Source organism: Aythya marila (genome assembly GCF_965140915.1).
Source record: "Aythya marila genome assembly, chromosome: 19".
In the NCBI taxonomy this organism is placed as follows: Eukaryota; Metazoa; Chordata; class Aves; order Anseriformes; family Anatidae; genus Aythya; species Aythya marila.
In genome coordinates this window covers 5507434-5776624 of record NC_139060.1, presented here as the reverse complement: position 1 = coordinate 5776624, position 269191 = coordinate 5507434, and the positions used below count along the sequence as shown (strand labels likewise).

Here is a 269191-nt window from a genome sequence, read left to right as displayed (position 1 = left end):
CCCCAAAATGTCTGATCCCCTATAGCAGGAGCTGTGAAAACTTCTCCTAAATATTACAAAGCATGCAACAGCCTCTGAGGTCAAACAGAGGGAGGTGATGTGCCCAGGCTGTGCCCACAGTCAGACACAGCCCGAACTGTGTTTTCTGGTCAAAATTCCCTTTGTGTAAATTTTCCTATGAAATCTGTCCTGCATTTATGGAGTTATTAGTGTGCGCGTTAATTACAACAGGCTTTGATTAAAGGCATGGACCATAAAAGCAGATTAATGTTCCCCTGACTATAAGCTACACGGGACTGTGTGTGCACTAATTCAAAACCCATTGTCTCAGGAAAAATCAATCCTGTACCTTCCTGTGGGCAGAGCCCGGCCCCACCCCGTAATCTCCTGTCTCTTCACTGTGCTGAATGCATATGAGCTCAGAAAAATTCCCTCTGTTGCTCTAAGCCTTGCTGTTGTTATTATTTCAGAGTATTTAATCTCTGGGAAAACAAATATGAAATCAGTGTCAAGCCATTTGTCCTGCTTCGGTGGCTGAAACGCAGTTATTACCAAGAGCGGAGGAGGAACTCAGGATCACGAAGTGGAAATGCCTTTGGGGCAGTGAAAATGCTAGCAAAACCCACTGCTGTAGTAGGAACCCCACGGAGCCCCCAGGCAGAGGGGTGCCCACCCAGCAGGATGAGAAGCGGCGGAGATTTAGGGCTGCTGCAGGAGAGCCCAGAATGAGCTGAGCTCTGCCCTGAGCTCCTCATCCCTGCACCCCACACAGCACGCTGTGGCTGGGGAGGGATGAGCTTCCTGACATCAAGTTGGTGGGCTTTTCGGGATGCCCAAACTGAAGCCCCCACAGCCAGGGCTGGCTCCCCTGCACCTACCCAAGGTCTGTGCCAAGCCAGTGACATCGCCCTTCGGTCTCGGGTCAGGGACCTGCCGGGGCCTCTAACGCACGTCCCTTTGTTTTTCTGCAGAAGGGAAACGGCTTTTGTTCCAAATGTGATATTTGCAAACTATTGGAAATCTGTTTCCTCAACCCCCAGGCTGATGTGAATAATAGATTTTGAAAATTTGGTGCAGACAACACAGACATGCGGGATGATGAAGCAAGCAATATAGCTTGGCCCGAGGCCCATTTCTCAGTAGCCCTGCAGAAACTTGCCTGGTGACAATGACAGAGATTTTATAAATGAAGCTATTTGGTATTGGCAGGCAGTCAGGCTCCGTCATGGAGGAAAATTAGACTCCCTTTAGACACAGTCCTCTCTGTTGTACAACGTTCCCTGACAAAATATTACTTGAAATACGTGCGTAGATGCGCCGTATCCTTGCAGAATTGTCTCACCTTCTGATCCGCCTCGGTTTGGGGTTGAGCACACTGCGAGTACCCAGAGGTGCCTCCTGGTTTCTCTCTGATATGGGCGCTGTGTCTGTGGTGGGGTGCAGGGATGCTGGGGGTTGGCCTCTGCCTACAGTTTTCAGGTTATTTCTGATAAAGAAACACCCCAGAAGAAATTTGTCTTTGCTTTACAGCAGTAAGGACCAGAAGAAAGGGCCCTTGAACTAAAAAGTCCACGAGCAGTTAAATGTTCTAAGCCTTGGCCAGTGCCCCAGAATGTGCATGGCCAACTTGGAGAGACGAAGCCCTCTCTGTGCTTGCTTTTTGATGCAGATTTAGGCAATGACAACGCAGCCTCACGTCAAACCCTCCTGCTCCCCCGGGCGCTACTCTGGGAGGCTGCCAGGCAGAGGAGGGAGCTCGAAGGAGCCCTTGCTTTTGGAGGAACCAGCTCCCACCTTCGCTTTGCTGTGCTTGCTGGCAAGCCCTCTGATGGAAATGGATTTCAGCTCCTCCTGCCAGATGGTGATGTGAACCAAGGGCTGCAGACAGAGATCGCCTCCAGGCTGAATTTAAAATGCCTCGGTACATTTTATTTTTGTCCAAGATGCCTTTTAGGAGCAGCAGCAGTGAGCCATCCTGCAAGCTGTCCCTAGGATGTGCAAGGGGCTCCTCCAGCAGTGTCTTTTGCTGCAGCAGCCACTAGCCATAAGCCACCCAGGTGGCTTAAATGCACTCAGGGAGCAAATGTCCCCTTTTTGAGAGGACATCTGCTGCTGCCACCACAGGTTGAGGGGATGAGGACCGACCCTCCATCTCCACCCAAGTTTAGCACAGCTAAACAGCACTGTGAGTGCCAGCAGGAACCAGAGCATCCTTGATCTCCCTGGAAATATCCAGCATCTCACAGCTTGTGCAGTCCAAAGCCAGCCTCATGGGAGGGCTGGGAATGGGTTAATATCTGCAGGGTTTGTCCTGCTAAATCGTGCCTCCGAATTGTGTCTTCTTGGAGAGCCCTGCCTGTAACGACCAGTCTGATACCTTGGGAGGGGTGTGTTTGTCCTCAGCAGCAGTCAAGGTAAAGGGACGTTTATGCAAAGCAGCGAGCTGGTGTTTACTCACAATTTTCTCTATTCCCCACTCTACCGCAGGTGATGTTTGCTCTTGAGCAAAAGTTCCGTCTGATCTCCCATCCCGCCATGAAGTCATGCTCCTGCATTTATGACATCAGTCGTTGCTATGGCTGCAGTGTCAAAAATTCCTCTTTTATGGCTGTTTAAAGGGAATTATTCAGTACTTTCCAGATCAAAAGCACTGGGATCTTGGGATGTGCCTCTGAGCTGCAAAGAAACTCGAACAAAGCCAAAAATAGCAATATTTGGATAAACTGGATGACATCCAGATTGTCCTGTTCTCGTTTTGATGTCAACATTATTCACTGCCTTTTTTAAGCTGCAGGGAGCTAATTCTGTGCCTGGGATGCATCTTCCCAGGAGCTCTCTGTGCCGCGAGGCACAGCCTTGGCAGGCAGCTGCCTCAGCACAGGTTGGATTCAGCCTCCTGCCCTTGCCAGCAGAGCTGTGGGGGCAGCTGCAAAGGCACAGGCACAGGTTTTGGTGTGAATCCTGCCTCTGCTCCACCTATTGGCATCAGCCAAGGTCAGTCACGGGCTCAAAAGCTGGGAGAGAAAAGGAAAGGTGCATGAAGATGCCCGTGTGTGTGCTACTGGCATGTGGGCCTCCTTTTTTTGAGCTAAAAATACTGAAGTGCAGTTGTAAAGCAGTTCATTTGTCTCATACCTGCTCTCAAAGGACTCTGCTTTTTCCAATTTCTCTCTCACCATCCATCAAAGCTCAGCACAGGATCAGTCCCTTGGCTCCTCCAGCCTTGCTCTTGACACCCGGCTGGCCATCGGTCAGAGGCCTCCCAGTGGAGGCCAGGTACCAAAAATCAGAGAAATGAATGGGGGGATACATGTGCTCTGCCACTGGCCCTGTGTCCCCAAAAGTGGGGCAGGTGCAGCCGTGTTTCAGTGACTTCCCCGGAGGTCTCCTCCAAGAAGGGGAGAGGATTGCACATGGCACTAATTAGGAGGATAAATGTCCTATTGGTGATGTGACGCCCAGCACCATCGATACTCATCAGGCAGAACAAATCCCCGTGCTCCTGCTTCCTCCAACCCCACTACTCATCCTCAGCCGCCCCTCCAAGAAAAGGCATCAGATATTTCCAGTCGATGTGGCTAAGGAAGACGAATGCCAATGGGATGGGGACCTCACAGCTCTCCTGAGCTCCCGCCCCATCAATGCCATCTGACCCTCACATCAATGCCGGCGGGTTCTCAAAAGAAGCTGGGGTGTTTCAGAAATACAATACCGTGCATCAGCGTGGCACCATAGTGTTTTTTTTTTTATAGTAATCAAAAGGTTTTCATAAATGAAGAGTAATATCCTACAAGAATAAACCTATTCTGATAGGAAAATACAAAGTGTGGGAGATGGGGTGGTTTTGTGTGTGTTGTTTTCAAAGGCAAAATGTCGGGATTACAACTCATCATCAAAAATACGGAGCTGTTTGGAGGCTGTGAGAAAATTGCCATCTCTTATCGAATATCTTATTTACTTGCAAAGTAAGAAGAGAGTAAATAAGAAGCTCTGCAAAATATCTGCATCTCTGGCAATTTTCTTGTGTGCAATCACATACGCCGCCTACGGTCTCTGCAATAAATTGTAATCCCAGTCGTTTGCTTTCTCTCCTTATGTACATACATTATATTTTTGCTCAGCAATTTTGACTTCCACCCACTTTTGTTGATGGGTGGAAGGAGGGGGAACGGGGAGTAAAAAATGTTGCCATATTTTCAGCATGATAAATTACAATTGATATTTTATTTCTAGCCGGAGTGCCCAATGATAAATAATCGTGTTTGTTCCTATCCCCCCAAGGTGGCCAATGGGCATCCGAGTACTTTATTTCAAATTTCACTGCGAACAAGGTCTGTGACATTTTCAAGGCAAAGCACAAACACGGGGGCGAGTGGAGCCGGGAGGAAGGCGCAGTCCTGCAGGACTGCTGCGGGAAGCAAACAATGGGCTGCTATTGAGCGTTGACTTGGTTGCTGCGCCGTTGTTGTTTTTTTCCCTATTCAATCAACCATGTCTTATAGATTATTAAAGTGACTTTCTGTCAGGGGAGACTAAAGAGGATTCATCATTATCGGCTGAATTCAGGGCTGTTCTTTCCCATGTGGGTACAAGAAGTGGAAGCAGAGCTGCTGGGGCTGGGCTGGCTGCTGCATCACCCCATCCTGAAGCACACCACCCTCTGGGACTCCCCTGGGAAGTATTTAATGCATGACCAAGGAGCAAACTCCTCTTTTTGCACCTGTGTGTAACCAGCAGGAGATCAGTTCACAAGCTATTTTTGCAGGCTCTTGTTTGTGCTTCTGAACCGCCCTGTGGTTTACTGGAGTCCTGGCTTTCCTGCTTCAAACTTCTGTCCTCCTCCTGTTCGAAGCTCTCAGCTTTCTGCTGGTCCAGTTTGGGAATCAGCCACTTCACTTCCTTCCCAAACAGGGCAGCACAGCTCTGCTTTAGGTCTCAGCCTGGCTCCATGCCTCAGCCCGAAGGCACGTGATGGAGGCAGCACCATGCCTGGGCATCTCTGGCTTGAAATTTCAGTTAATTCAGCCTTGGCATCACTGCTTTCAAAGCATTAATTCCAGTCGAGATCAGTTTTCCCACATCTGTGTTTTTTTGGCTTGGTCCTCAGCCTTCACAGCTCAGTCTGTTCCATCAGACCATCATCTTCCAAATCAAACATGTCAGCAGTCTCACATGATGCGCACCTCATTATTGCAGGAGGTCTAATTTGCAGATCCACGGTAGCTAGATTAAAGTTTCTTTAAAAAATAATAAGTAGAAACTTCAAGGGATCAGAAAAAGTTTAAATTGAAATACTATATATAACGTGTGCTAATCCTCCCCCACTGCCAGATTTTAATTACCCAAAGATATTAAGAAAAAGCTGTGTTTTGTGCCTGCAGTCTTTAAATATGATTTTAGACTTCCTTAAAGGGGCAGCCCCAAGGGAGCTGTTTAGATTAATATTCTGAAATGGAAACCCGTTTCCTTTCTCATTCTTCTGCTCATCTATTGTGTGCGTAATCGTTCTTAGTAAGATTCCCATTGACTTCAGCCGCCATTAATTCAGACCCTAAAAGACAGAGGGCAGCCCCAAAATCCATCCAAACAACTGAAACACCGCTAGCACTGGCCGTGGGCCAAGCTGGAGCCCTCTCCGTCAGACACATTTAGATGGATGTGTCGGATCCGTGCTATTAACTGCGGACTGGAAGTAGTAGAGAAATGGTCCTGTTCTCGGAGAGTAGCGCTCCCATAATTTTTGCAGTGAGCTCTGAACCTGTCATCTCCCTCGTGCTTGCTCCAGACCGGTGGGTGCTGGGCCAAGCCAGCCCCTGTTGCTTCCTCCTGGAGGTCGTGGTGGGACGGGGGCTGGCAAGCATCACTTCTCGCTCCTGGTACCACCGAGCAGTGTGTGAGGCACATCTGAGGCTGCAGAATGGGAATTTAATTTCCAGGACCAACAGCCTGGAACCAGAATTTTACAGTTTCAAGCCCCGAGGGGTTCGTCTTATTTACCATAAAGATTTTATGACCCAAGTCAAAAATCACTCAGCTTTATACTTTCCCCAGTCATGTTACACTCCTTCAGCTCAGCCTCAGGCTTAGCCGGTCTTCCGAGCATCAGGAGCTGTCAAATCCATCCGTGGGCAGGAGAGGATGTGAGCACATGGGACACTAAAGCAGCTATGGTGTTTCTAGGTCACCAGAGATGGAGGTTAAGCAGCTTACAAACCCGGTAGGCTTATTCTGTGAAATGCTGGCTTTCCCCAGACCAGCGGAAAGAGGAGCTGTGTCATGCAGAGCTGCTGGCCGTGACATCGAGATGTCTCACTCGCAGGATGCCAAGGCAGGTCCGTCACGGTGGAGGTGGGGAGCTTGCCCATCATGCCAGCACCTTCCCACCGCTGTTTCATGATGCTGTGACCTAGGGGTGCCCGTGCCACCAAGCTGGGGACCTGCAGTCTCCCTAAATAAATGAAGAGAGTCCACAAACGAGGCAAACCCCCGGCCCATGTGTCTGTACCCCAACCTTGGCTGCTCCTCCGGGTCCTTCTGATCGTGGTTTGGCGCTGGTTAATCTCAATGGCTGCTGGATGTGGAGCAGCACATTGCTCCCCGGAGCCGTCTCTCTCTGCCGTGTTTGCTTCCTTGTGCAGCTCCGAGAAGCCACAGGAGGGATGTCTGCGAGACGTCCTGGCTGCAGCAGGCTCCCCGAGGAGCCATCACCTCCCATGCTGCGAGGCGAGGACAGGGCTTTGTTCTGTGATTTGCTGCATCTGGATTCAGGCAAAACCCCTGCAAGTGGCTGGGGATGTGACCTATCTGAATAATTTGTTGTTGTTGTTTGGGGAGGGAGAAAAAGGTGGCCTTTTCCCCAGCTGAGACTCTCCTGCACGCATGAGCAATTCTGAAATAAAGGCACTGCAACCCATTCTGTTTTGTTTACACCCTAATTGCTTAATTAAGCTGTCTCGATGCAGGTAATAATTGCAAACTTTCTATCCAAGAAAGGCTTGCCGAGTTAAGCAAGAATTGCTTAAACATTCCCGCTTCTAAGAGAGCTTCCTGTCCTTCTGCTTGTCCCTCCAAGTTGGCCAGCCCTTTCAGCCAGGTTGTGCTTCACCCAGGCCTTGGTCGATGTGTCACCCCCACCACAGCACCCATGGGTGCCCAGGGACTGCAGCAAGCAGTGGGACAGCGAGGGCAGGCAGCACCCAGCCAGCTCCGCCCGCGCCTGCAGGGATAGCAAGGCACTTCACCAGCAATAAAAATAGATTTAAGAGCTCGTCAGCAAAATTGTATTAAAATACCCACAGAAAAGGCACAATACATATTCATCTGCTGCTCGTCAGGAGCGTGCTGGGTCATGCTTCAAGCACAGATCAAAAAAAAAAAAAAAAAAAAAAAAAAGCTTGTGCAGGAGCTGCTTGCCACACTGAAAGGAAACAGCGATCCCCAAGTTGAGCTGAGCAGGGATGGGGTCGGCAGTGCCTCGGATCCCCCCGGCACGCTGCAAGGCTGCGGGCACCACCTGGCTCCTGGCCTTGATTCAGCACAAAAGGCACCTTGTGTGGCCGGGGATGTGGCACCCCATGAAAGTCCCAGACCTCCAGCTCCTTGGGTTCCTCTGTCCTTGCAAATCTCGGTCATCCCTGTATGGGATCGGTGTGGGACACGGCAGCTCCATGGTTGTCCCTAGGGTGTTTTGTTGCTGCTGTCACCACTTACGTTTGTTTCCACGGCAGGATGGAGGGTGCAATTTTTTCCTGCCACTTAGCGATTCAGATCAGGAAGCAGCTCGCCGAGGTTGATATTGTCATGGTCTGACGTTTCAGGAGCCTTCTGAATAAATTTGCTTTTATTAGACACAGAGGCTCCCAATACAGCACCTTCTTCCTCATTACTCGTGGCCAAGCACCTACAAAACCCATCCCAGGCCCTGCTTTGCTATTAAAAGTCCTGCTCGTGTGTACAAGAGCTGGGAGGGAACCCAGAGCCTCCTCCAGTGACCTCCAGGTGTCCACTGCCGTCCCCATCTGCTGCTGAGCACCACAAACCACCCCTGCGCGATGACCTCCTGGTGCCTGCAAAGGAACCTGGGCTCCATGGGTGAGTGTTTTGGCTGAAAGAGTGTATTTCCCCGCTTAGTGAACTAAGGACATGTTTTTAATTGTCTCCTCATTCCAAATGTTGAAGTCCACCCACTTCCCCTGGGTTTAGGCACTGCTGGTCCAAAGAGAACATTTGTTCAGGGGGATTTTGGAGGAGGAATCCCTGCGACATCTTTTTTTCACATATGCGTGGCGGCAGAAGTGGGTAGATGAGTGTCTCTGAGCCGAAACAGCCCAGTCTGTAAGTGGCATCAAGGGCTGTCTGATGTACAGCTCCATCCACAGCTAAACCCTTCCCCTCGCTCCCGCTCCTCAAAGGGAGCAGGCGGCGGAGCCCAGGGCTGGGTTCGTGCCCTCCGCCGTGGAGCTTTGGAAGTCAAAGCCTGAGCACTCCCCGGGTGTCTTGCATTTTTTCCCACTGATCCTCCAAAATCTAAAGACCTTCTGAAGTTTCTAATGCCGTGAGATGGCAGGCCAGGTCTGTGTGCATGAGTGGTGAGGTGGGGCGGGTTTTGGAAGGTGGAAATTAAGGGAAAATAGGTGCAGGGTGGGCAGAGCAGTGAGGGACCCACAGCCCTGCTGAGCTCTCACTGCTCATCCCTGCCCTTAGGTACTGGGGAAGGTGATTTCTGTGAGAACAGAAATGCCCAGCTGCTTAATTTGCCTGGCTTGGTTTGGTTTTTGCATCTGATGGCTGTGGTGACATCTGATGATGAGGCAAAGCTGATTGTCATAACATTATTTCAGCCCTAGATCGGGGGGAGAGCCAAGTGCAAAAAATTTCCTGTTTGATTAAATAGCGAGGTTCAAGCTGGAGGAAGGAGGCTGAGGTGGGAGACATGGGGAGACCAAAGGGAGCAAACGGGGCAGCTATCACCTTCCTCTTGTTTGCAGGCAAAGGGAAGAGGTGGCTGAAATGCATGCAGGAGCATGAGGGAGCCTGCAGAGCAAATATTGGCTTCTGCCCCTGCATGAAAAGCAAGCTTAAAGGGGTTGGGGGAAGCAAAACAAACCCCATCCCTCCTCTTTTCAGCTAGCTAAACATCTCCCAAGGTGAAAGGCATTTTGTACCAAGAAGTAGACGTGTAATGGATTTCAAAAGCCCAAACTGTCCCTTCCAGCGTTAGGCAGAAGTTGTGCTCAATGCATGGATCAAAACAAGCATCGTTGCTGTTCAGGAGAGGGCTAAGCAAAAAAAAGGCATGAAACTCCAAAATGCTTGGATGGGGATGAAAAGCTGAGGGACCCCCATGCGCCATCCTGTGACCCAGCACCCCTCCGGGACGTCTGTTTTCTCTGTTGGCTGACAGCAAGCGGTGCTGTGGGGTTTTGCTCCATTGCAGGTGGATGCTTGAGGTGCTTGCAGGGGGGACAGGGACAGAGAGGAGAAGCTGGGGCTGTGGGGTCCAGCTGCAGCACTCCAACACTTCTCCATCCATCCTGGTGCTCGCATCTCTCCCCTCTTTACGCATCTTCCATCTCCCCCCCGCCCGAAAGCCAGCTGTGCTTCAACAGCTGATGGCACGAGAGCAAACCTTGCCCTGGAGGAGCCCCCGATGTCACTGCCTCCAATGTGAGGCCAGCGGGGTCACACATACCCTTTTAGTATCTGCCTGCAGTCCATTGATCAAATACTCAGCAGTACATTGCCATAAAAAGAATCTCAGGGAGCCAACGTGGCTGATTTACAGATGACGGGGCGTGTGAGGAGGTTGCTTGGAGCATCCCAGCACAGTTCAGCAGCCCTGCACGGCTCCTGCCTGTCCTCCTCCCTACAGGTGAGGCTCAAAACTGCATTCTGCCATGGGAACAAGCCCAGTGCTGATGGAAAAACTTCTGACACTGGGAGAAACAGTCTCCAACACACCAGGCTCAACTCCACTGGAGTCCCATCACCCTTCATTTCCAATAGCCCCTGGCTCCCCAGGGTTGGGGGCAGATCCAGATCCCCTTTTCTAGCAGCTGCTTCCTAATTCCAGGGGATCTGCCTGTGGCACGGGGCAGAGGTGCTGGTGAAAGAGAGTGTGGCTGTGCATCACTGATGGTGGCATCCTTACAGAGGGTGTCTCAGGGCTCAGTGGGATCAATGCTTTGGGAAACCAGCCCAGCACACCTCAATGCTTCCCCTAATGGGTGCCAACATCTGGCCCTGGCAGCCCCTGGAACAGCAATTCCAGTCCTCTCACCCATTTCCCAGTGACCTTGCTTGGCTAAGAACAAAAGAACAACATCTCTTTGCTGGTCGGGTGAGAACTGAGCCCTAAAATCCCACCGTCAGGAATAAAATGCAAATAGGTGCTTGCAGGGCAGCAGGGAGGTGATCCGATGCCTTTGATTGTTCCTGCCTGGGTCTCGTAAATCATCCCTGCCTCAGTCCTTGCCCTGCTTTCTAATTCCTGCCATTACTACTACATTTATCTGCTCACGTAGTTGGTTTGAATTCAAAATGTTGGTTTAATGTGGCACTGATGAGAAGGCAGGCATTTATAAAAAGTACAGCAGCAACCTGTTTTGTGGAGAATACAGATTTCTGCTTCAAAACAGTAATAACACCAAAAGAAATAGTATCTCTGGCTGAAACTTCAAAGGCAATTGGGACAATTTGGCAGGAGATTTTACGCTCTCTGTAATCATTCACTTATTTTTATTCTTTTGATTTCACTGTCACTCGGATGCTAAGTGCTGGTAGGCTGCTTATGATAAAGGCCGTGCCTTGGGAGAACATGGTCTTCACCTATTTTGTGTGTGGAGATTATGTGTCTGACATGAGAAATCACATTTAAAGCACTGACGAGCGTGCCTGCCTGTAGTTCGGCTTCTGGACAAAGCTGGGGAGTGAGCGATACTGGGAGTGTAGGAGGCAGACTCGGGGAAACCTGTCCCTGCTGCCTCAGGGACCGTGTCCCCACCTCTGCACCGAGACAAAGAATTTGTGCACACCGAGGCACCGACCGTCCTTTTGCAACAGATGCTGCTTGAAGTCTGGTTAAAAAGGGAAAAATAAAAGAGGGAGCCAGCTGGGATCAGCCCCCTTTTGATAGCACTGCAGAGCAGGAACGAGTTCATCCCCCGCAGCAGCCCCTCGGTGCTGGAGACATCAGGCCTAAAGCGCAGTTAATTTCCCATCGATTGCTGTCAGCGAGTTCCCCCTTGTTGTCTCCCAGATTAAGGAAGGGCTTTTGATCAGAAATGTCAAGCGTGCCTGCCACGCAGAAGGGCCCGAGTTAATCTCCTGGGGTATTGATCCCGGGTCCGGGCAGCGTGGCCGGCATCACCCACGGAGGGGAGCAGAGGATTTGGTGCCCAGCACGAAGCTGAGGCGGTGCAGAGGGTGCAAAGGGGTTGTAAGTGGGGTTTCCAAGCTGAAACAAAACCAGTTTTCTTCTGGAGGGTTCAGAAGGCACAAACTAAGAGCCAATGTTGACGTTTCCCCGTGCTGTGTCGCCCTGTGCACCCAGAAGGACACCACCAAAACCCAGCTCTGGTGGGCAGCACCCAGCCCCTCGCAGCATCAGTCCCAAACCATCAGCATCCTCCTGCCTGCCCTGCTCCACAGCACCCCGGGGTGCCCGCACACACCTTGAGCAGCTGGCACTGAGCTTGGCTGCAAACATGAGTACCCTTGCACAGAATGATTAATTACTATTTGCCTGCTATTATTATTTGTTTTCTATCAGCATCCTCGCTCCGCTTCTCTTCTCGATCCTATGCCTGATGCCAAGCTGGGGATATTTTAGGAAATGCAGATTATATAATATTTACATCTGTGCCACTTGTTTATTCCTCTCCGTCAGTTAATTTTATTACTGCTTCTCTCTCATGAAAGCAATGATTTGCAGAGCCAAAAGCAGGCTACTTATTTTCAAGGATGCACTAATTTTAATAATTAAAAAGCTGCTGCCTTCCATCTGCCCAGACAAGGGAGGATGGGGCATTGCATAGGGCATGGGGCATGGGCTGTGCTCCTTGCTGCTATCAGAAGGGGAAAAATAAATCTGATCAGTGACAGATCCCCCTGGGTATAAATGTACACTCATGCCACCTTGCTGGGAAAATCTTCATGGAGTCTCTGCTCCCCCAAAACACGATGTGCTTTCACACAATCTGTCTAATCTGGAGTCTGTGTGTTTCTCTTCCTGCTGTTTTTCTTCTCTGGGAAGAGGAAAAAGACACCAGGGAGGGGAGAATGAATCTTATGGGAATTTTTACTGGGCATGGGGGAGAAGCTGGAAAGCTTGCGCTGCAATAAAATTACATTTTCCATGGATTAGAATGACCTTTTCCTTAACCAAAGTGAGCAGTTTGAAGTAAGTAACAGGTTCTGCTCATTGGCATCGAGCTTGGTGGAAGGGCTGGGGCTGGAAACGCTCCTCTCTCCATCAGGGGTGCTGCTCAGGGACCCCAAAATGCAGCCCCATCCCTGCACCCATCCCACCCCAGAGCTAGGGAGGGACAGGGGCACCAGAATGGGGCTTGGCTGGGGCTGCTGCAGTGGGGAGGTCTGCAGGGCTGGAAACCACTTTGGTAAAATTGTGTCCTCCAGCCCCAGAGCAGGTACCCAGGTAGTCATAGCAAAGTCAGTTTTGTACATGTACATCTGGCTCATCTCGGGGGGGTAAACACACGGTAAACCCCCCTGGGGAACCTCCCATGCTGGGGGAGCCTCCGTCTTCCACCTGTTTTATAGCACAGGGCTGGCAGCTTCCCCAAGCATCCCCCTCGCCCGGAGATGGCAATGCAAACGCAAATCAGTCGGTTTGTCTTCTTTCAAGCCTGCCTCTGGGGTCCCCATCTGGGCGCTCGGTTGCCTATTAAACCCGTCTCTCGCAGCATTTCTGATCTTTCCTGTTTTAAAAGCTCCAGGCATTAACCTCCAGGACTTGAGATGTACGCAGCTGCTCATTACCACTACAGAGCTCCCTCTGCCCTGCCGCCGCTCAGGCGCAGTGTTTGATAGTGGTCCTGAAGGATTCCCACTCTGATAACAAAAGAGGTATTGCAGCACATGCCGACGCATAAGACAAATAATCGCAAAAGGTTAACAGCATTTAGTGATATGAAAACCCCCGGCGTTATTACCACATCTAAGCAAGGAGACTGACTGGCATAACCCAAAGAAAATATAGAGGGTACCAACCCAAACACGGAAAGGACAGTAGGACACGTGGTGGGAGGCACAGGTTTTCTGCAGCAGAGCAGATGTCTTGGCTAGCAGGAAGGGGAAGAGGGGATTTGTTTATTGAGGGAGAAAAATAATATTTTAATTTGGCTCATGGATCAAAAAAGGAAACTTCATCCCCAAAGACACCATTTGCTGGCATTTCTTTTGGTTGGTGCTGGAAGCAGGATTCAGCCGAGCCTGTCTGTGGCCTCTGTGGCTAGCACGGAGGCCAGGTCCCTGGCCAGTGGTGGCCGTGTCACCAGGAGTCACGAGCTCCAGCCGAACAGAGGGGATGAAAAAGCTGAGCGTGCTGCATTGCTCCCACAAGATTTGGGCAATTCCTCTCCCTTCCCCTCCTGCCCAGCAAGCACTGCTTTGAAAATCAGATGTTGCTGCTGCTGTGTACATCGGGGGCTGCTTCTGAGACAGCAAGCCTGTAATTACATGCAATGTTAAGTGCAGAAACATTTCCAAAGCTCCTCTGAGACCAGGAGCAAAGGGAGGGGGAGGTTGTTCTAATTGAAAAAACATCCCTGCATCCAAGCCAGCCGTCAGGCTATGCAGAAAAGCAAAAAACTGGGACAAAAGTGTCCTTATCCGAGTAAGACTGGACTACTTGCAGGCTTTGGGGTTGCCCACCTGATGGCCAAAAAGCAGGAAAAAAAAGAGAGAAAAATCAGAGAGAGGGAGAAGCTCCTGAATGTGGCAGGGCCCACACCTGGTCTCACACACCCCCTCTGCCTGCCCATGAACTGTGCTCAGCAGCCACAGACGATGGCTTTATTCCCCCAACCAGCATAAACACACACCGGTGACATTTTTCCTTCCCTCATATTTCCTTGGGGAGAACAAAAAAAAAAAAAATCACTAAGCCAAATATTTTTGGAGCAGTAATAAAAGCAGTTGTAAGCGCTCAGAGGAAATCGGTGCAGGGAGGCAGTCATGGCTCTTCCCCTCCCTTTGATGGGGACTTCAGCTCAGGGGGTTCATCAGGGATGAACACCAGCAGAGCCCTTTGTGGGGACGAGCCCTATAGAGTCAGCGGCATCCCCAACCCAAACTATTTGTCAAGAAATGGGGCGCAGACATGCGGAGACACCGAGCAGTGTGCCTTTCCTTTTTGTTTTAAACACCCTTAGAAATCTTTAGAAGAAAGAGGAACTAACAACCCAAAGACATAAAATAGCCACCTGGATGTATATTATGTAAGAAATAAAGTGACTTCTTCAGGGAGAAAATAAGTGGAGGTGCCACAATGCCTTAGGGACTGCTGACCACTGTTCTTGGTATCTCCCAAAAGCCACCGATGGTTCCTGTGCCACAACCCAGTGCAGCCCCAGCCCCTTGCAGGACCACATGTGGCCAAGTCTGCTTATCTCTGCTGCTGGGCTGGTGTTTTTAAGTCCGTGGGCTTAAAAGCCACAGCTCCTGTTGGTAAAATGAATTTAAGATGTCAGCTATGGGGAGGTGGTGGGCAACAGGCCGGTCCTCTATGGCTAACAGGAGCACCTGGGGCTTACAAGAAAGGTCAAAAGAGGCAATTCTGCTTCTTGGGTTTATTAACTTCAGTTCTTGGTATTATCAATGAGATGAATTAATAGTTTATTATAGTAAAATGAAGAAGGGGTTAATCTGAAAGGAAAAATATTTGAATTAAATATCTTCAGAATGGTTTCAAATCTTTTTCATCAGGGGAAAATTTTTCTTCATTCCTATGAAAAATCACAGGATGAGAAGGCAGTTTGTATTTGCCATGAATGTGCAGACTGTAGTGATGTCCCCAAACCTATATTTGTGCAAACAGAATTACCAAAGTCTTTTTTATTCAACCTCCATGCAAGCTCTCCCTCTGCTTAGCAAAAGGGAGTTTTCCCATCATATGGGAAAAGAAAATACCTTTGCTGTTATATCACAACAGAAGTCTTACACACAGACAGAGCTCAAGCTATTTCCCCCTTGATAGTCTCTTTGAAGGAGGTGTTCATTTGACATAAATAAGTTACATGTGGGAGAGTAATGAGCTATGTTAATTGCGCTCATCCTGGCAAATTGATATTGCTCCTGCAAACAGACAAGAAAAAACCTTAAATATGTTTGCATATCATCTGTATGGAGATCATATCCAATAGCAACAGGGTCATGCTGTGGTGCAGTTCTCAAATCTTGCTGCTAAACCAAGGGAACAGCTTTGGCTGCCAGGCAGCTCGACCTCAGCACAGTGATGGGGGCACCCATGGGGACACCGCCGCTCCGCTGCCCCTGCCCCTTTGCACCACCAAAATCCAACCGGAGCTGGTGGAGAGCCTGCAACCTGAATTTAGGCTTTGCAAGGGCATCTCTGGGTGAAGGGATAAATTCGTTACCCTCTTCTGCTCCTGCCCTGCTTCCAGCATCCAGCACCAGCTCCTGCAATGGTGCGTGGGTCCAGCACAGGGCCAGGATGGTGCTGTATGGCCCCAACCATATTCAGACCCTACAGCGCAGTCGCTGCCAGCAGAGACGTTCCAGTTTTGGCACTGAGCAGTTCTGAGACCAATTAACAGGGCCTGAACTTTAGGAGGCTGTTTAATTGAAGAGAGCTGAAGGACGCGCGCTTGACTCAGGCACTGCCGAGCCTGGAGGCGGCTGAGTGCTGAGTGATGGATAATGAATTTTAAATCGCTTTGCTAACCCAGTAGCCTTGCACCCACAGGGGTTTTTGCAATCCGGAGACTTTTGTGTTGATGTGTGCTCTGTGAACTGGTCTAAGTCTGCATTTATTGTGTTTACTTCTAATAGCAATGCATAAAACACACACACCAGTGAATTATCTGGGTGTGCCCTATGTGTGTGTGCCCACATACATCGTGTGCGGATCCCTTTACACAGGCACACCCATGTACATGGCTGTGCGGGGCCAGGAAGGCAGACGTGAGCGTGGCCTTAGCTCCCTTTATAGACATGTACAGCACAGGTCTCACCAACAGCCTCACCGAATGCAATGGCACTGAGGGTTTTGGGGCCCTAAAAGGGAAAATACATTTATCTCGTGGGCTGCAGGGAGGAGCAGGAGCTGCAAACTGGGGCTGATGCACTGCCAGAAGCAGTGATGCCCCCCAAAAGTGATCAACTCCATCAGAACAGACCCTGAATTAGTGGCAGGGTCAGAGCACGGTGGCAGCCCCCAGCACAGCAGGACAGGGACAGGGACGGGGACAGGGATGGGGATGGGGACAGGGACAAGGCACTGCCTCACACCAGAGCCAGCATTTCTCTCTGCAGTGCTCGTGCCCTTTCAGCCCTGCCTCGTTACCGCCTGTCCTCCCTCTCCTCAGAGCACCAGATCACATCTTTATGAGGCCAGGAAAGTTTGCAGCAGAGTGCTTCTAGATCTTATTGATCGAGGGGGAGAAAATAGAGATCATTAAGTATTTAAATGGAGACAAATGAGTCTCTGTTGCTGTGACATCCAATAACCTTTTAGCCAGCAGCCTTAATTCCTAATAAGTAAAAAAAAGAAGAAGAAAAAAAAATCATTCGTTCAATCAGTCATTAATGAAGCCATAAATCATTAGCAGAATAATTCTTTCCAAATTGAATTACTCCTTTCAATTATTTTGCTCCGCTTCCTCCTTTTCTTTCATTCCTTCATTCCCCAAGGAGCCGTGCGGAGTCAATGCACTGGAATTAAACTTAACCAGGCTGCTGCTGCTGAGTAACTTTTTGACTTCTCTCTTTTCCTTTCTGGTCTCTTGCCTGTCCTTTTTCTCTGCAGACTGTGGTAGGAAAAATAAATAAATAAAAACCGTGAAGTCAAATCCCACAGCTTCCCATGAGGATTGTTTAGTAAGGTGTTGTTTTTTTTTTTACATTTTTATGGAATGAATCCTTCTGGAATACAGAAAGCAGGAGACTGTCTTTGGTTTTATCTTAATGAACATTACTAACCCAGCGAGTGCTAGCAAGCAGCCTTTCAAGCCTTATCATTCAGCAAAGCTGTGCTGAGATGTGATAGAGAGCCGCACCGAAACAAGATTTAATCTGTCCAACATTTCTGCACCAGTGCACCATCCCTAATGTAATCTTTGCTTGTTTCCAGCCCAGCACAAACAAGGAACATCCGAGTGGTGGGTGCAGAATCAAAACCTACGCTGGGTCCCAGCGGGCTGCGTGCCTCGAGTCCCGGGGAGCAAAGGCAGCAAGGCTGTTTGAGCAAGATAAAGAGGGGCAATTCCCAAAGTAATTTTAGGAAAGGATTTTCTTCTTCTGTGCATTGTAGCCGTGTGCTGGATCCCTGTATGTGTGGCAAATTGTGCAATAAATCCCAAGGGCACCAAAAGCCCAGCTGGGCTCAGGGACCCAGCCAGGTGCCCACACCAAGGCACGATGCTCGTGTCCCCGGATCAGCTCTGACATTTTATGCGTGTTGCAGTGTCCCACAATGGCCATGCCCTGGGCCATATCCTCACTTCTTGGCAATGTGAAAGCCTTCTTCATTTCATGATTCCCCCAAAACACATGACGTCTGTCCCTTCTCCCCAAATCCACACACCTCCAAGTCCCGCAAGGCAGAGCCTGCCCCACTTAATTTTGCACAAACTTCCTTTGCCATTCCTTTTCCCCTGACATTCACAAATGGGTTGAAAACAGTATCTTTGTTTCTTTCCTTGTCCTCTGCATTGACAACAGCCGGCTCTCCCAGGCTGTACTCAAAAAAAAAAAAAAGTTAATTCTTAATTAAGCTCTTCCATCCTGTTTGATATTCATTAGTCTTTTCATTACTTCCTAACTCGGTTGAGTTTCTTACCTTCTTTTTATGCAACCCAGACTATTCTCCATCCACTAAATCCTCTGAATCCCTGAATTGCATTTTTGTTATCCTTTCTGTTATTGCTTACATCCTGTCTCGGCCATTGTGGCATTTAGGTTTTTTCCCCTGAGGCTTAGATTTGTGTGCGTGTGTATGTGTGTATGTGGGTATATAATACATAATTTGCTGAGCAGCATGCAAATTGCAATCTCTGGGAGAACGGCAACCTGCATATTGCCAAAATGAGCATCACTGAAATATGGGAAATTAATTTAGCCCCATGAAGGAGATAATTACTATTTTGCAGATTGAAAAAGTGGGGCATAAAGAGATTAAGGCCCAAGGCCCCAATCTAGCCAAAACCCAATCATATGCTTAATTTAAAGGAGATGAGATAGTTCCCTTAAAGCCAGTCATTGCTTAATATCAGGCACATGTGGAGATGTTTTGCTGAAAGCGACAGCGTGGCTGGGACAAGGGGATGGATGCTGCTCTGTTAGGAAAGGCTGACAGCTGTCAACAGCACAAAGAGGAAAGTCAGTAGGACTTGCGACCCCCAAAAAGCCACTTCAAGGTATCTCAGAGCAAGCAGCTGATGTGGCAAGCACCCATTTATTGGATGGTGATACCTATGGCCTGCCTGAGGTCTTCCCTGGCCCTTTTGGCAGAGCAGCAGAGCAAATATCAGCTTGCTACTGGCTCCCAGCCCCTTCCAGGCTTCCAGCCTGCTTTAGCACCAAGTCCAAGATGTTTCTTATCCATGCCATGGGGCTGGTACGGTGCTGTGCGCCCCTAGCAGCCATCTCTCCTTCCTGCATAACACTTCATTTTAAGATTACACACCTGATGGCCATTCCTTATTAAACTTCCCCCAGGGACAGCTCAAATCCCATATTTTTGATCTGAGATATTTCAAATTTGAGATATTGTTGCTGCAGCAGTGGTGGGACACAGCACAGAGCTGTGCCAGGACGGGGCTAAACAGCATCTCCATCCTGCCCTGCACACAGGTGGACAGTTGCCCACCACCAGAGCAGCTGTCTTGCCAGTGTCAGATGTGTGTTTTATCCAGAAATTAATTGCAATTACCTACTAATATGTGTTAAATGCATTGAGGTTCACAGTTAAGAGGCTTTATGAAATTATACTGGAATTAACATACTATGGACAGCCTCCTCGTCAGGTCGATCCGGGCATGTTGCTTCTGCTGGGTGCTTCAGTACTGAGGTTGTGCCAGGTGTGTGCTGCAGCAGGGGCTGAACCCCCTGCACAACCTCTCCAAAATTTCACCCACCTTCCTCAGCTTTGGAGCTGGCTTGATATTTTACTGCTGAATTTTGGGAATTTTGAGAAAAGCTCAGAGCGTCACGAGGACATCTCCTGCTGAGCCAGAGCTGCATGTGCTGCGTACGGTCCCAGGGAAGCTTCAGGTGTGGGCTGCACCCAGAGCACCCAGAGCACCCAGAGCACCCACAGCCCTGTAAACCACTCCTTGAGCACCGCTCTGCGACGGCCGAGGCTGCTGTGGTCCGTCCTGCCCATCATATATATTTCAGACTAATGTGCAAATACGCTTTTCCATAAAATACCCGAGCAGAAGAGTTATGCCAGTCTTCTGGGAAAGTAATACCCATCTTAATAAAGTGTGTAAATACATATTTATTTGCTAGACTGGAACCAAAGAGGCTGTTCTGGTCTGCCAGAGAAAAGAAATACACAGTTTAAGACTGCCTAGGTACATAATTACCTTAGAGAGAGAGTGAAATAAATCATCAGTGTCTTCCTGCTCTGCAGGAGGGAACCATCCGGAGCTCTTCCTCTGCTCCCTTTGCTGGCTGTGAACTCCCCTAGTCACTGAGCGAACCCACCCAGCAATAATTGGTGACCTGGGAGAGAAACCAGTAACAACCAGTATGCCCAGTCGTTGGGCAGACACTTCCTCCAGGCTTTGGAAATGCCTCTGAAAACTTGTGGGTCCTACTCAGTGGGATATATTTATTGTTACTGGTGGAACAAGGCATCTGATCTGAGGAGACAAAGTTAAGTGAAGGGGAATTGATCTGGGAAAGACACCCGGGCACCTGCCTTCGGACGGCGCCTGGCCCTCAGGAGGGGGAGGCAGAGGCTCTGGTTCTGGCTCTGACACAGATTTTGGGAACAGTTTGGCCACTATCACCCTTCGCTCTTCATCCTTCATGCTGGGTTCCAATTTCCCTGCAACAGAGGACACAACTTTTCCTCCCCGCTGCAAAGCGCAGCCATGCTGGGGGGCTGTGGCTGTTCTATTTTATATTAAACTTCTGCTCATTGTCCATTAAGAGTTAATGAATAGATGTCTTAATAAACGGCCAGTCGATGGCGATGGATTATGCAGCCCTCCAGTCAATAGCTTGCTGACAACGTCCTTATGACCATCTGCAGCAAAAATTCCTCGTGTCTGCAATATGCTTATAACAGCTATTAATTATTTACCGGTCTTGTAGAAAACGTTTGCAAGCGGGCCCCAGAATAAAAGGCTGCTGGCTCTTCTTTCCTCCTTCCTTCTCCTTCTGCCCTGCACGTCCAGGGAGGGGGCGTGGTGCCATGCCCCCAGGGGCAGATGCTGAGCTCAGGACCAGCAGGGATTGAGGCAGAGTCTAGGACGAGGACCTGGATCTGCCCCCTCTTTCCAGCAGCTCTCAGCCTGTTCCTGAGCCTGTGGAGCTCAGCTCAGCTCCCTCAGTGTCCCCATCCAACCAGAGCTCCATGCAAAGACCCAAGCGATGCAGCAAGGGGGACAGGCACCAGGGGCAACACATGTGGGGAGAAACTTAGCCCTGCCCACAGGCTGAGGTGCCCACATTGCTTTTTGGGAAGAGCCAGGACGCAGCTCAGCTGTGGCAGGGGGAGCGGGACGCTGCTCCGTTCGAGATGCAGCCTCCGAAAGGAAAATGAATTATGCATCATGGCCCAGCCTGGAGATCATTGATGATAAATAATGCTAAGTGGGAGCTGGCTGCATGCTGCAGCTACAGGCTGCCCCTCTGCTGCCTTTTGCTTTTTTTCTCTTGCTCTCTCTTCTTTTTTTTTTTCCTTTTTTTTTTTTTTAACTCTGGATTATGGAGTACAGTTTGATACAGGAAAAAAAAAATAAGTAGCTTTTTGTAATTGTTTTGTTTAGGCTGGAAGATTTGCCTCCTTTTGCAAGGTTTCTGTGAGCTATACTTCAGTTACACCATGGACTTGCATCCTTCAAACATAACTCAGAGCTGTGGATCGAAGCACACCCCAGAGAATTCAAATACAAATGCCATCTGGAGCGGGGAGTTCCCTGGGACATCCACAATGCTCAAACAAATGAATTCCGTTTGATTTCAATGGCAATAGATGAGCTGCCATTTTGCTCCCTTCTGCCTCTTTCCCTAAACCTCAGCCCTTGGCTACTGGGGGGGTTGTTCAGCCCTGACCCACGCAGGGGCTGAGCACCCCAGCATGTTCTCTATGTGGGATGCTCAGCACATGGGATACTCAGTGCACGGGACACTCTGCATATGGGATGCTCCCCACACAGGGTGCTCTGTGCCACCCCAGTCCTGGTCTCCCCAAAGCCAGGGGCTGTTTCACTGGGGGCTGTGACAGTCTTGTCCCTGCAGCTCCTAATGCCAGGCCTTTCTCCCAGAGCAAAAAGCATCTACTTTGGACTCCATGATAGATACCTGGAAAGGGGATAAGTACCATCATTATATTTAATCGCTCCTAACAGCCCCTCAGAAATAAAAGGACAGACAGTGCTACGCTGCCCAACCCGTGACGATGTCCCAGAAGCTGTGCACAAACCAAACCAGGCGACTTGAACTGTGTTTTCCTAGCAGCCCATTGCCCTTTCTGAAGGCCAGGTATGCAGGTAGAGTGCTTTTCTGAACGGGGATTTATTCTGTGTTTGTCACTTTGACAAGGGATGATTGACAATCAGAATGATGGGACAATTTGCCTTGATCTCACCGCACCTCTGCCAGGCAAACACATCAAGAAAAAAAAAAAAAAAAAAAACACAAAGGAAAGAAGAGAGCAGAGCTTAAAGTGGATGCCATTTATCTGTGAGAAAGCCCATGGTCTACAGCCAGGGGGTCAGGCACTGCTGTTTTCCAAACAAGTGGGCTCTGGCAGCAGAGCTTTACAGATGGGGCTGCGTCTCTGATGAAGCTGTGGGCTTTTTGCTCTCCTGTCCATGCTGGCACAAGCAATTATCTGCCCAGCACTTCTCATGGTGTGGCATTTGGGGACACAGTGGCCATGCTAATAACGGGTAAACCACCTCTGCCAGCATTTTATGGAGGGCAAGTTTGGATCCCAGCTGCCTGCTGGGCTGTGCCTGCACCCCATGGTCTCCCCTTCCCTGCGCCCAGATGGGGCTCAGGTCCCAGTAACCAACTGGTGGGGTGTTTTTTCAGCAGGTTGGCTCCATGGTGCTCAGCTCCCTTTTATTCGCCATCCCAGCAGACCAGGGGAATGCTGCGGGCTCCTTTCCATAAACCTAAATAAACCCATCCATGCCACAGGATTGGGAGGGTTTTGTGCCTGGGAAGACAGGGCAAAGGAAGTGTTAAAGGCTGGATTTTTCCACCCGTGCTGAAAACCTGTCGTCCCCGTGACGTCAGTGGGAATTTTGAGCCTGCACCAGCTCTGGATGTTTAATCATATGTGACCTCTCCAAAGAAACTAAGCAAATTAATGGTAGAGTTAAGAACAGAGCCCAGGAGTCCTGATCCCTACCTCCACAGCTTAATCACAAGAAAAAAGTTGTTCTTGATGGAAAGCAAACAGATAGGAACTGGAGCGGAGCTTTGCACTGAATTGCAAATGTTCTGACTCCTGCTCAGATTTGAGTTGTTAATCCCAGTTTCGCCCTGTTTCTGCTCTTAACTCATTTCCATTTCTCAGCAGTCCACAGCTCTGCAAGAGCATCTGTGCCCAGGCTGGAGGCTTTTACCCCGCGCAGTGCGCCCAGAGGGGCGAGGGCTGTGCTGGGACCAGGGCTCAGGCTCTCCCTCCACACACAGGTTGGGGATCAAGGAACAGGCTCTCTGGAAACAGCATCTGGGCCCACATATTGTGTCATGATCACTTTGCAATTACCTCTTTTACTCTTTTAAGAAAGCTCCCAACAGCCTGCGGTGGCCGGGCGGTTTGCCTCTGCCTGGGGCAGCTCGGAGCCTGACCCTGAGAGGATGTGCCGTACTCCTGCTGCAATGAGACAAGAAACTTAACGTGTTTTTCCTGCGGGAACCTGCCGCCACCAGTCAGGTCTGAGGTTCAGGAGGCCAGGATTGCAGGACACAACAGAATCTCCCTTTAGGAGCTGCATGGCTAAAGGAGATTGACTCTAATCAGCACGTTGCTTTGCTGTGCAGTTCTGCACTGGGGAGCAGGGAATTGACTCCATTTCAACTCCTTTAATTACACTGAGTTAAAATTCATCAGGGGAAACTTTCCTGCTATTCCTAAACCTATACCAAAATTTATGTTAAATAAAAATAATTATTAAAAAAAAAAAATACAATGGCTGTTACTTTCAGTCAAATTCTACAGGACTGTTTTTTTGGAGAGAGAGGCTGAACAGCTCACTCTGCACTAGATAAATTTCAGCTTCTGAATCCAGGCTTTTTTTTTTTTTTTTTTCCTAAGTGGATATACTTTTGTTAAACAAGCAGAGCTGAAATCCTGCCTTCTCCATCCATCCCCTTAAGGAGCCTGATTGATGTGGCTGCAGCAACACAGTCTAGAGAGCGAGACGGAGCGTGATGGGGATGGGGCAGGTGCCTGCATTTAGAGCCCCGCTCACAGAGCAGAAAATGAGATGTGTGCAGCCTTGTGGAGCCAGAACGGGTCAGTTGTGGTGGCAAAGGGCATTAATATGTCTCCTACAACATGACCATGGCATGCACAAGTGACTGATCTGTGGATGGAAAATGGGAAGCACTCATGCTAAGTCCTAAGGATTTTATTTTCTTTTTTTTTTCTTCAGTAAGGGGAGGTCACTCTTATGTCCTAAGCTGTGTGCTGAGTGCTGGGGGTGTTTTGGGGTGGGCTGGGCAGGGGTCACCAAGGCAGCTGCCCCTTTTGACAAGCACGGGGCTGCAGGACGATGTGCTCCCATCCCAGACTCTGGAAAGTGCTCTGGAAGCCACGCAGCTGAAAGGTAAGACGAGGCATCAGGGTAGGTGTGCTGCTCTTACCATGACATGTGCCATTTCCAAGGGGTGAAAGGGCAGGTTCCTCATGCAAAAAGAAGCACGTGGGACTTAAAATATGCCAGCCACCGCTGCTGTGCATCTCTTAGTATCATCTTATACCAGCAGCCTCTGCTGGGGAGATTTCCAGGAGGATTAAACTGAAAAACCCTTTTCCAGCATCTGCCGCTGGAAGAGCGAGGGTTGCTATGGAAACCGCATCTGGCCTATTCACATGAGTTTTATAAGGGAAGAAACAAATAAAAAATAAAGCAAAAACAACACACGCGTCACACAAAAGAGAGGTGACTTTGCCTGCTGTCATCAGAGAGCGAATGAGGGCAATCAGGCCTAATGCAGGCTGGCTGGCTGCTGGGTGGGCACGCTCACCCCCCAGCTGCCTGGGACGAGGGCACCCAGGCATTGGTGTCAGCAAAGCCAGGAGGGAGCGAGGTGATCCTAAGCCCGATCCCAATCCCAATCCTGATGCCACCTGTGGATGCCTGCACAGCAGGGAGAGAAGCACAAGGGCAAAAGGCAAAAAGCAGCTGAGCTCGTAAAGGGGCCAGCAGTCAGAGCAGCTCACTGGGCAGCACTGGGGTTAATTCAGTAATCCCCCCCTGGAGCAGCCACAGTGATGCAGAGAGCCGGGGGTCCCTTCTTGCAGCCCCCCTGCACCGTGGGGTCGCAGGGGAGCAGCGGTGGGGCTGGAGGAGCCCAGCATAAACTGTGTAATGAAACAAGGGGTAAAGAAGAAGCCCAGGGTAAGCTGTGTTATGAAACGGGGTAAAGGCGTGTAATGAGGCTTTTCCTGGGAAGCTGAGCAATCCACCAATACGGATCAGGAGACACCAGGGGTGTCGGTGATGCTCCTAAACCAGTGAGAACTCCTAGGGCAGGGTAATGCTTTGAGCACACTTTAATTAATTTAATTTTTTAATGCTTTGAGCACACTTTAATGACAGCTCCTGGCTGCAGCCCAGAGGGACGCAGGGCTGGGCTGGTGCTCTTCCCACGGGGACGGACCCCATCTGGGTGAGGCACCATCTCCTCCCCTCTCCAGCAGCTCCCGGGTGTCCCCAGGGAACGACTTCCCTTTAACTGCCTCAAGGCATTGGAGAGATGTTGATGAATGCCCTTAGGAGCCAATCTCTTCACCAGCTCGGTTGGTACTTCAGGGCAGTGCAGCAGACATCAGCGATGGCTCCGAGCCAGCTCCTCTGGACCGAGGTCTGGAGAAAGAGCCGTGAGTGCACCCAGCCCACCCGGACACAGCAGGACGTCATCCCTGGGGGTCAGACCCCAAAGCATCTCCCAGCTATGATTTTGGGTGAAGGCCTTAAAGGAGGGGGCAGCACGTAGCTTCGGAGAGGGGCTGCCCCAGTCTGCAAACCCCAGGACCCAACAGTGGGAAGTTATTTGTCTGCCCCAGCAGGGAAGGACGGACTTTTTCCCACTCCACAGATGGCACCCAGCGAGGTGGAGGGTGTTTGCTGTGGGTCCTGGCCCCGAGTGCCTCCCCTGAGCCTTGTGGAGCTGGACCTCAGCCCAGGACTGTGCGCACAGGCTCCTGAGTTCCTGTTCCCATTCATGTGTCCATCATAAATTAATTGGAAATTGCAGGATAAATGCAGAAACAACAGGTAATGTCTGACTTGTGTGGTGCAAGCCCGTGATAGGGCACTGACTGCTAATTAGTTAATTGTGGTAAAGCACCAGGAAGGTGCAGAGCCTTGCTGGGATAGTTGGTTCCTGCTGGAACCAACACATCCCTGAGCCTTTGCAGCTTCAGCACCCCTGGTCACCCTCCGCTGCTGCCTCCTGCTATGCGGGAGGAGCAGTGGCACACAGCAGGCCAGGGACTTACCCAAGGACACGAAGCAAATCGAGGTCAGACGACTGATCCCAGCCCAAAACGTGCTGGCTTTACCCATCACCAGTTTCGTGCTCCAGGGGGGTTTCTCCCCCTTCACACCCATGCAGGTGTTTTAAGGTTAAACCCGAAAGCTGTGCCGTGCCCGCAGCGGGCGGACGGCAGCTCGTGGCTGAGCTCCTGCCAGCAGGGTCATTTTGGAGATGTATTAACAGCACCAAAGCCCCGTTCAAGCCCAGCATCCATTACTGTTGTTTTCAGGAGCACACACAATTTGCCATCTGGCCTGGTATTCTTTATGCTCTGAGCTTGATGGAAAGCAACACAGCTCCGCTCGTTTCTGGGAGGCTGCTGCTGCTCTCACCAGGACCCGGGCTCAGCGCAGCTCCCCTGCCACCCGCGAGGTGCTGCTGGCCCTGCAGCCCTGTCCACGGCTCACGGTGCAAAATCAGCTCAATTTGGGACACTCCAAGAGCCTAAAATGAACAGAACAACTCTGGAAAAAGAAAGACGAGTGATGAAGCAAGGGAATAACGTGGTTCAGAGAGCAAACGCCCCTCCAGTGCCATCGTCTTTCTGCCCAAACCCCAGCAAACGTCTCGCAGGTGCCCGGGGGGGGGGTCCCAGCTCCTCTCAGCCCCAGCCCAAACGGGTGCCAGCCGTGCTGCTGGGCACAGAGCCGCTTGCTCTGACAGCCAGACATGGCCCTGCCACTGCAAATTCATGAGAGCTGTGGCTGAGCTGTGAAAGAAGAGCCACCCTGGGAACCCGAAACAAATGTATTCCAGCAGCTGGTGATTAGGAAGAGGTTTGGATTAGATGTTAGGCGTTACGTGCATCTACACCAGCTCATGGCTCTGAATCCTCAAGCATCCTCCCCAGTAATCTTCTCTTCTTCTTTATATTGTTCTTTCAAGATTGATCGGCATTTTCTTTTCCCGGCACTTGAAATAAGAGGATAAAAACTTCAAGGCACTCTGGTAAAGACATTTATTTACCTGTTACCCTCTCTTTCTTCTGCGAGAAGCTCCCTTATGCCAGCTCCAGTCTCCTGGAACCTGGGCAGTAGCAGGGCTGGAGCTTCCCACAGACCAGATGCACAGAGAGTAATCAGTGGGGTTCTCAGGGGAAAGGGGCTGGAGGGACGTGAGGGTGTCTGGTGCTTCCCCATTTTGGTGCTGAGCCCATCCTCACTGTTGGGAGCAGCAGGGATGGTTCAGACACCTCCAGGCTGGGGTTCATTGCGAGTGAGTGCCATCTCCCCACCGCCCTCCTGCACACTGCCCCTAAGGGATTTCTTGTTTCCTTTCAGTAGGCTACTCCAGGTAATTATTCCAAGAGCACTGTTAGGAGCTAAGAAGCAAGGCGCTGAGGAGATGGTGCCTCACAGCCTGAGCAGGGCTGGCAGGAGGCAGGCAGGGAGATGGGGACCCAGGAGACAGGAGGAGGATGGTGGGGAGCAAGGGGGGGGTCCCGCCAGCCTCCCCCAGCCCTTTTGGGGCACGGTCCTAACCCCAGGGGTGGGAAACACAGAGCTCAATGCAGAGCTGCCCCGCACAGCCCTCACTCATACCCTGCTGCATACGTCCTGATCCTGAGAACATCCATGAAGCCAAGGGGAGGGCACCAGCAAGACCTGACCAAAACCCAGTGAGGTTCGTGCAAAAATTAACCCTCAAAATAGCCCTGGGCTGGCACCCAAAATGATGCCCAGCCCCTGGGGACTCCAAACCAGACCAGGGCCTTACCCTGCTGGTTTTAAGATGCCTGCCCTCCTCTTCCCCTCCTTTGTTATGCCTTGATCAGCAGCAGCTGCACCGAAATCCCTGAGGAGTTTTGCACGGAGCCCCTCTGTGGATGAGGCGAGGGAGGTGAGCAGCTCCATGCCATGCTGCCCCGGTGTTTGCCCAGCTCTGATTTATGCCCTCCCGCAGAACCCAGCTCGTACAGCAGGGCCCAGCTCACAGCAGCAGTATTTCTCCCCATTCCTGAACCGTGGCCCATTTTGCAGCTAATAAATCCCCCCAGCAGCCTGCCAGGCTCCTCCTGTTCCACCCCAAAGAGGAGGAAAGGGAGGGGGGGAATAAAAAAAAAAAAAAAAAAGAAAAAAGCTGGCATCGCCATGGCAACCTGCTCCTTCCCGGAGCTGCGAAGCCTTTAGGTTCCCACTCCCCATTTATCAGCTGCACTCGATTAGGCAACGATGACAGTCGGCACCACTAAGTGTTGGGGTGTTGGGTGCTCTGGAGAGAGGTCACATTTCAAAGCACGCTGCAGGTTCTGCTCATCCCGCTGCTCTCCTGGGGGTGACCCTGTGAGTTTTGGGAAGCCAGCCAGCCCAGGGCAGTGTTGGACACTGCCTCTCCAAGCACACGTGTGCCAGGTGGGCTCTGGAGGTCCTTTGGTTGGGTTTGGCTGCAGACACAGCCCTCCCCAGAGGATGCTGGCTTAAATTGGCCACCGCACATTTGCCGCCTTGCTGGCGAGGCTGGCTGCCTCCTCTCCCCCCCTTGCTCACTGCTAACCCACAGCTTGCTCATGGGATGAGGCTGAGTGGCCCCGAGCACACCATGGGCTGCCCAGCCCTGCCTCTGTCATGCGAGGACCGAACGCTGCCAAAGGCACGGCACGCTTCATTATGTCTCATTTATTGCTTATTACCAGCCTCGATCTGCAGAGAAAAGCCATCAGGGGTGAAGGGAGGTGGCTGTCCTGATCGAGCTGCATGGATCTGGAGCACCCCGGGGTGTGAAGGGAGCAGGGCTGGGATCGGTGAGCCCAGCATCGCATCCCTCCTGCGGCCACCTGCCTGGGCACCGCCATCCCCGTGCCTCCTCCTGCCTGATTGTGCTCTCAAAGCACGGCAGATGGGCCTGCGCTGAAAGAAAATTGCTTCTGCTCCCCAGCTCAAGCAGCCCCATTTTATTTACTTATTTCCTACCCCAGCTATGCAAACGTACCTCCCCTCTCCACAACCAGATGGGCATTAACACCGAGCCCTGGCACGCTGGCGTGGCCACAGACAGCTGCCCAGAGCTCCCAGCCTCGCCGTGCTCACCTGGTTAATAAAACCAGGTCCCAGCGCTCATTTAGGGGAACGAGATGCCAGCCGTGCCCTGCTCCTGCGGGCAGCGCCCCGGTGAGCACGGTTGGGGCTGGTGCTTGATGAGCTCTCCAGGGTGGGGAGCGCAGATGCCGCTTTTGGTGCCACTCCAGGGCGGGCAGTGGGGTTTAGGTCTGGCCGCCGTTCAAGGGATGATCATTGTTTAATTGGTGGTTTAAGTGAGTGCAGAGCCTCGCTGCCTCCTGGCACCGGCGTGCGTTTTCGAACAAAGGTGCTGGACAAAAGCAAAACGCTGCGCTGAAAGGGGCCGAGCCCGCTGCAGGGTGCTGGGCATGGGCACGGCATTGCGCAGCATCCACCCGTCAACCTGGGGTGCTGGAGGAAAATCAGTGGTCTCCAGCTGTGGGATAATTCATCCAGTTTGTGCCGAGATCTGAAGGAGGCAGCAGCTTCCCCGCTTGCTCCACCTGGGGCATTTCTGGAGCACTCCTTTACTTCATTAGAGGTTTGACCAGACAACCCCCCTCACAGGTAAAAGCAACCAAATATTTTTCTCCTTCCCAGTGCTGGCCTTTGCCAGGGTTTTCTTTTAATGCAGCACTGCAGGGCGTCATTAACTCTCAGTGCACCTTCTCATTAGCCATTTGAGTTATCTTTCACCAGGAGGGAAACTGAGGCATGGGCAGCCCCTTCCCTACTGCGAGCCTCCCCCTGAAGCGAGGACACCGCAGAGCAGCTCATCCCCGTGGCCCCTGCACGCCACCACCTCCCCGGGGCTCTTGCTAAATCAGATTAAAGAAGTGCTCCTGCAAACATGCCAATCATCAGACAACACAAAACAATAAAAGAAATAAAATACTCCAGCTACCAGCCCAAGCGCAAGTCTCAATTAGCAAATATATCAATCACCGATGACACCGTTAGTGTCTGCACTGAGAGATTTACTGAAATGATCGGCAGATGCAGCACGGCTGCAGCCCTGCTGGGAACGGAGCCCCCAGGAGGTGCTGAGCTTCGGATGGATGGCCCCGGAGTGGGATTGGATTTACAGAGTGCCCACGAGGATGCCCATGAGCCCAGGGGTCCTGGATAAAGCCCCCAGCCCAGCTCCAACCCTTCACTGCCCAGCCCCCTGCCCAGGAGGGGTTTTGTTTTGCAAAGCTCCCCAAAAAGCCTCGTGGATGGGTCCCATCTCTTTGATCCTGGCCCCAGTGTGTGGTGAGGGGCTAGTGGCCCCCTTCCAGTACCAGCATCCCCCCCCCAGGCACCGGATAAAAAGGGATTGGCCAAAGGCGCTGGGACATGCACATTTATTTATGAATATTGTGAGATTACAGGCGGCTTACAGGCCCCCAGCTGTGATCAAACCCCACGGCAGCCACGGAGAGATAAAGGCGATGGCATGTGCAACAGGAGCAGCACAGCCTCGCCCCCAAAAATAAACCTCTGCTCTCCTCCTTTCCTCAGCCCTGAGATGCATGTCTTAGAATATATATATATATATAGTTTGTTTGCTTGTTTTAAAAGAAATTGTTGGATTTTACTCAAAGCCCCAGCTGCAAACATCCCATTTTGGCAATCAATTTCACCAGTGGGAAGAATCAGAAAACCTGCTTCTCCTTGTCAAAAAAAGAAAAGGAAAAAAAAAAAAAAAAGACAACTCTTTTTTTTTTGTTTGTTTTGTTTTGTGTTTTTTGTTTGTTTGTTTGTTTGTTGTGGAATTGGAAACCCCAGCATCTCCCACTGGAAAAAAAATAATAAAATAAATCCGAGGAAATATTTGTTTCTTTTTGTTCTAATCCCTTCCCCAGCTCCCCAAGCAGACGTGAGGCTGGAGGGAAGGGGGATGCCCAGGAGGGGAGCACGGGGCAGCAGCTCCACCTGCACCCCGCAAGCGCTCCCCGAGCTCCCCAGGCTGCAGGCAGCTCCCAGCCTGGCTGCTCTCACGTTGCAGCTTAAATTTGACCAAAGTTCAGAAAGTTGATTGTAAATTTGCCCTCGATTGTTGGTCTCGTTAAACCTTCTCCAAGGAGGTGCAGCAATCAACAGAGAGAGGAATTATTCGAAGGAGGGTAGCGAGAAGTAAAGCGTCCCCAGGAAACGAGAGGAGCTGGGATGTGAGGGGGTAGGCAGGATAAACTCTAGATGAGTAATTCATCCAAGGGTTTGTTTTCCTGAGCTGGAGGCCAGGGCTTGTTTTTGCAGCCTCCCGCAGGGCCTGATCCTGCTCGCATGTGCCCGCAGCTCTGCACCACCCCAGCTCACGCGCAGGCGCCGCGCTGCTGTGATCCCATTAACAGGCGGGCACAGCCTCTAAATTCCGGTTAATAAATACCTAATGAGAAGATGACAGCCACTTCTGGACCCTCAGCGGTCCCTTCGGTTATTCACCAGCTCGGAAAAGTACAGCTCGGCCTCAATAATTGATAGTGCATTAACGCAGAGCTGGGGGGCAGGAGCTCCGTTAATTACAGCTGGGCAGCACCAAATGCCACCAAGGTGCTGCTGGCACGGCTGGGACACGTCTGCTTTGGGGGTCTGGGGGCTCAGGAGGGGGCTACAGCGCTGTGCAATTAAAATGAGGGTGTTTGGGGAAATGTGACCCGATTGGAAGTGGGTCTGCAGGGCTCTGCTGCATTTTCCTGGCTCGGAGCAGGGCAGTGCTCTTCTGCACCGATTCATCGCCAGCAGCAGGTTGTTAGTTTTGTGCTGGGCTGGAAAGGCAGTGCTGAGGCTGGGGGGAAAGGGTCATTTGCAGAGGGGCTTCTCCAGAAAAGAGGAAAATGGGAAAAAGAAGGAGGGGAGCTGGGGAGGCACCAGGAGACGGAGCCCCCCTGCCTGCCCCTCTGAGCTCCTGACAGCCTCAGCCCAGGGCTTCATCCACGCACCAGAAATGAGAGGAGAAATGTCCGTATTCGGGAGGAAGAGAGATGGCCCCTGAGTCTGTGAAGAGTTATAGAGAAAGCAATCTAAAAGTCATTGTAAATCCAATCACATTAAACCCTACACTTCAGAAATGTTCAGGCGTCTTCCTAAAGCCTCCCCCTGCTGCGGCAATGAATCTCGGGGTAATTTGCACAGCACCTGTCAATGAGACAATTTGCACCTTTCAGCAAGGTTTGGGGATGTTGCAGTCAATGGGATTGTCTGGAGCAAAGGGGGAGGGAGGGTGCAGAGGAGGAGAGATGGGAGATGAGCCCAGGGTGAGCCAGAGCTGCCTCGGGTGACCGATGGGCTCAGCCGGGCTGTGACGGATGCGTCCTGTCTGCCCCAGGAAAGCTTTCCTCCTTCTGCCACCAGGAAGGGCTTCTCGTGTAGCTCAGTGAGCAGAAAGCGGTTTTAGCAAGAAAAAATGGTGCTGCAGAAGCGGGGAGCTGGGGAGGAGACGTCTCACCACGTCCCTGTGGGTGCTGCTCCTCCAGCCCACCTCCGTCCCCAGCGCTGTGTGCGTGTGCTCCCAGCCCTCCTCCTCCCCAGGGGGATCTGCCCAAAAAGCCAGCAGGCTCCTTGGAAAAACCAACCTCCATTTGAAGACAGAGAAGCACAGAGGAACAGAGATTAAGTGCCAGCAAAGGCTTCCCTCTGCGTGCCCAAAGCATTGGCCGCGCCACCCAGCCCCATTTGCAGCCCGCACCCATCCCTGCTGGCGAGGTGTCCTGGAAGAGAAGGATTTTCAGTAAGTGAGCTGTGCACAAGCACACGTGCACCCTCCAAAGATGCGGGAGTTATTAACACATGTGCATGATAATGGCATTTCATCAGGAGCCCAGGAGCACCGCAGCCATCCGGCGCTGTGTTTAGCATCCGCGCTCGGAGCGCAGCCCGTGTCAGCGCGGAAAGCTTCCAGCTCAAAACAGGGTGGAGGTGATAATGGATTTTCAAAGAGACAATTATTCGCTGGCTCTGTCGTGACACACTGATCAACGGCAGATGTTTCTGCTGTATTCTGACCCGGTTTTGATCCTGAAAATGAGGGCGGGTTAGGTGTGCCTGCCTGGCTGGTCCACCCAGAGCCTGCAAAGCTGGGCTGGAGACCGCCCGCCTCTGCTTTTATTTGCAGGCTGGAAGGGAGAGGAGCCATCCAATAATCCTGGGGACCACAGTGGCACTGCTGGGGCCGATCCAACTGGATTAACTCATCGGCATGACGGCCAGAGCCATAATTTGACTTTTCATCCAGCAGGGCCCATTTCACATCTGGACTGAGGAGGTCTGTCCTGGCTTCACTGGGGATCAGCCTTTAACTAAGGGCTCTGGCTGGCTTCAAATATTTGCATCAGGGGCAGGGGAAGGCCCTGATCCTTCCCCTGGGAGGCAGGCGGGTGGCCGGGAGGGGAGCAACGAGGAGCTGCAAACAGCGCCTTCCAATTTCCTTCTCTCTGCTGTGTCTCTCTCCTAACCCAGCCGGGTATGTTCGCTCTCTGTCTTGGAAAAGCAGGGCCAGCAGTCGCTCCTCGCCCATTAACCCTGCCTTCTTGCTTCCCCTGTGTGATGATGTTTGCTTGCTGCCCCTGTGTGAGCACCCCAAACTTGGCACAAAGCACCCCGAGCTCCACGCAGGCGTCCCAGAGGGTGCTTCCCCCCTACCTGCACCACGCGCCCTAGGAAGCCCGTTCCCAAAATCCACACCTCCGAGAGCTGGATCAGGCCTGTGGCCGCTCCGGGGTGCTGCAGACCCCGCAGGCTGTCGTTTCGCTTGCTGCTGTGTATTCACTCGACATTAGCACCGGTTTTACATGGTTTTACGTGCTGGGAAGGCAGAGGTTCATGCATGCAGTTCAAGCGCTCCGTGCCCTTGAGCTGTCATTTGGGAGCGTTTGTGCAGCTGCAGAACCGTACCCTGTTGCCCTGTGCTTTATGGAAGTCTTTCGGCTCTGTTTTCCTGAGACTGCAGTGGCAGCAAAAAAGACCCCAAAACGAGAGACCGGAGAGGGTTTCCCACCACCAATGCCCCCCAGCAATGCCTGGGAGCTTTGCTTTGGGACCGTAGCCTTAGGCTTTGCCTCCTTCTGCTGCCCCAGCCTGGGAGCTTGTAGGAAGGGAACTTGAAAAAAGAGTGAATTTTGAACAGAAGGAAATTTGCCTAAAAAAGCAAACTCTAGCCCATCCCTGAGCATGCAGGAGCATGCAGAAGCATGTAGGGTTGTGCAGGAGCAAGCAGGAGCAATCATTCCTCCACTTGCTGCTGAGGCTCACTGCCCCTGTTTGGGTTGAGCATCTTTTGACCTGCAGAGGTGGGGACAGGAGATATTTTGCTTCCCTCTCTTGCCTCTGATGGCTGTGGGACTCTTTCCAGACCTCAGCTGCAAAAACAAAATCAATGAACTAAAAACAGAAGCGCTGCTTTTGGGGTAACGTGTTGGTATTTCTGGTGTCTCCTCCTGCTCTTTGCCTCTTTGCTAGCAGCGCAACCAAGGGCTCTCGGGCTGGGCCCTGCAGAATAAAGACCTCTTGGCAAAAGGGAACAAAATGCTGCTCCACAACAGGGGTGACCCTGCATGGGCTCTCCTTGGCTTCTCCATCCCATGGCAGAACCTCCTCCCCATGCTTTCCCATCACTTAATTACACCACGGGGACAGATGGAGCAACCCACTGGCTCAGCAGCTGCCAGCCCAGGCCTGGCACCCAGAAAGGGGCCAAAAGGGCCCCTCGGGCACTTCCCTGGGTTTCTCCATCCCAGCTGGGTGCCTGGGGCTGGCCCTGCATCCCCCAGCCCTGCAGGATGCCTCCTCCGGGTGGGCGCTTCCCCAGTTCCCCCGGAGGCTCCGGTGGTGTGGGCGAGCAGATGCCTCCTGGCTCGGCGTCCTGCTAAATTACCAGCAGCTTTTTCCAGCACCAGCAAGCTGGCTGCTGAGCAGAGGCCCTGTTCCCAGAGCACGCCGTTCTGCTGGGCTTTAAAAACGCCTTTGCAGGGAAATAAAGGGCCTGCATCAGCTACAAGAACACGTTTCAGGTTGCAGGACCCCGGAGCTTTATGCTAAGCGAGATGCAGAGAGCAAAGTGCTTCCCTGTGGGCCAAAAAGCCCTCTGACTTTCTGATGCAAAGGCACAGCTTCAGAAGGGACATCTTGGCCAAAAATAGCCCCCCCAGCTCCTCTGTCCCCCCTCCATGGGCCCCAAGGCACCCCCTGAACCCCCTGAGCTGGAGCCTTCCCATTGTACCCCCCCACCTCTCCCCATCCCTGCCTCCACCTCTGTTCCCCAAAACTGGCACCGGTTTGGTTTCCAGTCCTGAAAAGCACTTGTCTTGTATGGGCTGGTGAATAATTTATAGTTTGCTCATCAGGAAAGGCAATTGGGAGCGTGGAAGGAGGGAAGAATAAATATATATTTATAAAAAATAGAAAAAGGTAAAAAATAAAATAAAATAATGCCCAAACCTACCTCATAAACTGTTCCTTTGATCTAATCCGGAATAAATTATACATAATGGAGCTGGTTGGTTTTGCTTGCCGACAGCATGAATAAAAAAAAATAGAAAACAGGAAAGCAAGCCAAAGCATTTGGGCTAATAACAATGTGCTCAGTATATATGCTTCAGCTGGTATCACTTTGCAGCAGCCAGCTCAGATTTTCATGGGAAAGAAATCCATTTTTAAACCAGGGATGTGCTGCGCAGGTGATGAGCTGGTGGGAATGCTCTGCCATGGCTGAAGCGTCCCAGGAGAAAGTTTTTTGTTCTCCTGCAGGACCAAGAGATTCAGCAATGTCTTCGCTGAGGGATCCGGACCTTGTCTTTCAACATAACACTTTGCTGCAGGCCTTAGGGCAGGTGCACTTACCAACATTTTGAAACAAAGTCGATTCAAAAAAAAAAAAAAAAAAAAAAAAGCTAAAAAGCTTTCAACTTACAAAGCAGATCCGGGAGAAAGTTTTGAGGATTCCGCGTTATTTTCCCTAAGCCTTCACCCTCCCTTCTCTTCCTCCTCTCCTCCCACCCTCCTTCCCCTTCCTGCAGGAGGGAATATTGAGTGAGGCAGCCTCACAAAGCCGGTCTCTCACCAAGAGCTTAGCTCATTGCTCCGGGATGCAGATTCATCAAGAGCACAGTCCATAAAGAATTCCCATGTAGCTCCGGAGCTGGTTCAGTTTCAAAGGCTAATGGAAAATCACTACTGCTAAGAAGTCGGACTGCACGCCTGCACTGACTTTCTCAGGTGAGAAGGGTATTGACCAAACAGCCAATGCTCCAAAAATAAAAATATTCCCCTAGGCTGGCTTCAGCATGCAATTAAAAATCCCAGAAAAAAAAAAAAAAAAAAAAAAAAAAAAATCCCAGAGCCTTTCAAACATGCAATTACCGAGCAAGGGAATCAGACAGGTGCTGATGGGGGACCAGCCGGGGTCAGCTGCTAACCAAAAATGCCTCCTTGAATTGAGTCTTTTGTCGTGAAATGAGAGCGAGCGAGCGAGATTACCAGTGGCAAATGGCAGTCAATTAGCTGGGGAGGAAAAAAAGGTCCCCGAAGGTCTGCACTTGATCAGCATCCTCGCGAGGGAGGGCTGCTGCAGTGCTCTCCCCAGCAGTGCTGGCTCAGAGAAGGCTTTGGGAAAAAAATAATCCACCCTCCTCTGAAAGAACGTGGTGGTTTCCGTGTTTCCATCCTGGGTGGCTGCTCTGGGAGCAGGACGGCTCCCAGCAGGGCTGGCTGCTGCCAGAGTGGGACACGCCAGTGCCTCAGTCCCTGTGCTGTGAGCTCACCATGGCCCCCGAGGCTCAGCGCCTTCCTGAAAGCTCACGCAGGGAAGCTCACAATAAAAGCGAGTGGATTTAATGTTTGGTGCCTGACATTAATGCTCACTCACACTTGCACGCAGTGAAGGGGATGCAGACAGCTTTTTTTAGCCGCGGCCCTCTGTTTTACCCGTGGCCCTCTTTTTTAGCCATTTGGGAAGTCTGTTTGCTTGGGATTTTATCTGTTGCAGCTCTTTTAAAATACGCCTCGAGGGAATTCACCTCCCTCCTCCCACTGCCAGCTCAAGCCACGATCCTGCAGCTCCAGCACCAAAAAAAAGAGAGAAGAAAAGGCAACGGAGGCACTGCCTTCATCCCCGGCCCCAGAGCACCCCTCGGGCAGCGGTGCTCCCACGCATCAGAGACAGGCATAGCATGCCTTAACTCCCTCAGGGTGCTCTGCAGGAGGTGAAGAAGCGTTTGTAATGATGCTTGATTCTTCTTTTGGCTTATAGAGGAGTGGAACCAAAGAGGTCTGAGTTATTCTCATCATCTGGTGGTCAACCAGCTTGCCAGGTGGTGGATAAACTGATGGAAGAGGAGCGATGTAGGGATGAGGTTTGGCAGCCCCTGAACACAGGGGAATTTGGGGAGGCGCACTCAGCATTGCAGAGAAAAGACAGGGTCAAAAAGCAGGGTCAAGCAGTGCCTGAAGCTTTCAGGACTCAGCCGTGAGGGGCCGTGTGGTACCCCAGGAGGATGTTCTCAGTGGTTCACTAAATGAATACACCACAGCTGGCAGCCCCCCGGGGGGTTTCTGTTCACTCTAGGTTCAGGGGATCTCTCTCACCAGTGCTGTGAGCTGCTGAAGGAGACGCTAGCCCTGAAGTCTGCATGGGAGGAATCCAGTTGCCCACAGATGAGCGGAGACGTGGAACAAACCAAGCCAAGCTCCGGCACCGCTCAGCTCCGTGGCTGTTATAAATCCAGGTAGAAGCAGAGGAATGTTCACCGAGGTCACTTAAGGGCACTCTTATTAGAGACATCTATTAACAAAGAGGCGAATAATGTATGTCAGGCTGCCCAACAGACTAATTACGAACATCACAGGACGGCAGAGGCTCATCCGCTCCCTGCTGGCACCTCGCTTTGCCCCAGGCACCAGCTTCATGCAGGAGGTGATGCATTTTGCTGGGGAAGATGCAGATGTTCCTGCAGCACCCAGGGGTCCATCTGTGCCCATTTTAGCTCCGCTGTGCTCCCCAGCTCCAGCACAGAACATTATTAGTTAGTCACCTGGACACTGCTTTCCAAGGCACTGAGGAATAAGAGCTCCTCGCTGCTTGACTCAGTGCAGGCCGCCCTCCACGTTTCTTCCTCCTTGATTCTCAACATTCGCCCGGGTTCTGCAGTTTTCATTTCCTTAAAGCTCTAGCTTCACTTTCTGACACTGTACCATCATTGATTTGGATTAATTAGAGTTCTCTGCAAAATTTCTCAGCCCCCCCAGACATGGCTGTTACCTCCTGCAGCACCAGGCTGTCCGCAGCCAGCTCTGCCCTGCTCGGTGGGCTCCTCGCACCCCCCATGCCCGTGTGTTGGACCTGAGCTGTGCTCTGAGCTGTGTCCTTGGCTTTCTGCTCCTGGAGGAAAGGCAGGATCAGCAGCTCTGGCTGTTTTTCCCATGAGAAGGCCCCAGCATGAAGCTGAGCATCTTGCAGGGATCAGTCTAATGCACATCCACATCCACCCCTCAGTCCTCAGGGTGGAGGGTGAGTGGTATAAATGATTTCCAGGCTGAATTTTTGCCTTGCCTTGATCTTCATTTGCACCAGGGGCCTGGCAGAGGGGCTGTGTGCCGTTCCCCTTTATACAGAACCAGCCATCCAAGCAATGCCCTGGGTTTCTGAGGACAAGCGTTGCGTAACGGATGCCCAAGCACGCCCTGGATCAGCTCCCCAGCTGGTGTAAATCAAGAGAGATCCATTGAGGTCAATCCTGGCCAATTGTATCCACTTAATCTCCTCTCCGGAGGCACCACGTAATTGCTGTGCAGAGCTTGCAGGAGGTGCTCCATGCGCCAGCCTCCCTGCACCACTGCCTGCTCCCGGCGCAGGGAGGACCCCCCCAGGAGCCTCTTCCCAAAGCACCAGAGCAGAAGCAGCCTCAGCAGCTGCTCCTTGCTGAGCATCCATGCCATGCAGCCCCTCTGCCAGAGCCCAGCAGCAGCAGGGAATTAGGCTGGGCTGGTGCAAAACAAATCCAGCTGCCTCTGAGACCAGCAACTTGTCTCACGGAGTCACGGCCAAATCCTGGTGAGCATCCTTCACGTGCTCAGGTCCCTTTTTCCCCCAGTTGTATTCCTTTTTCATATCAGGGCAGAAGAAAAATCCTGAAGGCTGCAAGCTGCCACACAGGGCTGTGGTGTTTGTTATTTTGTTGTTGTTGTGTTTTTGTTTTTGTTTTTTTAAATTGGATTTATTTTCTGTTTTATTTGTCTGAAATGCCTGGAGGCCGGGGTAGAAAGAGTGAACATCTGGGAAGGCGGATTCTTGATAACTCATATTCCAGAATGGCCCCGCTCCCATCCCCAGCATGGTTCTCATATTTAATTAAAAACTCTAAAATATTTACACCTATTAACAGCAGTGATTGCTCTCCTTTCCCTACCCCCTCTCCAACACCGAGAGTGAGGGAGACGGGAGCAGGGCCTGGGTATTTGTGCGTGATCCTTTACAAGCAGGGAAGTTGTTAATGGCCTGGGAGCTTACGGCCAGGTTATTTTTTTCTGCTGGACACTTCCATCATCGCAACTGTGGTGGCAGTTCCTGACTTTAATGCAGAGCAAAGGGAGGCTTCGTGCAGGGCTGGAAATTGCTGGCATTTTGCAGAGGAGCTTTGCAGTGGCCTCGGTGCTGGGAGAAACCAGCGTGGGGGAAAAAGGCTTTATCCTACAGTGGGTGATCTGCATGCCCAGGGCAGGCAGGTCAGGTCTGGGCTTCAAGGCATCCTAGGAGCCAAGTGCAGAGTGTCCTGGTGCAGGCCCTGGGTTGCAGCATTGTCCCTGAGCCATTTCTTACTGAATTGCTCCGTGCTTAGGAAACGGGAATAAAACAGAACCCAGGTCCTTGTGCTTCCACTGTTTGTTCTCATCGGTTTGGTAAAAATCGTTGCATTTCATCAACAACTGCATTTTCTTATGGCTTGGACCCGTGCACCAGCAAGGCAAGAATTAACAGCTGGGGCATACATGGGGGGCCTGACGTGGCTGCCTCCCCCGCTGGCGAGTCAGTGGGTCCAGCTGATCCCTGCTTAATGTAACCCCGGTTAATGAACCCCTCGGGCTAATTTAGCAGAGGAAAGGATGGGAGAGAGGTTTTCCTGCAGGCAGGCGTGCGTGAGAGGCAGAGCAAGATGCCAGCAGCTCCCCTGTGCCCAGCACCGTGGGGCAGCACCTGGAGACCCCACGGTGGTCGCCGAGCCCGGCTGCAGCTGGGGCAGCCGAAATCAGCCTCGTGTCACACCCAGGACATGACTCAGAGCAAAAGTGGTTTGCAGCTGCAGAAAGGATTCGGGAGTTTGAAAGCCCCAGCTAATGGTCTGCAAGTTTCACAAGTGCCTAATGGGGTGTGGAGCCCTGCGAAGCTTGCGGCTCGCTCCTGCGGTATAATTACATTTTTCTGCCTGCCTCTGCCTTCCCTCCCCGTGCTCTTGGCATGGCAAACACCCAGCCCCACAAACATCCCTGCTGTACCCTAGGGCTTCTCCCTATCCCTTTTCCTCCCTCCTCCAGATACATCCCAGAAGTCTTCCTACTTTCGCCGATAACACCCTTACTTCGGATATTTAAGAATAAGGATTCGCTATGTCATGATTTTGTAGGTTATGTTGCATATTCTGGTTTTCCTGTAAAAGCAGCAGTACCATCCTTTATCGAGAGCTCACATTTGCTGCCTGCACCTCTCTGTGCCGAAGCAGAAGCTGGTCCCAGGCACGGGCAGGGTGTGTGGGTACCAGGAGCATCAGCCAGGGGGTGCGAGCAGGGGCAGGGGGAACTGGGCTGACCCCGGCTGCTTTGATGGAGACGTCTTTCAAGGAACCCTAAACAGACCTATTAGATGTTTTATTCAGTTTTTATAAGTATTCCTCGCTGTAAAAGAGTAAATGAAGAGCCTGGGGCACTGCCAATGGGGCTCTTTTTGTTCCTATTGGCAGTACATCAGCTTTCAAATGATTTTCGCCATGAGGAAAAACAACATGCAAATCCAGGCCTCTCTGCCTTTTATCTCCCTCCTTGGCTCCCCTCCCTGCACCACTCGCCTGGTCCCTTCTGCTGGTTCCCCTTCTTTTAAATGCAGATCAGCCCCGGTGCTCCTGGTTCAGTCCCTCTCCTGTTGTTGGGAGGTGGCTTTTTTGGGGGCTTTTTTTTCTCCTATTCACTCTGGTTTGGGCAAAGAGCAACAGGAGAAATCCTGGTACCTGGAGCAAACTGGATGTGGGAGGGGGACAGAGGATCCAGGGGATATTTTGGGTGCAAGCATCGGCTGGCCCCATCCTGAAGGAGACCCAAATGGATACAGCTGGGCTGAGCAGGCTGTGCCTGGGAGCAGCTTCAGGAGAAGCTTTGCCCTGCCCCAGGACATTTTCCCCAAAACAGACAGCAGGGCTGATCGCTGCCCTCCAACATGACAGAGTGGAGACCAGGTGGAGAGTTGAATCAGCCCTTTGAAGACAAAGGCTTTCTGCTGATGGAAATGCACTGCCGGCGTAAAGGCCCGCTCTTCAAAGTGCCAGATGTGTCCCCCTGAGAACATGAAGCTGAAAAATCCTTTACTGCTTTTTTTTTTCTCATTTTTGAAAAGCGTTTTAAAAAAACGGAAATGCCGCAAACCTCCATACAATTTGTAAATAAATTATAAAAGCAACAGAACTGAAAGCCGAGGAGGAAAATCCATCAGTTCTGCTGGGCAGAGATGCTCTCCTTGAGGCTCATGATGACCACCGAGGGCTGGGAGGCTCAGAGATGAGCCCTGGTGGAGCCCACAGTCTCCCCTCTGTATCTCTGCTGGCAGGGCTTTGGGAAAGATCGGCTCTTCCCTTCTGGTCCTTCCTGGACAGCCAAACACAAGCATTTCTCACAGCTCAGTGGTGAAAAAACACAGCCATTCACTGCTCAAAACCCACACTGGGCTGTGCCTGGGGGCAGTTGGGTGCCCTGTGAGCTCTGCAGGGTGCTGATGCAGGGTATCTGCAGCAGGGTACCCACATATATTGTGCTGGGCTCTGCCTCTCCTTTTGGGCAGTCGAACACCCCTGAAAACCCAAGAAGCCAACCCCAAACCTTTCTAATTTCCCCAAGAACGAGAAGAGAAGGGGATGCTAGGGCCCCCTGAGCCCAGAAAAAAATAAATCCCCAAGCTCAACTTTGTCTTCTCCCGCTGCGACATGCCCGGAGATTTGCTTCACAGCTGTCGGTGAGGAGAAAACCGGCTGCACAACGAGGAAACGAGAGTAATGCCCAGGGGACGGGGACTGCAAGAGGCAGGGGGCTGGCGGCGGTGTGCACAGCAGTTTGATCTAAAATATAAATGAAAAGAGAAAGGCTGGGCAGCCACAGAGCAGCCTCAGGAATGCCAGCAGCTGCAGTGGCCGGGGCTGGGGGTCACATCCCAGTGGCACGGATTGATGTGGTGCCGTTAAATCCCAGGCGGTGCTTCACCTCCTGGCTCTCTGACCCGCCCGCCTTCTGGCCATGCTCCTGCCTTCCAGCCTTTATTAAAAACCTGCCTCGGGAGATGTGAATGCCATGAAATACGGCCAGGCATTTGCATAAATAAAACTCCACGAAACAAATTACTTTCGTGGCGCGAAGGATCGCGTTGGAACAGCCCAGGGGGCTTGGGGGTGACTCCGGGAGCATTTTAGCATCACATAAAGACGTTGGCGAAGTCCTCTGGCTTTCCCAGCGACAAAACAAGAGCAAAGTCATGCCAGCTGCACTGGCTGAGCTGATGGTGACTGCGGACATCACCTTCCCAGCACCAGGCTGCCCAAAAACCCGCTGGCTGAGCCACGCGAGCCTTTCCACGGCGCTTGCAGCAGGGCCACCTGCCACACAGCACACACGTATGGATGCGTGCCATGGTCCTACATGCCCAGAAAGACTTTTGTGACCCTCCACAAGCCACATCCCACAGGGAATGTGCCCGAATAGCCCAGGTGGAACCTGGGGAAGCTCAGGCAGGTCCCAGCCTCTCACTTCATTTGCAGTTCGGCGCAGCAGCAGCAGCCTGGGCAGGCCAGCACAAGCTGGCGGCTCCTGGAGGAAACTCCCACCCCCCCTGCTTCCATCAATACCAGCCTCAGCAGAGCTGATTGCTTCTTCTGTTTCTCCCCAACGCGCTGCAGCGCATGTACACACGCATAAAAACACCAACTAGTATAAATTACCTTCCAGGCAAAGCCTGAGGACTTATAAATTGCTTAAAAATCAAAGCACATTCCAGGGGGGAAATGCTGTAAATTGGAAGGGGAGAAATGTGCATGCAGGCTTTTAATAAAAGCGGTGTCATGGAGGAATCTCGCGGCCCTTTCAAGAAGTTAATTAACCAAGTCCCAGGGCACCCCTTCGAGGCAGAGAAGAGTTAATGCCCCGAACTCTTTTCTAGGGGGATCTGTTCATGGAAATGCCCCCTTCTGCAGCTGGGGGAGCGTTGTGGGGTGCCTGTTTAGTGAGCAGGGGTCTGGCAGCCCCCAGCAGGCAGGATTTTGAGCCACAGAGAGGTTCCCAAGGGCACACAAAGAGGCAGCAGTGGCAGATCCACGAGCGGGTGCTGGCTGGTGAAGGCTCCTCCAGTGAGAGGACGTGGGGACACAGAGGAAATGTTGGAGAGGAAAAGCAAAAACTCCCAATGGCAAAATGAAAAGGGTTTTTCTAATATAAAAACATGATCTTAAAGTGAAAGCCCAGCCTTGTTCATTTCAAGGTGAGTTGCTTGGCTTCGGGATCTGGAGCTGGGATCACACATACTGCAATCTGGGTGACCGTGCGTTTGCTGTAATTACTGAAAATTGCAGCTGAAAGTTGGAAAATCAGTTCATTCTCCAGGTGAAGCACCCTCAGCCCTCGATGGGGACCCCAGGCCAGCTGTGGCTGTGCCCGGTGCCTGCCCTGACCCCTGGCTGTGATCTGTCCCCTGCAAGCCTGGCCGTTTGCCTGCTTCTCCCAGCAAAGTCGGACTCAGAGTGGGGATCGATGTGTGAAATGGAATATATTGACGTGTGTTCTGAATACATAGCCAGGAGCGTTTCATGGTGTGAAGCCAGCGATGACTTCAGCCGTGCTTTTCCCCAGACTCGGTCTTGGCACATTTTGACTTTTCCTCCCAAGGACCCGTCAGTCACTGCCCTGAATGCAAACCAGGTCTGCGTGCAGCCAGCCACCCCGATCCTGCAGCCTTTCCAAGATCCCCCATGTTCTAATTCCAAAATAACACCGCACTTCTTTAATGATCAATAGCAATTACTAAGTCATTTATATCCAATAAGGGATGCAGCAGGAGGTCTGTGTGATGCATTACTGTATAAATTCACACTATGAAACAGATTAACAAAGCATTATGATAAGCAAGCTTATTATTTGCATGAACATGAGGCTTAAGAGCTAATTGAAGCAATCCAGCAAAATGTCAATGACTTCTTTTGTATATGAAATATTCATTAAAGGCACACACTTATTTGTTGGCAATTGTTTATTTATACCTTTTCATTTGCATTCTGCGTTAAAGCAAGCTGCCGCTCCACCAGGACGCAGCCAGCGCAGCTTCGTTTGGAAACACCGGGTCCTTAACATCACCTCCTGCCTCTCGAGAGCACTGGGGGGGGATTTACTAAGTGAAGGTTGCATCGGATCCATCGTTCCAGCGGGGCTGGGGGGCAGCAGCCATGCAGGAACCCTCCTCACAGCCCCAGAGCATCCTCCTCGCCCTCCTCATCCTCGCCGCCCGTGGAGCAGGGCCAGGCACTGCCCTGGCTGTCCCCGAGGATTTGGTTGGAGAAGCCCCTGTACCAGAACGCTGAGGACCCCCAGCTTTGTGCAAACATGCCACCCTTGCCGTTTTATTTTTCCTTTTTCCATGTTGATCTGGTATTTTCATGTACCCATTAAGCGAACGAGCATCCTTTGCCCCACTAGACAGCGGGGGAGAGGCGTGACACCGCTGACATCCACCTGCTCCCTGCAGCCCCTGCACAAGCCCAGCCCTCGGACCTACACCCCGCTGAGGCTGCTGCAGGATCAGGCCCTCCGTGTGTCCCCTCCTTCCCTGGGCTGGGGACCGTGCCCTCAGCACCCAGCCCAGCCTAAACAGGGTGCTGGGTTCCCTGCCCTGTCCCCACACCCACTGCACACTGCCCCTAACTTGTTATCACCCACCCTCATTGCTGCCTTCTGCGTTTTAAGTCACAAATGAAGTTTTTTCCCAGCCTGTCTGTTTGCAAGGACAGCTCCCCGACTACAAATCAATGCACCACCGCATCTTATTTGCTCTGCAGCCAGCTGAGCAAAACAATGTAGCACCAACAGAGACATGAATCTCCTTCATTTATCTTCGCGCTAGAAAAATTCCAAGGCTGAAGCTTTTTTTGGGGCTGTTTGGCGGCACTGTCAGGAGAGTGATGTGTTACAAATGGCTGGATTGGGGCTCCATGTTTGTTTTCTCAGTGATTTCCTTGCTCTGAATTGCAGTTTTACTAACACAGATCCCCGGTTACCGGAGAGACAAATGTTTGACCAAGAGCTTAGGATGGGATGCAAGGAGCCATCCTGAATCCCCACTTTGGAGGGAGGCTATAGGGGGGATGAAGTTATAATCACCCCAATAGCACCGAGGAGAAGCACTCTGTGCCAGAAGACCCCGAGGCTGAGGACCAGCCTCAGGACCCGCGTCCCTGAAGGAGCAAGACCCTGAACAGAGCCGTGGCTGGGCTGCAGCTTTCCCTCTGCCCCCAGAGCATCCGTCGTACAGCACCCCAAAAAATCCCGTTGGAAACCCCCTTCCCAGCAGCACCGTGTGGGATCACAACCCCAAGGCTTTTCACAAAGCACTTTGGAGCTCTGCTGAGTCCATCCCTTGGGAAAGATTTGCCCAGGTCCCATCCCACAGCCGCAGCAACCCACAGTTTTCTCCGTCCCTTCCCAACCTCTCTGCCTTTTAACAGAGCACCGAGCCCCCAAGGCCCCACGGCCACACTGCACGGCCCACATCCAGCCCTTGCTGCCCTCATTTCCTTCAACATCAGCAGCAAACAACAGACAGACACAGGCAATAACCTGCTGGTCCCGCAGCTCCCACGTGTCCGTCCTCGCATTAACAGCAGCTCTCACTTTTACTGCCACTTTATTAGCAGAGATGCTGAGGGGCAGAGACTTCATTTACTTCTGAAAGTGCCAAGCCTGCTCCAAGCTCTCCCCAGAAGCCAGCGGCCCCAGGTAGGATGGAAAACCCCTGGTCCTGCAGCAGGAACCATGTGCACCAGCTGCTGGTGTGCACCAGGATGTCCAGGAGGATCATGCCCGTGGATTCAGACTGGGATGTCCTGCCCAGGTCTTAGCCAAATGATGGTTCAAGAGGCAGCAGAGCTGCGGGAGGGAAGTGTCTGAATGCAGCTCGAGCCACACAACGGTGAGCAAATGGCTTTCAGAGCCACGAGCAGCTCCGGGAAACTGCTGACATCGGTGCGCAGGCTGCTCCCTTTAATGGCTTTTAAATCACAGGGGTTCAGCAGGAAAGAAAAAAAAAAAAAAAAAAAAAAAGTTTACTCATGCTTGCACAGGCTCTTATTTGCATATAATTGCTTCCTATCACAACACACACCATCCAGCGCCACCTTAATTGCAGCAATCAGACCTAATTTTGCACGGGGTGTGCCAGCAGAGCAGACTTGGGCTCCACGAGGAGCTGTGGCCATGTCCCAGGGCAGCACCAAGCCCCACGAGGCCGTCACGGCACCAGGACAGCTCTGGAGAGGAGCACAAAAGGCACAAAAGGGGGCAGGTGGAAGCAGGAGAGCTGGATTTGAGGCGGGCAACCACGGCACAGGACCCAGGGCTTGCTCCTAAGGCAGCCCCAGGAGCCCAGAGCTCCCAGCGGGTAGGAGGGGGGGACACACCGTGCCTGCCCTAGTTTCGGGTGGTGGTGCAGGGGATGATGTGCTTGCAATGCATTTTTCAAGAACCAAAGTCTGTCCTGAGGATTTAACTCCAGAGACGTCTTCTGAGGGAGATGCTAGAAATTTTGGAAAACATCATTTCCAGGGAGGGCCGGGAACCAGCTGAAGCTGCTCCTCTGTGGATCTCAGAAGCTGTTAATTAGACACGAATTAACGCCCTGGGAAATATTTGATTCCTAGCACGGGCACGGCTCCGTGTCACCGGGATTGCCAGCACTCCTCCAGCTCAGTACCACCCTCTGTGCCTGTGTCTGCCTCTGCCCTCCCTGCCTCTGCATCGCTGGCATTCGGAGGGCTCAGAAGGATTTTAGGATCTCTGCAGGGAGAAGGGGAGAAGTCCAGACCCCCCCCCCCACCGAGGGCAGCTTCTCCCCAGTTTCACTCCTATGCAAAATGCTGATGCACGTCAGCACACCGAGCAGCCTGCTCCGTTCTGCAATCAAATATTCACTTCTGCCACAACTGCCTGCCTCTCAGATGCGCTGGGAAGCAATCAAATACTTAACAGGAATGGGTTTTAAGGTTCACCTGGCAGGCGATTGAATTTTAGAGCATCCCTTGAACCGAGCGTTGCATGCGCATTGCTCTCCGTGCATTGTTTGTGGCCGTGCCTCTGCCAGCACTCACCCAGTTCAGGGCAGCACCACAGACCCAGGACCTCGGCGTTTTCCCAAACTGGCCACCAGCTACACGGAGGCCATGAAATTTTAACCACGTACCGCTCCTTGCCAAGGCACGCTCCTTTTACGCAGCGAAGGAGGACGATGGATGGGGAGCTGATGAGAGACAAATGAGGGAACAGATTTAGGCTGACACATTATAGGAGGCTGAGATGAGCTAATTATTTCCCTAACAAAAGCTCTTAGGGGAACAAGTGCCCTGTATTTTGTTTTATAGCATTTTATTTTGCCTCTTTCCCAATCCCCACGCACGCATGCACTCTCCCCTCGAAGACGTCACTGCGAGCAAGTACATGTGTTAGCTCCAATGATTTATTCAGAAGCCGCATCGGCTCTGCCTTCCACTTTGACGGGCTGAGGATCTCAATATTTTATATGCAAATCTCCATCTAGCTGCCCCTGTTTCTGGCTTAAGCCGCGTGCTCGGTGCACCCACCTCTGGGGCGCGGAGGTGCAACAGGAGCACTGCAGCTCCGCAGCAGCTGCAGTGCTCCTTTTTTTCAGGATCTTTTTGAATCTCGCCCTCCTTTTGAATGTCCCCACCAGCCCAGCCTGTCACCAGTGTGACAGAGCATGTGACGAAGCCAGGACAGCGTGGTGTCCCCTGCCAGTGCCACCATCCCCGTTCTGTGCCCGCTCCTCATCCACGAGCCGCTTCTCCAGCTGACAGCCATGGTGCTGGGAGGCACCTGGGCTCTACCTGGCACCGACCAGCCCCACGCTAAGCTTCCACTTTTCTTTGGGGTAAAATCTCTCTGTTATGTCACTTTGGAGGCCGTGTGAATTACTGCAGTTCGGGGGCTGGCAGGGGACACATCCTGGCTCTGCGAGCCCAGCCGGGGGCGCACCCAGGGTACTGCCCTGCCCAGAGCATGCAGGATCCGAAGTGGTAAGGTGAACAAGACCAAGAACACACACAGTTTAATTCCTCGTAGGGAGAGGGTAAAAATGCTGATTAATGTTATTCTCCTTGGCTGGTTTTAACCAGGCATCACAGAACCCCTTGGCAGTGATGCTGTGTAACTCCTGGGCACACTGCAGAGACACCGAGGTCCTGCCTTGGGGTCACCCACCCGCAGGAGTGGCAGTGATGGGTTCATCCAAAAAAAAACCACTAAAACCAAAAAAAAAGTCTCCTCCCAAGCCCCAACCCTCATCCTTGGGAGTTCAGCTTTTGAGCTCCTTGTATCTTTTGGAAGATTTTGAGGCCAGATTTGGGTTGATATGATGGGGAGGGAGGGGGCGGTCAGCCAGCTCCGCTTGTACCCCAACAATCCAGACAAGGACAGTCACCGGAGGGCTGTTCTCCCTGGGAAACACCAAGGATGGGGGGAACAGGTTGTGCATGAGGGTGAGGATGTCCCAGGCCCCCCCCAGCCAGGCAGGAGATGAGAGACACCGAGCGTGGTCCTCAGCAGCTCCCAGCAGCTGGGCTCTGCTCCGTATTTGCATCCTGCTGCATCCCCCGGCATCCATATGGAACAGGGCTGCTGCCGAGGGAGACAAGAACAGCCAGAAAGTTATGGTTCAATTGGAGAGAATAAAGGAAACAACTGAAATAAATCAATTTCAAGAGGGGGGAAAAATTCATATCTTTTACTGCTCTCCCAACAAAAACATAAAACACAAACAAATCAAAGGTCTGGAAGTGCTTCCAGCCCGGGACATGACCTGACTCGACAACTGGCTTTAATGTGGAAGGAGCTCCCTCGAGGATTAAACCACCGATAATAAATTATTTAGAAATATTAGGTGGAGAATAGGCCCGACGACAGATTGATTCACGGCGACGTTCGTAAAGAACGAATGTAAAAATGCAAAAGAGGGAAAGGAAAGCAAAGTGGTGACAAGCCCACGAGCCTCGAGCTGAGGAAAGCGCAGGGAAAGCCTCACCTGGAGCCCGGCACCTCGGGGGGCTTCGGCCCCCCTCTGCCAGCTACAATGTGGGGAGAAAAGGAGCCTCCCACAGACATTAAAGGCATCTTGATGAATTTAATTTAGCATTTTTTGTTGTTAATGTTATTAATCACCATAGGCGCACGTCAGGAGCCTTATGCATATTTAAATTGGGCCAGGAGCCAGTGATTTCTCGTACACAATTTCCTAATGTTAATAATGTTTCCATTAGCCATATTCAGGAAGTCTGCCTTTTTTTTGTCCCCTTCTGGCCCACACTTTTTACTTTTAATTACGACCCGGTGTCAGCTATTGAATAGGTTGATGCATTTGAAGCGTCTGCAGAGATTTCTTTTTAATAATGCAATTTCTTGGCTGTAATAGCCCTATAACTTGAGTAATTAATGAACCACGCAGACAGCGCGCTCTCAGACACTGCCCATTCATTGGCAGCAAAACTTGCCAGGGAAAAAAGATGCTCCAAAGCGGGAGAGCTGCAGGAAAAAACACACGGCAGTGGTGGCTGTCACCATGTCCCCAGCCCCGGCAGAGCAGAGCCTGACCAGGGAGCACGACCCTGCCTTTGGGACCAGCTGGACCCTGCACCAGCTGCTCGGAGCATCCCAGAAAAGGGACACGTGTCCCCGCTGCCCTGGGCATGTGTCCCATCCCTGACACCCCCAGGGTGATGTACCACCAGCCCCTGGCACGCTGCGTGGCCCTGATGTCCTTTCCTCCGTGGAGCTGCTCACGAAAATTAAGCTTGGTGGGTGAGGGGGTCCCTCCTGGCTTTACATCTGGGCCTTCAGGGCGTTATTCCCCAGGAGCTGCTGGGGAATGTTTAATTCACACACGTGTCCCAGTGGTCTGATGGCGGTGCTGTGCACCCCCGTGACCCTCCTGTTCCTGCGGAGGATTTGGGGATTTGGGGGATTGGGGTTTCTGCTCCGCGCTCTCCCTCAGCAGCCTCGGTCCCTGCGAGCGCAGCCGTTTGTTGCTCTCTTTGCTGCTTGTTCCTGAGCAGGTTTACATCGCCCCAACAGAAGCTCTTACTGAGGAAGTCGTGTAAGGAACAGAGAGAAGGAAAATCTATTGCTGAATGTATTGATCTCTGCTTTTTTTTTTTTTTTTTTTTTTTTTTTTTTTAGTTAAAACAGCCTGAGACAGTGGCAGCTGCTCCCAGCGCCTGCAGCACCAGAGGCTGATGAAGCGTGGGGAGAGGGGGCAGAAAGAGCAGCCTGGGGGGGCTGAGACCCCAAAATTCAACACCATAAACCCCCAGGGGGGTCCTGCCCAGCTGGGGAGCCATCCCCCAGAGCAGGGGGCTGTGTCCCCAGCCCTGTCCCCAGCTTGTGTGTGCACAGCGTCTCAGGCAGAAGTACCTCCTCAGCCCAGGAGCTCCAGGGATAACCTGGGGCCACATTCACAGCCCCCCACCACCCAGAAATTAAGGGGCAGGCAAAGTGTGGCAGCAGAGAAAGCAGATGGTTCGTTAGGAAATGACTCCCCCATTGAAATGTTTATCATTTATTGGTGCTGATGGGATACAGAGAATTTCACCCATCACTTTTCTACCTAGAAAACATCTGAAAAAAGCAAGAAATGTCCCCAAAGGAGGGGTCTGGAGACCTGCAGGTGTACCACCGTGCCGGGCAGGGGGTCAGGCCATCATCTCCGTGCTCCCCGCAGCTCCACACCACTTTTCTGCTTCCCCATTTTTTTCCCAACCGCTCGGCCGTGTGAGACAGCTCATTAGAGCAGCTGCGGATCTGAGCAGAGATGATCAAGTTGTATGGGAAAAAGAAACCATTTTAAAGCATCTAGTTTGGGTTCGCAGCTGTCCGTGGCATTAATAACATCATCACAGCCCGTCCCCCCGCTGCCCAGGAGAAGCCTGCCCTGCACAACGCGGTGTGGCCCCGTCTGGAGCAGCTTTGGGGAAAAACACGGACATTTGGTGGATGGGGAGAAAGATTCAGGCCAGGGCTCAGGATGTAAAACCTCTCCTGCTCTCCAGGGCTTGTACAGTGGCTCTGCATGAGTTGATGTCCACTGCCACGGGTCTTGGTCAGCCGCCTGGGCTGTCCCAGGAGGCTGGGATGTCCTGGGTGAATGTTTAAAATGTGGAGGAGGAAATCAGACAGCGACTGAAGGCTCCATCCTTCCCATGCCCAGGTCAGCCCAGGGCAGGGAGCAGGATTTACTCCCTGTGTGGGGTAGGGAGAGGGTTTCTCCTTTTATTCCGTGAGTGCCGAGGGCACTGTCCTCTGCTCGGGGTGGCCACAGGGGACCAGGAGGCTGTGGGGAAAGGGCAGAGGTTTCCCGTGGGATGGAGAGACCGCATCTGGGCAGCACGGGTCTGTGTACCCCAGAGTTCATCTTCAGAAAGAGGCTCATTCGCCTGAAACGGTGGGAAAACATAAGACACTCTGCTCCTCTGACCTGCTGAATTTCAGAGGGAAAATGTTTTACCTTAAGACCAAAAGTAACCAAAACGAAGATGTGCCCATGCACAAGGGCTGCCACCCTTCCAAGGACGGTCCCGCACCATGCGGGCTCTGCTCATCGCTGCTATTAAACAGAGTGAGAAGGGAAATGAAAAGAGCCCTGAGAAGCACAAAAGGTAATTAAGGTAAAACTCGTTAATATTTCAAGCCAGGACTGTGCCTATTACAGCAAAAGGCCTGGCTGAAGCCAGGGAAGTGACGGGAAAGAGCTTGTCTCATTGCATAACGGCACATTACGGGATCAAAGCAATAAAACTTAAGAAACCTGCTGAAAGCCCTTGCAGGGCGAGGGGGGATGGCGGAGCTGGAAAAGCCTGGGAGAGCAGAAAATAAAAAAGCTGCCAGTTCTTGTTAGACGGGAATAAGCAGGGAGAAAAACTCCCCGCCATCCCCCGAGCACCTTGCTGAGTCTCTTGCAAGCTGGCTGCTGGGAGGGATGCTGCTGCTCCGCTCCCAAACCTTCAGTGGGTTTGGGGATTTTTTGGTGGTTGTGGGGGGCCCAGGGGGGGCAGAGCTGGGAAAAAATGGCTGAGGGATCGCTGGGACCCCCCAAACCCCGTAAGCAAAGACTCACTGGGTCAGCACCCTCCTCACCAGGGTTTGGAGAAACTCAGGTAATTATTGGGGTTGGAGGGGCTCAATAAATTATCAGGGTTGGAGAGGTTCAATTAATTCTCGGGGTTGGAGATGCTCAGCTAATTATCTCTCCTGGTCATTGCTATTCTGGCAGCAGTGGAGAGGGCTGCTCAGCTCTCCAAAGCGACTCAATCTCTGGTTTAATCTCCGTGAGGTGGGGATGGGAGGGGAAACGTGGCTTTTCCTGGGCTCTGACATTTTCCAGCCACCTCCCCGTCAGTGGAACAGGGGAGGGGAAATGTCAGCGGGTGCTGGGAGCCCCCAGCCCCTGGTACAAGCAGGGGGCCAGGACTGAGCCTCCTGGGCCGGAGCATCCCTGTAGGCTGCCCAGAAACACAACCTCAGGCTCCTCTGCGATGCTCTCGCTGCAGGCTGTCTTCCAAATATTGGATTAGCAGATATGAGAGCAGGGACTTGCCGAGGTGTGGAGTGGATTACAGGCACTCCAGTGCTCTGGTACCCGGTAATTAATGTCCTCGATTTGCCAAGAATACATCAGGCAAATGTGTGCCTCTTAGGCAAACAAGCTAAATAAATATTAATTCCCCATCTCAGCCATCTCTGTGCATGGGGCCTGCTGCAGAGGGGATGGGGGCGAGGGATGCTCGTGGCCACCCTGCACCACGAGAAGTTGTGTGCAGAGCTGTGAAATTCCCAACGAGCCATGAATTATCGGGGCCTGAGATCTCCGCTCTCCTTCCCGGCAGCTCCTCCGAGCAGAAGGATTCCCAAATCAAATCGCAGCCCTTCCCGTAGCACCCGCTCCTCCCAGCGCGCGAGGCACGCAGGTTGGGCAAGGAAAATAACACAACCACAGTAAATAAATAAGAGGCTGGCTCCTGTGTTTGTGTTTCACCACAAGCGGACGGTGTCTGGCAGCTGGGGGAGGCGGCACAGAGGCAGCAAGCAGGGAACAGGCAGGGAGACGGGTGGGTGCGGGGCTGGGCTGTGCATGGGGGCATTTTCAGAGGGAGCTTTTGGGAATGGAGAGAAGTTTAAAACCCGTTGGAAATGGTGTAAACGTGCTTCAAGGGCCAACAAACTAGAAGGAGATAAGCCATCGAGATTCCCCTCCCTGGCCAGGCAGCCTCGTGGCCCCCCCTCGCTGTGTGAGGATCAGAGGAGCTGATTTCCCTGCTGTGCTGGAGGTGCCACCCAGATTGTTCTGCTCGCATCCCTCCAGCCCCAGTGAAAACCAATTTCCCTTGCACCAGCAAAAGCAGGATTTATTAACAGCTATTGGAGCTCAGCGATGAATCTCGGGGAGGCATAACTTCTCTGCAAATGGCACGTCCACATTGTTACTGCCTCAGCCGCTCCTCGCTCCGAACCATTTAGGACAATTTTGACTTGATGGAGTCCATTAAGCGTGGTATTTGGGGATGGGCAACAATCGCTGTAGTTAAGCCTTCTCAGGGCTGCTCATTTACCAGGAAATGGCCCCAAACAGAGCTGCTCGCCCATCTGTTGCAGGGAAACTGCCTTGTTTCTGGCCAGGTGCTGTCACCTTCGGGTCCTGATCCCAAATCCGAATGTGCAGGGAGCTCATTTAGGCACAAGCAGCTGGGGCTTGAAGAGCGTGAACAAGCCCGCGGTGGCAGCACAGGCACAAGACAAGCAGAGAGATGCGAGAAAAGCCCCCGGGAGAAGATTTCCACCATTTACTCACAGCAGGGGGTCAGGGCAGAGCTGTGCCAGGGATGGTGCTGGGAGGGCAGGGGTGGCCACCCCGAGCACCCCAGGATCCCTGCAGGGCCACGGCCCCGCCGCGTCAGCCCCTGCTCAGCAAACCGAGCGTTTTCGGGAGAGCATTAGGGCTGCTCCGGCAAGGCCATATATCTTTTTTTAATTTGAAGAACGCACAGTTTCCAGGAACTGCGCCGAAGTTAGAAACAATATGATGCTGCTGGTGAATAAGTCATGAGGGCTGGAGCCTGGATCTACATATTTATGCGCGCGCTCCCTCATCCGGGGGGAAGATTTATGGGACCCACACAAGCGAGAACACTCCCGTTCAAGCTGCAGCCACAAAAGCTCTCCTCTTGCTCTCCGTCCAGCCTCTACCCTACAAAAAAATTGCCTGTTCTGGGGCTCCCCGGCCATGTCTGGCCCCGGCCAGCCCAGCCACTGCTGGGGGGGTTCAGCTTGGTGGCAGCGTGGTGGCCGCAGGTGGCATCTCGGAGCAGCACCGATCTCTTTTCATATACCTTCTCTACCAAGAGCTGTTATTTTTCTTTTCTCCTTTTTTAATTATTGAAAGTTTCTGCTTCAAGAAGCTCTTCTGTTCTCAGGGAAAAAAAAAATGAATTAATTAATTAAAAGGGTCTTTTGCTAATTTCTGCCTTTTAATGCATGGCAGTTGTGCAGTTTTCCTCAGGAAAACATGACTGCAGAGCCCTCTGCCACCTCCCTCGTATTTTTAGCAGCAGCAGAAAGTCCCGTGCCTGCGGGGTTTGCCTGCCTCACTCCTCTCTATGAAAAGCAGCAAACCTAATTAAATCGCAAAATTGCAAGTGGCACTTTTCCTTTAGTTTTCCTTTTTTTTTTTTTTTTTACACAGCACTCGGCAGTGCCATTAATTACCACCTTCAATGACTTGTCACTTCAAGGCCCAAGACCTGCTTTGGAAAAACCTTCTGCAAGGGGAAAAAATGGTGAAAGCATCAAAGGGCAGCGGGGAGCACGTGTAGGGTGCAGCCCCAGCACCCCCGTCCCTGCACCCAGCAGCATCCCCGGTCCCGTTGGGGGCTGTCACCACCCATGGAGCTCAGGGCAGCCCCGTGTTGGAGCTCAGCTCCATGCTGGTGGCACCTGGAGAGGGCAAGAGCATCCCCTCAGAGCACTGCAGGAGGGAGCCCAAAGCCAGCAGCACTCCTACACCTCCCCAAGGGTCTCTCCGTGGAGGTTTCCCCATGCTCCAGCCCCAAAAAGGCTCCAGGCAGGAGAGGTTTCATCATGATCACAGACACCGAGGACTTGGTTGGAGATCAAACAGCTTCCCACTTGGCTTTCAAAGGCCACTGGGGTGGTGCTAAGAGCCGGGGCTGCCTCTCCCAGCATGCGTCCTCCTCTCCTCGTCCCTCTGAAGCTCCTCCGCTTTCATGTGTCCTTCAGGGCACCCTCCCTGTGCCAGCAAGACTGGCCAGCAAAAGCCAAAATTAGAATTAAAACCTCTCTGGGATGCTCTGGAGCCAAGCCTGCCCACGGTCTGGCTGCCCTGAGCAAGGGGAGGATGGGGACAGCAGCACGGTGGCAGAATTGGTGCCCTCAGTGCCCAGTGCTGGTGATGCTGGCACCTGCTCGGTGTCTGCACGTGTAATTTCTGTTAGATATGGGGGAAAAAAAAGGCAGGGACGAACAGCTTGTGCTAGGAGGAGGACGGAGGGCAAGATACATTTCCCAGTAATGAGCCTTTTGCATCGAGCGAGGAAGGGGAACAATGGAGGATTAGTGTGGGCACAAAAATTACCAGTCAGAAGTAATTAGAAAAGCCCAGATCGCTGCTTAGCCCCAGAGGAACCCCTGACAGCCGGGAGGGTGCTCATTAAAGGGATATAATTAGGAACCTGATGCTGCTGATGAGGCACGCCGGCTCCCCAGCACTGCAGCCTCGCGCAAGCGGCTCCGTGCCCCCCGTCCCCTCTCGCAGGACCTCGGAGCAGGGCCGTGTGCTCTGCCCACCAGGCACAGGGAAGAAAAACATCTTCAGCCCAAGCAGAGCCTCGTCAGGGGCTGCAGAAAACAAGGAGCAAACCCAGAGCTCTTCCCTGCACACCCCCTGGCTGCAGGGCCCACGCACGGGTTCTGGTTTTTGCGATGAAAATTGTCCCGGGGGGCACCTGCAAAGGGCAGGTCTGGCCTCAGGGGCTTGTTTCAGCTCCTGCCCTGCCCTTTGGGGGCACCTCGGGGCTGTAAGTGCTCGATGACATGCCTACACCCAGATTTTTATAACTAGAAGGGAGCCAAGGGGGCCTGGCCCCATGCCCTGGCCTCACGGGTGCTCAGCTCCTCGCCCTGGGCAGGCAGGACCCCATCCTGCAGGAGGCAGGGGGCAGCCTCGGCGGTGCCAAAGGGGGGTCACAAATCCCCCAAACGCTGAAATATGAAACAAGTCCCATGCACGGGGATATTTCAGAGCTCGCTGAGAGGCTCGGGTAAGGCTGCCCAGCTGTGCCGCGGGTGTCCGTGCAGCTTCAGCTTCGAGATGCTTTTTGATGAGGCTGTGTGAAAGGACCATTAACCCCGAGGGCAGCCCGGGCTCTGGCAGGAGCAGGCGACACGTGAGAAATAATTGAGCGGGCGCCCACTCCCACCCCAGCTGGACGTGACCCTTGGGCTGCCGAAAACTGGCGATGCAAAGATGCAATGGATTGTTTGAACACATGATGAAAACCCTCGAGTGAGCTTGAACTCAACAGGGTGTTGTGAGGCTTAATTAATTTATGTCCAAAAGCACTTTGAGGGCATCAGATGAAAGAGGTTATTACTGCAGCGCAAAGAGATCCTTTATTCTGCAAGATGGAAGCAGGAACAGCCCTGGCCACGCTCCCTCTTTAAAGAGCACGGGCTATTAGCACAAAGCATGATGATGAATAGGAGCTTTTTCCTTTTTTTTTTTTTTTATCTTATGGAAATGATCCTGCAGCTTCTAGGGATGACACATCATCGTGGCACAAGAGGGCATGGGAGGAGAGAAACTCCTGGTGAAAAACAGAGAACTAATTATTTCTTCACAGAGCCCTGCGTCGAACGTTGGCGTTTGGACCCAAATCCCCGATCCCTGCATCCCCCCTGGGCATCCCAGGGCCCCGTCGCAACCAGCTCCTGGGGCAGGGAACCCCTTGGGGAGTTAGAGATGCGGCCACGCAGCACACTGAGGCACGCACAGCCTCCCTGTGTGAGCTGATAACACGGCTTGGGGGGGTTGGAAGCACCAATCCTGCCCCCCACCATGGGTTAGGACCAGGCAGTTGGGGTGCAGGGGGTGGCACACAGCATGGGGACAGCAGGCACAGCAGGTGGGAGCCGCCTGGGTTCTCAGTTACGCTGCTGTCGCAGCAGAGACACGTTTAATCGCTGCTCCACGAAGGAGATAATTTGTAGGTATGAATGTCATCCTTGTGGGCGTTAATTGTCCCTGGCTGTTTATATGAACGGAGCGAGCTTCCTCGCCTGGGAGCCAAAGGCTGACGCCTCCTGGCTGTCGAGACCAAGGCACCGAGGCGCATGGCGGGTGGGAACACCTCGGCACCACGTCCCTCTGCTCAACGAGGAGCCTCCTGCTGCCACCCTGCCCCCAGGCAGGGCTTCCAGTGCCCCTGCCACGGCTGTTTGTGGGCAGGGTGGCAGCAGGGAGCGGGTCCCAGCCAGGTTCAGCAGGATCCCCCCTGGTCCCTCAGCATCCTCCTGCCCCACACGGCACCTGCCTGGGCTGGGGGAGGTCTCACGCATAAATCTGACCTGGTCCGTGCTCTTTCTGGTGAGGGGATTTTTTTACTTTTTTTTTTTTTTTTTTTTTTTAATTTTTGTTTTCTGTCCAAAAAGCAGCAGGACAATGGATCTAACTGGCCCCATGGGACCTTCAGCTGTGCCTGGGACAGGGCACCCCTGCGGGTGGGCACAGCTGGAAGCCCCGGGAGGACCCCCAGCTGTAATCCTTTGAGGAATGGCACTGCCATGAACGACCAGGTGTTTAGGGTGAGCATCCTGATGGCATGGGACACCAATGTGAACTCAAGGGCTCAGCCCCTCTGCGGCTCAGCAAGGGGCTCAGCGGGACGCTGGTCGCAGGCAGCCGAAGGTTTCTTCTTGCCCTGCCACAGAGCACAGCATCAGATGTATCTCTGCACCAATTTATGCAGCAACACAACGTGCTCTCCCCATCTCCTCCAGACACCATTTGGCAGATCTGTGCTGCGAATGTCGCAGCAGCCTTTCAGAATAGCTTCTCCCACCAGCCCGGCAAGTGCAGTGAAACCGGGGGACCATCTGCTGGGAGCCTGGCCACCGTGTGCGGAGCTGCAGCCCTCCTAGTTAAAAAGAAAAAATTAAAAAAATAAAAAATAGAAAATAAAAAACGCTTGCTTGGGCCCACTCATCCTGCCATGGGGTGTAGCCGATTTCCATTACCAGTCCTTGTGTTTCTGCCTGGGGAGTGAGCGTCTCCTTTTCGTGCCCCCACATTTCTGCCACGACAGCCCCGTGCCAGCAGGTGAGGAGGTGGCCGGGTTTGGAAATCCGTGGCTTCAAGCAGATTCTTCCAGGTGCCTGTGGCACTCAGCCCTAACGCCCATAGGGTTGTCTCCATCTGCAGGACTCCTTCCAGAAACAAGTCAGCTGCAGCACTTCAAGCCATGGTGGATAAAAGACCCTGCAATCTGATTTTCTTGGGCAGGGGCATGTCGCTCGCTAAGGGAGAAGGATTTGATCAACTTGGCTGCTACGGGGGCTCTGCTCCAGAGCACAGAGCCTGTGGGGACGGGCAGGAAGAAACCTAGCCATGCTGCTTGAAGGCACGAGTTCCCTAAATCTGATGGGGTCGGCTCTGCCAGCAGTGTCACCACCTGATGCCCCTCCTGCAGCTCTTGTCCCCCCAGGACAGAGGAGGAGGAGGAGGAGGAGGGGGGGGGGGAAGGTTTGAGCTGCTGCTGGCTGGGTTTTGGCCCAGCCCTGAGAGGCAGATGGGGCAGGGAGCAGCAAAGGAGAGCGTGGTACCCCCAGCCACACTGCTGATAGGGGAAAGCACAATTTCAGCACTTTGGGTAATGAGAAAAAAGTGTTTTCCGAGGGAAAATAAGTGAAATGCTTTTTATATTGGAAGTGCTTGCTTTCTGTGAGGCACTTGCAATATTTTTCACAATTAAAATACATCTATAGCATCATCCAATGCTTCTTCATGTTTTCTCTCTCTAGAAGTATGATATGGATCAATGAAAATGTCCTCGGAGCTTATGATAACAGCCTTGCTCAGCATCTTCTCTCTTGAAAGAAGCCCGAGGGACAGAAAGATTCGCATTTGTGCAAGAAGAAGGATTTTCCAAAAGGGCTGTTCCCCTCCCTGGAAAAAAAAAAAAAATGCCTTTAGAGGAGCCTCCAGGGGTCCGGCAAAAGCTGCCCGTGGCTGGACGTGGAAATTCCTATTTTACAAAGCAGGCTGGGAGGGAACAGCGGGGGGAACAACCTCGCTCCAAAGCTTCCCATCCAGACCAATTTGCATAATTAACACCAAAATTAGTCTTCGCTCTGTCATAACGATGAAGACGGCTCACAAAGAGCCTGGCAAGGGCAGCGCTTTGTGTGGTGCCAGCCAGGCCCCTGGGTCCAGGGCTTTGGGACGGATCTGGGAGCCCAGCACGGAGCCACCGAAGGCACAGCCAGCCCCGAGCCTGGCCAGAGCCTCACCCAGCACTGAGCGCAGCGATAATAGCAGTTAGACTTGGTTCTGCTTGGAAAATACACTTTAATCAGCCCTTATTGGCTTAGCACTGAAATCTGAGCAGTGCCGGAGCGCAAAGCCGCCGCTTCTCCACCACGAAGTCCTGCTGGTTTTTCAGCTGGGCTCTGTTATAAACAGGACTCCCACCCGCAGCAATTGTGCTCGGAGACAAGTAATTATGAAAAGAGACTTTGGTGCCAAAGCACGGGAAAAAAAAAAAAAAAAAAAAAATAAATAAATAAAATAACGCAGCACCCAAACCTGTGAAGACTCAGCCTCACTCGCACTCTAGCATGCTTGGCAACACGAGGGGTTTTTTCCCCCCCCCCAGCAAAATGTCAAAAATGTACTAAATGAGAAGTTCTCCTTGTACAAATGAAGCAGTAATCTGTCAGAAGGGAAAATGTGCTGTAAACTTAGTCAGAGCTCATCCCTTGACTCCTTGCCAGCATGCATTACAGTTCATTAGCGAGCTGGGCTGGGCTGGGCTGGGCGCTGCGGCGCGGGGCTGGACTGCCATCTACAGCGATCCGGGAGAATTAAGAAAACCTGCTGCAGCTTCCCTGGGTCTGTTTGCCCTTCTCTCTTGTCCACTTCTCCCTCTCGTTGGGTTTTGAGGTGTTTTCCAAATGAAAAATGCAAGGGATGGGCTTTGCAAGGGAACTATGCCAGGGATGCAGGGCAGGTCCCCAGCGGCACCACCACTTGACGACCTCTCCAACAAACGCGTCCTGACTTTTAATCAGAGTTTTTTTTTTTTTTTTGAGACCTGCATTAAACCAAACGCAGCAGGGACTTCGGTGGCAGTGGGAAAGGAGCTGGTGCCCAGCCCCGGGGCAGGGATGCCCCCACACGTGACTTCCCCTGTGCCAGGATCCGGCCCCGTGGGTGGCACGGCGAACACCCCGGAGAGCTGACGGAGGGGAGTGCACCCAGCTGAGAGCCGCGCTATAGCAGCTACCAGAAAGATCCGCGGGAGAACATATGGTGTGTTTTAAAATGCACCCATAACATTTATTTAAAATACAGGCTCCGAAGCTTGCCAGCAAAGCTCGATCGGAGAAAACCTTTCTTTAGGCTGGAACCTCTCCTATTGTTTCACCCAAAGCATGAAGCTTGTATTTATTTGATTTGAGCCTAAACAAAGGGGGATGTTGCGGTGAGAGGTGTTCCGAGGCTTCCTCTGCTCCTGCAGGGGCCCACACCCAAGCTGCTGGGCCAGCGGGTGCCTCTCCTTGCTCTAGGTGCCTCTCCTCACCCAGCTGAGCTTCCTCTACCCTGCTCAGCCCCCCAGCCATAAAATCCCTGCGGCTGCAGGGGTGGCTCTCCTGGGGTGGTGCTGGGGGCCCTGGAGGAGCAGAACATCTCCGTGTGTCCCTCCTGCCGCCGTCAAGGAGGATGGATCTCCAGTGGGATGGATGCACCAGTTGGGTTCTTCCCATCGCCTTGTCTCTGTGCAGCCCTATAGCAGAGCCCTGGTGCTCCACAGGCAGCTGGTGCAGACCCTAATGTGAGCGGGGTGCCCCACAGCACCCATCCTGCAGCAGGGGACCAGGGTGCGATGGCAGGGGGCTTAGGACAACCCCACAGTGGGTAGGGGTCCTGGACACATCATGGTGCATAATTGGTGCCTAATGGCTGTTGCACCATCTAGAGGAGACGTGGCTACTGGTCCCAGAGCAGAGGCCAAACCAGCCGAGGTGGATGGGGTGTGGGAAAAGGATGAGCAAAGCAGCCCGGTTGTGAGAGAGGTGTGAATCCTTCAGGCAGGCTCCGTGTGAGCGACTTCAGGGCCTCGCTGATGAGCCCAGATGGCCTGTCTTTCCCAGAGGATGGGAATGGGAGGAACAGGAGGCAGAGATGATGGCACTGCCTGCTTTAAGTGTGTGACTGATCTCTCTTCTGGCTGCAAGGGAGAGGAAAAAATAAATTAAAACTCTCCAGCCTGCAGCCAGGCTGACCGCACACCCCCGAGCGTGGAATCAACAGTGCTGAAAGCAATTTCATTGCTCAGCTGGACCTGTATTACTTCTCCCTCTCCGAACAGATGTGCCGGTGACACTCGTATGGATTGTGGAGAGGTGAGCGAGTGCCTGGCAGCGCCCTCCTGTCCTGCTGGATCCTGCTGCTGCTCTGCGGGGTGCTTGGGCCACATCGCTGCTCAGAGCAGGAGCACAAGGCAGGTTTGTGCAGACACAGCTCCTCCATCCAGATTTGGGCAGCAAAACACCAGGGCCATGGCTGTAGGGACGCAGGGAAGGGCTTCTCCCTCCTTTGCAGCACGAGGGATGCAGCAGCTCCATTCCCACTGTTTGCCTTATTTCTTTTTTTTTTTTTTTGCCTACCACTCATGCCTCTGCAGATTGTGCAAGTCACAAGGCAACGCTGATCACATCCCAAACGCAACCACGGACGCGTCTCAGCTCTCAATCTGCCTCGCTTGCTGACACCCAGTTCTCTCCTCCTCCCACGAGCTCCTCGCAGCCGGCTCCTTCCCGTGGGCCGCGCATGGCTGCGAGCTGCTCCCGGCCCCCGCACGCCTGCCCCACAGCCCGGGGGGCTGCCCCCGCTCCTTCCCACCCGTGCTCGTGGCTTTGTTGAGCCGCGGCCAAGCTGGGGATGAGCAGGGAAGCCTGCCCTCGCCCCACGCCGTGTAGGATGCAGCCAAGTGCTTCGGGTGATGGGACTGGGTGCATCTCCGTGAGCTCCCCAGGGCAGTGCCGGGTACGGGTGCAGCATCGCTCACTCTGCAGGAGCCAAATTTTGGGTCAAGTGCTCTAACCCCATGCCGTGTCTCACCCCAGTTGTCCCAAGGGTGCTGGATGGGCCAGAGAGGGTTTGGGTTGTTTTCCAAAGGGCTCAGACCACAGCCTGAGTATTCGATGCCAGGACAAGAGGACATTTTAAAAGGGCTGTTGGATAATGCCATCAGCACTAACCCCATCCAGGAGCAAGCACCTCCCTATATACTATGGTTTTAACATGGTCCAAAAGGACAGGATTTGATCTCCTCCGGTGTTCCCTTTTTGGCTCTGTTGCCCCAAAGCCCTTCGCAGTGCTCGGTTAATATTTCTCCATCCCCAACAGCTCTGGGGACCAGCAGGGGGAATCTGCCCCTGGAGCACCAGGAGGTGACTTTGGCCCATGCTGGGCTCAGGATGAGGACTGGGGGAGGGAAATACTTCGGGCATATTTGCCAAATGCTGCTCCTACCACCCTGAAATGGCTTCTGGGAGGTGCCTGCACCCCGCAGAGCAGCCGGGAGGTTTTTGCTCTGTCTGGCTGCTCGGCCAAGGGTGGCTGTGCTGGTTTATTGGAGGAGAGCTCAGGTCAAAGAGCTGTGTGGTTTTGCTGTCTTAACATGGATTTATATATATATATATATTTTTTTAACCAGTTTGAAAACCCAAAACAGTGGTGATTTTTGGTTTGATCCAAACCTTATTTAATGCAGCCTTTTGGCCGCTCAGCCGAGCAGCAGCAGTTCCCAAATCCTTAATCAAAGCCTGCTTGCACAAAATGCGCCTTGCATTTGTGAAGCCGTGGGCGACCGAGCCCCACTGGGCACTGCAAACCCCAACCTGTCCCCTCCCCGGCCACCCCAGTGTGATCGGGGTGGTGGCAGCATCCTGTGGGGGCAGCACGGACTCATCCTGCTCCACGGGGACCTCGGGGGGAAGGCGATCCCTTTGTGCCATGCTCCGGTCGGAGGCTTTGAACTCCTGCCAGCAACCCCGTTGTGAATTCGCTGCAAGAGGCTTCAGTTGTTTGCAGCCAAGAGAGTCCGCGAGTGCTAAAAATAGAGAGCACTCCTTGAAGGTGATCTGAAAAGCTTTCCGAAACGGGAAGATGCCTTTTGAAAAAGCTGGCTTGGAGCTAGTGGGCTGGGAGGGTGCTGCAGCCGGCTCTGCTGGGCACCTGGAGCTCCCATACGGATGTTGGTGGAGTCACATCACGGGTGGAGCTGAACGAAGTTCCTATTTCTTTTAGTGTCAGCTTCGGGCACTGTGCTGCAGGGCACGAGCTCCTCCAGCGTCCCACATACCCTGCAGCCCCATCTCTGGGCTCAGTGCCTCAGTGCTTGCGGCTGCGAGCTTTGAGAGCTGCCAGAAGGGAGCCCACAAATGCCCCTGCCCCGTGGTGGAGGAAATCACCCCGTGGTTCAGGAGAAGGCACTTTGCTCCCAGATCAGCTCAGGAGGGAGGCACAACCTCTCCAATGTGACATCAGGTCCACATCAGGTCCGTGCCGTGATCCCAAGGGATGCCTGTGATGCTTGGGCTTTATCCAGGTGCACCCCAGGCAGCCTCCAGCCCTCCCAGCAGGTTCCCCAGGGGGCTGCAGGGATGCTCCTGGGCAGGTCAGAAAGGTGCTCTGCAAACATGACACTTTGCAGCGCAGGGACAAGTCCGTGGTCTTGCTGGGACTTCTCAGCAGAAGCCAGCAGAGCCGTAATAACAGGAGCTGCAGAGTACAGGGCATTTTCTTTTCCTCTGCCAATCCCCTCAAAGCTCACAGCAATTGCAGCACAAAGGCAAAGAGGTTTCCTTTTGAAATATATCACGACCGCAGCACCTCAGTTTCATTATGGCTTTTCTTTGTGTGGCAGGGAAAGAAGCAATCCCACTGTACAGCTTTGATCTTGCCCTTTACAAAGTCCATTCGGAAGCTCCCGGACCCCTTTCCATCACCTTTCACCGCGGCTCATGGCACCCGATGCCTTCGTATCCCAGCCCGTGGCCAAAATCAAAGCGCTGCTGCGGGAAACTGCAAATAGTTCATTAAAACAGAAAGAAAGGGACTTGGTCTCGGAATGAACCCTTGTGTTCTTCAGTGCTCCCGAGCCCTGAGATGCAGGAAACATGTGAGCTGCCCCGGCACCGTGCAAGCATGCTGCTTGATGGCTTGGCACCAGCCTTCAGCACTCAACTCCAACCACTCGTCCCCAAGAGGATGCTGCGTGCGCTCAGCCTGCGGCCCCAGGAGGAGCAGGCTGCGGTCCCAGAGCTGCCCGTGGCCAGCAGAAAGCCCCAGGTTCCTGCCAGTGAGCTCCCACAGCTTGGTCCCTGCTCCATGGGTGCCTCAGGGGCTTCTTAGGATCAGATCTCTGCTCTGCGAGGTGCCAGGGCTGGAGGCAGCACTGTGACACCTAACGGGCACAAGCGGAATTGTGCCAAGGGCATCTTTGAAACCATTCAAAGATTCTAGTTCCAGAATATAAGGGAGGTGCCCTCACTTCACAACTATCCAGCACCATATGATATCAAGTTTACTTGTAAGGGTTTCAATCACTCTTCTTGGCACCGCATTGTCCTTCTGGGGTTGTCTCCTCACGCCAGACACCCAGGAGTTACTACCGAAAGGGGTCATCTTCTAAACCAGGCACTTGTGCACCCTGGAGCCCTTCAGCTGCCTTTTAATGGTCAGTAACGAACGGGAAGTTTGCCGGATTTGACTCAAAACCACTAAACACACTCTGTCACCATGCCTCTGTGCTATACTTTCTACCGGATGCGTTTCACAGAACCAGTGGTTCTCTATAAAAAAAAATATATATATATATATATATACAAATCTGACATGCAAGGTTGATTTACTACAACGGAGGCTGCTGAGGCAAGACAGAGAGGAGCCTCCCGTGGCTGTGGGATCCGTGCTGGCTCCTCTGAGAGCTGGACCCCAGCCCTCCACCAGCCCCCGGTGCCATTTCCCCGGCAGCACCAGCCCTGCTGCTACGGCTGCTCGCTCCGCTCGGAGGGTAAATAGAAATGTTCAATATCTGCTGCTGGCTGGCAGCTCTCACAGGCATCTCTATTCCTTTTTTTTTTTTTTTTTTTTTTTCTAAATTAGATCTTTCTATTATAACTTCGAGGCCTCATGAGTCTCCTTGGCATTTATTAAATAACAACTAAACCCTTCAATTTGCCATGTTACTACATGATGCAGTTGTACTCCAGCTGACGTGCTGCCTGCGGTCAGGCTGAACCGAGGGGGGGACATACAGGACTGGGGCCACCACCGCTGCCCTGGGAGGTGCCATGTGCTCACAGCATGAGCAAATTCATGCAAGAGGGAAGCAGGTGCTCGAGCCCCACCTGAGCCCTGTTTTGAACCAGAGAGAAGCAGCCCACTCAATTTATTTAAAGCCAATGCTTGCACTGCCTTTTTTTTTTTTTTTTTTTTTGCCAAAACTTTTGGACCTTCTGAAGCTCGGTGGAGCCTCATGATAGGCGGACCCCAAATACTGGCTGAGCTCAAGGTGCAGACCACGCTCACTCCGCATCTTTTCCCAGATGCGGCTTCCACCAAAAACTTAAAGGTCCCGGTGGGATTTCACTTTAATGGAGTGGTTTCGCCCCGAAACTCAACGGCACACTCGGTGAATTCACAGCTGGCACCAGCAGAGGAAAAGCTTTGCAGAACCTGAGGCTATCGATTTCCCCCACGTCCTAGACGTGGTTGTGCCCTTGGCCGGCATCGGATGTGACTCACATCCCAGCGAAACTGCAGCGCAGAAATGCCTGGCGTTCGAACACGGCTCCACGTGAGGACTGTAATTGGCCTTGAAGCCACAGGTTTCCAGACAACAGGAACATCTGCGAGGTGAGTCCTTTTATTCTTACTATTTTGGTTTTAATCTTGTCTTTTTTCGTTATGGAAGAAAAAAAAAAAAAAAAGGCATCACCTGAACTCTGTTTTCAGCAGTGATAATCCACAGCAGCTTTCGCCTCTAATGTGGCCGGAGCCACCTCTAATGAGAGCCTGTTCCTACCCCCTGCAATAAGCTGCAAATGGGATGAGCAGATCCTGAGGTCAGGGAAGATGTTTCATTTTGAAAACATGAACATTTCCCTGCCATCCCAGCCGTCCTAACAAGGGGTCCAATTAGTGCTTGTGACTTTGTCATCCATCCACCAGGGACGTGCGGATGGGGACCACTGCTCTCATTTCCACAAAGATCATGGATCAGGAAGACAAATCATCCCTAATGGGACCTCGGGGAGAGGATTCGTTTTTATTTCAAGTGAAAGGATGCACATGGAGGCCAACTTGTTCTGCGGGGCCATAAACTGCCACCCCCGCCAGTGACAGCAGTGCTCTCCAGCAGCAGCCAGCCTCCCTCCCCTCCGAGCAACTGCATGTGCACGAGCACATTTATCAGGCTTCTGGCCATAGCTCTGACTTTAATTTTATTTTTAAAGTGCATTCACATGCAAATTGACTTGGCCTGGGAGGATACATGAATACAAGAGCCCTTTCTTTCCTTTGGAGTGGCATTAGGAGGAACATGGTGAAAAGAGCAAAGTTTCCTCACCTCCGGGCTGCAATTCTGCAGCTAAGGAAAAGCACGTTCATTGTTTTCTTCTGCACACAGATGCTGGCTGTGCTGTTTTCAGCAGTTTCATTCAAGCGAGCCATTTCAGAATATAAAAGCTTATTGCATATCCAGGAAAAAAAAAAAAAAAAAAAAAAAAAAAAAAAAAAAAAAAAGCTGTTTTATTTATTGTAAGAGCAGGAGATAAATTAAGCTGAGTCTATAAATGTGCGTGATTGTTTGAAACATGGTCCTGTCTCATGTCCTGAATAAAAGCAGGATCAGACCTGGTCTGGTAGGTAAGCAACTCCTGGGGAAAAAATAATAATATTTTTTTTAAAAAAAAAAAAGATTAGAATATGAGATTGGAGTCTAGGAAAGAGCACAATTCCTTCTGCCTCAGGCTGAAAGTGCTTCCCAAAAGAAGCACCTTCAGGGTGAAAGCAGATAGAAAACCTTCCACAGCACATGGCATATATCAGCCCCAAATCCTGTGATGTATTGCTGCAGATTGAGCACAAAAACATCAGAGAAGCCTTGCAGCAAAGAGCTGCAGCATCCAGCACCCACCCTGCACCTGTACCAGCGACAGGGCAGGCTCAATCTGGGAGCATCACTAGCTCCAGCAACACCTCTTTCTGCAAGGACAGAATGGAATCACCTTGGAGCCGAGCTAACTCTCACCGATGTGTAACACCACATCAGAAAACTGCCCCGTAACTCCAAGTTAAACTTTTCCTGAGTTGCAGGGCTGTGATGTGCCGTCAGAGCTGCAGCAGAAATGGCAGTCAGCCACCGTGCTCATGCAAAGAGCCTGGAGCTTTGAATGGAGAGGGATAGGGAAAATGATTGTGTTATACTCCTATGAAGGGCAATGGGCCCTGACATCTGCCACATTCTTGTGCACTGGGAATAATTCCTTAAACCACAGAGGAGCCCAGCAGGATGGGAGCACAGTGTCTGGTCTGCACAGCCACGAGCTGCCGCCCTCTTCATCCTGGGACCCTTTTACCTGCTGTTCCCTACTGCTGTTCACTTGATGTTTCATCACCTGAGCATTTCCCTACTGATTTCAGCAACACCCAGCCAAAAGATGCCAGTTTCACCTGTACTATCACAGGTATTCAAGTACCACGACTATAAAATGCACTGGCAAAATGAGAAGGGGCAGCACCTGTGGTTAAGGTGTTAATTTTTTTATTTAACATAAAAGTCAGAAAGTCAGAATGGAAGTGCTTGTGAAGATGTAGAAACCAAGAGCTATGAGTGATCCTGAAGCTTCTAGTGAAGGAGCAGGTTGAAACGGGTGTCCCATAAGGGAGGATCCTGGTGCTTTGGGATCCGTAACGCCATCAGCATGGATGTAGCCCTGCAGCAAGGGCACAGTCACGGGTGGGTCAGGACAGGGGTTTTCCAGTGGGTAACCTGTACTTGTAGCAGCAAGTTTCTGGAAAGAAAACAAACAAATAAAGCAGGCTTTGGCTCTTATAACCACTTTGGGCGTTACACCCCAAACTTTAGGTTTGGGACAGCAGCTGGCATAGCTCTGCTGACATTTTAAGCCTGGTTCCCTTTGCTCCCCGAAGGAAACGCTGCGAGTTCTCCTGCGGGCAGCACATTGCAGCCCGTGGGGATTATTTCCACAGCCCGGGGCCACGCTCCCACCCACCCCACACGCGTCTTTTCACCACACCACGCGTGTTTCCAGCGTGGGGGGGGCGAGGTACGGATCCCACACCTCGCTTTTTCCCCACCATGGGGCTGCACCCACGACTAACCGGCCGCCCCCTTGTCCTCCTCCCCTTACAGAGGAGCCATGAGGGCTGCAGCCTCCTTCCTAGGGGCCCGGCCGTGCCTCTCTTTAAGCCCCGGTAACGGGGCCGAACCGACCCGGTGCTGCCCGGGGCCGCCCGGTGCTGCCCCGCCGCCCCCTCAGCGAGCACCGGCGGCCACCGAGGGCCCGGCCCGGCCGCCCCCCGCCTCCCCGGCGGAGCCCTGCGGCGCATGCCTCCCTCTGGCCGGGGGCAGGGAAGGAAGAACCGCCCGCCCCTGCACCGAGCTCGGCGGGCAGCGGCCGCTCGGAAGCCCGGGGAACGGGGCGCGACCGAGAGGCTGCGAGCGGCCCCCGGGGAGAAGGGAAGCAAGCACCGGGACGCCGCTGCCTGGCTCCCCGCTTCGTCCCCGCCTCGGTCACCTCCGCGGAGGCAGCAGGTGAGGGTCGGGAGGAGGAAGAAGGAGGAAAAAGGAGGAGGAGGAGGAGAAGGAGGAGAAGGAGGAGAAGGAGGCGGCGGGGCCGAAGCTGAGGCCGAGCCCGGCGGAGGGCGGCGGAAGGCGGGAAGGGGGAGCCATGGCGGCGCCGCTCGGCCCGGCCTGAGGCGGGCACGGCGAGGGAAGGGGGAGCCCCGCCGGCCCCGGGGGGTGCCCGGTGCTGTCCCCCGGCTGCTAAGCAGGGGGTACCGGACCCCTAAGGGTGCCCCCCGCGCTGTGGGGCCGCTTCGTGGCTTCTTCACGGCCCCTCGTGGTTGTCGTACCCCCCCCCAGGCTGGGTGTCCCCTGACACCCCCTCTGTGGGTGTCCCCTCACACCCTTCGTGGGTGTCCCTCAAAGCCACCTCACGGTGGGCAGGGTCCCCCCCCCACGACCCCCAGTTTGTCCCCTCCGTGGGTGCAGAGCCCCCCAGGAGGTAGCGGGCGACGGCCCCGTCGCCATCTCCTCGCCTCCCCCTCCTCAGCCCCATCCTTCCCCGTCTCCTGCTCCCAGAGGGGAAACTGAGGCACGGAGCTGGGGGGACGCGGGGAAATGATGAGGGAGGTGAGACCCTGGATGGGGGGGATTTGGGCAGTCTGGGCTGGTGGGGTCATGACCGCAGCAGGGGGTGGCACTGGGTGGGCTCCGAGGGCTGTCCCAGCCCAAACCAGGCTGCGATTCCACAAATTATACCCAAAAGAGGGTTTTCGGCTGTGTGAGGAAGGAGCAGCAAGGTTGTCCCAATCAGCCATGACTGGGGAGCCGCAAAGTTGTCCCCATCAGCCGTGGCTGGGGTTCGGCATCCCATCCTAGCCCGAAGCGTCGTGGTGCATTACCACAATACCCATCGTGTTTTCTCTCCAAAGGCAGTCATATTTCGGCAGCAGAGGTGGTAAATAAACACAGGTGTTATTAACGCACGTCCCTTTGATTTACCAGCGCACAGTTGAGTTTCAGCAGCTGCCACTAGGATGCTGGCCGTGGCCCGAAGGGGCGGTGTGAAAGTTAGTCTCAACGCTGTGTAATGTTTGTAGTGCCACAGCCATCCGAGTGTGGGATAATGAAGACATCTGCCCCTTCTCTGGAAACTGTGGAAGTAGGTTAATACGAAATATATGCTTTTTTTTTTTTTTTTTTTTTTTAAATGAAGCTGGAATCTTAAGTATGTTAATTGCATTTCTTCAGGATAATTAGGTATTCTAATTTCTGACTGTTTGAAGCTTTGCTGCTTATTAGAACGAAAACCGTTTTTAATTTATCATTGCCCCAGTGGATGTGTTGGAGACTGTTTTAGAAATTTTCTGTTCATTCACATTTTTCTAAAAGTTTCAGTTGTGACCTGCATCACAGCAGGCTTCTGAGCTGCTTCTGTGAGACGCTTCCCAGGGTACCTCACGGCTTTGTATGTGAAAGGCTGGGAGGGCTCGGATTTTATTGGCGAGCGTAGAGCAGAAGTAAATCTCAACTATCTTCAGTTGACTGAAAAGGTGGAATTTAAACAGCGTGTCAGCTTGCCCCAAGTACCAACCATCAGGCGAGAATGTTCTTGATCGCTGCACTTACAACTTTAATTCTGCAAGATTGATGTTTTGAAACTGATTAACGCTGAGGAATAGAAAACCAGCAATGGATGTCCAGAGCCAAAGGTTTGGTTAAAATGTGCTAAAATGCTAAGATGTTCTTCAGTGGAGAATCAGAGAGTGAAAAGGCAAAACATTACCAGCTGTGTTTTCAGAGCTAACCACCCTGTGGACATTGTGTGAGGCATGTTCAGGGTGACTCTGTCTCGGTCAAGATTTCAAGAATATTCCAGTCTCCCAACAAGTTGGCAATAAAACTGATCCCTGAGCACAGGTCCCAGAATACTTTTGACACACGCATTTATCATGCTGTACTACAATCTGTGTTGGAGCACTCTGCTCTTTTAAAGTGATAAAGCGTTGTCATCCCTGGTTGTCTGTTATCTTTTTCTTAGTAGCAAATACATTTATAAGTTTTAAGGAGTTATCACCATAGTCATTCTTCAAAATATTAGCTCAAATATTAAGAATGATAGCTGCTTAAAATATTATTAAATATTATTTAATCTAATAAGGTCTCTAAAATATTTATTGCCACTGATTAATTTGAAACCAAAGCTAGGAAACAATGGACAGGAGTAAAGATGAAGAGAATTTGGAGGTAAAAGCACATCTCTACGCTGGTAGATTGGAACTGGCGATTGGAACTGGCTGAGTTTGCAGGGGAGATGGTGTATCGGGCTTAGAGAAGAGTCCCACTGCTGTATTTTTTTTTATTTTTTTTTTAATGGGGGCTGCTGTATGTCTTGTTCCAGCCAGGAGTTGTTTTCATCCCACCAAACGATGCTGCAGGTGAAACCTTCTGCCCTTGAGCGACCGCGTGGAAGTTCTGTTTGGGGTGTCAGTCGTTCTGTCGACTTTTTTCACTGTCCCTTTAAACAGGCCTCGCTCTGTTTGGGGTTTATAATACAATACTACTCTCGCAAATTCCTGAAGATTTGTGTCTACCAAAAGGTTTTGTCCTGCAGTGAGGTCAGAATGGTTTCTCTCTCGGGGTTATTACAGTATAGCATGTTTCAGGAAGAAATAGGTTCCCTTTCTTTTTCCTCGAGCTACTCAAGTTCCTCTGCTGCTTGTGTTTAATACCCAGCCAGAACTAATAAAAGCTGTCCTGGGTTTACAGTTTCTACCACCAAGTATTATTACATATCTAACTTCTGAAAAGTTCCATGTAGTAAAATATTTTCTTCTTTTTTATCATAGGATGGAAAAGAGACCAGTCTGAAAAACGCCTCCTTCGTGGACTTTGCTGTTGCCTGCTAGAATGTTCCTTATGAATGCTTCTCCCTTGGTAGCTCTTCAAACACAATGGGAGTCCTTTGGGCCGGCAAGGAATTGTAGATACCCCGTTTGCTTCTCTGAATCCGAAGGGAACGTCACTAGAACCTCTGTAAGCGCAAAAGTTCAGATGATCATAAACAGCCTGCAAAGTCAAGAGTCTCCCCTGGGTATGAACAATGAGTATGGTTGTGTTATGCAGAAGAAACAAAAGGGAGAAAAGGGCGCCGGTAATAGGGTCACATCCAGCAGCACGTTGCTGCGGAAGCATCCTAAATATACCGAGCGTGGTTGCCCTGCTGGTTCAGTCGACACTGAAGTGGAAGTGAACGTGGGATTTGAGACTCTCTTGCTTGACTCTGATAGCGACGATTCTGTTGACCGAGGTATAGAGGAAGCCATTCAAGAGTACTTGAAAGCAAAAAGCAAAAGTGACCAGTCGTTACAGAGGAATGCAGAGTGTTCTGAAAATATAAGCAGAGACAAAAGATTTAAGAGACAGTTCTCCCAGAACAAAATGTCTAGCGACCTGCTACCTGTGAAATTTAAAGCAGAGATGCTCTCTGAAGAGTACCTGTCTGACCAGCTGGGACTTGGTAAAAGGCTACAGCCCGCTTCCCCTCAAAGCATCAGCAGTGATGATTCCTTCGAACAAAGCATACAAGCTGAAATAGTGCAGTTCTTGAATGAGAAAAAGCAGCAAGAAATTAGCAAGTGTGTAATCGGGGAGGATAAAAAAGATTCCCAGGTGAGATCTGTCCTAAAAAGCAACAAACAACCAACTAACAAAACAAACTGTGGTGCTATGAAGCAAGATTGTAACGCGCTCCTCTTGAGACACCATCCCAAGCTACGGAAAACCGGCACGCAGTCCAAGTGTCTGAAGGCTAAAATCCAGGAAGAGCCCGGTGATTTCAACCAAGTGAACCGCGCGTATCTAGAAATGGCCACTGCCAGCCAGCCCTGGTTAATGCAGCAAAATAAAGCAAGTGGAGCTAATTACTGGGAAACGAGGGGAGCGCTTCTGAATGAGAGCGTGCATGCCTCTGACTCAAGTAGCGATGATGGCATTGAAGAAGCCATTCAGCTTTATCAGCTAGAGAAGATCAGGAAGGAGGGAGGTCACCCAACAGGCTCGGTCCTTTTGCAAAGGGAACAATTTGACGCCAAGGGGATAGCCAACATTTCTGCAAGCCTGACAATTAGCTCAACAAAAAGTGCCTCACCAGAACATAAAAACCCTATCAGCAACAAAAGAAAAGAGATTAATTCAAAGTCGACAGAATTAGAAAGCACCAGCAATGAATTTAACAAGCTGTTTAAACCACTGAAAAAAGCCAGACACTTTGTACCTCCAGAGAACAAGATTGCTGCTTGTGAGCTCACGCTGCAGGCCTCTTGCAGGGCAGACACATCTGCAGAACTCATGTGTGCAGAAGCTATCCTCGATATTTCCAAAACAATCATGCCATCCCAAATGGGAAGTGACAACAGATCCCTCGCTACGGACTCCTTCTTTTCTCCCCAGCTTCTCTCATCCTCCCCTTGTGAAAGTGACAACAGCCTCGTGGACAGTGATGATAGCATAGAGCAAGAAATCAGAGCTTTTTTGGCTCTGAAAGCTCAGTCGGAAAGCCTCGTAACAAAGCCTCCCAGCCTGTCACGCTCGATCCAGATGCCTTTGCCATCTGATCAGAACAGCCTCACTGGTACTCTTGAGCCTTCTCTTCCCAAAACACTGAAGCTATCACTGAGTCGTAAAAGGAGACTTAAAAGGGAAGGCAGAATAGTGAAACAAGATGCATCAAAAGCACCTGAACAGCTGGGGACGGGATTTTTCCAGCCGGATACCTATTCAAAATCTCCCCTGCTCCACGAGGGGTGTGCCCTGAGCAGCCCTGAAGAACTCTGTGATGCTCGGAGGCTCGACAGCAACGAGACTACCCAGCAGCAGCTGATGTCTTCTGAGTTGTGTGGATCCGCTGACAAATGCGTGGCCTTGGATTCTGTAAATCCCTTTTTGCAGGTTCAGAGTGGTGCGAGAAAGCTTATGAAAAATACCATCCACGCTCAAGAGAGAGACGGTTCGGCTGATGAGAGCAGTTCTCTGGATAGTGATGAGGACCTTGATAGTGCTATCAAGGACCTTTTACGGTCTAAAAGAAAATTAAAGAAGAAGTCTAAGGAGCAGAAATCTCAGTGCAAGAAGAGAGTTAGGTTTACCGAGACAGACGCTCAGCTGCTGGATGAATTTAGCAGCCTCCAACAAAATGAGTGGAAATGTAAAAATCCTGTGCTACTGAAAAGTTGCCTCTCAAAATCTAGAAAAGCTGTGAAAGAGAATGCAATCAGAAATCCTCCAGACAACGTAAATGTCAGACTTTCAAATGAAAGGCCAGAAACCGTTAAGAACTTAGAGTTTGATTTACAGCTTAAAAAAGGATATAAACCCGAACCAATTTCAAACCAGAATAACCTGCGGGTAGCTAAGAATAAAAAATGTACTTTCACAGCTGTATCAGACGCTGATGATAGCAGTTCAGTGGATAGCGACGACAGCATTGAACAGGAAATTAGGAAATTTTTGGCAGAAAAGGCTAAGGACTCTGTGAGCAATTCAGAGACGCAAAAAGATGATGCAACTCTAGACCTGTTGAGGGTGACCAAACAAACTGCTAATAAAGGAAAGGCAAAGCAACAGCCAGGTGAAAATGAGGTTGGTCTCTTGCTGGGTCAGAGTAAAAAGACTAAAGTGTCCCAGCAAAACAACGAGTTGAAGAACTCTCAGAGAATGGAAGGGAAAAGTGCAATGTTACTTGACAGTGAGAAAGCTGCTCCCTCGGCAGAGAATGTTTATCTTCATACTACTGGTCAGTCAAAAGCTAAACAAGGAACAGGGGGGGTTAAAGGTGGTGCTGCTGGTGAGTTACCTGGAAATGCAACAGGTAAAAAGGACGTCCCTAATAAAGAACCTGTGCAGAAAACACTTCCAGCTAAAAACAGCAAAAATGAAGGTTGTAAAGTACGCAAAGTAGCTAATGCAAAATCTCGATCTAAAAGAAAGAACACCTTTCACTTAAAAATTTCGAGTAAATTTATCGCGGGTCTCAAGTACGCTCGGGAAAGGAAGAAATCCATGCTTTTGATGAAAAAGCAAAAAGCAGAGCAGGTGCTCAGCCAGAGCAGCGCGTTAGGAATGGAGGTAGATTCCCAGGATACGGACGTACTTAAGCAGGGAAGAGAAGCCTCCCAGCCAAAAGGTGAATTTAGCAGGGAGAATGAGACAGCAATAAAAGAACCCAGTTCTTCTCAGAAGCTCGCTGTGGAAGCATCAGGTCCCCATGTAGCAGAAAGCTGTGAAAGACGGGAGGCTGCTCCTTTGTGTATCACAGAGGGCTGCCAAAGGGCTGCCACTGCAGGAGACCACTCAGATTCGCATTTGAATCTCCCCTCGCAGGAACAGAGCATGGCAGCAGTAACAGTAGATAAGGCTTGCAGAGGAACATCCAAAGCTGAGAACATAGAGATACGTACGAAGGAAGGAGGTATCCTCAAAGACAGCTGGGCAGATTCGAGTTTAGGTCCCCCTCTCCCACAACACGGTATGGCAGCAGTAAAAGCTGATAAAATTAGTGGAGAGACGTGTCAGGAGAGCAGATGTGTGTGCAGTAATGGAGAGAATAGCCAGCAGGACAGCGTGTCAGACCCAAGTTCAGGTTGCCCGCTGCAGGAGCTAACTGTGACAGCGGATAAAACTAGCGGAGGAGCACACGTGGATAACAGCGTGCACGTGTGCATTAAGGAGGAAGAAGTTCTCCACCAGGACAGTGACAGGCAGGAAGAAATTCAGGTATCCAGATCCAATCTGGAAGGAAAACTGCCTGCCGTGCAGAATAGGGAAGCTGATTGTGAGCTGGACCAAGGGCAGGAAGTTCTAGACAAAAACTGTGCAAAACTTACTGACGTACCCACAGGGGACTGCCCAGATTCCTTCTTGAAAATAAAGGTTTCAGATATGTAAGTACACTTTTTTTTTTTTTTCCCATGGTAACAGTATTTTTAGGAAATAACTGTTGTTACAATTATCTTGATAAAACTTTAAAACTTGAGACATGAGAGATGGTGGGAGAGGCTGATATATGTATATCATACACACACTAATGTGAAAAAGGCATCTATTTAACAGGGATATCACGGATAAGCATACTTCGTTTTTGTAGAATTTTGTAAATTATTTAAAGCGCTCTAAGGAAATATTTTTTATAATGATTTTTAGGGCTCACATTACTACAGGATGCTGTAGTTGCTGTAGATAAGATGATACTGGCTGATCATGCTTTAAATTATGAGGCCTCTAATCATATAGTGAAAGGAAACCTGTTTGCGCGCAGAACACACTTGGCAATGTGTTGAGAGATCCTAGGAGAACACGGCATTTCATACGAGTGCTGTGCTTCGGAAGCAGACTATCTGACATTTGTTTACATTCGAGTTGCCTTAGGACAATCCTTTGTAGTGGTTTTACGCGCGGGTCTCAGCTCTCCCACCCCGAGGACTGTTGGGTGAGATCGCTGAGCAGGATTCCGGCAGCGTCGATGCAGCTGTGGGTGCGGAGATCCACCCGTGAAGATCCAAACGCGGATCCAGGTAAACAAAGTGGGTCAGTCTGTCCACACGGGCTGTGTAAGGCGATCTCAGCAGCCACTGAAAGTACCTTCTGAATGCTGGAAACCTCCTGCTAGCAGGTGATTCAAAGCACAATTGAAGTGGGGAAGAAAGTGAAGGAGCATGTCTACTTAGACAACACGATTTCTGTGGATTTCACTACTTTCATACTCATGGGCCTGCAAGGCTGGAACCATTTCCTCGTTGCTCTCGAGTCCAGCTCTGATGCCCTGCAGTTACCCAGAGGTGGGGTTTGATTTTTTCCGAATGAACTTTCTTCGATCGAGTGCCCTTACTTTCCTTTTTCAAAAGTGGTTTCTGAAATGTTACATTTCTGTGAACTTTTTTCATTTACAATTTTTGTGCAATAGAGCAAAGCTAGGTTTGCTGTAGGAAGTTCCTAACGTAAACGCCAAGGATATTTTCAGCACTGTTCTTTCGTACTGATAGAGCTCTCTCTGCCTCTCTTTCCAGCACCCGGAATAAAGCAATTTTTCACTACTGTCTTTTATTTTGTACTGACTTTAAGTGACATTGAAGTAGTGCGTTCATATCACAATAAAAGCATCCCCACACCGGTTTCACTGAAAAATCTGAAAGGGGTGAATTTAAGCTGTTGGCTGGTCATTTTCATTTGTGTGTGGTGAAGTCCTTTGAGTAGTTCATTCTTGCATCTTGTCCTGTGAATTGATTCAATATTCTCCAGTCTTCTGCAGACCTTCTCTCAGCCAAGCTACCATTTAGTGTCACTTGGTCTCTTAATCACTTCAGCAGTCTTCCTGGAGACTGGCCTTAACGTCACAAAAAGGAGCAAAAGCAGTCAAGAATGGATCCGATATCACTTAGTATCCCCAGAGGTGATTGCGTTTGCAGAATATTGGCAGACTGCAGCATAGCATAGAGTAGGAAAAGTAACCGTGGCATGTAGAGGAATAAAGAACATCCTTTGTGTGTTTGTACTGTTGTGCAGCTACATTTTAAACACGTCTGTGGTGGTCACTTGACATTTCTTACTGTCTGGCCACCTTTTTGTAGTCCTTGGGCTGGTTGGTTGGCTTAAGAGATCAGTATGCATTTCATTTTTGTGGTAGGATACCTTGGGAAAGTGTTTTTTACTTAGCTCACGTGCCTGCACTAAGTCTACACAGGCATCTATTTTTGCCTGCCTTGAGTCGGTTGCAGGATTTAGGCCTTTTGTTTGGAATAGGTAAATAGGCTGGTATTTTAAAATAGAAATTTTCAGAGTACCTTGCTTTAAAAGGATTAAACTGTGCTTAATAGAGCTGATGGAAGCACTGTGTACCGTTTGTATGAAATAAGCTGAATGTTTCTCCTCAAAATTTCAGTAAATCACCATTTAAGATTTAAAAGGTGTCGTGTGCCCCTGTCAATGTGTCTGTGTGCTCAGTACTACTCGTGAACTGATTCACTTCCAGTTAAGATGCAATTCCGATTACCTTGTGCTTTAAATAAAAAACTAATTTCAAACAGCACTTTTTAAAAATTGATAAACTTGATTTGTATATAGGAAATGGTGTACATTGATAAGTTTATAATGTTTAATAAACGGGGTTCTGACCATGGACCGTGAAACCAGAGTGCTCCTATGGTTTGTTCTCATCATCGCTAGTGAGTAGTGGTTTTTGTGTCACAGTTTTTCCCTCCTGTTCTTAGTCCAAAGATGCAATTAACTTCTGCTGGTAACACTTCTGAGTGAAGGATGTCTCCTGCAAAGTCGGTCACCGCGTTTGTGTCAGCTGAGCCTGGGAACAGGATCTCAGTTCATCTGCTGCTCTCGCTTCTTGCGTCCTGCTGTCCTCAACCACCAGCAATCCGAGACCCTAATCCCCAGTGCCGATAGCTTGTGCTTTCCTCGGGACTGTGAGGCGGAACCCACATCCTAAAAGATGTGACTATCTAAGGGAATGTTCTTAAAAAAGGTAGAAGAACATACAAAATATATAGGTGTAAAAAAAAAAAAAAGCGTGTTCTTGGAGGTGAGAAGGGTGCTTGCAATCTTCCCAAACCCTAAGAGCAGTTCTGTTTCCTGGTGTTTATGGTCAAGAAGTGGTCTCCCTATACTTGCCACTCTCGTTAGCAGCACGAGGGGTTCCTCCCTCCCTCGGAGGCATGGTTCAGCAGGTGAGACCTGTGCCGTAGGGGGAAAGTCCTCCATGTGGGCCTGCGTGGCATCCTCAGAGCACAGCTGCTGCAGCCTCCAGAATGGCACAGATGAGGGTTTTTTTTTTCCTTCCTATTGATACCGATTATAAGAGGCAGCCAACTGCCAAGCAGGCAGAGGCTGTGTGCCCCCTGACCCTTTTTTTGGCATCCCCAGTGACAGCTGCAAGGCACTGGTTGAGTGCCCAGAACAAGCCTCCTCCTCCCGTGATTTCAGCCCTCCCAGGAAATTAATTTCATCCTGTATCTATGGCAGTATGCACACGGAGCCGTGAACTCAGCTCTAATCAAGAAAGTAAGGAAGTCAGATTTTCAATGACTGCTGGTCTTGGTTTTTAATGCATAATTATTTTTTCATTCAAAGCATAAATCTAATTTGGATGTTAAGTTGCCAAACTCCTTATTGTGGCTACTGGTAACCTACAGCACCCCGAATGCAACACCGGAGTTCTCAGATAAATCTGTGCTCGTTTTATTTCTATCACAGCAACTATATTTTTTTGTGCTCCGGGAAAAGCAATCTTCAAGGATCCTCAGGGGACCACGAGGACTACCTTCATTTTTGATAAGCAGTTCTGTGCTGCTATTTTAGGAACGTGTTTGGATGTGTAGCTGCTTTTTTTTTTTTAAAAGGAAGGAACAGACCACCTCTGCCACCCTTTCCTTTATTAGCGTATATGTTGGTTGGTTGCTTGGTTGAGGTTTTTCAGACCTCTAAGAACTGCAGTTTGCCCTGGTTTCATGGCACAGGCCTCAGGTGATTTTAGCTGCAAATTTGGAAACCTTGTTTTCGAAATAAAAAGCAGAAAGAGACTTTCAGGTAGATTCTCTGTGGTAAAATACGCCTGTGTCATCTTTAGAATGGTATTTTCAATTTGTACCGGGATTGCTAAAAAATAAATATAAGTGTATTGGGCCTCTGAACACCTAAACCACCTAAACAAACAGGTCGGTGTATTTAAGCCCACAAAAGCAGGGAAATGTGAGAAAGTAAAAACAAGGAAAATACATCTTTGACCTAAGTTAGGTAAACAAAATTAAGTGCTGAAGTGAGGATACAGCAGAATCCAGAGAAATAGAGTGTGCAGAAGGGATGAGGAGCTGCAAACTTGTGTAGCCTTGAGCAAATCCACGTGCAGAGGCAGGTCTCGTGGCTGGCTGCAGCTGAAGCCTGCACAGTGCTGCCTTCTCAGCAGGCCTCGGGGGAAGTGCATTGGGTAACTTTAACCCCCCCACTTCAGGATGCAGGTTATGTGAGGGTGATGCAAGGCACACAGAACTGGTTTCGGTTCAGGAACAAAAAGGGGAGTAATTAAGGCAAGGAAGAAAAGAGGTGGGTGTTGCTACATCAGCTATGGAAAGAGGTGGAATACAGGTGACAAGAGCCACTAAATTTACACTTCGAGAGGGAGTTTCATCCATAAATTATTTCACCTGCAGAAAAATATGTGTAAAATCGTCACAACTGTATTAATTCTGCCCTTCATTTTTCATTTCAGGAGAAGAAAGGGAAGTTATGGGAAACCCAAGGCATTGTCGAGAGTCTAACAGAGGAACAGCAGTGAGTGCTAGAGGGTTGCTTATTTATTTTCATGTGTTAAATGTTAAAAAGGTTAACTTTTCAGGCCCATTTCTGTGGTCAGTATGTATACTTTTTCAAATCTGTTGGTGTTTTTTCAGCTATTGTCTTCAAGATACCCAAATTAATTGCAATGTCTGACTGGAATTGTTTGGTAGCCTTGATTGAAATCTTGCTGGTGGATTCTTTGAATCTTTGAATGTTAAAAAAAAAAAAGAAAAAAAAAAAAAAAAAAAGTACAGGCTTGGTGACATACTGTTAGGTTTTGAACTTCGTTTTCTTGGACTTCTGATTTTTACTTAGTCACTTTAACTGAACAAATAGTTTACCTTACAGTTACCTTACAAATACGTTTTAATTTATCATCTTCTCATGCTTCCTAAACGGTTTATAAGACTATATAAAAATAACATAAATGTTTATAACAAATGAAGAATATCTTTGCTGTGGTACCAGTACATATTATACTGATTTTATTTTTTTGGCTACCAGCTGGAATAATATTATGCTCCTTTTTTATATATACTGTCACTCTGTTTAACTGGTAAGGCCAGAGATTCTCATCCGTAAAGAGGCTAGTTTCTCTTCAAAAGTAGTTTTTAAGTAAAATATGATACAGTTTTCCTTTTAGTGCAGGCACTGGGTGAATGATGCAGCTTCTCTGTCTGTAACTACAGTTGTTACAAGAAAACTTAGGAAAGTTTGTTGGTTTTTTTTGTCTGGATTAGTTCTTTTTCTCAATAATTTCTTAAGGCATTGTAGTTTTGAGACATGCATTTTGGTTATTCATTAAATAGTACAGAAATGGTTTTAAAAAAATATTATTTATTAATGATATATGAGCCAAGAGTTTAAAGGATTAAAGAGTTTATTAAATAATTTAAAGAGTTAGAAAAGGTTGAGGGAATGTATATTTTTGTAATGTATGTCATTCTACTATTTATAAGTATATTCTGCCTATAAATTAAATAGAATGTTTCAGGAACTATTTAAATGTCGTTCAGTCACATTCAGTATTTATAAACTAAGATATTCTTTCTAGTCAAATTAATTCCATAAATTAGCGATTTTCATCTCACACCAAAGTTGCTGAGTGTGTTTTTCCTACCAAACCGCTGAATTCAGTTTCGATAACATGGATTTAACTTTCTTCTCCCTCACAGCTAAATCTGTAGCTTCAACTAGTTAGGAGTCCTATTTAATAAAATACATACAAGAGTTTGGAGTTTTGGGGATCATTTCTAGAAATGTACTGCTACCTTTAACCTGTTAATTTTGTAGCTCTTTTGTCACGTTGTAATAGCAAGCCTTACGTTACCAAGCTGAAACATTCTTTTATTCCTATATTCAAGAGAAAAAAAAAAATCCCATTAAATTCTGATCTATGTGTTTAAGGCAACAATTTCTCCCATCAAAACATGCTCCCAACGGAAGCCTTTGGGTACGCCTGAACTCCCCTAGGGGGCCTTTACACAATTCCACATGCACCTGGACTCTCTGTGTTTGCACTTTCCAAACAACCCTAACCGCAACACTGAGACGAATTTAAAATAGTTAAATATAGATAGGTAATGAGGGAGTCAGCTCCGGTGGGGCAAACAAGAGAGGAAGCTCCTCCAAATCCATAATTTTTAAGTTCTCCAATTTCTCTAGCAGTTCTTGGAGCAGCTCCTCCTTCTGTGGGGCTACCTTCAACCCTTTTGCTTCCAAAGTGTAAACTTTAAATCTGAATCGTGGAAGCATTCTGGCCTACCAAACCGAATGTTATCCATATAATGGAAAATAATTACGTCACACCACGCTGTCCAAATTGGTTGTAATGCCCAGGCCACATAAAATTGACACGATGTAGGGGAATTCCTCATCCCCTGTAGGAGCACTAGCCATTCATAGCGCTTTGCCAGGGCCTGTTTGTTAATGGGGGGTACCGTAAAACCAAACCTGTGACAGTCCTGTGCCACCACATCTGGTTGCCTGGACTGATCAGCTCTCTGTACCAACATGTCCTCCACTGGTGTGGTTCTCGGCAGTGTAACTAAGATGTTTTGAGTTTTTGGGTTTGCATTATCAAATGCAAGCATTTTAAACACACTGCTTTTAGACCCCGCTGTTAGATCAGGATGATCAGGAGTTGCTGCCCACAACCGATCGATAAATTTAGCATATGGTTCCCCAGGGGCTTGTTCTACAGATGCGAATGGAGGTGCTTTCTTTTCCCCTGGGAGATTAAGAAGAGCCCTCAGTGTGAGTTGTGCAGGGAACTGCAACCAAATCTGGGTATTGAGATAAGGACCCGTTCCCTTTAACATCTCTGCAGTGATCCCATACAGAGGGTTCCCCGGTTGACGCAGTTGACCCACTTCCCCCTGTGCTAACCTCAACCATTCCCTTTCAAACAATAACAATGGGGAAGGAGTTAACAATAAGCGTGCCAAGTTTTGACAGTCAAGTGGACACATTGGTTTTGCCTGGAAAATCCATTGAATTATCTGTTGAGCCGCCTGGGATTGTAAACCATAGTCCATAACCGTTTTTTGAGCTTGTTGTAAAAGCTTGCAATCATGAGGCTGCCACAACCCGGTGCATTGCACAGGGTCGATAATAATAGGGCAGGCCAAGGATGTAGCATGCCAATGCCCCTCTATGATGGTGTCACGTCTGTCATTGGAGCACCTGTCCCTCCTTGGTGCCGAAGCGACGGATAATGAGGGAGTCGGCTCCGGTGGGGCAGACGAGAGGAAGCTCCTCTGAATCTGTAATTTTTAAGTTCTTGAATTTCACTAGCAGTTCTTAGAACAACTCCTGCAGTGAAGGTCGATTTTCGCAAGCTGCTGCCGCACCTCTCGTTGGCGAAGCATCCCGAGGGGATTTCTTGCTGCCTGGCAGCGGCACTGATGCTGGCAGCACAGCTTTATCAAGATTTTCCGGCGTAGGGGGTGAGGAGGGCAGCCCCCACTCCCCATCAGCACTCTGCTCCGATAGTCCCTCAGTTATTTCTGCCGCTTATTGCTTTATTGGAGAGGTCATACCCCAAACCAGAGTGGGTGCAGGAACTGACGATAAAGATCGTGCCAGCCACGTTCCTGAGGTCTCAGGTTTTGTACTCAGCGGTCTGTCAGTCCCAGATGGTACTGACAAGGCTTGCACCACTGCCACAGCGAGCTGCTGTTTGGTTTCCATACATTAATCACTGTGTGCCACGTGCATCTTTATCCAGCTTCCCACTGGAGATGGCGTTATCCCATAAGCGATCCCCTACGTGCCGCCACTCAGCTGGGCGAAACTTTAGAGGGATTCCCTTCAGCAAACCCTCCTTCTGAGCCCGGTGCACCAAGGATTTGGTCTTTTTTACACTGCAAGATACACCTGGATTGGAGAAAACACCAGAGAGAAGCTGGAGGGCCGCCTCCTGCCCTGTGGTTATGTCAGACGAGAGGGACGATCTCCACCGCTGTGCTATGCGCCAACTCGCCACACGGTGGCGCCCGTTTGCCGTTTCCACGGACGCCGCCGCTCTCCCGCAGCGACTCGGCCCCGGATTTCCCGCGTCTCGCCGCACGACGTCACTTTCCCGCGTAAATCCGGAATACGTCACTTTCCCGCGTTTCGCCACCAGACGTCACTTTCCCGCGTCTCCCCGCGATCTCTCTGTTCGGGTCTGTGCTCGGGGTCTCTCAGAAGAGACTCACACGAGATTATTGGTCAAAAGCACTCAGACAAACCACTGCATGAAAATAACCCCACCTGCAAGAACACAGCCCCCTGGTCAGCAGTCGTGTAGATCCCGTCCTTGAAGCCAGCTGCTGGCAACGATATTTTTCTCAATTCCTCAGTCGGGCGATGTGGGAACACTGTCATGGGAACTTCTCACAGTCGTCCTGGTAGCGTGGCTTGCTCAGCTGCAGCAAGTCATGGGATCTTTGCTTTTCAACAATCCCTCAACAAGGTGGGACTGTAGAAAACACGTACGGAGCCCCTTTCTCCCATCAAAACATGCTCCCAACAGAAGCCTTTGGGTAGACCTGGACTCCCTTGGGCAGCCTTTACGTAATTGCACATGCACATGGATTCTGTGCATTTGCTCTTTCCAAACAACCCTATACGTAACTCTAAAGTTTCCCCTAAGCCTATCCCCTAATCATAACCCTAACCCTTACCCCTAACCTTAACTCTAACCCTAACCCTAACCCCTAAACCTAATGCTACCCTTACCCTAAACCTAACACTAACCCTAAACCCCTAACCCTAACCTCTAACCCTAACCCCTAACCCTAAACCTAAACCTAACCCTCTAATCCTAAACCTAACCCTCTAACCCTAACTCTAACCTTAATCCTAACCCTAACAGTAACCCCTAACACTAACCCCCTAACCCTAAACCCTAACCCTAATCCTAACCTTGAACCCTAACCGTAACCCTAACCCTATCCCTAACCCTAACCCCTAACCTTAACCCTAACCTTAACCCTAAACCCTAACACTAACCCTAACCCTAACCTTAACCGTAACCCTAACCCCATAAAGTGCCCCAACAGAAGCCTTTGCGTACACCTGAACTCCCCAGGGGAGCCTTTACGCAGCCCCACATGCAACCAGACTCTGTGTCTTCGCTCCTTCTGAACAACCCTAAATGTAACCCTAACCGGAACACTGAGACAAATTTAAAATAGGACCCCAGAAAACGCGTACGGAGCCCCTTTCTCCCATCAAAAAGTGCCCCCAGCGGAAGCCTTTGGGTACACCTGAACTGTTATCCTAGGGGTTACTGCAAAGCAGCTGTACCCGGAATATGATCTGGAGCTCAATGACTAGCACTGAACCTGAGGACTGCCATATCCTGCAATGACTGTTACCGGCCCGTTTTGTGCTGTCATTCCTGTTTAGATCCAGCAGGAGGCTGTCTCAGATGTGTGTTTGCAAACTTTTAGGAGTGCTGTTAACAGCCTTGTTCTAAGAGGCTTTGGAATGTCAAATTATTAATCTCTCAGCTGGTTCCTGCTTGTGGAAAGGGGCATTGGAGATGCGGACTTTTGGATAAATTTGTTTTTGTATGCTACCCAATCACCACTGTTTTTATTTTTTTATTGGAAATGTAATGCAAGGTTGATGCAGGCTATTCCCATCAAGCCTTTGCCTCTCTTCAGCATCCAGGGTCAGTTTGGATATACTGATCTGCAGGTGGAAGAGCTACTGCTGAATGGATGGAGGAAGTGAGGGCATACGAATGTGCAATGGAATGGCTGCTTTGAAGGAAAAGAGAAACCCTCAGAAACAGGGAGGGCAGAGGGTTGAAGATGTTTGGTTTTGTTTTGCTTTTGAGGATTGGATCTGGAGAAGTTTGAGTGGTTTGTATTTTTGTACTTAACCACTCAGGTACCTAGAGATTTTTGTATCGTTCCTACAGTAAAATGTGAAGTTGTATTATCATAGAATCATAGAATCATAGAATATCCTGAGTTGGAAGGGACCCTTAAGGATCATCAAGTCCAACTCTCGACACCGCACAGGTCTACCCAAAAGTTCAGACCATGTGCCTAAGTTCACAGTCCAATCTCTTCTTAAATTCAGACAGGAATTGAACTACCTGATAAAGCAGCTCTCACATCTCTCAGCAATTCACTTTAAGAGCCTGGGAAGCATGAAATGAACTGGGGAACAAATCCTGAAAATGCGTTCTAAGACAAGTTTGAGATCTATTATTCAGATCTTGTTTGGGGACTCAGTGGAGGCAGCGTGACAGTAACGGCTGGGGGCAGAATTCCCTGAGCTCACTTCTAAATGCAGTCACTGAAAGCGAGCGGTGTCCTAAAATGCAAAATTGTGTTGAAAGCGTGAATGTTTCAATGTCAGGTGCTGGGACTGAGGGTGACTGTACGGCCTAAATTTGGCTACTTCGTGCAGTTCTAGGAGCGCTGGTGCAGCTGTAGCTGTGCCGGCGTTCTGCCAGCTCCAAGACTCACTCTTCTGCAGGGATGGTTTACGCTTCAGTCAGCACAAGACAGCCGTCAGTGGAAGGTGTCCTGATCTCCGTCCATTGTCCACGATGGATGAACGCACACAAACCCAGCCAGCTAAGAGCAAACTGCCCTTGGTGAGTCTGCAGCAGGCACAGGAACGTGCCACCGGGTGGCAGCTGTGCTCCACGGCTGCCTTGGCTGCTAGTTGCAGTGCACGGAGAGCCAGAACAATGGGAAGAGTCTAGGGTTTGAGTTCATGACTTCAGGGATGCTTCAGGCCTGGACTCTACTTGGGTGCTTCCCCACAGTCCCTCTTAGCGCTCCTCCCAGAGTTGCTCCTTGTACTTTCAGGGCTACCTCGAGGGTAAAACATGCTCACCTTTACCCAAATCCAGCAGAGGAACAAATACCTTCTATTGCTTTATAAGGTTTATAAATCTGGAAATACACAAGTCTGTAGTTCAGATATGGAGCTGGGAAAACACTGCAGGTTGTAACGGCAAGTATGTCTTCAGAATTTCCATTTAAACTTACAAAGTTTATTTCTGCTAAGTCCAGTCCATGTCTAATGAGCTAATAGAAAACAACTGGTATTACAGAACTTCGTTTCATGGAAGAGCAGTACACGCTGTCTGCAGGCAGCTGCTAAAGGGCAGGATACCACAGACCCCTGAATACCCTCGGTACTAAAAAAAAAAAAAAAAAAAACAACACTTTTTTTAATGAATCAGTGTTCTTTGTAAGTATTGCACCCTGTAACAGTCTCTTTCCCCTGGGGTCGCTCTCAGTTTTATTCTTATCTTTAAATCATCTTTGTATCAGTTCTCTACAAGCCCCTTTCCCCACCACACACGCCTACTCCGTGTTCTAGCCATTTCCCTGTGTTGCTTCAAGTAAGCTGTGTTTTCTCCTTCACTGCCTCCTAATCTGATTTTGGGCTCTTGTGTGTCTGAAAGTGGGGCTGATGTAAGGAAAACACTCCTGCTATGAGAACATGGGGGAAAATAAAAATTTGTGCAGTAGATAAGTTATGCTGCTGGTTGCAAGGAACAAACAGATCTGTGCAATCAAGGGAATACGGCTCTGTAAGATGCTGTCTGTATTTCCTGCTGCTCAACAATTTGGGAATGGGTTTCTCTATCCCCTGGCAACCTAATAATCCTGAAGTCAACAGGAATTTTGGCACAGCTAACTCCTGTTAATGAACTGTTTGCAATGCTTAATAAAAAAAAAGATACAGCCTGTCAATGAAAAAATGCCTCTCTGATTAAAGTCATCTCAAGGAAAGGGTGGAAGTGAACTGCAATTAACCTCCTTCTTTCTGCTGTCCATCATTCTGTCAGCGTGCAGCGACGTTATTGTGCTACAGAGATTGCTTGTGGTGTTCGTGGGCCACCTCAGCAGCCATCTTAGGAACGCTTTTATCCTGATGGCCCAGCGTTTTCTCCAACTCCTCTCTCACTTTAAGCTGACAGTCCGAAATTGCGTTCCGTATGCTCTGCAGGTTCCACTGCGTTCTCAGGAGAGCGTCGTCCAGTGTGAAAACACCATCGCGTATTCTTCGCACTTGGGTGCACACAGCACATGATTTCAGCTCCAGACCGATCTCGTGAACAATTTTTCGGAGGTACTGCTGAGTCTCGTGCACGCAGTGGATTTCTGGAAGGTCAGAGAGATTCTTTAAGAACAGGCCAAGAGATGGCACAAGCTCAGACCTTGTCTGTAAACACAGATGACCCTCACACTTATGCTGAAAGAAATAATTCAGTAGAATAGACTATTTAACATACAGTACAGGTAGATTATGATTTCCTGGAATACTGCAGGATGTCCTGGGTCCTCCAGAAATGAGTATTTTAGAAAACAAACCCACGGATTCAGAAGAATCGTACAGAGGTTTAGCTATTTTAAAGTGGATAAGAAGAGGGACCTTTGTAATAAGAGACAAATGATGTGTGAGGAATAGGAGACAAACTGCAGAAAAGCAAACCATGCTTAAACACCCTCCCACGTCCCCTGAGCTGCATTACACTAAAATACTGGTTAAAGGAAGAACTTTGTCCCACAGGTATTTGCTTTACAAGATGTCTTGCCTCAGTCTAAGATCCTTTTGATCTTGGAAGCTACAAATCACAAATCTCTACAGTGATTGCTAGTTGATGTAAGAGTTCCCACCAATTCATTCTTCATTGTTACTAATGAGAAACTGAATTTTACCAATGTGTTTGCCGTGATATATGCTCAGACTTCCCCAGTGCAGTTTGTACCAGTCCTACCTAGCTGGAATTCTGGAAGCGCAAACTGGAGGCACCGGATTGCTGTGATTATCGGTGGGCTCTTTCCCATGGGGCGAATCAAACCATTGACAGCCAGCTCATAGGCCTCCTGTGTTTTCATATCAATGTTAGAATGCCTGGAAAAGGAAAAAAAGGAGCAGAGCAGACACTGAGTACTTTTCTTCAGTGGGATTCAAAATATACCCGCTCCCAATTAAAGCAGAGCTGCACTTGTTATTATTAAACCTGCCTATGCATTAAGTTTTTGCATAATTTTAATGCTATGCTATGTGTACTGTCAGTAGTGTTGCACAGTTTAGGAGGGAGGTGCTTGGTCACGTCTAGAAGATATTTTTGTAGGTCCAGCTGTAGCTAATAGGTCCTAAAATAGCTGGAGATTTCAGAACACAAAAGGCACACTTAGCTGCTGCCTCCAACCAGAGTGCAGAGCACTCCAAGTAACTTCTGTCTGTTCTTGTTTAGCACTCCAACCTTTAAAGGTTTTGATTGTGGTAAACAAAGTCACCTCATTTCTTTTAAAGATCAGCAAATGGCAGTCATACCAGGGCAGCTGCATTTCCCCACTGGATACGTACAGCAGCAGGGCCTTGTGATTCGTTCCTTGAATGACAGCAAGAATCCGTTCCAGCTTCTCCCTTGTGATATGATCTGCAAATATTAAGGTAGAAACAAAAGTCTCAATTATCCATCCAGAAACTGGAAAGACAGCAGTCTGAAATGTGCCATCAGGGTATTACCATCCCTTTGGCAAGCAGTTGCATCTAAATGGGCTGATGAGAGCCGCTGAGAGGTGGCTTTAGCAGGGCAGAGCCAACTCTACTCGCTGTACCATGCTAATGCGCCAGGCAGCACAGCACTGCTCTGCAAAGGAAGAATCATTTCTCTTAATTGATTTCAAGATGTTGGCTCCAGTTCCTCCTATCAAGTGTTTGAGGAGCCTCATTCAGCAGAAGCTTCCAACCGCTATCTCTAGGCATGATTTATGGAGAGGTCTGGGTCTCACCCCACCCACAGCAACCACTGTGCTCAGGACTCAGCCTGGCCTTGTATTTATTGCAGTTGGATTCAGCACTAGGGGACTAAGACACCTGCAACACGTGGGCTGCATGCATAAACACAGACTAGAAAGCATTTAGGGCATACCTTTTATCACTGTGTAAGTTACCTGCTTGGATTCAGTGGGAATGCTATTTGTTTTGTTGTTTTTTTCCACGTGTTAGCTCAGTTCCTTACCAAATGTCGCCTTCTCTACTAGCTTCCCGGTGTCCGAGAAGTCCTCAGTAGCTTTCCCAAACAGCCCACCGACGGTGTAAACCTTCAAGGAGAGCAAAGAGCGTGATTTATCAAGGAAAGAGTGAGCAATGGAGTAGCAATACTGCACTGTGCAGCCGGCAGAAAGTGCGAGCTGCTACGATGTTGGACAAAAAGATTCCTGCGTCCTCTACACATAGGCCACACATGGATACGCATGTGAAAGATGAAATTCTGGACCCAGAAAAGCTCTGAGATGTGTCACTGGGTTTGAGACATACTCTGCCACGAGGCCAGCGGGGGGCACTGGGCAGGGGTCAGCTGTGGCATTGCACTGGGGTGTTGTGAGCCCAGTCAGGGCCCACACCTACCTTGGTCAGGTGGCAGTGGTAGCGATCCGTGAGCAGCTTGTTCCCGTGGCCCACGCCAAGCACTGAAACACGGGAGAGAGGGGCACCCGTTATTACCTGCATTTAGTCACCCACACCTGCATTTAGGCAGCACTGCACGATCAGTGATGCTTTCCTTCCCCTCCAGACAGGGCCACGTCTCCTCAAAAGCTGTGCCCGAGGAACACGGCAGGACTACGGGGCATAACTACCGGTGTCACACAGCAGAGCTCGGTGTCTCAGAACATCCCAGCGCTCCCAGCACCCCACAACCCATTTTTCTCATGTTTAAGCACTTTTATTTCCCCCTGGGCAGCCAGGCACGGCCGTTCGGCCCCGCAGCACCCCATCCCTCACCGCCTGCCCTCCCCGTGCCCTCACAGCGGGCAGGGACCCACCGAAGACTCCGGAGGCCTTCACGTCCAGCCGGTGACCAGCGCCGACCTTCAGCTGCCTGAACCGGGGGCCTCGGACTGCCAAGGGAAGAAGCAGCATCAGGACGGCCCCGCCACCCTCCCAACACCCCCAACCCCGACCCCAGACCCTTACCCAGGGGGTGCTCGGCCAGCACCGGCACCCATGCGGGCACCAAGCCCGGCTCCCCACCGGCACCGGGGGCTGTGGGTAGGAAACGGATGCGCTGCCTCGGGGGGGGCTCCGGGGCCTCGTTCAGCTCTGCCAAAACACCGAAAGGTCCCGGGGGGAGTGAGGAAGGAGGATAAAAACCGGGGACCCCCAGAGAGGATCCCGGTGCCCCGCGCAACCCCCCCCCCCCCTCTCCAAGCTCACCGCGCAGCAGCCGCGCCCGCACCGCGTCCCGGACGCGGCACCACGACACCCCCGGGGGCTTGTAGACGGCGAAAAGCCCGGCGGGGATGCTCGCCATGCCGTGCCGAGCTGTACCGAGCTGCACCGAGCTGCACCGAGCTGTACCGAGCTGTACCCAGCTGTACCGAGCCGTTCCGGGCCGTGCCACCCGCTCCGCCCCGCCGCTTGCTTCCGGGGCGGGGGACTCGGCATGCTGCGCCGGGCGGCTGCGGTCCTGGGGGTCCCGCTGCTGCGGGCGACCCCCGGGGGTCCAGGTAAGAGCCCCCTCGCCCTCCCCTCCCTCCTGCCCCGTTACCCACCGAGAGCCCGGGGAGGCCCCGCCGGGCTCTGAGCCCCGCCGCTGTCCGCAGGCAGAGCCGGGCTGAGCCGCGGCAGGCCCCGGGAGGAGGAAGATGAGGAGGAGGAGGAGGAGGTGATGATGGAGGAGGAGGGGGGCTTCCCGCTGTACCCCGGCCACATCCCCACCAGCCCGCTGCAGAAGGCGCTGCTGGCTGCCGGCTCGGCGCTGGCGGCACTGCGGGATCCCTACAGGCACGGTAAGGTGGCCCCGGGGGGGTCCCCCCTGCCCGCGACCCCCGGTAACCCTGCAAAGCCCACCCCGAGCCCCCCATCCCCTGGGTGATGCAGTGGGGTTTTGCTCCTTCTCCTGGCCCAGAAAGGCACAAGCGCAGGGTTGTGGGAGGGGGCGAGGGGTCCCCACCACCCCCAGCAGTCTCCTGCGGTGCCCCCAGCCCCATCCTGCTCCCAGCCAGCAGCGAGGAGGAGCAGCCCCGAGGCCAAAGACCCTCGCCGAGCAGGGATTTTCTTTGCCACAAGCTCCCCGCCTGATCCTGGCCGCGGGGATCGTCGCCCCATTTCCTCGCCTGCCCCCCGAGGGGGGCCGGGGGGCACCAAACCGAGTGCACATGCGCCCACCACCCATGCCTCAGCACCCGCTCTCTCTTGCAGACATGGTGGCAGTCCTCGGGGAGACCACGGGCTGCCTGGCCCTGCCGAGCCTACGGGACAAGATGAGACACCACCCCGAAGGTTACCGCATCCTCCAGTGCGTCCCTCCGCATCCGCATCCATCCCTGTCCCTCATCTGTCTGTCCGTCTGTCCTTCCACCTCTCCCCGCAGCAGGTTGGGGTGAGGAGGGAGCTCACCGCCGACCCCGTTCCTCAGCTCCCAGCCCCCGGGTTGCTGATTTCGCTTTATTTTGAATGATTTTGAGGCAGCAGCCTGTGGCAGGGCCGGGGGCAGCAGCGCAGAAGCCCCTGGGCCCTGTTTCAGCTCTGCTGTCTGTTCTGCTTCGCTGCTGTCACTGGCAGCTGCTGTCTGTCCCAGCTGTGATGAGATCCACGGATGCAGTGGGTTTTCTCCCTTGTGCCTGCTGCTGCGTCTCCTTGCATTGGAGGCTTCATCTCCCCTGGCTTGCCTTCTCCTTGGGCACCTCCGTACTCCTTTCCAGGCGCCCACGGCATCTCCCTAAGCTGTGAAACGAGGCCTCTTGTCTTCCTAGACAAGACTTGATCGCTTTTGCTTCCGTGTCTACAGGGACTCATCGAGGACAAGGCTCAGGAGCAGGAGGGACTTAATAAGTCTCTTATTAACCACGATCTTACTGCTCGTTTGCTTTCCTTCTCTCCACTTCTCGTTATTCATCACGCCTGCCGGTTGGGTGTTGTTCCATGAAGGGGCTGGGGAAGGCTGCCTCGTGTTGTGTGTTTGTGCAGAGCCTGATCCTGCCTGGGGCTCTGCACATCCACTCAGCAAAGCACACAGAGCCCCGGGAGCAGGGGCTGAGCCCCGGGGAAACTGCCCAGAGTGAGGGCACAGCACAGACACCGAGGGCTGAGGAGAGACGATCCCACCCATTCCTTGCCCTGCTGCTGCAGCAGGGATTTGTAGCAGCCAGATTTGTGCATGCGAGTATTTTTTTTTCAAGCTGATGAGGTCCCTTTGACACCAGATTTACAAGGAAGCGTCTGCAGCCAGGGTAAAGCTGCTGCAGGTCCTGCTTATCTCCCTGGCGCCTCCACTCCAGGAGCTAAGCAGTTTCTGGATCCACTGCGAGGCTTTTGTCATGAGAAGAAATCGTCCTTTGCACGAAAATAAAAGGTTTTTGTTTAGTCCCAGGGCCTGTTTGCCAGCAACCTGGACAAGGAGACCTTTCCGTGCATGGCTGCCACGTGGCTGGCGATGAAAGCCCGAGCAGGAAAGAAACTAAACTTGCATTTAGGACAAATTCCCTCCCCGATCTGGGGCTGTTGCTTTGAAGTCCTGGCTGCTTTGCAGGGGCACTGAGGAGATCTGCTCCTGGGCCTGGCTGCCAGCCAGCACGGTGGCAGCTCGGTGAGGAGCAGACTGTGGTTCTTCTGACTAAAATTGCTGGAGGGGAGCGAGACGGGAGCTCCTAGTGCCAAGGCTTTGGGTCAAGCCCTTCAGCAATGATGTGACCCAGCACGACGAGGGATGGGGCCAGCAGTCAGGGTCCATGCAAGGAAGATGCTCCTGGAGGGCAGCAGCTGGGGTGGGGGGCTCCAGGTCCCCATTTCTCCGGCCCCCCAGCTGTGGGGGTTTCACGGCGAGGCTCGCTGACTTGTGTTTCCCTTTCAGGGAGCGGCCTCGCATCCGCCTCTCCACCCTGGACATGGAGCGGCTGCGGGGGCTGCCCGACGGCACGCTGGGCCGCGAATACGTCCGGTTTTTGGAGGATAATGTGAGTGTGGGGGTTAAGAGGGTGCTAATAGGTCTCTTGGCAGCCTGTGCCGAGAGCCACAGATGAGCTTTAGAGGGAGATTAGAGCCGTGGAAAAAACCTGTAGGGCACCCTCAGGAAATGAAGGGGATTAGTGGGATCTGCGAGGCTGGGATGTGGCGCAGGGTGTTGCGTGATGCTGGGTACGTCACGGGTGCTGTGTGGTTTTTGTCTGTGTCAATGACATCCACATCATTAGGAGGGGGGAGACGTGCTGACGGGGAACTCATGTCGCTGATTAATGACTGAGACCTGAAGCTTGAGCTCTGGAGGGGCTGAACATTTCCCTTTGCCTTGACAGAAGGTTTCTCCGGACACCCGCATGCCAGCCAAGTTTGTGGATGACGAAGAGCTGGCGTATGTGATCCAGCGGTACCGGGAGGTTCACGACCTGATGCACACCCTCCTGGGCATGCCCACCAACATGCTGGGTGAGCAGCCCTGGGCTCGGCGGTCTGAGCTGCCCAGCAAACCCCGGGGATGGTGTGCGGCCACCGGCCGCTCCCAGGAACCAAACGGGGCCAGACTGGTCAGATTCCCCGATCCTTCAGCCCAGAGGGGCATGCGGGGAGGTTTGCAGCATCGCTGTCCTGCAACAGGAAGCCAAGAAAGCACGGGACGTGCACCCTGTGTCACCCTGCAGGGCGATGCACTGCTGGTGGGTGGGTGTTTGTGCAGCCCCGAGGGAGCGCGGTGTCACAAGCTCTGCACGCAGGCAGAAGAGCCGGGGGTTCCTGGTTGTTCCCCAGCCGTGTATCCCCGTGTCCTTTGCCCTCATTTTGTGTCTGACTCAGTGGCATGTCACAAGCTGAGCCTGGCTGATGAGCCCGTGGGAACCGGCATTTCAGGTCTCTTAGGCTTTGGCTGAGACGGGACCGGGGTTGGGAACGGGCTTTCCCATGCTGAGAGACAGGGAGAGCCGTGCGGGGAATCCTGGTTTAGCATCTCCTTGCTAAGGATCTGCAGGAACCCAGCCTGCTGGGGGGCTTTTCCCAAGCTGCTGGGACTCTGATAGCCCCGTGCTGCTCTCCCGGGGGCGGCTGCTGGGCTGTCCCTGGTGGGTAACGCAGGAGGGGCCTTGTCCTGGCATGGGATCGTGCTCCCCGCCTGCTCCCTGCCTGCTCACTGCCACCTTCCTTCCTCGCAGGCGAGGTTGTGGTGAAATGGTTCGAAGCCGTCCAGACCGGGCTGCCAATGTGCATCCTGGGAGCAGCCTTTGGCCCCATCCGTCTCAACGCACGGTAGGCACCGATGAGGGAGGCTCTGCCCTTGGGGACGTGCCAGCCTTGGTGATGTTTTCCAGCCCAGACTCTCCCGTGTGCTGCCAGCATCTTCTTTCCCCAGCACACCAGGCAGGAGGAGCGGGGCCCAGCCTGGCTGCTGATGTTTGGAGCCAGCAGGACCCTTACAGTGCTGCTCCCTGCCCCAACACTGCTGTTTTGGTGGCCCAGCACAGTACGGGGTTGCATGTTAACCTGAGTTCTGGTCTCAGGTTTGCTGCTGACTGTAACCCTCCCAGCTCACTGTCCTCTTCGGTGCCTGAGTTTCCCCTGTGAGATAAGCAAGAGGAATGCTAGAAGGGTGGAGGGGCACAGGGTTTGCATCTGCCTGCAACGGGAACTTAGAGGAGAAAATCAAAACCAACATCTTCTGCGTGCTTTGTTCCAGAAAACTGCAGGTCCTGGCTACGGAGCTGGTTCCCTGGGCAATTCGGAGCGGGCGCAATGCCAGCTGTATCCTGAACATCTACTACGAGCAGCGCTGGGAGCAGAGCGTGGAGTCCCTGCGGGAGGAAATTGGCATCCTCCCACCCCCAGCTGTGAAAGTGTGAGAGTTCAAGCTACAGGGAGGGGACGGGGGATCCCCCGTTGGCAGACAGCAGCCGCTCCCCTGCAGCACTCCATCTCCTCCTGCCATGTGAGCCCCGTGTGGCTCTGTCACCAGCCGGCCCTGTCCCGGGCCTGAGTTTTCTCCTGACAAGAGCTGGCACTCTCCTGTTGGTAGAGGCCACGCTGCATCTGCCCCTGCCATGACAAAACTTGACCCTTTGTGCCGTTTGTAATTTGGTGGGGAGTTGGCAAGTCCTGCTGTGCTTTTGCCAGCTGAGTTTGGCTGCTCAGGTCCCGCTGGCAGCAGCACTCTGGAACTGATGCTCTGAAATGCTGGGATGGGAAGGGAACAGAGCCAGCACAGCAAACCACCACTTTGGTGCTCTGCAGCTCTAATGCTGCACAGGTAAATCAGGTAAATCCTCCCTCCCAGAGGTTTAAAGCCATATGTTAGTGCTGGGTTGGAGCTAAACCTGTGATTTGCAGAGCAGCCCAGGGGCAGGTTTGGGGTGTACAGCAGCCAGAGCCATGCTGGTGCCCAGCTCTGCTCCCCCGATGGATCGATACGGGCTGTGTTACCACACCGTGAGTGCTTTGTGCCCCTGGGAGCAGCTCAGCAGTGCTCAAGCTCTTTCAGACACGACTCACGCCCTGGCACGCAGGGAGAACATCGGTGTCCTGGTGCAGTGTGCTGTGGCCCGGGGCAGGGTGGCTCAGCCCGGCTCCTCTTTCCTCTCTAGAAGCAGGCAGGGAAATAGCTCTGGATGTAACCCCTGCTGGATCTGCTGCTGGAGAGATCCCAGGCGGCCACTGGTATCCCTGTAGTCCCTCCCCATCAAAAATGTGCAATCTGCACGACTGTACTGGGCTTTCAGTAGGAGTTGTCCCCCTCTTAGACAAGGAAATGGCGTGATTGGGAATAAGGGGCTGAATCCTGGGAGAGCAGGAACAGAGGCTGCTGGGGTGGTTTGTGCTGGGCTGTCTGGGAGCTGATTGCTGTGTGGCTTAATTAAACAGCCACCCAGACTGCCAGTGGCTGGATTGCAGAGCTGTGAAATGCTACGGCAGAGAGCCACAAGGCAGGTGGGTCTTTGTACGTGGAGGCTTGCTGTTGAAATTCCTTCTCGCTTAATAAAGTCTGTGGTGCAGCCCGTGGTTCATTATCCCTGTCCTTCCACTCACCCTCCCCGTCCGATGGGGAGATCTGACGTGGGTCTCTCATTCTTTGTCTGTGATGGTGGCAAAGGCAAGAGGCCGGGCATGCATCCCCAGGGGGACAGGAGCACAAAGTGGGCTGTGGGCTGGGGCTGCCACACAGCTCTGCGAATCCCCCATCCCATTCCTGGAGCAGCCTCATTGCAGCTGGGATTTGCACATGTGGAATAGGTTTGATTTCCATTGCAACTCCCCATTTTCAACCCTGGCTCTGACAAGGCCCCTCTGAAGTCCATGCTAACACCAGCACATGGGCTGCAGCCGCTGGGAGCAGCAGGGCAGAGGGCTGGGATCCCACAGCATCACCTGCAGGACATGGCCCTGAGTCGGCCCCAGCACTGGGCAAAGGGGACATGTGGGTGCCGCTGCCCCCGGGTGTACCCATGCTGCCGTCCTGCGGGGCAGGGAGTTCCTGTCCCTAACAAAAAGGCTAAGTCCCAATTCTGAGATGGTTTCTTGTAATTTACAAAATACTCTCCCAGATTTTGTAGTCCTATTTTAAGCAGATAATAAAAGATATTTTATAAACATACAGAGTGTGTGGGAGCTGTCGTATCGTACTGGTCAAGGTGATAGGAGCAATTAGCCCTAAAACCGTACCCAGAAACATGCTTTTCCGTATCAGAAACATGTTGGGGCTTCAAGGCAGTTAAACTGAAGGGCAGGGGAGATTCACCTCATCCAGAAAGCCGAGAGCAGTGACCAAGAAATGCAGGAGCTGATGCTCCCGAGGAACATTTGGCTGCAGGTCGGACGCCAGAGGCCTGCCCGCCATGCTCACACAGCGCCGGGCTGCGGGTCGCCTGCTGGGCCGGTGCCAGGGCTGCACAAATAGCACGTAATATAATTTTAAACTGCATCTGTTCAGCTGCATCACTTAAGTGCCACTGTGGCTCCTGCTGGCCTTTACCATTGCTTTTCCTATCTGTACAAATAGAGGCAGGGGGTAAGTGGGGAGGGTTTTGGCAGGCCAGGCACAAACCATACAAAAACGTGTGGTTTTCAGGTTGTGTTTGCTGCAGACAAGTGGCAGCTCTGCTATCACCACCAGCGGGGGGCTGCCTGGCTGTTTGGGGACACTGTACCCCAAATACCAACACCTGGCACTGAGGTGACACTGCTGCTGAACCGCATGCTGCCCCCCCAACTGGTGCATGTTTATTAAGCCAAGGGAAGGGCCGTGCCCCCAAAATCTCCTTCCCTGGCTCATTCCCACACAGTTCCCAATAGCAGTGGCACAGCTGGTGCCGAGGGACGTGCGGTGCCCTCAGCTTGACACCCCACAGCCCCAAACTCAGCCTGGCCCTGTAGGCCGGCCTGTGGGGCAGCAGCCTGCCCGGTTTCGAGGCAGTCAGGCGGCTTCGCCTGGCAGCCTCCTGGTTTTGCCACATCACCGTGCTGGAGGGTTTTGTTGTGTGGGTTCTTGGTTATTTATTTTTTTTATAAGGGGTGATGACGGAATCAGAAACACACCAGGAACCCCGCAGTAGTGCCTGCTGCCGGTTTGCTGCTTGCTCTGAAGCGTCAGGGTGGTTTGTTGTTACGTCCGGACACGGAGAGGAAGATTTTCATCCCGGATGGGAGATAAAGCCACGGCACAAACACGGGGATCCACCTCCGGGCCTGCAATAGCCTCGTCCTCCGGCATCCGGCCCACATCTGTCCGGCTGCTGGCGCTGACAGCAGCACCGCTGGCGCAGGCAGCTCCTCGGGGAGAGAGGAGGAGGTTGGGGGGCAAAAAGGGCGCTGAGCCCCACCGTGCGCCCCCCGCTGTGTCCCCCAAACCCAAAGGGGCTTCAGCAGGGCCAGAGCCCTGAGGTGTGGTGCTGGGAGGAGGCTGTGAGGGCTTCCCCACGCTTTCTGCCTGCTTCCTCCCCCCGCTGCAACCGAGACATTAAAAATCAGAGCCCCCCCTCATTTTCCCAACCACAGCCGCGTTCCCCTCCCCGCTGCACCCGGGGCTGAGGGGGGGGCTCCCCGCGGTGTCACCGTGAGCCCGGAGCCTCCTTTTCCCGGGTGGGGGCAAAATACGACTCTGGTGGGACTCGAACCCACAACCTTTGAATGACTCCCGTCACGCCGCGCTAGAAGTCCAATGCGCTATCCATTGCGCCACAGAGCCGTCGGACTGCCCCGCCGCCCTCGCCGCCTTTTCCCTTCCCTCCCTACCTCCTCCCCTTCCCCCCCCACCTCCCCCCGCAGCCCCCGGTCCCGTTCCCGGTCCCGATCCCGATCCCATTTTCCCGGAGCAGCCCCCGGGGGCAGCGCCAGCCCCGTAACCGCGGCGGGGGCCGCGGGGAGGGCGGTGCCGGGCGGGACTACAACTCCCGGCGGGCCCCACGGGCCGTGCCGCAGCGGCGGGCGGGCCCCGCTCCCGGCCCCGCTCCGGCTCCCGGTGGCGGTGCAGGTGGCCGGGCCGCACCGGAGAGCGCCGCAGCCCGGTAAGAGCCGGGCCCCCCCTTCCCCTCTTCCTCCCCTTACGGTGTCCCCGGTGCAGCTCCGGGTACGGGTATGGGAACGGGAGGCTCGCCCCGCCCCGCCGGTGTCCCCCCCCCCGGGGGGCTGGAGGGGGCTTGGGGTCGTTTTGGGGAGAAATCGGTCGTTTTGGGCAGCCGGGAGGGCGCTGCCGGTAGCGAGGGGGGGGGAAATGGGGAGAACGGGGAGCGGGGAGGGCGGGGAGGAGGTGAGGGGCCGGGCGGGGACTGCGGCAGCGAGGGGCTGGGGAGGGAGGGGGGGGGTCCCGGTGACCCCATCCCAGAGCACCGGGGGGGACCGGGGGGGGATCGGGGGGGATCAGGGGGGACCGGGGGGGGGTCCCGGGGAGCCTCCGGGCCTCTGCGGTTGTTTGGGGTTGGGGCTGGGCCCCGGGGGGGTCGGTCCTCAGCCCGGCTCCCCCCAGCCGGGGCACCGGGGAGGAGCTGCTGCTGCCCACGGTCACGGCCTCCGTGCCCCTCCGCTGGGCTGAACCGGCCCTTTTTCAACCCAAAATTGTTGGTGAAGGCCGGCTCCTCGTGGAGGAGGGGGGTGGTGGTCAGCGGGGTCCCTCACGGAGCTGTGGCCCCCCCGGAGATGCCACCCACCCGGGGCATTGCCCACGGGGAGCTCCAGCCCCGTGTGGGGTTTTGGCAGGGCTGGGGGAAGCTGCGGCACCTGGGGTCCCGCTGCCTGCCCCCACCCCACGGCAGCAGAGCCCTTTCCCCAGCTCTCCTCGGCTTTCCATGCCCGGGTGACAAATCCCGGCGTTTTCCATCACGCCACCCTCCTGCAGAGCTACAGACAGCTCCGAATTTCCGTGTGCTGGCTCGGCTGGACAGGAGCTGAACCCATAAGGACCCCCCAGCCCTGCCGTGTCCCCCTCCCGGCTGCAGGCACGGGGGCACCGTGTGCTCGGCGTGCAGGAGAGATGAGAGCGGTGGATAAGAGGCGCCTGCCTGGGCCTGCCTCGCCTTCACGTGGGCGCTGCAATGCCGTGCAGCCCACGCAGTGTGCCCCCCGCCTGGATTTCCCTGTCCCCTGGAGCTCAGGGCTCAGGTCTTTGGCCGAGGCGCAGGGGGTTGGTGGTGATCCGGGAATGTCCCCGTTAAACTGAGCAAAGAGGTTCCTGGGGGGGGAAATACGGCGGGTGCTGCCCTGCTAAAGGGCTGAGGGACTGCGGTGTGGGGCCTCGAGCATGGGGGATGTTTGTTGGGAGAGCTTGGATGTGAGCGGGGAGGTTTGGGCTGGGTTTCTGCGTGCTGGGGGCCATCCCCATGGCTGGGAGCAGCACCCTGGGCTCCGCTACATCCCGACCCGCTGCTGCTGGGCTGCAGGCAGGCAGTGTGACGTGCCAGGGCACGGTGACCGTGTGGCACGGCCTCGGCTCCTCCATCTCGTGTTGTCTGTCCCGCATGGGGCAGCCCTGGGGTTGTAGCGTGGCTCCCAGCTCCGCGCGCTGTGGCAGAGCCACCCGCGGCTGCCAGCTTTGGAGCAGCGCATTCATTTTCAAGAGGGAAAGGGAAATTACACGAAGGTTTCCTTCCTCTGTGGCCCATGCTCTGTGCCAGGAAGGACCCGTTTTATCTCGTGGCCCTTGGGGTCGTGCCACTGTCTCTTTCCTCTGCCCGATGCCGCTACCTGAAAAGAGCCTTTGCTAAACTGCGATCGCTGCCGGGTCCTGGAGCTGCGTGGGGGGGGTGTTTGGGATGGGGACGGAGGAGCTGCTTGCTGGGGGGGGCAGGAACAGCAGTGACAGCCCACGGGGCATGGGGACGGGGTCCCTGTGTGTCTGGAGGCAGGGGCAGCCCTTCTGCTTCTGCCCCGAGCCCGGCCTCGTGGCCCCCCGGCCACTCGGCTGCGTCTCCAGCAGCGCCAGGCCAGGAAGCTGCCCGCTGACAGCAGAGTTTACAAACACGAGCAGAGCTTAAAGGACGGAGTTTCCTGTTCCTGCCCGAGCTGTGCTGGGGAGCTGGTGAAGCTGAGCTCTCCGGCACTCACGGCGGCTGTCCTGGAGCCAGGCGTATCGGGGAATTGATGCTGCGGGGACAGCGGGGTCGCGGGGAGGGATTTGGAGCTGGGCTGGGGTGAGAGCTGAGCTCACCCTGCCTGGCCTTGCCTTGGTGCCTTCTAAAATCTATACGGAGTCTGCTGCACAACAACACTTCCAAATCCATGCAGTGACGTTATCCTGCATCTAATGCTGCTGGGATGGGTCTGTGTCCCTGGCTGGGGCTCCCCACTAGGAACAGCCAGGCTTTTGGCGAGCACTAAGCAGAGCTGTGCTGTGCCAGGGGCTTACCTGGCGCCCGTGGCCAGGCTCTGGTAACGTTACACCTGCAGGAGATCTGGCCTGCTGCGTTACATCCTCGCTGCGAGGAGCAGCAGTGATGCTGGGGGGGCTTTGGGGGCTGCTAATGCAGCCCCTGCCCGTGGGTTTGCCGTCTCCGGGGTGCGTGGGTCGATCTCTGTGGTTTCTCTCTCCCTGCAGGCCACGATGCTGCGTCTGGCGGCCTTCGCAGCACTGCTGCTGTTCTTCAGGGTCAGCCTGGAGCTGTCCTGGGCCCAGGCCATCCCCGCGCTCTTCGTCTTCTACCTGGGATCCGGGGGATGGGACTTCTTCCTCATATTCATCAAGACAGTACGAAGGGATGTCACGTAGGTGTCCTGGCTGGGGCGGCCCAGCTGTTTTGTACCGGGCTGTGTGAGCGCAGCCCCCGGCTCCCTGCACAGCTCTGGCTTTCTGCTGGCACCCAGCCCGCAGATCTCCCTGGCACTTCCTTAGATTCCCTCTGCCGCGCCCGGATGGCTCCAAACTCTCGGTCAAAGTTTTCCCGGGAAAGATAGATTTCAGCTGAGCTCTGAAATCTAGTGGCTGACCTTGTCCTTGTACTTCATTCTGTCCCTAAAACTGCTGGCACGGCACTAGGAGCCTGGGCAGGGTCGGCTGGTACCAGGCAGTGCCAGGTCCTGGCAAAAATGTGGCTGGTGGGGAGTGGTGGCACCTCTTGGAGAGCCCGCGAGGCTCCAGGGTGCCCCTTTAAGGGGGACATCCCTGCCTGCAGCCTTCCACAGCACCTCTGTCTTTGGCCTCCTGGCTTTTGCAGAGGGCTTCTGCCTATGGCCACGCTGTTTTGGGGAAGCATCCAGAGCTGCTGCTGGCCTAGAGTAAGGCCTTGAGCAGCGCTGGGCTCCTGCAGCTCCATGCAAGGCCTCTGTGCTCTGCCAGCTTTGTAGGAAGTCTTTCTGCAGGGCTCACTGAGCAGCTTCCCTCCTGCTCCCCTTCTTTTTGGCAGCACGGGGCTGGTCCTGCTGCGGGTGAAGTGGCAGGTGTGGAGGCACGTGAAGGAGAAGAACACGATCGCCAAGATCTTCCAGCAAACCGCCAGCAAGTACCCGGAGAAGACGGCGCTGATCTTCCAAGGCACCGGCGAGAGCTGGACTTTCCGGCAGCTGGATGAGTACTCCAACCAAGTGGCCAATTTCTTCTACGGCCAAGGCTTCCGCTCGGGTGACGTGGTGGCTCTGTTCATGGAGTCCCGCAATCAGTACGTGGGGCTGTGGCTCGGCTTGGCCAAGATCGGGGTGGAGACGGCCCTGGTGAATTCCAACCTGCGCATGGAGGCCTTGCTGCACTGCATCACCATCTCCAGCTCCAAGGCGGTGATTTTTGGGGTGGAGATGACGGAAGGTGAGGGGTCTGTGGGTTTAGTGTTCATTTCCTGCGGGAAATACAGCACGGTCTCTTCCAAATTCCAGCAGCTGAGTTATCAAGGAATTGGTGTCCGTCCCTCCCCTCCCACCTCGGTCCCTTTGGCCATGGGCAGGTCCCGTGCACCACCCGGCTCCCAGTCAGGCCCGTGTGGGTGTGAGGATCCTGCCTCGTGCTCCGGGTGCCCCTCGGGTCCTTTCCCTGCGTGGAGCCCTGGGTTGGGCTGGGCCAGGCCTGCCGTGCTGCGAGGGACGAGCCTCCCCTTGCTCTCCGTGGCTGGTAGCCACATCCCCGCAGCGCCTCGGCTCCAGCTCCTCGTGTTTCAGCCCACACCCCCGAGGCTGCGGTGTCAACAGACCTCTTGGCACCCAGGAGGTTTTGGCTAGGGAGAGGCGGAGAACAGGATCTTCAAGTCTCTGAAGGAGCCTGGGCTGCGGCCCCGGCATCTGTTAAACATGAGAACAACATCTGCCTGGGAGGGCTCTCGGGCCTTTTGGGACTTAGCAGCTCCCTCGTTGTGCTCAGCAACCTGGGGCACTGCCTTCCCGAGACCGTCTGCGGGGGCTGGGTGTCTCGGTGCTGTACTCACCACCTCGATTCTCTTTCTCCACCTCTCTCCCTGACTCTCTCAGCTATGCAGGAAGTCCAGGCCTCCCTGGAGAAGTCCATCCATCTCTACTGGTCAGGGGAAGGAAGCCCCGAGGCTGCACTTTCTGGTGCAAAGCACCTGGACCCCCTCTTGCAGATGGCCCAGCGGCACCAGCCAACCCCCCCCGACAAGGGCTTCCTCGGTACGTGGTCAGCTCTGGGGAGCCAGGTTCAGGGTGGTGTTTTTACGAGTTTCTGGTGTTTTCAGCTGGTTACAACACCAGAAAGAATGTCTGCTCAGGATGCTGAGGGCAGGCAGCTGCAGCAGGGCCCGGGGTACTTGAGCAGGGTCTTACTGCAGTGCCTGAAGCCCAGCTGTGTGTGGAGCAGTGTCACGTTGTGCCCTCAGTGTGTCCAGCAGGCCTGATCCTGCCAGGGATGAACCCAGCACGCTCTTGGTGCTGTCACATAACCAAATTTTGGCTCAGCTGGCATGAGCAGAGTGCACAATTTGACTCGTCCCCTCCTCCTGCTTCAGCCAGCTGTTAGACTGGTTGCAGTGGTACCGGGTACCTGACCCTGTGTCCTCATTGCTCCCCAGATAAACTCTTCTACATCTACACCTCCGGCACCACGGGGATGCCCAAGGCTGCCATCGTGGTGAACTGCAGGTGAGGCAGCGGGCAGGGGCTGTGGGGAGGGAAGGGTGGGAGCCAAGCTCTGCCCCGCTGGCACCAAGCCCCTGGCCCTGCTGCTGAGGTGCCCCTCGGTTCTCCCACCCCAGGTATTTCCGCATGTCCAGCCTGGTTTTCTACGGTTTTCGGATGAGGCCCGATGACGTGATGTACGACTGCCTCCCGCTGTACCACGCTGCAGGTAACGCGTGCCCCCTGCAGCCCTGCTTGTCTGGACTCCCCTTCCCCTCCGCCAAGCCCAGGGCTCAGGCTGGGGGCTGGGGCAGCCCCGATCTCTGCCTCAAAGAGGAGCTGGCTGCTGCTGGCGGCGTCTGACGCGAGGCTTTTCTCTTTATCTGAGAGCAAGGAATCGATCCCGCTGACCTTTGGAGTGGGCGAGTGTGTGTGTGTGGGTGGGCAGCTCTCCCAGCTCTTAGCCTGGCTTTGGAATAGCTGCATTGTGTCGCTGCCCCACGTGAGAAGTCACGAGGAAGCAGAAGCAGTGCCCACCTCACTCACTGAGATGTAGGATAGCTGGGCACAAAGCGCTGCCCCTGGTGTCGCTGTCGTGCTGCCCCCTGCCTCCTCCCCAGCACCCAGGGTCACTTTTTGGCCAGATGAACGCCCGCCTGCTGTGGGCCAGCACGTGGCGTGCGCCTTGCCCTGCCTGGGTGGGAGCTGTGTGGGGACTGAGGGCTTCCCTGGCTGCCTCTCCGCAGGGAACATCGTGGGGATCGGGCAGTGCTTGCTGCAGGGCATGACCATCGTCATCCGCAAGAAGTTCTCGGCCTCGCACTTCTGGGAGGACTGCGTCAAGTACAACTGCACGGTGAGGCCACGAGGCAGGGGGCTGGGTGGGACTGGGGACAGGAGCCTGGGGATCTGTGTCGAGCCGGGGCGAGCCCGGCTGCTGCGAGGGGAGCCCTGGACTAGTCCTGCCTGTCTGTCCTGAGCTGCATCCTTCCCTCCTCTAGTTACCACTCCACGTTTCCAAGTCCTTCAGGTACTCCAGCGTTAGCCAGAAGGTTTTGGATAGGTTTTATAGGGGTGGGCGGGCAGGGGACAAGCCAGCAAGACTCCTGGATTTAGCACAACCTTTTTAGGGGACTCCACGCATGTCGTTCCGTTCCTACCTACCCTGACGAGCCCCTGTGTACCCCAGGGCCTGGTGCAGGGTCCTGATGTGTCCTTCCCCTCTGTCTGCCCCCCTAGATCGTGCAGTACATCGGGGAGATCTGCCGCTACCTGCTGAACCAGCCCTACCAGGAGGTGGAGCGGCAGCACCGGGTGCGCATGGCGCTGGGCAACGGGCTGCGGGCTTCCATCTGGCAGGAGTTCATGGCCCGCTTCGGCATCGCCCAGGTGGCCGAGTTCTACGGGGCCACCGAGTGCAACTGCAGCCTGGGAAACTTCGACAACAACGTAAGTAAGGCCCTGCCACCTTCCCCCTGCCCCAGAGCGTGCAAACCTGGCAGGGTTTGAAACCCAGCAGGGCTGTTTGGTTCTGGTTTGGGACGCGTCAACATCTGCCTGCAGGGTTTTGGCTGTGTTTGTGTGGTGCCAGCTCCCTGGTATGCTGGATGTAGGTGTTCTGCGGGCTTGGGGCAGGAGAGACGTCCCTGCTACCCGTAGCTCTGAGTGCCTTCTGTCCTAGGTTGGGTCCTGCGGCTTCAACAGCAGGATCCTGCCGGGGGTGTACCCCATCGGCCTGGTGAAAGTGGACGAGGACACCATGGAGCTGATCCGGGGGCCTGATGGTGTCTGCATCCGCTGCCAGCCAGGTAAGGGCAACCACAGGGATGTGTCTCCTCAGCCCCGTGTGAATCTTTCGTGGTGTAATTCTTGATAATTTAGCTAGGATCGAGTCCCTCAATGGTTAAACCGCACCGATCCTGTTAAACCTCCTGTTTTTTCTTGGCCGTGGGTGGTCGCTTCCCTGATTCACCCCTTCTCTCTGCAGGGGAGCCGGGGCAGCTGGTGGGCCGCATTGTCAAGAGCAACCCCTTGCAGCACTTTGATGGCTACCTGAACCAGTCAGCCACCAACAAGAAAATCGCCAGGGACGTGTTTACAAAAGGGGACGCTGCCTATCTCACAGGTGAGGCGAGCGGGGCCCTTGTGTCTGCCAAGAACAGTTTGCTCAAAGAAGCTGTGGAGGCCCCATTCCTGGAGGTGTTTAAGGCCATGTTGGAGGGGGCTTCGAGCAACCTGGCCTAGTGGGAGGTGTCCCTGCCCATGGCAGGGGGGTTGGAACGGGATGATCTTTAAGATCCTTTCCAACCCAAACTGTTTTATGGTTCTGTGAGTATTTGGGTGGGCCTGGGGACTGTCCCAGCATAGTGGCACTACCCTGAGATGCTCTGGGGAAACACCTAGCCCCCCCCGACACCTCTTTTTTTCCCCCCAATTCCTCTCGATTTTAGGGGATGTCCTGGTGATGGATAAATATGGCTACATGTACTTTCGGGACCGCACTGGAGACACATTCCGCTGGAAGGGGGAGAACGTCTCCACTACGGAGGTGGAGGGGACCCTGAGCCGCATCCTCAATCTGACAGACGTTGTTGTTTATGGGGTGGAGATCCCAGGTAACTTACAGGGGAGAGGACGATCAGTGGAGGCACGCAGGCCTGTGGTAATTAAATATGTGAGGGTGTCCTGCTTGTCCAGATTGATGCCTCCTTTTGCACGAGGCTGGACTGAGGCTCCTTGGAAGAAGCCACTGGGGATGTGACTATCAGGAACCAGAGGGTTCCCTCCCTCAGGCTGAGGTTTGGCCTGGTTCTGGCTGCTTTGGAAGGGACCCCGTGTCCTTCCTGGACAGCTACACGTGCCTCCTCTGGGAGGAGGTGACCATGGCCGCGGGGTGTCGCTGGCAGCCTTAGCTGCAGGGTGGTGACACAGCAGGACATGTCAGCGCCTCGGTACCGAGCAGGGCCTGTGCCAGAGCCCTCGCTGATGTGGGGCAGACAGAAGTGACACCGCAGGGACGGTGCGCTCAGGCACTCACCCTTCTTTTGTGCCTCTCAGGTATTGAAGGGAAGGCAGGAATGGCAGCCATCGCCGACCCAGACAACTCCTGTGACTTGGAGACCTTTGCCAGCGAGCTGAAGAAGGCCCTGCCGCTGTATGCGAGGCCCGTCTTCCTCCGGGTCCTGCACGAAGTCTCCAAGACAAGTGAGCTGCAGCGTGTGCTCTCTACAGGGCACGCAGCTGGGGGAGCACACGGGGGGGGCACGGTGTTGTCTGCGGGGTGCTGATCTGCAGCAGGGTCAGCACTGGGATGGAGCACACCGGTTCCAGGGAGTCCTTCGCCTCACCAGCTCCTCTGCTGGTTTGGGTGCTTAGGGGAGTGTGAGGATGAGTTTGGGGGTGGCAGCTGGCACTGGGGTGCCTCGGGGGGGTGGCAGCTGCTGAGACTGCCCTGCACAAAGCTGCCCACCCTGCGGTGTGCTGTGAGGCTTGGCAGCAAGGCACGGTGCAGCCTGGCAGGAGTGTAGGACCCTACAACCCCTTGCTCCCTCTTCTTTTCCCCGTGACAGGCACCTACAAATTCCAGAAGATGGAGCTGCGTAAGCAGGGCTTTGACCCCTCGCTCGTGAAGGACAAGTTGTACTTCCTGGACTGCAGGCAAGGCCGCTACCTGCCCCTGGACCAGGAGGCGTTCAGCAGGATCCAGTCGGGACAGCAGAAGCTGTAACCAGTGGGGCTCCAGCAAGGCACCTCCCCAAATCCTGCTGGGGGAGAGAGGGCAGGGCAGGCACTGGGGGGGGGAAAAAAGGTTCAAGGAGCGGTATAAAGGCACGCTAGAGATTTTATTTAACGAGTTTTACAGATAAGGGGTTGGGGGAATGCAGGGGGGAGTGAGGGGAGGGGGATGGTTACATACCAAAGCATAGACTCATTATGGCTTTATTTTCTACTTGGTACAGCGGTGGCGGTCCTGTGCCATGGGAGGGGCAGGGCCCCGGCCAGTCGAGGAGGAGTGGGGTGTCCTTGCCATTCCATTTTGCTTTTCCTGTCTTTCCCTCCCTTTCCCTGCCTGCAGCAACCCTTCCTTGTGAAGGCCGTGAAGGGACCAGTGCTGGGCTCTTTCCCCACTCCTCCACCACGCAGCCAGCTCCTCCTTGGCGCAGGGCCCCAACTGCCAGAGGGAAGCTGGGTGCCAGGCGCATCCCCTACCCTGCGTGGCCCGCTGGTGTCGTGTTTTTGCTGTGAATCAGGGGAGCAGGGTAGTGCTGGGCTCAGGAGAGGGAAAGGGATGTGTTTCCACCATGCCTTGCTCTCTTCTGGGGACGACATTTCTATTTTTCACAATCACACGCACATTATATTATATACATATATAGATATATATTATACATGCTGACTTTGTTTTTTTCCAATCTTAATTTATTGTCTGTACTTTTGAATGTGTCCCGGGTTTGTGCAGTAGAGGGAGGGGCATCCCAGACCTGTCCTCTCTTGGAGAGCCCTTTTCTCTCGCAGGGAGGTGAGACGCTCGTCTGGGACTGATCCTCCTCTTCCAGCTTGGGCGCAGCCGTGTATGTCCTTGTGGCCTTGCTCCATGGTGAAGGACATGAGCGACCCCTGCTATCTTGTGGACACTTCTCTGGGTCTCTTACTTCCACCTTTCATGGATGCAGCTTTGTTTTGTGCACCTTCTTCCTTGCAGAAAGCAGGTGGACAAGTGGGAATGAAGGGTCTGGTTTGCCTTTGCTTTGACATACTCAGCACTTTGGGATCACAGAACAACTCGAGGGGCTTTCCTGCTGCAATGCCTGTGCCGCGAACACAGGAGGCAACTTGCCTAGAGAGGAGAAAGTTCTCCAGAAGGTTGTCTCTGTGACAGCCTGACTTCGTGTGCTCTGCATCCCTTCCTCCAAGAGCTCTCCCCATTTCCACTGCAGGAGACAGGCCTCTGAACTGAAATGTCCATGTTAAACACCTGACTTGTGCTATGTGAATTCCTTGTGTTGTGTCTGATGTGATGCAGCCTCAGCAGCAATGTCTGATTCCAGTACTCGGAGACCATGCAGAAATGTCCATTCCTGAGAAAACTTGGGGTTGGGGTTAATTCTTTTTTTTTTTTTTTTTTTTTTTTTTTTTTTACGGTTTGTTTTTATGCTTTCAGCAGGATTACTCCTCAAAATGACATCTGCCTCTTGCAAGGGCAGGGTGTGTCTGCTCTTCTAGCTGTGTTTCCACACCAACGTACCTGCCTGCCCCAGTCTGTCCTGTCCTCACAATTAAATGCGAGTATGGGCTATGCTCGAGTGTCCTACCTCTTGCTTGTGCAGTCCTGCAGTGTGTGGGAGCAGGGGACTGCTGGTTTGGGAAGCAGGAGCTGTCACCCCAGAGTGCAACCTTCCTGTGCAGGCTTGAGCTCATTTCAGGGCAGGGGACAGCAAGCCCTTTGCTGCTGGGTTCAGTGTCTGTGTGAAAACCTTGGTGAGACCCTCCCCAGGTCCCTTCATCCGCTCCTCCTCTTTCCCAGACCTGTTCCCAGTATGTCCTGGACCAGTCCTCCTCCTCTACCTTGGCATGTTTGGCTCCTCTTTCTATCTCATGCTGTGTTTCCACTCCCTGCTTGTTCTTCTCCCCACATTTGCCCTGCTTAATCCCCTTCCATAGCTTAATCTTCCTTCCAGACCTTCTCCATCCAGCCCTGGGGAGGGGTAATATTTAGGAGGCTGCTGGCAGTTGCTGTAGGGACAGCAGTGCAGCACTGCCTGTCAGCTCTGCAGGTGCTCAGGTCCCACTTTTGGACCCTGTTCCTCTCTCAGCCTGCCGGTGGAGGGCAGGCTGGGCACAGCAAACATCTCACATCGGGGGGGGGGGACTCTTTAGGCTGGGTCTCAGCCCCTAGGGAGGTGGTGGGTTGGGGCTGGGGGTGAGTTATCTATGCTGGGGCCCAGGCAGCTTCTGCCTGGCCTGGGGAGGAAGCTTTGGATGCAGATGGCTGCGTTAGGTCTGGGCCTAATGGGCATCCACAGCACCCCGGGCTCTGCCTGGAGGAAACTGCAGCTGCAGCAGGGCTACCCCGAGCTCCAGACCACTGCTGAACAACAGCCTGCTCTGAGGAGCCCGCTGCTACAGAGATCAAATGAGAGGCTGACCTCCCTCAAGGCAGGCTTGGGGGCTGTTGGCTGGAAATGCATGGTTTGAAGTGGTACGGGAAGAGGTGGGAGCACTTTTTCTCCTTTCCTGGAAGAAACAGCCATGCTGCTGTGCGTGCAAAGCTGCTCTCGGAAGAGGCAGGAAGAGGGACTGGGAGGAAGGTGCAGTCCCTGTTTCTGAGAGAAAGTTACAGGTGAAAACAAATAAGCAAACTTCAGTCAGGAGCACTGCATGTCCAACACACATAAATACAAATACCACTGGAAGCTTATGGAAGTATGGCAATTATTTATTTGCAAGTAAGACCAGTTTGTATTGTCCCAAGGGCTGGGACCTGACTGGAGCAGAGAGAAAAAACGAAGCATAGGTATGAGTGGCACTGAAGCTGCCAGACCAGGAATATGCATGCTCTGCTGAGCCCTGGATCTGTGCTGGGACAAAATGCCTCCAGCAGAGAGGTGTTTGGTAGGGAGCAGCCCATGCCTAATCTGATTTTATTTCTCTTATAAATAAAAAGATTTTTATTTACTTTTTTTTTTTTTTTTTTTTTTTTTAAGGAAAAAGCTAATTGAATCCTCTTTTCAGTGATTACAGAAACCTTGTAAGACTTATCTCTCTCCTTTGATCAATAAGCTGGAGTCTGGCTCAACAGCTGCATATAGATAAAAGTACTATACATAAAGTATGAGGTATTATTCTTTTTTAATTAAAAAAATTAAAAAGCTGTTTGCATGAGGTTAGGAAAACATTAAAATCCCTTCCTGGGTTATTATTAGCCTATTAATTTAAGCAAAGCCGAAGAGCTTTACAAACTAAACGTGCTTTTCACCATGGAAATGGCTGCTTTTTGTAGATCTATCATTCCGGACAGTGACAATATTAAGAAAAACAAGGCTGTAACTTTCTGATCAGCATCTCTTTCCAGCTCTCGGTCCAGCTGAGGTCATGCTTGGTGTGCAAAACTGGAGGATATTTCAGCCCAAAGACAGGCAGGGGCTTTGCAAGATGCTCAGGACCTTTGGGTGAAATTAATTTCTGCTGCAGAGAAAGCCTACAACCAGCTTTAAAACCTCCCAGCCTCCTCCACCACTCTTTATGCGCTGAAGTCCTCCCAGACAATGCCGCCCGCCTGCTCCTCCCAGCGCTGGCCAGCCGGCTTTGCCTTTAAGCAGCACAGAAACGTCGTGGAGCAAAGAAGGGCCTATCCTTTGGTGCACTCTTTACAAATGTAAATATGTGATTCCCCTGAGTAGTTCCAGTGTAAGCAGGAGCAGGCCAGGGATTGGTGGCAGCTTCGCATCCTCTGGCCCAAATGGCACGGTGTTGCAGGTCATCCTGCACCCTGTGTGGTGGGGAAGGGGCGGCTGCTGCCCTTCTCTGTCCAAAAAGACCCCACTCGGGAGCCAAGGGGCTGAGAGGCTGGTTGCAGCTTGGCTCCTGTTCCCAAACAAGCAGTGGGGTGAGGAACAGGAAAGGCACTGACCCTTCTCAGCTCTTTCCGAGCCTGGCCTGTTTCACTGGGAAATAGCTTCCAGAATAGCCTGGGCGTTGACCCTTTTTTTCCCTCGTTCAGTTAGAAACCCCTCTGTAGGCACAAATGATGCAAGGCCAAGCTGTGGGAGAGCTTTCGGTGGTTTGGGTCAGTCAATACATTCTTGGTGACATCTGGAGTGGGAGACCATGGTCAGTGTGCGGACAGGGCATCACCCTGCTCTGAATTGGCATCGGTGCCTGGATTCTGTTGTGATGTGGGACACATCCACCTGCCACACCACCTCCATCCTGTGGCCCTGCCCTGTCCTCAGCGCTCTTTGGGGACACCGGCATCATGCTGGGATGAGCAGCAGCCAGATCCTGATCCTGCCCTGTCTGTGCCACCTCCCATGTCCCCCCTCGGAGCCGCACGCCCTCGGTGCCACACCAACAAGGCCAAGGAGGCGATGGCGGTGGGAGCCTCCCTGCTCGCCCTCGGCCGCAGGAAGAGGCTAACGGGCGGCGGGCGAGCCGTGTTCTCAGCTTGGAGTATCGCTTTCAGCTATTCTGAAGGTTAAACGCCTGTTTAGAGCTCCCTATTGAAGGTGGAGACGGGGGTGCGCCATTGTTCGGCCGCCCTCCCGCTTTGTCTGGCCGCTTTCAGGGGCGCCCTGAAAGGGAAGCGGCCTCCATGGCCCGCACCCGGCAGAAGGGCTCCTGGGGGAGAGGCGCTTCCTCCCGCCCTAATGACATTCAGGCCTCCATCGGTTCAGCTCCCGCTTTCTTTCTGCTGCAGTTTAACCCGGGCACAGAGGCCGGGCTCCATCTTACTGATCTCTGCTTGACACCCAATTACCACATGAATGGTAGAGAAAGGCTGCAAAAGGCTTTAACTCCCCCTGACCCTCCTTCCCCTCTGCCTGCTTCCCCCTCGCCCCGTCCTACCCCCGCGCCTTTCTCCAGCGGAGGGAGTTCAAAACTGAGACTGGGAAATCAAACAAAGCCCCGAGCGAGGAAACCCATTGTTACCGCTTCAGAGATGGCTCCCATTTCGCCATCTATTGTTCCCCTTGAAGTTTGACTTGCTGTGTGGAAGGATGCGAGCAGCTGTTTGCGCATTCCCCTGATGTTTTATTGAAAAATAATTGAATCGTCAGCTCAGGGCTCTCTGATAAAATGTTTCCATGTAGCGCTGGGCCTTGTTGTATTTATAAAGTATGTTTCCCTGTAAAATGTGATGGCAACCTAAACTGTTTCCTCCAGAATAAACCCTTGGCAGAGGAATGGAGGCATACCCCTTCTGCACTCAAGGGGAGAAAGAAAAACAAAAAACAAACAAACAAAAAAAAACAACAAGCAAACTGAAAAACAAAAAGCCAGGACTGAGACAAAAGAAATTAAACCCTCTTTATTGCGAGGCTCAATTTCCAACCTGTTCTTTTGTTTGGCGCAGTTTAATATGTGGGAGGGGAAGGCCAGGCGTAGCAGGACTAGCCTGGCCCCCTCGCCCTGGCTCAGCAAGGGAAGCACTGCAAAGACCTGGGGATGCCGGAGCCTGGCGGGCTCAGCCAGTGCTCTCCTGTGCCTGGAACCAAGAGGACGACATTGAAAATTGACTGGAAATGAGAGGTTTAGCTTAAGTATTGCACAATGACATATCCCTGGGATTGAACAAGAAGACGGTGTGTTACAGCAGGCTGAATGCAGGGCACACATTCACGGCAGGGACATTGGCTTTATGTTTTTTCTTTATGTACCTGATTATCAAATACCATCTATGTTTACAACGCTTTAGAAATAACAATGTCAGCATTACACTTTCTCAAGGAGATTACATGCTTTCTTTCCCCATCCCCAAGCATATGCTGGTAAATTCGTGATGCTCAGATTTCAGCACCCGGCACAGAGATGGGAATTGCTCTTCTTCCCAAGCACACATTGTCCATAAAAATGTCCCCCATAGCTCATGTGCTTACTGACTGTATTTCCAGGGCAATTGTTAACAGTAACCAGCTTTGAATGCTTGAAAGAACCAAATTGGTATTTATTATTACCGTTCTCTCTCTCTCTCTCTTTTTTTTTTTTTTTTTTTTTTAATTTCTTTTTGCCTTTACGGAGAAGCACTAACACTAAATCTGTAGTTTTTTTGTTGCATTTCTATAGCTCAGGAATCGGGATTTTTAGGAGCCAGTTCTGCTATTATTTGGCATCATAAATGATTTCTGGAGGGAAGAAGAATAGCTCATATAAAACCATATCTACAAACACTGATCTGGAGCCCAGATTACCAGATCCTCTGTATACAGAGTGCTTCAGTCATTTCTGAAGTGTATAGAAATAAGATTTTTGTCTAATGCTTCTCTTTCCTCTGCCTATTTCCTATACAACTGGTTCAACATCCTGAGCCATATCTCTGAGATACCCAGAGTCTTCAGGACTTAGAGATATCTCAAAATCCAACTGGATTTTTTAGGCAGCGGCTTCTTGCCTCTCCCATAGCATAACCTCGAGCAGCAGCAGTGGCGTTGGTCGTGCTGGGGACCATGGCGCCTTTCCTGGGGCCCAGCCCAGAGAATGATCGCCTCCCAGAACAAAAGGCTGTTACAAACACCACCACCTTCTGCTCTTGGGGTTAGGCGTGCCTTGACCCCCGTTAGCATAAACGTAGAGCAATCTGTCTGCGTAAATTTATGCCCGTTACATATAATGCATAATGTATACGCGTCTATATGACATTTCTATCTCCATGTGTGCACGTGGACATGTATATTTTAAAGCCGAGCCCTCCACTGAGTGGAGGGCTGGAGGAGGGAGGGTTAAGGGGCTGCAGTTTTCCACCAGTGCCGCCTGCACCACGGCACAGCCCAGCTGTCACCACCATGGCTGCGGCCGCCTGTGCACGCGCTTCTCCCTCTGGGGACAGGAGGAGCAAACAAACGGGCGACAGATGTGCGCCACGCTGTTAGCGCGGTGCTGGATGGGGCCCTGCGCTGCGGCGATGTGCTTGCTGCAGGAGGCCAAGGGGATGCGGAGTAGCCGCATGCCATCTTCCACGCTGGCTACAGGAGCGGCACTCGGGCAGACCCAGCAGGGCCATCTCTGTGTCCCCACTAACACCAGCAATCAGTGGGCAGCGGGCGGAGGGAGGCCTGGCCCTAGAGCTGGGAAGCTGCCGCCGTTCCTGGCCTTTGTGCACCCAAAGCAGGCAGAGAAGGGCCCAGTGAATGGCGAGACAGGAATTTAAGGCAGGATGGGTGTTTTGGGGTTTATTTGGAGTGGTTTAGGCTTATTTGGAGTGGTTTAGGTTTATTTGGTGTTTCAGTTTTTTATTCAGTGTTTTACAACAGCACAAACTGCAGCTAGAGCTCAGCGAACCGCCCTGAGGACAGCGGGCCTAGGCCTAGGCCTCCGCCTTTCCCTGCCCGTTGCCATGGTAACGCGGCGCTGCCGGAAGCCCGCCCGGGGCACTTCCGGCGCGGCCTTGGGCCTCCTTCCCTTCCCGCCCGCCGCCGCCAAGATGGCGGCGCCCGTGTCGCTGCAGGTGGAGTTCGGGTGAGCGCGGGCGGCGGGGCCTGGGGCCGGGGCCGGGCGGCGGGCAGGGCCGGGAGGGGCCGGGCCCGTGTCCGCGAGAAGGCCGCGGCCCTGTGGCGGAGCGGGGCCGAGGCCCCGAGCGGGCCCGCGGGCGGTGCCGGCGCCCGGCGCTCCCCGCGGGCCGGTGGCGCCGTGACGGGGCCCCGGGGCCCACCAGGCCCGGCCGGGCGGCTGCGGCCTCCCCGGGGGAACCGGCGGCCTTGGGCCGGGCGGGGCAGCGGCCGCGAGGGCCGAGCTGGCCCCTCAGTGCGAGCGCACCCCTCCCGTCCCGCCTCCCCCTGCTTTTATTTTTTTAATTATTAAAATAATGAATAAAAACCTCGCACTCCGGCTGTGCTCTCTGTGTGTGTCCGCGTGTTCACGCGCGCTCGCTGTGCGCTTCGTGCCCCTTGCCGCAGGTGGGGGTGAGGCCGCCGGGCTCTCGCTCGCAGCATTTTGGCCGGCGGTGCCGCCCCTCCGCCCCTGGGAAGCTGAAAAGTGTCTGTGGGGGAAGGCTGCGAGCGTTTGTGACCATACTTGTGCTCCTTCCTTAAAGCCTTCTTTTAGCAGAAGCTAAAAGGCTGCTCTTTATTTGGTTTTTCCCACCCTCTCGCAAACACAGACACGCCATAACCCTTGAAATGCCCCTCTCCTTAAGAATCCTTTCCTCAGTCTTTCCCGCTTCCAGCTGCAGTAACTCTCCTAATTTTCCCAGAAGAGTGAGATGCATTTTTGCTTCCCTTGGAAATGCATAAATGAGCTCTCTATGTACAAATCGCAGCTGAGTTCTCCCCAGCTAGCGCATCACAGAAGGACCTTATCTTGCAATCTACATTTCCCGCTGTAACAAAGCGTGACCTTGTTTTCATTGCATAAAAAAATGTTTTTCATATAATTACTGTGACTCGTTCTTCTGCACGAGTCTCAGCTCATGTTAATAATCGCTGCTTCAATTTGCACATAACTATTTTTTGTGAGCTGGTGGAAGAACACCAACAGAGTGCTCTTTAGGAGAGTTGCTGCATATAAGTAATGCTGCTGAGGGCACAACAAGGCTCCTGTTGTGCTCTGTCATGGCAGAGCCAAGAAAACCTAGTGCGGCATTTTTAGATATCGAATTTAAAGGAACTTGGTAACGTGGGGGTGCACCTTTGCTGATATTTAGGCGGGGATTTTTTATTTTAAATAATTTATTGAGAACGTTTTCAGGAGATGCAAGGCACCCGTAAAGTTTTCCAGAATGTAATCTCGTTAAGAAAAAATAAATTTAAATGGTTTAAGTGAAAATAGCATTTTGCCACGGTTAGATGTTCCTTCCAAACGGGTTAAGCATTTTTCGGTATCAGTTGAGTGCTGAGTGGTTTGGGTTTCCCAGTTGTTCAAGCTCTGGCCATCCTGGTCAGTCTGGAACCAAGAACTCATCCTGCCTGCCTCTGTGCCGTGTTTTATGGCAGCACACACGTTTCTGCTCTGTGTTCCTACTCACACGGTGAGGTTTTATAATCTGAGGCTGAGTTCGGCCTGCTGCCTCACACCAGGAATGCTGCCTTATGTCTGTCAAGCTCAAAGCAGTCAGAATTCAGTCTTTGCCCCCCCCCCGAAAATGGATACAGATGAGGAACCTGCTGAGCCTTATTAAGTTGCAATTACAAAAAAGACTTTTTTTTTAAGAGCCAAAGGAGATGAGGTGCATTGAATGTAACTCCCATTTTGTCAGGTGTGAGGACCAGCCCCTGCACTTGCCGGTCTCTCTATTCTGTAGTTTGTTCACACTTGCTCTCCTGTACAGAGCTGTGGCTCAGAGCTTCGCTTTGTTACCTAGGGTGAGTGCTGCCGGTAAGTTCTGAGTCTCAGAAAAGGGAAGTTAGGTCGTTCAGCAGAGGAAGATTGTATTTTTTATGTTAATTTGTAATTGTTGCCACTTGCTCAGCTTGCTTCTCCCGGGCAAGACCCTCCTGCGAGGGAGCGCTTTGCAGTGACAAGGTCGGGAGAGGCCTGCCAGGACTTGAGGATTGCTGGCGCTGCCTCTGCCTCGCCGTGTAACCTCGCATGAGTCACTTCCTCTCCCTGCTTACAAGTGGAAACGGGGGAAATGGTGACTCCACAGCTACGCCGTGATTTTTCACATTTCTGAAATGCCTGGAGGCTTCTGGCTGAAAGGTGCTTGGGAAGAGCTGTAGCGCAGTGCCCGTAATGCTGTTGGAACTGAAGCAGAGCTGATAGCGAATGGGAAAGGGAAGGCTGGGCACTGCCTGCTGCTCTGTAAGCTTTTTGGGATGCAGCCACCTTCCTGCTCGGGCACCGTGGGGTTCTGGACTGTGGCTCTGGTGTGTGATGGCAACAGGAGATGGCACCTTCCCCAGGGGACTTTTGCAGTTTGAGAGTGGAGAAAAGACCGAGAGAATCCTGTACTGAATATATTCTGTGTCGTTTGTGTGCTGCGTTGTGGCATCTGTGGAAATTGCTGCTTTTGTCCTGTCTTCCTTCTGCCAATAAAGAGGAACTCAGCAGTTCGTTCTTTTTGTTTCAGAGGTGGTGCAGAACTCTTGTTCGATGGTGTTAAAAAGCATCAGGTGACTTTGCCTTCTCAGCCAGAGCCTTGTGAGTATCCGAACCTGCTGGATAACTTGAAAGAATGACCACAAATGAAATTCACATGCAAAACAAAAGCTTATTTGTGCAGCAGTTGCTGTAGTTTACAGGTATGGATGTATTTTAAAAGCACTTTCAGGCATGCCGTTGATCAGATGGCTTGCTGCTTGGGCCTCAAAGTGAATACGAAGCAGAAATAGTCCGAACACCCCCGTATGCTCTAACAAATCATGAAGTGAGTCCTTTGTTAAGCCTTTGGCCTCCCTCCTCCTGGGCAGACACCAGCCTCGGAACATGCCCATCATGTCTACGTTCATCTTGATGCACGGCACTCCTATAACCCGCTCTACCTCGTTTTGCCTTGACTCTTTTGAGGTTCCCAAGAGGCACGTATAAATAAATGTGCGTATACATGCACTGTGTAGAGATGTGTGTAGAGCAGTGTAACATTTGTGTATTTTATCTACTTTTTTTTTATACTTTTAAGTACGTGTAATCATTCTATATTAGCAATACAATTGAAAAGGGCAAAGCTAATGCTTGAACATGATGCTGGACACGCTGCCTGTGGCCTTACCCGCAATAAAAACTAAGAAGCTGTTCAGTGAAAGCTTCGAGCATCCCCGTGATGCAGTTACAAGCTCTGCTTTGTGATTTGGCTTATCAGCACTGGGAAGGGCTGTGTTAACTCTCTTGTTCCTACTTGTGTGTGTGCGTACTTCAGTTGCAACATACTCCTGCTGCAGGTAGGTTTTGGATTTTTCCAGCTAGGTAGCAGTGCTTTATGCTGCTGGAGGGTGGGATTGGAAACTGAGTGAACACAAAGCATCAAGGGATGTTACCAGTTACTATCTGGTGAATGTGCAATACCACAATCTACACGCTGTGAACATTCAGGCCTGAAATCTCCTTGCTATGCTTGTAAGTAATTAGGGATCCGTACGGGTACTTGGACATAAGTATAGGTAATTCAAACGTAATAGGAGCACTGAAATAGCGTGTTATCCTGTCGTTAGTGAGTCTAGGAACACGATCTGAGACCGACTAGTGTGGTGAATGTAGTCATGTCGCTTAACGTTCCCCTGGTGCTACTGAAGCCGTGGTGAGAGCTCCATGTGGCACCGGAGGGTTCGGCGCTGAATTCCGGCGCTGTTAGAGCACTTAGGGCCCTTAAACGGGAGCTAGTAAAGAACTGCCAAAACGCTCGTTTGGTTGGTTTATGAACGTGGGGGCTAGAGCATCATTTTCTTTAGTGCTCTGTGTGTTCAGGATTCCTGCTGACAAGCACGGCATCGCTGGCGTTCAGACCGTGATCAGACCCTCGAGCAGGAGGGGTTGCTGCCTGAGCTGTGGATTTCTGCCCGGGGAGGGGGGAAGTGATGCCAAAGAGTGATCTTCCAGCCAGGTGGTTGTTGGTGCAGTTGTGTGTGGCCTATCCCATTCCCATTCAGAGCTGCTGGGAAGACTTTTGCAGACTTCCCGGAGCGCTGGCTTTATCCTAAAGGATAAATCTTTCCCTGAAGATCTGGCTCAGCCTCAGGGCTCGAGCTCACGATCTCCGCTGATTCATTCCAGATTCATCTGATAGATTTTTGCTTCTGGCTTTTTGTGCCGCCGTGCTTCCTTTCTTTTTACAGCTGCTGTTATCCCTGCACCTGTAAGAGCAGCAGAACGGGCACTGGGTGCGGTTTGCAGCTCCCGTGGCTTGCAGCCTGCTGTTTGATGTGAAGGCTCTTTCACAGGTTTTTACGTGACAAGGTGCTGTCGGTTTGGGGGCTGGTTGGGGATGGCAGAAGCTCAGGACTGGACGCTCTGAGTTGTGAGGCTCTGGCAGTGTTTACACCACCATGAGGATGGGGTAAGCAGATGTGGCAGTAATGCCCGGTGGTAGGGGATCACTGGAGACACCCGTCGTAATATTCCAGATGAGAATTACATCGGAGAAGTAAGAGATCAATAGAATCAAATCAGAAACGTGTAAATAAGGAATTTAGTAAATTCTTGCAATTTTATGCTGTTCCTAATGCCGTCCATGGTCCTCTCCCAGCAAGGAAGTAGGATTCAGCTGTCTGGGTAAAGGAAGATCTACGTAGTGTGTTCCCTGCTGCCCTGTGCAGCCAAAATTACCCTGATGAGAGAAACAAACCAGCTCGGTGCTGCGCTGTGGCCCCCTGCTTACCTTGCCTTCTGTGTTCATCGCTTAATGCTCTGGGGAAAGCTTTGTAGTATGAGGACCGCCTGAAGACCTGCACTTATAACCCCATTTTAACTGGTTTCATTAGCTGTCAAGCTTATTTTTGGCCAGTTTGGCCTCTCTTTCCCACTCTTCCTTTCTTTCTGGGTTATTTTTGTCTTTGTCCTCTTTTTTGCAGAGCAGCTTCTTCTCTCTGGGACGTTGGGCCCAGCTATATTTTAATTGTTTGGGCATTTATATATCTATCCCAGAGGGGAGGGGAGGGGGAAGATTTTATGAGGATATAATTTTATATTCTACAAATATTTATGTGAAGAAAAAGAAACAAATTATGCTCCGTAGCTGACACGGGCAGCGTTCTCTGAATGGTGATAACGTTGCTTTAACAAAATTCTGCGGAGCCCATTCCTTTTTGCTGGTAACAGGCACTGGGTGGAAAGTAGGTGGGTTCCAAATCCAGTTCACTTTTTGTACCTTCGTTTCTCTGCCCTATTCTGATGCCTGAAGATGGGCTCCTGGAGGGATTAGGCAAGGCAGGAGGAAGGAAGCTGCAAATGGGCCAAGAGCGAGCCACAAGGGGTACAGCTGTGTGGCAGGACCTCTTTTTATTATCCGAGGGGCTTTTTGTATCCTTACAAGGCCAGGAAAACAGCAGTTCTTTATTCCCAAAGCGCTGCTGTCGTGGTGTTGCTGCCAAGTGAGAACTTCACAAGGTGTGATGTATCTGCAGGGAAAGGCAGCTCTGCAGAAGCCCTGCTTCGTGCAGGGCTGTGCAATCTCTTCGAGCTGCCGCAGAAAGAGGACCCGAAGTTGAACAAGAGCCTCGTCCCGAGCTGCTGGCTGTTCTGGTGATCTCACTGATAATGCTGTTAGGATCTGAAGGCACTGATGCCCCGTTGGCTGCCTCCTCATAAAAACAGTGTGTGTGGGAGAAGGCAGCTGGGGGAATAAGGATATTTGTCACATGGAGAGAGGATTAAATTGGCAGGGAAATCAACTTTATTTTCGAGCATCTCAGAGGCTATTAGAGACAATGGAGCATAAAAGAGAGAAACCCTAAATTAAAAACTGAAAATGTATTTGGCAGCTTCCTCCTGAAACAAGCCACAGTAATTTAACCAAGTGCTTCAGTAATCAAATAGATCATTGTATGACTGCTCTGCGAGTGGTGGCGGAGCTCCTTCCTCCATCTCGCTGGGGCTCACAGTGGTGGATTTGTCTATGGCCATGCGAATTGCATGGACGCCGCTGGAGGGGTGGGAAGTAGCTGCCGTTGCTTAACCCTTGTAGTCGGTTCAGGTTTAGATCAGCAGCGTCCCGCTGGCGAAGAGGGCTTACAAAAGTTTTCTGCTGAGTGCTTACAAAAGTTTTCTGGGTGTCGTATCCGGGGGCTGGGGCTGTTTGTAAAGTGTCTGCCAGTTGTGCTGTGCGCCTTCCACTTCCAGCTTCTCGTGCGGTTTCAGTGCTGGGACTTCTGGTTTAGGAGCAGCGGCGGTCGCCTGGACCTTCTGGGCTAATCCAGAATTCGCTGTGTGTTTTGGCACTTCCAAGTCAGGAAGGATAATTTTTTAATCAGGCTGTTTTGGTAATTGTTTGTGGTTTCCTTTTACCAAAACCCCAGGGAAAAAGGCTTGTTGCTAATCAGATTTTTTTTTTTTTCTTTTAGAGGGAAAATTAAAATAATCTGCCAAGTGCTGCTTATGTTAAAATCCCTGTAGAGAAGAGCGTGGACTGCTCCTCAAGAGCTTTGCTTCCCGGGGGCCTTGTGCACAGCGTGGAGGACTGCTGGGGAGCTGGGAGAGTTCATCCCCTCAGAAAAGAGCCTGGGGATCTCGAGAGATCACACCTGTGCTACAGGCCTAAAAATGGCATGTGTTTGGAGGGACTGGGGTGCTGCACAAAACCCTGTAAAGCCAAGAGTGAAAGTTTGAAAATCCAGGGTAAAAGTTGTCTTTAAATGCCTAGTGCTGCTGCTAGATAGCGCGGGGTAGCTGGTAAGTAATTAGTACTCTGGGATGCCTTTATTGCTCTGTTCATTACCCCTGATGGTTTAAAACTTGCTCCAGAAAGGAATCAAAGTGGTGGTGGTGACGCAGAGGCTTGCTGGAAGGCCGGCAGGAAGCTGTAGGTGAGGAATTCCACGCGGCCAGGTCTTGGAGCACGGCAGGGCTCAGGGGAGGCAGGGAATCACTGCACGTGTCGGGGTGAGGAAGGGGGCTCACCGAGTTACCGGGCTGGCACCCCACCTGCAGCCAGGAGCTCGGCGTGAAGGAGCATCCCCACCACGGCTGCTCTCAATGCTCCAGCTCCCAGCTTCAGCCCGAGGAGGAGCAGCAGGTCCCTGGCGAGGGATGAGGGACGAGGGACGGGGAGAGGTGTCACAGCCCTACAGCAGCAGCCCCAACACCCTCGAGGGAGGCCGCGGAGCCGCTCATTGTGCGGGGAGCTTCCCAGGCAGCCAGAACCCAGCTCTTGTGTGCGACCAAATCCCCAGGGCTAACAAAGCCTGGCTTTTCCCCCCCTTCCCCGCCTCCCCGGCCGCCGCGCTGCAGTGCGGGCACCTAGCGGGATAACCTCTCTGCGCCGTGCCTCCCCCCCCTCCTTCCCTCGGCTCTCTCTTTTCTCTCGGTGGGATTTGCTGCGCTGACAGCACTGTTCTGAGGGTGGCAGCGGAGCAGGGCTTGGGGAGGAGGATCCGGGCCCTTTAAACCGCTTAGCATGCGGTTCACACGGCTCCGGGCCAGCTGTTCCTTTCTCCTCCTGCCCTCACTCGCAGGAGTTGTTTGCTGAGCTCAGAGCTCCTGTGCAAAATTGCTTTTCAAAAGAGCCACTTTCTGCTTAATTAAACAATGAGCCGCCGTCCCTCTGCACATCTGTAAAGCTCCCTCTGCAGCCCCTTTATCCCACAAACTGCTCCATTCTTACCTCCATTCACTTGTAAATCTTACCCCCCCTCTCCTCCACCCTGATCATCTCACTGGCCCTTTCTTTTCCCCTTTCAAGTAAGACTGAGGGGCTCGGAGTATCCGTGGGGGTGGCTGGGCTGGGTGGGCAGGAATCGGTTTAATGGTGCTTGCCCTGTATGAAAGTGATAATAGCCCAGCAGAGCCGAGCCCGAAAGTGAGAGGCGAGGGCTGGGCTCGGCGTGGTCCCTGCATTTAGGGGAAGAAAACGATGGCAGTCACTGAGCTGTGACACTGACTCATCCAGCAGCCAGAGGGGACACCAGCCACCAGCACGGCTGGAAGGGGGGCGAGGGGTCTGCTTCAGGGAGCTCTTCTCCAGCTGGCAGTGCCCGGGAGAGCCCGGCCCTGGGGGATTCCCTCTGCCAGGCTGGCTGCGTGCGGTGCCAGGCTGCCAGGGAATCCCTCTGCAGCTCCTGCAGGAGCAGCCACCTTCCTCTGCGGGGTCTCACATGGGGCTCCTGTGACACCGAGAGGGTTTTCCTTCGTAACCCTCCGCACGCACGCAAAACCCAGGCGCTGGGAAAAATTGAGAGAGGGGAAAAATGCAGTGTGCTGGGTTCTGGCTAAGCTTTGTGCCTGCAGTTAGCAAGGCGTCCTCTGAATTGTCTTCCTCAGCAGCTTAAAACAAAAAATAACCAGCAAGATTCAAGGTTAAGCGGGATAAATGAGCGGAAAAGCAGTGAGGTGGGATATCTCCTTGGTCACAGGGAAGGACGGATGATAGCCGGGGTGATGCAGTGCCATCGAGCACAGATTGATAGGGAGGAGTGGAGAAAAGGGAGTTTGGTGCGTCGCGGGAAGATTCCCGACTGCAAAACTGTCAGACCATGGCGCAGTCTCCTGGGGGGCTGGTAGCAGGCCTCTGTGGCTCGAGCATCTCAGAATCGGAGCGGGCAAGGCTGGGGGTGCGCTTTTGTTGCAGGTAATTCTGCGCTGCCAGAGGGATAAAAGCGCAGGAGCTGTTAACCTGGTATTTTTCGTGTCTGTGCTTCCTCATCTGGCCCTCTGCTGCCTGTGCAGGAGCCTGTGAGGCTCTCCCAGGTCCTTCCCTCGATAATTTTGAACAGGAGGCAAGGCTCCGGACCAGCAGCAGCGATCTGTGATCCTAATTAAAGGAGACGGTTTGGTGCACCGGCATTTCTTTGGGAGGCTGGAGTGACAATAGCATCGGGTGTTACGGGATTAGATGCTCTGACTTTGGGAACGCGCGGGGATTAGGTTTACCCCGAGGAGCAGCCCAGAGCTGCTTTCTTGTAACGGGAGCTGATGGATCTGGAGCCTCGCTGCTGGCTACGTAGGGGCGTTGGAGATCCCTTGAACTTGTGGTGTCCTGCCAGCAGCCTGCGGGGCACGGGAGATCCCGAGCAGCTCCTCTGCAGCTCGGGGGAGCTGTGTTAAAACCTCAGGGCTGAGAATCGCTCAGTGACGGCTGGGATCTGAGCCTCTGCTGATAACAGCAGGGCGATGAAAGAGCCCTCTGATCCCGTGGACACAAGGAAATGGGGAAGAGCTGCTAAGGCTTCTCTCCGGGCTGGGAAGTGAGAGGAGGGTGTTGTAATACAAATAAAAATGACACAAACCAAGACCTTGATGTTTGCTTAGAGCAGACAACAACAGAAGAGAGGAACAAGTGGGATTCTCCTGTAGTTACCCCCTGATATTTCTGTAGCACTTAAAGCAGCGGCCACTCCAGCGCCTGGCAGGGTGGGCTCGTGTGCCTGTCAGACAAAATGGATTTTGCTCTCAGCCTGGCTCTGCGCAGCACCGAGCCCGTTTGCCTGTGACTCCATTTCTCTAAGCTATTCCAGGTCGTCTTCTGCGGTTTATGGCTCACCATCGTCTGCTTCAGCGAGTGATTTGCATATCAGATGGGAGGCTGCGAGAGGCTGAAGCATCCCTCAGGTCAGGTTTTGTAGCAGGCTCTTTTACAGAGCAGGTTCCCGGAGTGCCGTGAGATGGAAAAGCACACAGCAAGCGTTCACCTGGCGGGGCAGCAGGTACCGGGAGCCGGTTTGTCTCTTTAGAAACATGCTGCTTGAGCAGGGAAGGGGGCTACAGATCGTCTCTCCCTACATTTCCATGCAGGCAGGGGGAATAATGGCAGAGGAGCGGCAGGGAAGGGGCTTTGTCATGGTTACAGGCCAGTGGCGGAGAATGTGGGTGGAGCGGCGCTCGTCCAGAGTTAGTGACCTCAGCAAATTGGAGCTCAGCCATGGTCAGTATGATAAATGATCTGATTCTGGGTCAAAGAAGCGGTACCCCACGGGGAGCAATCCGCGAGGCGGCCCGGGAAAGCGCCGTGCTCCTGCGGCACTGACCCCTTAGTGACCAGTGCTGCATAGATCTTCTTTATTGCGGACCAGAAGGGAATTTTCCATGCTTCGCCCTTTGTAGGGTTCCCCTCTTCTCTGAAAGAAGCGCTCAGCTCTGCAGCCAAGGCGTGATACGGGTGTGACTGCACCCTCGGGATGCCCTCTGGGCGCTCTGTGCTGCCTGCTGGCCATTATTGGGATTTTAAGGCCGGGGACACGGAGGTGTCCGGGCGCTGCACGTGTGTGTGCGAGGCTGCCCGTGCCCTGTGCAGCTCCTGGGAGCGGGGCCGTGTGTTTGTGTAACTGGGATCCTGCAAAATCCTTCTGCGTTCCTGCACGTGTGTCAGCTCGGTGTGAGGGTCTTCCCCTGCAACCCCCAGCTCGGTGTTTCTTACTCCAGGCTCCTGTTTTCTCTGCTCACGGGGAGCGCCCTCTCTGCTGAGCTATGGCTGATGAACCTGTCAGGCCAAGGAGGTTTTATTGAGCTGGGGAAGATCTATGGGCTTCAGCCCTGGGTTTCAGGGTGCGAATGAACCCGGGCTCTTGTTCCAGGCAGTGCTAAAATGGAGTCCCAGGCGCGCTTCTCTTGCAGAGGGAGCTCAGCAGATTCCTCATCAAGGAGCAGTGGGGATAACGCAGAAGATCAGGCCTCAGAGGAGACGCGAGGGGACCGAGCAGGCTGTGCAGTTCTCCCCGCCACTACCAGGAGCGTTTGTACTGCAGCTGGGCTGAAAACGAGCCGAGGCTGTGGGGTTTTTGTATGCACGCTCACTGCAGTTTTTGCATCCTGTCCGCTTGCGTGACAAGCCAATGACTTTGTGTCACTGCGAGCACGCTCGGCGTTTTCCTGAGCTGTGTGTTTCGCTGGGTGATTTGTTTTATGCATGTATTGTGGGTTTGAGCTCCCATCTGTGCACTTGAACTAAGCAGTTTTCTCAAACGTTCGTCAGTTTTCCCTTTTTTTTTTTTTTTTAATTAACTTTAGATTATTTTTCCCGAGAATTTGGAGAGGTTTGATGTACTGTTAGCACAGGCAGCAGAAGCTGTCTCTGTGTACAAATGAGGCAGGGATTTCCTACCATGTGCTCCGGTCCCTCCTTTGCAGTTTGAGAATATTTCAGCTTCCCCGGCCTCTTCGCTCTGGCTTCTCTGCTGATGCTGCCAACAGTGAGGACAGTTAGGGTGGCTTTTTGGTGGGGATTATTTTTTCCCCTCCTTCTTTGTTGGGTGTGGGGACCTGACTGCTTGCGCAGCAAATCCTTCACCCAGGGAGCAACCTGGGCCCGACCCAGCTCAGAAACTGCCTCAGGAACTCCACGTATGTCAAAGACAAGAGGCAGGAGGTAATTCACCTCTGGTTATTGCCATCGTGATGCTGTGTAGGAACTGATCAAGGTGCTGAGCTGCAGGATGGCTTCTCCCCAGACCAACTGCGATGGAAGCAATTTTGTTCCTTTCCGATAGCTTCCGTGGCCGAGGTGGTTTTGGGGCGTCTCTGGTCATTTTTCATCCTCTGTAATTGATTCGTTCTAGTAATCTTGGTGCGCAGATTGTAAAGACATGAAGGTGGGGGGAAAAAAAAGGTTCAGTGCAGAGAAATCAGCTGCAAGTATTAGTGTGAAGGTTGGCCAAAGAGAAGGGGCCTTCATTTTCATCACTGCTAAGAGCAGGGAAGCTCCAGGCATGCACAGGGCGTCAGTTTTTTCCTGCTGCCTGAATTCTTCAGTGCATGTGCGTGACTTGTGGGGAGGGCTAAATGAATGTAGGCTCAGGTGGGGCTGGAAATAACGTTTATTACGGGAGGAGCAGGGCCGAGGGAATCTTCCAGCGCGGCCTCAAATAAATCAGTCCTCTCGCCCCTCAGTCCAGCCTGCGTCTAGGTGGCTGCCTTTTATCCAGCTGGTGCAGCGTGTTTCTGGTTAAATGATCTCTCCCGAAAGGTCCCAGAGGAAAGGGCTGCTCATTCCAGGCAGGGAGAATTGTGTATGGCACAGCTCATTGTTGCGTGCCCCGCCGCAAGTGCATAAATATGAAACAGCTCGCGGGCGCGCTGCTGGTGGGGCCGGTGTCCCCTCCGCGCCCCCCCGCCTCCTCCTCCTCCCGAAGGCTTCTCTCCATCTTTCTTCCTCCCCAGCTTTCATTTCTCAGTGATGGAGAGCGGGAGCCGTTTGGGTGTGGGATCCTGAGGGCCTGACGCTGCGGCAGCATTTTTCTGTGGTCCAGAGCCACGAAACGGGGGAAATGGAGGTGGAATCCCAGCAGCTCCCCCTTTCCTTAGGAAAAAAGACACGTCCCCATCGCCAGGGCTGCTCACCCTTAGCGTGACAGCAGCGATGGGGTGACCCTACTGGAAGAACCCCAGCCCTGGGTGTCCACAGTCCTATAAAACCCCACTGTGTGTCAGGGACTGGGTCGAGCTGCTGCCAGCGCGTTTGTTTTTGCTGCTCACGAAGCAAACGCTTGGTGAATCAGACGCAGGGGGTTGGATTTCTGTGCAGGAGGGTTCCCTGCAAGCACGGCGGGGCTGCCACACGTGCAGGAGTCGCCAGGACCCGAGAGCAGCTCCAGCCCTCGCCGCCTCCGGGAAGCGGCTTCGCGCCTCTAAAACAAACAAAACTCTTCCAGGGCTTTCAAAGGGTTGTTTAAAGGAGCCCCGGGAGAATAACTGATCGTGGATTCAGAGTGATGAAGTGGGTTGTGGAATGGTGAAATATAGAGGCAAAGGCAGGAGAACTCCACGTTGTAATTTGTCAGCTTCTCTAAGCCCTGTAATGGATTATTCCCCCCCCCCCCATCGTCTCTTCTCACCTCTCCAATAGGAAATTAACTGATGCTATCACTAAAGAAATTGTTTTTGCCTCACAAAGTAAAATTGATACTATAAAAACCCGCCAGCAGTGTCTCCTCCTCCTTTTACATGAAGACAAATCCTTCCTGTCACCTACCGAAATGGAAAGATAAAGGCTGAGCTTTAATAAAGAAGCCGTGAGCACGAAGTGCACGGGGAGGGAGCTGGTGGGGAGGGAGGAGGCCGGGCACGGGGAGCACGGCTACGCCAGCAGGAGCAACGCTGAACAACGTGACGAGTGCCCCAAACACACCTGGCACGGCCAGGGCCTGCGTGGTGCCTGGTTCTGTGCACGTCTGTGAGCTGCAGAGCACGTCTCCAGGAGCTGGAGCTGGTTTCGGTACCCCTGGTGTCTCTGCTGTTCGTTCAGATGCTCGGCACACTTGTCTGGACTTTTAGAATTGAATTAAATGCTGGGTTAAATAGCGATTTGTTGGGCAAGTCCGGGATGCGCAGGGCGTGGGGTGTGCTGAAGGAATCTTATCAGGAATCTCCTGCTTCGGTGCTGCTGCGTCAGCCTTGTGGGATGCCTGCAGCGCACAGAGCAGGGGGTTTGAAGGAAGAGGCCCTTGCCAAAGAGCTGCTCCAGCTCTCAGACTTCCTTTTTTTACCCCCACCAGCTCAGGCAGGGGGGCACCAGTCCCCAAATCGCCCTTTCTCCGGGGAGGAGCAACCCTTTTCTGCCAACCCGGGGAGCTGAAGGCTTTGAGCTGCCTGGGTAGCTGCTGCTGAGGGGCAGTCCTGCTCTGATGGGAGGAGTGGGGCTCTCCCCATCTAGCCGGCAGGTTCCTCGTCTCCTTTTGGTGGGTGAACAATCGCTTTGTCCTGGCACTGCCCAGGAGCTGTCAGCTCGCCTGTAACCTGCTCTCCTCTCTCCTTGCAGGGGATATCAGGAACCTGCTAAAGTGGATCAAAACGAATCTGCTGAAGGAACGGCCGGAATTGTTTATGCAAGGGGAATCTGTGTAAGTACAGCTGCCGTGAACCTTCCCTGCGCTTCCCTCTCTGGTGATGCCCGTGGCTTGGGCTGCGTTTTTCCTGTTGGTTGCAGGAAGGGAAATGTCCCTGAAAACAGGGGATATGCTGACGTGATAACGAGGAGGGTGTCCCCTGGGTTTGGAAGGATCTCCAAGCTCTACCTCCCACTGTTCCCTGGAGAGCTCGTCTGCCTTTTGCAGCCCTCACCCCGAATCCTTAAGCCTTAAACCCAAAGCAGGACCCCAGATAATTTCTGCTCTCCGCGTTACCACCTGGAGCGGTGCAGCTCGCATATCCCCAATTCCAGGACTTTTAGCAGGTCTGTCCATTCCCTGCTGACATCACTGGGACTGAAGCAGTCGCTCGGCGAAGTGCCAACAAACATTTCTTCTGGGAAATGTATTTTTATTGTCAAAATGGGGCCAGCCTCGTGGAGGGGGAAAGGAAAAAAAAAAAAAAGAGAGAGAGAGAGAAATGGAGCAGAGTGAGCTGTGCAAACCATCCCTGACTGCGGGGTGGCGCTGGGGGTGTTTAACATTCGTCACGGATCTTTGTGAGCTGAAGCGTGTGCCAGGTCCCCTGGTAACAGGAGAGACAATTGCAGGACACTGAAGATCAAAGAGGGGGAATCCCTCTGCCTGGAACCGGGGGCTCGCAGTGGATCCCAGGTGGTTGCCGCCTTCGGTAGGGGCTCCGGAATGCCTTCCCCTTCCTTCCCATCGAGCTCTCTGCGCTCGACTGTTGTGTGGGGGTTTTAATTACCTGGCTTTTCTACGTGGTACGGAAATATAGTCATCCTGGAGCATCCTCAGGAATGGTGCATTTTGATTTAAATGAGCTCTGGGATTGCTCCTGCCTCCCCTTTATTTGATCTAGAAAGGGCACAGACTGTACCTGTTCCTACCTCCATGCTAGGATTCCTTTTTCCCTTTGGCTTTACAGGCAGCCAGCTTGTGATCTGTGCTTTAACGTCCCTCGTTCTTAACTATTTGTGGAGCTTTTTAGCCGCCCTGTATCCTAATTATTTCTGTGTTCTGCAGGAGGCCAGGAATTTTGGTGCTCATCAACGACGCAGACTGGGAACTAATGGTCTGTACTCCTTCACTTTGACTTTTTCTTTGTTGAAAATATTGCTCTGTCTGTTCTGCAGTTGCTCTCAGAGAAGCTATTTCAGATTCTTGCCCCGAGCCAAGTGTCTGGGATTTGAGGGGGAAGGGGCAGGCTGGGATCTCTGCCCTGCCTTGTACCACCGGGGCTGTTCCACAGCCTGCAGCCTCGCTCTAACCTGCTGAGTCTCATCAGCCAGCCTCTGTCTGAGGAGAGAGCCCTCATATTCCCCGGCCTCCAGCGGCGGGCTGCTCACCCCTGGCTGCTCCCAGCTCTCATCCACGCAGGGGGGAAGAGCCTGGGGGGTCCCGGGCAGCTTCCCAGCCCTGATCCAGACCCCTCAGCAGGAGCAGGGTGGTGCCCTAGCTGGTGAAGACAGCCCTGGGGAGGTTTCTACCCAAACAAGCAACTGCTTCATGCCTCTCCCTTTCAGCCCACTGTTGTGCTCAGCAAACAAACAGTCCCTAACTATTTTCCTGCCTCAGGCAACCACCTGTTCTGTCAAAACCGTGGTCCAGAAAGCGGCGTGTTCCTGGGATAATGAGTGTCAGATCCTTCTCTGATCTCTCACCTTTGCTGCCTTTAAGATGAAAACATCCATCTATCCCCTTCTGCTCTCCCTAACGCTCACCAGCTTTTTACAAGATGTTTTCTCTTTGCAGCTAGTATTTGGAAGTGACATTTCAACCATTTTTCTTTCTTTTTTTTTTTTTTTTTTTTCCCTTGGCCTGCAGGGTGAGCTGGATTACAAACTCCAGGACCAGGATAATGTGCTTTTCATCTCGACATTACACGGCGGGTGAACTCCTGGAAAAACAAGAGGACGTAAATCCAAACCTTTGGCCAAAAACAAACAAACAAAAACCTAAACCCACCCAAAACTCTCTTGAACTGTCCATGCCCGGTCTCGGCACCTTCCCACCATATTCCCTTGTTCCTACACATCCAAATAAAGCCTCGCCAACGTGCGGCCTGCTGTGTGCTGAGACAGCATCCATCTTTTGGTCCTCATTTCACCTCTCCTGACTGCACTTCAGGTACCTCAACGAGCAGAGAGCACCTGCTGCATGTGCAACTGTGGTTTTGTGACGGAAGGAAGAGGGCTGCTGGACCCTGATGGTGCCTCTTTGCAGGCAGTGAGGCGTTTGGGGGGGATTGTACCCCCTCTGGGGTGAGGCGTGGTGCCTTTGCTTTGGTGCTGGGGATCTTTTCACGCGGTGTTTAGGGTTGTGCAGGCTATCGCAGCAGCCAGGGGGCTGCCTGGGGAAGGATGAGACGGGAAGTGCAAGGAGACAAAAGGTGGCTTTACTGGGAGGTGGTGGAGGTTACAGCTTCAGAGCCCTCTGTGCCGGCTCTCCACCTGTCTCACTATTTATCTGCAGGCAGTAGACAAACACGCTTTTTTGTTTCTGTTTTTCTGGTGCCCTATGCCTCCTGCATACCTGAGCTGCGGCAGGGTGAAGCGTGGGTCCACAAACAATGTCAATTTACAGCCATTTGGTTGGAGGGTAAACAAACCCATGCCTGCTCTCAGACAGCACGGAGCGATAAGGGCAGCAAATTATCTTTCTGTCAAGGTGACGGACAGAATTGATCAGCCTTCGTTTCATTCTGTGCAGGTGTGGAGCAGCGGGGAGCTGCGCTGCTCCTGGAGAGATGTGGAGCCGGAGGCGGCGCGGGGCGGGTTCACGCCAGTGCTGCTGCTTCAGGCTGGGCAGGGCGGGAGGCAGGGGCTTGAGAGCACGGTAAAAGTGGAGAGCAGGGAAAGAGAGAGAGGCTTTTAACCCTTTCCAGCAGCAGCAGGGGGAGGCTTCTCGCTGCGCGCCCCGAGGACGTCCTGTGGGCGCAGCGCAAGTGGCAGCGCGGGGCTCTGCTAGGACAGAGATGCCGTTCAGCTTCCAGAAGTTTCCTCGGACGGGCGAACTGGCCCACCTGCCACGGCGAGAGCACGGGGAAGGAGCCCGAGAGGACGGCGTTGGCCCCGCAGGTCTGCACCGCGCTGCGGCCTTCCTTCCTCGCCCCTTCCTGCGCTCCCCCGGCCCTGCTCACCTCTGTTTTCACACAGCTCACCGTGGTTCCTGCACGGGGCAGAGGGGCTGGCCTGTGCTGGGAGCTGCTCCCTGTGCCCTCTGAGCTGCCCTGCACCACCTCCAGCTCCCTGCAACACCGAGGAGGAGCCGAGGCAGTGAGCAGCACAGCGTGCCAGCCCCTGCTCGGGCAGCGCTCACGCCAGGAGCCTCTCCCATCCCGCGCTGTGGAGGAGTTCCTCTGCCTGACGGGGAGGGAGTGCCAACGAGCAGTTCCCCCGGCTGGCTGCTCTGGTGACTCCTCGGTCACGTTCACCCCGCCATAACCTGCGTAACCACGAGCACCGCGAGCTACGACGCTGCCGCAGCTGAGAGACCTGAACTTCAGCGCACGCCACCGCTAGCGAAGCGACACTCGGCCCTCTCCGAACCCGGCCGCGGCAGCTCCAGCCCAGCTTGTGCCGTTTGTGAGCCACACGGACGGGCCAAAGGCTCCTCCCTGCCCTGGCCCTGCTGGGCGAGGGGAGCAGGAGGGGGCTCCAGGTGACGGTAGGACTGGCTGAAAACCAGCGAACCTGCGTGGCTCAAAAACGGCCTTAAACCTAGCTGGGAAGAGGCATTTTTTTTCTGCTGCCTGCCCTGCATCTCACCACGGTTTTGCCTCGGGCTGGGCTTTTCTGTGCTCATCCCCCCCAGCTGCTTGTTCCCGGCAGGATGAGTGCCTTCATGGGGAAGTGTTGGCCCTCACTAGCGCAGGTGGGCCCCGTGCTCGGCTCCTGCTGGAGTAAAAGCTGCCAATCCCTGCTGGAAATCTGGGAACGGGGAGGTGAGGGATGCCGGGCAAGGGGGGGGGGGGGGGAGAGAGGCGCAGCAAAACCCGGTAACAAAAACTTTCTGAAATAAAAACCCTTTGAAAACACTCTCTGCCTCCAGCTTTGTCCTACATAGGCTCTGGGTGAAATTTTGCTCGGCTCTTGCAATGCTTCCCTCCTCCTCCCGGGTTTCCTTGGCAGCCCCGGCGGTGCGGCCAGGCTGGCGGGGTCAGCGTGCCTCCCTTCACCGCCTCTGCTCCCGGCCTCTCCCCTTCACGGCCACTGCTTCCCGGACCCGGCCCGGTTACGGCGCTGAGACCCCGGAGCTGAGCCCCCGGCCCCTCCTGTCCCGCTGCCGCCGGGAGCCCCGGGGCCGAGCCGGGCCGGGCCGAGCCGTGCGGGCTTCGAGGGCCAGCCGGGGGCTGCGGCCGCTTCCTCCCGCAAGAGGAGGAGGAAGAAGAGGAGCAGGAGGAGGAGAAGGGGGTCCCTGCTAGCAGGAGCTGCGGCCGGGGCCGTGCACCCGGAGCCCCGGCGGGGAGGCCGCCCTCCCTCCCTCCGTGCCCGGTGCTCTGCGCATCCCCACCGTGTGCCCCGGGGCCGGGCGGCGGCGGAAAGAAACGAAATGAAAACGCGATTAAAAAAAAATAATAGTAATAAATAAATAAACGGAGAGAGCCACATCTGCCTCGGAGGGATGCAAGGCAAGGCGCTGCAGGGCCGGGGAGCGCGGCCGCAGCCTACCGCAGCCCTCGGCTCCATCCCCGCCGGAGAAATCGGGTCTCCCGGAGAAAACCCCGCAGCCGGAGCCCTCCCGGCTCGGCCCCAGCCCCGATCCCGGTCCCTGTCCCTGTCCCTGTCCCGGCCCCGGTCCCTCTCGGTCGGGGCTGCGGAGCGGCGGCGGCCCCGGCTGGGAGCCCGGCTTTTGGCGCAGCAGGACGGAAACAGCGGCAGAGCTGGGGGTGAGGGGTGGCCACTGGCGTTTATTTGGGTTCCTCGAAATCCTTCCCGCGGCTCCCCCCGGGCCGCAGCCGGCAAAATCGGTACCTTGCCGAGCCGCCGGTGCGGGGAGAAGGGTCCCGGTCCTCCGCCTCGTCCTCGGCCCGGCCGCCGAAGTTGAAATCTCTGCCACAGATGTCCAGACACAATTCTTGGTTCGTACGGCTCCATCGCACAAGAATTGCGTTTGGACAATCAGGAGCAGAGATTCCCGTCCCGGGCTCGCAGCATCTTCCGGGGAGCCGCCTGGAGCCTGGAAAAGAAGCACACGGGGGCCCGGAGCCGCCGCCAGCCCCGGTGCTCGGTGCTCGGTGCCCGGTTCCCGGTGCTCGGTGCCCGGTTTCTGGCCCTGCCGGAGCCGCTCCTGCGGCCCCAACAAGTTTCCAGCGCAGCCGCGGCGCCTCGCATCCCGATTTCGATTTAATCTCACCGCCGCGGGTTTAATTTTAACAACTCGTTTCTTACCCCTCTTTAAAAAAAAAAAAAAAAAAAAAGGAAAAAAAAGAAGAAAAAAAAATCAGCCCTTAAAAAAATTAAACCAAGCTCAAGCGAAAAAAAAAAAAAATGGGAAAAGAAAAAAGGAGAAAAAAAGAAAAAAAGCCCGAAAACGAAAAGCGGCGAATTCATCCCTGCCGGAGCAGCCCCGGTGGAGCCGGGGCTCGGTGCACCGGGGCCGGCAGCCGCCGGCGGGGCTGGGTGCCCGGGGCAGCCCGGGGGGCTCGGGGGGGCGCCGGCTGCGGACACAGCCCCCGGCCCCGCGCCGCATCGGAGCAGTGACCGCTCCCAGCCGCATCGCCCTCCCAACCCGGCCACTTGGAAAATCGCCGAAATTCACGAACGCGCGAGTGGAGGAGGAAAATAATAAAAAAATAAAAAAATAAAAAAATTTAAAAAATCAGAAAAAAAGGTGAAAAAATAAATATATCAAAAAAACCCCGAGTTGCTCCCTCCCCCGGCCCCTTCTCACCGAGCGGCTCCCACGAAGTTGGGACCGATCCCCCCCTTCTCGGAGCGGGGGGAAAGCCCGGCCCGCTGCCGCCGCTTTTGCCCCCAGCCGGCGGGGGCCGGGCGGCTGCCCCCGGGGAGGGCTGCGGGAGGTCGGCTCCCGGTCCCCCGCGGCTCCGGAGCGGGGCTCCGAGTTTCCACGGGGCTCGGAAAGTGCGTCCCGCGGGGGCGGAGCGGGGCCGCGGTGCTGGGCTCCGCTGCACCTGCTGCCGGCGCCTCCCCCGGCCGAGCCGTGCCGGGCCGAGCCGTGCCGAGCCGTGCCGAGCCGTGCCGTGCCCAGCCCCGCCGGCTCTGCCCCTCGTCCTCCACGTTGTATCCACCCGGGAGGGTCCCAAATCCGCCCGGGAGGGATGCGCACGCCGGGGCTCTGCGGGCTGCGCCGGGGCCGGGCAGGGCTTTTAGTTGAACGGCACAACAATAAATGTGTTGCAGAGCCGGCGAGAAAAGAATGGGGATGACCTTCAATTGGTACTGGATTTGAATAACACCACGGGGTGATAAATGCCCATTGTGTTTTAGGAGTAATGAATCTCCACTGTCTCTATAGCACAGAAACAGCAGCTGCAACCTGGAGCCAGCCATCTCTTAAAGACACAGCTCCCACGCGGCAGCCCCCGGCCCGGCTCGGCTCGGCCCGGCCCGGCCCGGTGCCCCCGGGCTGCCCGGTCCCTGCTCGGGGGGTCCCCGGGGTGCGCCCCGCTCGGGTTCCCCCAGCCCGGCCCCGGCAGCAGCCGGGGTTCGCCCCGCCGGGGGCTGGGGTCCCCCCGCTCAGCCCCCTCTGGCTGTGCCCTGCACCCCCTTTGACCCCCCCTCGGGGTGTTTCTGCGCGAGTTTTGGGGTCCCCCCCCCGGTCCTGCTGCTCCGGGACGAGGTGGGGGCACTGCTCGGGTTCCCCGGTGTGGGGTCACCTGCACCCCACGCCGCCCTCCCGTACCCCCCCCCTCCCCGGTGCTGGGGATAAATAATGCTCATTGTTGTCCACTGATGAATATTACTGACTCGCCAGGCCGGCAGCTGCTGGAGCCGGCCTGGGGAGCGGGGGCATCGCCTGCTCTGCCCAGCCCGGGGGTCCCCAACCCCAAAACCCCCTGCCCCGACTCGCCCGGGGTCCCCGCAGCCATGGCAAGGACGTGGGGCTGCTCCCTGCCTTGGCCCCTCGCAGCCCACCAGGGAGCTGGGGGGCTCTGGGCAGAGCCATGGGGGGCTTGGGGAGGGGGCTGGGGGCTGGGGGGGTTCCTGGGGGGGTCCCTGCCCCTCCTCGCCTCCCTGCATCTCCTCGTACGGGCTACCGGCCACGTGGGGAGAGGGAAAGGTTTGGGCTGGGAGAGGAGATCCCACAGCCCTGGGGATGCTCTGAGAAGCCCTACAGAGGTGGCGGGTGGCCCTGTCCCTGTCCCTGTCCCCGACCCCGTCCCCATCCCTAGCCATCAGCTGTGCCAGGCCTGGGCAGGGGACAGCTGGTGACGGGTGAGGCCTGAGCACCCCGGGCACCCACACCAGGGGTGTCCCCGAGGCAGGGAGGAGGCACAGAGGTGGCGCAGGACGTGGGGACCCTCGTGTCCCCCTCAGCCCCTGCCCTGCGCCGTGGCCAGGTGGCAGGAGGGACAGGAGGGACGCGGGGACGTGGCCCCCACCGCAGCCACACGCCTCCCTGGCAGCGCCGTTGGTGCTAAACCCGCTCCTAGGAGTGTGAAAATCAAAAGAAACCAAGAGCATAAAAAAAAAAAAAAAAAGAGCATCAGCATCATCCGAAGGCCCCGAGCTGGTTGGGAGCCACCGGCGGGGACCTGCCGGGTCTTTGGGGTCTTTGGGGACCCTCAGCGGGCGCTGGGCCCGCGGGGAAGCCCCCGGCGCTGCTCCTGGGCGCTGGGCATTGTTTCAGCCCCTGGACCTGGCGGCCTTTTAACTCGCTTTAATTCTCAACGCTCCCCCCACCTTTTCTTTCTTTTTTTTTTTTTTTTTTAAGTCTCTTTCCCAAATCTCGGCCGAGTTAATGAAGTTATGTGATCCTATAAATGTTAATTGTCTAAACTTCTTCTCCTCTCTCCTTTTTTTTTTTTTTCTTTTTTTTTTTTTTTTTTTTTTTATCTCTCCCCTCCTTGCTGCTTTCTGCTCCACTTGTAATAAAGAAAATATCTTGGCTGGTCTTAGCCAGTTGCTTGGCAACCTCAATTGAAAAAAAGAGAACAGAATGTAACCAATCCAAAGACAACCGAAAGATTTTGGTGACATGTGACCCCTCCGAAAAGGGCAGCCTTAAACTGTCCCTTCTGTCCTTTGCTCCTGACCATTAGGGTACCTCTCCCTCCCCCCCGGTTCCTTACACCAATAAATATGGATTAGTGAAATACTTTTTCCCACACTGATGAAAAGCCGGGATTGATCTTTCCACCTCCTTTATGTACCAACCTGACAAGTTTCTAAACAAAATTAACAGGGAAGAGGCACAAGGAGCGAGCCCGGGCTGGGCGGCCGGGGCCGGCTCCTGCCCCACGGCCCCACGAGGGGGGACCCGGGTCCCCAACGGGGCGCTGGCGCCGGGCAGGGCCCCCCCAACCTGCCTGAAACATCCCCCCGTGCGCTCAGGGTGCCCCGTGCAGCACCAGCGGGTCGGGAACTGAGATCTATTTCAGCCCCAAGTGGGAAAAATAAACCCTGGGCCCTGCCCTCCGCTCCCTCCTCGCCTGTGTGTGGCTTGGGGAGGAATTTCACTGCACGTCGCCGTGGAGCCCGAGCGCTCGCGGGCCGCAGGGGAAGGCGTCTGCAAATGAAATTTCATCCTGGAAAAAAAAAAAAAAAAAAAAAAAGAAAGAAAGAAAAAAAAAAAAAAAACAGAAAACCACCACCCTGATGTCATTGGCTTTCGGGTGCATCCTGTGGCCGGGCCCGTGGATTCCACCTGCAGCGGCCTCCCCGCTCAGCCCCGGCGCGGTGGCAGCCCCCTGTGGCAAGAGCCTCCCCGCCGCCCGCCCCCGGGTCCCCTCGGGAGAGCGGCCGAGATGCCAAGTGTTCCCGGGCTCCCCGAGCGGCGAAAGCCTCTTTCGCCAGCAGTCCCCCTCTTCCTCAAAAGCATCACCTTGCCAGCTCCCTTCCTCCCGCGGGCTGCCAGGAAAAAAAAAATTAGGGCAAGGAGAGCGAGCGAGAAAAGCCAATGAACTTGGTTCCAGCTTTCGCTTCGGAAGAGCCGTCCAGCACCGGGAGAAAAATATTTCTCCTGTTTAAAAAAAAAAAAAAAACAACAAAAAAGCAACCCTCTCAGTGCAGCCTCAGAGCCCTTCGGCACTGGGAAGCTGTCCGGAGACGTGGGCTGAGCTCTGCGGCAGAGGACACCGTAAGTCGGGCGCCTTCTCAAGCAGTTTCCTGGCTTTTTTGGGGGGGTTTTGCCATGGTTTGGGGCTGAGCCACCCGGGCTGGTGGAGGAGGGGGTGGTTGGGGTGTGGGGGGCCCCGACCTGGTGCCGGGGAGGGCTGCGAGGTGCTGGTGGTGGCGGGCGGTGCTGGGTGCCGGCGGCTCCGCGCACCCCGGGGTGCACAAAGCCCCCTTTGAGTGGTGCACAGAGCGGCCGCTCATCCCGCACCGTCCCTCGTCCCCGGAGCTGTCCCCAGCACAGCCAAGTGGGATCTCGGCCCTTCTGACCCCACAGGGTGGGGGGAGCTCGGGATTTGGGGGCTTGCACCCCCAGGAAGGGGACGGCTGCTCAGCTATTGCCCCTGGGTGCCCCCAGCCGGGGATTTCTCGGGATTTTCAGCTGCTGGCTGTCCTCGTGCTGCCTCACGGACAAAAACTGGGCCTGGCCACCCCACGCTCTACCTCCTGCCCCGTGACGGTGACACCCGCGAAGGCACCAGCCCCTGGTCCCTGGGGTGGCCGCGGGGTTGGGGTGGGGAGGCTGGTGGCACCTGGTGGCACCCGGCGGGCCCCGCTGGCCGCCCGCCCCGCGGCGAGGCCGGCTCCCCAGGCACAATGCCGCGGCCCCGCTCCTGAGCCGGGAGCTGAAGCCCCTTTCCCAGCGCCGAGCGCCTTTGTCTCGCCTTTGTGATGGAAAGAGTCCCTCCTAAATCAATGCCATGACACCGGTATTGTCTCCTCGCTAGGAGTTTTTAAACTTTTCCCCCCCGAGGTCAGGAATGTGGCCGGTTTCTATTGGGACGGAGGAGCACGGGTGGGTGGGGGGCTGCGGGGTCACGCTGGCTCGGCGGGTCAGCCGAAAACAAAACCTTTTGAAATACCTACTCTCCATCACTGCCAACATTGTCCCCTGCCAGCAGGGGCCTGGCACGGCCCTTCAATGCCTCCAGCCCGGCCGCTGTCCACCCCAGCGGTCAGCATCTGGGAACGGACAGAAGGGCATTGTGCGGGGACAGCTTTGTTTTCGGTCACAGCTGCCCGGGCTGGGACGGGGCCCGACCCAAAGTCCTGGTGGGTGGGAGAGGAGGGAGGGGACGGAGGGGACGGAGGGGACGGAGGGGACGGCAGCGCACGGGTCAGCGCGTCGTGGGGGGACCCGTCCTGTCAGTGCTGTTTTGGGCACCCCAATGGCACCGTCCCTCTGAGAGGGCGCAGCGGGGGATGGAGCAGTGCGCCCTGCTGGGGTGCCCCAGGGTGCTGGCACGGCTGCATCCTGCCCAGTAGGGCCAGGACAGGTTGGGGTCGAGGCTGGGAGCCAGGAGATGCACTGGTGGCATCCTCCCACTTCCCTGCCTCAGTTTCCCCTTGCTCTGAGGTGCCCCAGTGCCCCCAGTGGGTACTCCGGGGCGATGCTGGCCTGGCACTGCTGATGGGTCCCAGCCTGAGCGGTGTTTTGGGGCTGAGCACCCTGTGCTGCCTATGGGGATGGAGCCTGGCTGCTGGGAGGCTGCAGCGTGGTCATGCCCATGGAGCAGAACATCCCTGATCCCAGCACGGGGCAAAGGGGCTTCCCCTCCCCAATGCTTGCAGCCCCCCAGAAGCACCCCAAGCATCTCCCAGCCAGTGAGGGGCAGCATCCTGGGGGCACAGCGGTGATTTTCTCCCCCATCCCCAGTAAAAATCCCCCCGGATCCTCCATCCAACACGGGGATGCTGCCCCAGGTGGCCGGAGCAGCCTCCATCCCCTCTCACGGGGCCTCTCTTGGGTGGCCCCAAACCCCCCGGGGATTTCTCCAGGTGGGACGCGGGAGGATTTCGAGGCTCTGGGTTTGTTTGTGATATTTTTGCCTGCTCCGGGGGAGCGGCCTGGAGAGGAGGAAATCCGAGCGGCGCCCGGCGATGGGTTTAGCAGAGAGCTGGGAGCGGAGCCCGGCTGCGAGGCCAGCCCCGGGCTGCTGATGCAGCGAGCAGCTGGGGGGCAGAGAGCACTGCCAGCACCCAGGGGCTGCGGGGTGGGCACGGGGCGAGGGGAGCCGGGCACCACCCCTGCCTCAGTTTCCCCAGCTGGGGCAGTGGGTTTTTAGGGGATGGAGTCACTCGGGCAGTGGCACGGCGAGGGAGGGGGCCCCGAGGCTGCGCTGGTGGCCGGGGCACCCGGGGACACCGCGGAGAGGGGACGTAGGAGGAGTTCTTCCTATGAAATAAGTTTTTACAAGGATTTTTGGAGGCTGGGGGACTTGTACTAACCCCCTGGGCACACAGACGCACGTTATTTCTGGGCGTATAGAGATATTTATTAATTTCCTGCAACCGAATCCGAGGCTTTCAACCCAGCAGAATGTGACGTTTGAGGAACCTGGAACTTCTCAAAGGCTTTACTGAAAAACGTAGCGAATGTCAAGGAAGGGGTGGAGACAGGAGGCTGGAGAGGGCCAAAAACCTCAGCCCTGGGTCCAAAAGCAACTTTTCCCTGTAAAAAAAAAAAAAAAAAAAAGAAAAAAAAAAGGAAACACACTGACAGAAACTTCACTGCACAGGAAGGAGGCGAGGGGGTTCAGTGCCCGTCCTGGGGGGTCCTGGGGCCCAGAACCAGCAGCAGAGCAGCAGTCCAGGGGCTGGGGGTCCAGGGGCTGGGGATTCAGGGTTTTGGGGGTCCAGGGGTGCAGGACTTGATCAGCAGCCACGTGGGGGATTTGGGCAGGTGGAGGAGGCGCTGGGCTGGCCCCGGTCCCGCTCTGATTGCAGGACCCAGCTGCCCCAAATCAGCCAGGCTGGGGGGAGCAGGGAAAAAACAAACTAAAAAAGATCTTGCAGCCCTACCCGAATAAAATCAGGACTTTAATAATGGCCAGGCACGATGGGAAGGGGCTTTTTGGGGTGGGATGCTATCGGGCCTGACGGTGGCTCTGTGTTTCAGGTACTGCCACTGCTGCACGGGGTCCCCTGGGGACCTGGCCCCCCCCATGCCACCCCGATGGAGGTGCTGAGATGCAGCGAGCCGGGCGGGCTGGCACCCTGAGGAGGACACAGGCACAAAAGCAGGTAACCTCCGCTTCTCCCTTCTCCTTGTGCTCCTTCACAGCTTTCTTTTTTTTTCTTTTTTTTTTTTTTTTCTTTTTTCACTGCTTGGCACAAGCTGTAAGGTGTCACCAGCCCCCTGGGGCTCCAAGGGCGATGTGATTTAAGGTGCACGACCAGCAGTGACCCCGATTGATGCAGGGTGAGCTGCTCCTATGCCAGTCCCGTCCCATCTCTGGTGTCCGTGCGCTCCTTCCCGCACTGCTCCGTGCCTCAGTTTCCCCAGGTCGGGGCGCAGCACCAGCACCCCCCTCAGTGCTGGCCGAGGGGACAGCAGGGGACAAGCACATGGGGTATTCTGTGGGTTAATCGCTGCTGGCACCCGGCCTGTCAGGGATCCAGGGCTCTGCACAGCCTGGTTGCTGCTGGTGCTGAGCTCCGTCTGGCCCTGCGGGGTGCTGGGGGCACGGCAGGGCTGTCTGCGACCCCGGGGGGTGCAGGAGTAAAGGGATGTGGGGGTGAAAGGGTGCAGGGGTGGAGGGATGCACGAGTAGAGGGACGTAGGGATGTGGGAGTAAAGGGGTGCAGGAATAGAGGGGTGGAGAGGTGTGGGGGTGGAGGGATGGAGGACTAAAGGGATCCAGGGATGTAGGGGTGGAGGGGTGCAGGAGTAAAGGGATGTGGGAGTAAAGGGGTGGAGGGGTGTGGTGGTGGAGGGATGCAGGACTAAAGGGATCCAGGGATTTGGGGTGCAGGAGTAAAGGGATGCAGGGATGTGGGGGTGAAAGGGTGGAGAGATGGGGTGAAGGGATGCAGGGGTGGAGGGATTTGGGGATGTAGGACTGGAGGGGTGCAGGAGTAAAGGGACGCAGGAATAAATGGATGCAGGGGTGCAGGAGTAAAGGGATTTGGGGATGAAGGGGTGGAGGGATGCAGGAGTAAAAGGACATAGGGATGTGGGAGTAAAGGGGTGCAGGAATATGGGGGTGGAGAGATGGGGGTGAAGGGATTTGGGGTGGAGGGATTTGGGGATGTAGGGGTGGAGGGGTGCAGAAATAAAGGGACACAGGAATAAATGCATGCAAGGACGCAGGAGTAAAGGGGTGCAGGAGTAAAGGGACACAGGAATAAAGGGACGCAGGAATAAAGGGACGCAGGACTACAGGGCTGCCCCCTGTCAGGCTGCAGGCACGGCCCCGCATCCCCCCCCGGTCCCCGCGCCCCCCCCCGGCCGGGCCCGTCCCGGTTCGTCCCCGCGGGGCCGGGAGGTGGCAGCAGCGGCCGCGCTGCTGGAGCCGGGACCCGGCGGCTGCGGGGACCTCGTCCTGCCCGGGGACCCTGCTGCGGGGTTTTGGGGTGTCCCCCGCTGTGCGGCCGGGTTTTGGGGTCCCGCAGCCCTCCCCATGTCGCTGCAAAGCGCCCTGAGGCTCCCTGACCGACCCCGTCCCCAAAATACTCGTCTGAGCTCGGGGTGTAGATGTATTTTTGCTCCCTTTCCGCCCGTTATGGGGTGTCCCCGTGCTCCCAGTGTCCCCCCCCCGGGTAATTTTCTCCCCTGTCCTTGTTCCAGGTGCCGTGGGACAGCTTCGCCCTCCCGGCCACGTTTCGGAGGTGCCAGGATCCCAGCAGGATGGAGGCGCAGGGAGCGGACACCCGGCCGGGATGTGGGGTGGGCCTGCAGGTTTGGCAACGCGCCCCCGGTCCCCTCCCAGTACTGGGGGCACTGGGAGCACTGGGAGCACCATCCCGAGGGGTGCCCAGCACCACCAGGGTGGCTGTTTTCTCCCCAGGACACGGCCTCTCCCCGGCCACGCTCACTGTGGGTACCGGGCGGTATTTATGGGGCCGGAGGTTGGTTATAGGGAATTTCTGGCCAAATGTCCCAAAGTCCGGCAGCTCGGACACGTTGCAAAGGCCCCGGGACCTGCTGCTGGGGGGGCTCAGTGGGGCCAAACCCCTCGGCCACCTGCAGGCAAGGGGTGGCTGAGCCCCACTAGCCACGGACCCCCTGTGGCCACCAGCCCCTCGCCCCCTGCAGCAGGACACGAGTGGAAATCGCAGGGTGGGGGCACACGGGGGGGTGCAAAGGGGCACAGGGGGGTGAGAAGGGGCACGGGGGGCACCTCCTGGGGGCTGCCATCCCGTGCCTGGCTCTCACCCCGCCGGGGGGCTTTGGGGGGGGCTTTGGGATGCCGGCTTTATTTCCCCACAATATCTAACAAAGCGCCCCCCTCCCCGGGTGGTGGTGGTGGTGGGGACGTCCCCTCGGCCCTGTAGCCCCCTTATTCCTCCTCCTCCTCCTCCTCCTGCTCCGGGGCGGTGGTGGCAGCGAGGGGGAGGGTGGGGGGGGGTCCGTGCAGGGGCCGGGCCGGGGGCGGGGGGTGCGCGGAGCTCGGCGGGTCCCAACCCGGGCGCGGAGCCCGCCCCTTCCCCGCCCGCCGCCGCCGCTCCGCCATGGGGCTGCTGCGAGCCCTGCTGCTGCTGCTGGCCACCGGCACCTCCAGCGGGACCCCCCCCGGCACCGGGACCCCCCCGGACCCCGAACCCCCCCGGGTGGTGCTCGCCCTGCTGGCGCGCAACGCGCAGCACTCGCTGCCGCACTGCCTGGGCGCACTGGAGCGCTTGGATTTCCCCCCGGCGAGCATCGCGCTGTGGTGAGGGGGGGGGCGCCGGGACCCCCCCCCCCGGGGAGTTTGGGGTCTGGGGAGCAATGGGGGGGTTTGGGGGGAAATGGGGGTGTTGGGGGGAAGGGGGGGTGGTGGGTGCCAGGGGTCTCCGGGGAGGGGGAGGGTGGTGTGGGTGGGGGGGGAGTAAAGGGGGTCTGGGGTGGTTGGGGGGGCTTTAGGGGATTGGGGGGGCTCTGGGGGGTGTGGGGGTGAAGGGGGGAGAATGGGGTGCGTGGGGAATATGGGGTGAGTGGGGAGAATGGGGGCCCTGGGGGGGATAAGGGAGAGGGTAATGGGATCCTGGAGGAGTGGGAGCCCCTGGAAAGGGGGGGGGGCGCAGAGATTTGGGGAGTGGGAACCTGGGGAGTGCCCCCCCCCCCGTTTGTGGCGGGCAGCAGGGACCCTGCGGGTAACCAGAGGGGCTGGGGCTGTGCGGGGGGCTCTGCCCCAGCTGGGGTACCAGGGGCTGGGGGGGGGGGGCACAGCCTGCAGCGAGGGGCAGAGACCCCCACTGCCCCCCTCCCGGAGCTGTGGGGCTGCCGAGGGAGGGGCACCCCGGGTTTGGGGGGGGCTCTCCACATCCCCAGGGACAGACGCTGCCTCCCCCTCCCCTCTGAGCCTGTCCCCGTCCCCCCACCCCCACACACAGCCCCCCCCAAACCCCTTTTACCATGCTGGTGGGGTGGGAGAGGCGCCCCCGTCCCTTCCCTTCCCCGCTCTGTCGCAGCCGCCGCTTGCCCGAGCTTGCTGGAAACTTTCCCCCAGCTGCTTTTATGGGCGACGAGGCAGGGGCTGGCCAGGGAGGGGTTTTTTTGGGGGGGAGGCTGTGCTGGGGGGGAGCTGGGGGGCTGTCACCTTTGCTGTGCCACCCCCTGGAGCCTCCCCGGACCTGATGTCTGTGGCAGACGCTGCCGGAGCCGTGCGGGGCCAGGCCCTGCCTTCCCCCCATGTCCTCGGGGTCCCTGCGGTGCCAGGGCCTGGGGGGCAGCTCGGGGGCTCTGCAGTGGGGTGAGGGGGGCGAGGAGCATGGGGGTGGCACCGCTGCGATGTGGGGCTCAGCCCCATCCCAGTGGGTTGCCCCCGGGCATCGTTTTGGGGACGGGGTCTGTGTGTGGCGGGGGGGAAGCTTTGGGGAGGGGGTGCAGAGGGGCGCAGCGGGGTGCAGAGGGGTAGGAGCCACAGCTACGGGGCCAGGAAAGGCAAAGCCGATTTTGGGCTGCAAGAACAGGGTCTGAGGGCAAGCGAGAGCCGCGGGACAGCCCGTGCTGGCAGGGCAGAGTCAGGGAAGAAATGACCCGTTTGCCTTCCTGCTGCGAGCGCAGCTTTGGTTCCTTCAAATTACACGGTGCCTCTCCGAGCGAGCCCCGCTCCCCTCCTTCTCTGCCCCGGCCTCGTGGGGCTGGCAGTTTTTATAGCACAGGGAAGGGTTTTGTTGTTTTTTTTTCCCCGCGGGGCTGCCGTCCCCCCCTCCAGGTGCGCTACGGACCACAACTCGGACAACACCACGGCGATGCTGCGCGAGTGGCTGGTGGCGGTGGGCAGGGATTATCACTCGGTGGTGTGGAAGGAGGCGGAGGGGCCCAGGTGAGGCTGGGAGGCACGGGGCCAGGCTATGAGCGACCCCACAGCCTCTCCTTGGGGTTTGAACCCCCCTTTTCCTTCCAGCTGCCCCTTGGATGCGGGGTGCTGGCAGGCCTCTGTGCGGAGGGTTGCTCCGTTGTCCTCCCCGGCCGGGTTCAGGGCAGCTCCGAGCGGCGGCACAGCCCCGTCCCGTGCTTGTGGGGCTCCACGGCCCCGCCGGCCCCATGGGGATCCCGCTGCAGACCTGGGGCGGCTGCCAGCAGCAGCCGTGGGCTGACTCAGCCAGCCGGCACGCGGAGCCTGCACCGAGTCTGTGCGTCCCCGTTAACCCCCGCCTTCCTCCCCCCTCGCTCAGCGCCTACCCCGACGAGCTCGGCCCCAAGCACTGGAGTGACAAACGCTACGAGAACCTCATGAGGCTCAAGCAGGAGGCCCTGAGCTACGCCCGGGAGCAGCGGGCGCATTACATCCTGGTAGGGCAGGAGGAGCACGGGGGGCACCGTGCATATAGGGCACGGGAGGAGTCGTGGCCGGGCGGGCGTCCCCGCACCTCCAGCCCCTGCATTGTGCCCCACAGTACGTGGACACGGACAGCATCCTGACCAACAACCAGACCCTCAAGTTCCTCATGGCGCAGAACAAATCGGTGGTGGCCCCCATGCTGGACTCGCAGACCTTCTACTCCAACTTCTGGTGCGGGATAACGCCCCAGGTACGCCCCCGACACCCCCGGGGGGCCGCCCCGCTGCGTGCCCCGCGCCCCGCCGCCCTCAGCGCACTGTGCCGCAGGGCTACTACCGCCGGACGGCCGACTACTTCCCCACCAAGAACCGGCAGCGCCGGGGCTGCTTCGCCGTGCCCATGGTGTACGCCACCTTCCTGATCGACCTGCGGAAGGAGGAGGCGGCGCGGCTGGCCTTCTACCCGCCTCACCCCAACTACACCTGGGCCTTCGACGATATCATCGTCTTCGCCTACTCCTGCCAGGAGGCGGGTGAGGGATTGGGGAGGGTGAGAGAGAGGGGGTGCGGGGGCCGGGTTCTGTGGTGTTCACCCCCCTCTGCTGTGGTCCTGCAGGCACTGAGGTCCACGTGTGCAACCAGCAGCGTTTTGGCTACATCAACGTCCCGGTGAAGGCCCACCAGACGCTGGAGGACGAGCGCGTCAACTTCGTGCATCTCACGCTGGAGGCCATGGGTGAGCGCTGGGGGGGTCCCAGTGGCGCAGGGTGAGGGGTCCTGGTGCTGTTCCCATGTGGGGCCGTCAGCCCTGGGTCCCTGCCAGAGGGGTCCGGGCTCCATCGAAGGGATTTCCCACCTCTTGGCAGTGGATGGCCCCCCCATGCAGCGCTCCAGGCACATTTCGGTCCCCCCCAAGCCTCTCACCAAAATGGGTTTTGACGAGGTAAGTGCCCAGCAGCCCCCCCCGTGCCTCCCCTCCATCCCTCCTTCACCACGTGCTGCTCCCCACCACCACGGCGTTCAGCCAAGCCCCTGTCCCCACGGTGATGTCCCCCCCCACACCCCGTGGGGCTCTCCTCTTCCTCCCCAGATCTTCCTCATCAACCTGGTGCGGCGGCCGGACCGGCGGCAGCGGATGCTGGCGTCCCTGCGAGAGCTGGAGATCGCCGCGCGCGTGGTGGACGCCGTGGACGGGAGGTGACCGTGCGGGGCTACCTCTGTCACCCTGGGGAGGGGGCTGCGTTTTGGGGACACACACACCTCGGTAATGCGACCCCGTGCCTTGCAGCACCCTCAACAGCAGCGACATCAAGGTGCTGGGTGTGGACATGCTCCCGGAGTACTACGACCCCTTCTCCGGCCGCACGCTGACCAAGGGTGAAGTCGGCTGCTTCCTCAGCCATTACAGCATCTGGAAGGAGGTACGGGACCGGGGGGGGGACACCAGCACCAGGCAGGGACCCTATGTGCAGCACCGGCTCTCCGGAGCCACGGGGAGAGGGTTTTTCCTGCAGGGTGAGCGGGCCCAGTACGGCCCAGTATGGCCCAGTGTGGTGCTGGGGCGTGTTCACAGCGCTGTGCCCTCCCTGCAGATCGTGTCCCGGGGCTTGGAGCGCTCGGTGGTGTTCGAGGACGACGTGCGCTTCGAGGTCTCCTTCCCGGCACGGCTGCGGCGCCTGATGGAGGAGCTGGAGGGGGCGCAGCAGGACTGGGACCTCATGTAGGTGCCGGGAGGGGGGGGGACGACAAGGGGGGGACACACGGGGCTGGCTCTGACCGCTCGCCCCGCAGCTACCTGGGGAGGAAGCAGGTGAACGCGGAGGACGAGGCGCCCGTGGAGGGTGTGCGGAACCTGGTGGTGGCCGGGTACTCGTACTGGACGCTGGCCTACGCCATCTCCCACCGCGGGGCGCAGAAGCTGCTGGCCGCCGAGCCCCTCTCCAAAATGCTGCCGGTGGACGAGTTCCTGCCCATCATGTACGACAAGCACCCCAAGTAAGGAGCAGGGGGGGATTTTGGGGGGGCTGTGGGGCCGTGCAGCTGTGGGAACATGTGTTTCTTCTCCGTCGTCACCGTCCCCCCTCCCCGTCCTCCCCCTGGCGTTGCTCATGCTGGAGGAAAACATCTGCAGCATGAGCTCATTCCCCCCCCAGCCGCCGCCTGGCTGCCGGCCGCTGGAAAATGGCCCTCGGCCAGCGTGGGGGGGTGGCGGGGACGGGGCTGGGGCACGGTGCTGGTCCCGCACAGGGGTCTCGGTCCCGTTGGGGGAACCTCCCTGCCCCGCATCCCAGGCTGGGGGCAGTGGTGGGGTGGGGGGAGGCAGCTGGGGGTCAGGGGGAGCACCGGGGGTGTCCCTGGGGAGACGGGGTGTGGGAAAAGCAGAGAGCAGGACATCAAAGTGGAGAGATGTGAGGGTGAAAGGTGGACAGTGCTCTGGATGTGGACGGGGAGCTGCGAGGAGCCCCCCAGCACCCAGAGCTCTCTGAGCACGCGGTGTCCGTGCCCATCCCCGCTACCCGCTGTCCCTCCCCACGCGGTGGCTTCTCCAGCATGGCTTTTCCAGCCCTGCTCTGTGTGCGAGCCTCTCTCCTCCTGCTCTCCCCAGCGAGGACTACAAGCGGCACTTCGCCCCGCGGGACCTGCTGGTGTTCTCGGCTCACCCCCTCCTGGTTTATCCCACCCACTACGCCGGGGACAGCAACTGGCTGAGCGACACCGAGACCTCCACCATCTGGGACGACGACTCCAAGCAGACGGGCTGGACGGGCTCACGGAAAACCCTGAGGGACCCGCGGGGCGGCGGGGGCTACCTGCGCTCCTCTGCCCGTGATGAGCTCTGAGGTTGCTGGATGAGCCTCCCCGGGGGCAGCCAGACCCCCTGCCAGCCCGGTGTGAAAGCATCAGGATGCTCACGGTTGCTCCTGCCTGGACCTGCAGGGATGCTCGCTGCCTTTCCCCTGAGGGACCAGGCGTCGGGACTCCGTGGGGAGCATCGCTGGTGCCCCAAGGTGGGATTTATCCCCAGGGCTCTCGGAGAGCCGGTGCCCAGCTGGGCAGAGGGGCTGCTGGACCACTCTGCTGGGGATGTATTTTCCTGGTTTGCCAGTGCTGTCCCGAATGGTGCAAACTTCTGTTTTTTTTTGGACATCTCATGTGGATTCGCAGGTGTGGGAGGAAGGCAGAAAGCCTCCTGCCACCCACCGGGCCTGTCCCTCACCTGTGCTGCGTCTGGGCTGAAGCCCAGGGAGGATTAAACCAGACTGTTTGGAGCTGACGTGCCCGGCTGCTGGCTGTGCTGGGCAGCACTGCCCCGCATCGCATCCCAGAGCCTGCCCTGGCTGTGCTTTGGGGTGATTGCTTTGGAAACGGGAAAAAGGGAAATGAGGAACAGTGGGGTGAGAGATAGGGAATGGAGCTGTGTGCTCCTGGGGCAGGACCAGGCCTGGGGTGAAGGCTGGACCCAACAGAGGACCCAGTTTGTACCAATGTGGTGTGCTGATCAGGGTGCTTCTGTGGGGCAGGGGCATGGGGAAAAGCCCCTTCTAGCAAACCAGAGCTGCAGGGGAGAGCCCCATCCCTCCTTGGCAGCCCTCGGTGGGTACCGGTCAGTGATGCTGGTGGCCCTGTGCATCGCTGTCCCCCTGGGGCTGGCGGTGGGAGGCAGCCAGGAGGACCCATTCCTGCAGAGCTCTGCTCTCCCCAGGTACCGCCAATGAAAATGACTTCCCTCGTTTGCGCTGATGCTCTCAGTGGAGGTTTTGACCTTTGGACTGAAGACCTGACACTAGCTTGAGCACCGGGATGTGCAGCTGAGTCCTGCTGGGCTCTGGCATTTGTCAAGTTTGTGGCCAGATTTGGAGGAGGGTGTTTGCTTTTCAAGAGCCTGAGCTTGTTTGGTGTGAAACCTCAGCTCCCTGGAGCGGGTAAATGCTCTGCAGGGCAATGTTTGGTTGAAAACTGAGGTGGAGGAGCAAGTTTCTTGAAAATGCTTCAACTAACTGTAGTCTGGGTGAGTGGGGGGAGACATGAGCTCCCTGTCAGCCCCCCAGCCTGATGGAGGTGGTGGGGAGGTGGCAAGCGAGCCCCACAGCAGGATGTCTGAAGCCACCAAAATAATGATCCAGGAAAGTGTGATTCAGGGCAGGGTGAACAGCTACACCAGGGGCCTCCTGCAGCTCCAGGAGGTCACAGAGGGCCTGAAGATCCCAGTGGATCCCCTGGAGAACAGGGAGCAGTACATGGCCACGTGCAGTCTGCAGTCACAGGGTCCCAGACAGTACGTGCACGGGTGCTGTGGCAGGATGGAGAGCTGATGGGAGGCTGGGGACGCCTTTGCCACATTGCCTGTCCCTTGGCTGCAGGTAACCTCGCTGCAGACCTTGCAGCTTGAGGAGCTCTTGGCTGGGAGCTGCAGATGGAGAGGGTGAAGGTCTTTTGCCAGCTGGAGCAGATGAAGGAAGCAGCAGCAGTGCTGTGGTACACGTGGCACAGCAAGGGTCCTGGGACATGTTCCAGTGCCCGCTGGGATGCAGGCAAGGAGCCACCGTGCTCTCAGGGCTTGTAGGGCAGGCAGGACGTGCCAAGGAGAGCCCAGGGCCTTTGGGATGCTGGAGTGGTGGTGGTGGGGAGAAGCCATTCTCTGGGCTGCCCGCTTTGGCAAGGGACCTGTAACGGGGCTGGCCAGGAGGAGCCAGAGTTCCTCCAGCTTTCAAAAACTCCAGTGTTTTGGCACAAAAACCCTAACTCAGAAACTATGACGGTCCCTCAACCTCCCCACTGCTTGCTCCAGCTCAGTGGGAGCAGACCTCATGAGCTGGTGAGCTAGGAAATTCCAGGCAGCTCTGGCTTTCCATGACACACGGTGCTGGGACACGCTGCCGCAGTGCATCCGCGCATCCACGAAGCAGGGAACATGCAGGTGAGGATGGGAAGGTGATGTTTGGAAAGTGCTGTGTGAGGCTAAAGCCACCAGCAGGGACCTCAGGGAGGGACCCAGGAGGCAGCAGCCCCTGCCCAGCCACCCTGCAGTCATGACGGGGCAGAAGGTGGCGATATCTTGGTGCTGTCAGAAGAGCTGGCTGGCAAAACAACTAAAAAGGGTCTCCTGCCTTCCTCCTGTTCATGTCCCTGCTCGGATCCCTCCTGTATGTTGTCCCGATTGTCCCTGCCCTGTGCTCCAATTTGGCCCTGAAGCTCTCCGGGTGCACCCAATTTCCCCCAGAACCTCCCTAAGGGCTTCCAACAAGAAACCCTTAGAGCTGCAGCCACCTTCATGGGCTACCTCTTGCAGCACTGGGACTGCCATTGTGGGGACAGACTCCGATGGCACCTGAGTACTAGGGTTCCTGGCAGATATGGAGCTGCCAGCACTGGTCCCAAACAGGCAGCTGAAGGGTGAGGGGACGGTGCTGGGCCATGAGGAGCGGCCCCCATACCTTCCCTGGGTGTGTGGGGCCCAGCTCCAAGAAACATGAGGCTGGCCGAGGTTTGTGCTGGGCTGCGCCAGGACACCGGGCTCCTGCCAAGCCTGGCGGGGCCATGAGAGCTGCTTGTTTCCATGTCCGCCGCCCTGCCAAAATGCCGTCTGCCTTGGGGAGGCAGGGGGAAGAGGGCAAAGGAGAAAAGAGGGAGAGAAAAAGGGGAGAGAGGGGAGCAGGGACTTGTCAGCAGCAGAGGGGGGAATGGGAGCTGGGGATGACGAGCCCTGCACTGAGGAGGGGACAGCACCTGTCCCGCCAGGACCCCCTCCCACTGCACAGCACTAACGCAGGGCTAGACCCCATCATGTCCCTGTGGGGTAAAAGGACAAAATCCCCCACGTTATGCTGCAAGCACCCGGCCACGGGTGGATGCTGAGCCCCTCTCCACAGGGACGTGCCCTGAGGCCAGCCGCCCCCTCACAGGGCACCTCCCCGGCGCCATCTTGTTGGGGGGAGGGGAGGGGGCAGCCATCTTGCTCCCGGGCACCGCAGCCATCGTGGTTGTGGGCGGGGGGCGGCATCGTGGGGTCGGGCTGGGCTCCTCCGTGCTGCCTCCTCCACAGCCCTGGGGGTACGGGGGGACCCTTCCCTGTCCCTTCTCCCTTCCTCCCAGCTTTGGCCGTGGCTGCGGTGCCCCCCAGGATGCTGGCTGGGGGGGATGCTCAGGAGGGGCTGTGGGGCAGAGGAGGGCTGCAGGGAGCTGCGTGCTGCTGCAGGGGGACGCAGAGATGGCTGCCGAGGAGCTGTTTGTGACAGCAGTGCCTGAGGAGCAGCTGGAGGCCAGCAAGGAGAGGGCTCTGCAGAGGATCTTCGGGTCCAGCCGCTGCCTGCGCAGCATTGAGCGCCCCAGGGAAGCGGGGCTCTTTGGTGCAGTTGTGCAGGGCAGGATGCGGGAGCAGTAAGTGCTGGGGCTGCTCTGCCTCCGAACATGGTCACAGCTGGGGTACCCGGTACCCGTTACCTGCTCTAACTGCCTTCAGCAGCACCCTGCGTGGGCAGGAGCATGCGGGGTACACAGTCCTCAATATCCCCCCAGCCGCCCTCCAGCCCTGTGTGTGTCTCGGCTCTGCCTTTGGAGCCCAGCTCCCTTCGGGTCCTGATGGGATCCACAAGCTCCCACGTTTGGCAGCGAGAGCCTGGGCCTGGCTCATGGCTCTTTTCCTCCCCACAGCTGGCAGAAAGGGCTGGAGTTCTCCTCCTGCGGCCAGTGGGAGGAAGCCATCATCTGCTACACGAAAGCCATCGGCCTGGATCCGCAGCGGGTAGTGGGTCCCAGGGGGCTGGGGACATGCCAGGGAAGGGGAGGCAGCGTTGTGAAGGCTGGCTGTAACACCAGCAACACCAGCATCTGGTTTCAGGACGTGAAACTGTGGCATTAGCCTCTTGCCAGGCTGATCCTGGGGAGCTTGAGTATTGCTGGGTGGTGGGCAGCAAGGGCTGAGGGTGTCTGTGGTGCAGGCAGAGCTGTACGAGCAGCGGGCAGAGGCTTTCCTCCAGCTTTGTGACTTCCAGTCAGCCGCTCTGAACCTCAGGAAGGTGCTCGCCTTGGGACCTGCACGGGAGCAGCACTGCCTGGCTCGCTTAGCCCTTGTCCTTGACCTACAGGTGAGCTACCACTCCGTCCTCCCTGCCTGCAGCCCTGCCCTGTGGCCACGCTGACAGGCTTTCCCTGCAGGGACGATGTCTGCTGGACCAGGAGCTCTACAGCGAGGCCCTGGAGGCCTTTACGCGAGCAGCTGAGCTGCAGCCCCACCGCAGGGTGTTTCGCAGGAGGAGGTGAAGCAGCACGAGGCTGTTCAGCCGCGCTGGTCCTGCTGTGGGCTCCCTGCCAACTATGCCCCTCTCCTCTTGCAGCATCTTGTGCCTTGCTGCCCTCAACAAGTTCCCTGAGTGCCTCCGGATGCTCAACAGAGACCTGGCGGAGGATGCGAGGAACCCTGACTTGTACGTGCTGCGTGCCTCCTTCTATGAGCACTTGGGGCAGGTACGGCTGCTCTGGTCCCCGAGGGATCCTGGCTGCTCCTCCTGGAGGTGGGGGATGCAGATGGAAGCTCCAGGTCCTGAGGGATCCCGGCCTCCCGGGCAGCTGTCCCTGTGCCACCAGGACATCCAGTGGGTCCTGGAGCTGGACCCGCAGCACGGAGCTGCCCATGCGCTGCGGCAGAGGCTGCGGAGGCGAGGCCTGGAGGCCAAGGCCGAGGCAGTGTCGAAGGCTCTGTGCGGGGACCTGCGGGGGGCCCTGCTCAGGATCAGCTTTGCCATCGAGACCAACCCCTTGGCTGCCGAATTCTTCACCCTCAGGTGGCGGACGTGTTACTGCGGCCAGTTGGCCCCGCTGGTGTCCGAGTCTTCATTTCTCTGTCCCTGTGTCGCAGGGGGGCCCTCCTCCGACGGCTGAAGGACTTCGGTGCAGCCTTAAAGGACTTGGCCAAGGCGAGGCAGCTGTGTGCCGACGAGGGCCCGGAGGCTCAGGAGGCTCGGCGGCAGCTGGCGCTCACCTACAACGACCGTGCCGTGCTCTGCTACGCCCGGGGCCGGCTCGATGAGGCTGTGATGCTCCTTGGCGAGGCTCTGCGAGATGAGAGGACAGAGGAGGGGCTCTATGTCAACAGAGGAGGCAAGTGGGGGTCAAAGCAGGGTCACCAGGGCAAGAATGGGGGCTCGGGGATAGGGCTGGGGTGTCAAAGAGCAGCAGCTTGTACCTACACAGTGGATGCAGGGAAAGGCCCTGCTCTGGGGTCCTGTGTTAGGGACTGGTGGCTGAAGCTGGTAGTAGGGCTTCTGGGTTCTCTATTGATTCTGATCCCAGTTCCCAGACAAGATCTCTGTGCCCCCCAGAGATGCCTTTCCTGTTTCAGCAGTGAGGAGAGGACCAGGAGTGAGGATTTACCACTGGCTGTGCTGCTCCCTCCCCACCAGATCTATTCAGGGGCAGGGCTGGGATCTGCTGCCCTCTCCCATACCGGGCTGCATCTCCTGGTGGCCGCAGAGCTTTTGCCGAACGATGCTGAAACCTGGGGTGGGCTGAACACGAGGCATGCGTTTCCCACCAGCACGGAGAGCTCCAGGCAAAGGCCCAGGGCAGCAGCCAGCCCCCAGCTGCTCCGGGTCGCTGAGACGCCGGCACGGCTTCGTTGCAGACTGCTTCCTTCGCCTGGGGGAGCTGGCCCACGCACTGGCGGATTACCAGCAGGCGCTGGAGCTGAGCCCAGGGAACCTCGGTGTGCAGCGACGTGTTGCGGCGGCGCTGCACGAGCTGGGTCGTCGGGACGTGGCGGCGAGGTGAGCAGGAGGTTGGTGCAGCTTCCTGAGGGCCTGCGGAGAGCCCTGTGTGTGCTCCTGTCCCCTCGCAGGTGGTACCAGCAGGCAGAGGCTCGTTTCTCTGCTACCATTGAGCACGACCCCCAGGAAGCTCTGCACCACCTGCACCAGGCCCGCCTGTGCCCACAGAAGGTGCAGAGCACGAGGGAGGACACCTTGCAGAGCCTGCGGCTGGACCCCATGGACAGCGAGGTACGGCCCTGCTGCTGCTCCCCCCTGCCCTGCTCGGGGACCAGGCAGTCACTGGCTTGCTGCCTCAGCTGCAGTGCCTGTGCCTGGTGGTTTGGGACAAGCCTGGTGGTTGTGTTCTGCGTCAGGGCCAGCAGCTGGCACCAAGAAACATGAATTGGGGGTCAGGGGTCCTGCTGGGGTACGGGTCCAAGCCAAGCAGCAGTGGTTACAGCCTGGCTGTTACAGCAGTTCTGTGGTAGAGCCATTGGGCAGGGCTTTTTCCTCCTCTTCATTTTTATTTTCCTGTTTCTTCGAACTTAATACAAGGCAGAAGCCCTCCTGCAGCTGGCTGCGATGAGGGGAGCGTGTCCCCACACTGCTGTTGCCAAGCGTGGCACTTAGTGGGGCAGCAGCACTGCTCAATAGATCAGGGGCTTCTTTATGGAAAAACAAAAAAAAACGGGCTCCCTGTCGGGGCAGGTCCCGGGGAGGCTGCCAGGTCCTTCGCTGGTGGCACGAGGCAGGTGTTTGGCTGCAGGGGAAAGCTTTTCTATGCGTGCTGGTACGTCAGGAGGACACCCAGGTCTTGTCTTATTGCCGCTGCAGATCCTTTCCCTCACACACCACCTCTTTCCAAGAACGACTGTGCAGCCTATCCTGAGGAGTGAGACCGGACGCCTCACCCAAGAAACCTTGGAGAAAACGCTTCAGAGCCCTCCAGAACCCACAATTTTGGCCGATGACGCCTGGTGTGACAGCAGTAGGTGAGCAGGTTTGTCTCAGGTGCCAGCCTGCTGGCACTGCCTGCTCCCAGAGGGGTTTGCTCAGCCCTGAGCGTGGCAGTTTTGTTTGCTCCGAAGCACTGGGGCCCATTTCAGCTGCCTTCAGAGCTAACTGCTGAATTACTCATGGTGTCAGTGTGGTGACAAGTTGTGTGTGCTGCCAGGGCGCAGGGGGTCAGCCTTTACCCAGCCTGTGATGCGGGCTGTGGGCTTGGACACCACAGCACCCACCCAGCACCTTTCCTTGGCTGTGTGCTTGCACGGCCACCCAGCAGCTTCTGCAGTGACCCCCCTGGGGAGCGAGGTGCCGCGTGCCTTCTGCCTCCTGCTCTGGCACAAGTCCTGGGAACATGGCCTTGTACACAGGGCTGTGCTCTGCACAGGGGAAAAAGGGCTGCCCGTAGCTGTGGCACAGGCCCCGTGGTGTTCCTGTACCTCTGCTGGCTCCTCTGCAGGGAACGTCTGGGCCAGCCACTGCCACTTCTCCTTCTCCCCTGGGAAAGGCCCCTGTCTTGTTTCCAGTCACCTAATTAGAGACCATCATCTCTGGGCCACCAAATCCCCGAAGTGCTGTTGCATCAGGCAGCCGTGCCCACACAACTGCAAGTCTCCCAAGTCCTTCTGCGATAGCTGCAATTAGGAACCCAAGTAAACGACTCTTCCCCAACTATTTATTTCGTAAAAGATTTATTTTAAAATTAGAAACACCCAACGTTTCTGAAAGAGGCAGGATGTTTGAGCCTGTCCGTGGGCCAGCTCCCAGGCCACAGCTGGGTGGTGCCTGCAGTCACTGTCCCACAAGCTCTGGCTCTGGAGGCAGGCTGGAATGGGCCCAAGCACCGGCAGTTTCAGCACAGGGCCTGAGGGGAGCATCAGAACTTCCCTGTTCACCCACCCCTTGAGAATTTTGTTCCCAGAGACTGAATGGTTCTGGTTCCTCTGACCTGTGCTCCAGTAACTGCAGAGATTAACACAGGACAAAGGCCAGCAGTGCCACACACCCCATGCCTGACAGCTCGGAGTGCTGCTCTTCTCTCGCTTGTCCTCAGGTTCCCACGTAAGTGGCGTCCCCAGGAAGCTCAGCAGAGCTGGCCCAGCCAAAGTTTGCGAGGTCTGACCAGCAGAAGGATGTAAAAGAGGCTCAGCAGCTTATAGCACCAACTCCTCAGTCTGCTGTAGAAATCAATATTGAATAAAAGGAATTTTAAAAACCATTTGTAGCACCACAGTCTCCCCTGGAGCTAGGCACAAACTTTTTCTTTTTTTTTTTTTGGTAGCTAGTAAAACAACGGCGAGGTCTGGTGTTTCGTTTTGTTTCCCTGGTTTGCTGCAGGACCTCAGGGGAAAGATGGACGGGGAGACGAAGAAGAGCTGGGCTCTTGGTGGGTTGGGCATTGACATTTCCCTCATTACGACCCCGTGCTTCTTGCTGGTGAAGCTGGTCCCTACCAGCACCTATTCACAGTGAAAGGAAACTGGAAAGAAGTTGGCTCTAAAAATTCCTTGAGAATAAAACTTTGCTGCAGTGTTGAAGGTGTTCACCAGCCGGCGGTGCAGAAGTCAATGCCAACGCTGTCACATTGTACCAAGGAACTGAGGTACTGCCACGCTTAAAAAGTTAAAAGAAAAAAAAGCTAAAATGCTGTATTAAAAAATATTTTTGGGGCTCAGAATCTTGATGCAGTGGATATCAGTAGCTGCCAGAAGAGGGGAAGCTGCAGATTGGTGCTGCCGGCAGGGTGAGAAACCTCCCTGACGCTGTGGTCCCTCTTGGCATCTTCCCCTTTTCATCACAGATGTTTGGGCGGTGCACCAGGCTGGTCGTATCCACCCTCACCTGGCCACAGGATAAATCCATAAAGTGCTTTAAATCACATCGCTTGCACTGGCTCCCACAGCTGCATCCTGCAGTGGCATCCTTGGGGCTGGAGAGAGGAGATCAGCAGGAGGGCACTTGTGCTACCTGGGCCTCATCCTGCCAGCCCTGGGCTCTGCAGCTCCACAGCTCTGTGTTTGTTCCTCATGGAGCTGAGCAAGGCCCCTGACAGTGGCTAGAAGAAAAAACTGATCCGAGAGGCCACTGTTTTGCAGCCTGTTGATGAAAATATTTTCTCTTCTTCTGGGAAGTAGGGGATGCTGTCAGCCACCTCCTGGACCACGTCCTGACGTACTTCCAGGCCCTGCTGGACGAGTTCGTTGACGACGCACTGCTTCACGTGGTGGCGCTTCAGGGGGAGGAAGGGCACGATGAAATCAATGAGATGTTCGTTAATGATCCCGGATTTCCAGAACCCACCTGCAAAAGCAAAAGAGGAGACAGGTTTTACCTTCAGAGGGTCAGCAGTCCTTGGAATTCAAAGAGCTGCTTGGTGTGAAGCCAAAATACTCAGCTGCGGACAGATCTGCTCTGGTTTGGTACAAGGAGTGGAACCGACCAGTTGTTAAACCCTCCTCCCCCAAACAGATTTGTTTTTTTCTCCAGGAATTGGTAGGATTTAGTGGTCAGCCTTAATTTCTGCTCCCTGGGGCAAGTTCAAAGCGAGGAGATGCAGGCAGGCAGCGGGGACTGGCCCTTGTCAGTGAGCGTGCTGTGCTGGCTGCCATCCCTCGGCTGTGAGCACACATCTTCTCCAAACAACTTTGCTAAAAGTCTTAACAGGTCTGCTGGCCTGGGGAGCTGGGCTATCCCTTCCCTCTGCCAGGACACCTTGAGGGGCCTGCAGTTCCCTTCCCTCCAACTCCCTGTCCCTTTCTGTCTGCCTGGGAGGTGCCAGGCAGCTCGGCGGCTGTGCGGCATGGGCCTGGCTCCCTCTGCTGGGCTCTGCTCCCCGCCAGCAACACTTCCAGGGACTCACTCTGAGGGTTTTCAAACACGGCCTTGGAGATGGCTGACTCCGCGTCCTGCAGGCTGATCTCCTCCCGGTCCCTGTGGGCCCGCCACAGATCCAGCGTCATCTCGTTGATCTGCTCCCCTCCTGCGTTGCTGCACAAGAACAAGGCGCTGGCTTACCCGGTGTCCAGGAAAGCGGTGCTGCAGGACAGAGGAGGCAGCCGACAGCCTCCAGCCTGCAGGAGCTCAATCCAGCTTTGCCCCCTGCCCGCCCTGAAATGACTCCTGTAACAGCAGCCAAATAACAGGGACGGGAAAGCTTTTTCAAGCTCTCCAATTTCGCCTGTTCAGAAGGAAATAATGCCTCTGTTTTTGCAGAGGATGAGTGCGGGGAGAAGGAAAAGCAAAGTGAAAGCGGGCTGCGAGGCAGGCAGCGACCCCTGCCCAACTGAGGAGCAGGGTGCTGAGCGCCCCACGCTGTCCCACGCGCCGCAGAGGCGCCTCTCACCTGATGAAGATGAAGATCGCTTTGCGGTAGTTGGTGCCATACACGACCCAGGAGGGGCCCAGGAAGGGCATGATCACGTCGATCAGGCCCGGGTGCATCTTGTCCATCTCGTCGAAGAGGAAGGCCGACCGGCCGCAGCTCGTCAAGTTGCCCTGGATCCAGCGCTTCAGGTTCTCCTAGGAAAAACATCCACCAAGCCGTCAGGGGGTGAGATACTGAGGGAGGAACAAGCTACCCCCGAGCAAGGGCTGAGGTGAGGGTGCCGAAAGCAGCTTGTCCCTGCGCTGCACCACCTCCTCAGAGCAGGAACAGCAGCACTGAGGGGGCCTCCTTTGTTCTGGAGCTGGCACAGCGACGTATCGGCGCTGTTAGCCCGCTGTAGATCTCATGTTGCAGAGTTAAAGCAGCAGCGTGAAGGAGGCAGCAAACCAAAGCTGGGCGTTCAGCCTCCTACGGTTCCCCACGTTCTCTTTCACTCTATCCACAGAGTTCCCAGCGACTGAGCACCAGAAGGGAGATGTGCTTGTTGCCAGCTCCTTTCATGGTGCAAAAACAGTGTGCCTGCACTGAGGGAGAAGAGCCCAGCATGAGCTTTTACCTTACTGAGCATATTTCTTCTGAGGACACAAAAGAACCCATCACTTCTCCAAACACCCAGAAAGGAAATGTTCGGGTGCGCTGATTCCCCTGCTCTGCTGAGGTTTCATTAGCAAACCTTCACGTTTTGGTTTCTTGCCTTCCTCAGCTTTAAGAGGCACAGGTTCAGCTGGTGGTCGGGAGCTGCTTGCTGTGCAAGGAGGAATTACAGCCTAGCAGCACAGGGGCTTTCACAGCTCTTCAGCTGTTTGCAAAGCAAGGGGAGAACTTCAGGTGGAAGGCACTAAAGTGAGGCCCTTCTGTGTGTGCAGAGGGCTGTGTAAATATTTAAAGAATAAGAACGCAATCGCAGCAAGGACGGCTGTGGGGAAAACGAAAGTGGTAACAGCCAGAGGACGTCCCAGCTGCTGGAGGATCCTTCAGGAGGTTCATGGAGCTGCTTGGCAAAGAGCTGCATTGCTCCAGCTCACTATAAAACAGCCTGGGTACGTGCTGAGGATCACAGGGATGTAACCAAAGCCCAAAGGAGAAGCGAGCAGCGCTGAGAGGCCTTACCTTGTACTGCTCGATGTGCTCGGCGTGGGGGAAGTGCACGACGGGGGAGAAGTGGTGAACGTAGGGGCTGCCCAGCCCGCCCTGGAAGAGGTGGCGGACGAGCATGGAGCTGACGTAGGTTTTGCCCGTCCCCGTGGAGCCGTGGAAGGACAGCACCAGGGGCTTGGCGGGGCTCGGGCTGTGCAGGAACTGCTGCAGCCCCTTCATCAGCTGCTGCCGCACCAGGGGCTGCCCCACCAGGCTGAGGGCCAAGTCGCACTCCAGACCTGAAGGGAGTTCCACGTGGCGTTGAGAGAACCCAGGCATTGAGCGAACCCAGGCATTCAGAAAACGAATTTTCAGAAAAATCATTTTGCAGGAAACCCGGAAATTCAGAAAATGGAGATTTTTAACAGATCCACGCCCAGACGCAAGCAGCGGGGCCGTGTCCCAGCCCCACCCCGACCTCCCCCTGCCCCGCGTCCCCCCCGGGACCCCCCGATCCCCGCTCCGGGCCCCCCCAGAACCCCCCGAACCCCCTCCCGGTCCCCCCCCCGGTGCCCCCTTCCCCCCTGACCGCGCAGGTCGGTCCCGAAGCCGCACTCGCAGTCCGCCGAGAGGCCGCAGCGCAGCGCCCGCAGGTCCCAGGCGGCGGCGGCGCCGGGGGGGGCGGCCCCCAGCAGGGCCACGGCGAGCGCCAGAGCGGCGGGGGCCATGGCGGCGGCGGCACCGCCCGAACTACAACTCCCGGCGTGCCCCGCGGGTGGGCGGGGCCTCGCCCTTCTTACCCAACCCACTGGGCGTGGTCTGGGAGATTGGACACTCCCCCACCCATCAGGCCCCGCCCCCCAGGGGGGTGTTTGGGGACCCCAAGCAGGAGCAGAGGCAGGAGGGGGGCACCAAAGGTTTATTGTGTGCGGGGCCGGGCTATGTACACCTATGTACAGGGCGGCGGGCAGCGGGTGTGCAGCGCGGCGCGGCCGCGGGGACGTATGTACAGCGAGGGGTGCGAGGAGAGGAAAACGCAGGGCGAGGCGATGGGCACCGCGCGGGCGCTGTCCCCATCCCTATAACAGCACCGCGGGACCCCCGGCTGGCGGTGAGCCACGTGGGGTCGTGGTGGTTGTGGTGGTTGTGGTCCTCTCTCTGTCCCCAAATTGCCAACCCGTCCCTAACGCGGAGGGGTTCCGCGGCGCGGGTGGGTTACAGCTCGCTGAAGCGCACCGCCGGCTCCAGCTTGTGGGACAGGGCGGTGAGGACTTTGTCGAACTTCTCGTAGCGCTCCGCCTGGCTGCTCTCGGCCCCGCGGCTGCCCCACAGCAGCCGCAGCTGGAATTCGGTGCTGAAGACCTCCAGCAGCTCCGCTCGGCCCTGGAAACCTGCGGGGAAGGGAGAGTCAGCGCCGCGGGTCTGGGACGGGGACTCCGTGCCCGCAGGACGCACGGGACGGCGCCGGAGGTTGAGGGGCCGTCCCCGTTCCCCTCCTGGCTTACCCTGCAGCTTCACCTCGGCGTTGGTGTGGTACAGCCCGCCGTGGTGGGCCACCATCCGCGCCGCCTCCAGGTGGGCCATCACCACCTCCACGCCGTCGTCCGTGCTCTCCCAGGGCTCGGGGTTGTCCACCAGAGCGTCGTCCCGCTCCAGGAGGGTCACCAGGGGCATGACGTGGGGGAAGGTGGTGTTGGTCAGCGGGGGTCCTTCTGCGGAGAGAAGCGCCCTGAGGCTCTCTGGCGGGCTCGGTGTCCCCGTGTCCCCCTCCCCACCCGCCTCGGCCCCGTGCAGCGCTCCCACGACCACCCAGCCCTACAAAGCCGGGCTGCCACCGTGCCCCTGGGAGAGGTTTTCTGGCTCAGCTGCAGCACAGATGCGGCTGTGGCTCTGAGCATGGCTCTGCCCGGGTCCACCGCCTCCTCCAGCACCAGCCAGGCTCTTTCTGCCGCTCCCAGGGCTGCAGCGAGGAGCGGGTGTGCAGGCCCGGGGCTCTGCGTGTTGGAGAGATGAAGCTTTTCATCCTCCCTGCCTCAGACCGGCTGGTGTCCCCTCGCCTTGGCACGCACTGCCATGCGAGCGCATGGGTTTGGCTCGGCCCGGCCGTGTTTGTGCCCAGCCACTGGTTTTATTTAGTTATGAAATGCTTCCTTGGGAAGGAAGGGGCAGCTGAGGCCAAGCGGGCCCGGCCGGGTGCTGGGGCTGCGCAGCGGGCAGGAGGGAAGCGTCTGGCGCTGCTGGGGGAGGGACGCAGCTCTCAAACACATCCCCGCCACAAGGCTGTGCCCGGCTGAGCCTGGAAGGAGCAGGCAGCGGGGCTGGGAGCCGCTCTCGTTACCTTTCCCTTCGTTCAGGCTCTTCAGGAACGGCTTCAGCTTCTTTTCGTAGAGGATCGCGCCCTCCGTGTGCCGCTGCCGCAGCACCATCCAGGTCTGCTCCAGCCGCGCGATCTGCAAGGGGCCGGACGTGCTTTGGGGTGGAGGTGCTGGGGGAGCGCAGCCCCAGCACCGAGCCCCAGCCCATGGGATGCTCCCGAGGTCAACCTGGCCCTGGCACAACAGCCCCAGCAGCGCCTGCTGCTCCCCAAAACAGCCCCTGCTGCTGGCACTCGCCGCCAGAGGCTGCAGGGCCCTGCCCCGGCGCTGGGCTCGGCGTTTCTTCCCCTGCCGTGCCCCAGGACAGCAGCTTCCCCGCGCTGCAGCGGCCTTGAAGATGAGCTGCAGGGAGGGGGCAGCCCTTCCACCTCCTTTGTGCAGGCAGGAAGCAAGGCTACCCAGCTGGGCTTGATTTAAAATTGAATTTTAATCTCCTTTCATCTTCCAAAGGGAGCAGCGCGGCCGGGAGACGCTGCTGCCGCGGCCTTGAGACCGATTTGTATTGTACCGGAGGGCAGATTCATTTCCTCTCAGGAACAGAGCCCAGCGCAAAAACAAAAAAGCCCAACCACCGAAAAAAACAATCGCATCCCGGCGGGGCTGGGCCGTCTGCTCGGCGGAGGGGGCGGCTCCGTCCCTTCCCTGCTTACACCCCGCTGCCTCTGCTGGGGCCTTGTCCCCCTTGTCCCCAAGGGCTGAGCCACCGGAGGGGGGGAGGCGTGTGGGGAGGACGGAGGCGGCGCCCCCGTACCTGTGTCATTTCCAGGGCGTTCATCACGGCGGCGAAGCTGAACATGTTGCCCATGGTGCTCTTCAGCTCGGCCGCCAGCTGGATGGTTTTGTGCAGCAGGGCCGCCCGCTCCTCCGTGCTGCCCGTGCAGCCCAGGATGTCCACGGCGATCATGATGGACATGGTGTGGAACCTGCCGCGGGGCGAGAGGCAGAGCGCGAAGCTCAGCACGGGGACGCTCCCGACGCTGTCCCCGCAGAGCCCAGCGTCCCCCTAAAGGTCCCATGTCCCCCCCTGTGCCACCCCCAGCGCTGTGGCCCCGTGCCGTAGCCGTACCGTTCCAGCAGGTCGAGCCGCAGCTGGTGGCCGTGGGGCAGGGTGAGCAGCTCCATGCCAGAGCTCACCCCCATGAGCCGCTGCGTCTCCGCAGTTACGCCCAGTATCCGAGCGACCTGGCGAGAAAGGCGAAGAGGTGATTAGAGCTTTGTTAATTGAGGAGGGGCCGGGTGGCCCTGGCCTGCCCCAGGCGGTGCGGGGAGGCAGAGCCCAGCTGGGACGCTCTGATTTTTGGGGGGTGGTGCTGGGGGATGCTCCGCTCCCCTGGAGGGGGGCAGCGCCCGGCCCTCCCGCCCGGCCCCGGCCGTACCACGCAGTCCACTTTGGTGATGTGCTTGGCCAACGTCTTCGCGTCCACCTCTGCCAGCAGCTCCTTGACCTTCTTGAGCACGGCCATCTCCAGGGGCTTGTTCTCCAGGGGGATGAGCAGGGACTGGAAGGCGGCAGGGTTGAAGGAGGAGCACGTCTCCATGGCGGGGGGCACGAAGCCCCCCAAGTCCCGCTCTCCTTTCAGCCTCTGCCCTGCCTCTGCCTCCCCGGAGCCGTTCTCCACAGTCCCTCTCTGTCCTTCCTCCACCTTTAGCCTCTCCACGTAGCTCTTTGCTGGCTTGGTGTCGTGAGCCGGCCGCTCCCTGCCGACGGGGGAGGTGGGGTGCAGCTGGCAGTAGTGCCCCGTGTCCGGGTCGCTGTAGCTGTTCACGGAGGGCGAGGGGGAGGCGCGAGCGTAGCCGTGGCAGGGAGTGGAGTGGGTGCTGTGGGCAGGGTCCGGGAGAGGTTTGCTGGTGCTCCCCGGGCACAGCTGGGGCTCGCTGGACCTTCTGATGACCGGGGAGGCCGGGGCGATGCCGGGTGCTTGGCAGGCGTGTGGCTTTAGCCGCGTAACTGCGGGGAGCGGGAGAGAGGCTGTTAGCACAGCTGGGAGGGGTGCACGCCCCGAGAATCGCAGAGCTGGAGGGGTTGGAAGGGAGCTCGAGAGCTCCTCGGGTCCAACCCCTGGGAAGAAAGCCGCAGCCGGGGGTTGGGGAGCTCGGGGAAAGCCCCAGTGGTGCCACGACAGGACCCAGGCAGCCCCAGGAGAGCTGTGTGGCCGCACTGCGGTCAGCTGGCATCACCCCCAGCTCAGGCCCTCTTTCGGGACAGTTTTTTTTGCTGTGCAGAGCCAGGCAGGGCCTTGCCAGCAGCGAGGAGTAGCACGGAGCATTTAGGGCAACACGGAGCATTTAGGGGCTTGTTTTAAAGCCAGCTCCGTCCCCCTCCCCACGTCCCTGCGGTGCTGAGCTCAGCCCGAGCCGTGTCCCCGCCGTCCCCGGGCCGTGCCTACCCGTGCTGTAGGCGGGCGAGGTGGGGTTCTCCGAGATGGGGGACATCGGGGCGTGCAGCTCCTGGATCTGGTCCACGCTGACGGCGCAGTTGCGGATGATGTCCCTGTGGTGCGGCAGGGACACGCTGGGGAGGGGGCAGGAGAGTTAGTCTGGCGCTCGGGCAAGGGCAGAGGGGCTGGGATGAGGATTTTCCCCCCCCTCCAGGCACTGCCCCCTTCCACTACCAACAAGAGGAGCCCTGATGAGCTCAGCTGGAGCCCTGAGCTGGGGAACCTACATAAAGCAGAGGCAGCCCTGCTGCAAGGAGCCTGGTCCTGGGGGAACAGAGCAGGGCTTGAGCTCCGCTGCACCCCGGGGTGCTGGGGAAGGGGTCTGGTGAGAAGCAGTGGGGCTGTTTTCTAGTGCTGTGGTGCCTGGCTGCGAGGTGGGAGGTTTTTATGAAGCTCCGTGTGGTTTTTCTGCCCGAGAGCTGCGTGGTGGTGAGGCGAGCTCCCTCTCTCACAGTGCTCAGGAGAGGTGGAAGTGCCTGGAGGCTGCACTGGGGGCCCAGCTGTGTCCCAGAAGAGCAGGGAGGTGCTGCAGCCTGGGAGCTGTGGCTACAGCCTGAGCTGTGCCGTGAGTCAGAGGCGTTGCAAGAGGTGCTGCGGCTGCAGTGGGCTGAGTGAGGGCAGTGCTGCAAGGAGGACGGGTGAGCGGCAGCAGGGTGAGATGTTTGGGGAAACGTGAGTGGAGAGGAAAGGCCCGGAAGGACCCAGACCCATCAGCGTGTGCTCTCCTGGAAGCCTGGCTGCTTCCCTCTTCCCCGCAGTAGCAGTTGGATGTCTGCTTTCTGCTGGCGAGCTCCCACCCTGCCCTCGGGCTGAGAAGGTCAGGGTGTGAGAAGGCAGCTCGGCTCTAAGGCCTGCTGGGGGTGCAGGAGTGGATGCAGGTCCCTTGGCCTCTCTGTGGGGATCTGTGTGCGTGCTCTGCCTTCCTGCACAGGGTCTGGGCACCCTGAGGCTGCCAAAAGAAAGCCAGGAGCCAGAAAGCCACATGAAGGAAATCTCCACCCCTCCTGAGAAGCCCAGGTGCTGCAAGGTTTCGTGTGAGCAGGGCAGCCCCGCAGGGCTGTGCATTCCCCTGCCAGCGCAGCTCCATCGGCTCCTCTTGGCAACTCCTTGCAAATGTCCCACTGGAAAGGGCTCTAAAACGAAAAGGGCCCTCCAGAAACGAACCAACAAATGCCCTTGTGGTGGCTGTGGCAGCACAGCACGGCTGGCAGCTGGCCCAGGAGAACTCCCCAGCTCCAGCTGGGTGCTGGCTCCTCTCCTGTGCCTCCGCTGGTCCCTGCCTGCGTTGGGGCAGTCCCCAAACCCTGCCGTGTCCCCGGGGGCTGATCCCGATCCCCTGCCCAGGCAGCACGAGGCCCCGCGCTCACCTGGTGGGACACCCCTCGGCCCTGGTGATCTTGTCGGCCGTCAGGCCGTCCGTCATGGTGATGCTCCTCCTCTTGATGTGCCCCCCTTTCTGGGCGGCGGGGCTGTGGGGCGCCCCGTGCTTGCCGTTGGCGAGCCCATAGCTGGCCTCCAGGTAGCGCAGGGGGAAGGTGCGGTTGATGGGGCAGTAGACGATGGCACCGCTCTGCTCGGAGATGGCCTTGCGGTTGCCCACGTAGAAGCGGACGAGGGCGGGCACGTTGTCGAAGCTCTCCTGCTCGAAGAGGTACTGCACGCGGCTGTGGCCGTCGCTGGACTTGACCGGCGCCTTGTTGATCTTGAAGTGCAGGGGCTCGTTGCGCCAGCGGCACGTCAGCACGTAGTCGCCCAGGCTGGTGAGCGAGTCGCGGATGAGGAAGTCGCCGTTCCTCTGCACGAGGCTCTCCGACACCTGGCGGGGGACAGGGCAGCAGCTCAGGCACAACCCCACCGGGTTAACCCAGGGGAAAGGCGTGGGTGCTCCACCTCGGCTGTTTTACCCCCTGGGCACCCCCTGCTCTGGGTTTCTGGAGGGTGTTGCCCACAAAACCGGGCAGCTTGGGGCTGGAGAAGCCTTGTCCTGGTGGCTCTGCGTGGGCTGGGAGCTGCCCGCCCTCCCCTCCCCATCCTCACCTCCCGGGGGATGCGGCCGTGGTACCAGGCGTGGCTGCGCAGGTCGGTGCTGCTCAGCTTCAGCTCCTCTTCCAGCTCCTTGTGAAGCTTCTCCGGTGACGAGTCGAGGATGTATTTCTCCTTGGAGAACTGTAAGGGGTGAGAGAGAGAGGGAATGTCAGCCAGGGCCCTGGTGTGTGTGTGTGTGCATGGGGTGGGGTGGTCAGGTCCTGCCACCGGGAGCACTTTGGGGGTCTCCTGGCAGCGTGTCCCTGTTGTGCCTGCCCCAGCTCCCCGCTGGCACATCTCCAGGGCCGAACCACCGTGGGAAATGCTTCTCCAGGAGGAAACCCGCGTCGCTGTTCCTCCTGCAGTCAGCCGCCGCGATCTCCCCTCCCCAAAGGGTTAACTCGGCTGCACTCAGCCTGACGGTGGCATGAATAGTAATGACAAATGTAAAGGGAACCTTCTGCATCGAAATGAGCTTTCACCACCACTGGTGCACCTGAGCCTGCAGGATGCAATTTGCCTCCTCCCTTCCCCGGGGAGATTGGGCTGGCGGCACCTCTCCCTCGGCTGCCCCGCTCCGTGGCAGGAGCGTCCCCGAGGGCACCACCAGCAGGGTTGGAGCTCGCTTGGGGTCGTGGACAGGGAAAAGAAGGAGACGTGCGTGCCACCAGACCCTTTACCAGCACCGGGTTCTGCTCCCCGAGCTGCCTCCCCCTGTGGCTGTGAGGAAGGCTCAGGGTGCTGCACCGCACTCCCACCCCGTGCCCTCTGTCCCAGGACTCCGCCGAGTCCCTCAGCGGGTTTTGTCCCTTCTGTCCCGCTCCTCAGGGCAGCCCGACCCCATTCTGGGCCAGCTGCTCCCTTTCCTGGTGTAGCTGCACGCATCAGCCAAACTTCGGGCATTAATCCTGCCCCAGGGATGTGGCTGCAGCCCGGGGAGGTGGGAGGAGGCTGGGAAGGAGCCGCGCGATGGCCCGAGCTCTTCAGGGCTTGCCCTCACCAGCCTGGACCTGCCTCTGTTCCTCTTGTTCCAGCTCTGAACAATTAAAAAAGTGCTGGGGCGGTGGGAGCAGCCCGGGGAGGTGTTAGGGGCCAACTCGTGCGTGCTCCTCTGCCCTCTGCTCCCATCTCCGGGGAGCGTCCTGCTTGTTGGAGCTGCAGGGACCCGACCAGGAGCTGTTCTGGGGTCACATCCCCCTCAACGAGCATCGCGGGGTGCTGAGCACCTCTGCTGCCCCGGGGCCCTCGTGGAGACAAAGCCGCTCGGTGCTGCTGAGCCCTATTAAAAATAAATGGTAGCCACGGGGCTGCCGAGGTCCAGCTGCCTCCCGGGGGACCGCGGCCGAAGCAGATGCTGTTCCTATGACAACTCCTCTGCTGCCCAGCACCCGTGGCCGGGGCTGCCCCTGTGCTCAGCACCTCCCCGCGGCGCTTGGGGCTGAGCTGGGAGCGATTTGGGGCCGCTGCTTTCCCCCCAGCTGACCCCGCAGAGAGGGGATTAGCAGCTCTCCGCTCTGTCCTACAGCTGGGTTTTCCCCCAAATCCTCCCCATGCAAATGCGCGGGATAAGGGACTCAAACCCAGCTGAGCAGCGCCCGGCGTCTCCAAGCCTGGATTTGGGCAGCAGCCGGCTGGCAGCCGTGCCAGGAGCCAGGTGCTGAGCTAGCACGGAGGCTCGGGGGGCTCTGCATCATCACGGCTGTGAGCACAGGGAGCCAAGAGCCACCTCCGTCCTCCTGGCTGGGTGGCTTGGTCCCATCCAGCTTGCACGGCCACCAAAAAGCCACCGCCTGCAGCCTGGAGCCCAATGCACGGGGAGGAATCCTTTTCCTTTGGTGCTCTGCGGCTCCGGGGACGGGTCCTCGTGCTTTGACTGGGCTTCCTTCTACTCTGTGGCGTGTCTCGGAGGAGGCGGAGGGGCTGCCAGCTGGCCGGGTGCCGGCGAGGCACAGCAAGGCAGCCCCGGCCGGCCCGGAGCTGTCGGGAGCGTGTAAGCGGATGTCTGAGTGCCGAGCTGAAAAGGGCACCGCTTGGCGCTCTCAGCTGTGCCAAAAGGACATCAAAAGATGCTCGGGCCCGATGCGAGGCCTCGCAGGCGAGAGGGCTGGCTGCGGAGAGGAGCCTGGACTGCTCGGGCGCCTGGTGCCAGCCTCCTGCACCTCTTCCCACAGAAGGGGGAGAAACAGGGCTGAGAGCGCTTCCCCAAACCAGCCCCACCAGACAAACCAGCTCAGGAGCTGCCAGAGACGATGCCAAGCTCTGCCTGAGGAATCCCAAGCCGCAGCCAACGTGGTTTGGCTGGAGAAAGGAGAGCTCCTCGGTCACGTTCGGCACCCAGACAGGCTGCTTCACGGGCCCGGGGCTGCGGGATCCCTCCGGAGCTGCCGTGCAGTGGGGGCAGTGCTCACCGGGAGGGGATTCCCTGGGCTCTCCGTCCCTGCTCGTTTCCTTGCCTCTACCTGCTGCTTTCTTGGCAGAGGGAGGCATCTTTGGTCCCAGCTGCAGGGCAGGGATGGGAATTGGCAGCCAAAGGGCGAGATCTGGGAGGATGGAGGGTGCTGACAGCTGTGGTCTGTGTAAAAGAGCGGCTGTTGCTCTGCCTGGTGCGAGGAGAGCTTCAAAGGCTGGCATTTGGCTCTCTCTCCTCGCAGAGGTACTCTTACGAAACGGGAGTGACTTGCAGCCTGCTTTCCAGCTCCCCCCTCCCAGACCTGAACATGAAGTCAGCCTGGAAAGCGAGGTGTGCGGCACCCACCCCGCCCCGCGATAGCATCTCCTGGCTAACCTCAGGGCACAAAGCACAGCTGCTCTCCCTCTCCTGCTCCTCCTCCTGCTGCCTGCCCCACGTTGGGACCCTCACCGGGGAAATCCCAGCCCCTGCTGCAAGCTCTTTCACCCCGGCTGGAGCAGCTGTGGGGCCTGGGAAGCACAAGTGGGAGAGAAGGGAGTAGGGAGCCACTTGGAGCAGGTGCATGGGGAAAGCCCCAGGATCAGCAGAATCTCTCTGTTCTCCACTTAGCTCCCTACCTGCCAACGGGCTGCTTCACGGTGGAGTATTTCAGAGCAAACATCCTTGCTGAGGCAGCCAAGGCCATGGCGAACCCAAGAACTGCTCTGCTTGCCTGGTGCAGGGCTGCTGCGTGAGCTCCCCGCGTGCCTGAGAGCGGCCGGTCCATCCTGAGGGACTGTGGCGGGGGAAAAATCCCACTGCAAACACCCCCGGGTTGTCATGGGCTTGCTCCTCACCCACGTACCCTGGTGTGAACCAGTTGGTCTCACAGATCTTGGTGCCCAGATGGGAAAGAACTGGTTTGTCTCTCTGCATCATCTCGCCATGACTCCGGGCACCCAAAGGGCCTCCCGGGATCTTTGTCCTGGCACTCCCAGCCTTTCCTCGGAGTGCTCCTGGCCACCCAGAGGTTCTCCTCTCCTGTCTGTGCTCCTTTGTGGCAGCTGTGGAGCAATTCCGCCTGGCTGGCAGGGGTGGGGAGCAGCTGAGGGGTGCTGCCTGGGAACATCTGGGTGCCTTAAGATGGGACAGGCGCCCCAGGTTGCGCTGTGGGGTGGCGGAGCGCGCCGCTGCCCTGGGGGAGCGGGTCTCCAGCACAGCATCGGGGCGTGCGTGTACACACATCTCCATCCATCTATATATTACTTATCTCACTCCGAGACGGCGGCGGCCGCTGCTGCTGCATCCCTTTTCGGAGCTGCTATTGGCCAGAAATGATGTCAGTGCTTCCCAGGCTGGGTGCACTGCCATTGGCGGTGAGCAGGGATGCGGCTGTCAGCTGGAAGCGCTCCAGTCATTCATGGGGACTTCAGTGTGTGTTTGCTGGGCACACTTGGACACAAATAGACGGTGAAAGATCTGGCAGAGCCAGGTGAGCACTCGGGGCTTCGCTTTTAACTCTTTTCCCGGCGCCGGGATGGAGTGCCCTTCATCCCCTCCCGCATCCCCGGCGCCCACCTGTCTCCCCCTTGTTCTGGCAGCAGCTCGCTGCGATGCTCAGCCCCAGGACTGCTGCGTTAGGGCACGTCCCCCGGTGCTGCTCGGTGGCTTTTGGACAGCCAGGAGCAGCTCCTCTGCTTTCTCTCTCCTCGCCCCCACTAGCGATCAAAATCCCTGGCTTTGCACTGAGATCAGCAGCAATCATGACAAGACTTGAAACGCTTCCTCTGGGCTCCGTCTTACCCAGCATAATCTCTACAGCTCGGCACCTACCTCCCCGAGCAGCGCTGGATGAGGCTGCCAGCTCTCTCGGCTGCCAGCTCCGGGCGCTTCTCACCCTTTTTAACTTGCAGCCTGCCGGGAGCTCTTGCTTCAGATCAGAGCCTGCTCGGCTCTTGCGATCCTCAGCACTTGGCGCTCTCCCTAAGCAGGTAAACGAAGGAACCGGTTTCTGGGGCTTTGCCCTTCCTCAGCCAGAGCCCCAGACAGGACACCTCACCTTGTGGCAGCGCTGGAGGTGCCACAGGCCGGGTGCCGGCACCGCGGCCGAGCCGTGCAGCACACACACAGAGCCAGGCCGTGGTGCTGCGGGTCCCTCTGGGCTCCGTCTCTCCTCGGAGCGTAGCAGGAGCTCCTGGAGCACCTTTGGAGATGTGCTGCCTCTTGCAGGGAGCTGAACGCTCCCCTCCGAGGGGTCTCCTGCCCTCAGGGCCGCCTTTGGGGCCACTGCTCGCAGCCCCTGACCCGAGTGCTGCTCCGGGGCTCCGGCTCCAGCTCCGACCTGCACCCAGTGCCCAGAGGGGATGCAGGGGGCAGCGCTGGAGCCCAAACCAAAGCACCTGAGCAGGGCAGCGCTGCAGGCTGAGGACACTGAGGCACGAAACCTCGTGTCAGCCCCGCAGAGCCCCGTCCACAAGGTCAACGCCATCCCCACGAAGCCCCCCTCAACGCCGCCACCACCACCTCCATACCCCGGGGGCACCCAGCCGAGGGGCTCCCGGCCACCCACCGCTTTCCCCATCCTCGCTGCCGGCCCGGCTCACCTGGACCTGCATGAAGGAGCCTCGGTAGAAGCAGCAGGCGGCCGCCGACAGGGCGCTCCACAGGCTGCAGCGCTCCGTCATGGCGCGGCGCCCTCAGCCCCCCTCAGGGCTGGCCCCAGCCCGGCTCCGCTGGGCTCGGCTCGGCTCGGCTCGGCCCCGGGCTGCCCCTCACGCTGCCTCCGCCACCACCACCACCACCGCCGGGCTTCAATTTCAGCCGCTTCCCCGATTACCTCATCCCTTGTCGGCAACGGGAGGCGGCACCGAAGCGGCTGCTCCGCCCCGGCCCGCCCCGCAGGGACCCGCGGCAGCCGCCACAGCGCGGCCCTGAGGGGAGCCGGCCCCGGGCTGCCACGGCTGGTGGCCCTGAGGGGGACCTGGTGGCCCTGAGGGGGACTTGGTGGCCCCGAGGGGGACCTGGTGGCCCCAAGTGGGGCTGGTGGCCCCGAGGGGATCCAGCCCCACCACGTCCTGAGGGGAGCAGGGTCTTCTGAGGAAACCGGGCAGCCCCCATCAGCCACGTCCTGAGGGGAGCCGGTGTCCCTGAGGGGATCCAGCCCCACCATGTCCTGAGGGGAGCTGGGTTTTCTGAGTGGAATTGGTGTCCCTGAGGGGATCCAGCCTCACCATGTCCCAAGAACTGGGTTTTCTGAGGAGAACCGGTGTCCCTGAAGGCTGCTGGCACCCCTCATCTCCTCCATACCCCGAGGGGTTCCCCCAAAGGAGCTGGCACCCCTCATCTCCTCACCCTAACCTGCCCTCCGCAGCGACACACGGGGTCAGGGACAGGCTCGGTCCCTGCTCTCCCTCACCCCATCCCTCCTCGCCCTGCCCGTCCTCCTGCCGTCCTTTTCTGGGGGAGACGCCGGCTCCTGCCCCACGTGGAGGCAGCCGGCTGCCTGCTTCCCACGTAGGCTGTCTCCGAGTCGCGTTTAATTAAGGCTCCGCTCCGGTTTAATTAAGGCTGCGGTTTCGCGGAACGGGATGCACGAGGCGGCACTGCTGGCTCCGAGCCGCCTGCCAGCCCCGCAGCCCCCTGCTGCTCCACAAACCAGCCCCGGGGACCGCGTCCCGTGTCCCCGCCGTCCTCGTTTTGCCTCTCTCAGCGGGGACCGGGGTGGTGGGAGCAGACCTGGGGGACACAGGACTTGGGGTGCTGGCACAGCGCTCCCCTCCCGCTATATCACTCCATCGGGGATGTCCCTGCCACGAAGCTTTGCTGCCCGGCTTTCCCCGAGCAGCTGCGGTTCCACTAAGGACAGAAACGGACAGAGATTTACGAGGCTGTGCACAGGGCAGGGAACCTGCACCAGGGGACGTGACAGTAAATCCTGCGCTGCTGCTCTCCCGGCCGTACTGCCGAAGGAAGGAAGGAAGGAAGAAGGAATAAGCCCTGCTCCCAGCGGAGACCAGCTCCAGTTAGCGAGAGCCGTCCTCAACGCGCGTCCCCGGCCGAAGATGCCTCCTGGTGCGCCCCTGCCCTGCCACGCCGCGAGCTCAGAGGTGTTCCTGCTGCCACCCGCACGGCCTCTCTGCTAATTAATTCAGACGAGCCCCTCGCGTCCCCAGGCGAGGAGGAAGCAGGCAGGGCTGATGAGATACAGGTCTCCAGAGCGGCTCCTCCACGCAGAACAAAGAGCTCGACCGCGCTCGCTGGGCCCGCGCTCTGCCCCTTCTACTGCAGGGGAGAGGGGAGCAGGAGGGTAGCGCCTGGATTTAGGATGGGGCCGAGCAGCAGGAGGAGGAGGGCAGAGCACAGGGTGCAGGGCGGCGGGTGGCCCCGCACCCAGAGGTGCCTGCAGCCCTAGCGGGAGCGCGGGCGCTCCTCTCCCCTCGCGAGGGGCCGAGGGACAGAACAGATGGCAGCACGTGGGGAGACGCCGCTCTGCGAGGATCCGAGGGTGAATCACTCGCCGGCAGAGGCTTCTCCTCCGCAAAGGGCTCGGCTGCTTCCCTCCTGCGGCGGATCCGAGGCTCTCCGCCGACGGAGCGAGCTGGAGCTGTGCCCGTGCTGCCCCTTCGCAGGCGCAAAGGGAAGCTGAAGCCCCCGGCGCTCGCTCGCTGGGACACATCAGCTTTATTGGCAGCAGCTCCCCCGGGGCGTAATAGGGTTTTGCAGCTCCCTGCCTTCCCCTACAAGAGGGCCAAACCTAGGCTGGCAAACCCCGCTGGGAGGTGAGCAAAGGGAGCCGGAGTGCAGATCCCCCAGGCAGTTTGGGAACACCAGCCCTTAGGCTATTATTAAAGTGCGTTAATTACCAAGAGCTTATCGATCCTGGCTGCCTACCCCTCGCTAGCTCCTCGGTCTGGCGTCGCACCTCCCATCGCGGCAGGGTTGCTGAGGTGAGCGTTGCTCCTGGCCAGTTTGTTGCTGATGTTTGTGCCCACCTGGGCGCTGTGAGCCCCGAGCCTTTGTCCGTGAGGGCTTTGCAGCGCGTCCTCTCCCTCCCTCATCCTCTCTCCTTCCCAGCACTTTTCCTCCTGTCCTTTCTCCTCCCTGCTCTTTTCCCTCACACCACAGAGCAGGGAGCTCTTTGGGTGCCAGGTCCCAGCCTTGCTCCCAAGCGATGCCAGCGGGCACCCAGCCACCCCGATCCCCTCAGGGTATGGGGCCGGGCACCGCTGGGTGCTGAGCACCCCGTCCAGGCAGGGCTGTGGGCTCCCCGCCAGGCACGGTGCCTGCAGTCAGCCGGCGTGCCCCCAGCATCTCGGCCGCGCGCACTCCAGCTAATAATTACTTCTTTGCCTAAAATAGCTGCTGTCGCCGCAGCCATCGGTCACTTCCGTAGCTCACGGGAAGCGGGGTGTAAATCACACACCCTGCCCATGGGCTGCATCTGGACACCGCGGGGATGAGTAAGAAAAAAAGGCCAAACAGATCGGGTTTGGCATCCGCCTGGACAGCGGGGAATTCTCCTGGTTGACCGAAAACAGCTCGGATCCTACAGGCAAAGCCATGCCCATCGCTCCACGCCCGCGCTGTCTCGATCCATTCACCCACGAGCCATAAAATTTGCCCACCTCCGGGTGCACAGACTGATAGAGCAAGGGAAAACACAGCACGGCACCCGCTCCACCCTGCCCTGGCAGGACTGGTGTGTGCGGGCAGGAGCCTCGCCGCCCCGTGCACATCGCACCGCCAGCACGGTGAGCTCCCACCAGCAGCCAGGCTGCTCGGCCCGCGTTGCCAAAGGGAAGTAAGAGAGGAGAGAAGTCCCACCGGGGTGGTCGCAGTGCTGGGGGTCACCAAGCCACGTCTGGCCCCGCTGCCCAGCTCACTGCTCCGTTTACACCACCCAAGTGGGGCGCTTCAAATCCCCACTCAACACCCAGTGACATTTTGCACATCCCCGTCAAGAAACTGGACTCGGGATACTCTATCCCTCCTCAAACAAACTCCCTTTTGCCATCGTGTGGCAGCAACTCGCCCTCTGGGCAGGTTTTCAGCGCCCCGACCCCAAAAGAGCCGGCACCCCGTGGCCATCACCCTGCTCCTGCCCGGCGTGCCAGCAGCCTCCTGCAGCAGGGCCGGCTCTCCTCCAGAGCCAGGCGCCTCGCTAATGAATTTCTGGCCAGACATGAAGAGTCCTCAGGAATGTTAATAGTTTGCTGGAGGATAAGCAAGAGATTTGGAGAGATTTACACCGACTTTCATGTGACAGCCACGGAAAGTGGCTCAAACCCTTCCTCTGCTACGTGGGGGCGGAGGGAGGAGGCGGCCCCCGCGCTGCGAAGCGCAGGCAGCGGCGGGGGGACCGTGCACGGCTTGTGCCTCGCATGCCCGGCTGTTTCTGGCACCAAATGTCCTCCGAGGACAAAGAGAGGAGGTGGTGGGATGGGGACATGGAGCTGAGCACAGGGCATGGCCAGCCCCGGGGTCGCTGTCCCCCCCTCGCTGTCCCTGTCCCCCAGCCGGGACGGGCTGCGCCCGCGCTCGGTGTCTTACCTTCACGTATTCGCTGCCGGACTCCAGGCCATTGTGGTGGCTGGAAGGAAAGGAGAAAAATAAATTTGTGTGGGTAACGGGCAGCAAGTCACGGTGGTCGGGCGAAGGTGGTGGTGGCACAGCGGGGGGGCTGTGCTCTGCGAGTTTGGGGAGGCTCCAAGGGCCCCCATGCCCGCTCCCCACGCAGAGCTGAGCCTCCCTAATGCGATCAGGGAAGAATGGGGCTTTTTTGAAAGGATCTCGCCCCAAATCGGCTTGGGACCGTGTGAGCAGAGCTGGGGACAGCCTGGCTGAGGTCCCCTTGGGTCATGGTGCCGGGGCTGCGTGCCAAAGCAGGGTCCTGTGCCCCGTGCCCTGGCAGAGCTCAGTCCCACCGGGCGGTTGTTGGGACACGCTGCCCGGGGGGGGTCTGATTGTTTCTCTGCAGCTTTGTGCGAACCCACAGAACCAAACCCAGGGTGGTGTCGGGTCTGAGGCTGCAGCAGAAGCTCCCATTCTCAGCGATGTGTTCACTCTTGGCCCTACTGACAACCAACCCGACAGCTGGGCTGGCCACTTCTCAGCCATTCTTTCCCGGGGGGTGCTGAACGCCCTTCTCCTTCCCGAGCACGCAGCAACTCTGCTTTTTGTGCCCTTGTGGGTGAGGTGTTTGTCTGTAGGGCTAATTCCCGATGGAATTGAGAGAGTTCGGGGTAGAGAGGCCATAACAACTGAGCTGGGATGTGTGACCCTGAGGTCTCGTCTATCGGAATAAAACACAAACATCCAGACTTCTTTAAGCAGAACCCAGCACCCATCGCCTCCCAAACTCCAAGCTTCAGCACGGACACCCCACTGCCTGCCGAGATCACCCTCCTGGCACAGGGCTGTGGCCCGGGCAGGCGGCTGCAGCCAAGAAATAACCAAACCCGATGGTGCCACAGCCCCGGGACGTCACTTTCCGTCCGGGAGCCGCCTCGCTCCACCGAGCACCCGCAGCCACCCGCACTGCCGCGGCCTGAGCCCCCCTGGCACTGCCCAGACCCCATCCCAGGGGCCAAATCCCTCCTCTGGCGGCTCCCTCCTGGCTGGGGCTGGCTCAGAAATCAATCAGTGCAAAAATCAATCCATCAATCGAGCCCCCTGGGAGCTGTGGTATGTGGCACCAGGCGAATCCTGCTCTGTCCCCAAGCCCACCGGGCTGCAGTGGCTCGGAAGAGGAGAGGCAGAGTTGGAAACCAAGCGGGGGAAAAGCTAGAAGAGGATTTTTTATTATTTTTTGGGGGGGGGACGCACAGCTGCTTCGGGCAGCTGCGGGCTGCCTGCCCACCCTGGCGCTGCCTCTCCAGCCCGTTTGCCTTTCACACGGCCGCAGAGAGCGCCTGGTGCTGCGAGAGCCGTGAGAAAAAGCGGCAGGAGGACGGGGGCCTCCGGGCAGGAAATCGGGAGCATGAGAGCAGCTGGGAGACGCGGCGAGGGCTGGCGGCGAGGGGGGGGCCTGGTGCTGGGGACGGGCAGCAGCTGCGGCTGGGGAGGGGGAGAAGGGAGGGCCGGGGGCCGCAGCCCCCCCTCGGCTCCACACATTCCTGGAGGAAACGGCATTTTTGGGGGCAGCCGAGCGCCTGGGAGAAATTCCTGGGCTGCCTTTGGAGCGCGGCCGCAGCCGGGCCGCTGGGACTCGGAGCTGCTGCTGGGCTTCCCGTGGGGTGGGGGAGATTTTGGGGGCAGCGCAGTGGCACGCAGATGTGCCAGGCTCTGCGCTGGGGACCGCCAGGGCTGGTGGTGTGGGTTCAACCCCAATTTGGAGCCCAGGCTCCGCTCACCTTGGTACACCGGGGGCCGCGTTTGGGCACACGGTGCCTCAGTTTCCCCTCCTTGGAGCTCCTCGGTGCTGGCAGCGCCCAACCCGTGCCCCATGGGAAGCAAAACTTCCCCTGCAGGTCACCTCCCGTGGGTCACCGTGTCCCTGCCGCTGTCCCCGCTGCTCCTGCGGGGTCACAGCAGCCCCAGGGCTGGGCGCTGCACCCCCTGTCCCCGCTGAGTGTGGTTCCCAAGGGTCCCTGATCCTGCACGGAGCTTCTGGGGCGCGTGGGCACCCTCAGCCCGCCCTGCCCTGGGGGCCTGCGCTCAAGCAGGAGGCGTTGGAGATTCTCCAGGGCTGGAAAACATGACCAAGGGCCACGCTCGTCCCCTCCGCGGTCCCTTAGCGCGGGCACTCCCTGTTCTGGGCAGCTGTCCCCGGCCCCCCCTCATGTCCTGCTGGGGAAGGATTGTCCCTGTCCCAAGGACGTGCGCAGGAGGAAGGGCTGGGGAGCGGCACAGCCCCGGTCCTGCTTCCGCCGCCTGTCCCACAGCACAGCCCGGCCGTGGGGATGGCTCCGGGGCTGCCTGGGGCACACGGCCACTCCCCGAGCCCCCAGCAGGGCTCCCCAAACCCCAAACGGGGCCCAGAGGGGCAGAAACACCCCCGGTGCCAAGCCCTGCTCGGGTCACTCCTGTGCCTCAGTTTCCCCAGCAAACAGCACGGCCACGCTCATCATCGGGGCAGCCCCAGGTGATGCACAAAGGAGTTCGGTGCTCAAGTTTTGGGGATCCAAATCCCCCCTCCAGCACTCCCCAGAGCCCAGACACCCAGCTGCCCACCACCCGTCCCTACACCACTCGGCTCCTGCCTGCCCCGGTCTGGGGGCTAACTAATTTTTGGGGCAAAAGGGTGCCCTCATGGGGGCTCTGCGCCCACCCGGGGGTGCAGCAGCGCTGCCCGAGTGCTTTCCATCAGCAAACACCACGGCCTTGGCATCTCCCACAGCCCCACATCGAGGCTTTGTGCGCCCCGAGCGAAGCCCCTTTCCCAGCCTCCCCCTCCCCATGCCCTGCGCCGTGCCGGGGAGAGTGGGGGGGGGATCCCAAATCCTTACCTGCCCTGCCCCAAGGTGGGAAACCTCCTGCCCACCGCTGTCATCGGCCCCGCGTGGCTGGGCGAGAACCTCTGCTCCGGGACGGGGAGAAGCTCTGGAGGGTGCTCGCTGCGAGCCGGGACGTGGGGCGCGGCGGCAGACCCTCCTCCTTCCCGTCCCAGCCCTCCTCTGGCCCTCCCTTCGTGGCCGGCAGGAATGTGCAGCCGCTTCCCAGCCCCGATTCCTCTTCCTCGCCCCGCTCCTGGCACCACGCGAACCCCCCTCCCTTCCCTCTCCCTTCCCTCTCCAGGATGAGCCCTGCAGTTGTGCTGGGGGAGAAGGGGATTTGGGGGTGCAAGGGGGTCGGTTATGGGGTCCTGGGTTGGGGCTGGCACGACGGGACGTCGTTACGGGGGGAAATTTGGAGTCCTCTGCCCGTGCGCCCAGTCCCACAGTAGGGATGTGTTTGACCCCGGTGCCCAGACAGCCAGGTGATGGGCAAGGCTAAAAATCCCTCATTCATTTTGAGGTGAAAACCCTCTGAACAAGCCGATTCAGGAGGGCTGAGGCCCCCGAAACCTTGAAGAGGGGTTTAACAGGCAGAAGGGATTGGGGCTGGGGGGGTTTGGGGGATTGCCCCTGTGCCTGGACAGAGGCTGGGCTGTTTGGGGGGGTGAAGGACGTCAGGGCTGGAAGGGGAAGGAGGGCCAGCCGGGTCAGGGGAGGCCGCGGGGTGTTTCCACCCCCTGCGGAAACAGGAGGGAGCAGAAATCCCACAGGAAACCTCGCTCAGCCTCCGAGCCAGGCCATGCCGTGCCGCCGGCCAGGTGCATCCCGTGGGGACCCGGCTGTGTCCCAGCCCCTCGGCCCGCCCTGAGGAGCACAAAGCGGGCCCAGCGCAGGGAATGGGGCCCTACCTGTCCGGGGAGCCCTCGCTGGGGGGCTCTTGCCCCTTTCCCAGCAGATCCCTGCTGGTGCTCTCCGTTCCTGGTGCGGGGCCGGGGGCTGCTCTGGGGCTTGGTGCCTCCGTCCTGGGGCAGGAGATGATCCCCGCAGGCTCCTGCTCCATCCTGGACATCGCTGGGGTGCCCGAGGGCAGAGCCTCTTCCTCCTCCTGCTCTGCTTTCCCAGAGGCTGAGGACGGGTCTGTGCCGGCGTCTGGGGTTCCAGGAGTCTTGGGGGCGCTCATTGGGGTTGTGCCGGGCATCTTGTCCCTGGGGGTCCCTTTCTCCCGGCAGCTCTGGGTGCTCCTGGCTTTGCCGGGGCTCTTCCCTGCCTTGCCCGGGTTCTGCCTGGGCATGGTGCCCATGTGGCTGTACATGTCCGAGGAGCGGGCGTAGGGGCCGGGGCTCTTGGGCATGGTGTTGAGATCATCCTGGGTGCTGCCGAAGGGCTCCTCCAGGAAGCCGTGTGGGGGCAGCCCCCCGTCCCCCACCTCCAAAGAGCTGGGGGCCACGGCCCCGCGCCGCAGCGTGAAGGAGCGGGGGATGCTGCTCAGGCTGCCGAAGCCTTTGAACTTGAAAAACTCTGGCGAGGAGAGAGGAGAGAGGGGGGAGATGAGGGGTGGGCGCAGGCACCGTGCTATGGTGCAGCCCGGTGTCAGCCCTGCTGTACCACCGGTCCCAGCGCAGCGTTGTCACCGTGTGGTCTGGGGCACACACGATGCTGCCGGGGGCTCTGCAGGCTCTGCAGCTCTCCATGCTGAGCGCCAGGCCACGCTGCGTTTGCCCCAGAGCTCCCGGACTTGTGGACGTGCCCCGCGAGCACGTCGCCACCCTGCCCAGAGCAGGATCCGGCCACCGGCTGGGGCCGGCGCTGCGGTGCTGGCTGCGAGCAGGAGGCAGCCTCCTGCCTCCCCACTTCCTCGCTCAGCCCCTTGCAGCCTCGCTGCGGCTCCCCGGAGCCACCTGCAAGCGCCGAGCGCTCAGCGGTTGCCGGAGGAGTATTTATAACCCCGGCTGGGCGGCTCTGCCTTTCGCACCTCGGCGCTGCGTGCCGCTGCGCTGCCTCCCCGCCTGCGTCGGTGCAAAGGGTGGCAGCAGGGCTGCGGTGCTGGAGCTTTGGTTTTCTGGGTGATTTGGGGGTTTTGCAACGCTTACATTATACGGTGGGGCCCTGTGAAGCCTCTTCCCCTCTGGGTTTGCCGAGGCAGGAAGCTGCACCCTGCGCTGCGTAAGGAGCCTGGGTGCGGGGGGCTCAGCCCTCGGACCCCACCTCCTGCACGGGCTGCAGGGTGCCCCCGCCACCAGACGGGGCAAAGGGGCGGCAGCAAGCCAGAACCGCTCCTGCCGAGCCAAAATCTCATGGCCTGGACTCTGTCAGCAGCTGAAGTGCTTTGGGTTAAAGCCCCCCTCGGGGGCCGAGCATCCTTTGCGCTCGGGGCTGCCACGGGGTGGAAAAGCTGGGGACCTTCCCGATCGCCTCGCTTCCCGCCCCGATGGAAAATCCCAGCTCAGCCGGGGCCGTGGGAGATGGGTTTTGCCCAGCCCCTCGCACAGCTCCCCGGGGAGCGGAGGGGCTGGCCTCCCACCGCGCCGGCAGCGGCACGTGGAGGCAGAGGAATGCGGAGAGCAGCAGCGAAGGCCAGCTCCTGCTCAGCGCAGGGCCTGGCGATGTGCAGTCCCAGGGCTTTGGGGAAAACCCGAGGTCTGTGAGAAAGAGCATGGCTCCCTCCCCGCGGGCACCACCGCTTCCTCTGCGCCCCACTCCCAGCGCTTCGTCCCCGAGCACGGCTCCATCGGTGCGGATTCGCCCCCGGCCTCCATCCCAAATTGCTGCTGCAAGAGGACCTGGAGCGCTCCCGGACACCCCCAGCCCCAGCTTTCACCCCCAGGCACACAGCGGGGTGAATGCTCCTTGCAAGGTGTGGTTTGGGGAGCTGAAATCCCCAGTGGGGTGAGAGTGGGGTTCACCCCCACTGGGTGCACACTGGCACCCAGTGCATGCAGACGGGTCCCAGTCCCATTCCCAGCATCTCACCCATCAGCACCAGGGCTCAAGCCAGCCCTGGGGACGTAAAACCCCAGAGCCCCTCTCATCCCCAGCAAGTTTCCTGATGCAACCTCTCCCTTACAAGAGGTAACCGTGCTCGTGCATCCCCCCCTTCGGGGCCAGGCTGCCCAGGTGAGCACCCGGCGCCCGCCCTCGCCGTCCCCCGCTGACTTACTGAATTTCTTGAAGCCCCCTCGTTTCTGGCCCTCAGCCATGGCCGTGCTGCGGGGACCGGGAGGGACAAGTTTATAAACTTGAAGGCTGTCCCTGCCCGCTCCTCCCTTCCTGTCCCCCCCCTCCGCCTCTCGCTTGTTCTCTCGATCACTGGCTTCCTCCCTGATGCTGTCATCTGCTCGTGTGGCAGCCCGCTGTCCCCGCTGTCCCCGCTGTCCCCGCTGTCCCCTGGTACCCACTGACCATGCTTCTTGATGTCCCCCTGTCCCCACAGCCCTCTCATCCCCACCTGCCCGCTCAGGAGCCACCCGGGGACACAGCTTTGGGGCTGCTCCGAACCCCAGGTGCCATCCCACAGACTGCGGTGCCAGCCCTGCAGATGACACCCCCCCTTTGGATGCTGGTGGCTGCAGCGGGTGATCCCGGAGCTGTTTCCCAGCCACGGTGACCCCATAAATTTGGGCACCAGGCTCAGCCCCTGCCCTCACCCAGTCCCTGGGTGGTGGCCTCATGCCTAGTGAGCACCCCCAGACCCCACTGGGCTGCGGGCCTGGAGGAATGAGGTGAGGTGGGCACAGCGGGGAGCCATGGGGCTGTGTCCAGCCGTGCGTCCCCATCCCTGCCCATTTGGGGTCCCCCCTTTGGGCACCCATGACCCCAAACAGAGCCTGGCACGGGCAGTGCTTGCAGTCCCTATCCGTGTTTGCTGTGCTTCGTGTACACTGGGACAGGGGCTGGGGATCCCCAGCAGGGTCCCCCCACCACCACCGAGCCCCCGGGGGGCTGAGGGGCGGGCGGAGGCGGCGCCCCCCATGGGCTGAGCCCGCCTAAAGGCGAGGGCTGACAAGATGGCGGCGGGCGGCGGGACTACAACTCCCAGCGGGCAGCGCGGCGCGCCGGAAGCGGCGGGAAGCGGGAAACAGGAAGTGGGGGGAAGGGGGAAGGGGGAAGCCGTGAGGAGCGGGGCAGGGGCTGTGGCGGCGGCGGGATGGCCAAGCAGTACGACATGGTGGAGTGCCCCTTCTGCGACGAGGTCTCCAAGTACGAGAAGCTCGCCAAGATCGGGCAGGGCACCTTCGGGTGAGAGCCTGGGCCGCGGGGACTCGGCTGGGGCCGGGCGGGGGGGCTGCGGCCTAGCCCTAGCCCCTAATCCCTAGCCCCTAAACCCTAGCCCCTAAACCCTAGCCCTAAACCCTAGCCCTAAACCCTAGCCCTAAACCCTAGCCCTAAACCCTAGCCCTAAACCCTAGCCCTAAACCCTAGCCCTAAACCCTAGCCCTAAACCCTAGCCCTAAACCCTACCCCCGCCCCGTTCCCTCACAGCCTTCTCCCCCTCCTCCCAGGGAGGTTTTCAAAGCCAAGCACCGCCAGACGGGCAAGAAGGTGGCGCTGAAGAAGGTGCTGATGGAGAACGAGAAGGAGGGGGTGAGCTGCGTGTGGCTGCGTCTGGGGAGGTCGGGGTGGAGCGTGCGGGGAGTGGAGCTGATCTCTGTGATAGCAGAGGGTGTTCTCGCTCCCTGCGTGTGTTCCCTGATAATGGTCACAGCTGGGACGTGCCAGGTCTTGAGGAACAGTGTTAACGGATAGCGGGGAGGCCGCTCTGCCAGGCGGGGCTGTGCGGTGCCCTTGGGCAAACAAACAGGGGAGACCGGGCGTCAGAGTCACTTAAACTCCTCCGCCTGGTGGCAGAATCACCCCTACCAATGGTGGTGAATGAATTCTGACAGTCCCAGTGTCACGTTTTGAAGCTCTGATGGCACGTAAATAAGCAGTCCTTTGCTGCTCCAGCAGCTCCCGTGCCGTGTTGTTGTGCTCACAGCTTCTCTGTCCCCCAGGCAGCCACGGGCTGTGCTCCTAACCCACGCCCTCTGCTTCTCCTTTCAGTTCCCGATCACGGCCCTGCGAGAGATTAAAATCCTCCAGCTGCTCAAGCACGAGAACGTGGTGAACCTCATAGAGATCTGCAGGACCAAAGGTAGCTGCCGGGGGGCTGTGGGTTTTCCTTCAGCCCCGCGTGGCGGCTGAGCAGGGCGCTGTGCCCTGGGAGGGGGGGGGGGCAGCTCCACCAGCTGGGCCTCGGGGTGACAGCACCCCCAGTTTGGGAAGCTGCCTCTCAACAGGTTAGAGCCGTGCCACAGCTTGGCTGGAAAAAAAACCCTCCTCAGAGCATGCTGCTGTCACCGTGCTGCCTGAGAGGCTTTAAATAAACCTGTGCTGGAGAGCACCTGAAGCCGGGGGGTTCGTCCTGGCATGGATTTTGTGGCTGTGTTTTTTTTGGGGTTGTGCTGGGAGCTGTGTTTCAGCTGGAGGCTCGCTCAGCCACTCGCTGGGTGTGTTGCAGCCGGGGCTCAGGCTCGGGGCAGGGTTATTAGATGTGCCACGGCCCCGTTTGGTGCCCAGCTGCCTGCTGCTCCACCTCCTTCCTGCAGGCTGTCCCCGGGGCAGGCAGCGTGCCTGCTGTGCTCAATGCACCTGGCCTGGCTCAGTTCCCAGGGAAATGGGGTTAAAACGTGTCCTGCTTTATATCCATCATCCTCTTCTGTGGATTTTACCAGAAACAGCAGTTCTGGAGGTGACAGATGATGTTAAAGCCTGCCATGCTCTAGCCAGTCGCTTTGGTTAAATAAAATGCAAGTGGCAGCTGTCTGCTGCTGCTGGTCTGTTAAAACACCGGGTAGAAACCTCCAGCCCAGGACTGGGGACTGGAATTTACTCCGCAGCATCTATTGATTACCGTCGGTTTTTGGAACTGGCGGGTACAAGGAAAAACACCGCCACCGAGTTAATTTTTAATTCCTTGTGTGATTAAGCCAGTTGTGATGACTGCCTGTGTCTGGCACGCCGAAGGTAAATATTTTTGTGGACGTGTAAAATTGTTTGGTTTCTGTTTAAATTCCACTTTCCTTCCAAATCTGCTTTGACCTCAGTTTCACGTGAAAAATAGGAATGTGGCACTCACTGTTCCCAGACCTCCAGCTTCTGTCCTTTCACGTGGTGAGGGCTGTGCCCGTGTCAGGGACTCGCACAGACCCAGGGGCATCCTCCCAGCCGGGGGGGAGCTCAGCCCTCGTGTTCTGCCTGCTGATGGGCGGTTTTGCTGCGTACAGCTGATGGAAACCGGCCTTTTGTTTTAATGTTTTGCACGTGTGCCCTAGGAACGAGATTGAAATTGATTGCTTCATTTGAGGTTTCCTGCTATTGACTTTAAATGGCAATTGAAATTGGAGTTTTAAATTGTATTGATCTGGACCGGGCTGTTTTCGTAGATACCGTTTGAGGTTGCAGAACGCCTCGCTTTCTAATGTTATTTTACAAAGATTTTCTCTGTTCCTGTGTTGTTTTTTTTTTCTTCTGGGACTGTCCTTGCCCGTGCTGCTGCTGTGCTGATCCTGCTTGGCTGGCGCTGTGTGCACCGATGGGTTTGTAGGGAGGAAACCCCACAGCTGCTAGGCACACAAACCGAGCTTTCAAAGACTTTTGTCTCCTTTCCTCGCCTTTCTCGTGACATTTGCTGCTCACCCCCTGTTCTTCCGATGCTTGTTTTTGCTGCCTTAGTGCCTCTCTCTGAAGGACCTTGAGGCCTGCGGGGTCTCTGTTTCCCTGTTTGTGTGCCCTGAGGTTTTACTCCGGGATGGCTGGGGGTCAGGAGGAGCTGTGGTGGCACCGGGAGTCCCTCTCTGACTGTCCCTGCTTGCCCCTCCTGCAGCCTCTCCGTACAACCGCTGCAAGGGCAGCATCTACCTGGTGTTTGACTTCTGCGAGCACGACCTGGCCGGCCTCCTCAGCAACGCCCACGTCAAGTTCACGCTCTCGGAGATCAAGAAAGTCATGCAGATGCTGCTGAACGGGCTGTACTACATCCACAGGAACAAGGTAACGCGCCGGATCCGCGCTGAGCTCCGAGCCCCACCTTGCTCTCTGTGTCTCAGCACAGGCTGGGGGGGAAATCCTTCCTCGTCCTTCATCTCCGGGGCCGGGGTGCCAAAGGAGGGCTCCTGGGTGGCTCAATCTTTCCCTGTCCGTCCTCGTGCAGATCTTGCATCGGGACATGAAAGCCGCCAACGTCCTGATCACGCGGGACGGGGTCCTGAAGCTCGCGGATTTCGGGCTGGCTCGAGCTTTCAGCCTGGCTAAGAACAGCCAGCCCAACCGCTACACCAACCGCGTGGTCACCCTGTGGTACCGGCCGCCAGAGCTGCTCCTAGGTAGGCGCCGGGCTCTGCCCTCTCCTCCTCCCTCCTCGCTCCCCGGGTGATTAACGCGGCGCCTCTCCGCAGGGGAGCGGGACTACGGGCCCCCCATCGACCTGTGGGGCGGGGGCTGCATCATGGCCGAGATGTGGACCCGCAGCCCCATCATGCAGGGCAACACGGAGCAGCACCAGCTCACCCTCATCAGCCAGCTCTGCGGATCCATCACGCCGGAGGTGAGGGCAGGAGGAGGGAGCTGCAGGGGGGTGGCGAGGGCTGGGTGTTGGGACCAAACGCTCCTGCTCCTCTCCCTGCCCCGCGTGCGGGCTGCTGTGCGTGCCCAGCATCATTGTGCCTGCTGCTGGGGGCCGTGTCCTCTGACACTGAGCTTATTTGCTGCTTTGTGTGAGCTCCAGCTGCTTCCTTAGCCTTGTGCAGCCTCCTAAACACCCGAGGGTGAACGTGGCCTGTTCTGAGGTGAGAGGAGTGCTGTCCTCTCAGCCCTGCTGGGAGCGCTCAGCCATTTCTCAGCTCCTTAAGGGCAGCCAGTCCTGCCCTCTGGTGGAAGGTGGAGCCGAAAGGGACCTTGGCCGGGGCTGTCATCAAACAGGGTGTTGAGAGGAGGGCGGCTGTGCACGTGGCTGCAGGGACGCTGGTAGGTGCACTGGAGGTGTTCCCTTTTGTACCCACGGACTTGCTGTGGCCTGTCCCGGACTGGGGCTGAGGGAAGTACAAGTGATTGCAGCGGGCTGTGGTTCCTAAGGATAAAAGGTGCCACGAACATCCAGGTTGTTATCGGCGAGGAGTTTTGTCCGTTGACCTTTCTGGATGTTGTAGTTGGCCTGAGCTGGTTCTCCAGTAGATTTTTTTTTTATTTTTATTTTTTGGTGGGAGGACAGAAATCCTGTGGCATCCTCAGGAGCGCTGTGCCGTGTGCCCTTCCCGCTCCGGGAGGATTGTGTCCTGACTTGTCCACGTGTCTGTAGGCTTTGGTGTGCGCTTCAGCGTCTCCGTGCTGTGGGAACAAGGCCTGCTGGCTTGGAGCTTCTGCAGTAGCATTGTTCTCGCAGCATGCCTCACGCCAGTTTGCCCGAGGGCGTTCGCTTCAATGGCTTCTGCTCTCTGGAACCATCTCCTCCCAACCCTCCCCTTCCTGCTCCCTCCCAGGTCTGGCCGAACGTGGATAAATACGAGCTGTTTGAGAAGCTGGAGCTCCCCAAGGGCCAGAAGCGCAAGGTGAAGGATCGCCTGAAAGCCTACGTCAAGGACCCCTACGCGCTCGACCTCATCGACAAGCTGCTGGTGCTGGATCCCGCCCAACGCATCGACAGCGACGACGCCCTGAACCACGACTTCTTCTGGTCGGACCCCATGCCCTCGGACCTCAAAAACATGCTGTCCACCCACAACCAGTCCATGTTCGAGTACCTGGCCCCGCCGCGCAGGCGGGGTGGCCACATGCCCCAGCAGCCAGCGAACCAGGGCAGGAACCCCGCGGCCACCAACCAGACCGAATTCGACAGGGTCTTTTGAGCGGGGTCCCGGCCGGGCTGCTCAGGGAGGTGCAGTGAGCAGGGGTGTGCCGGCGGGGGTCTCTCTCTCTCTCTGTCTCTCTCTCTGGGCAGGGACTTCCTTCGCGGCGAAGTGCCTGGTGGCTTTAACCGAGCTCTGCCGTCCCCTCTCCTTGCACAGCAGCTCTGCCACTAAGGAGCTGCGGCGTGCGAGCTGTGTGTGTGTGTGTGAGTGAGTGAATGAGTGGGGAGGTGACGCCTGCGAGCCCAGGGTTGTTTCCCTGCAGCTTTGGCCCACAGCCCGTGTCCCCTGGGGCAATCTGTATTGGTTAGGGTAATCTCGTGGATCAATTAGGGACCTGGTGACGGAGGAGGTGGCTGTGTCAGTGCGGGGGCTCGCTGAGGCTCTCAGCAAACAGTGCAGGGAGCAGCGGGGCTGGGAGCAGCTGCCCTGGGTCAGACTGGGCCCCGCTGGTGGCCGTCTCTGCCTCTCAGTTGCTCTTAGCTCCTACACAGCGCGTCCTCTGCACACCCAGAAGCTGGTGTAGGATGAGGCAGGTGCCTCTGAGTAATTTGGACGTGTCTCAGGGAAGGCGTCGTCATACTGCCTGGAGTGACTAACTCTCACTGGAGTTTTGGGCTGCAGCCTAGAAAGGGACCTGCTGGGCCGACCAGGGGTGGCTGACACAGCTCCTTGCTCCGTGCAGCCGGGATTCACGGTGGGAATCATTGGTCTCTGCCACAGCGCTCGGCGTCTGCTGCAATTAGGATTCCTGTGGGACACACCTAGCCGGCTGCCTGCTTTTCGCTTAGCGCTAACCACGGCGAGAATTCGGATTGGGAAGGGAACCGGGGGTGCTTGCAGGCAGCCCCTGTCCCGCTGCTTGCAGAGCTTTCAGCGTGGCACGGCCGTGTTGGAGGAGCCAGGGCCACTCGTACAAACCCCCAAGCATCCACTCCTGTGTCCTGGCCCTCCGTGGGTGAGTCTGGAGCAGGACCACGGCCATTCCCAGGCACAGAGATGCGGCACACGGTGCCGGTGTGCATCTGCCTCACTCTGCCGGAGCTCTGGGGCCCAGCTGGCGTGGAACAAGTGCTCCTTCAGGTGCCCAACACCTCGTCCCCACGGCTGCCGGCTGCACATGGCCGTCTTCTCCCGAGCCACACGGATCCCAAGACTTTCGAACACGTAAATGCGCACAAAAGGCGGCGGGTGATAACCTTTGGCCTTTGAGAGGTTGTGCATTAACCAGGCCAACGTAAAAGCCGCGGCGGTGGTGGCTCAGCCCGTGGTGGAGGAGGTGGGGAGCGCACCCCGCGCGGAGCAGCCCCCGAGGATGATAAAGGACGCCTATAAGGTAAACCTGGGGGGGGGCTCCCGCATCGTGCCCGGGTGCGAGGGGACTTGGGGAGGGAAAAAAAAAATAAATGAAGTTAAGTTGCGAGCGATCAGCCCGCTGCCTCGTGCCGGTTGTGAATAAAGGTGATCTCATTCCCCAGCGCCTTCCCCCCGCTGTGTGTGGACCTGCTGCTTGTGCCAAACCTCCCAGGGCTCGGGGAGCTGCCTCTGAGGGCAGGCAGGGGCAGGCGGTGGGGCGCAGCGTGCCCTGACAGGGCTCTGCTGGCGGGGCGGCCATGCCCGCTGTGGTAACGCAACTAGCGGGCACCGAGCATCCTCCCTGAGGAGGCAGCGGGGCTGTGGTGCTGCCTTTTTGCCCTGCTGGGGGGTTTTGTGAGGATTTTGGGGGATTTAAGGCTGTTCTCGCAGCCCCCACACCGTGGTTGGGCTGTGGGGCTCCCTCAGCGCCCACCTCGCTGTGAGGGGACCCTGCCCTTCTCCAACATGGCGCCCCCCGGCGGGCCGCGGCGGGGTGGGGAGGGGGGGGGGGGGTGCCCTTAACCAAGATGGCGGCGGCGGCATCAAGGCTGTAAAAAGGAGGGGGGGGGAGCGGGATTGGGCGTTTAGCGGCGCGGACGGAGGGGGCGTGGCCTGCGCGGCGCGCGCGGCGGGATGGTGGCGCGGGGGCTGCGCGCGCTGCGGGCCGCGGCGGGGGGGAGGGGGAGGAGGGGGCTGAGCACGCGCCCCGCGCGCGCCCCCGCCGCGGATTATCAGGTACTGAGGGGAAAGAAGGGGGGGGGGGGGGGCAAAAGGGTGGGGGGGTTGAGGTAAAAAGGGGGGCTCCGGGACCCGCTCTGGTACCGGGAGGGGGGCAGCGGGGTCCACACTGGGTGCCTGGGGGGTGGTTGGGTGCCGGGAGTGGGGTTGGGGGGGGTGGGAGGGGGGTAATGGGGCTGTGGGGGGGGGTGTTTTTGGGGTGGGGGGGGGCTGTGGGGGTCCCTCACAGCGGTCCCCCCTCAGGACGCCATCCGCACGCTGAACTCGCTGCAGACCAACGCCAGTTTCCTGGAGCAGCTGCGCAGGGAGCGCCCCGACCCCCGCGCCCAGCTGGAGGCCATGAGGGGCTTCCTGGAGAGGAGCGGGCTGCAGGTGAGGGGGGGGCGCACACACACACACCCCCGTCACCCACACAGCCCCTGAGTGTGGCCCCGCGGTCCTTGTCCCCTTGTCCCCCTCCGGGGATGTGGCCGCAGGGGTCCCACGGGGTGGCTGACCTGCAGGTGGAGGACCTGGACGGGCTGAACATCATCCACGTCACCGGGACGAAGGGCAAGGTGAGGGGGGGGGACACGGATGGGGACAGAGGGGACGGGGATGGAGATGGGGATAGGGATGGGGAGAGATGGGACAAGGATAGGGACAGGGATGGGGATAGGGACAGAGGGGACAGGGATGGGGATAGGGACGAAGATGGGGACAGGAACAGAGAGGACTTGGATGGGGACAGGGATGGGGACAGATGGGACAAGGACAGGCATGGGGATGGGGACAGGGATAGGGACAGGGACGGGGACAGAGGGCACAGGGACAGGAATGGGGATGGTGATGGAGATTGGGACAGAGGGGACGTGGATGGGGACAGGGATAGGGATGGAGATTGGAATGGGGACAGGGATGGAGGCAGAGGGGATGGAGATGGGGACAGGGACAGAGGGGACAGGGATGGGGAGAGAGGGGACAGGGATAGGGACAGGGATGGGGATGGAGATAGGAATGGGGACAGGGATGGGGACAGGGATAGGGATGTTGACATAGGGGATGGGGACAGGGACACAGATAGGGACAGGGATGGGGACAGTAGGGGACAGGGATGGGAATGGGGACAGGGATGGGGATGAGATGGGGCAAGGATAGGGACAGGGATGGAGATGGGGACAGGGGCAGAGAGGACTTGGATGAGGACAGAAGGGATAGGGATGGGAATGGGGACAGGATGGGGACAGAGGGGACAGGGGACATGGATAGGGACAGGGATGGGGACCAGGAATAGGGACAGAGGGGACAGGGAAGGGGGCAGGGCTGGGGACAGGGCCACCCAGGGCTGACGCTGCTGCATCCCCAGGGCTCAGCGTGCGCCTTCACCGAGCGCATCCTCCGCGGCTACGGGCTGAAGACCGGCTTCTACAGGTGGGCAGGAGCAGCCGGGGGGCTCGGGGGGGGACACAGGGACACCGCGTGGGCCATGCCTGAGGGGTGTCACCTGTGTCACCTCTCTCCTTTTTTTTTTGGTGTCCCCCCCTCCCTCCCCAGCTCCCCGCACCTGGTGCAGGTGCGCGAGCGGATCCGCATCAACGGGCAGCCGCTCAGCAAGGAGCTCTTCAGCAAGTACTTCTGGCTGGTCTACAACCGCCTGGAGGAGACCAAGGTGGGGGCTTCCCGGGGCTCGTTTGGGGCCGGGGGGGGTGGTTTGGGGGCTCAATGGGGACCGGGGAGCCCCTTGGGGTCGTCCCTAACGCTTATCCATCGCGGCAGGACCCGGCGCAGGCCAGCATGCCGGCGTATTTCCGCTTCCTCACCATCATGGCCTTCCACGTCTTCCTGCAGGAAAAGGTAGGGGATGGGGCGGTGCTCCCATGGATTTGGGGGGGTGCTGACCCCTGGGGGGCCGTGCCCAGCTCGTGGTGCCGGCGGACCCCAAATCCCGTCACCCGTCACCCCCAAATCCCCCGGGGACGCTCGCCGCTGATGTCTCCCCGCGTGCCCTCGGTCCCCAGGTGGACCTGGCGGTGCTGGAGGTGGGCATCGGCGGCGCCTACGACTGCACCAACATCATCAGGTAGGGTGGGCGCCCGCATTGTCCCCGTACCATCCCCGTGCCACCCCCCTCACCCCGCTGAGCCCCCCCCACCCCCCCCGTGTCCCCAGGACCCCCGTGGTGTGCGGCGTCTCCTCGCTGGGCATCGACCACACCAGCATCCTGGGGGACACGGTGGAGAAGATCGCCTGGCAGAAGGGGGGCATTTTTAAGGTGAGGGACGAGCCCCCGTGTCCCCGGGTGGGGAGCTGTTTGGGGCAGTGCTCGGGGGGGTCCCTAATGCCGTGTGTCCCCCCCCCACAGCCCGGCGTGCCGGCGTTCACCGTGCCGCAGCCCGAGCGGCCGCTGGAGGTGCTGCGGGACCGAGCCCGGGAGCTTGGGGTGAGCTCGGGGACGGGGTTGGGAGCGAGCAGGGGGGGCTCCGTGCGGTGTGTAGGGTGGGGGGGGGGCTCAGCCTGCTGTCCCCGCAGTGTCCCCTCTACGTCTGCCCGGAGCTGGACGCCTTCGAGGCCGGGAGCCAAGCGCTGGAGCTGGGGCTGGCGGGCGGCCACCAGCGCTCCAACGCCGCGCTGGCACTGCAGCTCGCGCGGACGTGGCTGCAGCGAAGGGGCTACGAGGGTAAGGCGGGGAAGGGGGGGGGCAGACGGGGTGGAAAATAGGGCGGGGGGGGCGTGTGAGCGACGTTTTGGTGCCCGTCCCGCAGCAGGTCCTGAGGTCTTGCCGGAGGTGCCGCCCAGCGCGGAGCTCCCGGCGCAGCCATCGGTGCCGCTGGCACCCGTGTTTCGCCCCAGCGATGCCATGATCCAAGGTGAGGGGTGGGTACGGGGTGGGGGGGCCGCGTGTGCCCCCCCCCGGTGCCACCAGCGCCTTTGTAACGGGGTGGGGACATCCCGGGTGTCGCCGGCACGGCCGCGTGGCGATGCTGTGCCGCTGCCGTACCCCTGCTTGTGGGGGTCCCGGTGATGAAATGGGGGGGGTGTGATGAAATGGGGGGGTCCAGCTGTGTCCCCTGTGTGTCCCCCCCCCCAGGTTTGAGGGACACGGAGTGGCTGGGCCGCACGCAGGTGCTGCCCCACGGCGCCGTGACGTGGTACCTGGACGGGGCGCACACCACCAGCAGCGTCCAGGCCTGCGTCCGCTGGTTCCGCCAGGCTGCCCTCGGCCACGACAAGCCCCAGGAGTAAGGAGGGGACACGGGGGGGGGTCGAGAGGGGGCACACAAACACCCGGTGGCCGTGCCGGGGTCCCTGTGGGGTGGGGGGGGCTATAGGGTGGCGCTCATCCCCTCCCCGTTGTCCCCGCAGCGGCTCCGAGGTGCGCGTGCTGCTCTTCAACGCCACGGGGGACCGGGACACGGCCGCGCTGCTCAAGCTGCTGCTGGTGAGTTGTTTTTTTTTTTTTTGGGGGGGGGCTTTCGGGGGCAGTGCGGGTGCTGGCAGGGGGCTGAGCGCCCCCCCCGTGTGCCCCTGGGCCCCGCTGTGCCATGGGTGCAGGAGCCACGAGGTGGAGCTGCTGGCTGGCTGTCCGTCCGTCCTCCAGCTCTGTGCCCCCCCCCCAAGAGCCCCCCTGGGCTGGGACTGGTCCCAGTGGCCCTGCGGTGCTGGGTGGGGGTCCCGGTGCCCCCCCCCCGCACGCTGAGCACCCCTCTCCCTGCAGCCCTGCCACTTCGACTACGCCGTTTTCTGCCCCAACTTCACGGAGCTGTCGGTGAGCGGCAGCGCCGGTGAGTGCCGGGGGGGGGCTTTGGGACCTCCCGGTGCGCCCCCCCTCCATCCTTTCCACCCCAGACCCTCCCCTTTTTACTTGTTTCCCCCCCCCCAGACCAACAAAACTTCAACGTGACCCTGGAGAACGCCCTGACCCGCTGCCTGGAGAACCAGAAGATGTGGGGGCGGCTGCTGGAGGAGAAGGGGGGGCAGGAGACCCCTTGGTTGCCCCCCCCCCGGCAAGTGGGGGGGCTGCTGGAGCCGGACCCTTTACGGGGAGGGGGGGCAGCCCTGCTGCTGGTGCCCCCGGCCGAGCGCCCCCTCAACTCCCCCTCCCTCGTCTTCCCCTGCCTCTCCCACGCCCTGCAGTGGATCGCCCAGGGCCGGGACCCCCACCTCCCCGCGCCCCCCCCCAAGGGGGGGGCACACCCCCAGCCCGTGGCCAGCAGCGGGGCCGTGCTGCTGCGGGAGGCGGCCACCATCCGTGTCCTTGTCACCGGCAGCCTGCACCTGGTGGGGGGGGTCCTCAAGCTGCTGGACCCCTCCCTGTCCCAGTGAGCGGGATTTGGGGTTCTGCGCCCTTTACTTGAACTGCTGGGGGGGGGGGGAGCACGTATGGGATTCCCCCCCCCCATCCCAGCCCTTCTCACCCCAGTGCCTTCTGTCTGTGCCAGCCCCGTGGGGGGGTGGCAGTGGCTGTGGCCACGCTGGGTGTCCCCATAAGGTGGGGGGGGGACACTCCTGGCCTCCCCTTGTGGTGTGTGTGTGTGTAGGGGGGGGTGAGATGGACGCGGGGTGCCCCCAGGGGTTCCCTGCCCCCCCCCCCCGTGGAGAGGTTTGGGGGTGCCCCCGGTGTGACTCCGAGGCTCCTCGTTGTGGCGACTAATTTAACGTAGGATAGGTTTTTATTATTATTAAAAGTTTGTAACTTTGACCTGGAGCTGGCTGGGGGGTGGGGGTGGGTGTTTTTTGGGGGGGGGGGCGGATCGGTCACACCGTGCCGCCCCGGCCCCGCAGCCCCCCCCCACCCCAATAAACCTCTCGCTGCTCCCAGCCCCGCTGCCTTTATGGGATGGGGACGTGGAGTGGGGGGGGGTGCTGGGGGGGGGGGCAGTGACCCCATCGGGGCTGTGCTGGGCCCCCCCCATTGCTCAGGGAGCATTTTTGGGGGGGGGTACATGGGGGCCACGCTGTCCCCACGCAGGATGGAGAGCACCGGGGGCACCCACCCTTTGCCCCCAGCGCCCCCCCATCTGCTGGGGACCCCCGGGGGGGGTCACAGGGGGCCCCCACCTCCCTCCACGGGCTGCCGGGGGGGGGCCAAAGCATTCACTGAATGAGTAAGGGCGGCCCCGGGGACGGCGAGGGGCCGCGGCCCCCTCCGGGCTCAGCCTGAAATAATTTTTGGGGGGGTGGTGGTGGGGTGGGGTGGGGTGGGGGCCAGAAAAAGGGTTTTTAAGGGGGCTGAGGCGGAGGCGGCGGCGAGGGGGGGTCCGGGGGGGTCAGGCCATGCTGCTGGTGGAGCAGGGGGTGCTCTGCGTGCTGCCGATGCTGTGGTTGGTGCTGCTGCTCTCCGAGGCCGGCGCCGTGGTGGAGACCGGCTGCAGTTTGGAGATGGGCCCTGCATTACCACCGGGGGGGGGGGTGGAAATTGGAAAGGGGTAGGATAGGAAAGGGGAGGGGGGGGGAGGGGGGGGGAAGAAAAACATGAAGGGCCAAAAAAACAAACCTCGGCGCCAGCAGGGCCGGCCGGGGATGGCTCATCCTGGACCTGACCTTTCCAGCCCGATAAGAGCCTCCAGGCCCTGGCGCACGGCTCGCGCCCCCTCCCCGGTCCCCCCCCGGTCCCCCCCCAGCCCCGATAAGGCGTGGGATGGAGATGGGCTTCACCGGGACCCCGGGGACCGCGGCCGCGCCGAGCAGGCTCCTTCTCACACAGCCCCGGCCAGAAGGGATGCGCTGCCGAGAGCAGCAGGACCCCCCCGGGACACGCGGGAGGATTGGGACGGGGGAATAGGATGGGTTTCCCAGCCGTGGGACGTGTGTAGGGCCCCCCCTCGCCGCCCCCATGCACACAGAGGTACTCACGGGTGTGCGAGTAGATGTACCAGAGCCCGGCGGTGAGGAGCGCCCCGATGAGGAAGGCTCCGAAGGTGATGCCCAGCACGGCGCCCAGCCCCAGCCCTCGGTCTGCAGGGACACACACATGAGTGACACCGTCCCAAAACCTCTGCACGGCCCCCCCCAGCCCTGCCCCCAGCCCCAAACTCACTGTTGGGCGGCCTCCAGACGTCCTTCACGGTCACCTCCAAAACCTTCTCGAAGATGGTGTTGTTCTGCGCACGGGGAGGGTTGGGGTGAGCTCGGGGACAGCCCTGCCCCGCCGCCACCACCCCGGTGCCACCATCCCACGGGGACGGGGCTGGGGACCCCCATACCCAGGGGCTCTGGGGACCCGGGGTGCCGTCCCCAGCTTGGCGATGGAGACGGGTGGCTGGGGACCCACCGAAATGGGGATGGGGACGGGGACACCCGCGGGGACCCCGGGACGGGGGTGTCACACCGACCTGCAGCCCGGCCTTGCACTTGAGGGCGGCGGAGAAGGGGACGTGGCCGCCCTCGGGGACGGCGTAGGTGAAGCGGAATCGCCAAATCTTCCTGGCCCTGCTGCCGGGGGGCTCCTCCAGCACGGCCACGCTGGAGCTCTGCGCCTTGTTGGCCTGCACCAGCAGCAGCGGCTCCGTCCCCGCGGCCACCAGCCAGCACTCCTTGAGCTGCAGGTCGGCCGGGTAGTCGTCCCAGCGCATGGAGGCCTGCGGGGACGGGGACACGGGGTGGCCGTGAGGGATGCCACCCCCCCCGGCACGGCCCCCGCGGTGCCCGGGCGCTGCGGTACCTGCACGAAAGCCTCCTTGTTGACCTCCAGCTCTGTCTGCGGCACCTCGAAGGCGGCGGTGGGGAAGAGGCGCAGGAAGAGCTCCCGTGGGATCTGGCACTGGAAGGCCACCTAGGGACAGGGACAGCGTGAGCCACCCCACGGCACCCCGTGACCCCGGTGGCACCGGTACCGCCACTTACCCGCGCGCTCCTGAGCACCGAGCCCTTGGACAGGCTGAGGATGAGCTGCGAGGAGGGGAGGAAGGCTCGGTCAGCCCGGCCCTTGAGCTGTGGCCGTGGGCATCCCCCCGGCGGGGTCCCTCATGGGGATGGGGACACCTCCTGCCCCCCCCCCCCCCGTATCCCCTCACCTCGTTCTTGGCGTTGCCCTGGCTCTCCAGCGAGGTGCCGCAGTGGCTGAGGGGGGTGCGCAGCATGAAGTGCGTGGCGTTCTTCTCCGCCTGGCAGCTGATGTCCCGCAGGGTGATGTTCACCACGTCCTTGATGGGCTAAGAGAAAAGCCACCAGCCGTGCCCACAGCTCCCTCCGGGGTGCCCGGCCAGCCCCCCCCTGCATCCCCCCGGCACCCGGAGCGGGATGAGACCCCCCCCCCCCGGCACGCCGGCGGTGCCCTCACCTCCAGGTGGGACCTGGTGATGATGATCTCCATGGTGTCATCCGTGCACTTCCAGGGCCGGAGCATGAGGAGCAGGTCGTTGGGCAGCGTGTCCAAGGTGGGGGCCGGCGACGTGGGCATCGGGGGCGGCTTCCTCGGCACCTCTGCGGGGAGAGGACGCGGGGAGCTGAGCGGGGACACCCCCAACCCAAAAACCCTGAGCCCAGGAGGGGAGCCGGGGACCCACCGCGCTCCTGGATCTCCAGGGTGATGCGGGGGCTGACGGGGATGATGGAGTAGGAGGCGATGACGCTGTAGTTCTTCTCCAAGGCTTTGGCGACCAGGCCCTGCTCCGTGTCGGGCAGCGGCTCTCCGATTATGGGCCACGGTGACAAGGACGCGATCCTGTAGGCGCCAGAGGCCTGTGGGGGTGGCACGGGGGGGGGATTAGCGGGGCCGGGGGCATCCAGATGTGAGCAGCCACCGCGGTCGGGGCCGCACCGAGGTGGGGACGGGCTCTGGGGGATCACAGCACGGCGAGGGGGCCGCCGCGTCCCCGTGCGGGTGTCCCCAGGGCGATGTCCCCTCCTGCCAGCCCCATCGCCACGCCGGCCGTACCAGGAGTTGGATGTTGCAGCTGGTGGGCGAGAGGATCCAGGTGAGGTTGGCGCGGCTCTGGAGGATGAGGATGTGGCTGCCCGTTGCCGGCTCGGGACAGCTCAGGGACAGGTTCACCTCCGTGACGGGCGAGCTGCAAGAGCACGAGACCCCCTCCAGCCTCAGCCCCTCACTCTGCCGGGTCCGGGGTCTCCAAGAGACCCCGACCCCTTCCCCAGGTTCCCCAAGCTGTGCCCCCCTCCTGGAGGGACACACACACGGTACCTGTGCTCGGGCTGCAGCTGGATGATGTGGGCAGTCCTGGTGCTGTGGGCGCTGCCGCTGGCGCAGCTCCTCATCCCGTGGGAAAACACCTCGGCGTCGAGGTGCGGCGCGGCGTTGAAGCGCTCCTGGGGGGCGCAGTCCAGGGGGCTGCGGGCATCTGGGGGGGGCACAAACAGTGCTGGGGTCACCAAAACCAAACTGTGCTTGGTGAGCACGTGCCCAAGGGAACCACCACCCCATGGACCCGGCGTGTTCTGGGAGCAGGGAGAGCCCTGCAGCCCCTTCCTCCCCACCCTGGTGCCTGCCGGTGTGCCCCCCCTCCCCGCCAGCCCCTGTCCCCAGCGCACCTTCACCCAGGCGGAGGTGGATGGCGCGTGGGTCCTGCAGCTCGCTGTAGGACGTGATGCCCCCGTAGGTGCCCCGCGCCCAGTCCAGCAGCTGCCCCTTGCTGGCGGCCGCCGGCAGCTCCCTCTGCTGCACCGTGGGGCTGCCCTGGATCACGAAGGCGTCCTGAGGGCGAGAGGCAGTGTGAGCCGGGGCAGGACGCATGGACGCATCCCTCCCCGGCTTCGTCTGCAGCCGGGAAAATACCCTCCCAGCACGGAGGGCGCTGCTTTGAAGGCATCTTGGTGGGCATCTCCAGGGGCCTGACCCCATCAGGGCTCGGGGGTCACACCGTGGAGGACCTGGGGGAGCGGCGCGGCCGGCCGGCGGCACGCGGGGAGCTCGGCCCGCTTTATTATTAGCCGCAAAACAAAGCCGGAGGTTTATTTTCCTAACAAAGCTCCCGGCCCTGGCTCAGCTCGCTGGAGCCAAACCCCATCGCTGACCTTCCTCCCGGCAGCCGGAGGAAACGGCAGCTTTTCCAAGCCCCGTGCGTCATTCGCCGCCCAGCCTGCCCCGCGCTCAGATCCGCCGCCGGGGGCCGGGCGCATCGGCCCTGGGGAGAGGGAGAGGGAGAGGGAGAGGGCACCGGCGTCCCCCGTGGGCACCCCAAGCACCCCAGGGATGTCCCCAGCCCTGCTGTGCCCCCCCCCCAGGAGGGTTCCCAGGGCTCTGTCCCCGCAGCACTCACGGTGAGGATGAGCAGCTCCGGGCACGGGGAGGTGATGGAGGCCGAGCACCGGGAGCACTGCAGGACCAGCACCGCTGGCCGGGTGCAGCCGCTGGCTGGAGCCGTGAGCGACACATTGAGCGTGGTGGATGGGACCTGGGGGAGCAAGGAGAGGGTCAGCACCGCGGCACGGCTGGGACAGAGCCCCCCCTGTGCCCCCAGTGATGGGGCAGCAGGGAGGGACGTCGGGCTGGCCATGCAGGAGGCTGTGGGGTCGGGAGTTATGGCCTTGGGGCAGGTGAGGGATGCAGGGATGCCACATGGATGCTCACGCACACCACAGAGGGACAAAACCCTCTGGTTGTCCCCAGATGAGGGCTCAGGGTGTCCTTGCACTAGGGACACAGCACCCCACGCTGCGGCCTGGGAGCCCACTGTGGGTATCAGAGCATTGGGGACTGGGCAGCGGTGGGCTGTCACCCCATGGGGACTGGGGCATCCCACACTGGGAACTGGAAATCCCTAAAGAGCATCCAGGACATCATCATACCGGGACTGGAACATCCCCAAAGAGCATCCAGGACATCCCCACACCGGGACTGGCCCATCCCCAACCCCACGCACCAGCGCATCCCCACCCTGGGTACCAGGACATCCCCCCCATGGCTCTCCTGGCCCCATCCTGACACCGTGGAGCCGCTCCAGTCCCGGGGCAGCCGCAGGGCTCGGCTCAGCCGGAAAACCACGTCAGGAAGCCGGGGAGCCAGGCGCTAAGTTTGGAAACCACCGCCCGGCTCAGCGCTCCCGGCACAACAGCGGGCACGGCGAGCCGCCCAGGGCTGCGTGGGCACCGAGGCACGGCACAACCAGCGGTGCCAGCCTCGTGCCCGGCACCACGGGGTCGAGGGCACCGCCTGGCCCGGCCGTGGCCCCATGGGCGAGCTCGGCCACGTGGGTGGCCGGGGACCCCGGGTGGCCCCGTGGCGGCGGGAGGAGCCGGCGCTGGTTTTCCTGCCGCGTGTTTTGCGGCGCTCCATTGTTTGGTGCCCGCCGAGCGGAGGGAGGCTCGGTTTGCGTCTCGCCCCGCCGCGGCCTTTTTTTAGGTTTTTCTTCTCGGTGTTATTTTTTTTTTTTTTTTCTTCATAGGGATCTGCTTATAGAAAGCGGCTTCCAGTAATTCTTCTGCGAGCGGAGCCGGGTCCCTGCCCCGCTCCCCCCCGCGCGCCCAGGGCTCGGTGCCGGCGAGCCGAGTGCCGCAGCCGTGACATCAGCGCGTGTCCCCTGCCGCCTCCGGTGACAAAGCCGGGGCACCCCCGGCCCTGACGCTCAGCCACAGGCGCCTGCCTGCGTCAGGGCCAGGTTTCCCGTCAGGGCGTGCGGGGTGAGGCCGTGCCGGGGCGCCGCGGGCGTGGGGCACTGCAGAAGCTGCCCCCAAAAGCAGAACTGGGAGAGCTGGGAGGCAGCGGGGGGAACGTGGTGCTGGGCAGCTGGGGCTGGGCTAAAACGTGGTGCTGTGCTTGCTGGGGCTCTGAGAGCTCAAGGGAAGCTCAGCATGGGCCCTACAGTGGGGTTTTCCTCCCCCCCAGCTGCCTCCTCCTGCCCTGCCCGTGCTCTCAGGACCGCACCAGGTGGGGACGCAGCCCCGGCTCGCTGCCCCGCTGTGCCCAGCGCCACCCCAAAGCCACCCGGAGCTCCCAGCTCGGTTATCGCCCCGAGGCAGGCAGTGAAACTCCGGTGGCTGCGTTTCCGCTGCAAGTGATGTGAGCGCCTCGAGCCTCCCTGCATCCCTCCTGCCCTCCTCGGCACCGTCCCCGTGGGTGCTGGGCTCTGCCCCGCTGCTGCTCCCCGCAGAGCCACCTCCCCGCGGGACGTGCGGGTTGTGGGGACAGTCCCTGCGGTGCCAGAGAAGTGTCAGAATCGTGGCCTTTAAAAGGGTTTAAACTTCCCCTCTGGGGACAGGGAGAAACTGCAGCTTCAGCTCAGAGGGGAAGCGCAGCCGTGCGGGGAAGTTGCACTGTGGAAAAGGTTAATCTGGTTCCTCTCACCGCTCCTGATTTAGAGGAAATGCTTTCGACAGCCCCGCGCTGAGCGCAGCGTGCTGGGGGCGAGGGGGCTGCATTTACCCAGGGGGGGCTGGAAAAGGACCGGGAAGGGGGCAGGACACGGAAAAACCCAACACGAGCACCCCGATGGTGCCCGGGGCCGACATGCGGGGTGCCGCTGGCTCACCTTGGACCACTGGACGCCGAGGACGTGGACTTCATTGGCGCTGTGCAGGGAGCTGCTGCTGACGCAGCCCCGCGGCACTGTGCTCGTGCTGTAGGACAGGGTGACCGGGGGATCCGCCGCCACCGGCCGCAGGTCGCAGCCCTCGGCGGGGACGAGGTCTGGGTGGAAAACAAGAGAAATCAGTCACTGCCACGCGGCCTGGGGACAGGGGACAGGCGGGAGGGGACCCGCACAGCGAGGCCGGCCCCAACCCTGGCTCTGCTCGGGGCCTGCCCGGCGCAGCGATCCCCTAATGGCCTTTGGATCCGGTCTGGAAAAACCCGCTGTCCCCGCGCGGCACCGCCGCGTGCCAGAGCTCCCGCGTGGCTTCCCCTAAAAGCGGCCCCCCCGCATCCCTCCCCCCGGTGCTGACGGAAATTGGGAAGCCCAGGTGTGGAAATGGCACCGAGGTGCGAGGCGGGCGGGCGGCGGTGACACCGAGAGCCCCACACGGGGCTGGCGGGCGAGCGGGGCCCTGCAGCTGCCAAGGGAAATCCTGACAGCAAAAAAAAGGTGTTTGAAGCCCCGAGCCTGCCTCGCTCGGAGGTTGCCGTGGCTTTTTCCCCTGTCCTGGGCAGCGCTGCCACAGCCTGGCTGTCCCCAGGTTGTCCCCTGCACCCATGGGTGGCACGGCCGGGAGGGTCCCTGCCCTGCGGGGTGCTTTGCGCCGGGGCGTCCCCGTGGGGCTGGGGGCTCTGCGCTTGCTTTGGATGTGGCCACCGAGCGCTGTCCCCTCCCCGGGGGCTCTCTGGCAGCTCCAGCCACCACGCTGGGAGGTGACCAGGCCCTGTGCCAGCACCGGGGCACCCAACATCCCCACGGGGACGGGGACAGGGCGGTGCAGGGCCACGGGCACCGAGGCTGCGCCGGGCGGCAGCCTGGCAAGGGCCCCCCCGAGCCATCCCTGGGCTGCGTCGGGGTGGCGAGGCCGCGGCGGCGGGGTCACGGCGCAGGCCCCGCGGTGACGCTGCCACGGGCCCACCTATTGTCCGGCGCTTCCTCCCCCCGGCGCGGCGGCCGCAGCATCGGGAGGAAGATAAACAGCCGCTTATCTGGGCGCCGCAGCCCGCGGCCCTCTTTCCTCCGCTCCTGCCCCGGCGGCACCGGGCATGGCCCCCGGCCCCCGGCATCGCGGGGCAGGGGACGGGCAGATCGTCACCTCTCCGGTGACATCCCGCGGGGTGGCATCCCGTAGGGTGTGGGGACATGGCCGGCTTCTCCCCGGCGTGGGGCAGGGATGCTGCGGAGGGGACGAGGGGCAGCGGTGCCACCCGGGCACCGTCCCCATCCCCGTCCCCGTCCCCGGGGGAAGGCAGCAGCGGCCTCCAGCATTATGTCAGCATCAGATAACGGCGCTCAGCTGGGCCCAGCCTGCACCCGCGGGGTCAATCAGATAAGGGCGCATTTATTTTTGTACTCCAGGAAATACAAAAAAAAAAAAATTAAAAAGAAAGAAAGAAAGAAAATCCACTTTATGTTTTTCCAGCCTCCCACCCGCCCTCGGCCTCGCCGCGGCGCAGACGGAGCGGGGAGCGGGGACGGAGCTGCCGCGTCTCCCCGGCGCGTGGATGTCTGGGGGGGGGGAAATTCCTGTTTTGTTGCGAGAGGATCAAAGGCCCCGGGTGCAGAACAAAGCCCAGGGGGTGCCGGGGGTGCCGGGGGGGGCACGGGGCCAGGGCAGGCGCCGGGGCTGGCTCCAGCGGGGCAGGATCTCCCGGGCAGCACCGCTCCAGCGTCCCCCCTGCGCCGCCTCGGCACTCGTGCAATGAGCTGGAAGGGCTCAGCAGGGATGGAGCTGGCACTGCAGGGCTCGGGGCTGTCACCCCCAGGGCACTGTTGTGCCTCGTGGAGGTGGCAGCGGGGTTTGGGATGGGGTAGATGTGCCCACACCACCCGACACCAGGTTTTCTGGGTGCAGCGCTGGGGGAGACGCTGTCCTACATCAGCCCGTCCCATATCAGCCTGTCCCCAAGTGGATGAAGGTGACAAGCCCTGCGTCCCCTCTATATGACCTTTCTGCCCCCAGGAGGGGCGCAGCCTCACCTGGGCTGGGAAGGGAAGAGCCAGCACCGCGTTCCCCCCAGGGCAGCAGCACCGGTCCCTGCTGGCGCTGTCACACGGGGGCTCAAAGCCCCCCAGCCCTGGAAGCCCCCCGCTGTCTGCACGGCCCCACGGTGCTGTGCCTGCCAGGGACACCCCAGCCCCAAGGGTCTGCACCAGACAGGGCAGGGACCGTATGGCACCGCTACACGGGACGGGGATGGCACAGCTACACGTGTTTGGGACGGTGTGGCACGGCCATACAGGACGTGGGCTATATGGAGGAGCTCCACACTCAGAGTAGTCCCTCTCAGGGGCACGGTCACACATAGCAGGGGCTGTATGGCTCAGATTTATAGGACAGGGACAGCATTGCACAGTTCCTTAGGACGGGCACCACAGGGCACAGCTACAGGGCAGGTAGGAGAGGGGCAGCACCACAGAGCTGTGTGGGACGGGACAGATAACAGCCATATGGGATGGGGACCATGCAGCGCGGCTAAAAGGCACAGGGACACACGGCTCAGTAGGATGGGGGACTGTATGGCACAGCTGTGTAGCACAGCCACGTTGAAGGGCTGTATGGCACGGCCACATGGGACGGGGAGCGTATGGCACAAGGACAGAGGACACGGCCTGTATGGCACAGCTGCGTACAAGAGACCGGACTGTAGGACGGGGGATATAAGGCACAGATATGCAGGACAGGAATTATATGGCAAACAGACATAGGACAGGGCCTGTACAGCACAGCTTCACAGGATGTAGACCATATGGCACAGCTGTAGGATGGGGGCTGTACCACACGGCTACATAGGACACAGACCTTATCACACATCTATTTAGGATGGCGACCGTACCCCACAGCTAAACAGGACAAAGACCTTATCGCACATCTCTTTAGGATAGTGCCCATACACACAGCTCCACGGGACACAGACCTTGTTGCACATCTATTTGGGATGGTGACGGTATGGCACAGCCACACAACCGGGCTGTATGGCACAGCTGCAGGGGGCACAGCCCTACAGCACAGCTACGTGGGATGGAGCCCATATGACAGCCATAGGACAGGGACCATATGGCACAGCTACGTCGGATGGGGACCGCACAGCACAGCCCCCGGAGCACGGCCCCAGCCCCTGGGGACAGGCCCTGTAGGGGGTGACAGCACCGGGGGTGACAGTGGGGACCCCCAGCAGCCCCCATGGGACTGACCCGTGTGGGAGGTGCTGAACCCACTGCCCCTGTGTTGCTGCTGCCCTCATGTTTCCCTGTCCCTGAGCACCCTGTCCCCGTGTCCCCAGCTCCCTGCCCTCCTGGGGGTGTCCCCACGCCTGCGCCCCCCAAAATCCTCCCCGCAAAACCGCAGTGCCTGCAGTCACGGGACGAGGGCTGCGGGGCCAACAACTAAAGCAGCAAAAAAGTCCCTGGCCCTATTGCCACAGACACCGGGGGGGGCTTTGGGTTTTTTTCCTCGTTCCCCAGGCCCCCCGGGTCGGTGCCCCCGTTGAGGGGGTCCCGCTGCCTGCCCCTTCCCAGGGAAAGGGCGCTTGGACACCCCTGGGACCCTGGTGACGCAGCCTGGATTTGGGGCCGGCGGAGGGGAGGGGAGGCAATATCCGAGCCGGGACCCAGCTGTATCAGCCCCCGCACCCCCAGCCCACCCCAACAACTCACCCCTCGCCCCCACCCCCGTTCCCCTCCTCTCCCCCCGTTCCCCTCCGAGTTACCGGCGGCTCCTCCGCGCTCCCCCCCTGCGCGTTTCCCGTGCGCCCAGCCCGGTGCCGCCGTCGGGGAGCCCCGAGCCCGAAGCCCCCAACCCTCGGCGGTCCCCGGTGCCCCCCGACGGGCTCCCCACTCACCGGGGCGGGCGAGCAGCGGCAGCAGCAGCGGCAGCAGCAGCGGGGGGGGGCTCCGCAGGCACATCCCGGCCGCCGCCGCTGCCCGCAGCCGAGAGCGCAGTGAGCGGGCGCGGCGGCGGCAGGAAACCGACTCCCTTCGGGAGGAGGAGGAGGAGAAGGAGGAGGAGGAGGAGGAGGAGGAGGAGGAGGGTCGGCGCCCGGAGGAAATGCCGCTCCGCAGCCCTGGAGCCGTGCCGGCCGGAGAGGGGGGAGTTTGGGTTTGGGGGGGGTCCGGGCGCGCCGTGCCTCAGTTTCCCCGCAGGGTGCGGGCACCGCCGCGGGGCGCCCTGGAGGCAGCCCGGGTGCTGCGGGGGGGTAGGAGGGGGAGAAAGTGGGGCCCCCCCACCCTGGGGTGGCAGCGGGGAGAAGGAGGGGGTGGCTGTAGTGCCCGCACTGAGGGTGGGCAGGGTGCCAAGGGTGCCAAGGCAGGGGTCGGGGTGCCAAGGCACGGTGCGCCCCCCTCCCTAAATACCCCCTCCCCAAAGTTTAGGGGACACACAGCAGCACAGCCTGCCCCGTGCGGTGCTGAAGGGGGGGCTGCCCCATGTACTGAGGGCAGGAGCTGCCCCACTGCGATGGGGACAAGGGCAGCCCCGAGGTGTCCTGGCGTGGGCAGGGTGCCCCATGGCACGGAGCGCCCCAGGGCTCTGGACACCGGCCCCGGGGCTGCTGGTGGCTGGGGGGACACCGTGTGGCACTGCTGCCTGCCCCCTCTGCACCATGGCCAGGCCACAGCCGGGATGTCCCCAATATTGGGATGTCCCCGCTGGGCGGGCAGGTTTGGGGTTTGGGGCCCCTCTAGGACAGCCCCGTCCTGGGTCCCAGCAAAGCGACACCGAGGCAGGAGCTGGAGGGGAGCGGGGTGGCTGCGGGGACAAGGGGACATCGGGGGGACAAGAGGGCCAAGGGGAACTCCTGCCCCGTCCCTCCTGCCTGTGCCAGGGCCAGGTCCCCGGGGTGGCCCCGCACCGCTCCGTGGCGATGGGCAGGGGGCCGGGGGGTGACACCCGGCGGGGCAGGCGGCGAGGTCTGTCCCCAGCGGCCACCAGGTCCCCGGGGTGAGCAGCAGCCGCCTCCCACGACAGCGCACTGCCACCTCCTGGGGACCGCGGGGACGGGGACAGGGCCCGGAGCTGGCAGCCCTGCGCCCCTGTCCCCAGCAGGGCCTTCGGTGGTGGCCCCCAGGGCAGGGTGACAGAGCCGGGGGTGGCTGTGCGGGGTGGCCACAGCCCCTGGCACCATCCCCCTGCAGTTTATGGGGAGCCCTGAGGCTCCCCAGCCAGGGCAAAGCCACCAAAAATCACCCAAAGTGACCAGCGGGGAGGCAGGGCCCCCCCCAGCCCCACCGCCCCGCTCACCACATGGGGAAACTGAGGCAGGCTGACCCCACACCCCCATAGGGACAGGGACAACGAGGGCAGGTGGCTCCCCCAGCTCCTCCAGCGTGGCTTTGGGACTACTCAGCATCCCAAATCTGCTGTCCCCTCACCCCCAGCAGCACGAGGGGGGGGCTCAGCTGTGCTGGCAGTGCCCCAGCACCGGCCGGATGGCCGCATCCTTCCCTTCCCGCCGCCCGCAGCGCCCCGGCCCCGCCGTGCTCGTGGCTGCTTCACCCCCGGGCACCCGGCTGACGTCCGAGCCTGGCGAGCTCAGGAGTTCTGTCGGGTTTGTTTTGTTTTCTTTCTTTTTTTTTTTTCTTTTCTTTTTTTTTCTTGGGGGATTTTTGTCCCCCCCCCCCCTCGCCTTCCCCGCTCGCTTCCTTCCTCCGCACCGTCCCGGCGGCCTCGCCTGCCCCCGAGCCGCTGCCCGCCCCAAGGCCCCGCGGCTGAGTTGTGATTTATGATTTATGATTTTTATGATTTATGGCAGCCCCAAAGCTCACGGCCACGGCTCTGCTGCCTCCTTCCTGCGCCACGGCCGGGAAAACCACGGCACTGCCATGGGGCCAGGCAAAGTGACACCGAGCACGGCCTGGGGGCAGCTTTGGGGAGCTCCCCCGTCCCCATTCCACGTCCCCGTGCCAGCATCCCAAATATTCAGGGCTGGGGGGCTGCGATTGAGCCCCCCCGAGGACCCCCACCCTGTCCCTACCCTGGTGGCCGGGCTCAGGGGGGGTGTCCCCAGCGTGTCCTTTGCTCAGGGCGCACCCAGGGCATCGCGGCGGCACCGATATCCCCGGTGCCACCCCAACACCTTTTGCCACAGCTGCCCGCAGCCCCCACGTACCCCAAAACACACCGGGGGGCAGGAGCAGCGAGGAGACACCGAGGCTGGCACGTGCACGGGGTGAAAGTGATGGAAACCCCATCCCCAGGGAGGCTGAGGCAGGACGTGGGCCAGACGCTGCCCCCTTCCCCAGGGGCTCGGCGGGCAGGACGGGGTCAAGGTGAGTGGGACTGGCCCCGGCACGGGGTCACGGGCCCCCCACAGCCCGGCGGCAGCCGGGAAGCCGGGGCGAGCGGCCGGGATGCTCCCTCCCTTCCTCCGAGCATCCCACGTGCGGGATAAACACCCGCTTCCTGCCCTAATCAGCTCCAGAGGCGGGCGGGGGGCTCGGGGGGCTCAGAGAGGGGAAAAAAAAAAACCAACACAACAACAACAAAAAAGCAACAAACCAAAAATCTCTGGAAAGAAAAACTCATTTCCTCCGACAGAAGAAAAAGATAAAGTCTGGGCTCATTAAAGCGAACTTTACTGGGGAGAGACGGGAAAGAGCCAAACACAATGTCCTTGAAATTTCCTTCGCGCGGCTCTGTCCACGAAAACAGGATGAGGGCTCTTCCGCTGTCTCTGCCGGCGCACGCGGAGGGGGGGGCGCGGGGCGGGGGGCGCGGGGCGGCCGGCACGGCTACAGGCTGTCGAGGTAGGAGCAGACCTGCTGGAAAACCTCGTCCACGCTGCCCTCGGCGTTGAGCTGCAGGGAGGGGTTAGGGGGGCGCCGGCTCCTCCAAGCCCCTTTTTGGGGCGATTTGGTGGGTCCCAAGCCAGCTGGGGGAACCCTAACCCTATATCAGCCCCCTTACCCCAAAGGTGTTGATTCCTTCCCCCCCCCGTGGGTCCTGCTCACCTGGCGGACGATGCCCCTGCTCTTGTAGAAGGTGATGACGGGCTCCGTGGCCTTGTAGTAGGTCTCCAGGCGCTTCTTGATGGTCTCCTCGTTGTCGTCCACCCGCCCGCTGGTCTCGCCCCGCTTCAGCAGGCGCTTCACCATCGTCTCCTTCCCCGCGTCCACGTACAGCAGCAGCGTGGGGGCGGCAATCTGCGGGGACAGGGGGGGCTGGCACCGCGCAGGCTTGGCACGAGGGTGTCCCCGTGCCACCCCATGCCACCCCGTGCCACCCTGTGCCACCCTCCACCTGGTTCTGGGCACCCCAGGGACACCAAACCCTGGCTCTGCGCCACCACAGCCACCCCCCGTCATCCGTGAGGACGCCCCGGAGCGATGTGTCCCCCCCCCGATGGCAGCTCAGCCCCCCGTCGGGATGGGATCTGCTCCCACCAGCTCCACGCAGCCCTCGGGGGCACCCCGCGGCCTCACCAGCCCTCACCTTCTTCTCGAACTCCTCGCCCTGCTTCACCTCGCGGGGGTAGCCGTCGATGAGGAAACCCTTGGACACGTCGGCTTTGGCCACCATGGCGTCCCGCAGCATGTCCAGCACCGTGTCCTGGGGACGGGGCACGGACACCTCGTGGGGCCGCGCGCCCACCCCGTCCCCACGGCCACACGGGGAGGGGGACAAACACCACGGCGGGCACGCGCGGACTCACCAGGGGCACCAGCTCGCCCTTCTCCATGATGGCCTGCAGCTTCTTGCCCCGCTCCGAGCCCGAGCTGACCTCAGCCCGGAGCAGGTCCCCGGTGGAGAGGTGGGTGTACCCGTACTTCTGCACGATCTTCTCGCATTGCGTCCCCTTCCCCGAGCCGGGGCCACCTGCAAGCGGTGGCAGTGCCCCAGCGCACAGCAGGGAGCTGGGGGGCAGGCGGGGGAAGGGGCACGGAGCCACCAGAGTCCCCAGAGCCTGGGGAGAAAGGGGACGGGGTCCCCGAGCCCAGCACCAGGTGGATGGAGAGAGCTGCTCCTGGTGGGGGCTTGGGGATGGCGGTGCTTGGGGTGGCACGGGCTGCTGGTGTGGGTAGTTGGTACCCGGGCATCGCCACCCTGATGGCACCCAGGACACCACAACTCCATCAGCACCTCTGCATTTCCACCCCGATGGCACCCAGGACATCACGACTCCATCAGCACCCAGGTATCGCCACCCCGATGGCACCCAGGACACCAGGACCCCATCAGCACCTGGGCATCCCCACCCCATCCCCACCCGCGGCATCACCCCCAGGAGCATCCCATCGCGTCCCATCAGGCGCTGCCACCCTGCTGGTGGTCCCCAGCACCCCCCCAGTGGCCTCGAGGACCCCCTGCCCCACCTCGACCCCGCCAGCCGCAGGACCCGGCCGCCCACTTACCCACCACAAAGATGATCTTGTGGTGCTTGAGCTTTTCTGGGGGGGGGAAAAAAAAAAGAAAATAATCAACCTAAAAGCCAAAAGGGCACCGTCGAACGAGCCGTCCCCAGCAGCAAGGCTGAGCCCCCCAGCGGGGGGACCGACCCCTGCCCACTCCGGGGTGCGAAGCGGCCACGCGTGCCCCTTGTCCCCGTCACCTGAGGGGTCTGGGACATCTGAGGGGTCTGGGACATCGGGGCTGGCCGGGCTGGCGCACAGGGACCCCATGGAGCTCAGCCACAGGGCTCAGCCCTGGGCCTGGAACCCCCCCCGGCGCCCCGGAGACACTCGTTGTCCTCAGTGTCGGGGTGGGGACCTGCAGGGCTCCCCGGGGGGGGCACATCCATCCCCGTGGCCAGATCCGGGTCCTGCCCTTGGCACGGGTGCCTCGAGTGCTTGGTGTGACCCCCAGCAGCCCCTAAACCCCCCCCCAGGGACCGATTGTCCCCAAAAGCGGTGCCTGGGGCAGGCAGCTGGGGAGCAGGGGCCGGGTGCCAGCACCTCACGGAGCCCCCCCAGCCTGCGGGACATGGGGGGGTCCCTCAGGGTGCCCCCCACCTGCAGGATCTGGCCCCGAGGGGAGCTAAAAATACCGGTGAGCCCGGCACTGCTCCCCCCAGCCCGGCCGTCTGAAATTTCAGCCCCTCCAGCACCCGGGGAAGGAGCCAAGACGGTGGGGAAAGGGGGGGGGCAGGAGATGGGGGGCGCAGGGGGGGCGAAGGGATTGGGGTTGGGAAGAGGCCCCCCCAAGGGGATCTGGGTGGACGCAAGGGGGAGGCAGAGGGGGATGGACACGGGAGGAGAAGGCAGGGGATGGACGCAAGGGGGGGACAGAGGGGGTGGAAGCGAAGTGGGACAGGGAATCGGATACCGGGGGACGGGGGAGGGAGGGAAAGGGGACACGGGGGGCACGGGGGGGCGCGGGGGGGGCGCGGGGGCACGGGGGGGGCACGGGGGGGGCGCGGGGAGCGGGTGCGAGGGGGGCAGAGGGGGTGGATACGAGGGCACAGGGGGCAGACGCAAAAGATGGGGTGCGTAAAGGGGACCCGGGGATGGACACGGGGTGGGGACACTGGGGGTGGACGCAAAGGGGTCCGGGGGGTTGGGTGAAAGAGGGACGGGGGGGACGGGGGTGGCACAAGGGGGCACGGGGGATGGGAACGAGGGGATGGGAACAAGGGGGACGCAGGGGATGGGAACAAGGGGATGGGGACAAGGGGATGGGGACAAGGGGATGGGGACAAAGGGGACACGGGATGGCAGAAAGGGGACACGGGATGGCCCAAGGGGGACGCAGGGGATCGGGCACAGGGGGACAGCTGCCAAGGGGCCAGAAGCAGAGGGGACAAAGGAGCTGGCCGCAGGGACAGCAGAGCAGGGCACTCACCTGTCGACATGCTGCCGGCGGGGTGCAGGAGAGCTTCGGGCTGCGGGGACGGAGAGAGGAGAGGAGAGGAGAGGGGAGCAGTGAGCGGCTCGGCGGGGACGGGGGGGTCCCCAGGGCCGGGGCTGCGCGGGGTGTTACTGGGACAACAGCTCTCCCTTCCCTCCCCTATGGGACGCAGCAGGTCCCCAGCCGAGCGCTGGGGGACCCGTGGTGGTGAGGCAGAAGCCGCCCTGCCCCTCAGTTTGGCCCTAAAACCTATAAAATTTATCAGATGTATCCGGCAGGCACGGCGCTGCCTGGATTTCGTGGCTTGAGGAGCTGGGGAGCTCGGCTCCCGCGGCCATCGCCTACCTGGCTGCCGGCGGTGACACGGGGTGACACGGGGTGACGTGGGGTGTCACGGGGTGTTACGGGGTGGCATTACCTGCGCCTCCCTGCCCTGACCACATCCCCGTGCCCGGTGACACACGGCCCTGGGATGCCGCTGACGGCGGCAGCGCCTCCACCGCGCCAGCTCCCCACGTGCCGGAGGGGAGGCTTTAGGGGATGGTTTTGGGGGGCCAGCCCGCTCTCACTCCCTGGAGGTGGGGGATTGCTGTAGGATTGCTGTAGGATTGCTGTAGGATTGCTGTAGGATTGCTGCACCCACAGGTCCCTGCTGTGGGTTTGGGCTCCCTGCCCGCACCCTGCCGCCCCGCGTCACCCCGCGCTCCCCAAACCGGCCAGACTGGGGCCAGGGGCCCTGCGCTGCCGCCCCGCTCGTGTTACAGCCGGGAAAGGGCAGGGGCTAAGAATGGACGGGCTGAAACCTGCACCGGGACACGGCCCCCCCCGTGCCATGGGGCCGAACCCCGCCGTGTCCCCACGGGGTGGCCAGGAGGGTGCGGGACCCCGTGGGGGACCCGGGTATGGGGACAGCGGGGTGCCCGGGGGAAGCTGTGGTGTGGTGTGGTGTGGTGTGGTGTGCTCCCGTCAGGAGCTCCAACAGCCCCCAGACCCCGTCCCACCCCCCTTTTTCCCCCCCACCTCAACTCAGCACCCAGCACCCCTGCGGTAACCCAGCCCCCCCAGCAGCACCCCGTGTCATGCCCGTTGGTGGCACAGCCCAGGAGCAGCAGCGAGACCCCCAAACCCCCCCGTGGGATGACCCCCCCCAGCACCCCATAAAATGCCCCCCAGCACCCTGTGCAATAGTGTTACCCCCTGCCATGCCCCCCCAGCACCCCAAGCAATGCCCCAACGCCTGTGCAATGCCCCCAGCACCCCATACAGCACCCCACAAACACCCCATACAATTCCCCCCCCAAGCACCCCATGCCATAGTGCAGCACCTGCCATAGCCCCCCAGCACCCCACAAAGCACCCCCCAAGCACCCCATAAAATACCCCCCCCAGCACCTTGTGCAGTGTACCCCCACCAAGCACCCCGTGCAATAGTGCAGCAGCCCCTGCCATGCCCCCCCAGCACCCCATATAACCCCCCAGCACCCCATATAATCCCCCCCACCCCATATAACACCCCCCCACCCCATATAACCCCCCCCACCCCCATACACCCCCCCTAGCCCCTCTGTCTCCCCCCTTGGTGCTCCCAGCACTGCCCCGCTCCCACCCCCCCAGCATTACCCCCACAACCCCACCCCCCCCATCCCCATCCCACCCCCCTTAAATCCCTTACAGTGCGGGGGGGCTCACCCCAAATCCCCCCCCAAAAGCCCCCCGCGCAGCGCCTACCCGAACGCCCTCCCCAAGGTCACCGTGGGGAGGGGGAGCCGAGGGGGGGGGCACCCAGGGGTGGGTGAGGGCCGGGGTGCCGAGGGGCTGCAGGGCTCGGGGGGGGGTTTAGGATGCTGGGGGGGGGCTGGGGGGGCTGGCACTGACCTGTGGGGCCGGGAGCTGTGGGGCGGGCAGCTGCCTGCTCGGGTACCGCTAGCTGGATATAATGCAGCGAGGAGCATGCCGGGAGCGGGCAGCAGGGGGGGGGGCACACACAGGCTGGGGGGGGGGGGGGGAAAAAACCACTGCTGCCTGCCCGCAGCCCCCCCCCCAGCACCGTGCAGGGGGTTGCGGGGGGCTCCATGGGGTCCCAAGGGGCTGGGGGTCCTGCGCACTACTGGGTATCCTGGGGGGGACCCCCCCGCTGCCCCCCCCAAATAAATAAATAAATAATATTTTTTTTTTTTTTTCCCTCCCCAGGATCAGCCCCAAAACGTGGGGGGGCTCCCGAAGGGCCCCATTCTCACCCCCCCCTCTCAAATTTCCCACCCCAAAAGCTAGAGCCCGGCCCCCCAAAAAACGCAGCCCGGAGTCAGGGCCCAAGGCAACAGACTGCAGCAAGGTTTATTCTGTACAAATCACTACAAAACGCGGGGTGACCCCCCCATGGGGCTGAGCACCCCCCCCCCGGGGGTAACCCCGACAGCACAGGGGGTGTGCATCCCCCCTCCGCCACCCCCCCGCTGCCACGGCCCCAGGGAAACTGAGGCACGGCGCCGCGCTCTGCTGGGGCTCAGCACCCAAACACGCCACTTGGAGGGATTTTCCCCCAATTTTCCACCGCCGGGAGATAAATAACAGCCCCCCCTAAACGTGGGGGGGGTACATGGCCCCCCCCCCACCACCACGCACTCAGTTTGGGAAGGGAAAACGAGTACAGACAGCGGGACAAGGAGGTGGGGGGGGAGAAAAAAGAGAAAAACCCAAGCCCCCAGATTCCCATTGTGCCGATAGAAAAGGTTTTGGCAGTGTGGCCCCCCCCCGCAGCGAGCACGGGGCCGGGGGTTTTTGGGGTAGGCACCCCATGGGTGGATCCTTACCTGGGTGGCAGGGCAGGGCCCCCCCTCTGGGGGCGACGCCACCGAAAACGTCAGGATTTGTGCCGGGGGGGCTGGGGCTGGCAGTGCAGGGGGTGGCAGACGGGAGTGAAACGGGGAGGGGGTCCCCAAAATTTTGCCGTGAAAGCAATGCAGCCCCTACGGTGCCCCCGGAGCGCCCCAGGGTGTGCTTGCAGGGCGGTGAGCTGTGAGACAACCAGGGAGGTTTGGAGCTGGGTCTGTGCAGGATTTAACCCCCGTGCGGTGTCCCCACGGCTCCCCTGCCTGCTGTCCCACAGGAGGGGACACGCCACCCCAAAACCCTTCACACCACGGGCACGCGGAGCCCTTGGGCACAGCGGTGGCAGGCGGTCCTTGACGGCTCCATCAGCCCCGGGGCGCACGGCGTGGCCTGGACCCCAACCCATGGAGACCCCATCCCATGGAGACCCCATCCCATGGAGACCCCATTCGTGTCCCCAAGGGTCCCCGCTCGGCGCGGCCGCCCTAGGGCCATGCGGGGTGGGAGAAGGTGATGTTGTAGAGGCCGGCCCAGCTGGCGAAGACGCGCTTCTCGGTGATGAAGCGGTGGTGGTTGCCCCGGCGGCTGCGCTCGTTGTGGATGTAGGTGGTGCACTCGTCGGGGCCCTTGGGCTCGTAGTAGTGGTAGGCCATGCGGCGGGGCTGCGGCCGCCGGCTGCGGGCAGAGAGCGGGCTGAGCCCCCCCGGGATGGGATTTGGGGTTTGGGGGTTTGTGTGTGTGGGGGGGGCGAAGGGGGACACACCGTACCTGCAGTAGTTGGGGGGCACCATGCCGTAGACGTGGATGGTGTCGCACAGCTCCACCGCGATCACCATGGTGAACCAGCCCGTGCTGAGCCACGAGCGCGACTTCTCCCTGGGGCATGGCACGGGGGAGAAACGGGGCCACGATGAAGACACAGCAACCCCCCAAAATCCCCTCAAAACCCCCCAAATCCCCCCAGCCTGACACCGCAGCCAACCCCACGGAGCAGCCCCGGGAGCCGGCCCTGCCTTTTGTCCCCACCAACGGAGGGGACAAGGTGCCGGGGGAGGCCCCGAGGTACCTGTCCTTCCCCGTCTCCCCCCGGAACAGCTCATCCAGCTGCTTCATGCGGCCGGGGGACACGACGTAGGCCGTCATGTTGGGGAAGGAGGCTCCGACGCGCTGGATGATCTTCAGCAGGCTCTTCTGCATCTTGGCGGGCGGCCCCCAGAAGATGAGGACGGTCTCCGGGGTCTTGTTGACGAACTCCTGGGGCCGCTTCAGCACGCGGTAGACGCTGGAGTGGGCCACCACGCGGAACGTGGTCTTGTTGCCCACGTCCGCCTCGTAGCCCGTGGTGGGGGCGTCGTTCATGCGGATGGCGCACTCGGCCTGGTCGATCTCGGCGCCCAGGCGGCTGCCCAGGAGGTGGCTGGAGCTGGTGACGATGACACACTGGTGGCAGTGGGCGCTCAGGCTCTGGGGACGACCGGCGGGGTCAAAGGGGGAATTTTTTGGCATCCCGGCGACGGGGACGGTGCTGCTGGGCGTCACCACGGGGCAGCGAGCGCCCGCTGTGATGTCCCAACCCCGCCGTACCTTGTTCCCGGAGACGGGCAGGTACCCGCTGCTCACCCCCCATCGCCGCAGGTCGGGGGGCCGGCGGGCTCGGCCCCGCAGGGTGCCATAGGGGAAGACCTCGGTCCCGTTGTTGGAGCTGTAGATGATCAGCAGCATGAGCAGGGCAAAGAGGACCACGAAGACGGCGGCGCGCTGGCTCTGCGGGCGGGGGGAGAGCGTCAGGTGCCGGCTCCCAGAAGGGGATGGAGATGGGAGAACCCCCGGGGTGCCGGCGCCCCGACACGCTCATCCCTCGCCAGCTGTGGGTTTAGCAGGAGCTGCCCCCACGCAGTGCTGCAGAGCCCTCCCCTGGCCACGCTCTGCTGCTTCCAGATATTAAAGAACACCCGAGGCTGTGGGGAGGCACCGAGCGGCACGGTGCTGCGAGGGGGGCAGCGAGGAGACACAGGGATGGGGATGGGGATGGGGACAGGGATGGGGACATCTCTCCCTTTCCCCTCTCGGCCACGTGCCACTCCCCAGCCCCCTCTGGATAACAGAATAACAGGAGGATGGAGGAGGAACATGTTTGCTGCTGTGAATAATGCTCCGAGAGGCAGGAGAGCTACCAGGAAGGTCCCAGGCCGGGGCAGCCCCTGCTTGGCACTGGCACGGCTGCCCCAATCCCAGCCCCGCAGGCTGTTTTTTTTAGGGGGGCTCCACAGCCCCCCAGGGGATGCCCAGCACCGTGCCCGGCTCTCACCGTGCTGCCGCTCATGTCTCCCGGCCGGCCTCAGTGCGCAGCAATCGCTGGCGTCCTGCGAGCACCTGCAAGGCACGCGGTCACCCCAAAAAGCACCACAACGTGGGGACCATCCCCAAAACCAGCCGCACGTGATGGGCTGATCCCCAAACCGGGCTGAGCTCCGGGCAGGATGGATTATCCCAGCGCCGCTGGGGTGAAAGCCACACGATTCAACGCCGGATCAGCCCCCCCCTGCCTAAGGTGAGCGGGATCTCCCAGCTGAATCCCATTAAAATGGCCACGGGGTGGGTGCACCCAGGGATGCCCGCCCTGCGGGGGACCCGCTTTTCTCCCCCCTCGCCCTGCCCTGATTAATATTTGGAAGTCCTCCACCGTGAGTCACCGCCTAGTACTCAAGAGCAATTAGAAATAGAAAAAAAAAAACACGAAGCCTCTTTACTGACTGCCTTGGGAGGAGCCGGGATGGAAAATTACATAGCAGCTGGTGTTTAACCCTCTGGGGGGGCCTCAAAGGGCTTTCAGGGCTGGTGTCGCTGCCCAGGAAGGTGCCAACGGCTGGGGAATGGCCGCGTTTTACAGTGCCCCCACCCCGTGGAGAGGGGTCGGTGCCAGGAGCTCCCATCCCCGCACGGGGCAGGGCACGGCACAGCGCGGGACGCAGGTGCCAGGGGTGGGGGTGCCAGCTCCGGGCCCCCCTTTTGGGTTTTGCTGCGGGTGACCCCAGCACGGGGGTCCCTTACCTGGCCCAGGGCGTTCATCTGCAGCGGGTGGGGAGCGGTGCCGGGGGGGCCTCGTCCGCCTCCTCCTCCCCGCGCGCCCCCCGAGCTGCGGGGTGCTGCCGGGCCCCTCCAGCCGGCACCAGGGCCATGGTGGCACCGGGGGTCACATCGCTGCCGTGCCGGGGAAGCGCTGAGCCAGCCCGGCTCCCCATGCTGCCAGCCGCCCCCAAATCCACCCCCACACCCCCCCCCAGGTGCAAACCCGCCCACAGCTCCGGCGCACAGCCCCTGCCGCCCCCCCGTGTCACCCCGCTATGCCAGCCCTCCCTGCACCCCCGCATTTTTGTGCTCTGCCAGGCAAATCCTCCCCCAGCCCAGGATGCAGCCCCCCCCCGGTACCCGGGATGAAGCCCCCCTCTTCCTGGGATGCAATCCCCTGGATCCCAGAATGCAATCCCCTGGTTCCTGGGATGCAGCCCCCCCAGTTCCCGGGATGCAACCCCCCCAGTTCCCATAAAACAGCCCCCCCAGCACCCGGGGAGCAGCTCTGCCAGCTCCCAGGATGCAACCCCCCCGTTCCTGGGGTGCAATCCCCCGGTTCCCAGGTTGCAAACCCCCCAGGTTCCCAGGATGCAACCCCCCTGTTCCCGGAACGCAGCCCCCCCGTTCCCAGGATGCAGCCCCACAGATTCCCAGGGTGCAGCCCCCCCGGTACCCGCGATGCAGCCCCCCATTCTCCCGGGATGCAGCCCCCCGGTTCCCATGATGCAGCCCCAATTCTCGGGACGCACCCCCCCATGTTCCCAGAACGCAGCCTCCCCTTTCCGTCATGCAACCCCCCCGGTGCCCGGGAATCCCCTATAACCCCCCCTTCCCTCCCACCCCCCCGGCAGCCCCCGTTGCATTTCCCAGGCAGGCCGGGGCCCGGAGCCACCCGAGCCCGGTGCGCGCTGCCCCCCGCCTTGGCCGTGCCCGTGCAGCGCCCCCTTTTTCCCCCCCCCATCCCGGTGCCAGCCCCGCACCCACCGACCGGCGGACAGCCCCACAGCCCCACGGACAGCCCCACGGACAGCCCGACCCACGGACCACCCGCTCCGCTGCGCACTGCGCCGCCGCCGCCGCTGCTGCGCGCTCCCGGGGCTCGCCGGCCGCGCGCGCGCGCGCGCACACGCTGCCCGGGGCGGGGACGCGCTGGGGGGGATCCAAGCACCGCCCGCCCCGATGGGGCGCGCATGGGGTGCACCGGGGGGGCGTGGGTGGCTGGGGGTGCCCCTGGGTGCGCGGGTGCCCGTGGGTGCGTGGCATTTATGGGGTGGTGCAGCGCTGTGCCCCCTCGGCACCCCACTGATTTTGTGGGGGCTGCGAGGTCCTGATGCGGTACGGAGCCCACGGACCCACTCGGGGCCATCCCCGGGGTTTTTGGCTCTGCTGCGGAGTGGGGCCGAGGAGCTCTCCGGCTTCTCCTGCAAATGCCGTGTGTGGGGAGCTGCGCTGCCAAAACCCCCCGGAACAGCCCCAAAGCAGCAGGTGCCGGCTGAAACGGGAGCGAACGCGACCCCAGCCCAGCACCCCACAGCTTTGCCGCCCCGCTCACCGCCCCGTCCGTCCCAGGAGCCGTTCATCAGCGCCCTGCACGCCGTGCCTGCAGCTCGCCCCCTCTCTCCGGGCGCACAGCCACATCAGGGCCGGCTCCTGTCCCATAGCACCGCCGCCCCCGCGTCCCAAATAACCCCTTCCAGTGCCCTGCTCCATGTTGGGCCCTGCTCTAACCCTGAGCATCAAATCCCCGTTGTATTTGTAGCCCGGCAGGGTACGAGGAGCCAGCAGCCCCCAGCTGCCCCCCTGTCCCCCCCTGCTCCCATCCCCACGCGCCCGCCACCCGCGCACCTCCAGCTCCTGTCACCGCCGCAGCCGCAGTGCGGGGCCCGTGGAATTAGGAAGGCTTTAATGGAGTTTGCTTTGGTCTCGGTCCAAGGGCACTTGTGACAAGGCAACTCAGAGCTCCCAGGGCACGTGGCCCCGGGCTGGGGGGCAGGAGGCACGCGGAGCCCTGCCCCGGGGGCAGTTTGGGGACAGTCTGGGCCCATTCCCTGTGCCCCACATGTGGCACCAGGTCCCATGGCACTGAGGCTCCATCCTGGGCCAAGGCAGCGGCTGGAGGGGGCTGAGTTTCCCCTCCTCACGTCACCAAACGCTGAATCCCACAGCAAGCATCCATCTGGTGGTGCCGGCGAGGTCCCCGTGTGTCCAAGGCAGCTTGGTGCCTGCAGCTGGGGGGGGCTCAGCGGGTCCAGCTCCGTCCCCAATGTGCTTGTACGGGGTGGGGGTCCCCCCGCTGCCACCCACACACCCACCAGACCTGGGGGTACAGCAAAAAGGCCTCCGACCACGGCACGGGCAGGGCTGAGGCAACCACGGCGCCGCTCCTAGCCGCCCGCCCACGACGGGTGGGTGAAGACGATGTCCCTCCTCTTGGCCCAGCGGGAGAAGATGGCTTTCTCGGTGATGAAGCGGTGCCCGGCGCGGGGCGCCCGCTCGTGCACCAGGTACATCCTGCACTCGTCCAGCCGGCCCTTCTCGAAGTAGTGGTAAGGCACGCTCGTGTGGTTCTTCTCCCTGGCGGCGCAGGGAGGAAGCTGAGCGGGATGCGGCCCCCCCCTGCTGCCCGGCGCCGCCAGCAGCCCCCCCGGCCCCGCACCTGCAGTAGCTGTCGCTGACCATGCCGAAGACGCGGATGTGCTCGCACAGCTCCATGGCCAGGATCATGGTGAACCAGCCCGTGCTCAGGAAGGAGCCCGACTTCACCCTGCAATGCACAGGCGGCCGCGCTGGAGGACAGACGGACGGGTGGGTGGGCAGACGGATGGACACCCAGCAGGGGCTCGGCCAGAGCAGGGGGCTCAGCACCCCCGGGGGGGTCCGCGGTACCTGTTCTTCCCCGTCTCGTTCTGGAAGACGTCGTCGCAGTAGGCCATCTTCTCCTCGGTCAGGGTGTAGATCTGCAGGCGCGGGTACGTCTCCATCACCTTCAGCAGCGCCCGGTAGGTGGGGCCCCCTTTCTCCCGGCTCATCTTTTTGGAGGGCCCCCAGATGACGTAGACGGTCTCCTGGGACTGCTGGAAGAAGTAGGGCTGGTTCCTCAGCAGCAGCGGGACGCTGGTGTGCGACACCACGCGGACGGTGCTCCGCGCCCCCACGTCCTCCTCGTAGCCGGCGGTGGGCGCGTGGTTCATGCGCAGCACGCACTCCTGCCCGTCGATGGCCTGCCCCAGGCGCGAGCCCAGCATCTGCCCCGAGCTGGAGACGACGGCGCAGCGGTGGCACGGCGCTCGCCGCAGCGGCTGCGGGGACACGCGCCGTCAGCACGGCCCCCTCCGGGTGCCAGCACTTCCCCCATTTTCCCCCAGAAAGGGGGAAACTGAGGCATTGGGGGAACGGTGGTTGGGCTGTCCCCTCCCCGTCCCCACGCACCTGCCCGTCAGGGACGCGGCTGTACCCCTGGAAGCTGAGCACGGCGGGCGCAGCGTACACGGGGCCGTCCCAGCGCTGCGCCGCTCGGCAGCAGGGCCGCAGGCAGGCGAGGGAGCAGAGCAGGACGTAGAGCACGGAGACGGCGGCCACGCACACCAGGGCGAGGAAGAAGCGGAGCTGGAAGCAGAGCGGGGATGGTTCTCCAGGCCCAGGCCACGTGAGCCGGCCCCGTGTGGGGTGCCCGGGGAGGCAGCGGGACGCCTCGCGGCAAAACCGGCCTCTCGGGGGGAGGACGCACGGGCTCGGGCGCTCGCTGGGGTGGGGACGAGGAGCCGCCGGTGCCTGCGCGTGACTCACTTCCTGCACGCAGCCAGACCCACGCGCTGCATGGCTGCAAGCCATGGGGCCGAGCTCCCCAAATCGTGCCAGGCTCGGGCCCCTGCTCCCGCTCCGGGGTTCAAGGGGGTGCCGAGAGCCCAGCGGGGCGGCCGGGCAGGGCCCTGCCCCAGTGCCCCAGTGCCCCAGCGTGGGGTTTGGGGTGAGCAGCCCCGTGATGCCCGCGGGCTCGCCCCGGCCCCGTAGCCCCCCACTCCCAGCACCCCGGGTACTCACCAGCGTCCTCATCCTGCGGGGTGAGGGCGGCCGGCGGGGGTCCCGCGGGGGCAGCCGGCGTTACCTGGGGGGTCGCGGCGCGCAGCCTGCACGCAGGCTGGGGTCAGTGGGGTGGGGAGGGGGGAAAGGAAGGGGGCTGGTGCCTGGTTGCCCCCCATCACGGCTGGAGACCCCACTGGGACCCCCCAGTACCCCAACACCCCCCTCCCCGCGCTCATGCCCCCCCCCCCCCATGCCCAGAACCTCCCCCATCCCCGGGACGTTCCCTTTGAACTGGGTCCCCCACCGACCCCCCAGGACCTCCCCCTCTACTATCACCTCCCCAAACCCAGCTCCCAGCCCCCCATCCCATAACCGCTTCCTCCTCCCCCTCCCCCCGGGGCTGGGAGCGCAGCCCAGGCCCCGGCCCCCCCCTCACCGAGCCGGGAGCCCCCGCGGGGGCTGCAGCGGGAGCGGGGGTGCCGCTGCCCGGCCCCCGGGACCACCGCCGGGCCCCGCATCCCCGCTGCACCGGGCTGCGCTGCCCCGAGCCGGGCTGGCGGCGCCGCGCCGGGGCGGAGCGGAGCCGAGCGGGCACTGCCGGGACCGCCCCCGCGGGGGGAGCCTCGGCATCGCGCCCCGCCGCCCCGCTCCCGGGAACGGCCCCTGCACCAGCCCCGGGAGCGTCCTGGTGCGCCCTGGTACCAGCCCCGGCACAGGCTCCGGTACCAGCCCCGGGACCCTCCCGGTGCGCCCTGGTGCCAGCCCCGGGACCGTCCTGGTGCCTTGGTTCGAGCCCCGGTATCAGCCCCGGTGCGCCCTGGTACCGGCTCCGGTGCCGTCCCGGTGCGCCCCGGTCCCAGCCCCGGTCCCGTCCCGGTGCGCCCCAGCCCCGGTCCCGGTCTCGTCCCGGTGCGCCCCGGCCCCGAGCCGCCCCCCGCAGCCCCCGGAGCCGCCCCCAGCCCCCGGCAGCGCTCCCGTGCGCCCCCCGAGCGCTCGCCCATGCACCAGCCCCCGGGGCAGAGCCGGTACCGGCCCCGGTCCCCGTCCACCCCGGCCCCCAGCCCGCGTCCCCCGGGTCCGACAGAGCCAGGACGGGCCCCGTCCCCTGTCCCCAGTCTTCTGCTCCCTCCTTCGGTGCCCTCCCAGCCCTCTCCCCAGCCTGGGGGTCCCTGCAGCCCCCCCCCGGTCCCTCCACGTCCCCAAGCCCCGCTCTCACCCCCGTGCCCCCCAGCCCGGAGCGGCTCACGGCACTCAGGGGCAGCAGCACTGCCCCGGGGGGTATTTGGGGAGCGGGGCTGGGGCAGGTTGGCCTCTTGGTGCCCCCGTCCTGGCCGATGGCTTCAGGGGGCCACCTGCCACCCACCTGCTCGTCCCTGCAGCCCCTGGCACCGGGGCCAAGGCGCAGAGCACCTGCAGGAACCGCCTGCTCACGGCTGCCAGACGCACCTTGCATTTGTTTTTCCAAGCAGATGACACGGAAATAAGAGAAACAACCTCTGTACTGGGGCTGCGTGCCAGGGGGTGGGAGCTGGGGAGCTGCAGGGGGGGCTCTGGGAGCAGAGCCCAGTGGCTGCCCAGTGCCAGAGGGAAGCCAGTGCTGGGCACCCCAAAAGGGACCTGCTGCTGGTGGTCAGAGCTGGGCCGTGAGTGGTGCTGGGTGGGCCTCGGGGAGAGCAGAGTGAAGGAAGGGAGAGAACTGCTGGGCAAAGGCAGCTGGGGGAAAGAGCACTGAGATGCGAGGAACAGCCCTGCAGCCAGTGCGTCAGCACAGGAGGAGGCAGGAGGAGGGCAGGAGCTGCCCTGCAGCCCACGGAGGAGCCCACGCAGCAGCAGGAGGCCTGTGGGGCCCCGTGCTGGAGCTGTGCGCTGTCCTTAGCGCAGCCCTTGAGCTCTGTCCGTGTATCTTCTCCCCCAATTTGAGGTGTTGGGCTGAACACACCACCTCGAAGCAGGTTCCCCCATCCCAACAGGCTTCAGCAGGGATGGAAGAGGCAGTGACGGTGGCACGGGACACCCCGTCTGCACAGGGAACCCCGTCCACCAGCCCTCCCGTGATGGACTGGAGCACCCACTCACCCTTGGACATCCCACGCCAGCCAAGAACGGCTCCCAAATTGCCGTGGATTTTCTTCAATCCTTCAGCTCGCTCAGAGGTGGCTGCGTGCCTCAGGGCCGCAGTTTGGGCTGCCCTGCCTTGCGGCACCAGCCCCATGGAGAGGGTTTGGGTTTTCTCCACCGTGTTTCTGCCTTCTTCTCCTGCCCAACCTGCCCAGGCTGCAGGCAAGAGCACGCGGGGCGGCCCCGCAGCACCTCGGCAGGGGAATGTGGGGTGTTGACACCGCGCACGGGCTGTGCTGGATGCGGGGTGTGAGACCCCATGCCAATTTGGGGTGTGCTGGGGGGGGCACGGCGTGAGTGGGGCCGGATCCTGCACAGGGACAGGGACATTGGCCCTTGGGGGGTGTCCTGAAAGGGGAAGGGCACACTGGGGCATGGGGCTGCACCCAGAAACAGCCCCCTGGGGTGGGGACACCCCGCTACCCCCCGAGAGAGGCTGCGAGGGGGGAAACTGAGGCACAAAGCGTGGTGCTGAGGGCACCTGGAGCGGCACGTGGCACACCCAGCGCCCTGACCTTCAGCCTGGGCTGGAGCACGGCCACCTCGTGGTGCTGCCGGCTGCTCCCCGGGGTTATTTTTAGGGCCGCTGCCCTTTGCAGCCCGGCATTCCCCGCTTATCCCACGGGGAGCTGAACACCCCGGGGCGGGCACAGAGCCCCACGAGGCTCAGCCTGGGGCAGGGACAGGGCAGCATTTCTGGGGACACTTCTGGGCGGGCGAGGGGGTGGTGTCCACATCCCAAATAATAAATCTCCGCTCAGCTTCTGGCACAGGAATGGGTTTTTAGGCAAGCCCCGAGTGCGGCCATCACTCGCTGTGCGCTTCCACCCACCGGCACAGCCGCCGGGCGTAGGCAGCGGGGGGCACGGTGGAGAAGGACCCGTCCCGGTAGCGGATCCTCTTCCAGAGGTGCTCGAGGCGCCGGCGGAAGGTGTAGGTGCTGAAGAGATCCACCAGCCCCACCGAGTAGCGCCGCTGCGGCCCGTCGATGCAGTGCAGGGGGTCGCTGCCACCGGGCAGCGGGCGCTGGTTCTGGCTCGGCCCCGAGCCCTGCAGGACGTGGCACGGCACCGGGGACCTGCGGGGAGGCGGGCAGGGGGCTCAGCACCCCCAAAAAACAAAACAGGGGGTCCCCTCACCGGGCAGCACTCACCGTGCCGTGAGCCCGTCGGGGAGCAGGGGCCGCACGGCCAGCAGCAGGCTGTAATCCAGCACCCGCAGCTCCTCCAGGAAGCGGCTGTCCAGCTCCAGCTGCCGCAGCAGCCACGGCCGCTGGGAGCCTGCGGCACACGGGGCAGCCTCAGCCCCCCCCGGGCCTCGCCGTGTCCCCCCCCGTGCCCCCCACGCCTTACCCAGCACGAGGGACTTGCCCTCGAAGTTGAGGTCTTTCAGCACCACGGCGCTCGCGGGCTCGGCCCAGCGGTCCACGCGGCAGCCCTTGATGTCGTACCTGGGGGGGGGCAGCGGCTCCGTGTGCCCACCCCACAGCCAGGCTGGCACGGGGGGGATGGCCCCGGACAGACAGACACCGGGCACCAAGGATGGATGGACAGCACTTCACCAGGACAGACAGACACCGCGTCCCCCAGGAGAGACGCACCAGGCACCAAGGGTAGGTGGACACCGTGTGCCCCAGGATGGACACACACCGCGTCCCCCAGACAGACAGACAGACACCAGGCACCACGGACAGACGGACACCACGTTCCCCAGGACACACGGACACCACGCACCAAGGGCAGGCACCAAACAGAACCTGGCTTTGCCGGGACAGACGGACATTGCACGCCCCGGGACAACAGGACACAGCCACCCCCAGGACGGACAGACAGACCGACCCCAGGCCCGGCAGGACAGACAGACGGACGCCCCAGCCCTGCCCTTCCCCGACTCACCTCTCGAGGATCCCCTCTTCGGGGAAGAAGACGCTCAGCGTGACGGTGAAGTAGCACTGGGGACAGGGCAGGGCTGCGGCGGGGGCACCTGCCCTGCTCCGGCGGGGCACGACGATGCTGTGGGCACCTGGAGCGAGCGCCGTGAGGCCGTGGGCACCCCCAAAATCCCGCCCTGGGATCCCCAATTCCCCCCCGGCCGCCCTCACCCAGCAGGCGGACGAGCAGCGAGTGCGGGAACGCCTCGAGGTGCCGCAGGTAGCGGGGCAGGTTGGCGAGCAGGAAGCGCATCTCCTGCTTGGTCTGCGTCTTCAGGAAGAAGCGTTTGTCCTGCCTGCGGCGGGCGAGACGTGCCTGGGGGGCACCGGGGGTGGCCGGGAACCCCGGGGGCACCCGCAGCACCCCGCACCCCGCTGCAGGGGGACGCCCCGGCGCCGCTCACGTCAGGAAGAAGCGGGCTTTGCTCTTGGAGTTGCTGACGAACTGGAAGTACCGCGAGCTCAGCGCCGCCTGGTACAGCTCCTCCGGCAGCCCCAGCGCGCGCCGCAGGCGGGCGAAGGCTGGCCCGGCGTAGGTGAGCAGCTCGAAGCCCTGCGGTGGCACGCGGTGAGCCGCGGCACGGCTGGGGGGGGACGCGGGGGCAACCCCGCAGCTCCTACCTCATGCGGCTGCCTCAGCACCGCCGCGCAGTCACCGTCGCAGGGGGTGTCCTAGGGGGGGACGCACGGGGTGAGGGGGTCTCCGGGGGGGAAGTGTGGGACCCCCGGTGGGTGCCGGGGGGGTGCTCACCGCGGGCGGGTGGTCAATGGCAGCCTGGGTGGCGGCGCGGAGCCCCGCGCGCAGGCGGCAGGTGAGGAGGTAGAATTGGTGCTCGGGGCCGATCTCGAAGAGGCCGAGTTTGTGCTGCTGGGGGGCCCGCGGGGACAGGCGGAGCCCCCCGGCACGTGGGCGGCTCACTGGGGTCCCTCCTGTCACAGCAGCCTGGGGGGGGAATGGGGTGTTCATGGTGGCTGTGGGGATGGGGTGAGGGGGTCCCGGCCCCTTCCAGCTCACTCCTGCCAGCCCCAAGCCCCCCGTGCTCCCACCCCGCTGCCCTCCCCAGCCCAGGGACCGCTCACCATGGCCCCCGGCAGCGGCACTGTCCCCTCGCTGTCCCAGCAGCCAGCTCCCTGCCATCAGAGCCCCACGGCTGGGGGACCTGTGGGCAGCAGGACGAGGACACGCGGTGTGAGCAGTGCACGGGGCCTGCAGTGGGGCAGGGGCCACGTGGGGGTGAGGACCAGGGGCAGATCCACACCCCTGGGGCAACCCAGCCCTCACCAGCACTGGCCACCCAGGCAGGGGTGGTTCAGGGGGCACCGCCCGGCACCGTGTGCGTGCGTTCCGTGTCCCCAGAGCCCCTTCCACGGGGCAGGGACCCTGCGGGACAGCGCCCCGGGGAAGGCTCTGCCCTGGAGGTGTCCCAGGAAGGAGCAGCACCAGCCCAGAGCTGCCAACAGGCACAACCTGATGCCTTCCCCTTGTTGTCTCCAGCCCCCCAAGCCCAAATTCATCTCCCCGAGGCAGGAGGTGAGGCTGGAGCTGCACCCCCACACGCAGCACGGGAGGAGGACGAAGGTGGAGACCCTGCAGACACCTTTAGTGGGTGGATGCGGTTCCCCCCACAGAGGTGCAGCCAAATGCTCCCTCTGTGAGCCAGGGCACGGCCACGGCCTCAGCTGGATGCTGCAGGAGGAGATGGGGACTGTTCCCGGGAGCCTGGCCTCACCAGGGGGCTCTTCTGAGACACCAGAGCCCCACAGCACCACCGTGAGCCCTTCCAGCAGGCAAAGGGAGCACACGAGACTGCCTCTTCATAGCCCAAAATCTTAATTTCTTTCTTCACAGTCTTGAATCCGATTTAAAAAAAAAAAAAAAACAGTATATAAAGTTAGGAAAAAAAAAAAAAAAAAACAGGGAACAAACGTAGACACAGCAGGAGCAGAGAGGAAGGGCTACCAAGCACCTGAGGGGTCTGGCTGGGCTGGCTGCGCCCCGGCAGCTCCCACACGGCCCAGCTGAAGCCCAGGGGCTGCACGTAGCCCCCGCTGGGAGCAGCACCCTCAGAGCCAGAGCTCCGGGCCCTCTCCTGGTGAGTCCTGTCGGCCAGTTTTGCTCCCTTTTGGTCAGTAAGTCGTAAACTCCAGGAGGCTGCTGCTTCTCAGGAAGGAATGTGGGGAGGGAGAGCAGCCAGCCCGGTGCTGCGGCTGCGAGTGAGCTGTGGAGGAGGCGGCCGCGCGGTGCTGCAGCCCCTTCCTGGCCGGGGGCCTCCCCCTCATCTCTCACAGCCGGCCCCTCACTCTGATTTCTTGGCGGGCTTCTTGCTCTTCCACGTCACCACCATTATAAAGACGCCTGCCACGGGAGAGAACAAATTAGGTCAGAGTATTTCTCATTAGGGGAGCTTTTAAAACACGCCGCGGTGAGGAACGGAATCTTAGCAGAGAGAACAAGAAACAAACCCACGTGCAGAGGCTCAAGGAGCCAGTGACACGCGCGTGTGCACGCACAGAGCCCACCGCCAGGGTCCCTGCCACATGCAGCTGCTGCAGGAGCCACGGGCAGCGCGTCACAAGCACCGTGCGTTAGCCACCCCCCTAGCAACCCCCTTCTCTCTTCCTCATTTAGAAGGCTTTAATTAGAGCAACCGAAATAACGCTCACCTATAAATAGCAGCAGCAGCAGCCCGGCCACCACGGGGATGATAACAGCGTACTCCCTGGGCAGGAAGAAGCGGTGGATGGCGTGGGCGCTGTCGATGAAGGGCTGCAGAGAGAGAAAGAGAGGGGGTGGTCAGCAGGGGGGCACCACCTGCAGGACACACACACACACCTGCGGCCGGCTGGTTTCAAAAGCAGGACGGAAACACCCGGCTGGAGGGGACTGCTAATTAAAGAGCGGCCAGGCCTGCGTGGTGAGGCCCTCACACAGCAGCTGCAGAGCCCACGGGGACGGACGGGAGGCCGGGGGCTCCAGCAGGGCTGGTGAGGGGCGAGCAGGGGCTGGACACAGCAAGCCCCCAGCACTGCCTGCCCAAAGGGAACGGCTGGCACTGACCCTGTTTTATTGAGACCCTGCTGGGATTCATTCCTCAAGGACACTACAGCATTTTGGGGCACTTTGGGGCACTTTGGGGCACTGGGGCCCGCACCACCAGCCCTGGGGCAGCCGGGGGGGTCAGCCCCAGCCCCAGGGGCGATGCCACCGGCCCCGTGCGTGGCTCTCTACACCCGGCATCCCCCCGGGGTGGTTTCTCCTCAGGGAGCCTCCTCCCCCGGTGCTCCCCGATGTCCCGTGCTGTGCCAGGGCCCGGCGCCCCCCGAGCCCTCCCCGCCCCCCCCCCGTACCAGCACCACGATCCACAGCGTGTAGTAGGCGAACAGCGCCAGGCTGAAGGCGACCAGGCCGAAGCCCACCGCACGATCCGTCGCCGTGGCCTGCGAAGGGAGAGGGGAGAGCGTCAGGGGGGCCCCGCAGGCCCCGGGCCCGGCCCCGCAGGCCCCGGTTCAGGCCCAGGCCCAGGCCCCGGCCCCGGTGCAGGCCCCGCTCACCATAGCGACGGGCGCCCCCTGCCCGCCCCGTCCTTCCGGGTTGCTGCCCGCCAATCAGCGCGCCGCCCCCTCGTCACGCTGCCTCCGAGCGGCCAATCAGCGAGGGAGAGCCCAAAAGCGAGGCGCGGGGTGTGGTGGGAAATGTAGGCGCGGCCCCGCCCGGAGTGTGGCGGGAGGCGGAGGGCTGGGGGACGTGGGGTGGGGGCCAATCGCCTCACACCTCAGCTGAACCTTCATGGCTCACCCCATGCCCTCACATCTCACCTGTACCCCCACATCTCACCTGCCTGAACCCTCACATCACACCCTGTACCCTCACAACTAACCCTATTCCCTCACATCTCATCTGTACCCTCATATCTCACCTGTAACCTTACATCTCACCTAGCTGAACCCTCACACCTCACCTGTACCCTCATATCACACCTGTGCCTTCACTCCTAACCCTCACGACACCTGTACCCTCACATTTCACCTGCTTGATCCCTCATGTCTCGCCCCATATCCTCATACCTCACCTGAGCCCTCATACCTAACCCCATTCCCTCACATCTCACCTGAACCCTCACATCACACCCCATACCCTCAGACCTCACCTGAGCCTTCACAACTAACCCCATTCCCTCACATCTCACCTACCTGAACCCTCATATCTCACCGGAACCCTCACACCCCACCTGTACCCTCATATCACACCTGTGCCCTCACCCCTAACCCCATACCCTCATATGACACCCGTACCCTCACACCTCACCTGAGCCCTCATACCTAACCCCATTCCCTCACATCTAACCTGTACCCTCATATCTCACCTGTACCCTTACATCTCACCTACTTGAACCCTCATACCTCATCTGGACCCTCATATCACACCCTATGCCCTCACATCTCACCTGAACCCTAACATCATACCCTATACCCTCACCCCTAACCCCATACCCTCACATCTCACTTGCCTGAACCCTCATGTCTCACCCCATACCCTCACATCCCACCCGTAACATCCTATCTCACCCCTACCCCTATATCTCACCCCTACCCTCACACCCCTCTTTGCCCCAGCTGCCTGTGCCTGGAGCCCTGCAGCCCCCAGCTCTTCCTAAAGGGAATCCGCCAAGCCCTGGTGTGTGCCCACAGCAGGGCTGCGAAGCTGGTGAAGGGTCTGGAACAGAAGTCCTGTGAACTGGGGGGGCTTGGTCTGTGTAAGAGGCTTGGGGCAGAGCTCAATGCTCCCTCCAACAGCATGAAACGAAGGGGTGGGGAGCTGGGGGTCAGCCTCTGCGCACAGGGAACCAGGGACAGGAGCAGAGGGAATGGCCTCAAGCTGTGCCAGGGGAGGTTCAGGTTGGAAATGAGGAGACATTTCTGCTCAGAAAGAGCAGTCAGGCACTGGGACGGGTTGCCCAGGGAGGTGGTGGAGTCCCCATCCCTGGGGGTGTTCAAGGAGAGGTTGGACGTGGTGCTGGGGGACATGGGTTAGTGGGTGACAGTGGTGGTAGGACCAGGTGATCTTGGAGGGCTTTTCCAACCTTAGAATCACAGAATCACTAAGCATAGGCCTGGTGCTGCTGTGACCCTGTAGTTCAGTGCTGAATTATGGTGGAGAAAAGCCCCCAGTGCTGGGAGCAAATCCCATCGTTGAATGGTTGCAGCTCCTGCAGCATCGGTTTCCCCCTCTCCTGCAGCAGCAGGTTTCCATTCCCACAGCCACCTGCTGCTCAGTTCCGAGGGAAGTGACTCATCTTGAGAGCAGGGAGCTCCAACAGCTCCAGCAGGCAGATCTAACATCCTGCCTCACAGCCGGTTCGCTCACAAGGCAGCTGGAGAAGAAAAGGGGAGCCCAAAGAGCCGAGGGACACAGGGAGCCTCAGAGGAAGGGGAGGTGGGGGAGGCCTGGGACTGAAAGGTGCAGATGTTACAGCTTTGGGAGGCTGGGGAGGGTGAATCCAGCTCACGGAGGAAGAGGAGAGGCTGCCCTGCTCCCCAGGTGCTGCTGGAGCCACGCTTCAGCTGTGGCAGCCTCCCCACAGCGGGGCAGGATGCGGCCGCTGAGCGCAGCCCTGGCAGGAACGCGGTGTTCAGGACCACGAGGCTGTGCCAGGGGCTGGCGGTGGTGCCAGGTCACCTTCCCCCTGGATTTCGGGCTCCTGCTTCTACTGGCCGCGTGCTGCGGCGCCTGCCCTGCTCCAGCCCCTCTCCTGCCCCCGGGAGGGCTGGCAGGGACCCGGTGCCCTGCTGGCTGCCAAGCCCTGCCTGCCAGCAGGCACCGTCTGACCTTTTCGCTTCCTCAGCCAGTACTTCTGAAGCAAACGTCTGTCTAGGACAAAACCACAAAGCCAGAAGAATCATTGTGAAGTACCAAAAACCTTTATTTTCCCCCAAACCATAACAACATTTGACATTATATTGATTTCCTCATATATTTGTTATTTCTCTACGTTAGGAACCAGATACAGAAAATACAAACACGATCTGTTGAATCAAAGACGGCACAGCATTCCGTTAGAAAAAGAAACAAAAAACTAGAGGAGCGAGATAAAAATGGTGAAAAATAGTCATTCCCTCCAGCCCAAACTTTCCAAGAATCATCATCAAAATAGAGCAGTGGAAGTAGCTTCTCTTTCTAAACGCACTTCTGCTTTAAGAAAAAAAGTTAGAGATTTATCTTTAGATTTTCAAAGTAAAAAAATGTTAAACTATCTTTCAAGCAATTTTGGAAGTTTGCATAGACCCATTCCCTTTCCAAAAATATCAGCGATCTCTCTATAGAATCTGATATAAATCAAGTGCGCGCCTCATCCGAAGATCACCGAGCTCAATTGGCTTTCACGAAAATAAAACATAATCTCCCCTTCCCCTCCCTCCCCCCACAAAAATACGGGCTCTCCCATTATTCCTTACAGTTGAGGCAAGTTCGGAGGCTCAGCCACACCTCTAGCTCCAAGCTTCACCCCAATTCCTTTCTCTTTCCCAGGTTTCCAGCTCCCTCCCTCCCGGGCAGCCACGGATGGGGTCGGGACGGCGCGGGTGGGCTGATGGACGACGCGGCGCTCGAGAGGGAAGGGGGGGAGCTCATTTGGGAGCCCCCCCAAGCGAGGAAGTGGCTTTTCAGCGCAAACACGTGCTACCAGGCAGTGTCTGCAGCAACTCGCCCCTGGGGACTTGCCTTGTCCACAGGGCTAAGTCACCAGAGCGTCAATTCGTTCAGCTAGAGCCTAGGCTGGGGGGTCAGGGCAGGGCAGGGGGGCAGAGGGGGGCTCAGCAGCCCCCAGGTAAGGCAGCGAGGGGGGGGGGACAGGACGGGGCCCCTCTCCAGGAGGGGCGTTTCACCTAGGTGCTCTAGCGTACCTGGAGTGAGTTTTTTTTTTCCCAGAGGTTCACAACAGCGCGTGCAGAGTCCAGCTGCACAGCCACCAGTTTAAAAAGAAAAAAAAAAAAAAACCAGCAACGACAAAATAAATTAAAAAAAAAAAAAGTCACCCCCCTCCTATTAAGATTCGAATGAAAGACGTTTCTTCGGGTCTCGGCCCAGTTCAGAACCCTCTAAAAACCTGAAGCGAACACTCAAAAGGGCTTAGCTTTCTGCAGGGGGCAAAGGGATTTGGCAATACGGGGGGGGAAGAGATCACAAGCCTGCTGCCCATCACACCGAGGGTGAGGACAGCACAAAGCCCCCCATTTAAAGTGCCAACCATACCAAAAAAATAGCGACAGAGGGGCAACATCCTTCTCCCCCTTTTTCCATCACGATTTCCGATTGAAACCCACCTCCTTCAGCAAGTCACAACTAAGCCTACCGGCCCGGGCATTCACTCCACTTATACCGTTTTTTTTTAAAAAAAAAGTTAGTAAAAAAAAAATTACATTGAAATTTCCCATGCCTTTTGCAACGGGCTTCCACCAAGCAGGGGTCCGGAGACTGAGAGCAGGGCCCACAGCTTTTGCCTGGCCCCGAGACGGGAGCAGAGAGCCAGCTCTGCTCTCCAGGGCCAGCCGGGCGTGCGCAGCCCTGCTCACCAGCACCCGAGACCCAGGGGCTGCAGGGGCTTGCCAATAAGGTCCTTTTACTCGCTTCAGTCACCTCTGAATCCCCCTGAGAAAGGGAACAATGTAGGGAAGAAAGTCGTCCCCCCTCGGCCCCCCAGGAATAAAATATCAATGAAACAATAACGCAGTCAAAAAAAAAAAAAAAGAAAAGAAAAACAAACACCAGCCTGCTGGGTTTATAAAAAAAAAATCAATAAACTTCAAGACAAAAAAAACACAAAGAAACTAGCCAGCGGTTTGGGTCTGGAAACTGATTCACTTCTTCAATGTTCAAAGCCCAACAGGGAACAGACGGCAGCGATGCCAACAAGGAGCTCAAATCGAGGTCTAGGGCTAGAAGCAGGCTGCTCCTGCCTCCCTCCCTCCCTCCACAGGGCCCTCCAGCCCTGGCTGCGCTGCACTAGGCTGAACGACTAGGGCTGCCTTCTTACTGAAAATGAGGGGTGGGAGAGCTAGAAAATAAAATGACCGGGATCTGTGGAGTCGATACTGATGTGGAGACAAGAGACAGACACCCTACGAGACACCGTTACCAAAAACCCGAGCAGTGAGGTGCCGAGCAGCTGGAAGAGAAGCCAGAGATGGCCACAGCGACGCGATGGAGCAGGTTACAGCTCTGCCAGGCTGGGGAGGTGAGAGCAGCTTGCTGAAAGGCTCAACTGCTGCTCCCCTTGCTTTGCTGGAAGAGGAGATTCACAACGCCTGGCTGCCAGCATCTCGGAGCGACAGACTCTTGCCAACTGGAGCCCAGGAGAAAGCCCTTGGCTCCCAGTTGCTCTGACAGCAACCACCATTGTTTTTCATGGGAATAGAAGCAAAGCAGCAGAACTGAGCTGGGTTTGGCCTCTTTTCTAGCTTATTTCTGCCCCTTTCAAGTCCTGGTTGCAACGCTGGACCCGATTTCCAGCAGGTGCTGTGCCGGGGAGCAGCCTGACCCCCAGCTCCTGCCACAGCCACCCGAGGGCACAGCAAGGACACCCAGTGCTGTCTGGTGTGCTTCTGCCCTCGCACTGACCTGAACAGAAGGTCAGGCCAGGCCGGGCTTTCTGGCAGCACCCCAGGGAGTGAAAAAAAGCAAGCAGCAGCTCTCCCTGTCCTGCGAGCACCCCCGGCACAGGGCACCTCTCACCCAGAGCAGGAAGCTCCCCAGCCTGCGAGCGAGTGCCAAACCTCCCCAGACTGAGCGGAGGAGAGATCACAGTTGAAAACACCAGGAAGTGTGAAAGAGCTTTTGTTTCAGACAGACTCAAAAGATCAATACCTTTTCCCTACAATAAACCAAACCGAAGCGGTGTCTGTAACCCTCTGAACCGTAACCCAAATTTTAACTCCCTTTGAAGCAAAAGGGGTGAGGAAGATCCCTGTCCTAGTGTGGTCTGTCCAAACACAGAAAGAAACCTCTTGCCTTGAGGACAGGAACCATCAAAACAGAGCAAGCAGCTGTATAGCTTTGCCACACTGCCTAACACCCTCCCCATGCAGCCATCCTTAGTTAGCAGGGCAAAAAAAAAAAAAAAAAAACAACAAGAAAAATTAAAATCAAGGCCCTTTCATTCCTCATCTCTCGTTCTGCCAAATTCCCTTTTCCAGTAGCTCATCCGCATGCATTCTGGCCGCAGAGACCACTATTAATCCTTTTTTTTTTTTTCTTTTTCTTTTTAAGAAGGCTTTACAATAGCTAAGTTTGAACAACAAGGTGATCAGTCACAAGTCTTTCCTTGCTGAGCAGGGCAGGCGTGTGCCCGTGTGTGTGCACGCACACGTGTGTCAGAGGGCACGTTCCCAGCAGGGCCAGGAGCGCGCCCTTGCTCAAAGTGCATGGCTGCTGAGTGCTACTACAGTACACCGGCAAAAGAGGGAAGGGCACTACACAGAAATAGCTTACAGGCCAAGAGTCTCTGTACAGGAAGGGCTGAGTCTGCAGAGATCCCCATCTGCCACGCAGCTGCCCGGAGGATCTATCAGGGGGAGCTGGAAGGGCCTGCTGTCTCTGCCACGCGCTGCAAGGAGGCAGCTCAAGAGTCAGGCAACTGCAGAGAAATCCCAAAGAGGAACAATTGAAAGATCAAGCAGAAAAAGAGTTTGAAGCCTTGTCAGAGCTGGCTCGCCACGGAGCAGGTAGGACCGGCTGCTGTGGCTAATGTAGCAGGAAACATCCATCCTACCTCTTAGGGCAGAAACAGGGGCTTCACCTTGCCCTACTTCTCCCCAGCCCCTAAAGGAACCAGCTCAGGCGCAGATCCCTGCTGACAGGTCAAGAGAGGCCAACCAACACCAGCTCCCGTACTGGCCCAGGCCCAGAGAGGCAATTGTTACCACCACCACCAGAGAGACCACTGCAGGTAACTGCACGGCCCGGGGAGGCCGTCAGATAACGAGAATCTTTTCACAGTCCAAGAAGGGCAGCTCCCTTCCTGAGCCAAAAAAAAAAAAAAAAAAAGAGGCTTTGAATTCCAAGCTCCAACAGTAACTATTTGCTGAATCAGTCCAGCAAACGTGGATTACAACCCTGGAAAAGCCAGTCTAAGCCTCCTCCAGGTAAAATCTGGAACCTCTAAAGTGCTCCTGGTAATGCTAATAGGTGAGCACTGCCCTTCCATGCCCAGCAGTGGAAGGGCACGATGCAGTTAGTGGTATAACAAGCATTGAACCATTTAATCAGCTCCCATCTGGACCGCAGTAATTTTCTGAAATGCACTTTCGGGAGATATTTCCTATGAGAAGCTGTGTGGGGATGTGAGGGCAGCCAGGTGCAGTGCACACCACAGCACCCCTCGGTCAGTAAAAGTGTTGCCTGGGAAGGTGACGCTGCCTTGCAGAGCCGATGCACGAAGCACCCTGCAAGCGGCCCTTCCACCGTGTCACCGACAAGCAGCTCTTGGTTTGGTTGCAATGGTTTCCCCCTCCCCCAGTGGTTTGAAGAGTTCACAGTGGTATAACCCAACGTTTTGGGGAGACAAAAGCTGAGACGCCCCCTGTTGCGAATGGAGGGGTGGAACGAGGGGTGCAGAAGAACAAGGTCCTCTAGGACTAAGGATACATCCAACAGACACCAGGTGTCTGCTCGGGAACAGGGGAGGGCAGGCACTGGAAGAACTGGGAAGCGAGGAGGGTACTGCCGACAGGGAAAGTGCACGGTCTGGAGTGGTCTCGGAGTGGTTCTGCAGTGCAAACGTACGGGGAGGGGCGTGGAGAAATCCCTTCTGGAATGCTGCATGAAGAGAGGTAAAGGTTGGCATCCATGTGGCAGCGGACCGGGTAGGGGGCCTGTTTCCAGCAGCTCTACCCTGTTCTTCACATTTAGTGGGTTTCAATCACCACTGGCTCGTAAACTCCAGATGAGACCCTGAGGAGGCAGAGGGGAAGAGGAGGAGAAAGCCAGGTTATTTTCCTCAGTCGCTTAGAGCAAACAAGCCTCTATTCAGAGCTCTCAGCTCATGAACATCGCCCTCTAACCTCACACAAAATACTGAAAATAACGAGTCAGTCTGGCGGGACGTCAACGCACATAACACAAAACAGACAGCTACGTGGCAAGCTAACACTAGAGCACTTGAAAGAGCTGGGTGTAGCACATAAATCCTTCTAGAAGGCAGAGGAAAGGGCTGGGGAGGGAGCACACTGTGCAAAGAGCCAGTGTTCCTGGCTCTGCTTCCAATTTTACCACCGACCTGACGCATCTCTGTGTTCACCATTACTGCTTTTCTTCCTACAAAGGTGCTACAAAGCTTGGCAAACGCAGGCAGTCAATGCACGGCGTCAAGGGCTATTGCAGCGAGACAAAGTTTTATTTGTCCAGAAGTCTTTCACAAGAGAAAAAGCCCTTGACACAGACGGAGGGGGCAGGGAGAAGGGACAATGGAACAAGCTGCTGCAGTTTTGCTGTAGTCCAGCAGGAGGCAAAGCTCCCTGCCTTCGGTCGGGTGCGGAAGCAAACAGGAACCAACCTCTACCATTTTGTCCTTTTACTCCTCACTTACTTCTGCTCTTGGATCTAGCAACTGGGATCAAATTATCCCTATGAGCTTCTACTGACAATTCACTTGCACTCCAGCGCGGCTGCAGCCTGTCACCGTGACACCTGGGGGCGTTAATGTGGGAATAAAGCCACCGGGCAGCACGTGATGTTCAGAAATCTCTCCCGTAACAAAGGTGAAAGTTTCCTGGGTACAAACAGCTCACTAATCTCTCTGGAGCCTCGCTGTCTGCAGGCTTGCAGGAAACCTACCTGTTTCCCAGCTGAATACCGCTCAGTGTCGTCGTTCCGTCTCTGCTCACGAACAACCTCAGGTTGCTATCTGCAGACAGAAAAGGAAGCAGGTATCAAAATCCAGAGCTCCTGCTGGTTGCCAGGTGCCCCTCTCCCAGGTGCGTTACACAATGTTCAGCACAGGAACAAGTGTATTTCTGTGAATCCACACGCACGCTTGCTGGTGTTCCCATAGTAATAGGGCCCTCGGGAACTCTTCTTGCTTTAAAAGGGAGCCTCACGTACAAATCAAGCACAACACTGAGTTTTGGAAGAGTAAAAGCAGGGAAATGAATGCGATGACATTCCTCCGGCTGCTTCTTTCAAGGCAATTCCACTGATGTAAGTTTTTGGGTCAGCTTTAACACATCTAAACAGGTAAACTGTGGGGCTCCCATGCTGCTTTTTGTAGGCTCATCACTGGAAAAGAAATTCAGCCTGTTCTGCTGGCAAGAGGTGGCTGTACTCAGCCTAGTTTAAACCCATGCTGAGTGAGGTGGAGATCCCCATGTGATTTAATATCAAATCCAGTGATTTAAGGTGACTATCAGTAATCTGTAGAAGTACTAACAAGAAGTTAGGCTCAGGTTTAAAACTTACTGAAAAAACACACTAGATAAAGGATGTGAGATTGATTTCTAGGCTAAATTGGAAGATTCAAATCAATGCAGTGATGATATTAATTTTCTCTTAACAAATGCTGTGGCTGCAATGGAGAAAACTCCTTTGGCTCTCTCAGACCTGAACACCAGCACACAGTGACCCATCTCTCTTCCCATCCTTTTGCCAAGATGTGCCCTTTTTCCTCCAGTTGTGGCCTCCTGCTTTAACAAACACCCTGGGGTTGACCCTGGCACAAAGGCCGTGAAGAACTGGTATTTCTTCCCTCTCATCCTGTACGTTTAAGCTCCTGTTCAACCTCTGCTGTGCGTTGCAGAAGAACAGTGGCAAGCACCGTTTGCAAAAACCGCACCACTCAAATCCACATGGTTTCTTTATCTACCACAGGAACACCTAGCAAGCACTGAAAGAAAATACTGTCAAGTGGGGAAGGGAGGCTACAACAGATCAGATGTGGCTCTGTAAAAGCTTGGCAGCCTTGCTAAAGGAAAAGCCAAGACCTCTCCTCTGAGGATCATCCTCTCACCTTCAGTATTGCTGACATCTGTGAAGTCCTGACTCTGCATTATCTTCTCCACTATATCGTCCGCATCGATCCTGGTGTCATCCACGCGGGTTGGATGACTCTCCACCGAATCCTTTTTCCTCCTGGGGAGAAAAAATAAAAAGAAAACTTACTCAGCCTTTCAAGACAGACTTTCAGATGCTCTCTTGCTTCTTCGAGCAACAGCCTGCCTCCCAGTGACTGCTTCCACTTCACTGCTGCTTGAAGACCAAGGAGCAGGTTCTGTCTCTCCTTCCCAAAGGGGCTTTGCACCAGTTACCTACCGAGAGGGTCTGTCCAGCAGAAGAGCTGGTCTGGGGGGCCGGGGAGGCTTCTCTAGCTTGTGGTCGCGCTCTCCCTCGGGGCACTCCACCGTCATGCTGAGCCCTCCGGACGCGCTGCTGCTGGTGGAGGTGTTGCGGCGGTGGGTCAGGTCCGACATGCTGGAGGAACGGGAGTGCTCCGTGCTGTAACCTGCAAAGGCAGAGCGGTTACAAACCACGTTTTACCTCCTTCCTGGCAGCTCAGCTAACAGGCAGGGCAGCCTCAGAGCAGCGGTTCTGTTCCCAGATACTGAGGTTTATGCACGCATCAGTGAACTCATCTGTAGAGACTAAACAGGAAACTCTGCTATTACAGGGCTGGGTAAGAGAGATGGCTGCAAATTGCTCTCACAAGAGCTCGCAGCAGGAAGGAGAAAGGGATGGGGCCGCTGCTGGCAGAACCACACAGAGCAACAGTTACCAGAGATCTTGGACTGCTGGCTGGCGTAGCTGGAGTTCCGCGAGTGCCCCGAGTGGAAGACTTCCTCGGGGCTGGACAGATTCTGATCGGGTTCTTCTGGGACACCTGCTGAGAAACAAGGCACTGGTTACACCACAACCAAGCCAGCATCTTGCCCGCTGCCTAGGACTGACCACTGATCCTGGGACACCAGATTAAGGAAAGTGCAAGTCTGTTGGCAAAGCCTGTTGTACAGGCCAGCACAGTGCTTACAAGCACCTTGGAAATAGGGAAGACAACAAAAAGGTTCTCTGTCAAGCTCTGATCACTAATTCTACCATCCAGGGCCTGAATTAACAGGCATCTCTAGGGCCCTGAAGGACCCAGAAGGACAGTTAGTGTCTGAAGTTTAGCACCTTTAACTACGAACAGCTAACACCATGGGAGCAAAGGGCCACTATCAGTAAAGCATTATAACCTCCATTTGGGCACTCCTCCTGTTAATACTTTTCTCCTGCTATTACTTGTCAGAGTCCATGCCATTTAGCATTTAAAGCACACCCGAACTTGGCACTGAAACCTCAGGATAACCTCTGCTTCTTTGCCCTTGCCCCATCTTGCCTCTCTTGCAGCAAGTTGATCCAAAAGTGCCCCAGTGTAACATTTGCCAGCCTTTTAAGAACAGCACTTGCACGCCGTGCTAAGCGTGAGGCGATGTGACAGAGCTATTTTGGTGCAGTGTGCCTGCCTGCACGCTGGGAGTGTGCGGGGAAGGAAAAAAGGCAACGGGAGAATGCGGTGTCCTTGAAAATGGGCTCGCACAGAAGCCAAAGAACTCCACATCAGCAGCTGGAACAAGGCCATCAGACCTTAAACCAGCCTCTGAAACCTTCAGAGGAACTTTTCGAGAAGATAAGCTCGAGCACCAAAATAGCTGAGTGGAGAACAATGTTAAGTGGCACCGAACACAATGGAAGGCAGGGATGAGGGCGACACATGAATTATTAAATCCACAGCAAAAAGAACTAATTGCTTTATCTCCACCAACACAAGTAGGCATGCGGCAAAGATTTGTGCTTCCTCCTAACAGCTAATTTTGTTTTTCTTAATTTTCTTAAACGAGTAAAGAGCTGAGGATTGGTTTGGGAAATCATGAAATGTTTTTAAAAAATCTGTGCTTGTAATTGGTGGGAAAAAGAAGGGAGTGTGCAGGCAGCCCCGGGCGCTGCGTGGCTCGGGGATGGGCATTCCTACCCGAGCTCAGGATGGTCGCTCGCGGCTTGCTCTGGCGCAGGGAGCCAATTGGGGCTGAAGTGCTGGTGCTGCTTGTGGTTCCCTCGCCCTTGCAGGTGAGCTGCAGGGTGGAGTCCTGCCCCGGGATGGTGATGGATTTGGCTGTGGAAGGCGGCCTGAGATCAGAAGAGAAGAGTATTAGGAAGTGCAGGGCACGGATCAGGGATTGTCCCATCGCACGGGGGGCTCTCGCTGAGCCACGAGGCCCCCCCAGCTCCCCAAGGAAGGGCTGGCAGCCCCCCAGGCTACAGCACAGCGTGCCGTTTGCTCCCTCCCCTAAAACTTGGGTCTTCCCTAATCCATAACACATCCGGACTGCAGAGCTGGCACTTTACAAACTGCTGATGCCAAGGAAAAGCAAGGTTGAGGTAAACTAAGGCAGAAAGCGACCACTCAGTCATTCGTACAGGACAACCGCACTCTCCTCCAGGAAATTATCCAGAGCTGCCCTTTTCCCCCAACACGTGTTCCAGCAGCCAGCCGGCCTCACAAACAGGAACCAGCTTGTTTTCAGCCAGCTCGAAATCCCAGCGCCATCCTGCTACACCTTTCTGACCCGGGTCAGAGAGAAGCCTTTTATCCCAGCACCCCTACGAGAGCTTTTTACAACCATCGAGTGACCTTTCCATTTTTTAACTGATGATCAAACTACTTTTCAGTGAGACTAAAGTATTTTTCCAGCTGTCAGAATCGTTTTTCTGGTTGTTCTGCGTGCTGCTGACATCCCTCTGTAAATGCTGACTCCAGGACAGAACTGCAAGCGCCTGAGCCCCCTCCCTTCCTGCAGGAGGGTTTTTGGGTCAAAGCCATGGCATGTGCAGCGTGGCAAAGTTAATATTCCTGCTGGAGCCCTAACTTCCCTCTAGCCTGAAGCCCAAGCTGTAACTAATGGCTTATACCACGCTTTTTAAGTGAGGAGCGAGAAAGCCAAACTTTTATTTGTCTCACTTGGAGCTCTGAGGTGAGCGAGGGAAGATGCTACACGAGGCGACCATCAAATAGCTTGGGAGAACGAATAAAAAGCTAAAACCATTTCTTATGGCAGCCAGACAGCTACAAAGGTCACAGGAGACCCCCAGCACACCCTCCTGAGGCAGAGGGGAGCAACCACCAAAGAACTAGAGCACCTCCCTAACCGTGTTAGCGGTGATTTACACACAGCCAGGTACTTTGGGGACCTTGTTTCCCAGGCTAATAAGGCCCCTGCTGCCTCGATCAAGCCCACTGCTGCTGCAGCAGCTGTCGGGTCGGGTGAGCAGCCTGCTCTCCCCTCCTGCACGACACCCAGGAGGGGAAGGTTCCTCCGGGTGCTGCAGAAAGCAAGTGCTCGGCGAGCACATTCAGGAGTGAGTTCCCAGCACAGCTTAGTTCCTGCCTAACCCTCTAACGAGTGTCATTTCTCAGCAGCTCCCCTGATCAAGGACTATTCTACATGCAAAGTTTCCATTTTTAGACATTCGCACATCATCACCATATAAAGAAAAAATGGGGACGACTGCAAAAATCCTGCAAGAAAACGTGGAGGTTTGACTTTCACTGACCCCTCTTACATTACATGGATATTTACGCTCCATGCTGTATAATTTCCAGGTACTAACAGCGGGGTTTGATTCCACAATGAAAAAGCAACAGGTATTTTTGTCAAACGTTGTCAGCCATCGCTTCAATTTGTCATTGAAATTAATCCTAGTAACCTAGACTGGAAACATCTGTGAAAGCATCTGTTACCATTACAAGGTTAGGACTGAAGATGCTCAGAGTTTCCTTCTGAAGCAGATTTTTTTTCCGAATCTGATGGCACTGCATTTACTGTTTGAAAGGCTCGCAAATATTGCTGCACTGTGAAAAGGCATTCACAACATACAAATTAGGCAGCTTTTTATAACAACGCAAGCTCATTGATATACTCGAAGCCAGCTCCTAAAATTAGACCATTTAGCCCAGAATGTCGCTGCTACGAGAGGTGACCTTAAGGTAAAGCTTTCTTCTCCCACACTGCTGGGAGTCAGCAGGAAATATTCCAGGAAATATTCCACCAGCCCAGGGCAGCCCTGCAGCACTTACACACCTTGCTGCACACTGGCTGGGATCACTGCAGGGTAAAGGCACACGTCACTGCTGTATTTGTTAATTGATTCCCCAACAATTAGCAAAGCAACAAGACTGCTCTCCAGCCCTGCTGCATTTATTCTTTCTTGCTACAATGGATTTTAAAAAATAAAAGATGTGTATGACTGCAGTTTCTCTACTAATCAATACAAATTATGGTCCTAGGTTCCTGCAGAAGAAAAGGAGAATTAAAATTCTCCAGCCTCGCGTTGTTTTTGTTGCTATTTCAATTCAGCATCTTTATTTTGAGTGCTATGTGCTGAAACATGGTAATTTCCAAGACTGTTTTCTTCATTGACCTTTCCCTTCTTGGAGGTCACCGAAACCAACCCCAGAGCTATGAGAAACTGTCCCTCGTGTAAAACACAAAGTTCGTTATCAACGTCTGTTAGTTTCCAAAACTCAATGACACTAGGAGGAAAAAAAAAAACCACCACCCACAAGACTGTTTCTTCCCCCAGAAGGGAAAAGAGAGATGACCCCAGTCCTTCAGAAGAATACAAGAGATTTGGAAAATCAGGTTTGAGTTTAAATGGGAAATTTGAAAATACTCCCCCTGCCATCCCATCTCACAGGGCAGGAGTGAAAACTGCCACATGCTTCAGCAGCTCTCGCAGGTCACCCTTCACATCTCCTATCACCAGTCAATGTTACCACTGGCCCTGAAATTCAGAATTTCCCCACCCTACAGCTGACTTTTTATTTTTTTTTTTAAACTGGGAAACAACAGCAGAGAACAAACCAACCAAAAGCAGTCATGCTATACCACACCAGCTGATCCAACAGCCTAGACCATCACTTTCGAGCTTTCCCCCATGCTTCTTTATCTCAAGGACATCTTTTCCTCCTCCCCAGCAATTTCAGTCTCCAACAGTAGACTGCAAAAGCACCAGGAGTCTGAACCCCAGTCCCCCCAGAACAGGAGGAGTACCCAGAAACTCACGTTTTGAAGCAGGGATCCCCCGAGAGCAAGGACATCCCGATGGTGACCTGCAGAGAGGGAACAAGGCCCACAGTTAGCCATCCTGCAGCGAGCTCCTCACTTAGCAGCCAGGAGGTCAAGGGCTAGGCGTAAAGATTAATGAGACCCAGTTCCTCCCTAAAGGAGATCAGCTCCAGGGATTTAGCCAGTTATCCCCTCCCTTCCCCAAGCAGACATCAATGGCTCCGAGCTGTAGGGGCTCAGCAGGACACCAGCCTGGCAACCCTGACAGTGCACTTCAGACTTTTTTCACCCCCCCAAGCTCATGCTTTCTCTGATGATAAAAAAACGTTATCGAGGGTTATCGCTTGGCCAAACGGATGCCAAGACATCAAAGGGCAGCTGTGATAACAGCAAATGTCCCTGCTCAGACAGCAGGCTAACAGCAGAACCCTCTCTGTACAGAACAGGATCTTCTTTGAGGCTCCGCGCTGCACTCTGGCTGTGATCTTTTTTTACTCAATAGCAGGATTTCCACTGTGGCAGAACCAGCTGCCGTACCTTTAGGATGGAGTTGTCCTGCCGCGTGTTCTTGGTGTCGTATCCTTCCAGCAAGCAGCAACGGACAGTGGATCCAGAGCCCGCAAATTCTGCCAGATTTAGGTCAGCGAAGCCCAGCTGTAGCCACGAAAACAATGGAGGGGAAGGGGAGAGAACAAAGAAACAAAAAAAAACCACTTCAATAAGGGGATATGCAGTGTCACCCAGAGCAGAGGAGGACAGCACTGCCGTGAGTTTGGGCAGAAACACAAGCCACACACGCAGAGATGGGGTGCAGAGACCCCTTAGAGCTGGGGGTGGGAGGTTGCCTTCCTCATCCCCAGCCAGGTGAACGCTCTGCGGGACGTCAGCCCCGTGCAAGGGAGGAAAAGAGCAGTGGTGCTGGCCAGGACAGCGTTAACCAGCCTGCAGCAGTTGCATAACCAAGGACATGGAAGGCACTAGGTCACCCATGTGGAAAAAACAGAATCACACACACACAAACATAATAAGGCACTCTTTGTGCCGGGCCATCCTGGAGTGCAGCGGAGCATGCGAACCGGGAGATGAAAGGATATTGTTACAGGGGAAAGTGACGCTGTCCTGAAGCACAGAACGGGGCCTTGCAGCACCGCAAGCTGGGAGGGGAGAGCCACAGGGCCGTGTGAGTGCCCTACTGCCACAGATCAGCTGCTGCGCTGGGCATCCCCTGTAGCAAAGCTTCCTCAGCATCTCCAGGGTTTAAGTAGCTAGTGGCACGTTTGGCAGGCAGGAGGAAGAGAAATGTCTGCAGAGATTTAGCTATCAGCTCTCCAAACTTTCTTGAACAAAGAGAAAATAAATAGGAAAGGTGCTAAAGGTAAAGATTAGAGGCAAATTCAAAGAGGGGACGGATGCCTCTAGAGCACAGACACAATGAGGAGTAGTTTTGCTCTTCTGCTCTAATTCCTGCTCTAGGAATACAGTGCTTTCCCAAAAGAAAAAAAAAAAAAAATTACAGCTTCTTTTACTCAGAACTTTGGCAATAAGTCAGCTGTGTCTCACCTACCCTGCCCAGAAAGAGATGCTGTCCCTGAATTTGACCAACCAGCCCCAGCACAGAAGGTCACAGCATCACCTCAACATACAGGTCAGCTTCCACAAGAACACGGAGAGAAGGTGGACAAGCAAATGCCCCTACCCAGCTGTTATTTTGTGAATTACCGCGCATTTCTCCTGCCCTGGCGTTGACACCTGCATGACAGAACTGAACCACGAGCCTCAGACCTGCAGCATGCTAAGGAAATGTGGTGCTCTCAGCTGATAGGAAGTTAGAGCCCAAAGCAGTCCCTGCTGTATGAGCAGTGTTCCGTATCAGGACTGCTCCCATTATTCCACATCAAAAGTCTAAACCACAGCCTGCACGAGATAATTCAAGGGATGACAGCAACAAGGTTAAGGTACCTTTGTCCTCCATCCCATTCTCAAAGGGGAACAAGCGCTGAAGGCAAATAAGAAGTGGGACAGAACAGGAACCTTTCTTCAGCAAAAGGAAGGAAGAAAAACGACCTCAATTCACTCCCACTCTTCTCCCTTTGAAAGGGCTCCCATAACTCGAGCTTCTCCAGTTCCTGCTGCAGGTGTTCCTCTCTCGCAGTGCCGAGGGTTAGGTTTTTGCTGAATATTCAGCAATAATGCAAAAAAGTAGAGACTTTATCTTCCAGAGAGAAGCTGGGGAAGAGAAAGCCACGTGCAATGCAACACGTCAGAGCGACAGAACTGGAGGATGGAAGAGAGGTGGCACAGCCCCACCAGAAGGAGAAGGGGGCACCCGAGGGGTGCCCAGACCCCCTGACCCACATCAAAGCTCTAACAAGGGCCTCGCTGAGGAGCTGGGCATCAGAGGACAGATGTGGGACGGGACTGGCAGCACCCACGCTGCGTGCTGAGGTCAGAAGCCCTCCTCAGGAAGCAGGCTCACAGTATATAGAGGAAGGATCCCTTAGCAAGAGGATGTTTTCATATGTCACCTTTCCGAATGGTTTCCTCAGTTTTCCAGCCAGCTGATGGCGTTTCTTCCAGCTCGGGGAAAGGGTTTCCGCTTTATCAGGCCTTCCTGGTGGTTTCCGCTCCATAACCCCTGACACCGAGGTGACATTAACGTCAAACCAAAGGTACACCAGTCTATGGAAACTCCTGAGCACAAACAGCTCCACTGCTCTTACCCTACTGAAGGGGGACCAGGTATGGAGGGCACTCCGCACCTCCCATGATCAGGGGAGTTTCCAGCTGAGCGAAGGTAGATCGAGAAGGTGAGGACTTGTTGTGTAGGAACGGGGAAATAACTGCACGGACACAAACAGACTGCTGCTACAAACATTGGGAGTACCAAGTAACTGGATTCTGTCACAACAATCTGCCTGGAAATGAGTCTGAACGGGCCTAGTCCACAGGCCAAGACTGCAAAGCCTATAACCACCGTCTGGTGCGGCACCCCTCACCTCCACACGGGTTGTTCCCCAATTCGAGGCATCCAGTCCAGCTGGGGAGAGCTGTGGGAAGGCAGTGAGGACCATGTGCATGCATGCGACTCCTTCCACTTCTTCACAGGAGACCGAGCAAAGCTCAAGAGATGAGTACTTAGGCTTTGGTCTCTGATTTGGGGCTGGAGCAACTAAAGCTCTTAACACGCCTCTAAACGCAGCTGCAGACCGAGCGAAGGGGAAGTAGGTTACAGCACGACCTGAATAAGAGTCCAGGTTAACTCCACCACGGAGACTGCCTTCCAGCTTCCTTTAATTTTTCCCAAATACAGCGGGAAGCCTCAGGATGGGCACGGAGGAGGAAGAGGCTGACGCATTTACACCTCCCAGGCACACCTCTTCCTCCGGCTACGCTGCACTCCCCGGACAGGCAGCTCTGCAGGACGGAGGAATAAACCTCCCCCTCGGCGTAAATTTAGCGAGAGAGAAACCAAAGGCCCTAGAGACAGCGTCCCGACGTTAGCCACAAAAAAAGGAACAGCGCGGGCAGCGCCGCTGCCCTCTGCCACAGGGCACAGCGGTACCCAGGTGCGAGTGCAGCTCTCCTCTCGAAGCTTTTTAGACCCACGGTCTCAGGAAGGATATTGATTAGGAGAAATTCTTACGAGGCTCTGCGTGACCTGAACATCTGTTTATTAGAAACTAGCACCAGTGACTCATTTTCAAACAAACATGGTTTCGGGCTCTGTGCGAACACAGCTCCCAAGCCAACATTGTCTCTTGTTCCAGCACAAAGCGAAGGGGTGGCATCCAGCCCATTGTCTCCCACAGCCTGAGCGAGAAAACGAGTGGGGCGAGCGTGTGTGTAACGAAACAAAAAACTGATGTCCCTGATGATCAGCTTGTTTCTTGCCTCGGTGCCCCCCGTGCCCTGGAGGACAGGGATTTCTGCTGTAGGTTTCTGCCTGCCTCACAGCGCGGCGAGGTGCCTACCCCAGCCACAGATGGTTACTGTGTTCGGGAGAGCACAGTAACTCGAGTCTGTATTTCTTTATTAGCAAGACATTGCCAGAAGCCAGAAAGTTCACATCTGACTCAGAACTTCCCCAAAGTTTGAGGACATGCAGAACATCTTCCCAACCCCCTTCTCAAATCCACATCCAGTGCAATCTGGATCCTGTCCCAGTAACTAAGTTTTTTTTTTTTTTTGGGAAATCACTTAATTCAGGCCGAAGAACTAACGAGTGCCTCTCCAGAGTGCCTCTCGCAGCAGCCATGCTGCGCTCTGACTGCTCAGCCACTGCTTTCTGCTGGGCACGGAGCACTAACAGCAGACAAAACCATCACCACTCTGACACATTTGCCCTTTCTTTACCCTTTCTTACCTTGGAGTAGGTTTTTCCGCCCTTCAGCTCCTATAATGGGAGACAAAACAAACAGGAAAAGAAGCTATTATCTGCGCTGGGGAAACATGGGGAAAGTCGTTACTCAATCCTGGAATTTGGTCTCAGGATTTCACAAACTCCTGTACCAACACCCTGCTCCCTCCCACCCTCGGTCAAGCACCCTCGCTGGGGAGGCGAGCTCCGTTTGGTTTCTGTCTTAGCCCTACAAATCCTCCCTTCCCACTGCAATTCTTGCTGCTAAAAAAGCAGCTCAGAACCAACACCGAGACACGGGTGGTACCGGCCAGAAGCAGACGCTGGACGCTCACCTTGCGCACAGATACGCGGCAGATGCAGGGGTCCAGGAGCCCCGTGGCGGGGTTGGCACTCATTTTGCACACGAAGGTGAATTTCTTTTTCCAGCGGACACAGTTCTCCTGCACTTCTTCTCTGTGAGAAAACAAAGAAATACAGTCTTCAAACACAGGTACAAAGCCAAATCAGTCCCAGTTGTCACCTTTGACTGGGAACACAGTCCGCAAAGCTCCTCTACAACCTAGCTCGGCCCCCAGCACAGGTTAATCATCTCATCAGCATTCGCCTTAAACTCTCCCAAGCCCTTCGCCGTTTCCTGCTCAGCTGGTTTAGCTCCTCATGGTCCAGCCTGGACAGTCCCGGGCTCTGTAACTCAGCAGGGCTGAAGGTTTCCGAGCTTCTCTTCCTGCACCGCCCGTTGTGCACAGCCTCCTGAGCAGTAAAGGTGCTTTCTGTCCTTCCCACCCTGCTCTGTACACCGGGACTGAGCCTGTGAAAACAGCCAGCTTGAGGGAGGACACGAAGGGGTGAAAACAGCAGTGGGTGCAGGCAGACAGGACCAGGACCAGGCCATGCGAGAAGAGCCCGAGGTGAAGAGGAGCCCGCATCCCTCACACCACTCGGCTCTGATCAACGGCTGCGGAGTCTGGAGACTGAAACTCGGGCACAGGGTGAAGGAGGAGGAAGATGATGAGGAGGAGGAGGCTCCTCTCAGAGCACAGGAGCTGCTGCAGGTAGGGCTCAGGCTCCACAAGGCCCTCTGAGGAAGCCGAGCTTCATCTCTTGAAGACTGAGGGTTCGAAGGGGCAGGGGAAGGAGGTGCAGGGGGCCTTTTGCAAGGCCCTGGGTACCAAGTGATCCCCGCAGGCTGCACACCGAGGCCTGATCCGGTTACCTGAGCCTGTCAGAGCTCAGCCCCTGGCCCCCAGCCAATTAAGCACTCAAAGTAACGAGGCTGGGGGGAGGCACAGCGCTCCTGGCAGCTCCGAGCTAGCAAGCTCACATACAGCTCTTCTCTCGGCACGGGACAAAGGAGCCAGGGCACAAAAACTGACCCTTGACCCGGGCACAGGAAAGCCAGAGAGACTGCAGGGAAGGGAAGGGAAGCGAGACCAGTCGTGGTGTGGCCTGCTGCTGGGAGGGACGGGGCAGACACCAGAGCACAGCCCTGCAGCCCCTTCACAACCCTGAGGTGAAGGGAAGGCGACAGCATGCTGGGGAGCGGGTCCTGAGCCAGCAGCTCCCTGCCAGTCCTCCAGACTTCTCCGTGGGACTTCAGTAAGCCGGCTGAAGGGAGCAGCAGGGACCAGAAACAGGGCAGGTGACAGAACTAAACCCTATAACCCTCTGTGGTGTAGATACAGGATGGTCTTCCCTGGGCAAACGGAGGGAAAGCAGGAGGCCGCGATCCCTTCAAGGCGGTGAACTCCAACTCCTTGGTGGCGATGGGAGGCACTGAAACACCGGGCATCTCAGTGCCGGGAGCACCTTTGAGTTTGGGATTCATTCAAGATGAGGCCTGGTTCTCAGTGCTCCACTCAGCTCAGTCCAACTCCTTGGGGCAGGAGGAGAGGAGATGCATTTCCACAGGGATTAAAGGGGCTTTGCCCGTAGTAAAACATTCCCCGAGCTAGCCAAGGGAAGTTTCAGCCCTGAGGTGCCCGAAACCTGACATAGCGTAACTCAAGTGACCTAGAGGAAGGAGAATTCAGACACAGATGAGAGAAGCATTCAAGAGAGTAGGATAACGCTCTCAAACCCACGTGCTTCAGATCTGCAAGGACGGTGTGCGGGATGCCAAAGACCCCAGGCTCGTGGCAACAGCGTTATTCTCCTGCTGGGGCACAGGCTCACAGCACAGACCCCAGATATGGCCGGACCATTCCCCGTGCCACAGGCACCTGAGCTTCATCACGGCACACCCCAGCTGGCAATGCCAGCTCCCTGCTTCACCCTCCCGATGTGCCGGAGCCCCTGCAGCGTGCGAGTTTCCCTCCTCGTGACTTCTCCTCGCGTTACCGAGCGGCTCTGATTCAGCATCTGCTGGATGTGGCTAAGCCCAGCGGAGGCTAACGAGTAAAAAATGTGGCAAAAAGTCCTGCCTGGGAATAAAGAGCTGCTTCACAAGCTCTGCTAACAGCCCTCCTGTTTCTTATTAACAATATATGTCAGCCTTTCCAAGCTGCTGTGGGCAGCACGGCCCAGGCAATGAGGGGACGAGCAGAGGATTTGGGGACGAGCAGCACCACGAGCAACATGTCTGCAGGTGCACACAGAGCTCGGGGACCTGCATGGGGGCTGCACAGGATGGAACCGAGATAAAACTCGGAGCTGCTTTCCAGTCACAAGTTTCACAATCATTCAGCGAGGACTTTCAACGTTTTTTTTGTCTTTTCAGAGTGGCTTTTCAGGGTGGGGGCTGGGGCCGTACCACCAGACAAGCAAGCAGCAGCATTGTTTCGAGCCAAACTGTAAAAAATTAGTTCCACATTTCCAAGAGCCAGCATGGGGTGAAGCAATGGGCTTTGTCTATCCGCCTCCCAGCAAGTTATCATCAGGATGGTAATTAGAGAAGACTAAAATAGGAAGAAAGAGTGGACTCGGATGAGGAGCAGTTTTGCATTTAGCTCCAGAACACCCGGAGCGCGGCGAGGGATGCACAGGGAGGTGTTTCTTTCCATCCTGATCACAGGGCACCTAAAAGCGAGGCAGAAGCTAACAGCTTCAAACCAAAAGTGTCTAATTTTAAGTCGTACTCTGTATTTGAAGCGCCAGAAATAGATGAGAGCAACGCCAAGCACTAGGTGCCAATTCAACGGGTCTTCAGAAGTTTTATTTTAAAAAAAGCTGGCCGTAGCATTTTGCAAAAAAAAAGCCTCCCAGAAGGCTGAATGCCTGCCAGGCTAAGCTTTGCCCTCTTCTGACTCGAGACTTACTCAAAGCTATGTAATTACTCTTGCAGACCTAAATATACCGCCGCAGAATAAACCAACGCAGCCCTGCGCTGGCTTCTGTGAACAGCGGGCTTCCGAGGGGAGCTTCGAGCTCCTCGCCTGCCTCCGGCCCTGCAGCGAGCCCAAAGGGACCTCAAGCCACGTCCCTGGGCACTGCTGTCCCCGCAGAGCAAAGGTGTGCTGTGCAGGGAGCAGCAGGAAGGTGTTTTGGTGTGGCAGGAACCTGCCCCGTGGGAGCGAGGCGCAGCAGCAAGCCGCTGGTTTATTGCTTTCCCACCCCGTGCAGAGCTAACAGCGCGCCTGGTGAAACCCACAAACCTCCCCGGGCTCAGGTCTCACGCACAGCCTTCCTGCAGCCCTGGAGGCAGGCGGAGGAAGGCACGACCAACAGATTTTACATTAGAGATGTTTACCAACTGCGATTTTAGTGCCACGGACAGAGCAGCACTGTTACAGAAAGCCACGATGCTGACCGTGAGCTTGCTAAAACGAGCGCACAGGGAAAGGCTTCCAGAAAGAGGCCACGTGTAGGAGCCACGCTCCCCAGGACAAGCCCGGGGTCTGTCCCACAAGGCAAGCCAGCTATCGAAGCACCACAACAGAGATTAAAACTTCTATTTACAGCCCCAAAGCCGAGCTGTGCCCAGCTGGGTGTGATGCTTCACACACAACCCGCTGAACCCATTTGGCCTGACCCATTTACAAGAGCGGTTGCTTGGCTTGTGCTTTATGGCAGCAGCCATATGTAAGAGAGCTAAAAGCACGAAACATCCTAAAAAGCCTACAGGCTCGCTGGGGGGGGGGCAGAGACAACAAAAATAGCTTCCCAACGCCAAGCACTGCAGCAGAGCAGCGCGGCTCGGTCTGGTGTTGCGCACACAGCAGCAGATGTGGGCAAACCTCGGGCTAAACAAGAGGGTACAGAGATAAGGGCGCACAAAGAGCTGCTTATTCACGTCCCCTCCTCCTCACTTACACAAAGGCTGAGGGCGAGCTCTCCTCTTTGTGACGCCCAGCCCGCCTGCCCACGGCCCCCAGCCTCCGAGGGGTGGCTCTGGGTGAGCTCCCCGGGGCAGAGCTAATCCCCGCGGGCACGCAGCGCTCCCCTCGCCGGTTCACCTCTTCACATGGCAGCACGTCACTGAAGCCACGTCTCAATGCGATCAGGCACAAAAAAAGCTAACTGTTTTAAGGAGGCCAGCCCCAGCTCGGATCCATTCACGGTGCAGATCGATAAGCTGCCTTCCGAGGGGTCCTGGCACTCCTGCAGGGGGTCTTCTGGGGAGGAAGGTGGTGCAGGTGCCAGGGCGTTCCCTCAGTCATAAGGGAAAGGAGAAAACGAAACAAAATCAGGTCACCAGATTGCATCTGAATGGCATCACCACGCAACTCCTCCAGCATTTCCTTCCACGTGTGTCTGGGCTCTGCTTCCAGCTGCAGACACACACTGTTAGAATCAGAACGGCCCCGGTAGGAAGGACCCTACAGCACACCCAGTCCCAACCCTGCCGTGGCAGGGACACCACCCACCAGATAAGGTTGGCCATGGCCTCATCTAACCTGGTCCTGAGCACCCACAGCCTCTCTGGGCAGCCCGTGCCAGGGCCTCACCGTCCTCTGAGGGAAGAATTTCCTTGTAACATCTTATCTTACATCTAACATCTTATCCAAATCTACTATCTGTGAGTTAATCCATTCCTACTTGTCCTATCTGCGTTATGTGACTGAGCAAGAAGTCACTCTGCTTTTTTGTAACCCCCTTTAAGTACTAAAAAGCTGCTGTGGCAGCTCCCTGGATCCCAGCTCCCTTAGCTCGCAGCCTGGATCAGTCCTGTGCTACGCCCCGGAGGGTACAGCTCCTATTTTAACCAGGTTATCTACTGCAAAGCCCTAATGGAAGAGGCACCTTTGGTAGGGCCTAGGAAAAGCACCCCAAGATCCCCCTCCCAAAGGGATGTGCTGAGGTCTGTAGCCAGCAGCCACACCGCCGGGCTCCCAGCACACCGAGGTTTGCACCATCCTCAGACACAGCTCCTGCTACACACACAGGGCCTAATTGCTGCTTTACAGCACGGAAAATACAAAAGGGAGGTGAAAATACACATAACAGAGAGCGAGCCTTTACCTAGCCATTAGCTGGTTTAGGTTTACAATCCAGAAGCTGTAGGTGGCCCCAAATAATGGCTCAGGAGCGGGCACTCGAGTGCAGCACGTATTATTAAGGCAGGCTGCATCCCTTCCTCGACCTGCTGCCAAACACAGGTAGGAAGCAGAAGCAGGGAAGAGGCAGAGATCTGAGCCTGGTGCTGAGAGGTTCAGCAGAAACATATTCCAAGCAGGAGGGGTGAGAGAGAGACCATCTTCCTCGGGGAGCACCTCGCAGGACTGGGAAATGGATGGATAAAAAAATCGTATCAAGACCCAGGACAGCTCAGCCTGGCTCTATGGATATAAAAAATCAGTTACACAGAGGGGTTTTTGTCTGGCACCAAAAGGACCTGCCGCCAGCCCCACGCCTGCCCTGCAGCTCTGCGCTCACCCGAGGGGCAGGAAGGTGCCCACGGGCTCTCTGAAGGCCAGGTCTGAGCTCTGATGCCTTTGGAGTGAAGCCCTCACGTGAGCCAGAGGCAAATACAGCAGAAAGGACACACAGCAACTGTATGGGGAAGACAAAGCTAAGGGAAGCAGCTTCGGGCACTGGTGAGCAGCCAGGGGAAGGCTGAGACCACCTCCAATTGGGGCAAAGACGGCACCATGATGTGCAAGGCGGGGAAGGAAAAAGCCAGAGCAAAACCCAGGTGAGCATGAAATAGCAGGATGCTATTTCCAAGAGCGATTTCCAAGCTCTCCATAAAAATGAGCTGCTATCGGGTCGGCGAACAATTGACTTTTTATGGCTTTAAGCTTATCTCCAGCGGGCTGCTTCCAAAGACACGCAGCTTTTTGAACCCTCCAAGAATAATCAATCGCGATGAAGGTGCACCGGGACGAGGCAGGGAGCAGCAATACCTGCTGCAGAGCGGGGCAGCAGCCAAGCACCAGCAGCAAACCCTCCAGCAGCGTTCCTGCTGGGCATTACCAGCTTCAGCTCTGCCTGGCCTCCACGCATCCCCACGTGAAACCCCGTGCGGGGTGTCCCTGAGCTGAGAGCCCTCCAGTGCATCATCTTTGTCTACTGTCCAGGAGATCCAGGGCTTCCAAAACCTAGCATCGGGGCTCGTTTTAGAGGGGAAAAAGAATTTCCAACCATTTCTTGCATCTAAATCTTCAAACCTTTAAACTCTTCCTTTCCTTTAAACTCCTCCTTTCTGATGGTGGTTATCAAAAATCAGCACGCAGCCGGTGATGGAACGCCACAGCACAAGTTGCTCAGGGAAATAAAAACTGGGCCAAACAGAGGAAAAAAGACACAGGATAATGAACCTTGAAGACAAGCTCTAGAACAAGTCAGATGAGTTTTGGAAGGGTGAGTGAGGGTGGAGCACGGTGAGGGCAGGAGAAATGCTCTGACAGACGGCCAGCGAGGGGCGAGGATGCACATGGGGCACTTCAGGCAGGGGACGTGTGGCACAGGCAGCTTTGAGGGGTTTATGTTTTTTTTTCTGCCCTCTTGAATTGAAGAACAAGCTGGCCATCAGGAAAGCAAGGATGAGAAGGGCCTGTAGCAGTGAATATCGTGCAACACAGCTCCTGTTACATCCGAGGGCTGCTCGCCACATCCCCAGCACACCAGCGCCTTCTGGGCAGCGGCCAGGGACCTGTGCCAGGAGCAAAAACATCCCAAGGACCCAAACTCTTCAGTGTAAAGGAAGGAATAGCTGGAGGGGTGACTCAGTTACCGAAATCCAGGTCTGTAAGAGCGCGCAGATCGAAGGCTGGAAGACGCCTTGGCTTTTTATAAAGCACCCGAGCGCACTGAGTCATTGCCCCGGCTCCCACCTGCATTGTTCTGAGCTCATTTGGAGCTGGATGAGCCGAGCAGGAGTCAGGTGCCAGGCTGCCAAATCCAGCACCGGCGCTTCCTTATCGTAAGCAAACGTACAAGTATTTACAGAAAACACCAGGAACAGCTCCACCACGCTTGGTCAGCCCTCAGCTCTAACGCTCCAGCTGGATTTAGGGGGACAAGACCTCTGTGGGACTGGAGAGGAGAAAAGAAAACCTCCCAGATCCTCCAGTACCTGCGTGCCCTTGGACAAATCCCAACAGAAACCTGCCTTGCAGTTCTAACAGATAGAGGAGCCAAAGCTTCAGAAAACCCCACGGGTTTGCTCTGAACAGGCGCTGGCAAGGTGAAGGCAGGTTAATTCAGGCTCCCCGGGACAGCACAAGGTTCTGTGACACCGAAGCTTGGGAAGCCTTTTGCTTGTGGCAGCCTGTGGATGTGAAATGAAGATTGGCCGATTACCCGCTGCTGATGTATTTATAAACTTGCTTCATCCCCTAAGTGTTAGCTGTCAATTTGAGCGATTCCAGCTTTGCCTTTGGCTGCCTAAATTTGGGCTCCTACTGAAGACAGACAGCAACGTAAAATCCAGCAAGGAAAACTCTGGGGATGTCCCTGCAGCGAGGGGTACAAGAGACGGCCACGACTCCGTGCTGCAAGAAAGCTGTGCTTGTGAACGGATTGCTCTTAAGAAGAAAAAAGAAAGCCCCCTTCCCAAGCAAAAAACCAAGCCCCAGCCACGCAGTGAGACGCCATGGATGGGATATTCCAGGGCTCTGCTGGGACAGCGAGTCTGGAAAATGAGACCCCTGGAGGAAATCGCCACAAGACGAGGAGCAAAATCCCCGACACAAGCAGCACGTGCACTGAACAAATCTGTTGGCCTCCGAGGCAGATTTATGGCACAGGAAGCCATGCTGAAGCTCAACTATTCGAGCTCCATCCTGTGCCAGTATCGGCCCCGTTTCAGCCAGGAGGGCTCGCCGGTGCAGCCGTCCCCGAGAAGCCTTTGTAGTGTAAATTAACCTGCGCACGAGGCCAAGTTCGTTTCGGGAATAATTTCATTAATACCGCGTGATGTAACATCACTGCAATTTGGCTCGAGTGTGCTGAAGAGCTCTTCAGTAAATAAGCTGCCTGAAGTCAACCCCGGTGCTAAAAGTATGTTTGGTTACCCAAGAGGTACCACCCTGCTGTGCCCAGACACGCTCGCAGTGAATCACCTCCACACGGCACACAGCTCGTCAAAAACAATAAAATGGTCCAGGAAAACATCCCTTTGTGGGCTAAGACCAGCTTTGCCCTCCCATCACGGATGTTTTATGGTGGCTCGTTTATAAAGGCGTTGTTCAGCAGCACGAACCAGGTCACTGCGCTTAAGGACAAGGCTTTAAGGACAAGGCACGGGCACGCTCTCACTGCACCTCAGGCCCTTCCAGCAATATTTGGTGCTGCTCATTGCAAAAAGGCTGCTTGAAGGTCTGCAGATGACAGAAAGCTGCTGGACAAAGCCAGCTGCATCCCCAGCTCGTCGCCATCCCGGCAGCAGCAGGCTGGCAGTCCCAGCGCTGCCGGTCCCCGTTCTCCTTTCCCATCTTTTCCTCTTGCCTCGACTCCGGCATGCGTCAGCCCCGGTGTCACGCTGCTTCAAGACGCAGAGCTGGCAGAAAGGGACAAATTGCCTTTTGGCTAGATTTTATCAGTTTAACACCGCAACAGCGAGGTCAGAGGAGTGCCAGAGCCAGCACGGGGGGAGAAAATGGGGGATGGAGACACAGCGGTCAGATCGGCTTCAGATCCTCCAGACCCACAGCTCGATAAAGGCAGTTCTCTGTGACCGACAGCCCGTGACGTAATGGCACCCTAATCAGAGAGGTAATTACACAAATTACATCTCGGTTAGGAGCAGGACGAGGGAAAGTGCTGCACTTGGTGACACACCAGCCTGTGCTGGCTGTGCCACCGGGAGATGCTCGGCTGGGCTCTCGCTGCTCGCCTGCCAGGAGCGGGTTTTGGAACATTTACCTCCCCCGGGGCTGTCACCACTGGCAGCACTCGGGCACATCTCCGTGATCCTCCTCTGCTGAGAGCCCCTGCAGTCGGAGACGAGCAGGAATCCCTACGGGAGGGAAGGCAGCACGCAGGTTTGTTTTGAAAGAGCAGTCGCGCTCGCACGGCGAGTGGGAAAAGCCATGGCCATAAACCTACAGCAGAAAGCAGCCTTAAAGAGAACAGCGGCCAAACACCAACAGCTACCCCCAGGACCAGCAAATAATTCGACAAAGCTGGAAGGCAGCAGATATAGAAACAGCTGTAGGAAATCCACTGCCCCTCAGCACAGCGCTTCCCCCGGGGCAAGCAGCACTGCAGGCTACTGAGGGCACCGATGAGCAGCTCTGAGCTCTGCACTCAAAAGGAATTCGGCATTTATGCAGATGTAACTGCCTGGTGTTAGCCAAGTATGAAATAAAACACAACAGGCCCCTGACATGAGCCAGGAAAGGAGCTGCCACGCAGGGGGGCTGCTGCATGATGGGCTGCAGCGAGGCAGGCAGCCTGGCCCCGAAGGAGCCCGCGCTGCTCAGGCTGGGAGCAGGACACGAGCAGGAGCCGGCACAGCCAGGCTAAGGCAGTGAAAAAGCTCAGCCACTGCTTCGTTGTGGTGCGATGGAGCATTAAGAAACCCCAAAAGATTGCGGGATTATAAATAAAATCCGAGATTCCTGCCTCACAGTCAGCAACGTGCGGGCACAGGGATAACGGGAAGAATTGGGGAAAAAAAACAGGAAAAAGCATGGTGAAAGCCACCGAAAACCCCAACACCACACCAACCTGACCTTTGCTAAGCGTGGATAAAGCCTGAGAGTCTGACAGAAAGCTGGTGGCAGGGTGAATAAACCTCCAAGCCTGTTTTTTTCCAGCCAAGCCTTTCCTTCCCCTTCTCCTGGCCATCAGCGCGTTGCGATGAGCAATGTTATCCCCGAGGGATGGAAACAGCAGTGACTGGGCAGAGCAGAGGGTGAGCAACCCCCCGGCAGCACTCGTTCTGCAGTGCTCACACCCACAACTTGCACTCGAGGAGGAATGGGACCTCCAGCCACAGGGCCTCCGTCAATCACTAACCCCGGAGCCGTGAGCGATCGCCTCTCCGCAGCCACTTCCCACAAAGTTTTATTCTGGGAGCAAAACGGAGGTGGCTGCCCCAAACTGAAGCCCCGAGGCCGCGTCCCATTCATGGGATTTTCTCCTCCTGTGGGTTCCTCGTTCTGCTTTGCCTTCGCAGAGCCAGGCTGGAGCATGGTGCTTGGTAAAGGGCCCTAAACCAGACCTCAGCGTTCGTTTTCTGCACTGAGTGATGAGAAGGGACTTGCCTCATTTCAGCTAACGCACAGCTGGGGAGAGTTGTAATCCCAAAAACGTTTTCTAGCTTTAATGGGTTTCTTATTATTATTTTAGAGAGCACATTTTGGAGCTGGTTCCCCACCACACGCAGGTTGATGCAGCTCTGTAAAGCTGCCTCACCGATCCGTGCTGCAGCTCCCTGCTCCTCCCAGCAGTTACCCGCGTGCTCCCTCCCATGCAAGCAGCCCCGGTGCTTTCAGCCCCGACTCACGGCGCTCATTTCTTATTTAGCGTACAGCAAGGGAAGTATTTTTAGCTTCAGGCCCATCTCCTGCAGCAACACGGGACCTTCCAGCACCGGGCCTCCTCTCTGCAACCAGATTTGATGAATTGAAAGGCAAGGCGTGATGTGATGGGCGTGATCCTGCCGCCCCGCCGGCCCACTTGTCTGTGGGGAAAGCATCCGCTACAGAGACCAGACCCTTACAGAGCCTCATCTGGAGCATCCTGTCTCTGCAGCACTTGCCTCCTCCCAAGCCTCTGTCTCCGTGTGCTTCCTGTGCGTTTTCCTTCTCATCCCCGTCCCCTTTTCCCCATCTCAGTGTTATCAATCGAGCTCCACGGCAGACTCACGAGAAGCACGTGGAAGTGACACCCGTGACGCCCTCCAACCCCTCCGAACAATTCCCTTTCTTGCTCATCGGATTACCAATCCCCCGAACAACACGGCCGTTCATCCGGCGAACACAGGCACAACTGTTCGCTGCTGGGAAGAGCCTTTCAGGCGCGGGCTCGAGGACGGGCTGCTGGGTCCCGCTGCGTGGTACCAGAGCTCCCGGTGCCAAGCCAGGGTGCTGCCCTGCATCGTGTGTCCCAGCCAGTGCACAAAGGCATCGCATGGATAACCTGCAAGAAAAAAAACCCACCTCTCATCCTGCAGGTGCTTGGTGGGGCAACACGAAATAAATTCAGCCACCTGAAATAACACGGCAGGGATTTCTGATGAGCCCCTGGGCTGTTACAAAGGAAACAGCAGCTCCAAACCTCTGCCCAGGATATTCCTAAAGGCGGCTGATGTATACGTAAAGAGCTAGAGACTAATTCCTGACCCGCTTCAGCTCCGGCAGGGCAGGGCTGGCAGTGCAGAGGATGCGGGACACATCCTGCCTGAGCAGGGAGGCCACGCACAGCCACATCCGTCCGTCCTCGCACGGAAGGAGACCTCAGAGAGCACGGGGCAGGTGATGGTGCAAGGGCTCACCGCGCTGCTCCTCCTGCTCCCGAGCAGACAGACGTGCCCTGCAGCAAAAAGGGGTTCACTGGGAGCGAGGAGCCGGAGATCTCTCCTGAAATGCTAGCAGGTGTAGCTTCCTGCAATGAAATGATAAGAAATAAATCTGTGCCTGCCTCGTTTGTCTAGAAAGTAGCACCGGAACAACTTGCTGTTGGCAGCTTACGGCCTGTTAAAATACCAACAACCGTGCAGAGACCACAGGCTGCCGAAGGCATGCCCGAATTCCTCCCAGATACAGCCTCAAAGCTGGAGTCAACGCTGACGGCAGCTAAAGAGCACCGAGAACAAACAGGCTGGAAGCCATTCAGGTTTCCCCCTGCATTCCAGAAATAAATACGGGGCCTGAAGGGAGCGGGGGGCACCCTCTGCTACCTGCCCTTGTCCTCAGCCAGAGCAGATTTCGTTGCCACCCTGTAAATCTGCTGGGCCCCAGCCCCGAGGAGCAGCTCTCGGAGCCGCGGGCTGCTCAGCTCACCCAGGTGAGGCTGATCCCAAAAGTTCGCTGTCGGGCACTGCCAGCCCCGAGGGGGAAGCCTGAAAGCAGCCTGCACCCAGACATTCACAGCCCACCAGTCACCGAGCCTGGCAGTCTGACTCTAAACCCCCTTCTTCTCTTCCCTGCTGCCTGCTTTCCCCACGTCAGCTTCAGAAACCGAGGGGTGCAGGCGTCAGGCCCTCGCTGTGCCCAACCAGGCTGTGTTTCTGCGAGGCTGCCCCCAGGCCTCTCCTCCAGCACTCCCGGCCCTTTCCTGAGGCTGTGGCCAAGAGCAGGAGGTGACCACGTGGAAGGCAAAGCTGCTCCGGAGCATTACCGCTCGCTCTCTCGACCCACATATCTGGGGTGTGTTTACACACGGGGAAGGCCTACCTTTTCGGACACGTTTGCAGCCAGAGCATTTTTTAAAAGCCAGCAACCCTCCTCTTTCCCCTCTGCTGGTTTTCTTCCCCTCCTGGCGAGGCTGACTCCAGGAGAAAGCAGTCACCTCGCCTTTGTTTTCAGGCAGGCAGTGGGGAAGATTTACACCACCGCGGGGCTGAAGCAGTCCTGTAGCCTCTGGTGAGCCAAACTGAGGCTTTTCTGGCCAGAAGGAGCCAAAGAGGGTAAGCCTGAAGGGTCTCCAGCATCAGGCATGACAGCTATTTACGTGAATTTGTTATTTCTAACTCACACCACAGACAGCTGGGTTTCAGAGGCTTGCACCTGCCCTAAGAGAAGCTCCTGATTCACCACTTAGGGCACTGCTTTTCCCCTTTCCTGATGTCCTACAGAAAGGGACGAGGCCTTAATCCACGGGGAGCTGCCGGCACCAGGAGCCTACCCCAGCCCCGGCGTTTCCTGCGGCTCCACACGCAGGGGCGGCAGGAAGGAGCCTCTCACCCCTACCCCGTTACAAGCTGTACGAACATCCTCGGTTCAGGCTGCAGCACTGAAATACTCCGAGGCCAGACCACACCAACAGGCAGGGATGGCTCTTCCCAGATCACAACTGCTCCACTGAATCCTGCCTAAAAGCTGCTGCTGGGCTGCGGGAGGCAAAATCAGCCTCTGGGCTGACTGGGGCCGCAGTGCCAGGAGCAGAAACCAGGCTGAAACACCAAATGAGCTCGAGAGAGCGTGCTCCCTAAGGAAATATGGCCTGAGATGGACAGAGACACAGCCTGGGTTGAAATTTGGGATTTTTTTGCCTTCAGAAGATGACGTAGAAGGTGGGAAATGCCCTCAGTGCCGTTAAACTCTTGCAAAAGCCTTTCCTCTGGAGTCAGCCAGGGGCTTTCAGAGCACAATCCCTTCCTTCAGGGCCAGGAATACTGGAGTGGAACTGCTGGCAAGCTAACGGAACGAGGCAGGACGAGGTGGAACAAGGCAGGACGAGGTGCTGGACTACGTGGCTGACACCTGGCCTTCCCCCTTCACATCACACAGCAGCACTCCCTGCCAGCAGTCAGCCAGCAGCGGGATGAGGAGCAGCTGGCCACCGCTCCGCATTAATTGTGACCCCGTAAGCAAGGAGGGGTTAAGCAACTCTTCCCCCGCTGTAATACCCAAAGACGTAAGCACACGAGCTCCGTGGGGCCGTGGCTTTAGGCCATGCTCCTGGCCAGCCCCGCTCCCTCACCCCGCTGGATCCCAGCCCTCCCTGTGGGGCCGTTTGACCAGCATCTGGCCAGGAACAGCGGCGCAGGGCCCCTCGGAGAGCTCGGACCCGGTGCAGGATGCAGCAGCCCAGCTGCTTCGCACAGACGGTTGCCATGAGCACAGCCCCGTGCCTGCTATTTTTAAAGCTACTCCCAGGCAGCTGAACCGTACCGGTACCGGGATTAAGGGGTACTGGGATTAAGGGGTACCGGGATTAAGGACCTTCAAGGCACAGACCAGCACCTGCCCCAGATGCACTTCCAGAAGACCAACTTCTAAAACCCAGCAGCGGCAGAGCCCCAGACCATGGGCGGCTGTCGGGTGGGTTGCTGTAAGCTGCAGCTGGTCTTATCCTCAGAAGACCTGCCAGAACATCAGGAGACGATTTTACAAACGGAGGAGGAGGAGGAAGGAAGGGCGAAGGGAAATTTATGGCTGCAGCTCGAGTCACTGAAATACCCGCGGTGTAACTGAGGCCTTCACACAGCACGCGTGGAAGGAGGGCACCTGACTGTGAGAAAAAATGAAAAAAGACACAAAACCAAGAGGCAGATCCTCACGGCGATGTGCTGGCAGGACCTGGACCTCCTCCAGAGCACCCTCAATTCCTCAGAGGGCAATTCCTGAGGGCACTTTATCCAGGTTCCCCTCAGGGACCCCACGGGGCCGAGGCTCTCTGCTCCCAGGTCACTTGAACCCGCTGCCACCCAGCAGCTCCGCGGCCACCCCGGGCTCACCACAGACCTGCACCAGCTTTCGGGTCACCTGCTGTGAACGCCCTGAAAGACATCAGTTCCTGGAGAACCTTATCTTCCCAGACAACCCTCTTTGTTCCTTGTCATAAGCCACTTAATCGAGGAAAAACAAATCCCAACTTGGCACGTCCTGTATCTACTCCTGCCCCCTCCGTTCACAGACTCCGAATGACGTGGGACACCTCGTCCAGATCAGCTCTGGAAACACACGGACACCGGGAGCTCCTGGCCTGCTCGGTCACAGCTGCACACATTTTTTTCTTGCCACAGCCCAAAGGGACTGCAGAGCACACCAACACTGACACCAGTGGTTCATGGTGGGACGACCCGACAGACCTCCCAGCTCCAAATGGGAGCATTTTGGGAAGCGGCTGACTTCAGGCAAGCAATCACAGGCCCTAACTAACCACACAGACTTCCCAAACACCACGGATACAGCATCTACCTCCCAATCCTTCCCCAGACCCACACCATCTCAGAAAGGTCACAGGACTGGAGCGCAGAGCAGCCTCTCGGTGCAGTAACTTCTCCCTGCTCCTGGACATCCAGCCCTCTCCAAGTTTCTTTAACTGCCGCAGCAGGAAAACATTTGGAAAAGGTCAAATGACTCAATACCACCGAGAGAGCCGTCACGTTTCCAGCAGGACCAGGTTTCCACGTGCTCCCGGTTCGAGCGCAGAGAGGTGAGGGGAAGGCAGCACGCCGAGCAGGGCACCGGGGCTCAGCGCCCGCGCTTGGTTTGAATCCCAGCTGGTGTCGGAGCTGGAAGGAGCGCTGCTGAACCCCAGCCAGCTCAGAAAACAGCCCCACACAACCTGCAGCGTGCTCCCAAAGCTGCCTGCGAGGGCAGCGAGGAGATGGGTTCGGACGTTTCCTAGCACAGGCCCACCTGAGCCAGCCCCAGTTGGACTCGGTTGGTTGCAGCTCCGGGCAGCAGAGGGGTTAATTCCTTCCCAAGTTCACACACTGCCCGAATTCCTTAGATAAGCCGCTTCCACCAGGCGCAAGGACCCAGCCTCAGGGGGGGAAGGCTGTAAGGAAAAGCTCTTTTGATAGATTTTCTTCAAAAGAGAAATTAATTCACGGCCCATTTTTGGCGGCGTTCCACGCCCACAGTTTCTATAGACTTCAGCCGAGGTTGCACCATGCCTCCAAAGGGAAAAAAAAGGCTTCGAGCAATGCCCTGCCACTTCTACTCCTAAATGTTTTACACTCGTCCAATAAAAGTCTTCTCTCCCCAAATCAGAAAGCTCAAGGCGCAGCAACACAAGGAAGAAAACCAGAGCAAAACAGGCTTTGGTGCTGCGATAAAACAGTTAGCAGCAAACCCACGCTGCACCTTTAAATGCAAGTACTCGCTCAGGAAAGCAAAAAAACAAGTTGGAAAGCCACCGAAGGCTTCCCTCACATAGCCAGGCAGAAAGCAAGCCCAGGCTGTTACGGAATTTGCGTTTACATTTACATACTGCTGGTGATAGTCTACGCGCAGAGCTGGAAACAAAGCAAGTTTTTATTAGCAATTAGCAGCAGGAGCGGGGACAGAGCTGCCTGAAGGAGCCTGAGAAATGCCAATACACAAACAACCCTATAAAACGTGCAGCGGACCGATCCCGATACGAGAAATCATACGGAAAAGAAAGTATTGCAGCTATAAAGTGGGGGAGACGCCATGGCGTTTGCTCAAGGAGATAACCTGTATCTTTAGCACTGACAACCCTGACTGCAGGCAGCAGTTTTCCCTTGCACAGCAATTTGCAATGCAAAGCAAGCTCCTTCCACCCTCACCACCAACAGCAACTCAGAACCCAAAGGGGAGAGCAAAGTCAGAAGGGGCCGGTTTGGTCAGCTGGACGCGGTTTTCTTCAGAGCTAAGTTTCAAGTCAAGCATGAAAGCAACACGGCAAAACATCTGAAGTAGTGTGAACACTGGGGTAAGGGGGGAGGAAAAAAATAGAAGAGGACTTCATCCCTAAACCCCATCTCTCTTGGGGTGCAACCTCTCGTTCCCTTCCTCCCCATGTCTCTGAAAACCCCCGTCCATCTCTGAGCAGCCACCAAAACCCAGCTGTGTTCTTCCCCAGCTCTGGAGGACGGCGTGGCCCTACAACAGAACTCCTGAAATCACAGCCAGGGGTTGCAAGAGGTAGCCAAACGCCAATCCACTCAATTAAAGACTAACCAGGAACAGAAGGCCAGCCAGGAGGCAAGCCCGCAGGCGGCTGCTTACCTGGTAGACAAGCTCGCGAAGTCTCCTCCATCCAGCAGCCTGATCTTACAGAACAGAACCCCATTGACGAAGGGGACAGCAGTCAGCTCTTCCAGAGTAAAACTGGTCTGAAATTTGAATTTCTTCTTCTTCATCAGGAAAGCCATGGGCAAATTCAGCGTGGAAAGCCCGGGAACTCCAGATGAGACGGGGAGGAGCGGCTCAGCACACACAGAGCCGAGCAGGGGAACAGCTCTGGCTCCAGGGGCGTAAATTTAGGGGAGTGAATTCCAGTTCAGTTACAACGAGGGCCCGGCTTCAAACGCGCAATCCTCTTCTCTTTGGTGGTCGGATCGGGCTGCTGGATCATCGCCACGGCAGGCTGCAGGTGAGGAGGAGGAGGAGGTCAGGTTAAACCTCTGCAACATCTCCGAGGGAAAAGGGAGGGAGGGAAGCACGTCTCAGCTCCAGACCAGCAGGAGCTGTCCCCGTGGGAGGCCGCTGTGCTCCGCCTTCAGCAGAACCCCTCCAGGAAGCATCTCTCGTGGGGAGTCATCTTGGGTCTCCGAAGAAGCCTTCGGTCTGCGTGCAGCACATGCGGAGAGCTGCCAGCTGCTCTCTCCTCTTCCTGCGCAGCTCCTTGATGCAGGTCTGCAGGTCAGCCTTTGGGAGGGAAATGAGGAAATTAGTCCCAGGCAGCCTCGGGCTCCTCCTCCTCCTCTAAAACCTGTTTGGAGGGGTAATGTTCAGCCCAGGCTCATACCAATCTGAAGAGGTATGGCCCCAATTAGCCCGCTCCCCATATCCTCCGTCCCCTTTTTGCCTAGGGCAAGCTTCGCCGCTGTCATCATCCCCCTCCTAATTTCTGTTTGCAAAGCAGCTCACACAGATCTGCTCCATTTCCCCCCATCGGCTCCAGGAGCACTTTGCAAACCAGATCAGCCGAACACGCAGCCTGGCGAGAATACACAGAAACGTCTCAAAACATGCCAAATCTGTTTTTTTTTTTTGTTTTTTTTTTTTCCCTTTTTCCAAGCAGCCCTACGCGCCAGCACCTGTATCTTACAAATGGAGCACCCAACGCCGAGGGGAAGAAGGGCAGAGGAAGGCAGCCGGCTCCAGCGCGCACAGCACCACCAAACCAGGTCACCGCCTGCCCCAGACACTGGGTTTTGGGGCCGGAGGCGCTCGGGGCGCTGCGGGTTTCAGCAGCACCGTGGCGGTGAGGCCGAGGGGTGCCAAGGGGCCGAGGGGTGCCCGTGGAGCAGCCCCCAGGGGATGGCAGGAATGAAATGGCAGCAGAGGGGCCAGCAGGGCTCTGCGCTCACTGCCCTGCCCCAGCACCTGGGGGCTGGGGGAGCTCCAGGGGGTCCCCAAAATGTACCTGGGGGACCCCAAAAGGACCCCAGGGGGATGCAAGGGGGACCCGGGGGTCCCTAAGGGGATCCAGGGGGGCTTCAAAAGCACCCGGGGGACCCCAAAAGGATCCCTGGGGGCTACAAGGGGGACCCAGGGGTCCCTAAACGGATCCTGAGGGGCTCCAAAAGCACCCGGGGGACCCCAAAAGACACCCGGGGGGCTCCAAGCGGGACCCGGGGTCCCCCAAAGGCTCCCGAGCCGCAGCCCCCAGCCCCGGCCGCCCCCTCCCGCCGCCCCCGGCCCCGCACCGACCTGGGCCCGGCCCCCGCCCGCAGCTCCTGCCCCGCCGCCGCTCCGCGCGCTACGCCAATGGCGGCCGCTACGCCAACGCTTCCAGCGGCCGCAAGGCAGGGCGAAGGGACGGCGCCGCTTCGTGAATAGCAGCGCTACGCCGGGCCCCTCCCCTCCGCCGCCTTCCTCTCGCCCCCTGGGGCCGCGGGGAGGGAAGGGCGAGAGCGGCGCGGCCCCATTGGGTAGGAGGAAAGAGGCGGGGAGGGTAGGGAAGGGCGGTGATTGGTGGGTTTGGGAAAGGGGAGGGGAAAGGCGTGCAGGGATTGGAGGAGGGGGCTGTCTGTTTTGGGGAAGTCCCGCCCCTCCCGGCTGAGGGAGTGGGAGGGAGGCGGGCGGCTCTGTGGCGGCCCCGGGGGTCGCCGCGGTGGGAGGGGGTTTGCGTGCGGCCGGGGCGTCGTGGGGCCTTCCTGCCCCACAGCGGGGTGCTGGGAGCCCTTCCTCGGGCTGAACAGCCCCGAGGTGGCTTTTAAAATAATTGTTTAATCACAGAATGGCCTGGGTTGGAAGGGAGCTCTGAGATTATCTCGTTCCAACCCCCTGCCGTGGCAGGGATGCTGCCCACCAGACCGGGTTGGCCATGGCCCCATCCAACCTGCTCCTGAGCACCTCCAGGGACGGGGCCCCCACAGCCTCTCTGGGCAGCCCGTGCCAGGGCCTCCCCACCCTCAGAGTGAAGAATTTCCTCTTAACCACTAACCAAAATCCCCCCTCTTTTAGTTTACAACCATTCCTGTCATCCCATCATCATCAGATCGAGCAAGGAGTTGCACCCCATCTTTTTTACAAGCACTCTTCAAGTACTAAAAGGTTGCACTGAGGTCCCCCCCCCCCGTGGGCTCTGGGGTTTGCAGGGCTCGCTGAGGGGGTGTCAGGGCTCCCTGAGGCACACCTCAGCCCCCGGGCCACCAGCATGGCACTGGGGGCGAGCTGAGGTGTCTGCACCTCCCTGCGGGCTGGGCTGAGGCCATGGGGGACGCAGCAATGAGGGCTTGGGCTTCGTGCCCGTCCCATCCTCAGCAGCCTCCGGGTGCCCGGCAGCGGGCTGTGGGGCAGGCTGACCTGCCTGGGATGGCTGCAGCAGGAGCCTGGCCCTCCGTGTGTGTGAGATGTGCCAACTGCTTCAAGGCAGCTCCTGGCCAAAATGGCTCCCTCCTGCTGAGGTGTCGCTGCCCTGGCCCCGGCTGGCGGCTGGGCTCCCTGGTTAGGCAGGATTCCATTGTTTAAGGGCAAGCAGAACAAAATGTCCCTCCTCGTCCCGGAGGAGGCTGCAATCACCGGCATGATTTGCCTATTTTTTAAGGTTAGGGATGTGCCGAAGGAGCCGTGTTGCTGAGAAGTTGAGGCTGGTGTGGGAGGGAGTTTTCCCAAGGCTGATTTGCATGTCTGGCAAGGCCTGGATGAAAGGCTGGGAGTCCCGGCTCTTTTTGCCAAGCTTTGATGCCCAGACTCCTTGCCTTTAATCTTTGCCATCTATGCAGACGGTATCAGAGCTATCAAATCATTTTACCACAGAATAAGTCTTTTAAAAGTAAATCTGCTAGGAAAAGTGCACGGCAACATACTTGGCCAGCACGGGCTTAGACCAAATGCTTTGCTCCGATTCTTGTTTACCAGGTTAAACAGATCCACAGGACTGGGACTGGGAAAACATTTCTTGTGTTGGTGCAGTGAAACCATCGCAGGAGATGTCAGCCTTCCCACGTAGCAGGGCTTGTGGAGGCTGTTTAAGGGTAGGGACTGAATCCATCCCATCAGCTGATATTCAGCGCTTTCAGTGCCTCGAGACATCAGTAGAAACGGGCTGTTTTTTTCACTTTGTTTGTTAATTTACTGGGAAGGAGCCCAGCCTGCTAAATATTTAAT

At 57.5% G+C, this 269191-nt stretch overlaps 18 protein-coding genes and 1 long non-coding RNA gene across 35 annotated transcripts; 9 read left to right on the top strand and 10 right to left on the bottom strand.

The window, feature by feature from the left end:
* The first annotated feature begins 69585 nt into the window (after window positions 1–69585).
* On the top strand, window positions 69586–78921 carry PPP1R26 (protein phosphatase 1 regulatory subunit 26). 2 transcript variants are annotated; one of them, XM_082775284.1, is made up of 3 exons: window positions 69586–69775; window positions 70751–70907; window positions 72595–78921. In XM_082775284.1, the coding sequence occupies exon 3, from the start codon at window positions 72656–72658 to the stop codon at window positions 76688–76690; it is 4035 nt and encodes a 1344-aa protein (XP_082631410.1). In that variant the 5' UTR covers window positions 69586–69775; window positions 70751–70907; window positions 72595–72655; the 3' UTR covers window positions 76691–78921. The 2 variants fall into 2 exon arrangements, with proteins under 2 accessions (XP_082631410.1, XP_082631409.1); XM_082775283.1 differs by lacking the exon at window positions 70751–70907.
* A 7842-nt stretch (window positions 78922–86763) lies between these two features.
* On the bottom strand, window positions 86764–91940 carry TRUB2 (TruB pseudouridine synthase family member 2). Of its 3 annotated transcripts, none has more exons than XR_014318843.1 (8): window positions 91538–91940; window positions 91387–91461; window positions 90971–91032; window positions 90582–90663; window positions 89924–89996; window positions 89328–89464; window positions 88363–88710; window positions 86764–87737 (listed from the first exon to the last, which is right to left on the bottom strand). XR_014318843.1 is itself a non-coding variant. In XM_082775931.1 (8 exons), the coding sequence occupies exons 1-8, from the start codon at window positions 91872–91874 to the stop codon at window positions 88415–88417; spliced, it is 948 nt and encodes a 315-aa protein (XP_082632057.1). In that variant the 5' UTR covers window positions 91875–91940; the 3' UTR covers window positions 87746–88414. The 3 variants fall into 3 exon arrangements, 2 of the variants coding, with proteins under 2 accessions (XP_082632057.1, XP_082632058.1); XM_082775931.1 differs by lacking the exon at window positions 86764–87737 and having other exon boundaries at window positions 87746–88710; window positions 91538–91663; window positions 91778–91940; XM_082775932.1 differs by lacking the exon at window positions 86764–87737 and having other exon boundaries at window positions 87746–88710.
* On the top strand, window positions 91933–98102 carry COQ4 (coenzyme Q4). Its single transcript, XM_082775933.1, has 7 exons — window positions 91933–92070; window positions 92167–92352; window positions 92765–92861; window positions 94416–94518; window positions 94858–94987; window positions 95704–95797; window positions 96225–98102. Exons 1-7 carry the CDS (start codon window positions 92007–92009, stop codon window positions 96385–96387), a joined length of 837 nt encoding a protein of 278 aa, XP_082632059.1. The 5' UTR covers window positions 91933–92006; the 3' UTR covers window positions 96388–98102.
* A 1834-nt stretch (window positions 98103–99936) lies between these two features.
* SLC27A4 (solute carrier family 27 member 4) lies at window positions 99937–108857 on the top strand. The gene is made up of 13 exons (XM_082775891.1): window positions 99937–100041; window positions 102564–102730; window positions 103369–103763; window positions 104417–104575; window positions 104974–105043; window positions 105157–105248; window positions 105766–105875; window positions 106259–106468; window positions 106701–106827; window positions 107007–107144; window positions 107470–107634; window positions 108077–108223; window positions 108589–108857. Exons 2-13 carry the CDS (start codon window positions 102570–102572, stop codon window positions 108744–108746), a joined length of 1932 nt encoding a protein of 643 aa, XP_082632017.1. The 5' UTR covers window positions 99937–100041; window positions 102564–102569; the 3' UTR covers window positions 108747–108857.
* A 7262-nt stretch (window positions 108858–116119) lies between these two features.
* URM1 (ubiquitin related modifier 1) lies at window positions 116120–132192 on the top strand. The gene is made up of 5 exons (XM_082775947.1): window positions 116120–116191; window positions 118740–118810; window positions 130005–130086; window positions 131140–131188; window positions 131941–132192. Exons 1-5 carry the CDS (start codon window positions 116157–116159, stop codon window positions 132007–132009), a joined length of 306 nt encoding a protein of 101 aa, XP_082632073.1. The 5' UTR covers window positions 116120–116156; the 3' UTR covers window positions 132010–132192.
* Window positions 132193–144896: 12704 nt separating this feature from the next.
* CERCAM (cerebral endothelial cell adhesion molecule) lies at window positions 144897–151087 on the top strand. The gene is made up of 12 exons (XM_082775917.1): window positions 144897–145066; window positions 146552–146662; window positions 147015–147132; window positions 147237–147371; window positions 147449–147653; window positions 147737–147856; window positions 147987–148063; window positions 148211–148317; window positions 148409–148541; window positions 148713–148840; window positions 148912–149115; window positions 149726–151087. The coding sequence occupies exons 2-12, from the start codon at window positions 146589–146591 to the stop codon at window positions 149958–149960; spliced, it is 1536 nt and encodes a 511-aa protein (XP_082632043.1). The 5' UTR covers window positions 144897–145066; window positions 146552–146588; the 3' UTR covers window positions 149961–151087.
* A 2241-nt stretch (window positions 151088–153328) lies between these two features.
* Window positions 153329–155886, top strand: TTC16 (tetratricopeptide repeat domain 16; the record flags this gene model as incomplete). The annotated part of the gene is made up of 8 exons (XM_082775904.1): window positions 153329–153498; window positions 153772–153862; window positions 154059–154205; window positions 154276–154376; window positions 154455–154584; window positions 154687–154901; window positions 154976–155217; window positions 155741–155886. The coding sequence occupies 8 exons, from the start codon at window positions 153329–153331 to the stop codon at window positions 155884–155886; spliced, it is 1242 nt and encodes a 413-aa protein (XP_082632030.1).
* Window positions 155887–155969: 83 nt separating this feature from the next.
* LOC309885539 lies at window positions 155970–158043 on the top strand. The gene is made up of 3 exons (XR_014318812.1): window positions 155970–156113; window positions 156699–156856; window positions 157924–158043. It is a non-coding gene; the product is annotated as an uncharacterized lncRNA (long non-coding RNA).
* On the bottom strand, window positions 156899–162076 carry TOR2A (torsin family 2 member A). Of its 2 annotated transcripts, none has more exons than XM_082775589.1 (5): window positions 161947–162059; window positions 161365–161630; window positions 160213–160388; window positions 159730–159857; window positions 156899–159170 (listed from the first exon to the last, which is right to left on the bottom strand). In XM_082775589.1, exons 2-5 carry the CDS (start codon window positions 161569–161571, stop codon window positions 158926–158928), a joined length of 756 nt encoding a protein of 251 aa, XP_082631715.1. In that variant the 5' UTR covers window positions 161572–161630; window positions 161947–162059; the 3' UTR covers window positions 156899–158925. The 2 variants fall into 2 exon arrangements, with proteins under 2 accessions (XP_082631715.1, XP_082631714.1); XM_082775588.1 differs by having other exon boundaries at window positions 156900–159170; window positions 161921–162076.
* Window positions 162077–162234: 158 nt separating this feature from the next.
* On the bottom strand, window positions 162235–183232 carry SH2D3C (SH2 domain containing 3C). Of its 3 annotated transcripts, XM_082775424.1 has the most exons (12): window positions 183150–183232; window positions 180901–181510; window positions 177108–177147; window positions 168182–168310; window positions 167512–167960; window positions 166094–166218; window positions 165083–165654; window positions 164773–164888; window positions 164458–164629; window positions 163670–163781; window positions 162837–163043; window positions 162235–162722 (listed from the first exon to the last, which is right to left on the bottom strand). In XM_082775424.1, the coding sequence occupies exons 1-12, from the start codon at window positions 183187–183189 to the stop codon at window positions 162547–162549; spliced, it is 2748 nt and encodes a 915-aa protein (XP_082631550.1). In that variant the 5' UTR covers window positions 183190–183232; the 3' UTR covers window positions 162235–162546. The 3 variants fall into 3 exon arrangements, with proteins under 3 accessions (XP_082631550.1, XP_082631551.1, XP_082631552.1); XM_082775425.1 differs by lacking the exons at window positions 180901–181510; window positions 183150–183232 and adding an exon at window positions 180005–180156; XM_082775426.1 differs by lacking the exons at window positions 177108–177147; window positions 180901–181510; window positions 183150–183232 and adding an exon at window positions 173162–173369.
* Window positions 183233–184115: 883 nt separating this feature from the next.
* Window positions 184116–188871, top strand: CDK9 (cyclin dependent kinase 9; the record flags this gene model as incomplete). The annotated part of the gene is made up of 7 exons (XM_082775770.1): window positions 184116–184228; window positions 184492–184573; window positions 185033–185123; window positions 186855–187021; window positions 187182–187353; window positions 187426–187574; window positions 188506–188871. The coding sequence occupies exons 1-7, from the start codon at window positions 184137–184139 to the stop codon at window positions 188869–188871; spliced, it is 1119 nt and encodes a 372-aa protein (XP_082631896.1). The 5' UTR covers window positions 184116–184136.
* A 1206-nt stretch (window positions 188872–190077) lies between these two features.
* Window positions 190078–195575, top strand: FPGS (folylpolyglutamate synthase). 6 transcript variants are annotated; one of them, XM_082775768.1, is made up of 15 exons: window positions 190078–190207; window positions 191209–191337; window positions 191469–191522; window positions 192311–192375; window positions 192499–192613; window positions 192718–192798; window positions 192963–193024; window positions 193114–193216; window positions 193307–193384; window positions 193474–193621; window positions 193707–193811; window positions 194033–194183; window positions 194308–194383; window positions 194660–194726; window positions 194825–195575. In XM_082775768.1, the coding sequence occupies exons 1-15, from the start codon at window positions 190187–190189 to the stop codon at window positions 195265–195267; spliced, it is 1698 nt and encodes a 565-aa protein (XP_082631894.1). In that variant the 5' UTR covers window positions 190078–190186; the 3' UTR covers window positions 195268–195575. The 6 variants fall into 6 exon arrangements, with proteins under 6 accessions (XP_082631894.1, XP_082631895.1, XP_082631893.1 ...); XM_082775769.1 differs by having other exon boundaries at window positions 190137–190207; window positions 191239–191337; XM_082775767.1 differs by lacking the exon at window positions 190078–190207 and adding an exon at window positions 190853–190962 and having other exon boundaries at window positions 192721–192798; window positions 193710–193811.
* A 626-nt stretch (window positions 195576–196201) lies between these two features.
* Window positions 196202–206458, bottom strand: ENG (endoglin). Its single transcript, XM_082775763.1, has 15 exons — window positions 206312–206458; window positions 202368–202525; window positions 200160–200294; window positions 199432–199594; window positions 199085–199241; window positions 198821–198953; window positions 198450–198624; window positions 198224–198366; window positions 197958–198095; window positions 197788–197832; window positions 197606–197716; window positions 197277–197522; window positions 196982–197045; window positions 196798–196899; window positions 196202–196330 (listed from the first exon to the last, which is right to left on the bottom strand). The coding sequence occupies exons 1-15, from the start codon at window positions 206373–206375 to the stop codon at window positions 196212–196214; spliced, it is 1953 nt and encodes a 650-aa protein (XP_082631889.1). The 5' UTR covers window positions 206376–206458; the 3' UTR covers window positions 196202–196211.
* A 2566-nt stretch (window positions 206459–209024) lies between these two features.
* AK1 (adenylate kinase 1) lies at window positions 209025–214183 on the bottom strand. 2 transcript variants are annotated; one of them, XM_082775994.1, is made up of 7 exons: window positions 214126–214183; window positions 212245–212284; window positions 210819–210854; window positions 210119–210282; window positions 209899–210015; window positions 209418–209609; window positions 209025–209264 (listed from the first exon to the last, which is right to left on the bottom strand). In XM_082775994.1, exons 2-7 carry the CDS (start codon window positions 212252–212254, stop codon window positions 209199–209201), a joined length of 585 nt encoding a protein of 194 aa, XP_082632120.1. In that variant the 5' UTR covers window positions 212255–212284; window positions 214126–214183; the 3' UTR covers window positions 209025–209198. The 2 variants fall into 2 exon arrangements, with proteins under 2 accessions (XP_082632120.1, XP_082632121.1); XM_082775995.1 differs by lacking the exon at window positions 214126–214183 and adding an exon at window positions 212596–212614.
* Window positions 214184–214719: 536 nt separating this feature from the next.
* ST6GALNAC6 (ST6 N-acetylgalactosaminide alpha-2,6-sialyltransferase 6) lies at window positions 214720–219274 on the bottom strand. 2 transcript variants are annotated; one of them, XM_082775915.1, is made up of 7 exons: window positions 219136–219274; window positions 218131–218280; window positions 217388–217452; window positions 216664–216843; window positions 216146–216543; window positions 215848–215955; window positions 214720–215754 (listed from the first exon to the last, which is right to left on the bottom strand). In XM_082775915.1, the coding sequence occupies exons 3-7, from the start codon at window positions 217400–217402 to the stop codon at window positions 215565–215567; spliced, it is 891 nt and encodes a 296-aa protein (XP_082632041.1). In that variant the 5' UTR covers window positions 217403–217452; window positions 218131–218280; window positions 219136–219274; the 3' UTR covers window positions 214720–215564. The 2 variants fall into 2 exon arrangements, with proteins under 2 accessions (XP_082632041.1, XP_082632042.1); XM_082775916.1 differs by having other exon boundaries at window positions 219196–219249.
* A 769-nt stretch (window positions 219275–220043) lies between these two features.
* On the bottom strand, window positions 220044–223649 carry ST6GALNAC4 (ST6 N-acetylgalactosaminide alpha-2,6-sialyltransferase 4). 2 transcript variants are annotated; one of them, XM_082775877.1, is made up of 6 exons: window positions 223538–223649; window positions 222193–222278; window positions 221581–221757; window positions 221038–221450; window positions 220808–220915; window positions 220044–220725 (listed from the first exon to the last, which is right to left on the bottom strand). In XM_082775877.1, the coding sequence occupies exons 2-6, from the start codon at window positions 222202–222204 to the stop codon at window positions 220536–220538; spliced, it is 900 nt and encodes a 299-aa protein (XP_082632003.1). In that variant the 5' UTR covers window positions 222205–222278; window positions 223538–223649; the 3' UTR covers window positions 220044–220535. The 2 variants fall into 2 exon arrangements, with proteins under 2 accessions (XP_082632003.1, XP_082632002.1); XM_082775876.1 differs by lacking the exon at window positions 223538–223649 and adding an exon at window positions 222611–222732.
* A 1419-nt stretch (window positions 223650–225068) lies between these two features.
* PIP5KL1 (phosphatidylinositol-4-phosphate 5-kinase like 1) lies at window positions 225069–227189 on the bottom strand (the record flags this gene model as incomplete). The annotated part of the gene is made up of 8 exons (XM_082775903.1): window positions 225069–225370; window positions 225446–225572; window positions 225645–225847; window positions 226188–226314; window positions 226394–226518; window positions 226627–226775; window positions 226844–226894; window positions 226974–227189. The coding sequence occupies 8 exons, from the start codon at window positions 227187–227189 to the stop codon at window positions 225100–225102; spliced, it is 1269 nt and encodes a 422-aa protein (XP_082632029.1). The 3' UTR covers window positions 225069–225099.
* A 642-nt stretch (window positions 227190–227831) lies between these two features.
* On the bottom strand, window positions 227832–229814 carry DPM2 (dolichyl-phosphate mannosyltransferase subunit 2, regulatory). Of its 2 annotated transcripts, XR_014318807.1 has the most exons (5): window positions 229775–229814; window positions 229571–229660; window positions 228887–228989; window positions 228190–228578; window positions 227832–228072 (listed from the first exon to the last, which is right to left on the bottom strand). XR_014318807.1 is itself a non-coding variant. In XM_082775457.1 (4 exons), exons 1-4 carry the CDS (start codon window positions 229775–229777, stop codon window positions 228520–228522), a joined length of 255 nt encoding a protein of 84 aa, XP_082631583.1. In that variant the 5' UTR covers window positions 229778–229814; the 3' UTR covers window positions 228109–228519. The 2 variants fall into 2 exon arrangements, 1 of the variants encoding a protein (XP_082631583.1); XM_082775457.1 differs by lacking the exon at window positions 227832–228072 and having other exon boundaries at window positions 228109–228578.
* Window positions 229815–232127: 2313 nt separating this feature from the next.
* On the bottom strand, window positions 232128–265799 carry EEIG1 (estrogen-induced osteoclastogenesis regulator 1). Of its 2 annotated transcripts, none has more exons than XM_082775422.1 (11): window positions 265640–265799; window positions 248999–249119; window positions 248670–248699; window positions 244844–244960; window positions 244304–244350; window positions 241213–241367; window positions 239980–240087; window positions 239520–239709; window positions 239218–239339; window positions 238050–238119; window positions 232128–237167 (listed from the first exon to the last, which is right to left on the bottom strand). In XM_082775422.1, exons 1-11 carry the CDS (start codon window positions 265783–265785, stop codon window positions 237122–237124), a joined length of 1152 nt encoding a protein of 383 aa, XP_082631548.1. In that variant the 5' UTR covers window positions 265786–265799; the 3' UTR covers window positions 232128–237121. The 2 variants fall into 2 exon arrangements, with proteins under 2 accessions (XP_082631548.1, XP_082631549.1); XM_082775423.1 differs by having other exon boundaries at window positions 239980–240084.
* Window positions 265800–269191: the final 3392 nt, after the last annotated feature.

What these genes read in the sequence shown, in the direction of transcription:
- CERCAM (XM_082775917.1), top strand. Translation starts at nt 146,589, where the DNA reads ATGCTGCGCGAGTGGCTGGTGGCGGTGGGCAGGGATTATCACTCGGTG. An exon ending in AGCGGGCGCATTACATCCTG is followed by an intron (nt 147,133 to 147,236) that starts GTAGGGCAGGAG and finishes TGTGCCCCACAG; the next exon opens with TACGTGGACACGGACAGCAT. An exon ending in GTGGACGCCGTGGACGGGAG is followed by an intron (nt 148,318 to 148,408) that starts GTGACCGTGCGG and finishes CGTGCCTTGCAG; the next exon opens with CACCCTCAACAGCAGCGACA.
- ENG (XM_082775763.1), bottom strand. Translation starts at nt 206,375, where the DNA reads ATGTGCCTGCGGAGCCCCCCCCCGCTGCTGCTGCCGCTGCTGCTGCCG. An exon ending in AGTGCAAGGCCGGGCTGCAG is followed by an intron (nt 197,046 to 197,276) that starts GTCGGTGTGACA and finishes CCCCGTGCGCAG; the next exon opens with AACAACACCATCTTCGAGAA. An exon ending in CGTCTGGAGGCCGCCCAACA is followed by an intron (nt 196,900 to 196,981) that starts GTGAGTTTGGGG and finishes GTGTCCCTGCAG; the next exon opens with ACCGAGGGCTGGGGCTGGGC.
- AK1 (XM_082775994.1), bottom strand. An exon ending in AGGGCGAGCTGGTGCCCCTG is followed by an intron (nt 210,016 to 210,118) that starts GTGAGTCCGCGC and finishes CCCCGTCCCCAG; the next exon opens with GACACGGTGCTGGACATGCT. An exon ending in GCGAGGAGTTCGAGAAGAAG is followed by an intron (nt 209,610 to 209,898) that starts GTGAGGGCTGGT and finishes CTGTCCCCGCAG; the next exon opens with ATTGCCGCCCCCACGCTGCT.
- SH2D3C (XM_082775424.1), bottom strand. Translation starts at nt 183,189, where the DNA reads ATGGCTGAGGGCCAGAAACGAGGGGGCTTCAAGAAATTCA. An exon ending in AGGGGGCTTCAAGAAATTCA is followed by an intron (nt 181,511 to 183,149) that starts GTAAGTCAGCGG and finishes TCTCCTCGCCAG; the next exon opens with AGTTTTTCAAGTTCAAAGGC. An exon ending in ACGCCCTGGAAATGACACAG is followed by an intron (nt 163,782 to 164,457) that starts GTACGGGGGCGC and finishes GGCCCCTTGCAG; the next exon opens with ATCGCGCGGCTGGAGCAGAC.
- PPP1R26 (XM_082775283.1), top strand. Translation starts at nt 72,656, where the DNA reads ATGTTCCTTATGAATGCTTCTCCCTTGGTAGCTCTTCAAACACAATGG.
- TRUB2 (XM_082775932.1), bottom strand. Translation starts at nt 91,874, where the DNA reads ATGGCGAGCATCCCCGCCGGGCTTTTCGCCGTCTACAAGCCCCCGGGG. An exon ending in AGTAGAGAAGGCGACATTTG is followed by an intron (nt 89,997 to 90,581) that starts GTAAGGAACTGA and finishes TAATATTTGCAG; the next exon opens with ATCATATCACAAGGGAGAAG. An exon ending in AATCACAAGGCCCTGCTGCT is followed by an intron (nt 89,465 to 89,923) that starts GTACGTATCCAG and finishes TTCCTTTTCCAG; the next exon opens with GCATTCTAACATTGATATGA.
- DPM2 (XM_082775457.1), bottom strand. An exon ending in CGCTGTGGATCGTGGTGCTG is followed by an intron (nt 228,990 to 229,570) that starts GTACGGGGGGGG and finishes CTCTCTCTGCAG; the next exon opens with CCCTTCATCGACAGCGCCCA. An exon ending in GCTGCTGCTGCTATTTATAG is followed by an intron (nt 228,579 to 228,886) that starts GTGAGCGTTATT and finishes CTCCCGTGGCAG; the next exon opens with GCGTCTTTATAATGGTGGTG.
- FPGS (XM_082775764.1), top strand. Translation starts at nt 190,861, where the DNA reads ATGGTGGCGCGGGGGCTGCGCGCGCTGCGGGCCGCGGCGGGGGGGAGG. An exon ending in GGCCACGACAAGCCCCAGGA is followed by an intron (nt 194,184 to 194,307) that starts GTAAGGAGGGGA and finishes TTGTCCCCGCAG; the next exon opens with CGGCTCCGAGGTGCGCGTGC. An exon ending in CGCTGCTCAAGCTGCTGCTG is followed by an intron (nt 194,384 to 194,659) that starts GTGAGTTGTTTT and finishes CTCTCCCTGCAG; the next exon opens with CCCTGCCACTTCGACTACGC.
- ST6GALNAC6 (XM_082775915.1), bottom strand. An exon ending in TGCCCGTCTCCGGGAACAAG is followed by an intron (nt 216,544 to 216,663) that starts GTACGGCGGGGT and finishes GGTCGTCCCCAG; the next exon opens with AGCCTGAGCGCCCACTGCCA. An exon ending in GTGCCCCCCAACTACTGCAG is followed by an intron (nt 215,755 to 215,847) that starts GTACGGTGTGTC and finishes CTCTGCCCGCAG; the next exon opens with CCGGCGGCCGCAGCCCCGCC.
- SLC27A4 (XM_082775891.1), top strand. Translation starts at nt 102,570, where the DNA reads ATGCTGCGTCTGGCGGCCTTCGCAGCACTGCTGCTGTTCTTCAGGGTC. An exon ending in GCCATCGTGGTGAACTGCAG is followed by an intron (nt 105,044 to 105,156) that starts GTGAGGCAGCGG and finishes CTCCCACCCCAG; the next exon opens with GTATTTCCGCATGTCCAGCC. An exon ending in GCACGAAGTCTCCAAGACAA is followed by an intron (nt 108,224 to 108,588) that starts GTGAGCTGCAGC and finishes TCCCCGTGACAG; the next exon opens with GCACCTACAAATTCCAGAAG.
- URM1 (XM_082775947.1), top strand. Translation starts at nt 116,157, where the DNA reads ATGGCGGCGCCCGTGTCGCTGCAGGTGGAGTTCGG. An exon ending in GCCTTCTCAGCCAGAGCCTT is followed by an intron (nt 118,811 to 130,004) that starts GTGAGTATCCGA and finishes CTCTCCTTGCAG; the next exon opens with GGGATATCAGGAACCTGCTA. An exon ending in ACGCAGACTGGGAACTAATG is followed by an intron (nt 131,189 to 131,940) that starts GTCTGTACTCCT and finishes CTTGGCCTGCAG; the next exon opens with GGTGAGCTGGATTACAAACT.
- ST6GALNAC4 (XM_082775877.1), bottom strand. An exon ending in GCCGCGTCCCTGACGGGCAG is followed by an intron (nt 221,451 to 221,580) that starts GTGCGTGGGGAC and finishes GTGTCCCCGCAG; the next exon opens with CCGCTGCGGCGAGCGCCGTG. An exon ending in AACGAGACGGGGAAGAACAG is followed by an intron (nt 220,916 to 221,037) that starts GTACCGCGGACC and finishes TGTGCATTGCAG; the next exon opens with GGTGAAGTCGGGCTCCTTCC.
- TOR2A (XM_082775588.1), bottom strand. Translation starts at nt 162,059, where the DNA reads ATGGCCCCCGCCGCTCTGGCGCTCGCCGTGGCCCTGCTGGGGGCCGCC. An exon ending in CTTCGGGACCGACCTGCGCG is followed by an intron (nt 161,631 to 161,920) that starts GTCAGGGGGGAA and finishes AACTCCCTTCAG; the next exon opens with GTCTGGAGTGCGACTTGGCC. An exon ending in AGCACATCGAGCAGTACAAG is followed by an intron (nt 160,389 to 161,364) that starts GTAAGGCCTCTC and finishes TGTTTTTCCTAG; the next exon opens with GAGAACCTGAAGCGCTGGAT.
- COQ4 (XM_082775933.1), top strand. Translation starts at nt 92,007, where the DNA reads ATGCTGCGCCGGGCGGCTGCGGTCCTGGGGGTCCCGCTGCTGCGGGCG. An exon ending in GAAGGTTACCGCATCCTCCA is followed by an intron (nt 92,862 to 94,415) that starts GTGCGTCCCTCC and finishes TTTCCCTTTCAG; the next exon opens with GGAGCGGCCTCGCATCCGCC. An exon ending in CCCATCCGTCTCAACGCACG is followed by an intron (nt 95,798 to 96,224) that starts GTAGGCACCGAT and finishes GCTTTGTTCCAG; the next exon opens with AAAACTGCAGGTCCTGGCTA.
- EEIG1 (XM_082775422.1), bottom strand. Translation starts at nt 265,785, where the DNA reads ATGGCTTTCCTGATGAAGAAGAAGAAATTCAAATTTCAGACCAGTTTT. An exon ending in TTCGCGAGCTTGTCTACCAG is followed by an intron (nt 249,120 to 265,639) that starts GTAAGCAGCCGC and finishes GTTTTCTCACAG; the next exon opens with AGAAGAAGTGCAGGAGAACT. An exon ending in GGGGATCCCTGCTTCAAAAC is followed by an intron (nt 241,368 to 244,303) that starts GTGAGTTTCTGG and finishes TTCTGATCTCAG; the next exon opens with GCCGCCTTCCACAGCCAAAT.